At 42.0% G+C, this 288358-nt stretch overlaps 2 protein-coding genes and 1 non-coding gene across 3 annotated transcripts in view; all 3 read right to left on the reverse strand.

Moving 5' to 3' along the window:
- Nucleotides 1-18526: 18526 nt before the first annotated feature.
- On the reverse strand, nt 18527-181526 carry LOC126482147 (odorant receptor Or2-like). The gene is made up of 10 exons (XM_050106123.1): nt 181461-181526; nt 157921-158157; nt 142654-142766; nt 118749-118944; nt 105685-105837; nt 99571-99701; nt 67493-67592; nt 67244-67351; nt 57773-57928; nt 18527-18586 (listed from the first exon to the last, which is right to left on the reverse strand). Exons 1-10 carry the CDS (start codon nt 181488-181490, stop codon nt 18527-18529), a joined length of 1284 nt encoding a protein of 427 aa, XP_049962080.1. The 5' UTR covers nt 181491-181526.
- On the reverse strand, nt 100404-100478 carry Trnat-ugu (transfer RNA threonine (anticodon UGU)). The gene has a single exon. It is a non-coding gene; the product is annotated as a tRNA-Thr (tRNA).
- A 33501-nt stretch (nt 181527-215027) lies between the features above and the next one.
- The window catches only part of LOC126481124 (uncharacterized), a 102302-nt gene continuing 28971 nt past the window's right edge, over nt 215028-288358 (reverse strand). The window contains exons 5-10 of the mRNA XM_050104661.1: nt 267771-268373; nt 258525-258690; nt 257762-258062; nt 255008-255178; nt 230518-230699; nt 215028-216217 (exon numbers count right to left, since the gene is read on the reverse strand). Coding sequence (XP_049960618.1) covers nt 216022-216217; nt 230518-230699; nt 255008-255178; nt 257762-258062; nt 258525-258690; nt 267771-268373 — 1619 coding nt within the window. The 3' untranslated portion in view covers nt 215028-216021. The remainder of the gene's footprint in view (nt 216218-230517; nt 230700-255007; nt 255179-257761; nt 258063-258524; nt 258691-267770; nt 268374-288358) is intronic.

Genomic DNA, 288358 nt, shown 5'->3' on the forward strand with positions numbered 1-288358 from the left:
GCTGCAGAGTGAAAATCTCATTCTGGAAACATCCCCCAGGCTGTGGCTAAGCCATGTCTCCGCAATATCCTTTCTTTCAGGAGTGCTAGTTCTGCAAGGTTCGCAGGAGAGCTTCTGTAAAGTTTGGAAGGTAGGAGGCGAGGTACTGGCAGAAGTAAAGCTGTGAGTACCGGGCGTGAGTCGTGCTTCGGTAGCTCAGTTTGTAGAGCACTTGCCCGCGAAAGGCAAAGGTCCCGAGTTCGAGTCTCGGTCGGGCACACAGTTTTAATCTGCCAGGAAGTTTCATATCAGCGCACACTCCGCTGCAGAGTGAAAATCTCATTCTGGAAACATCCCCCAGGCTGTGGCTAAGCCATGTCTCCGCAATATCCTTTCTTTCAGGAGTGCTAGTTCTGCAAGGTTCGCAGGAGAGCTTCTGTAAAGTTTGGAAGGTAGGAGGCGAGGTACTGGCAGAAGTAAAGCTGTGAGTACCGGGCGTGAGTCGTGCTTCGGTAGCTCAGTTGTAGAGCACTTGCCCGCGAAAGGCAAAGGTCCCGAGTTCGAGTCTCGGTCGGGCACACAGTTTTAATCTGCCAGGAAGTTTCATATCAGCGCACACTCCGCTGCAGAGTGAAAATCTCATTCTGGAAACATCCCCCAGGCTGTGGCTAAGCCATGTCTCCGCAATATCCTTTCTTTCAGGAGTGCTAGTTCTGCAAGGTTCGCAGGAGAGCTTCTGTAAAGTTTGGAAGGTAGGAGGCGAGGTACTGGCAGAAGTAAAGCTGTGAGTACCGGGCGTGAGTCGTGCTTCGGTAGCTCAGTTTGTAGAGCACTTGCCCGCGAAAGGCAAAGGTCCCGAGTTCGAGTCTCGGTCGGGCACACAGTTTTAATCTGCCAGGAAGTTTCATATCAGCGCACACTCCGCTGCAGAGTGAAAATCTCATTCTGGCTATACTGTTTTGTTTGGTTACCTCTGTATTACAAGTTGTGTGTGACAGATCCATATTTATGTTTGATGTAAATTGAGAAATGAGTAATGGTAAGCAGTTACTGTATTGTCGCGGTGTCATGCAGTTGGCACCTAACTACGATCTGGCACATAAATGTAACTAATAATTGTAGGTATAGATGTGTTTTGCATGTGCTCTGAAGAAAAATATAGATTGAGCTACTATTTCTTGTTTCTGTGCCTGTCTGTTACTTAATGCTTTCACCACACAGTGATTGATTTACTCATTCCATTGTTTTTATTTCAGTCAGTGTTTTCCTGTGTCATACTTAACTTTCGTGCACCGTTTAAAGCAATTCAGAATGTTATAAACTTGATCGAATATCCATTCGTCCACCTGAAGGATAGTCAGCGTCTGCTCTCAAATACTACAATAAAATGCCAACTGTAACTTGCCTACAATTTGTAGATTCTTAGAGAACAAACTCTTTTTGCATAACTCCTATTCAAATGTTGAGATTTAGAGCAAATCATCACTACAGTAACAACCACACCAAATTTGTTGGAATTCATGTATGGCTAAATTTTGGCCACTTACAGATATACAGCTCATTAATTTCCCTCAGTAAATTATAAAAGACTCTTTCCTCCACTGTTATCTAAAACTTTATGTGGCAACATGAATTTCTTTAAGTGATAATGATTGTCTTTTTCTAAAGTTTTTTTTTATTTATTTATTATTTTCAGTGTGCCATAATTCTCGTTTTCAAATGGATCACTGGCTGCAAAATTTCATCAGAGAATAAAATTATTGTGTAGCTATTGTTAATGCTTCTGCAGGGACATTTTCTTTGCAGTGATGTGTGGTTTTATTCTTGCAGGGTTCAGGTTGGGAGGATATACTTCAGCAGAAGGCTTTAGTGGCTTGTAGTAATTTACAAAGTCGTGTGGGTGCTGCTGTTCACTGGATACCCACAACATATGCCACAGAATTTTCAATTTTCTCGCAACATCCTCGCCAAAAGCACCTCGTTGAAGCTCTTGACTCACTGAGAAGGAATCTTAATATGGTATGAATAGTTCTTATTTAATTGCAAAAATGTATTAAGTTCATATCACCCTCTGGAATCTTGTTTCCTACACTCCCCCCTTTCCGTCCATCTCATCCTACTCCTCTATCTGACAATCTCTCTCTGCCCATCTCATCCTCTTCATTTCTCTGTCAACCTCCTCCTCCCTCTCTCTGTCAACCTCCTCCTCCCCACCTTTTTTCACTGTCATAGAGTTATCACCCTCACTTCAATAGCAGGCTGATAGTTCTTACTTCCACAGTATTTCTTTTCAGATAGTGAGTAATATGTGTAACAAGTTTGGTTGAAATCAATCCAGAGGTTTACAAGGAGCTTTTTACATCTGACTTTGCCAGGGTGCACAAATGTCATTTACATTTCACATGCATGCAAGATATTCCCCATATATTAACATATTTCACACATTTTTGTACACATTTCATCTGTATCTCAAGTGATTTTCACCCTTGTAATTTTGTTTTCACATATCTCTATTTTTATGACATAATATCTCTTGAAGAGTGTATCATGCAATACTTTAATTTTGGAGGGACATCCACTAGTATATTTGGTTACTGTTTGGGAAATGTGTTGCAAATAAAGTTAGCAGCAAAGACATAGTAAATTAAAGCACCATGCGTGATGTGGCAGTTTTTCACACATCTTAGTATTTATGACATCATATCTCCCAAACTGTGTGTCATACGGATTTTGCTGATACATTCAGTGATACACGTGAATAGTGTCTGCAAAATGTGTTGTGAATACAGTTATTAGTAAGGAATAACAAATTAAAATGCTATGCCTGATGTGTTAGTTGTACTGCATGGACAGTGAAAATATAGTACATGATTAACTTATTTTCCTTTCAGCGAGAAAAATTCCATAATGGTTTGAAATTATGTGTAATGTTTCTTGGGTGTGTCTAAGTACTCTGACACTCAAATATTGGATGAAACATCATGAGCCACGCTTCTTTTTCACCTCCACCCCTGCCCCTTTGATAGGTATGTGGTTCTTACACCCAGTGATTCTTTCCATACAGTAAGTGATGTATGTACCAAGATTGGTTGAAATCAGTCCAGCCATTTAGGTGGAGATGTAAAATGTACATACATACCTACATACACAAATTTTTCTGATACTAGCAGATTACCCAGCATTGCCCAGGTATAGGAGGTGTGATCAAAAAGTAATGAGAAATTTTTAATTTTGTGGACCTTATACATCCAACTCTCAAAAACTTTTTTTTATTTGGTTGGTACACGTGTTCTCGACATATTTCTTCATTTTCAGATGTTTTGAATATTTAGTTTATTGTTGGCAGTCGAAAAGATTATACATGTTTTTGAGTGCTTGGCCAATCGTACTTTTGGAAACAATGGATTTGCATTAAATTTTGCTTGAAAAATGGATTAAAGCACAGCACCAAATTCGAAATGTTGACTGCGTGGCATATTCTTTGGGTCATGCCAAGCAATGTTGTTAGGTCAGGGATTTCTGAATGAAATCTTCGTCGATCCAGAACTTCTAAAGAAAGTTGTAATAGGTGACGCAACAGGGACATACACGTATGACGTCAAAACCAAAACCCAATCGTCCCAATGGAAACTGCATGAAGAAACAAGACAAAAAAAATATTTCGACAAGTTTGATCACATCTGAAGGTTCTTCTCTCTGTTTTCTTCGATTACAATGAGATAGTACATCAAGATTTTCTGCCTTGTGGTTGTAAGGTCAATAAGGAACACTACCTGGAAGTTATGTGCCATTTGTGTGAAGCAACCTGAAGAAAACAACCAGAACTGTGGAAAAACCACTCGTGGCAATTGCATCATGATAATGCTCCCACTCGCACCTCAATGATTTTTTGGCAAAAACAAAACCGTTATGTTGCCTCAGCCACCATATTTGCCTGATGTGGTCCCCTGCAACTTCTATCTATTCCCTAGGCTGAAGGGAACCATGAAAGGACGTTGTATTGCCACCATTGATGAAATAAAAACAGAATCACTGAAGGAGCTGACCACTATAATGGAAATTAAGTTCGAGAAGTGCTTTCAAGATTAGAAAAAGTGCTGGCACAAGTGTATTGCATCTGGGTTGGATTACTCTGAAGGGGACAAAGTTGTTGTTGATGAATAAGCAAAGATCATGTGTGAAAAACATAAATTATCATTACTTTGTGATCACACCTCGTATATTTATGCCAATCTTCTATTAGTCTCTCTCTTCCTTCACCTCTCTCTGCCCACCTCCCCCCCCCCTCCCCTTCTGTCCATCTCCTCCACACTGTCTCTACGTCCATCTTCTCCTCCCCCTCCCTCTCTCCATCTCCTCTTCCCCCTGTCTCTTTGCCCATCTCTTCCTCCTCCCACTCTCTGTCTATCTTCTTCTCTTTCCTTTCTCTGTCCACCTCCTACTCTCCACTCCCTCTGTCCAATTCCCCCTCCCCTCTCTCTGTCCATCCTCTCCTTCCCACTATCGGTGTCCATGTCCTCCTTGCCCTTCGCTGTTTGTCCATCTCCTCCTTGCCCTTTCTCTCTCCTCTTTATAACGCTCATTCCAACAGGAGGCTGGTGCTTCTGACTTCCACAGTATTTCTTTCTGGATCATAACTAATATGTGTACCATATTTGTTTCAAATCATTCCAGGGGCTTAGAATGAATTTTTTTACAGATGGAATCGCCCACGCGCACACACACGACAAATATGTTTCACATATTTTACTTTATGAAAAGGATTTATTGCTACTCACCATATAGTGGAAACATTGAGTTGCAGACAGGCACAACAAAAAGACTGCTCAACAAGTAAGGTTTCAGCCAGAAAGCCTTCTTCTGGAATAGACAAAACAAACACACACACACACATTCACACAAATGCAGCTCTCTCTTACATGGCAACTGCACGTGATGGGTGAAGTAGTCTGGGTGATGGGAGTAAGGAGGAGGCTGGGGGGGGGGGGGGGGAGAAGATGGGCAGCTAGGTGTAGTCAGGAGATTAGATAGAGGGTGCAGGGGTGTTGGTGGGGGGTGGGGGACGGGAGTGGAAAAGGAGAAAAAAGACTGTGGGTGCATTGGTGGTTTAGAAGGCTATGTAGTGTTGGAATGGGAACAGGAAAGGGAAAAATTGGGTAAAGGACAGTGATTAACAAAGGTTGAGACCAAGAAGATTACAGGGATGTAGCATACATTGCAGGGAGAGTTCCAACCTGCACAATTCATAAAAACTGGTGTTGGTAGGAAGGATCCTGATGACACAGGCTGTGAAGTAATCACTGAAATGAAGAATGTTGTACTGGGCAGCGTCCTCAGCAGCTGAGTGGTCCAGCTGTTTCTTGCTCTCAGTTTGTCGATGGCCATTCGTGAGGCAGTTGGTTGTCATGCCTACATAGAATGCAGCACAGTTGTTGTAGCTTAGTTTGTAGACCACATGACTGGTTTCACACATAGTCTTCGATGGGATAGCTGTTGTTTGTTACTAGATTGGAATAGGTGGTGGTGAGAAGATGTATGGACAGGTCTTGCATTTAGGTCTACTACAAAGGTAGTCCTACAGCAAGAAACATCTGGCAGAAGGACTCTGTCAGCTGTCAGATTCACCCACCTACAAACCCTGTCACAGTGACCCTATTCCAGAAATACTGCAGGGTGTCCAGTTTCTTGTCAGATCCTAGGATTTACTAATGTAAACTTTGGCAGAAACCATTCCATTTATACACTTCTTTCAGCTGATAAGTGATAAAATTTTCAAAGCTGGTGCCCCACCCATTTTCTCCACACTGCTGGAAAATACAGTACTGATAAACTGGAAGTGGATGTAGAAAGTTTGATACTGAAAATATGCAGTCACTTCAGTAGATCTGTGAAACAAAGAGCGAACTTGCAACTCAAATTTAAAATGAATGTGGTGCAATGGGAAGAAACAGTGAAACATGTTGCCATGAGATTTTTATCTCTTGGTCCTTCTGCCGAAAGAGTATTAAAAATATGATCTGCACTAAAATCTCATTTTCTGGAATTCCACAGTGAATGTCCTCATCTGTTAGAAAATATAATCATATGTGAAGAAGAAGAGAAAAACCTTTAGTGTATTTGTTGTTTTTGCATAATGTTTTCTATAAAAACAACACTGAAGAAGATTAATCAGAGTCTTTGTCAGTTGTTGAGATGCATGCTGAAATACATGGGATTCACAAGGAGATTGGGCAAAGAATACAAGACAACTTTTTTGAAGGTAAGACAACAGAGATAATGAATGAATTAAGCACTAACGCACAAGAAACTATTTGGAATGATTTTCTACATTTCTGCACCAATTTTGTAGGATATTTGTCACCACAATATGATTTCTCAGAAAACAACATCCTTTTCAAGATCCTGTTTTTAAACTTAAAATCACCAATTATTTACAACCATTCTCAAAAAACTGCAGAACTTTTAAGGATCAATCAACTGAACATGGACCCCTTATACGAAGAATTTCAAATAATTCAAAGAAGCCTGGACATGGCACAGTCTTTTGATGACAAAAATAAGAGTTTGATTGAGAAATGCAAGAAAATCGTGGAAGGATTTTCCAAGAATGTAATCCCTAACATCTTTCACACCTTAACATTCATCTTTAGTATCCCCAGTTACAAATGCTTCATAGAAATGGGCTGATGTACAAACGAAATGTACCTCAACTTTCATAAAAAGTGAATTAATAGCCACTTTCAACTATAAAAACGACTGCATTGATTTTTTTAGATATTTAAAATCAAACAAAAGCATGTTAAAATTTACACATTCTTCATTAAAATATAATAAAGACTAATAAATCACAAAAAATAATTTTGTTTTTCGTTTGTCTCATGTAAAAAAATGAAATCCTGGTTTTTCTTGCCTAACTGAACATTTGTCCCTTACAGGGTAAAAAAAATCTGGCAACACTATCACAGACTGTTATTACCCTCCCAGCCTTGTACAGAAACAGATCTTTAGTGTCTTATCTCTCCAGCCACCCGCCACCACCCAAAATATTACTGTTCGGCCACAGAGGAGTATTCCTCTCGTGACTCAGTGCCACCCAGGACTGGACCAACTGAATCACATTCTCTGCCAAGATTTTGATGACCTCTCATTGTGCCCTGAAATGAGGAATATCCTATCCACTATCTTTCCCGTCCCTCCCACAGTGTCGTTCCACCACCCACCATACCTACCCAATATCCTGGTCCATCCCTACACAACCCCTGCCACCAGCCCATTGCCTCATGGCTCGTATTGTCATAATAGACCTAGATGCAAGACCTGTCCATACATCCTCTCACCAACACCTACTCCAATCTGGTCACAAACATCACCTAATCCATCAAAGACAGGGCTACCTTTGAAACCAGTCATGTGATCTACAAGCTAACCTGCAACTGTTATACTGCATTCAATGTGAGCATGACAACCAACAAGCTGGCTGTCCATATGAATAGCCACTGACAAATTGCAGCCAAGAAACAGCTGGACCATCCAGTTGCAGAGCACAATGTCCAACACGATGTTCTTCATTGCAGTGATTGCTTCACGGTCTGTGCCACCAGCACCAGCTTTTCTGAATTTCGCAAGTGGGAACTCACCCTGCAATATATCCTACATTCCCATAAACCTCCTGGCCTCATCCTTTGTTAGTCATTGTCCTTCACCCACCGATCCCCTTCCCTGTTCCCATTCTGGCACTACAAAGCCTTCTATTCCACAAAGGCTCCCACAGTCTTTTTACTTCCCTCTGTTTCCATTCCTACCCCCCCCCCCCCCCCCCCCCGCACCCTCCATCTAACCACATGACTCCACCTAGCTATCCTACCCTCTCTCCACATGACTCCACCTAGCTATCCTACCCTCTCTCCATCTCATCCCTGTATGTTCCCAAAAGCAGCACTTTACCGTTGCCCCCACCCATACCCTGGTATCCCTTCCGCTTGCCACCACAGCCTCCGCCTTACTCCCACCATACGGATAGCTTCTCCCATCATGTGCAGTTGCTTGCCAGAAACAGTAGTCATATGATTAGTAGTAAAGAAGTAATAAATTAAAACATCATTACTCATGTATAAGTTTCACGGTGTGAACAGTGATTCTGTAATAAGCAAGCAACTTTTTTTTCCCTTTCATCATTTTGCTGGGGTTGTTAATCAGAAAAGGTGAAATTATGTGTAAAGTTTGTAGCAAGTCTACGTGCTCTCATTATCAAATACTGGATGACTAAAGATGGGTATTGACATGTCATGGGCTAAAGTGCTTTTTCACCCCCCTCTGAGAGATAGGTGGTTCTTATACCACAGCAATTCTTTCCAGACAGAAAGTGGTATGTGTACTAAGTTTGGTTGAAATCCATCCAGGGGTTTAGGAGATGTGGAACATACGTACATCCATTTTTATGGACGTATGGATTCTTCTTCAGTATGAACACTTGTCATTATTATTTTAATGAGTCTAGTCCTAACTTGAAATGGCGTTTGAAAGATTCTGATGAATAAACATGAGATTAATATTAAAAGGAAAACACTTTCCCAATATTCTATAGTATTTGCAGAACATTAGGAAAGTGTTTCCTTTTGAATATTATTGTCATGTAGTGCCAAGCACCAACAGAGAATTCAGTTAATACTGAACATGAGATTATTTACAGAAAATGGAGTAAATTTTAGGATGACACCTCTAACAATAGTGTTTGATATCATGTGTTGCATTGGGAAATGGTGCCTTCTAGTACACTGCAGTTGGCACACTTGATAACTGCCTTGTCATTGCATGACACATTTGCGCATGACACAAATTTCAAAATTCAGAAAAATTACTTCCAGCAGATTATATCTGTAGCTGCATCTAGCTACATATAGAAGTGGGAGCGGAATCAGGAATGGTTTCTGTTCTGATATATGATACCCTAGGGGAACAGCAAACAGGTGGACAAATGTACCTAATTTAGTTGTGCAGCCATTTTGAATTTAGAGATGATACTCATATTGTAGTGTACATAAAAAAAATCCATTGACTCCGCAGAAAAAATCCATTATAAGTTGTCACTTGCATTTGACTTCAAAGTTCTTGTTGAAATTATTAAGTTCACAATACTAAGCTCTGGCAGACAAGTACACCTCTGTCAGGCTGCACGTATAAGGATAAAAATGAGATACTTGATACCTGCTCGAACATTTGTTCTGAAACTTAGGTGATATGAAAACAATCACTGCAAGCAGATCTCTTTCATCTGGTCATGACTTGACACTCCACCACCACCATTTGCATTGGGTGCAAGAAGAACTCCATTGAGTGAAGTGGAAAGAAAGGAAACCATTGATACCCACAAGCTTTTCTTAAAAGAAGAAGAAGAAGAAGAAAAAGAAGAAGTTTGTCTGATTGTGGCTATTGTAAGGACTTGGGGCACAGAGACCAGTTAGTAAAGGGGCATTACCTCTGCCCATCATATCTGAACACAAATAAATACAGTCAAACACCTATAATGGTGTAATTAGTGTGATAGATCATTTGCACTTTTTGCACTCTAAGGCACATTTTAAAACATACACTGGCCATCCTTAAAGCAACTATTGTACTACTTGTAACATTATTTGGCATATTCAGATCAAAAAGCATACACTCACCTATTAGCTTAATATCTCTGAAGTGTTCCATGTTCATAGACCTTCACACACATTATACGTGTAAGGTGCCATTCCATCATGTGTCTTTGGTTTACCCTGCGGCTTCACTGAATTTTGTGTCTTCGTCTGCTTGGAGCATTAGTGTTCTAATGTGTAAAAATAATCACTCAGTGTACAGGGAGGTGTGCCGCAGATAAGGACATATACAACAACTGGAGTTTGCCTCCACTGTTGAATAAACAGTTCTCTTTACTTATTCCATTATTTGTTGTCCACATAGAATTTTCCAGTGTTATATTAAGTATAAATATTTTCAGTATCAGGATACTTTTAAAATTTACCTATTTTTCTTAGTTGGTATTTACTTACATTAGTGTGATGTGCAAACTAAACATTTCTGTTAATGTAAAAGAAACCTGCTAACTCAAATCATCATGTTTGATATTGTTTTGGTTTATCTGAGTCATTAGCTCAATTATTTCTGTAGCAAATATTGTTATATATGTACCAAGAAAAGTAAAGGACAGGAAATAATAACTAGGGAAACACTTGAAAATGACATTTCAATACTACGACAATTTGTCACATATGGCTATCACCAGCTGTGGTTAGATCATAAGACAGATGTTGTAGTCATTTCCAGCCATTGAAGAAACATTGTAATTTCCCATTGAAACGGAGTGCGACTCTGCCAAAATTTTTTTTAAGTATTGTCCGAATAAGAAGTATTTGAGCAGTCACCAGCATCTCCAGTACAACTGAAATTTCATTCTTTCCAAAATGACCCTTTACTGTTAGTGGCACAAGCTCTGTTGTTCACCAAAGGTATGCCCATTTTTAATCGTATGATATTCTAAGGACTGTATATATTAAAAAATTTGTTCAAATTATCATCACACTTGTTTATTAGTATTTAAGGGGATTGAGGAATGGAGTGTTTCTTTAATCTGTCACTTGTAGTTTTGAACGTGGGCTTTACAGTTATAGAGAGATATTCACTGCTGAATGTACATTGCTGGAAAATGATTTTGCTGACTGGGAAATTGTAGAATGTTTCACGAAAATAATTGAAATTCAGACAGCCGGTATTAAGATTTACTCAACAGATTAACTAAAGTAGACCACACAGTAAACATCTGTGACATCCAAATAGTTGGGACAGAGATGATAAGTTAATCATACTGCAATCATGGGGACAGTTAGAATATGTCAGCATTCACCACTGTCTACTTTCCTGTTGGCCCAAAGTTTGGATGGATATGTGCTGTATCTGAAATGGAGAGGAGTAGGCTGCATGAAGAGCTCAATAAACTGGCTGCTCATTTAGTTGTGGTGCTAGTTTTCCAGCCTTTTAAGCATTACAAGACCTTACTCACATGCTCAGGAGTTTGGAATTGTCTCTGCAGAGAAGAGAGGAGTGGTTCTTCAGGCTTTCTCTGACAGATCTGTTCAGTATATTGCTCTCAGTTAGTCACTGGACGTGTTTTGTAAATTGCACAACATTTCTTCAAGACAACTGCGACATGTTCAGGTAGTGGCTGCTGTTTACTGAAGGCAATTAGTAATTGTAATAAGTTGTTCTTGCCAGCAGTCTCCGTCTGATCATGTTGAACAGTTGCTTCAAAGAAACTAGAGGAATAGATATGACTGACAAGAAATGTGGGGGAGGAGTGGAGAGTCATTTAGAAGATGACTTTCTGACTTCAAAATATCTTTGTGCTTTTAATATAAATGGACTGTAGTCTTCAATTAAAAGATCAGAACAGATTAATTCATAATGTTTCTGATTGATGCTGCACAAAGAAAATGTCATACTGCAAATTGACATGTTATCACAAACCATATCCCTTTTAGAAGCAGTAAAATGCCATTAATCTGAAATTTTAATCATATATTTGTATCGCAATTGGTCATACTTAACATGTGTTTTATGTTTTCTGGTAGTACCTTCGTAATGCCCTGATGTTTTATACACCAGCTGTGTTATTTATGAAATAATTTCATTACGTAAGCCACCTGTAATATCTCTATTTTCATGTTTCAGTATGTATAAGTAGCACAGTGTTAGACAATGTAAAGGTGGAGGTAATAATTCAAACCAATTTTTATCCTCCTTATAAAACTTTCTTGGTAAATAACATGGAAATAAGGAAAATTATTCTAAAAGTTTTTGCCTTCAGGTAATTGAAATGTTTCCTAAGTTACAGCTGTAACAAGCCAAACTACTACTCACTTTTGGATGCCAGTGTAAACACATTTTTCCATTCATACTTACTAGTCATTTAATCACAGACATAAGGGACAAAGTTTAATTAGCCATTCAAGAGACAACTGGCAGAAAGTTGAAATGTGACATGCTATTACAACTTTGAAATTGTTGTTCTGCTCACTCAGCTACTAGAAGTTTGAGAGTAGTTTCATCAAGCTGAAGACGTATTTGTAACAACTGCTTCGTTGTCAATAAAAGGACATTTCAGTGAAGCTTGAATATTCTCTACATTATTGTTCATTTTACTTAATTTCCAGTAAGCTGTCTGCTTAATGGATTAAACTTTAATTACTTTACATGGATTACATTGTAATCAGTTCTATTTTGTGTTGAAAAGAAGCTTCTCTATAGTATACTGTCTTTGGCCAAAAAATGTGTAATATATTATTTACACATACTTAATACTTCTTTTTAAAAATCTCTCATGGTAACAAAATATAGACTCATTAAGATGTCTTGTGACACTTTTTGTGTTATTTTAGCTTTTATTTTGTAGCAGTGTTGTTGTTAAATCAATTAATTGACAGTGCACCATCTTTTTCAGGATATTGACAATTTTTCATATACTTGTGAAGGAATTGTTTTGTCATTCCTAAATGAGAATTTTGTGACTCCAGTGAGAAATGCATCTCTTAATGTGAGACAAACAAATCCTTCAACAGCAGAATTATCACGGCTTAGTAAACCAGCTGTTACACCAGAACTGAGTGAAAAAGTTCAGCGTAAGCTGTTCAAGCTGGAACAGTATGGCGAACCTCCCAGTCTCTCACCATTGGCTCTGACCCCACGAAGTCGTGTGCTCAAAAAGAATTTCCATGTGCCTCTGAAGACTGATCAGACAGCAGAGTTATCTTGTGATGATAGTCCTCCAATGAGCCTTGACTCCGATGATACTTAAGTAGTCTTTGATTAAAAGAATTATGTGATAGTGTGTTTTTTTGTATAAGGCAGTATTCAGTGCCATTGCAAAAGTTCATTTATTTTTCAGGGACCTCATGTTGGAAAGAACATAATTTTTGTTATAGTAGAAGATAAGATACTGTTTTAAAGAAACAAAATGTAATCTTTTATCACAGTCATATAACAAGCAAGTAAATTCTTTTTCATGCTGCTGAAATAGTGCTACCATAAAATTATGTATATTTCCATATTTCTTGGTATCCAAGAAGATGAGTATGGCAGATTGATATATTATTGTTTTATGTATAGTGTTAGAAGTTTATTTTAATAGCATCGTTGATGCACAGAAAAGTACAAAAATGTATGTACCATTATTTGAGAATCACATAGAACTGAAGATGACTTCTTTATGAGGGACCATGTTGGACAAAGCTCTTCAAGCAGCTAGACATTTTTTTCTGTTCCCTTATCATATAAAAGTCTGTAGCTTTTTAAAGTTCATGGTGTGTTAACATCTGTACGAGCTGCTGAAGTTTCAACCCAACTCTACTTAACTGTTCAAGTAAACAAACACATTTTTGTATGAAGGATTTGTTAGACGCTGCTTACGGAAACACAATGTTCCTGATATCATTATTTTTTTTCTGCAGTTGTGGATGGTGCTTCTAATTAAGTTTTATTGTCCTTTATTATAATCAGGAATGTAAAAAATCTTTGTTGTAGCTGTGAAACACTAATCCAGAGATACTATTGTGCTGTATTGAATAACATTTGTGTGATTTTTGAAACCAGAAAACTTTTAAGTAAAGTTGAAACTCATAGGTTTATTGTAACTTTTAATTATCTGTGATATCTTTGATAGTAGTGTTTTGTCTGTGTATGTGCAGCTGCACTGATTGTGATTTTAATGTACGGTTAATATGAATAAATGTATTTTATTTTTGTAAATTATGTGTGTGTAGACCTGGATTTTTTTCCTTTCTGAATGGTTAACAAATTGTAATGCTTTTTTGAGGATGAAAACTTCTCAGTTGTAAGAACAATGACCAAAACTGAAGTCAGAGGTTCATGCTGAGAAGGGGATACACAGAACATGACCAGAAGACTGGTGTTCTATATAAATTGGCTAAGAAAAATGGCTTGCAATTAGAAGAACAAATGTTTTTATTTTTAGAGTGAATTTTTATTTTGGAGAATGAATATTTATTTATTTGTCCATAGACCATTAGTACAATAGTATCAAAAATGTCAGATCATTGCAGAAATAATATAGGGATAAAAAAATTATCAAAATAGGACAGGATAAGCTGAAGATAGGGCAGGAATCTGAAGCGATAATTGAAAATTTGTGTCAGGGTATCCTGTTTTACTTAAGCAGTCACCTTACCATTAGGCTGTTGAAGTACATCTCCTGACCAGATCCAAATTCTTTAAGTATTTATCAAATGAAGTTCATGTAAATTCATGTCAAGAACAAATAACATCTTGCTCTAATATTCCCTTCCAGAAGTGTACTTTACACTGGATAACAGTATGTTGTGATTGACGAACACCTCTGCTTCAGGCATTAGCATACCTAGTTTGCATGGAATTAATACAGTGAGAGCAATTTCTATGTGCTATTGCCACCTAAGTTTATGTGATACCTGAATCCTCGTAATATTATAAAGGACATTTCATTTAGAGTATGTCAATTTATCTCTAGATCTGGTGCCAGTAAGAATGTATACACCATACATATATTCAGACTGAATGTTTCGCTCTGTAGCAGAGTGAAAGATTAAAACTGTGTGCTAGAATGGACTTGAACCCAGAATCGTGATCTGCAGCCAAGTACTGTACTGACTGGTTTATCCAAGTCCAATTCATGATCTCCCTGAGAGCTTCACTTCTGCCAGTACCTCTCTCTCGCCTTCCAAACTTCATTGAAGTTCTCCTGCATATCTTGTGGGCACTAACACTCTTGGCAAAAGGATATTGGACAGAAATGGCCTAGCCACACCCAGGGTGATTGTTTCTAGAATGTACCTTTCACTTTGAAGCGGAGTGCACACTGCTTTTAAACTTCCTGATGCAGCTTAGGCTGCCGCTAAGCCATTTCCTCACAATATCTTTTTTTCCTGGAGTGCTAGTTCCACAAAGTATGCAGGAGAAATTACATGAAATTTGGAAGGTAGGAAAAGAGATACTGGCAGAAGTGAAGGTGTGAGGACGGGTCATGAATCATGCTTGGATGCCCGGGGAGTAAGTGCACTTCCTGCAAAAGCCAAGGTTCTGGGTTTGAGTTCTGGTCTGGCACATTGTTTTAATCTGCCAGGAAGTTTCTAAATGTTATGTTTTTTCCTCGAATTGCTTAATATGAGTTTTGTAAGATTAAAAGAAAAACTTTCTACTATTCGACTGAATGTGTGGTATGGTGCTCTTTACCAGTATACTTGAGTCATCAAAAACAAAGTATTTGGTAAACCATTTATATAGGTCAAGGACAGCAGTGGCCAAATGCCGATCTTTGCAGGTTACCATATTTAATGTTTCCCAAATGTAAATATTATTTAATTCTCATGATATCATTCGTTAGTATGATCTTTTTTTCTTATTGGTTATATATGACTCCATCCATGACATGAGGATGCTATAATGCCTTAGTTTCACTAATAAGATTTTCTTTAAAGATGCTGTTAAGCACAGCAAAAGGAGTTTGGACTTGGGAATTGCAGAAGATGTAGTAGAAAATAGTAAATTATTTTGAGAAACTTAAGGATATGAGTTACTGCAAATACTGTGGAGGCTCGACTAGCACACTATTCAAAATAGCAGAATGTGGCATGGTGGCTGTCAGTGGGTTGTTTGAAGAACGAAACATTCTGTGGAAATTCAGCTTGGACTTCTTTAAGAAAAAGAACTTTCTAAAAGTTATAAATGCAGAAAACATCAATATCTAAGCTTTGGTAAAATAAAATGCCATTCTTTAAGACTCAATGTCTTTCTGACAGACTAAGCTATATCACTGGATTAACTAAGAATTTTCAATGGATACTGTGTATGGCGAAAGAGATTTTACCAATTTGTTAAATCCAATGACATTGTATGGAAAGAACTGTCAGAAAGGGTGAGGTAAAAGATTTATGTTACAAATTACATGTTTCCCAGGGGAACCAAATTGTGCACTAGGTTCATACAAACAAGAATGAATTTAGTCAAGTGGAAGATGGGTAATAGGCATTAAACAACAAAAGTTTTGTTTGATTTTCCCCCGTTCTTACACTCTTAAGATTTTCTGTATGGATAGTAAGTGTTTTAAGAAATTAAAGAAAACTATTTTTGCTAGGAGAAAAACTACAGATCCATAATAATTATCAGTACCTAGTGCTTGGTTATTTCCCCAAACCACTGAAAACACTGCTTTTCTCATCCGTGAATGAAACCAGTCTTTCACATTACTGTCAAGAATTCACATTAGCATCAAGCATTACCTACACTCATGCTCATAAATTAAGGATAATTGCAGAATGTGGTGCCATACAACACGGCACTACACAAAACTGGCACTAATAGCATAGTCACATAGGGAACACACACGACACAGATCTGTAAATCCATGGTATTGGTAATAAGTTGAGAAAACCGTCCCGAAACACGTGCTACAAAACACCACTGTTTCCTGCCACGTACCCCGACATCAGTATGGGACATGATCACCATGCACAAGTACACAGGCCGCACAACGGGCTGGCATATTCTGGATCAGGTGGTTGAGCAGCTGCTGGGGTATAGCCTTCCATTCTTGCACCGGTGCCTGCCGGAGCTCCTGAAGTGTCATAGGGGTTTGAAGACGTGCAGTGATACGGCGACCGAGAGCATCCCAGATGTGCTTGATGGGGTTTAGGTCTGGAGAACAGGCAGGCCACTCCATTCACCTGGTATCTTCTGTTTCAAGGTACTTCTGCACTATGGCAGCTATGTGGGGCAATGCATTATCGTCCATCAGGAGGAAGGTGGGACCCACTGCACCCCTGAAAATGCGGACATACTGGTGCAAAATGACATCCCGATACACCTGACCTGTTACAGTTCCTCTGTCAAAGACACGCAGGGATGTACATGCACCAATCATAATCCCACCCCACACCATCAAACCACGACCTCCGTACAGGTCCCTTTCAAGGACATTAAGGGGTTGGCATCTGATTCCTGGTTCATGTCAGATGAAAACCCAGTGGGAATCACTGTTCAGACTATACCTGGACTCATCCATGAACATAACCTGGGCCACAGTTTCAGTGACCATGTACTGTTTTCTTGACACCAGGCTTTATGGGCTCTTCTGTGACCTGGGATCAATGGAATACACCTTGCAGGTCTCTGGGCGAATAAACCATGTCTGTTCAGTCATCTGTAGACTGTGTCTGGAGACAACCGTTCCAGTGCCTGCAGTAAGGTCCCGAGCAAGGCTACCTGCAGTACTCTATGGCCGTCTGCGGGCACTGATGGTGAGATATCAGTCTTCTTGTGGTGTTGTACACTATGGACGCCCTGTACTGTAGTGCCTGTACACCTTTCCAGTCTACTGGAATTGTTGCCATAATCTTGAGATCACACTTTGTGGTACACGGAGAGCCGATGCTATGACCTGCTGTGTTTGACCAGCCTCCAGTCGCCCTAGTATTCTACCCCTCATAAAGTCATCAATGTGTGTTCATTGAGCCATTGTCACCATTAGCACGTCCGAAAACATCTGCACACTTACTTGCTGCACCGTACTCTGACATACACCAACACACCTCTGCATATGTGGACTGCTGCCAGCACCACTGTGTGATGACCGCAAGTCAAATGCACCGCATGGTCATACCCTGAGGTGATTTAAACCCCCAAACCGCCCACCAGAGTGTTGTTTCACCATGTATCAGCATTATCCTTAATTTATGAGCATGAGTGTAGAACAAAATTCCCTTTCTCCTGTACACTCTTTTACTAAGGAAAATGTAATTAAGTTTCAGTGAATTTCCATAAGATAGTACAATTTGTTACTTGTCAGTTTTAGTGTTCAACTGAGTTAAGATAAAATGTATTTATTTCAATGAGTAAAAAATTTTAAAGAATAATAATCACACTTAAACTTATGTACCAACATTCAATAGTGCAAGGTGTATAGCTTTCAGTGACTGAAATTCGTTACATCATAAAAGACACAATACTGAAACATGAATTTTTTTTCTTCTATTTTGTTAACTTTTTACGCCTATAGGTTCCCTAATTAACTGTAAGGGGGAATACTACCAAATATGACATTCAGGAAACAGGAGCAGGTATTTTACTTTGTATGTATACAGATACATAAGAGATTTGTTGACTGCTTTTGAGAAGTGATTTCTAACTGCATTCCAGAAGACACACAATATTTTCCCTCATGTAGATATTAGGAAGGTACTGTGAACAATTCCATGGTTTTGTTTTAAAACAAATATAGATCAATGAATAACTTTAATTTTGGTGCGAATATTAGCCTTTGCAAGTCCACCACAAGTGCAAGTGTAGGGACTGGTATCACGGCCGGTAGTGGTAGTGGACTGTCTGCATGAAACAAACGTAAAACCTACAAGCCTGAGCTAAAAGATTCTGCATTAAGGTTGCATGGTTTGTTCCTCTTTAATGTAACGGCAGCGCCATTTGAGGAATATCTGCAGAACCCAATCTTAGTCGAGTCCAGTTCTCAGTTGGAGTTGTTCATCTGAAGCAGAACAGCAAGGAAGCTGTACGACCCATTTAGAAGCTGAAAACAAAAAGAAAAACATGCTGTAATTCTTTTTATATTTAACCTGATAAATCTTAAAGTATCACACTCCAAACCCATAAGTTAGAGACTCAATTTCCAGTCGGCTGTACAATATTTTCTGTCATTTAATGTGCCTTATGCCTGTGTTAATTCTTTGTGTATTTGCAAAAGTCAAATTGTGCTGTGATTTGGACTTCACAATAAACTATTAGTCTCCATTTCATTACCTGGATGGGTCTTTCACAGGTTGCAGGAAGACAAGGACACAGGACCCTGTCGTATAGCACCATACTTAGATAAGCAGTGTGGCGACCCAACAATCTTTCAGTTGGTAGTGGATTTATTTGGCATGAGTAATGGCAGAAAAGTATTTTATTGTGCTATAACATTGTCACTACACAAACAAAAGTTATCTCGTTCAAAAACAGTCAGTTATAATCGAATGAGGCCTATATAATGAAATGAAAGGAAAAACAGTATTTTTGCCATTTCCCCAGACACCCCCAAACCTTCCACCTTCCCGGATGGGAACAACTGAACTACATCCTTCGTCAGGGCTTTGATTACTTATCATCGTGCCCTGAAATGAGGGACATCATACCCAAGATCCTTCCCATCTCTCCTAAAGTGGCGTTCTGTCGCCCATCCAACCTCCACAACATCCTAGTTCTTTCCTATGCCACTCACAGTCCCAGCATCCTGCCACATCGATGATATCCCTGTGGAAGACCCAGTTGAAAGACCTGCTCAAGCCACTCATTCAGCACTTCCTGTCCTATTGCAGGCTTATCGTACCATAACAAAGGTTGGGCCACCTTGAAAAGCAGCCATGTCATATACCAGATCTGCTGCAATCATTTTACAGCATTTTATATTGGTATGACCATCAACTAGCTGTCAACCAGGATGAATGGCCACTGCCAAACTGTAGCCAAGAATAAAGTAGACCACGCTGTGGCACAAGATACAACTGAACATTACATGCTTGATTCCAATTGCTGCTTCACTACTCAAGCCATCTGGACCCTCCCCTCCACCACCATCTTTTCTAAGCTACACAGAAGGGATAATCCTTACAACACATTCACTGCTCCTGAACCTACATTAACCTACTGTACCCACACTCTCCATACAATAGTTTCTACCACCACTGTCCCGCATGCGCTGCTCAGCGTGCGCGTTCATAACGGCTCCGTGCGCTGCGCCTCGCGCCCTCCACTGTGAAAGCCTGGCGTATCGGTATCAGGTTGATTTCCATCTTTATGCAGATAACTACGTCGACTACGAAGTTTCTCTATAACAGGATTCCAAGCAGAGTTTAGCTGATAACCGCTATCTCGATTGATGAGAGTCTCGTTGTCAGACAATCTTATTTCCACAGAGTCATTGATAATCGAGCTCCAAAAGTTTGATGTATGGGCCAAAATTTTTGTGTCGTCGTAATTCATGGAATGGTCTGTGGAAATACAATGTTCGGCGATTGCAGACTTGGTGGGTTGGAGAAGGCGAGTATGCCGTTGGTGTTCCACAATGCGTTCCTGCACAGTTCGTGTCGTTTGCCCTATATATGATTTGCTGCGTTCACACGGAATTTTGTAAACACCTGGTTTACGCAGGCCCAGGTCGTCTTTAATGGATCCCACCAGTGATGAAATTTTGGAAGGAGGACGAAAGATGACTCTCACTTGATACTTTCTCAATATTCTGCCTATCTGTGAAGAAATATTCCCAATAAATGGTAGATAAACAGTCGACCTGAAAGCCTCTTCCTCTTCCTTGCTCTGTCGTTTGTAGGTGTTCATCACTCTGTTCACTTGCCTAGGTGAAAAGCCATTCTTCAAAAATACTTTTTGCGGGTGTTCCAGTTCCGCTTGAAGACTGTTGGCATCAGAGATAGTATGGGCACGGTAGACCAAGGTTTTGAGAACGCCCATTGTTTGTGCTGGATGGTGGCAACTAGTAGCTTGTAGATATAGGTCTGTATGAGTGGGCTTTCTGTACACCGAGTGACCAAGTGTGCCATCACTCTTCCGTCGCACCAATACGTCTAAAAATGGCAAACAACCATCTTTCTCTATCTCCATGGTAAACTTTATGTTTTCATGCATGGAGTTCATGTGACGCAAAAATTCTTGGAGACGGTCCAGACCATGAGGCCACTATAAAAGTGTCGTCAACGTACCGCCAAAATACTGTCGGTTTAAAAGTGACAAAGTCGAGTGCTCTCTCCTCAAAATCCTCCATAAAAAGATTGGCCACCAGGGGAGTCAAAGGACTCCCCATGGCGACACCATCAGATTGTTCGTAAAATTCGTTGTTAAATATAAAATATGTAGAGGAGAGAGTGTGCTCAAACAACGCTGTAATGTCTGCACCAAATATATTGCCAATGAGGTGTAGTGAGTCCACCAGAGGCACCTTTGTGAACAGTGAAACCACATCAAGACTGACCAATAAGTCACTACTTTGCAGTTGTAGTGACTGAAGTCGACTGATAAAATCACTAGAATTCTTTATGTGAAGTGCACACTTGCCTATCATTGGTTTGAGCAAAGATGCCAAGAATTTTGCTAGGTCGTAGGTGGCTGCTCCAATGTTACTCACAATTGGACGTAATGGCATATTTTCCTTGTGGATCTTAGGCCCATACTATCTCTGACGCCAACAGTCTTCAAGCGGAACTGGAACACCTGCAAAAAGTATTTTTGAAGAATGGCTTTTCACCTAGGCAAGTGAACAGAGTGATGATGACCTACAAACGACGGAGCAAGGAAGAGGAAGAGGAAGAGGCTTTCAGGTCGACTGTTTATCTACCATTTATTGGGAATATTTCTTCACAGATAGGCAGAATATTGAGAAAGTATCAAGTGAGAGTCATCTTTCGTCCTCCTTCCAAAATTTCATCACTGGTGGGATCCGTTAAAGACGACCTGGGCCTGCGTAAACCAGGTGTTTACAAAATTCCGGGTGAATGCGGCAAATCATATATAGGGCAAACGACACGAACTGTGCAGGAACGCATTGTGGAACACCAGCGGCATACTCGCCTTCTCCAACCCACCAAGTCCGCAATCGCCGAACATTGTATTTCCACAGACCATTCCATGAATTACGACGACACAAAAATTTTGGCCCATACATCAAACTTTTGGAGCTTGATTATCAATGACTCTGTGGAAATAAGATTGTCTGACAACGAGACTCTCATCAATCGAGATAGCGGTTATCAGCTAAACTCTGCTTGGAATCCTGTTATAGAGAAACTTCGTAGTCGACGTAGTTATCTGCATAAAGATGGAAATCAACCTGATACCGATACGCCAGGCTTTCACAGTGGAGGGCGCGAGGCGCAGCGCACGGAGCCGTTATGGACGCGCACGCTGAGCAGCGCATGCGCAATGTCACCTCAGAAGGCTTTAAATAGCGGAGCTTAGTGCGTACTCGCCAGTACTACTACAGTGGCATTCACCTGAAGATGGCCAGAAGACTCTGCGCCGAAATATTGTGGCAGAACGTTACTGATATCCGGCAGTTCTCCCGTGTTTTTATGGAACATCTCCTCCATATTCTTGTCTCCCACCCTCTTTGTGTGCAGCCCTCTACCAACACACCCACCCATCTTCTACAGCTCCTCTCCTTTTTTGGCTTTCCTAAACATCCCAAAGGTGTTCTGTGGGATTCAGGTAGGGACTCTGTGCAGGCCAGTCCATTACAGGGATGTTATTCTCGTGTAACCACTCCGCCACAGGCTGTCCATTATGAACAGGTGCTTGATCATGTTGAAAGAAGCAATCGGCATCCCAAATTGCTCTTCAACAGTGGGAAGCAAGAAGGTGCTTAAAATGCCAATGTAGGCCTGTGCTGTGATAGTACCACGCAAAACAACAAGGGTGCAAGCCCCCTCCATGAAAAACATGACCACACCATAACACCACTGCCTCCGAATTTTACTGGTGGCACTACACCCGCTAGCAGATGACGTTCACCAGGCATCCGCCATCCCCACACCCTGCCATCAGATCGCCACATTGTGTACTGTGATTCGTCACTCCACACAAAGTTTTTCCACTGTTCAATCATCTAATGTTTATGCTCATTACACCAAGCGAGGCATCGTTTGGCGTTTACCGGCGTGATGTGTGGCTTATGAGCAGCCACTCGCTCATGAAATCCAAGTTTTCTGACCTCCTGTCTAACTGTCATAGTACTTGCAGTGGATTCTGATGCAGTTTGGAATTTCTGGGTGATGTTCTGGATAGATGTCTGCCTATTACATATTACGACCCTCTTCAATTGTCAGCGGTCTCTGTCAGTCAACAGATGAGGTTGGCCTGTATGCTTTTGTGCTGTATGTGTCCCTTCACAGTGGACCTAGGGCCGTTTAGGAGTGTGGAAATCTAGCGTACAGACATGTGACACAAGTGACACCCAATCACCTGACCACATTCGAAGTCCGTGAGTTCCGCGGAGCGCCGCATTGTGCTCTCTCACAATGTCTAATGACTACTGAGGTCGGTGATATGGAGTACCTGGCAGTAGGTGGCAGCACAGTGCGCCTAATATGAAAAAGTTATTTTTTGGGGGCGTCCAGATACTTTTGATCACATATTGTAAGGACTAGAACTACTCATCTGGTTGTCCCTGCTGATCTGCCACCTGAGTACAGGAACTTCCATCATTCCCTCCCTCTTTCAAATCACGTATACAAAACAAATCAGCTACGAAATAACCCATATTCAAAACACAACCTGTAACGATCCATGGCAACTAATATAAAATCACATTAACACTTGAACAAGAATAAAATATTAAATGTGTTGAATAGCACTGGATATAACATAACAAAACCCAAATATTACTACTTGTCGCATGACCACAGTGCCTAACGCACACTGTGCGTATCATGCTTATTTTCTGGTAGCTTCCCAACTGTCTTAGTCCCAGATTATAGTGGAGCGGAGCTACAGCACAGAGCGGAGGTGTATGTCAGGCAGCTGCCACACTGCTGCTTCGTGTCTGGGAATACCAGGGCAACCGAGCGAGGTGGCGCAGTGGTAGCACACTGGACTCGCATTCGGGAGGACGACGGTTCAATCCCGCGTCCGGCCATCCTGATTTAGGTTTTCCGTGATTTCCCTAAATCGCTCCAGGCAAATGCTGGGATGGTTCCTTTGAAAGGGCACGGCCGACTTCCTTCCCCATCCTTCCCTAGTCCGATGAGACCGATGACCTCGCAGTTTGGTCTCTTCCCCCAAACAATCCAATCCAATACCAGGGCAAGGAGCGGCGCCGTGGCCGGGAGGCTCGCTTCACTCACTGCGTGGACGGCAAACGCACAAGCCGGCCGATGTGCTATCTTTCTCAACCAGTTTTAAAGAAACCACTTGGTAAAAAATTTGATTCTCGTGCATCTCATAGCTTTACTTGTCAGCCTCATGATGAACTGCCGATCATTTCTTTAATGGACATAATATTTCAAAATTAAGCAACCTATAGCAATAATTTCGAAAAGTTTTCTTAGAAAACTAGGGGTCACTATGAATTTGCGTTTGGTGTGTGTTAGGTCATGTGTTTCTCCATAGCTAAAATACTGAATTATTCTTTAAACTTAGAAGGATATCGCTAACTGTTACCAGTCTCAAGAATTTCCATCGCTTTGTAAAGCACTTCGTCTCAACTCGTGTGAGAGCGAAAAAGCTAGAATGAAGTATTTGTAACATTCCTCATATCTCATAAAAAGTTTCAGATATCGATACAATATTTTGGCAAATGATATTACGCAAAGAGGAGAATGTTTTGCCATATGATTAATAGGTAAAACTTCCACATCTAACAGATATTCAAGCTACTATAGTGTTTTCCAATGAAATAACATCATTTGCTGACGAAACAAGAATTGTTACAGGTCCCTAGAAACCAGAAGTAGTTTTTGAGACATGGCTCTGACATCCACAATAGGATTCACAACCGTCATAAGTATTGTGGAGTCAACTACCAAAATGTTGTGGGATTTCCTCGAACCACACCACATGCAAAAGTGTTTTTGTAAATACTGTAAATGATTTATATAACATACTGAAATTTACACCTGCAGTCGGTGACGTTGGCAAAAAACACATTCGTCTAGAATGCCCAGAAAATTCTGGTACAAAGTTTTACAGCCATAAAATTGCTCTTTCAATCATACTATAAGCGGTTGCAGATCACCAGGGGAAATTCGTTATAATCGATGTTGGGGGAAATAGAAAGGAAGGGGAAGGTGGTATATTTTATTCTTCTAGTGTGTTTCGCTTTATGCAACGTGAGAAGGATAATACACTCCTGGAAATGGAAAAAAGAACACATTGACACTGGTGTGTCAGACCCACCATACTTGCTCCGGACACTGCGAGAGGGCTGTACAAGCAATGATCACACGCACGGCACAGCGGACACACCAGGAACCGTGGTGTTGGCCATCGAATGGCGCTAGCTGCGCAGCATTTGTGCACCGCCGCCGTCAGTGTCAGCCAGTTTGCCGTGGCATACGGAGCTCCATCGCAGTCTTTAACACTGGTAGCATGCCGCGACAGCGTGGACGTGAACCGTATGTGCAGTTGACGGACTTTGAGCGAGGGCGTATAGTGGGCATGCGGGAGGCCGGGTGGACGGACCGCCGAATTGCTCAACACGTGGGGCGTGAGGTCTCCACAGTACATCGATGTTGTCGCCAGTGGTCGGCGGAAGGTGCACGTGCCCGTCAACCTGGGACCGGACCGCAGCGACGCACGGATGCACGCCAAGACCGTAGGATCCTACGCAGTGCCATCTTCCGCTCACGCCCCAACATCGTGCAGCCCGCCTCCAGTGGTGTCGCGACAGGCGTGAATGGAGGGACGAATGGAGACGTGTCGTCTTCAGCGATGAGAGTCGCTTCTGCCTTGGTGCCAATGATGGTCGTATGCGTGTTTGGCGCCGTGCAGGTGAGCGCCACAATCAGGACTGCATACGACCGAGGCACACAGGGCCAACACCCGGCATCATGGTGTGGGGAGCGATCTCCTACACTGGCCGTACACCAGGGACACTGAATAGTGCACGGTACATACAAACCGTCATCGAACCCATCGTTCTACCATTCCTAGACCGGCAAGGGAACTTGCTGTTCCAACAGGACAATGCACGTCCGCATGTATCCCGTGCCACCCAACGTGCTCTAGAAGGTGTAAGTCAACTACCCTGGCCAGCAAGATCTCCGGATCTGTCCCCCATTGAGCATGTTTGGGACTGGATGAAACGTCGTCTCACGCGGTCTGCACGTCCAGCACGAATGCTGGTCCAACTGAGGCGCCAGGTGGAAATGGCATGGCAAGCCGTTCCACAGGACTACATCCAGCATCTCTACGATCGTCTCCATGGGAGAATAGCAGCCTGCATTGCTGCAAAAGGTGGATATACACTGTACTAGTGCCGACATTGTGCATGCTCTGTTGCCTGTGTCTATGTGCCTGTGGTTCTGTCAGTGTGATCATGTGATGTATCTGACCCCAGGAATGTGTCAATAAAGTTTCCCCTTCCTGGGACAATGAATTCACGGTGTTCTTATTTCAAGACGGCCTAACGGTGTGCGGGACCGTAGCCCAGCTTCATGGAGACGGTTGCGAATGGTCCTCGCCGATACCCCAGGAGCAACAGTGTCCCTAATTTGCTGGGAAGTGGCGGTGCGGTCCCCTACGGTCTTGGCGTGCATCCGTGCGTCGCTGCGGTCCGGTCCCAGGTCGGCGGGCACGTGCACCTTCCGCCGACCACTGGCGACAACATCGATGTACTGTGGAGACCTCACGCCCACGTGTTGAGCAATTCGGCGGTACGTCCACCCGGCCTCCCGCATGCCCACTATACGCCCTCGCTCAAAGTCCGTCAACTGCACATACGGTTCACGTCCACGCTGTCGCGGCGTGCTACCAGTGTTAAAGACTGCGATGGAGCTCCGTATGCCACGGCAAACTGGCTGACACTGACGGCGGCGGTGCACAAATGCTGCGCAGCTAGCGCCATTCGACGGCCAACACCGCGGTTCCTGGTGTGTCCGCTGTGCCGTGCGTGTGATCATTGCTTGTACAGCCCTCTCGCAGTGTCCGGAGCAAGTATGGTGGGTCTGACACACCGGTGTCAATGTGTTCTTTTTTCCATTTCCAGGAGTGTATTATAGTCAATGTGTTTTAGATCTGTGGAATGAATATTTCAACAAACGCTTTCCCAGACCTTTGCTTTTGGAGTAGTGGGTTTGAAGTGGAGCATATTTTGGAAGCCAATCGAAGTTTCACCACAATTTGCTGATGATATTGCGAAATGTGCATGTTCTTCACAGCACTACTATTGTCCTACAAGGACCCCTGAGTGTTGGACAACATACAGTAGACACAAGCATTCTATGCAAGGCACTTCTCAGACAGGATGAATTAATGAAGCTGCCCAAATGAGATAGCTTTGAAAACTTTGTTTTTCAGCTATGCTACTTCGGGTTTATTATTGCCTCTCATGTTAAGACAATGAGAGAGATAAGAGATTAATGAAGTGCATTGTGTACTTACAGTCTGTAATTCTGCCACCACACCATCACATAACTTGTCCAAAATGAATCAGTTGTGATGACAGTTGTTTCAGTGGTCCCATAAAGGATGCCAAGTAAAAACAGCTGCTATCAGAGCTTCCGTTGATATATTTTACTTGGAAATCACGCCTTAATGTTCACTGATGAAGTCTTCTCTGTGACTTACTAAGGATCCTGATAGTTAGTAAAGAACTGCTTCGACTTTCCTTTGTGAGGATTAGTACCTAAAAGCCTCTGAGCCACTCAATACTGAGGTGGCATTCCTATATGCTGTCCCAACTGTTCTTGTTGTTCCAAGGCTTTGGTGTTAGCTTGCTTCATTTTCGGCCACACCTCACTTATCCTTTTTAGAAACGTTTTGACTAATTCACAGTTAGATCCTAGTTTAGGAATCATATCCGAGGGGACAGTATTTTCCTAACATACACTATCTTAAATAGTGACATATCTGTGCTAGTACATACTTCAAAATTATGTACAGAATCTGTGTGTTGGAGGTGCGTATCCCAATCATTGTGCTGACTATTAACATAATAACATTTTAGGAATGTTCCTGTGCACTCTCTCTGTTCTGCGATTAGTCTATGAATGGAACGAGCTTGTATGTAATTTCTCAATTTGAAGCACATGACATAACTCCTTCTTCAAGACTGATATAAAATTTGTATCCTGATCCATAATTAAGGTATCGCACACCAAATTTAAGTATCTAGCTGTTAACTACAGTGAGAGCTACTGTACTATCCTGCTGTCTAGAATCACTTTTATTGTTATAAACCTTGAAAATTGATCTATAATTGTCATTACATATTTATTTCCTGCACATGTTCTGTTAAACAGTTCCAGAATATCAAACTCAGTAATTGATGACTAAACTCTGCTCTGTTGCACAAGGTACACAGTCCTTCCGTTACTTCTCAACATGATGCTTTCTTGTATTCTACCATAATCTTTCCATGCATCATCTGTCCATCATTCTGAATCCTCCATGACCTAACAAAATATGGCCATGTGCCCGTTGTGACATCATGTCCTGGAGTGCTGTTGTAGCCACTATGTATGGTCCGCATTTAGTTATTCTGCAAAGTAAGCCATCATGCATCACAAACTTTGGTTGTGACCTGGATGTCTGAGAGTGTTTGTAGGTGCCTGCACTCTCTGCCACTCCATTACACTTTCACCTAGTGCGTTCAATACTGCAACTTTCTACTCAATGTGTGCACTTTCATGTGCTTTCTGTCTGGTTTATGAATAACCTCATAATCGAACTCATAGAGTTTGAGTGCGCACCTTGTTAATTTAACTGAAGGAACTTTCAACCCTACCAGCTATGTGTGATCTGTTATTATGTTAAACTTCTGGCCATTTAAATAACAGCACACATCTGTGATCACAAATATAATGGCTAGCATTTCCTTTTCCATAGTGGAGTTGTTATATTCAGCTATCTTGAAGCATATGCTACTGGATGTTTCTTTCCATCAAGAATCTGGATCAAAATACAACCAACTGCCCCACTCCTGACATTCCATGAGAAGGTAAACTCCTTCTCAAAATTGGAAAGATCAGTACATCAGAAACTAATGCTGTCTTCATTGTTTCAAATTTCATTTGACATTCCACTGACCACTTGAATTTGCTACATTTCCTTAATAACTAATTTAATAGTTCTGTTATCTGTGCAAAACTTTTTAAAAATTTTAGACAACATTTACATAAGTTCAGAAATGACTGTAGCCAGCCGGTGTGGCTGAGCGGTTCTAGGTGCTTCAGTCTGGACCCGCGCGACCGCTACGGTCACAGGTTCGAATCCTGCCTCAGGCATGGATGTGTGTGATGTCCTTAGGTTCGTTAGGTTTAAGTAGTTCTTAGTTTTAGGGGACTGATGACCTCAGATGTTAAGTCCCATAGTGCTCAGAATCATTTGAACCAATGACTGTAATTGTTTCATGGCCTGTGCTATTGCAAAGTTCTAGCTTGCCTCTATATGCAAGGATCGGTTTGAACACATTTCCTGCTAATCATATGTCTTAGATACTTCAACTTGGCCTGCGCAGAATGCAATTTATCTATGTCAAGAGGCAGATGTACTGATGGTCTGCTGAACATGTCTTCCAAGCATTTCATGTGATCTGGCACTCCTTTTGAGAATATAATGATATCATCCAAATATACAATGCGTGTTTCGGGCTTCAGTCCAAGTAGCACTCCAGCTAATAACCTCTGTAACGTGCATTTTTAAGCCCAAACAGCTTCTACGGTACTGGTAACGATGCCATGGTACAGTGAAAGCTGTCTTTGGTCTATCTTCTGGGACTATCTCCAACTGGTGAAATCCACTTCTTAGAGCCACATTGTAAAATACTGGCACTGTCCTAAGTTGTCCAATGTTTCCACAATGCTTGGAATTGGACATCTGTTGAGAAATCAATAGTCACAATAAAATCTCTATTTCCTTGTACCACCCAGTCTCTCTTTGGTACAGTGACCACTGCTGCACTACATGGTCTATAGCTATGCTCTATTACACCTTCTGCCAATTGCTGATCCGTGAACTCCTTCATTACGGGCTGGAGAGGCTTCAGTGTGCAGTATGGTTTCTACCTCCATGGTGGGTGTGCTTGCGACATTAACTCCCTTGTGGCTATATCCTACAATGGAAACAAATCCCCACTGAGTTATATTGTATACCACAAAAGATTGAGCTTTGTGTGGTGTTTGTTGGGAAAGTCCAGCCCAAGAATCTCTGAATATCCATCACCTATATACAGTAACACTTTGCTATGAAATGAAAATTTTTAGTTGCAGTACTAAAACTGAGCAGTATCATTCCTAACAACTCTACATCATGCTCACTAAACCTATGTAATTTGTTATGCAGAGACTTAAGTGTCTTTCTGCCTACAAGGTCCACAGTGATGACTGACATACGCTATGTGATACAAAGTATCCAGACACCCTCAAAAACACATGTTTTTCATATTAGGTGCATTATGCTGCCCCCTACTGCCAGGTACGCCATATTAGCAGCCTCAGTAGTCATTAGACATCATGAGAGAGCAGAATGCAGCACTCCACAGAACTCGCGGACTTTGAACGTGGCAGGGGATTGGGTGTCATTTGTGTCATACGTCTGTACATGGGATTTCGACACTCCTAAACATACCTAGGCCCACTGTTTCCAATATGATAGTGAAGTGGAAATGTGAAGGGACACATACAACACAAAAGCGTACAGGTCAACCTCGTCTGTTGACTGACAGAGCCGCCGACAGTTGAAGAGGATCATAATGTGTAATAGGCAGACATCTATCCAGAACATCAAACATGAATTCCAAACTGCATCAGGATCCACTGCAAGTACTATGACAGTTAGGCAGGAGGTCAGAAAACTTGGATTTCGTGGACGAGTAGCTGCTCATAAGCTACACATCACACTGGTAAATTCTAAATGATGCCTCGCTTGGTGTAAGGAGCATAAACATTGGATGGTTGAACACTGGAAAAACGTTGTGTCGAGTGATGAATCACGGCACACAATGTGGCGATCCGATGGCAGGGTGTGGGTATGTCGAATGCCTGGTGAACAACACCTGCCAACATGTATAGAGCCGACAGTAAAATTCGAAGAGGGTGGTGTTATGGTGTGGTCATTTTTTTCATAGAGAAGGCTTGCACCCTTGTTGTTTTGTGTGGCACTATCACAGCACAGGCACTTCTTGCTTCCCACTGCTGAAGAGCAATTCGAGGATGCCGATTGCATCTTTCAACGCGATCAAGCACCTGTTCATAATGCGCGGCCTGTGGCAGAATGGTTACATGACAATAACATCCCTGTAATGGACTGGCCTGCACAGAGTCCTGACCTGAATCCTACAGAACACCTTTGGAATGTTTTGGAATGTCGACCTCGTACCAGCCCTCACTGACTGACATCGATACCTGTCCTCAGTGCATCACTCTGTGAAGAATGGACTGCCATTCCGCAGGAAACCTTCGAGCACCTGATTGAACGTATGCCTGTGAGAGCGGATGCTGTCATCGAGGCTAAGGATGGGTCAACACCATTTTCAATTCCAGCATTACCGATGAAGGACGCCACGAATTTATAAGTGATTTTCAGGCAGGTGTCCAGATTCTTTTGATCATATAGTGTATGTGCATTCATGTCTGCCATAAATTTATGCTTGTTAACCTCCATCAAGTCTGCCAAGCAGCAACTGTGCATTTATTTCCGCAGAGTTATGCACTACTAGGAACACTTTTGGCAGATGAAGCAATACTGTTTGTGTTTGATGGCTGCCTCTGCTACAATTGTTTTCCCTGCTTTCAATTTCTACATTCCTGTGCTTGGTGTCCAACTTATCCACAACTAAATCGTTGAGGCTGCCCACATTGCTTTTGTACATAACCTTTATGCCCACATTTATAGAACTTTAACTCTGAAATGTAAACACAGTGATTCGTATGTATTTTTGTGGCAAAGGCAATTTCCTCCAGTTGCATAGTGACTTGAAGAACTTCGGCTAAGTCACCATCCAAAGTCCACTGATATATCGGCAGGGATATGACACAGAAAAATACCTAAAGCTCTATATTTGACATTTCACTGCAAGACTTATCAGCTTCTGTGTTTTGCAGGTGTTCATACATCTGTGCATTCATCTAACGAATTCCATCTCAAAAGGTTTTTACTGATTTATTGTGTTTTTGAATTAAGGTTCACAACTTTCTCTGAAGAATCTTGTGCTATTCTACTTATGACAGTACTGACATCAACTGTCAGCCTACTGTTGAAGAGTTTGTGCCATGCTAAGAACTTAGCAATGCATGTAAAACATATGCTTCAGCTTTGTCTGTCAATCGTAATTTAGCCACATGGAGACAATTCTTGTCTCACCAACCACTCATTGCGATGGTAGGCATAACATCATTAATGAACATGGTTACATCTTGAGTTGTTTCGCCACAGAAAGACTTTATTAAGCTAGCTTCCAATGGACTCGGATGAGGAAGGAGTGCACCCAATACTAACTTCACCTGATCCTTGCTGCAACTTTTGCTTGTATTATTTTCTATTTTTACTCCTGGCTGCATGATGAATTAAGAGTTTTTGGACTGGAAGTGTTTTCTGATTTTTAATTGTGAAGTCATAAATGGAAGTTAACAAAATGCTTTTATGGCCGAATGCCAAACAGACACTATCAAATATACCTGAAATAAACTTTCCAGGAAATTTAATAGTGAATGTTGTTAATTATATTTTCTTCTTGGTGGGAAACTTTACCTCTTCTTTCTACTGGGAAGGTCATCTTGAATAAAGCTACCCTTGCAGTTGCTAACTGTTGAACATGTCACCTAATGAAAGAAACTCATCTTTTGATGAAGTGAGATGTTTGTCAAAGAAATAGACAGGCACTGTATTTTACTTGATGCAATTTATATTAACCCAAAATCCAATATTATTAACAAAACTATTACAATAGGAGTAACAACAAAATGTTCGTGCCTCTCGTCATCAAGACCCACCACAATCTTCTCTATTTCGGCTGACTTAAAAAAAAAGTGACAGTCACATCTCTCTCACCAAATAGAATCTCTTCTACAGTGCATCACTTTCTTTTTTATCTTATGTATACCTCTTTGGAAACATCTACCAAGCGCCATTACATCTGCCCCCTACTGTGGATTGTGGTTCATATGCATAGCACACATACAAAATTTCCTTTTCTTATTAATTTGTACAAATTTATAGATTTTATGTTTTTCCCCTAAAAGGTAAGGTGCATCACCTGCTTTCATGGCCAAAGAGACAGATACATTTATTTTGACCATTCAGATGTCGGCATATAGATATATCTGTGGTTATCATGTAGGATCAGTTGGAGGTAGCACACACTAAGTATCGAATACACATTTATTAATTACTGATACATAACAAACATTGCAGTAGTACAAATAATGCGCCAAAAGATAAGTCTAGAACAAAATAGTCCAAAGAAGCAAAAGTCACAAAGGTAGGGTGCTCTGCACCAGAGATGCCACGGAGCCCCTCCCCCCAGTAGTGCAGAGCACAGCGGACGGAAGCTTCATTACACAAATTCATAATCTTGGTGCCTGCACGGTGGTTGTAGGTGTGAGCCAGTGTGGGAAGTGAGGGGTGTCAGTGTCAGCGGTGCAGGAGTCCCGTGGTTCCAAGGGCTGCACAGGCAGAGACGCATCAGCTGAAGGAAGATCGGCAGTGTCGGGAGGCAGATCGGTGAGTGACCACGCCTGTTTCAGTCGACTAACAGACACTGTCTGTGGCCATCCATGTAAGTGGGTGGCGAATGTGTTCATACCGCGATGCAGAACGCAGTGAGGCCCCTAATAAAGCAGCTACAGGGCTGCCGCAGCATCACAAAGTCGCACAAAGCAAGTTCCTTGTGGATGAACACAGGCAGGGTGGTGTGGGGGCGGGGAAGGAGGGGTGCAGAGGTGTGCGATGTGCATATGAACCCACTCGATCAGGGCGGGAAGATCCTCGATTGCGGCTAATGGTGAATCCTCGACGAACTCAGTGGAAAGAAGGAGGGGTTTGCCGTATAGAATGTCATTGAGCAAGGCGTTTAGACCTTCTGTATGGGCCAAGTAAACACCCGACGGGACCCACAGGAGGTCCTCTGACCATACGCTCCCGTGGCATATTAGCGTGGCCTTGAGTGTGCAGTGCCACTGCTCGACCAGGCTGCTCGCCTGTGGGTGGTAGGCCGTGATGTGAAATGTGGCTATGCCGCAGAATTCACAGAGACATGCAAACAGGGCAGACTCAATCTGGTGTCCCTGGCCAGTCGCGAGAGTCAGGGGACAGAAGAAGTGAGCAACCCGTGCCGAGATGAAAGAATGGGCCGCCATCTCGGCCATGATGTCAATAAGTTGGACCGCCTCAACCCCGCAGGTCACACAGTCGATGATCAATAAGATATATCTGTAACGCTTGGGAGGGGGAGGGGACCAACGACGTCAATATGGACGTGCCGAAAACGCCCCTTTGGAATGTCAAACTTCCCAATGGTGAATGAGCGTGTGTGCCAACTTTGCTATGCTGGCACAGGACGCACAAACGGCTCCAAGGGTGACAATCATTCTTCATGCCAGGCCAGATGAAGTGCTTCGTAACCAGCCATGTTGTAGCTCACGTCTCAGGGTGGGCTAAGCCGTGTAAGGCAGTAAAGATCCTATGACGAAGGGCGGTAGGGACCAGGGGGTGGAGTGTGCCCATAGAGGTGTCACAAAGGACAGGCATCGTCGACCCAGGTAGTATATGGGGCTGGACAGAGAGTGATGATTCGCTGTCTGATATTATCTGCTGTATATCATCATCATCGGCTTGTAGTCGGGCGAGCTCCTCCATATTCAGCAGTGCGGTTAGCATGCAGATGCGAGAAAGGTAGTCCGCCACAACGTTCTCCGTGCTGCAGATATAGCACACGTCAGAAGAGCGCTGACAGATGTAGTCCACATGGCGGAAACGCCTCGGTGGAAGGTCCTTAGTCGGATTACGAATAGCGTCCACGAGTGGCTTGTGATCTGTTTAGATTGTCAAAGGTCGCCCCTCGAGGTCACTACAGAGGTGTTTAATCGCCTCGTACACATTGAGGAGCTCATGGTTGAAAGCTGACCACTTGCACTGGCTCTTAGTCAGTTTCTTGGAGAAGAAGCGGAGGGGTTGGGTGGAGTCAGCGGTGTGCTGTTGTAAAACATCACCCACAGCTGAGTCACTGGTGGCGGTCGTGATCGAGACACAGGCCTCAGGGTCAGGGTAGGCATGTGAGATGGCTCTGAGAGGGCAGTTTTAAGGTTACTAAAAGCGTCAAGCATGGGTTTGGTCCACTCCAGCTTCCGTTTCCCAGTGGTGTTTTAACCGGAGAGAGCATCGGTGAGAGCCATTTCAACATAGGCAGCTTGAGGAATATGGCTTTGGTAAAAGTCTGTCATACCCAGGAAACGATGGAGCTGTCCTCAGGGAGAGGAAGATCAAGTATGGTTTTGACATGAGAATTCGTTGGTCAGAGGCCATCAGCAGAGACAGTATGGCCCTGGAAGGTAACTGATGTGGAACACAGTTGAGATTTATCATGGTTGATCACAACACTGTTGGCAGTGAGGGCCGAACGGACTGCATCAAGGTGAACTCGATGCTCCTCAGCGGAGGAGGAAAAGATCAGTATATCAACTAAGAAAGCAAAAGCAAATGGCAGGGGGATCAAAATGGAACCAATGTGCCGCTGCCACGTCTGCACAGCGTTTTTCAATCCATAAGGCATGTAACAGTATTGAAATAGGCCGAAGGGTGTGATGATGGCCATCTTCAGAATATCATAATGTCCAGTGAATGCATACGGATCTGATGATAAGCCTTGGAAAAATCTAAAATGGAGAAAAAGTTAGAACCATGGAGTAATTGCGTGAAATCCTGGATATGTGAGATGGGGTAGTTACCGATAATGGTGCGAGCATTAAGGGACCTGTAGTCCCCGCACATGTGTAAGGTGCCATTCTTTTTGGGAACAAGGGGAAGAGGTGAAGACCAGTTGCTATCGGAGGGGCGGAGGATGCCCGAGCCAACAGATCGTGATCGATCTCCTTAGCACACAGATGTTTCGAAGCGTTAAGGCACCTGACCTTATTACGAACAGGTGGGTCATCAGTAGTGGGAATCCTATGCAAGTGCCATTACTGATGGTTGATACTTGTGTAGGAGGGTCACCAATAGGGATCAAGAAGTTATCTGCAGGCAACATCGGTTCCCTGACATTGGTGTACTGGGCTGGCATAGGCGGGAAGTCAGCTGAAGTCAGCGATGGAAGATGCAGTGCAGGAGCGGAACATGCAGACGCGTCTTGTAGACTCGTCCGTGGTAGGGAGAAAACAACAGCGGGTGGTGGACTGCTCAACAAAGGAGCAGATTGATGAGAAGATTCTGTAGAGGCGTCTGATGGATCACCTCGGTGAGGGTCTGCAGACAGGCAATGTATGGTACACTGTGCATGTGACAATTCAGCGGAGGTAGAGGCATTGCCGGTGCATATGGCATCGTTCTCGGTGCAGAGTTCGTCGATTTGTGAGCGCATGTCCGACAGGTCAGAGAGCCGTGTAGTAATGCACTCGACCAGGGATCCACATGTGGAAAGTGTAGCCAAGTAGTCAGAGAGGGAAGTCGTACTGAACTCGTGTGAACATGGAATTGTAGAGCCAGATGCGTGGTGGAGTGCGGCAGTCTGCAGGTCCAGTGAAAATTCATAATGGTGTAGAAAATCCGACCCAATCACGTGTTCATCCACGTCGGCAACGTGGAAGGTCCAAGGATAGGTGTGAACTGTTGATAGGAGAAGCAACATCTTGATGAAGCCATGGCCACAATAGGAGAATGATTGGCAGCGTTCAAGGTGAAGATATAAGGTGATAATGTGTTGGCAGTGTACTTGGCCAGGATTATACTAATGTTGGTCGACGAGAAAGTGGATGCCTGTTGACATGTCTGTGGCATAGAGTTATCGCGTCGCTGAAGCGAGTGGTGCAGCATCCGACGATAGTCACGGTGAAGGAACGTGGTGGGATGTGGCGCCTAAATGTGTTCACTGGTCTCGTTTGGTTAGCCACAAACACACGGCAGCTACAGGTGGCATCCCCTTAAGTAGCATGGAATCAGCACAGCAAGGTGGTGTGGTGCGGGAGGGGGTCACAGCTGAGTGTGTTGGGGCCGGTAGCTGATCGGGTTGCTGCTCGGGCGAGGTCGACTGCTGTCGGGAGCCTGCTGGCAGTACCTCCTGTATGCTGCTAGGTGGCAGCTCCTGACTGGTAGGTGAGGTGCCATGGCAAGCGTGCTGCCCTGTGCCGGCAGTGCATGGAACTGGAGGTGCAAGCGTGCCAACTGAGGGTGATGGAGATGTCATTCGTGACAGGCAGTGTCAGTGACGAATGATAGCGTAAGCTTGATCCGCCATGCATAAATGAACCTCTAGTGGGTCGGACGACGTGAAACAGCAAATGAAGTTGCAGATCCGAAGGCATCTTGACCATCCACAATGTCCAAAGCGCATCATCAGGTAATGCTTGATCATCGATTAATGCTCGTAGGTGCTGCCAAAGCTGCGAAGGGGTGCAGTCGTTGAGGTGCTCATCATGAATAATGTGGTAGGTAGCCTCTGCCGGAGGGCAAGAAAGGCACTTGATAAGCAGTGCTTTCGAAGTGCGGTAGCAGTGAATGGTGCGTCGCTCAAGATCTGTATGGGGCAGTAGCCGCATGCAGCACAGAGTGCGGAGGGAGCAGGCGTATAAGTCGGCATGGTGTGTCCAACATGCAAGCCCGACGAAGAACATGTCGTGGATGTAATGGCCGGTGCCGTTGCAACAGCAGTTGGGAGATGGTCATGGTGAAGCCATGGTGGGTGGGCTGACCCAACAACCAGCGCGGGCGGAACGGCCGACGCCGTTACAAAAGTGAGCGGAAGGCGGTCATGATGCAACCACGGTGCGACAGTCGCGGAAGCCAGCACAGTTGAGGCGACCAATGTTGCCATGACGGGGGGTAGTGGAGGGGGTGTTGTGACACGGTGCATATTAGAATGTGCTACCCTGTGCATAGAAATGTTTGATTCACAGTTCTGGAACTTCGTTGACATGTCAAACCATCCCAAAGGTAACAACATAGATGAAGGATAAATCACATTGTCTATAACTGGAAGGTCGTCCATGTTGTCGTTCGGTGGTGTGCACTGTCCATATTGTGGCTGTTGTTGTGCTGACACGATAGGCAGTGCCTGTGTTGTGTCGGTTAAGGTTAGGTGGTTGTAAATAATTGTTCACTTTTAACCAAATTCGAAGTAGGTACACTTGTCCACTTGTGGTCGCAAGCATAGTAACAATGAAAGACCCTGGTAGATCCAGTGTGGCAGAAACAATGGGGGCTGGCACACGAAGTTCATAAATGATGAAAACAAGCACAAAATAACTCGTGGTGAGATGACGATGGTGTTGGGGTCACCACTGTGGTTATCACGTAGGATTGGTTGGAGATAACATACATTAAGTATCGAATATGCATTTATTAATCAATGATACATAAAAAAATGGCAGTAGTACAAAAGCGAAGTCTAGAACAAAACAGTCCAAAGAAACAAAAGTCACAAAGATAGGGTGCTCTGCACCACAGATGCCACATCTCTATTTTTCTTTAATATAGCATTTGACTAATAAGTGTCAGATAAGTGGGAACCCTGATTTATCAGATTCTTTATGTATCAGATAGTTTAGCAAAAATTTTGTTACAGTATATTAAAATTACAAATAAATCAAGTACTTTACATATATAACAAAAGTATTAAAAATTTTGCTTCATATCATGTAGTCCTTTTTCACATTCAATTAAATATTTATCTTTCTTTAGTAAATCAAACAATGGGAAATCCAGGATGGAATGTAACAATACGAGAGAAGGAAAGTTGCTACTCACCATATAGCGGAGATACTGAGTCGCGATAGGCATAATAAAAAGATTCACACAATCATAGCTTTTGGCCATTAAGGCCTTTATCAGCAGTAGACACACATACACAAACACACACACACACTCACGCAAGTACAACTTGCACACACGTCTGCAGTCTCGGAGAGCTGAAACTACACTGCGAGCAGCAGCACCAGTGCATGATGGGAGTGGCGACTGGGTGGGGGTAAGGAGGAGGCTGGAGCATGGACGGGGAGGGATAGTATGGTGGGAGTGGTGGACAGTGAAGTGTTGCAGTTTGGACGGAGGGTAGGAGAGAAAGTGTGGAGGGGGGAGGGGGTAAGTAGCAGAAAGGAGAGAAATAAAAATAAATTAAAAGACTGGGTGTGGCAGTGAAATGATGGCTGTGTAGTGCTGGAATGGGAACAGGGAGAGGGCTGGATCGGTGAGGACAGTGACTAATGAAGGTTGAGGCCAGGAGGGTTATGGGAATATGGGAATGTAGGATGTACTGCAGGGAAAGTTCCCACCTGCGCAATTCAGAAAAACTGGTGTTCGTGGGAAGGATCCATATGGCACAGGCTGTGAAGCAGTCATTCAGATGAGGGGTATCACGTTTGGCAGAGTGTTCAGCTACCGGATGGTCCATGGGTGGCACATCGCATCTGCAGTGATGAGCAGTCCCTCTCTAAATATACCGAGGGTCTCACTGAAGCCTTCACTGACTGTAATTATCCTCCCATCCTTGTACAAAAACAAATCTCCCATGCTTTATCTTTCCAGTCTCCCACCACCTCCCAAAGTCCCACAGTCCGGCCACAGAGGAGCATTCCCCTCGTAACTCAGTACCATCCAGGACTGGAGCAATTGAATTACATTCTCCACCAGGGTTTCGATTACCTCTCATCCTGCCCTGAAATGACAAATGTCCTACCCACTAACCTTCCCACCCCTCCTACTGTGGTATTCTGCTGTCCACCGATCCTACACAATATACTCATCCATCCTTACACAACCCCTGCTCCCAATCCCTTACCCCATGGCTCATACCCCTGTAATAGACCTAGATGCAAGACCTGTCCTATACATCCTCCTACCACCAACTACTTCAGTTCAGTCACTAACATCACCTATCCCATCAAAGGCAGAGCTACCTGTGAAACCATTCATGTGATTTACAAACTAAGCTGGAACCACTGTGCTGCATTCTATGTAGGCATGACAACCAACAAGCTGTCAGTCCACATTAATGGCCACTGACAAACTGTGGCCAAAAAACAAGTGGACCATCCAGTAGCTGAACACGCTGCCAAATATGATACCCTTCATCTCAATGACTGCTTCACAGCCTGTGCCATATGGATCCTTCCCACCAACACCAGCTTTTCTGAAATGCGCAGGTGGGAACTTTCCCTGCAATACATCCTACATTCCCATAACCCTCCTGGCCTCAACCTTCGTTAGTCACTGTCCTCACCCATCCAGCCCTCTCCCTGTTCCCATTCCAGCACTACACAGCCGTCATTTCACCGCCACACCCAGTCTTTTAATTTCTTTTTATTTCTCTTGTTTCCGCTACTTACCCCCTCCCCCCTCCGCACCTTCTCTCCTACACTCCGTCCAAACTGCAACACTTCACTGTCCGCCACTCCCGCCATACTATCCCTCCCCCTCCCCACCCCAGCCTCCTCCTTACCCCCATCCAGTGGCCACTCCCATGATGCACTGGTGCTGCTGCTCGCAGTATACATTCAGCTCTCTGAGAAAGCGGACGTATGTGCAAGTTGCGCTTGCATGAGTGTGTGTGTGTGCATGTGTGTATGTGTGTCTACTGCTGACAAAGGCCTTAATGGCCAAAAGCTATGATTGTGTGAAACTTTTTATTGTGCCTATCGCGACTCAGTATCTCCGCTACATGGTGAGTAGCAATTTTCCTTCTCTCGTGTTGTATCTTTCTTTATTTATATTTATGACAACTGCATGCTTCTCCTTTAGTATGCAACAAAAATTTGCACCTTCTCTTTCCCTTGTTTTTCTGTTGTTGTTAAGTCATCGGTGTGAGCTGACTCCATTGTTTGAAGTTCCTCACACTATGGTTTTCCGACCATGCAGAGCATTATTTGCATGCTTGGTGAAGTGTGAACTGTTGATAGTGCCCACTTAGGGTAACTAATTACACCTGCCTACGGATTACGTAAGCTATGATGGTCTACACTGCATCCTGAGGCCAAAGAACCATGATGGACTAGCTATGTCTGGGTGAAATCTTCATCAACATTATGGTGAGTGTTGACCTTTCCATTAGCACACAAATGCCACTGTTCCAATTATTTAGCTCAGCACTGTGGATTTTTTAAACTTTCTGCATTACAGATGATGAATCACTTGGCAACTGCGAACTTGAATCGTAACACAGCACTATTTTTTAACCACTATATGGCAACTGAGGTACATTGCACAACTTGTGTAGCGCTCTTTCACGTGTATTTGCACTTTCTAATATGTCTGTTGTCATGTAAGATTTGTTTTCTCATGTGTACAAAATATACATGAACATATTTATAAAGAAAGGAATTTTTAGCTCTAAGAAAATTTTCTCCTTTTTATTTCAGTGAGTGAAGAACTTACTTCTCGGGATCTTTATATCCCTTGTAACAACCAGAAAACTGATATCATCAATGCAACAAGATCAATTTCACCACTACACGAGGAAAGGGAAATTGTGGGAATTTCAGAAAGCATCTTCTGTTTAAGATAAACATCAGGCATCTTCTTTTACTAGTATTTGTTTTCACAAACCATGAGAACAGGTGAACTACTAGTTGTAAATCCATGTTCTTCCAACAGCAGAGTGTTGCTTATAATCCTATCTATGTCTCAAAATCTTCTGTTTGATATTTATATTTTTCACTCAGCTAATCGCTGTTGAAACCATCATCGTATACTTACTACAAACTGATATATATGTACACATGTTTTCATTGCATTTTATGTTCAGGTTTACTGGTAAGTCTGTGTTTGAATATAGTGTTCAAGTGTTTCTACAATGCTAATTTTGTGTTACTGTTTGAACAATATGAACATAAGTGTGAATTTACCCTCAGCTGTAGCTTGCATAATCCCGTATGTATGTCATCAGACATAGCTCTCAAAGGTTTATGTAATCACTTAACACACAGGTTAAGTTACTGTGAGATCTACTGCACTCGTTATTACTCTTCAGCTGGTAGAGCTACACTCATGTTTAGATGTTTCAAAGTATTGAATATAGTTATACTTATCCCCCTTCCCATAAATTCACATGCAGTCATAACTTATAAACTAATGGGGGAGGGGCTTTTATTTGGTATCTTCCACCTCCAGTTCAATCTATCTGCCAAGTGGGACATGCTATTTTGCATCATTCCCTACAAAATTCTTATTACTATATAACTTCTTAATAATTCATAACAGCCTGTAGGTCAGCCAGTGTGTTTATTTATTTATTCATTTATTCATCCGGGGAACAATAAATACTGTATGGATGTCGTCAGTTTACAACACATGAGCACACATTTACATTTACAATGAAACAGGTTTCTCATATTTTGTGTAGTTTTTATAATTAGTCATACACACATTTATAATTACATAATATTTTGGTGATAATGTCATATGTTGCTAATAATCTACATCTATGTTAAATATTCTTTTACAGTATAACAACTTTTACTTACTAAAAAGGTTTTAAGCTTTTGTCTGAAAGTGAGGGGCTCATTTATTTCTTTAATTTCTTGTGGTTATTTGTTATACAGTTTTATCCCATTATAAAATATACTTTTTTGCGTCTTTGCCTTGTTCTTTCTATCTAGATGGAGGTGGTGACAAGCTCTTGTTTCATGGTCATGTATTAGGCTGTTTGTGTTGTACATGTTGAGATTTTTCTTAATGAACATTATGTTCTGAAAGATTTACTCACAAGAAACAGTTAGAATTCCTAGCTTTCTAAATAATTATAGACAGTGGGCCCTGTTGTTGCTGTTTGTTATTATCCTTATGGCTCTTTTTTGTACTTTGAACACAGTTTGTATGTTACTGGCACTTGTTCCCCAAAACATGATCCCATAGCTGAGGACTGAGTGTAGATATCCGTAATATGTTATTTTAAGACAGGTATTATTGCATACTGGTGCAAGGATTCTAAGAGCATAGCTTGCTGTGGATAATTTCTTTGCCAAAATTTTGACATGGTTTGTCCATTTCAGTTGGCTGTCTACATTCATCCCTAAGGATTTGGTACTTGTTACACATTCTAATTCATTATTATTAATTTTTATTCTAGTGGCATTGTGTTTTTTGTTCAATTGGAAGTTAATATAGTTAGTTTTCTTTAAATTTAGTGTTACTTTATTTTTTAATGACCAGTTGTGGACATCATTGAGAGCCTCGTTTCCTCTTTCTGACAGTTGTGTTGGATTTTCACCTGTTATTACTATGTTGCTGTCATCAGCAAAAAGTATTTTTTCTCCATGTCTGATACTTTGTGGGAAGTCATTAATGTATGTAAGAAACAATATTGGGCCTAATACACTTCCCTGTGGGACGCCTGTATTCACATTTTCTGAGTCACACAGGTGTTTTATAATGGAATTGTTTGAAACTTGTGATATCTCAACTCGTTGAACTCTGTTTTCCAAGTATGATTTGAACCACTTCTTTGTCACACCTCTTATTCCTATTTGCCCTAATTTATGAAGTAAGAGTTTGTGGTCAACTGTATCAAAGGCCTTGGACAAGTCTAAAAAGATACCACTTACATTTTCATCTTTGTCCAGTGCTTCTAAAATTACTTTAGTGAACTATGCTATAGCAGATTGTGTGCCTTTTCCGGGCCTAAAACCAAATTGGTCATTGGAAAGAAGATTGTATTTATTCAGGTTATTTAGCAGTCTCTTTTTGACTAGTACTTCTATTATTTTAGAAATGATGTTCATTCACACAAATGCACACATGTAGTATAACTTGGTATGTTTAATATTTTTGCTAATAATGTTTTGTCTTCATACATCCTAGATTATATTTTTATCAATATTTCATACTTCCTCTTTGGCAATGGTTTACTGGCTGCACGGTGTTTATGTAAATAACACTTATTTGCTGTAATGAGCCTTAGCTAACCTTGAGGCTTGTAGTTACTAGCTATACAAAGTTTTTGCCATTTTAATCATGTGTACCTAATTTCATTTTCTTCTTAATTTTCTTTTCCTTTTTTATACTTTCCTGTACAGTATATTAGTTTTTTGTACTCACTGTAATGTGGAGGTAGCTTTCAATATACTAAAGTACTGTACAATCATCATAGCCAATTGGTTTTATATACATAGCATAGTTCTTTCTTGCTGTAACTGTACGTAGTGTAATAAATCACACTTAATTTTAGTACTATCACTATATTCATTAGCCTGCTCCTCTTTGTAGATTACTTATTAACATCTGTTTTATTTATTACTTTTCTGTGCAAATAATATCTTTTCTGTATAGCTTCCTACCCTGATATACCCTCCTTCTTGTACATAGTCCTACATCTACAACTGGTCATATGTGTGAAGTTGGTTTTGAAGTTTATCATGTAATGACATGGCAAGATAGACACATCATTAGATAAAATACTTCATACTGGAAATGTCTGGGTATAAAATACATAGTGTGCAGTGACAATACTCATTATTCATGTTTATTCTCAAGGTTAATATACTGGCTAGTGATATGGGTTATCAGATGTATTCTTTGTTCCTGTAACTAGTTGTATACGTAACATAGAAAAATCGCTACTTCACTTGTTTGAATTTCCTATCATTTGGCCTTACGTATGTGTCAGCATTTACTTAATGTGGCTTATTCATAGTATCACCTTTGAACAATTAAGTCTCATTTTGTCACTTTCACTATTTAATGTTTGAAGAACATGCTACATCTCTTACAGTAAATCATTGTTTATTAAGCAGCCCACTAGTGTGTTGGGTGCAGTGCTCATGTGCGGATCTGGTCACTGCAGACTATGTCAAAAGTGAGAAGAGGAGAGGTAGGGAATGTTTACCACCCGCAACTCAGTCAACTCCTCCCTTCAATGCTGTGCCAAGTGCAGGCTGCCAGACTTTATTGTTATAGTTCATATTCACTGTTTCCAAAAATGTATTTAGCATACAGTTTTTATATTGTCATTTCACTCAAAATACAGTAACAAAATTTTCATAATAGATTTCAACGATTCTTTGTACTTGTCTTGGATTAGACCTAATGTGACATTCATTATGAGAGTCTCCAATTTGTGTCAAAGGTAACATGGATATTTTGCATGTAGTTAGGTGAAAAATGTGTAATGTGTCACGTCCTAGAAGTGATTTCATTCTGTATCATCAGATCCAGATTTCTGTAAGAATTATAGATTGTTGTACTTTCCATAAGGACTGTAGGCGCTAAAGTGGTTGAGGTGCATTGACTTCTTTTGTTTTGGTTTTGCATATAATAGAGTTCTGTATTTTCTGTTGGGTAGTAGGTTTGGAAATGGCTGAGCTGCACTGACCTCTTTTGTTTATTGTATAAATTCTTTGATATCTTTATGTGGATATAATCCATGTATTTCCCCTGTTTTTGGGTTGATCAACAAATAGCATCCTGAGTGTGGTATTCTGTGTACAATGTATGGTCCTGTGTAAACTACTACCACGTTTGTTAAGCTTTTTGTGTTTGGTAGATTGAGGATGCATGTGCAGTAGCACTGCCTTTCCAACATAAAAGCAGCTGTGGAACTTATTCTTTTATCATATTGTTTTTCCTAGGTTGTGCCTTTGCTGCAAGCATTATTAACGCTTGCCTAACCTTTCCTTCTAACAGTATCTCTTTCTTAGAAAATTTAGGTAAGAGCTTAGCCAAGTCATCATACGTTAATTCGAATGGTGTAAAACCTGTTGATGAGTGTGACAAATTATTTACTATTAAATCCACTTAGTGTGCCTGTATGGTCTATACATTCTGTGTAGTGTTTACATTCTGATAAACATGTTAAACTCCTGAAATGCCTGTTCTATTGGGCTGGCCTTGGGATGAAATTTAGATACGTGAATATGTTTTATGTTATATGACTTGACAAATTCTTTCCATTTCACACTTGTGAAATTAATGCATTATCAGTCAGAATAGCTTTTGGTTTACCCACTCTCACAAAATAGTCTCCCATGATTCACTTGATTGTAGTCACACTGTTGGAGTTTTAGTGGTATACATGTGCACATACTTAGAAAACATATCATACACTCCTGGAAATGGAAAAAAGAACACATTGACACCGGTGTGTCAGACCCACCATACTTGCTCCGGACACTGCGAGAGGGCTGTACAAGCAATGATCACATGCACGGCACAGCGGACACACCAGGAACCGCGGTGTTGGCCGTCGAATGGCGCTAGATGCGCAGCATTTGTGCACCGCCGCCGTCAGTGTCAGCCAGTTTGCCGTGGCATACGGAGCTCCATCGCAGTCTTTAACACTGGTAGCATGCCGCGACAGCGTGGACGTGAACCGTATGTGCAATTGACGGACTTTGAGCGAGGGCGTATAGTGGGCATGCGGGAGGCCGGGTGGACGTACCGCCGAATTGCTCAACACATGGGGCGTGAGGTCTCCACAGTACATCGATGTTGTCGCCAGTGGTCGGCGGAAGGTGCACGTGCCCGTCGACCTGGGACCGGACCGCAGCGACGCACGGATGCACGCCAAGACCGTAGGATCCTACGCAGTGCCGTAGGGGACCGCACCGCCACTTCCCAGCAAATTAGGGACACTGTTGCTCGTGGGGTATCGGCGAGGACCATTCGCAACCGTCTCCATGAAGCTGGGCTACAGTCCCGCACACCGTTAGGCCGTCTTCCGCTCACGCCCCAACATCGTGCAGCCCACCTCCAGTGGTGTCGCGACAGGCGTGAATGGAGGGAAGAATGGAGACGTGTCGTCTTCAGCGATGAGAGTCGCTTCTGCCTTGGTGCCAATGATGGTCGTATGCGTGTTTGGCGCCGTGCAGGTGAGCGCCACAATCAGGACTGCATACGACCGAGGCACACAGGGCCAACACCCGGCATCATGGTGTGGGGAGCGATCTCCTACACTGGCCGTACACCACTGGTGATCGTCGAGGGGACACTGAATAGTTCACGGTACATCCAAACCGTCATCGAACCCATCGTTCTACCATTCCTAGACCGGCAAGGGAACTTGCTGTTCCAACAGGACAATGCACGTCCGCATGTATCCCGTGCCACCCAACGTGCTCTAAAAGGTGTAAGTCAACTACCCTGGCCAGCAAGATCTCCGAATCTGTCCCCCATTGAGCATGTTTGGGACTGGATGAAGCGTCGTCTCACGCGGTCTGCACGTCCAGCACGAACGTTGGTCCAACTGAGGCGCCAGGTGGAAATGGCATGGCAAGCCGTTCCACAGGACTACATCCAGCATCTCTACGTTCGTCTCCATGGGAGAATAGCAGCCTGCATTGCTGCGAAAGGTGGATATACACTGTACTAGTGCCGACATTGTGCATGCTCTGTTGCCTGTGTCTATGTGCCTGTGGTTCTGTCAGTGTGATCATGTGATGTATCTGACCCCAGGAATGTGTCAATACAGTTTCCCCTTCCTGGGACAATGAATTCACGGTGTTCTTATTTCAATTTCCAGGAGTGTATAAGGCTATTACATATTTCAATACTCATTTCATTCAATGCTCATAGATTGTAACTTGACTCGATAATTCAGGGTCTAGCACCTTACCATCAAGCTGCAATAAACACTCCAGCACTTACAGTAAGTGTGAATGGTAAAACGCAAAATTAATAACTTCTACCATTACAGACAAATGCTGTATCTTGTCGACTATCTGGGTGCAACAAGATTTAGATACATGAATATGTTTTATGTTATATGACTTGACAAATTCTTTCCATTTCACACTTGTGAAATTAATGCATTATCAGTCAGAATAGCTTTTGGTTTACCCACTCTCACAAAATAGTCTCCCATGATTCACTTGATTGTAGTCACACTGTTGGAGTTTTAGTGGTATACATGTGCACATACTTAGAAAACATATCATATAAGGCTATTACATATTTCAATACTCATTTCATTCAATGCTCATAGATTGTAACTTGACTCAATAATTCAGGGTCTAGCACCTTACCATCAAGCTGCAATAAACACTCCAGCACTTACAGTAAGTGTGAATGGTAAAACGCAAAATTAATAACTTCTACCATTACAGACAAATGCTGTATCTTGTCGACTATCTGGGTGCAACAAGATTTGACAGTATGATTCTTTTCGATCTACTGTCATAAGAAATTTTACTCCATGCAATTTTACTAGTTACTCCTCTAGGTTTTCTGGTTTGGTTCTTACAGGTACTTTGATTTTGTTAATTTTCATTGCATCCAGAATGAGTTGTACAGTTACATCAGGTTTGGCCACCACTAAGGTGGGGCTGTAATATGGTGAGTGAGATGGTTCAGTAACATTCTGGTTAATCATACGTTTGATCTCTTCTCTTTGTCCAAGGAATTGCATATGATGTATGACAGAAAGTTTCATGGGTGTATACTTCCATATGATAGACATATACTTGAATTACTCCTGGTTTCTTTTCAAAGAGATGCAAATATTGCAACAACAATGTGCCTAGTTCTTGTTTCTGTACAGCTGATAAACTATCCAGTTCTTCTACCTTACTCTGAACAGGTTGTAAAACTGTCGTTTCCACTGTGACCTGTTCATTACATTGCTCATTTACATGACAGATCTAAATACATAAGATGGGTGCTCACTTTATCTGCTAACTGATTATTCACACAAGACTTCATTTTCATTAAGTCAACTGAAATTACATTATTGCCTGAGTAAAGATAACAATTTTCATTGCCTAGGTCAACTTTTACTTGGTGTTTCTCGAAAAATCCATTCCTTGCAGACAGTTAACTATTAGTTTTTCTACCATTAGGAATGTACAAGTAATTGTGGTTCCACCAGAAGTTATTGGGATACTGGTTTGTAATTTGAAGCCTTTTGCCCTATTTGCTATATAGTTGTTAAAATATGGCAATTCTGCACTGGTAAGATAGGTAGGTTTAGTTTCCCTTTCATTGAACAAGCTGTACAAAACAAGATTTGTAGCTGCCCCTCTGTCTAGTATCACATTTACATCTATTCTTTCTATCTTGACATTAACCATCGATTCTACTTCAACGTTTATTCCTTTTATATCATTTGTCTTATCTGTGTCTAGGTCATCTCATGTATCAGTTCCTTTGTCATACCTAAGAAATAATTGCATAACAGCGTCATGTCCCACATCAGTTTTCGGTTGGCTGCGGGGGTCTATGCCGACCGATTGTCCTTTACTCTCTGCGAAGACGGGTTGCTGTCACTTCTGCAGTATTTACAACGTGACTGGTATTTTGCCATGTTCTATTCCATGCATTAATAGCGGCGATGTTTAGCTGATTTTCGTTTCTGCTGCTCCCATTGCTGTTGTTTCCATAACTGTTACCGCTGCGGTCGCAGGTTCGAATCCTGCCACGGGCATGGATGTGTGTGATGTCCTTAGGTTAGTTAGGTATAATTAGTTCTAAGTTCTAGGCGACTGATGACCTCAGAAGATAAGTCGCATAGTGCTCAGAGCCATTTGAACCATAATTGTTATTTGTTTGCATATCCTTGTTGTCTACTATTTTCGGGACTGCGTCAGCTATTCCAACCATTACGGTTATTTGTTGATGGTGAACCACGGTTCGCAGAATTGTAATTTCTATTATTTCTCTCTTGGAAAACGACACTTTGACAACTTCCGAACCCTCCATTACCGTTACATCCCTGTGACAGTGTGTGTGGATGCCAACGGCACTGCTGTTGCTGTACTGATTTTTGCTATTGTTGTCATTACCACGTTTATTAAATCCTTCATTTTTCAGGGGAACCAACTGGTTTCAATTACAATCATTTTAATTTTGACTACTCTCATAAATGAGGTCAGTCGAATCCACAACCATGAGAAAGCATTGCAGGTCATAGGTTGGGCACAGTTACCAGTTTCTCATGAATCTTATGCGGCAAACGACTCTTTAATATTCTCAAAACATTGACATGTGGTATTGCATTTCTCCAGTATCTCCTCTTGTTCAAGTTTCTTTCGAAATACCGGTGTTGGCCGCCTTCTTTTACGTTAAATGGCTGTTGCTCAAAAACTTCCAATTTTAGTCTTTCATGAGTTCCCTGCGACCAGCATTTCTCTAGGAAGGCCTGTTTAAATTCTTCATACTTTCGACAATGATTTGCCTCTTCGGCTGCCCACAACTGCGCATCACCTTGTATGAAACCGACAACAAACTGAATCTTTTGCAGTTCGGGCCAATGCCAAGGTGAAATATTTCTACAACACTAGGAGAAAGGAGATCTTCACTACTCAAGATTAAATTTAACTTTGGCTTAGAAGGGGGTAAATTATGCTGCCATAAAAGTCTTTGGACACCTACCTAATAGCATCAAAAGTCTGACAGATAGCCATACAGCATTTAAAAGGAAATTAAAAGTATTTCTGAATGGAAACTCCTTCTACTCATTAGATGAATTTTTGGTTATAGTAAGTGGGTAAACCCCCCCCCTCCTCCCCCCACCCATATATTTGTATAAAGTGTCATGTAATATTTTGTGTAATGTAATATCTTGTATTGACACCATTTATTAACCTGACACATTCCACATCATTATGAAGTGTTGCATTCATGATCTATGGAACAAGTACTAACCTAATCTAAAAGCTCTCACAAAGACAACTAAGTGTGTTGTCTTGGGTTATTGTGAGAAGACTGGGAACTGTCTATATTATATTAGACCGTCGTCTATTATGACTGACGATAGGCCATACATTATGTCATGAGATTGTGGCGCCGTCCTACGTCTTTTCAGCGGCAGCAATGTTGCATATGACAGCACTGTAACATATTGCTCGGACACTGTACTGTGGCAGTTTTAGGTTCAAAATGGCTCTGAGCACTATGGGACTTAACTTCTGAGGTCATCAGTCCGCTAGAACTACTTAAACCTGACTAACCTAAGGACATCACACACATCCATGCCCGAGGCAGGATTCGAACCTGCGACCGTAGCGCCGCGCGGTTCCAGACTTTAGCGCCTAGAACCTCTCGGCTACCCCGACAGCGGCAGTTTTAGGTGGGGATTGTTTTGGTCTATGGTTGCTGAAGTTAGAGTTAAGAGGTCGGGCCTGTCCCACCGTTTTTACAGGACTGCCAACCATTACCGTATGCCTCGTGTATTCACCGCTTTGTTTTGCTTTGAGTTGTGCCACAGTCTAACATAACAGTCGCGACACTTCGCCTCGATTTTGATGCCTACCGCGCCAGCAGCGCTCCATGCGGCCAGTAACGTAAACTGTGAGCTCGACGCGATCGTGAAAGCGAATAGCGGTTGTTTATTTTTATTTCTACAATGGTTTTTACAAGCGGGAGCGTTTGTAGCGCAATTAATTGCAGCAACAACAGGAAGAAGACACCACAGCTGTCTTTTTTTAGGTTTCCTAAGGATCCTTAGAGGTATATACCATCATGTTACCAAACTGTATCGTCAGGATTCACTTGCAAACTACATGTGTATTAATGATTAATAGCAGACTAGAAGACCTTATGAAAGAAGACCCAGTTTAACTGTATAATAATATTAGGTTTTGTTCACTACATTTCGAACAAAACCAGTTCATGAACGCAGACAATAATAAACTCGTGTGGAATGCAGTACCCACACTGTTTGACATCCCAAATAAGCCACCTCAACTAACGATGAAGAGGAAACTGCCACAAAGATTCGACAATCCATCTAAAGCAGTAAAACAGTCCTATGACAGAAGCAGCCAGTTCAGCTCTCCATGTATCAGTGCCAGATTCGTGTGAATCGTCAACACAGACCTGCTTTGACGATGAAGTCATTCAGGGTTACTGCAGAAAAGTGCAAGAGGTGGAGCATGACTGCAGGAGGCGCGATGGCAATATAGAAACAGCGTTTGACGACATCATTATACATGCTAATGACTCTAGTGAGAATTCATCTAGTACAGACACAGCGTAACATGAGAGCTCATCCCACACGGACACAGCAGATAATGTCTTCACATACCGAGAGTGACCGTGAAAGTGACTAAAACAATTTGTTAAACTGTTTCATGCAGTATGTAAATGTTGTATACATTGAATTATATTTGTTTTCTATCAGAAATTGTGTGTGTCTGTAATTTACAGTGCATCACAAAAATATTCGACCACCCTCATTGTACTTGAAATGTGAAGTTCTCTTCGAACTTTTCAGGCCCACGAGAAGCAATTGCATGTCCATTCTGTAGTGTGAATATTGTTTGATGATCTACCACAAGCAGGTAGCTGTATGATATAATTAACTACGTGCAATGTATATTTGCATTTCAAGACACCACAACATGCAGTCACTTTGTTATTAGGGGACATGTCATATAGGCGGTGGTGGTGCTAGCTGTAGACTGAGCAGGCTCATTCTGTGCTGCGTTTCCGTGTTGTTAACATGCATGGTGCACAGTACGATGGGGCAGAAAGGGAACAATACGTCATTTGAAAAGAGATAACTTGTTATTTTCCATCACGCTAAAGGAAATTCCAAAAGACAGATTGCCGCATTGTTACAAATCAGTAAGAGTACTGTAGGTGAAATTATACGAAGCTTCATCAGAGAAGATAGAATTGAAGATAAACCAAAAACAGCGCGACCAAAGAAGCTGACCAGAAGAGAGGAAACCAGAGTAATAAGAAAAATTAAAACAAATCCAAGGCTGTCGGCAACGAAAATTGCTGCCGCAGTGCAGCTGGAATATGGGAAGGGTGTGCACCCTGAAAGATTCTGACGAATTATTAGACGAGAGGGCTATAATGGTCGAGTAAGCAGGAAGAATCCTACGATAAATGGGAAGAATAGAAAGAAACGAATGGACTTCTCGAAGCAGCATGTAAATAAAAGTGTCAGTTGGTGGGACGAAGTAACTTTTCTGTCAAGTGCAAATGTTCTCCTCAAACGGAAGACCTATGACTTGGAGAAAATCACGATTTCAACTGAAGCACCTGCAACCCACAGCTAAACACGATGGTGGAGGTGTCATGATTTGGGCTTCCATGTCGTCATCTGGGGCAGGTGAATTAGCATTCAGTGAAGGTACTGTGGGCAAGTGTTTGTATCTGAACATCCTAAAAGAGAATGTACCACAAAGTGCTACAAGTTTTGCGCTTTCAAAGATGTTCATTCTGTATCAAGACAATGATCCGAAGCATAAAGCGGATATTGTGAGACTATGGACGCTGTATAATTGCCCTAAGGTTTTGGATACTCCTCCTCAGAGTCCAGACTTGAACCCAATAGAAAAACTTTGGAGTGAATTGAAGCAAAAAGTACGACAAACGCCAGTGACATCAAAACAAAATTTAAAGGAACGAATACTGGAAAAATGGCAACAAATAAGTCCTGATTATACACGAAAGCTCGTTCACAGCATGCCTAAACGCTTAGAACAATTGATTAAGCAAAAAGAACTGTATACAGGGTACTGAAAGGTACAAGGTTGTGGTTGTTATACTTGCCGCCCGAAAACTTTTGTGGCTGTGATAGTGGGCATTCTTTATGTATTATTGTTTATGTTGTTTATGTTAAGTCTGCAAATAAGAAAATGCTGTTCTGTTATTTATTATGCAATCCTATACCATTTTGTGCCGAGACTACTCCTGTAATTGTGATGGCTGTATATAATGAAGTAAAAATAAAACATAACACTGATGGCTGAATACTTTTGTGAGATACTGTATATCATTTCTGATAACTGTAATGCGCTTTGTGGCGACAGATATCTTCACTGGTTTCTGCATTCACTGTCACGAAGCTTCACATTTGCTTTCACTGAAGGGCGAAACACGGGTGTAGGCTGCCTGCCCTGTGAGAGGGAGGCGGGGCATGTGCCCTCTCACTTCTCTTCTCCCCTCCACTGCCATGCCCTCCTTTGTTTACACTGGCAGGCGACTGCCACAATATAGTGTCTGACTAATACGTTTGATTGTTTGCAAACTGTTCTGCTTCACTTTTGTCATAATCTGACTTTGCCAAAAGAATGTTTGTATGACTATAGTGTAGTACTGCTTTTCTGTCGGTGGGGTTCAAATGACTCTGAGCACTATGGGACTTAACATCTGAAGTCATCAGTCCGCTAGACTTAGAACTACTTAAACCTAACTAACCTTAGGATATCACACACATCCATGCCTGAGGCAGGATTCAAACCTGCGACTGTAGCAGCAGTGCAGTTCTGGAATGAAGTGCCTAGAACCGCTCACCCATAGCGCCCGGCATGGCAGGTGATAGTCAGTTTGGTATTCACCATCGTTTGAGGCATCTCCAGACACTTTTGTGCTGGTCATGGGGCCTCATTTCAATGTGGAACTCATCGCTGAAGATAATTCTTTTCCAGTCAATGAGCTCCCAGGCCGAAGACGTGTCTGGAGACGTCCCACACAATGGAGGGATACCAGCCTGACTGTTGGCTGCCATACGGCATGACAGCCATGACTGATGGTCTGGGGTGCCATTTCTTTTCATAGCAGGACCCCATTGGTCGTCATCTCTGTCTTCTTTGTGCCAAGCTGCATGCCGTTTTCATTCAAAAGGACTCTCCATTACTGTACATCAAATCATATACAATTCTGTGTTTTATTTACAAATATCATCGTCCAAAGTAATGTTTTTTTTATCATTGCAACTATTGCAGAGCAGGCATGATGTGAATAAACAATAGCATACGTACCTGCTGGATGCTTGCGTTGACAGGGAAAGGTGGAATGGCTCCTTCTAACACACTAACAACAATATGGTACGGAAATTGAGTCTACCAAGCATAGTCTTGCAGGTTGTCATTAAATGGAAGCGGTGCAGATAGTAAGCTCACTGGTAAAAATATTAGTCGGACCCCTTAAAAGAGCTCACTGGTCGCATTGGGGGGCTGTAGATAGTCAAGAACTGTACCAGGCGGTCATGGGACCCTTAACAGCCCCCGTAAATGATCAAACATTTTGTCAAACTCAACTCTGCTTACCAAATATTTGACAATGTGCGGTCTGTTTGACATGTTTGTCAAGCATGGCTCGTGTTTGACGTTTTGCCAGAAATTTTAATTGACGGAAAGCTAGAGAAGATGCCGGACGTTATTTGTGACTATGTTTCGCCACATACGTTTGGTGAAAAATTGTTTTCTTACAATTTATCTCATTATATTGTGAGTTTCCATAACCATGGAAACTACGGTCAAGTATAAAAACAAAATAACACTGACAATTGCCAAAGTGGTAGAGGTATATATAAGATATTACGCATGAAAAGGTTATAAACAAAATCAATATTTTACACCTACAGTCACTTAAAAGCGGAAGTGGAATGAAATAAAAGAAATCGAAGTTCTCCGTTTCTTCCATGGATGATGTGGGCTATATGTTCCTACGTCGTGGTATTTTAATGAACTGTCAGTCAAGGAGTAACTAGAAGAGAATAAATTTTCGCATACTTGTGTCTTCTTGTTCAATGCGAAGGCGAAGTAGCGCTAAACAAGTTATTGAACGTTTCACTGTCCATCCACTAAAAGTTGATGTAGTCATCAGTTTCTGAATGTAACATTTCTATTAACAGGTTTTCAGTTGTATATTTATCTCTCATTTGAAACCGGACCAGCGTCTTGTTTTCGTCTTCTTTAAACGCAGTGCCAGTCAGTGTTGTTGTTTTTGTGGTCTTCAGTCCAAAGAGTGGTTTCACACAGCTTTCCATACTTCTAAAAATGCTTTATCTACATTTGTAGCCGTCCCCACTAGTGCGAAAATATAGCACATGCGAAACTGACTCTCCTTCAAAAGTAAGGTTAAACTGATAAGCTTTCTCGGTACGTGCACGCCGGCCGCTGTGGCCGAGCGGTTCTAGGCGCTTCTGTACGGAACCGCGCTGCTACTACGGTCGCAGGTTCGAATCTTGCCTCGGGCATGGATGTGTGTGATGTCCTTAGGTTAGTTAGGTTTAAGTAGTTCAAAGTCTAGGGGACTGATGACCTCAGATGTTAAGTCCCATAGTGCTTAGAGCCATTTGCACCAATTTGGTACGTGTACAAGTTTGTTTGACACATCCGTGGCTGGATAAGAGCGAACTCGACAGACAAATTTGCTCCTTTAGGAGGGCCTTAACAAGTTTTTAAAAAAAATTATTATACATTCGAAGAAGTTTCGTGTAATCATTGGGTTCTGTGGGTAATATTCCCTTTAGCAGACATTCAAGGGCAAATCTCTCATTTTCAGCCATTCCCTGGACCAGAGTCTTGTTTTCTTGTTCTTTTTCCTTAAACACACTGCTAAAGTCAATGCCAGGACGACGTGGGAACTTGACAGAAAATCGACCCATAAGGAGGTGAAATAGGGCATGGAAATTTTTAAGCACCCAAGGTGACCAACTTCAGTGCTTCATTTGTCACTTGTTTCGTGATAAGTCCCAGGATGCTAGATTTTACGAATGATGTGTGCTTCTCAACACTTCTTCATTTATGCAAAACTTTCATTGACTTGTTTAATACATCCATTTGGACCACATTATAATTTAATATTTAATATTTTGGCGCCCCCAAAAATCTGCTGCCCTGGGCAGTGCACAGTTCGCGAGAGGGTGTGAGAGGTACACCACCGCATGCTCTTTCTAAACAGCGAAATGTGTACTGTTTTCATTTCTAACTGGGACACCAAATACCAGTTTTAAAAAATTTGGCTTTAGAAATACTTTCACAATGAAATATATTCAGAAAATATATCACCACTATTTCACCTCCTAAGGGGTTGAATTTCCAAAAACAGTGTAAAGCGATTTTTTTTTATTTCTAACAGAGAAGCCAAATACAAATGTTTATGTATTTAGCTTCTAAAAGGCTCGCATAATGAAATATTTCCATAAAAACTTTCATCCCCTATTTCAATCCCATAGGGGTCGAATTTCCAAAACACTGAAACACGTATTTTTATTTACAGCCAACAGGCTACATTCAGTAGCTTTAAAACTACTTTTGTAATGAAATATTTTCATAAAGTATTTCAGTCCTTATTTCACTCCTTAGGGATTGAATTTCGAAAATCATTGAAACATGTATTTTTTATTTGTAAGTGATAAATCGAATACTAATTTTCATAATGCAGCTTTAAAAATGATTTATGGTCCTTTAATAACGATTTATTTTCAAAAGAACTTTCACCCTCTTTCCACCCAATGGGGGTTGTTGAATTCACAAAAATGGTGAAACATGTGTTTCTTTATTTCTGATCGAGAAACCAAGTACCAATTTTCGCTGGTTTATCTTCAAAATTTCCTTAATAGCGACATATTTTCAAAAAACCTTTAATCACCTATTTCACTCTCTTATGGGTGGAATATCGAAACATCCTTTCTTAAACTATGCCTACAGTATAAGATCAACACCATATGCAAATATCAAGTTCATATCCTCAGCGGTTTGGGTTGGGCGATGATGAGTCAGTGAACGTGTGAGTCAGTTGGGACATTGCCTTTTATATATAGAGATATCGCTAACCAAGTGTTGGCCATATGTATGCTATGCTGGTATGCTACAAACTCTCCCATCTTCCAGAATGACAGTAGTTGTGTTCACAGTGCTGCCCACGTATATCCTGGCTTGACGACCCCTCAAGCATCATTTCGCAACACGACTGGATGGTGAAATCACACGACCTTCACCAGATAGACAGTGTCTAGCTATTTCTGGATGAGCATGTGAAACTTAGCCTTCAGCATCCCCTCAATTTGGCAGTTCTAGAGGACCTAATAGTCAATGAGTGGCTTCAGATGGACATGGCATACCTGAACAAAATTGTAGACTGACTTCTCGTGGAAGTGAGACCGTTATCAAGACATGAGGTGGTGCACCCTGAGGTTGGCTAATGCTCTGTCAGGTGCGGGCAGCTTTGGGCTTACCGTGAGGAAGGTCTCCCTGGAGAGTGTGTAGAGGCTGCCCACGGTGAGGCACAGCGGGCGCTGGGCTCGCATCGTCAGTACCATCAGGGATTTCTGGTAGTGGCTGCCGCTGCCCACCCAACCGCTGCTGTACGCCGAGAAGGCCAGCTGCTCGCTCTATAGCACACCACCACATGTAAACGCTTTAGCCTCACACTTCATTTAGTGTGGCGCTACCGGGCAACCACTGTTTTTATTTGTGATGAAAGTAACAATCTTCGGTTTCGTGAAACGTGATGGGATCTCCCAAGTTTAGCTGGACGTCCAGCTGTTTTAGAATCGTATAAAATACACTAATCTCAAACGTAATGAGGTATGTCGAAAAGGATGACCTCCTCCATACCAAATACTGTGGTTTCAAAAAAACACAGCTCATGAGGAAATCAATGAGCTTCACTCATATGACTTCCTCACAATACAAGGATCAATCCAGTCAGGAGGATACAGTGTTTCTTGACCTCCCAAAAGCATTTGACTCAAGATAACAGCAATACTTGTAATCTAAAGTACGAGGGTAATCCCAAAAATAAGGTCTCCTATTTTTTATAAGTACATAGACCTGTTTATTTCTACAATGGTTTACATAAGTTTGCAGCTTGAATGTTTAGCTATTTTTCGACATAATCAACGTTTCTGTCGATGCATTTTTGTAGACGCTGGGACAGTTTTTGTATGTCCATGTCATACCAGCTCGCCGCCACGCTGTTCAGAAAGTTATGAACCTCTTCTTTCATCTCACCATCGGAGCTGAATCGCTTTCCGGCCACATGTTCTTTTAACCTAGGGAACAGCTGATAGTCACTGTGCGCTAAGTCAGAACTATAGGGTAGGTGGGTGCTTATGTTCCACTGAAACTGTGGCAGGAGAGCAACGGTTTGCCGAGCGATGTGTGGGCGAGCGTTGTCATAGAGAACGTGTACGCCCATGCTCAACATTCCTCTTCTCTGGTTCTGAATTGCCCGTTTGAGTTTTTCAGAGTCTCACGGTACCTGCCAGCGTTAACTGTGGTCCCAGTGGCTCAACCTTCAACACTGTCTCCTCAGAAATTGACGGTCTCCCGCTCCTTTGTTCGTCGTGAATTTCGTTCCGACCAGCTGCAAACTCTCTACACCACTTACGAACATTCTTGACATCCATGCACGACTCATCATACACTTCCGTCAATTAGCGATGGATTTCAATCGGCGCCGTTCCCTTTGCGTTCAAAAACCGAATAACTGCGAGCAACGCCCACTTCGCGTTTAACATCCAACGGGAACTCTGTTCTCAACGGCTGCCTAGCCAAGACTGAGCGCCTCAGCGCGGCCTACGCATGTTTACACACAGCGCGTGAAGCACTCTTCATAACAGTGTGACCAACTGCCACACAAACAGAGTTCTGTACTTATAAAAAAAATAGGAGACCTTACTGTGGGATTACCTTCGTATGATCAAAAGAACTATCAAACAAAATTTATGATTACATTTGGTATTGACAGTTAGAGGCGACATAGTACGTTTTCTTAGATGCAAAGTAACTGACACAAATAGCAGTAACTTCAGGCGTGTCCAGGAGAAGTGCACTGGGACCCTAGCTGTTCATGTTCTGTATTAATGACCCAGCAGACAACATTAATAATAATTTCAAACATTTTAAAAATTATGCAGTAAACTATAATTAAGTACTATCTGGAAATGTTTGTAGAAATACGAGGGTTGTGAGAAAAGTACCTATCAGATTTTTTTTTCCAAACCACGATATTGTCCGCTTCAATGCAGTACCCTTCGGCAGCTATGCACCGCCGGAGTCGTCGTTCACTGTTTAGGTAGCAGCGCTGAAATGCTTCAAATGTAGGGCCTTCAACATGTTGATCATATTCTTTTCAATGTTTTCCAGAGTCGCAAAATGACGTCCTTTTAAGATTTTTTTTTAATTTCGGGAAAGAAAAAGCTAACAGAGAATGAGATCAGGTGAATAGGGGAGCTGTGAACAACACGTATGCCTTTTGAGGTAAAAAAATTCCGTGATGGATGTGGTCGTGTGACATTGGATGTTGTCATGATGCAGTATCCACTTGTCTACTGTGTCCAGTTTCACTCGATTCACCCTTCTCCTGAGCCTTTCAAGGACATCTTTGTAAAACACTTGGTTGACAGTTTGTCCTGAAAGAACAAATTCTGAATGCACGCTACCCCTACTGTGAAAAAAGCGAATCAGCATTGTTTTGATCTTTGATTCGCTCATTCGAACTTGTTTCGTTCGAGGAGATGACTCAGTGTGTCACTCCTCTCTCTACTGCTTTGTCTCGGGATCGTACTAAAAAATTCAGGATTCGTCACCTGTGAACACACGACTGAACTATTTGAGGTCATTGGTAGTCCTCTCCAGATTGTCCTGCTCTGTTGTGAGGTTTTTCGGCACCCTTTTGGTGAAAACCTTTCACATGTGCAAAACTTCAGTTAAAACTTAATGGACGGTGATAGTGTTTAACCGGTCACCGATCATCCTTTTTGTTAAACGTTGGTCTGATCTCACAAGAGCACGCACCCCTTCGACGTTTTCGTCGATTTTTGAAGTTGAACCTTCAAGCTAAGTTCATCTTCAACGCGTTATCGACCTTCCAAAAATGATTTATGCCAGGGCAAAACTTGTGCTCTTGGTAACAAATGTTCCCAATAGCCTGTTTCAACTTTTCAAACGTCACACTTGCAGATTCTCCAAGTTTAACACAAAACCTGATGGCATAATGTTGCTCTAAATTCCGCTTTTCCATATTCGTAACACACAACGAAAACGCTACTTCACTGATGGCGCTCTCAAAAATCACATGTTGGTTGTACGGAGCTGAAACTCGGACTTAGCATCTGGAAGGGATGAACACATCACTCTACACAAGTAGAACAACACAGCGTTTCCAGATCACTCACAGTGCTGTCAGTCTCATTACTTTTCTCACATACCTCATACACATTCAGTGTTTGATAAGATTAAAAACGGTGGAAAGATTAGTATCTTGCTTTAAATGTTCAGAATTGTGTGCTGTACTGGACAAATCCATGTACCAGCAACACAGACGTGACCGGCGGGTAGCCGAAGATCCGGCCCCCATCGGCGATTCTACATAGGCAGGATTGTGTGTAAACATTATGGCCGACCACAACATACGGTTCCTCCCCCACCATTCCTACCCCCACCCCACCCACCCAGAGTTCCAGTTGCAACACCAACTACGGATGTTCACCAAAGCAGCCCTCCACGAGAGCTCTGTGCTCCAGGATTGGTACCATATACGCTGGCTGACTTGAATACTGTGAGCTTGCCGATTAACTATAGTCATTGACAGGCGTCCGACCTTACATACAATTGTTTCAGTTAACTAACAGCAGTGATTAACATCCGACTGGACTTATTTAAAAAAAAAAAACTCCTAGTGTTGGTGTTCCCTGCCAACGAATTAATCATCTTAGAGATCATTATTCCTCATCTACATTCAAATCAGGAAGACTATTATTTGCATGATATCAAATTTAATTACGGAGCACCACAGAGGCCACTGTTTTGTGAATCTTTTCATTTTATGTGTTGTCGGAAGAAAACGTTTTATTGCATCACTAACTAGAAGAGAAACTTGGCGTTGTCCAGGTATTTATTTATAGTTATGCATCCATACCCGTGCCATGCAGTGCCTGGCCTTGCGCTTAATGTTTAGTACATCATATCTCCTGAACTATGTGTCGACAATGATATAATTTTTTAGGTACATTCGGCGGCATATCTGCATTCTGTCTGCAAAATATGACGATAATACAGTTACTCTTAAAGAAGTAATAATGTCTCACGTGGTACTTTTACTGCATGACCAATGGAAAAGTAGTAAGCGATAAACTTTTTTTTCCTTTCATCAGTTTGTAGGGTCTGTCAGCAATAAAAATTTCTTAAAGCTTTGAAATTATATTTAAAATTTTTTTTTAAAGCTTTGAAATTATATTTAAAGCTTGTTGCATGTCGGTAAGTGCTCTAATTTTCAGATAATTTGTGTATAAAGTCTGAGAATTCACACGTCGCAGGCTAGGCTACTTTTTCAACCCCCTTCCTTTCATAGGTAGGTAGTTCTTACTCCCACAGTGATTGTTGCCTGACAGTAAGCTTAGTTGAAAACTGTTTTAGGAGGATCTCAAACATACATACCCACACATATACATACATCAATTTTTATAATATGTATGGACTGGGAATCTTGTTGCAGCATGTGCAGACTCTCTCAAAGTTAATGGCGTCGCGCGGGGTAGCCGCGCGGTCTTTCGCGCCTTGCCACGGTTCGCGCGGCTCCCCCGTCGGAAGTTCGAGTCCTCTCTCGGGCACTGATGTGTGTGTTGTCCTTAGCGTAAGTCAGTTTAAGTTCGATTAAGTAGTGTGTAAGTCTAGGGACCGATGACCTCAGCAATTTGGTCCCTTGGGAACTTACCACAAACTTGCAAAAGTAAATGGCCATGAAGTTATAAAAATTCAGAATTTACTGACATTCCCAGTGTAGTTAATACTTACCAAGACATTCTTTAGCATTTTCGTGCCCATTGGCCATTCTACTAATACGTCGTTCTCATTTCAGTATAGCCACAACCAATGCAGACATGTCAACCATAGTTCTTTTATGGCTGCAAAATATGCATCCCACTCAAAAGCAATACCAATGTACATAGCTAAAACACAAGGAGAAAGCCTGATCTTCACTACTTTTGGGTTAACTTTAACTTTGGCTCAGAAAGGGGTAAATTATGCTGCCCTAAAAATATTTCGTCGCTTACCAAATAGTATCAAACGTCTGACAAATAGCCAATCAACATTTAAAAACAAATTAAAAGAATTTCTGAATAACAGCTCCTTCTACTCAACACATGAATTTTTAGATCTAAATTAGTAATCTTACAAGTAAAAAAAAAATTAAAAACTTGAATTAGGGCATGCAAAGAAACCTTTTGTTAAACTGATACATTCCACATCATTACGAAGTGTCGTATTCATGATGTATGGAACAAGTATTAACCTAATCCAATCTAATCTAATCTGCAGCAGGCACAGGACCTGCTGTTGGCGGAAGATGGTCAGCATCACCACAACGCCAGAAGTCTTCTATTGTCTCTCACGGATCGACGCTATTGTTAAATGTATGCGGCCAATGCGGCTGCCCTTCCCTCTTTCGGCCAGAAAGATGGACGTTAGGAGAACTACATGGCATGCCTGGAGCAGCATTGTATCATCCAGTACATCACAGAAGTTACCCATAAACGGCCATTTTTACTAACTTACTCCATTGCTGATGTTTGCAGACTGCTCCAGCAGTTAAATCCTGAGATGAAATTCCATGTCTTGACTTATTAGCAACTCAAGACTAAATCGGCAGACTATTTCGACTTAAGATCCAAGCGGCCGTTGCTTGTCACATGTTCTTTAGCTGTCACAAAATGAATGGTCAAAGCTACCGCGACTGGATAGCACATTACAAGGTCTTACTAAGACTATGGGTTCCAACGTGTAAATTCTAAGTCTAAACAACCGTATGCAGATTCCTTGGTGCACGACATGTCTCTTGTGCTTTCACCAAACGGTGTTCTTAGGAATGACTCACTGAAGCTTAATGACCCCTCACTGGCGGCATGTTTCCCGCTCATTCGAGCATTCGATCAAATGATGTGGTCATCAGCTCCTCTACAAGACCCCTCTTGATCACATCGCAGGGACCAAGTTTGTTCCTGCCATTCTGTGGACGTAGCTCCTAACGAATCAGCCACTCTCCTTAGGAGAGTTTAAGTAGACGTCCCTCCACGATGTGCCAACTACTCATCAAAGACGTAGTGTCACTTCAGATGTGATATGTACGTTAATTAGAAAGTCAGGCCACAGGGCTGAGTCTCTACAAACCAAATTAATGTAGACAGCATGCACATTCTGGACATGAACTCAGATAGTGAGAACGATATTCCAGAGGTAGGCCCGGACGTGCTCTAAGTTCATGCAGAATTGTCCTCTTCGACCCACACGTTAACATTGAATGTGTTCATAACTGATGCACCAGACATGTTCCAGATAGATACGGGCTCCTCCATAATGATCATCAATATGCTCACATACCAGTGGCTTTGGTCACAAACACGTTGACCTTTTCCGAAGCAAATAAAGAGTTACAGTAATAATGACATTGCAGTGATGGACCAATTTAGTACTATCGTCCGCTATAAGGGGTCAACATTAGCGGCCAAATTATTACTTGTCCAGACGAACAGAACCACCAGCATTTTGGAACCGGACCTGTTTGACAATTGGGACCGTGAGGTGCAAGACTTCACAAAGCACGTAATGATCTTCTTGCTTAGCATGTACCTCCGCGTGCTCAGTACACAATATGCCTCCATTTTTAATGTCCAGACGACTTGTATTTGCAACTATGAGGCCCACATTACAAGCTACAGTCTGTGATTCCCAAGTTTTCAAAGCAAAGGACGTTGCATTCGCCTTAATGGACGTTGTTATGTTTAGAACTCCAGCAGCTACATGATGAAGAGATCCTCTTGCCAGTAGCTAATAGTTTGTGGGCCACTCCCAATATCTTGAACGATAAAGTGGACAGACCCCTACGGATTTTTGCTGATTTTAAGTCAACTGCGAATGCCCAGGCAGTCATGGATACAAAACCTATCCCAATGGTGGAAGACGCTATGTCTAAACAGGCAAATGATACGATTTTTGCGAAAATGAACCCCTGTGGGACTTACCTGCGATTGCCACTTAATGAATCGCTTGCCATTTGGGACTTCAAATGCACCCACCGTATTCCAGTACTACCTGAAGCAACTGACCCAGGAGGTCGCAGGAACAGAAAATTACTTACATAACGTTATAGTCATTCGGTTAGATCTAAGAGCCTAATACAACAAAGCCTAATACAACAAAGAAAAATGCTTCTCTTTGTTTAACAGGTCGAATACGTGGGACATAAATTTAGCACTTCGGGGGATCTACTCAACACCTCGATATGCGAAAGCCATAAAAAAAGTTGCCAGCACCCACTGGCACCAAGTAATTGAAGTAAGTCCAAGACAACTCAACAATTGCTAGAAATTTATGCCACATGCTGCAGCCATTGTGGAGCCATTCCAGCTTCCGAAGAAAGATGTTAAGTGGTATTCGTCACGTATACGCCAAAAACCCTTCCAGACCTCCTCCAGTCTATATAATCCAAAAATATTGCTCATAGTAGCTACAGATACGCCGTATTATGGGCTTACAATTAGCGCAGTTCTGTCCCGCAACATAAACGAGGCAGAATGCTCCATCGCCTTGGTGTCAAAAATATTATGCAGGTGCAATGCAATTATAGCCAGATTGAGGAAGAGGCCCTGACAGTAACTTTTGCTATCAAGAAATTTAATGATTATATCTACGGCCAACAGTATGCACTCTTGACTGATCACAAGTTGTTGCTGTCCATTTTAAATGTGAAAGTGGATATTCCTTAGAAAACGGCACCACGCCTCCAACACTGAGCCATGTTTTAGTCTACATATACCTGTGACATTCAGTACCTACCGTCCGGAGTGGCCGTGCGGTTCTAGGCGCTACAGTCTGGAGCCGAGCGACCGCTACGGTCGCAGGTTCGAATCCTGCCTCGGGCATGGATGTGTGTGATGTCCTTAGGTTACTTAGGTTTAATTAGTTCTAAGTTCTAGGCGACTGATGACCTCAGAAGTTAAGTCACATAGTGCTCAGAGCCATTTGAACCATTCAGTACCAATCACCCAGGTAAGTAATTAGCAATCCAGATGTGGCCTACTGTTCCCACCACCGCGGGCTCCCCACCACCGCGAGCCGCTCACCCCCGCACCCACCATTTAAGAAGGTCCTCCTACAGAGGGACAACGGAGAAACAACTGTGATCACTCCAAAAGTCCTGGAATTAATCCACTGGATTGTAGACTTGACGAAACTGTTGGCCAGAGAACACATAAACTGGCGAGGTAGCGACAAAGATATTGAGTGCACTCACGCCCACTGGTGACTGTGCCAACAAAACCAAATAGCTCCTGTGCGGAAGTACTTCTTGTGGTCTCAGCCAACAAAGTCATGGTCCAGAATTAATTTGGAATTTTCAGAGTCATTCCTGGGGACAGAAAGTAGCTCATTTTTGAGGCTGCCTATAACATGTTTCCTTGTGTCTTTTGTGTCAGTCAATAACTACAACCGAGACTATGCAAACTCTGGCCCGAATTTCATCCACTGAGGGTCTTCCAACTATGGTCGTCATGGTCAATGGTAGTCGGGTTGGCTCTAGGGCTTTCCAACAGTTTTGTGAGACCAAGGGCGTTCAAAATGTGTGGACGGCTCCTTTTCATTCCGCTTCTAACGCCAGGACTGAACATTTTGTACGCACATTTAAAGCACAAACTGCAAAGCTGCTGCAAGAATACAACATAGACAATGTTCTCACACTGTTCCTCGCGCCATACCGGACCACTTCTCAAGAAGGGGAGAGTCCAGCGGAAAAACTACATGCTCACACTGAGAGAACAAAACTATCGATAGTGAAACCAGTTGCCACAACGATCCACCGTCTGCGGCTCATCCCCATCGTTATAGGCTGCACGAGGACGTTTTAGGGAACACTATTTACGAGAGTAAAGCGTCAGTTGGTCCCGGCTTGAGTCGTCCGTGTCCTGGCTGGTCCATAGTGGAAATTCTTCTCCAAGTTCAATGTAGGATCCGCAAACACATTAATCAACTTCGCCCCTGGCTCCACACTGTCGTGGTTAAGGACCCAGTGATTCCTGCTCCACTTCTCCGGACGTCTCCTGCTCACATTCTTCCTTAGTCGCCGTATGACATCACCAGATTTCACAGATGGTATGTCTACGATCTTTCACAATCGCTTTCCGAACAGCATTGATATTTTCTGTTGTAATTCCGGTAGAAAGTCGTTCTGAACATTCATCAATATCATCAACGAATGTCCGGCCATTTTCAAAACGTTTAAACCAGTCATACGTTTGCGTATGCCCAAAAACGTCATTAACGAATACTTGCACTAACATTTTGTGGGTTCCAGCGGGTGTTTTACCAAGTTCAAATGAGAACTGGATGCAGCAACGCTATTCTCCCAAGTCAGTCATTGCAAAATCGCAAACACTAGCAAACGTTACAATGGAATAGTGCCTTAGGTCGAAGCCGCTAGGCATACTGACGCACGAAAAATGTATTACGCTGTTCCTAGAAGTGTTTCGTTGTGCTATTGTTTATATGCGTAAGTCATACAAATTTTGGGAACTTTTGAGTGGTATCTCGTAGATATATAATTTTTGGGATATTCTATTTTCCTTGTGATGAATTTGCATTTACGTTTGGATAACATCTATATAATATTTATTGTCTGCAGATTGATAAATAAGTAAAACAGAACCCACCTGTGATATTATTTCGTTCCCAAACCAGCAGTAGCCGAAGTTCTCGACGCAAGTGGAAATTAGGTTTGTTAAACATATCGCGAGGCTTCCTACGTTCATATTGCGAACCTTAAACAAAATGACGAATAAATTCACATCGTTTTAACACTATCAAATCACTTACATTTATCACTAGCAAGGAAAAGTAAGCATGTGCAAAACTCTCAATATCCTATAATCTATTGTACAATGATGCTTTTCTCGACTTACCCCGGCCAATACGAAGGCGTAGATGCACATTACTATCACGTTGAAAAGAAACTGCACGAAAACACATGGTCCCATTGCTTCTTCCATAATCCTCACGGACCTGGGAAAATAATAAAGTGATTCCCCATGGTGTTACTCGATAAATATTAGATTATATCAAACTTATAAATAACATTATCACATAGCAATGCAGGGAAATATTGAGTATACAAGCATACTGGTACAAATGGTAAAAGTCAATTTTCCGTGGGTGCCAGTTAATCTGCTTTCTGCGTGTGACGATATTTTTTTCCCCTCCCTAGACGGAATGATTGATGATCGAGAACACATGTAGGGTGTTTCAGGAGAAACAGTAAAAATTTTAAGAGGTGGTAGTACGCACTAATACTAATAAAACATTCCGTATAATATGCGCCAGTTTTCATTGATTGGAGACGGCCGGTGTGGCCGAGCGGTTCTAGGTGCTTCAGTCTGGAACCGCGCAACTGCTACGGTCGCAGGTTCGAATCCTGCCTCGGGCATGGATGTGTGTGATGTCCTTAGGTTAGTTAGGTTTAAGTAGTTCTAAGTTCTAGGGGACTGATGACCACAGAAGTTAAGTCCCATAGTGCTCAGAGCCATTTGAACCATATTTTTGAGAAACCCATGACTCTTCGCCTGTGACGATATTCGATAAAAAATTATCACGATCAGTCTGGTGGCGCGCAAGGAGGGTCCTCTGTTGCTCCTTATGATCTTCTTTCAGGTGGCGAGTAGCCCTGTGGGGGCACACCATTGAGTACCCCAACTGTTGGAGGAGTGTGTCAGCAGTACCAACAGCTACAGTGATGCAGCGAGGTGTTTAATTGTAATACGTTGATCATCTCGAATGAGGGCGTCCACATGTTCCAACATCGCAAGTGTCACAGCTGTGTACGCCAGCCGGCACGTGGGTGGTCACACAAGTTTCCCCGACCTTGTTGCGATGCTGACAGGCCGACCATACTTTTGTTCACTGCCATGTCTCTGTAGACATTCTGCAAGGGCCTATGAATATCTGAAATGCTCTGGTCTTCTGCCAAAAGAAACTCAGTGACTGCTCTCGGCTTGGAACGCACCTCTGTTACAGACGCCATTTTGAAGGCTACATTAGCGCTGCCACCTATCTGTACTTCATGAAACTATAGCAGCTGAAGCGATAATTCCACGACGTTCCCCAACAAATTCCGCATTTTTTCAAAGGAAACTGGCCGAGAAAAAAAATGTTTTGCATTACTTATTGAACGCCGCTCGTATATTACTCTGTTGGTAGAACACTGTCCTTCCACAAGGAAACGTAAAATTTCTACACGTATCTGTGTTCCTCATACAAGTATGTGTTCCTCACGCAAGAATACGGCGACATTGCGAATGCATGGCCTCCATCTGTATTATTTGCAGTAGAGTGAACACCCTTGAGAAGGATATGACGGCAAAGGATTGGACTTTTGTCGTTGTCTAACTGAAAATTACCGAGTAATCCCGTTAATACTGTTTACTGACCAAGCCACTTCCAGTCGCGGCAGTTCCAATAATACTCGTATCTCACGTCGGTGGTACAATGAAAAATCACTTGCCCTTGTGCAGACATATTTTCAAGAACTCTTCTCTGCAAATGTATGGTAGGGTATTGCTTGGGCGTTTGCAGTTTGTCAGGAGAACAAAATAAACAAAAAAATAAATATTAAGAAGACGCAAAAGCACCAAATCAATTGCTATAAACTGAGTGAGCTCGGCAAGAACAGCTTTACTTCCGATTTCAGCAGGTGATGGCACAGGCCCCTGATCCTACGCATGCGTAGCCTGTAGCACACTCGAGATTTTACAACTCCACACTCGGTACTGTCAGTTCATCACTGACATCACTGTCCCACTCGTGAAGCCTTTGGCGGCATATTTACACGCAAGCCTGTGACACACACTCACAACGATTAGTCGTTTTCGACCAGCAAGTCGATCTAGTAAAATGGGCTTTATTGCCAATGAAGTAAACAATTAGCAACCCAAAGTTCAGCGCTATCAGCCGTCGTAAATATGTGTTGTAGTCGGATTGCTCCTGCCTTCCTTTTGTTATAAACCTTTTATTCTGATTTTATATGGATTTAACACCTTATCGACACTAAATATTTACGTCTAACGAATCACTATCAGAAGTTTTATTGCGACTTGGATACAATTTACAGTTTTACATTTCAAAATTTGCTGCCTAGAGGATGTGCACATCTAAGTGTAAGGAATAGGCACTATACAACTCCCAGAATTTTTGTTGTTAAGTTTATTTTGACAACACATGTAACGAAAATTTTATTCATCAAATGCCGTCTATGACCAACTTGAACCACATAAATTTCAGTTTTCCTTTGCTTAACTCCCAAGCAGAATTGATAAAATATTTAAAGATGTTCAGATATATTAATACAGATATTTCTCTTTTTTCCTATTGTAGTGTGTGAAGATGACCAGTATAGGCCAAATCCGATTACGAATGTATCATAAACGTGATTCTATCAAAATTAAAAAGAAGATCAAAAATTAAGAGTATGGTAGCTAACACTAATATCAGGTGGTGCGTGTAGTCAAAGCTATTACAGTTATTTTGCATTATGCTCTGACAACACTTCAAAGTGAAGTGTGTGTGCTGTATTCTCAAATAACTGTAAACATCTTGCAAGTACTTACATGCATGTCTACAAAATTTCCCAGCAAATGTGGTATAACACCATAGAGTAGAAAATGGGAAGACATAAAAATTTTTTCTGAAGTCCTTTCTAGCACTCACTGCCACAGGCAGTACCAGGCAGAGGTGATGGCATAGCTATGCAGCAGAAAAAAAAATCAACACTTAAGTCGATCGTTGACACGAGCACACGTTGCTACATTGGCGCCAGTTGCCAGGCACAAGTTACATGGACAGTGACACGTCCACTGAGAGACAGACTGAGAAAGAGAGAGACATAGATGTATTGTTACATGGAGCAACAAGCTGTACCTAGGAAGAAATAATACCTATACAAGACTTAACAGTGCAGTTAAGAGTTTGTAACAAATTGTCAAACAAACACAATGAAAGGAGGAGCGCTGACCGATGGTAAAGAAGCAGGCCACATTTGCTCGTAATGAACAGAACGTCACGTCATTGCCTCCCGATCATCTCCATAAATACTGTGGTTATCCAGCTGTGAATTCCGTTGGTCATTACCATCAATAGCGTTTGTGCCAAAGCACTGAATTCAGTGATTATTGTGGTATAGTCGCATCCGTGTTTTATTGTTCCAGCACCTCTCGTGAACGTGTTACTTGCCGTTCCCGAGATGACAACGTCCAAGTAACCGTGACGTGCCACACATTGGACTCCACATAGGCCACCTACCATATGCTCATGGGGTGACTGAGGGTGCTCCAACACCAGTAAATCTCACGATGCTTATCGCACTAACGTCATCATCACTGGGACCTGAAAGTGACTGCAGTCCGTCTCACACTACGGCTTCGCCAGCAGACTGCAGACGTCAGCCTCCTAGACTTCGGCTGGAGCAGCAGTCTCACCAGCCAAGTCAACAACAGGAGTCAGCAGAATTTCAGTGTGTCACTGGCACACGGCAGCATTCGAGGCTGGCGAGAAGACACAGTACTGTAAATATGAATGAATAAGTATTAACTTGCTGACCAAATGTTGAGGGATCCATGGTCTAGACTTTCGGCAGTCTGCCATCGGTCTTGTCACAGAGGGCGGAGGAATGGACTGACGTTCAAGGCACTCTCTTGTCCTAGGGGTGGGAAACTGCCCCTAAAGGCTGAAGAGTCAACAATGATCAACGGCATGAGGATGCAGTACACAATGGAAACCACTGCATTAAAGACACATAACGTGTATCCGCAGGACTTGTGGCCTGTGTCTGAGAAAGTGTCATTATGATTTCTCCATTGGCAAAAGATTTCGGAATAGTCCCCCATTCGGATCTCCAGGAGGGGACTGCCAAGGGGGAGGTGACCATGAGAAAAAGATTGAATAACCAACGAAAGGATAACGTTCTACGAGCCGGTGCGTGGCTTGTCATAAGCTTGAACGTGCTACGGAAACTAGAAATCTGAAAAGGGAAATGCAAAGGCTCAATCTAGATATAGTAGGGGTCAGTGAAGTGAAATGGAAAGAAGACAAGAATTTCTGATGAGATGAGTACAGGGTAATATCAACAGCAGCAGAAAATGGTAGAACGGAAGTAGGAATCGTTATGAATAGTAAGGTAGGGCAAAGAGTGTGATACTGCGAAGATTTCAGTGACAGGGCAGTTCTGATCAGAATCGACAGCAAACCAAAACCGCCAACGATAGTCCAGGTATACATGCTGACGTCGCAAGCTGAAGATGAAGAGACAGAGAAAGAATATGAGGGTACTGAAGGGGTAATATAGTACGTAAAGGGAGATGAAAATCGTCATGGCGGACTAGAATGCAGTTGTAGGGGAAGGAGTAGAAGAAAAGGTTATAGGAGAATATGGGCTTTGGACAAGGAATGAGAGAGGAGAAAGACTACTTGAGTTCTCAGTTTCAGCCAGTAATAACAAATACTCTGTTCAAGAATCACAAGAGGGGGCCGGGTGATGCGGGAAGATTTCAGTTAGATTACACATTGGTCAGACAGAGATTCCAAAATCAGGTACTGGATTGTAAGGCGTACCCAGGAGCAGATATAGACACAGATCACAATGTAGTAATGATGAAGTTCAAGAGATTAGTCAGGAATAATCAATACGCGATGAGGTGGGATATGGAAGTACGAAGGAATGACGACATACGCTTGAAGTTATCTAAGGCTATAGATACAGCAATACGGAATAGCTCAGTAGGCAGTACAATTGAAGAGGAATGGATATCTCTAAAAAGGGCCATCACAGAAGTTGGAAAGAAAAGCCTAGGTACAAAGAAGGTAACCGCGAAGAAACCATGGGTAACAGAAGAAATACTTCAGCTGGTCGATGAAAGGAGGAAGTACAAAAATGTTCCGGGAAACTCAGGAATACAGAAATACAGGACGCAGAGGAATGAAATAAATAGGATGTGCAGGTACGCTAAGACGAGATAGCTGCATGAAAAATGTGAAGAAATCGAAAAAGAAATGATTGCCGGAAGCACAGACTCAGCATATAGGAAAGTCAAAAACAAAGTTCGTTGACATTAAAAGCAAGGATAGTAACATTAAGAGCGCAACTCGAATTGCACTGTTAAATTCAGAGAGCCTCTATGAAGGGGAAGATTAGTCTGATGTGATAGAAGAAGAAACAGGAGGCGATTTACAGGAGATAGCGGATCCAGTATTAGAATCAGAATTTAAAAGAGCTTTGGAGGACTTAAGATCAAATAAGGCAGAAGGGATACACAACATTCCATCAGAATTTCTAAAATCATTGGGAGAAGTGGCAACGAAATGACTATTCACGTTGGTTTGTATAATGTGAATCTGGCGACATATCAACTGACTTTCGGAAAAATACCATCCACACTATTCCGAAGACAGCAAGAGCTGACAAGTGCGAGAATTATCGCACAATCAGCTTAAGAGCTCATGCATCCAAGTTGCTGACAAGAATAATACACAGAAGAATGGAAAAGAAAATTGAGGATATGGTAGATGACGATCAGTTTTGCTTTAGAAAAGGTAAAGGTACAACAGAGGCAACTGTGACGTCTGCGGTTGATAATGGAAACAAGACCAAAGAAATATGAAGACACGATTATAGGATCTGTTGACCTGTACAAAGCGTTCGACAATGTAAAATGGTGCAAGATGTAGGAAATTCTGAGAAATATAGGGGTAAGTTATAGGGAGAGACGGGTAATATACAATATGTACAAGAACCAAGAAGGAATAATAAGAGTGGAGGACGAAGAACGAAGTGCTCGTATTAAAAAGGGTGTAAGGCACGGATGTAGTCTTTAGCCCCTACTGTTCAAGCTATACATCGAAGAAGCAATGATGGAAATAAAAGAAAATTTCAGGAGAGCAATTAAAATACAAGGTGAAAGGATATAAATGATACGATTCGCTGATGAAACCGCTATCCTTAGTGAAAGTGAAGTAAAATGACATGATCTGCTGAATGGTATGAACAATTTAATGAGCACAGAATATGGAATAGGAGTAAATTGAAGAAAGACGAAAGTAATGAGAAGTAGCAGAAAAAAGAACAGCCAGAAATTTCACATCAGGATTATGGTCACGAAGTAGATGAAGTGACGGAATTCTGCTACCTAGGCAGTAAAATAACCAATGGCGGACGGAGCAAGGAGGACATCAAAAGCAGATTAGCAATGGTAAGAAGGGCATTCCTGCTGGCCAAGAGGAGTCCACTAGTATCAAACATAGGCCTTAATTTGAGGAAGAAATTTCTGAGAATATACGTCTGGAGTACAGCATTGTATGATAGTGAAACATGGACTGTGGGAAAATCGGAACAGTAGAGAATCGAACCATTTGAGATGTGGTGCTACCGACGAATGTCGAAAATTAGGTGGACTGATAAGATAAGGAACGAGGAGGTTCTGCACAGAATCTGAGAGGAAAGGAATATGTAGAAAACACTGATTCGGAGAAGGGACAAGATGACAGGACATCTGCTAAGACAAGAGGGAATGACTTCCGTGGTACTAGAGTGAGCTGTAGAGGGCAAAAACTGTAGAGGAAGACAGAGATTGGTATGCATCCATCAAATAATTGAGGACGTATGTTGCAGGAGTTACTCTGAGATGAAGAGGCTGGCATAGGAGAGGAATTCGTGGCGGACTGCATCAAACCAATCAGAAGACTGATGACCAAAAAAAAAAGTTTTTAGCGCATGAAAACGCCGTACAGGTTCCAAAACACATACCTGACAACGCAGAGTTGTCTCCGCTCGGCACCACCACACGGGGTTCAAGTCCCTGTCTGGCAAAGATTTTCATATGTCACTATTGGGCAGTAGATCTATTCCTAATATAGCTGACATCAAAGAATTCACATTCAGCGAATTAATTTTGAGTCTTTCCAAAAGTCAAAGGGATGGCCTACCTCTCCAGAAGAGTCTAGCAGATACGTCGAGAAGTATAGTTACACAAGTGCATGGTAATACTACATACTACAGAAAAGTATAAAAACCAAGAGGTGCGATTTATGATTACGTCAAAGAGATAAAAAATGCATACCTTTCACCATAAAAATCTGTTGCATCCTCTGGCGACCACCTAACGACATCCCTTTGAATGGCGCAGTGTCACCGGTTGCATAATCTGCAGGCGTGACCATTCTACAAGACTGAAAGCGACCGCCGCCTCAAGAAGGCACCGTAGCCGATGGACCTACAGGACGGTTACAATTAAACTTCCGCTATTTTGAGAGGACCCCCGTGAAAACCGAGTGATCGTAGGACAACTAAACTTCGCAGAAACCTTTGTAAGGACATGCGGAAGAGAATAACAAATAATCGTCGATAGAAACACTATTTAATTTCCATATAGAGACTAAAATTTGTAAATTGCGTTTCATGTTTACATTCCAGGTTACAAACACTGCTCAGTGTGACGACCATCTGCATCCACAACAGCCTGGAACCGCACAATGGACTGCTCTACGGCTGCCTGAAACAGCCCAGGTGAGATGTTGGTTACCTGACTCACTATGCTTATTTTAAGCCTCCATTGCGTGCTGGTTGTGATAAAACCTGTCCTTCAGGTAACCCCACAGCCAGGAGTGTGAAGTATGTACAGATACCATTTCACAATTGTTTGCAGCAATTTTCGAACTGTGCACCATGGAATGTTCAGTTGCCGTGACACAGCCCATACACTGCTTGGATATCGCACATTGCTTCCAGCATTCTCAGCCATGGCAACAGCAACTTCTTCAACAATTCATTGCGCAATTGGCCGTCGCCAGGAGGAATTCCCAAATGGCCAGTTCACTGAAACTTCCTAATCATGTTCCTCAACCCCAGCGTGGAGAGAGGACCTCTTCGGACGCTTTTAATGCGACGATACTCGCTAAGAGCAGCAGCGCTAGAGCTGTTGTTTTGATGAAACAGCTTTATGATTAAAGCCCTGCTCACCATGTCCAGACCAACGTTGACTGTCCGCAACTGTAATGCACACTGATGTTTGTGTTTCAACCATACGTTGCCGTACCTATATAGTCGGGTACCCATAGGGTAAATAGTTTTCCCTTTACACTGGCTCAAGTAGCGAAAGCTATTTGTAACCAGCCTGTACATTGCCATGCCTTCCATAGATGCGAATCATGTGCCGGATGACGTCTCGTTGGGCAAAGAGCCAATGAGCAGGCAGACTGTCATCATGGGTGGCAGCTACACTACTGTCCATTAAAATTGCTGCACCAAGAAGAAATACAGATGATAAACGGATATTCATTGGACAAATATATTATACTAGAACTCACATGTGATTACATTTTAACGCAATTTGGGTGCATACATCCTGAGAAATCACTACCCAGAACAACCACCTCCGGCCGTAATAACGGCCTTGATACGCCTGGGCATTGAGTCAAACAGAGCTTGGATGGCGTGTACAGGTACAGCTGCCCATGCAGCTTCAACACGATGCCACAGTTCATCAAGAGTAGTGACTGGCGTATTGTGACGAGCCAGTTGCTCGGCCACTATTGACCAGACGTTTACAATTGGTGAGATATCTGGAGAACGTGCTGGCCAGGGCAGCAGTCGAACATTTTCTGTATCCAGAAAGGTCCGTACAGGACCTGCAAGAAGCGGTCGTGCATTATCCTGCTGAAATGTAGGTTTTCGCAGGGATCGGATGAACGGTAGAGCCACGAGTCGTAACACACCTGAAATGTAACGTTCACTGTTCAAAGTGTTGTCAATGCGAACGAGAGGTGACCGAGAGGTGTAACCAATGGCACCACATACCATCACACCGGGTGGTACGCCAGTATGGCGATGACGAATACACGCTTCCAATGTGCGTTCACCGCGATGTCGCCAAACACGGATGCGACCGTCATGATGCTGTAAACAGAACCTGGATTCATACGAAAAAATGACATTTTGCCATTCGTGTACCCAGGTTCGTCGTTGAGTACACCATTGCAGGCGTTCCTGTCTGCGATGCAGCGTCAAGGGTAACCGCAGCCATGCTCTCCGAGCTGATATTCCGTGCTGCTGCAAACGTCGTCGAACTGTTCGTGTAGATGGTTGTTGTATTGCAAACGTCTCCATCTATTGACTCAGGGATCGAGACGTGGCTGCACGAGGCGTTACAGCCATGCAGATAAGATGTCTGTCATCTCGACTGCTAGTGATACGAGGCCGTTGGGATCCAGCACGGCGTTCCGTATTACCCTCCTGAACCCACCGATTCCATATTCTGCTAACAGTCATTGGATCTCGACCAACGCGAGCAGCAATGTCGCGATACGATAAACCGCAATCGCGATGGGCTACAATCCGACCTTTATCAAAGTCGGAAACGTGATGGTACGCAATTCTCCTCCTTACACGAGGCATCACAACAACGTTTCACCAGCAAAGCCGGTCAACTGCTGTTTGTATATGAGAAATCGGTTGGAAACTTTCCTCATGTCAGCACGTTGTAGGTGTCACCACCGGCGCCAACCTTGTGTGAGTGCTCTGAAAAGCTAATCATTTGCATATCACAGCATCTTCTTCCTGTCGGTTAAGTTTCGCGTCTGTAGCACGTCATCTTCGTGGTGTAGCAATTGTAATGGCCAGTAGTGTATAACCAGCGCCGCCTGGACTCTAGTGTTAGTATACGCTCAGCCCACAGTGATTACAGTGAGTTCACAGAAGTTCACCATTGGAGTCCTCACCAAGAAGCCATCGAGCTGCATGCTGTAGCAGTCATTAATTAGCGGTACCACCGGCAGTGCAGTGGACCTCCAGGAAGCCATCTCGGGAATACTGCGACGTAGATTCGGACTTGTAAGAGGAACAATCAGACAAGGCTTGTAGTGTCAAATTACGGACTTAATTAACTATTGGAAATCACCTGTTGTATGAAACTATTTGTGTTCATTTACAGCATAGTTCTGTGTTCAGTTTGAGTGTTGTAATAAATACATTTATGATAACTGGATTGTTTGTTTGTGTAGTTGTCTCCAACGCCACGCTGAACGTAGTCTCGGTAATCAGTCTAAATGCATTTATTATGGTGAAAGAGGAGGCACCCTTACAAGGGTAGTAGAATGTTACAAGAGGTCGGCTGGTATTGGCATCGATATATGGAGTCAGTTGCTGCTGTTCACCTGCCGAAACAGAGATGCACCGTGTCATCAGACTTGGGAGTTGCTGATTGGAGCATAAGATTTAAGCACTGTTAGAGTATAGTGTTCTAGAGGTAGAGTTGGGGCAAAGGAGAAAGCGAAGTACGATGCCTTCTCTTTGACGAAAAGCAACGAACTGGTTATTAAGCTTTGACAGTACTTCTTAACACCGAGCGAGGTGGCGCAGTGGTTAGCACTCTGGACTCGCATTTGGCAGGATGACGGTTCAAAACGGCGCCTTGCCATCCTGATTTAGATTTTCTGTGATCTCCCTAAATCGCTGCAGGCAAATGCCGGGATGGTTCCTTTGAAAGGGTACGGCCGATTTCCCTCCCCATCCTTCCCTAATCCGAGTATGTGCTCCGTCTCTAACGACGGGACGCTAAACACTAATCTCATCCTCCTTCAGCACGTCTAACCTGCCCGCCATTCATCTAACAAGTGGGACCTTTAAGGAACCATTTGCACTCGAGCACAGACGATATTTAATTTACTGAACTTAGATTATATGTATCGATTTTTTAAGACAAGAGAAAGCAAAACAAAGGAATTAATACCGCTCTCTTGTCACAGTCAGTGGGCATCAGCACGCTCTTATGTCATTCGTTGTCCTAGAAGGACGTAATATTTTGTGTGGCTGCACAGTTACCCATATTGATACTTATTTGCAGAAAAGAGGCGCAGAATTAATAAGTCGTACTCATTTGTGAATAATCTGCAATTATTTACCTAGAATTTTACGTAAGTGTGCTCCCTGCCGCCGTTGGATAAACAGCTGCAGCAGCAAGTCGTATACTCCTAGCTCACTCATTTGTTACATAGTTCAATTCTTAATTTCTTTGCGTGTTTTTTGGTACTTGCATTGTTTAATTCATAAATTTCGGGCGTATTATAGTATTTGAGAGTTGTAGCATCGCGTTTTAGTACCTGAATAGTGTAAATTCGCGTAGTCGTTTGTCTTCTGTTTTTGTTTTGAACGGCCAGTGTCGGTTGGTCACAGTTAGTGTGCTCCATGCCGCCGTTGGATAAGCAGCTGCAGCAGCAAGTCGTATACTCCTAGCTCACTCATTTGTTACATAGTTTAATTCTTAATTTCTTTGCGTGTTTTTGGTACTTGCATTGTTTAATTCATAAATTTCGGGCGTATTATAGTATTTGAGAGTTGTAGCATCGCGTTTTAGTACCTGAATAGTGTAAATTCGCGTAGTCTCCTTCCGCCGCCGAGCAGTGTCAGCAGTGCGCAAGTAGCAGCATAACTGCATTTACTAGGCAATCTTGTATTTTAATAACCGTTTAAATTTTGTCGATTTGTTTGCGCTCTCTGTAGATTAGTTCAGACGTTCTTTGCAAAACAGTTTTTAGCATGGATAGGGACTGCAACTGCTGTATTCGGATACAGGCTGAGTTGGCATCCCTTCGCTCCCAGCTTCAGGCAGTGTTGGCTTCGGTCACACAGCTTGAGGCTGTTGCCAATGGGCATCACTGTGGGGGTCTGGATGGGGGTTTCTCGGGGACGGCCAGCTCGTCTCACACATCCCCCGATCGGACTACGACTGTGATTGCCCGGGATACTGCCCGCATTGAGGCTGATCCCTCACCTGTGGTAGAGTGGGAGGTCGTCTCAAGGTGTGGCAGGGGGCGAAAGACATTCCGGAGGGCTGAACGGAAGGCCTCTCCAGTTTGTCTGACGAACCGGTTTCAGGCTCTGTCTCAGGCTGATACTGATCTTCGGCCTGACATGGCTGCTTGTCCTGTTCCAGAGGTTGCCCCTCAGCCTGCAAGATCCGGGCGGTCGCAGAGGGTGGGCTTACTGGTAGTTGGGAGCTCCAACGTCAGGCGCGTAATGCGGCCCCTTAGGGAAATGGCAGCAAGAGAGGGGAAGAAAACCAATGTGCACTCCGCGTGCATACCGGGGGGATTCATTCCAGATGTGGAAAGGGTCCTTCCGGATGCCATGAAGGGTACAGGGTGCACCTATCTGAAGGTGGTCGCTCATGTCGGCACCAATGATGTGTGTCGCTATGGATCGGAGGAAATCCTCTCTGGCTTCCGGCGGCTATCTGATTTGGTGCAGACTGCCAGTCTCGCTAGCGGGATGAAAGCAGAGCTCACCATCTGCAGCATCGTTGACAGGACTGACTGCGGACCTTTGGTACAGAGCCGAGTGGAGAGTCTGAATCAGAGGCTGAGACGGTTCTGCGACCGTGTGGGCTGCAGATTCCTCGACTTGCGTCATAGGGTGGTGGGGTTTCGGGTTCCGCTGGATAGGTCAGGAGTCCACTACACGCAACAAGCAGCTACATGGGTAGCAGGGGTTGTGTGGCGTGGACTGGGCGGTTTTTTAGGTTAGATGGCCTTGGGCAAGTACAGAAAAGGCAACAGCCTCAACGGGTGCGGGGCAAAGTCAGGACATGCGGAGACCAAGCAGCAATCGGTATTGTAATTGTCAACTGTCGAAGCTGCGTTGGTAAAGTACCAGAACTTCAAGCGCTGATAGAAAGCACCGAAGCTGAAATCGTTATAGGTACAGAAAACTGGCTTAAGCCAGAGATAAATTCTGCCGAAATTTTTACAATGGTACAGACGGTGTTTAGAAAGGATAGATTGCATGCAACCGGTGGTGGAGTGTTCGTCGCTGTTAGTAGTAGTTTATCCTGTAGTGAAGTAGAAGTGGATAGTTCCTGTGAATTATTATGGGTGGAGGTTACACTCAACAACCGAGCTAGGTTAATAATTGGCTCCTTTTACCGACCTCCCGACTCAGCAGCATTAGTGGCAGAACAACTGAGAGAAAATTTGGAATACATTTCACATAAATTTTCTCAGCATGTTATAGTCTTAGGTGGAGATTTCAATTTACCAAATATAGATTGGGACACTCAGATGTTTAGGACGGGTGGTAGGGACAGAGCATCGAGTGACATTATACTGAGTGCACTATCCGAAAATTACCTCGAGCAATTAAACAGAGAACCGACTCGTGGAGATAATATCTTGGACCTACTGATAACAAACAGACCCGAACTTTTCGACTCTTTAAGTGCAAAACAGGGAATCAGTGATCATAAGGCCGTTGCAGCATCCCTGAATATGGAAGTTAATAGGAATATAAAGAAAGGGAGGAAGGTTTATCTGTTTAGCAAGAGTAATAGAAGGCAGATTTCAGACTACCTAACAGATCAAAACGAAAATTTCTGTTCCGACACTGACAATGTTGAGTGTTTATGGAAAAAGTTCGAGGCAATCGTAAAATGCGTTTTAGACAGGTACGTGCCGAGTAAAACTGTGAGGGACGGGAAAAACCCACCGTGGTACAACAACAAAGTTAGGAAACTACTGCGAAAGCTAAGAGAGCTTCACTCCAAGTTTAAACGCAACCAAAACCTCTCAGACAAACTGAAGCTAAACGATGTCAAAGTTAGCGTAAGGAGGGCTATGCGTGAAGCGTTCAGTGAATTCGAAAGTAAAATTCTATGTACCGACTTGACAGAAAATCCTAGGAAGTTCTGGTCTTACGTTAAATCAGTAAGTGGCTCGAAACAGCATATCCAGACACTCCGGGATGTGATGATGGCATTGAAACAGAGGATGACACGCGTAAAGCTGAAATACTAAACACCTTTTTCCAAAGCTGTTTCACAGAGGAAGACCGCACTGCAGTTCCTTCTCTAAATCCTCGCACAAACGAAAAAAAGGCTGACATCGAAATAAGTGTCCAAGGAATAGAAAAGCAACTGGAATCACTCAATAGAGGAAAGTCCACTGGACCTGACGGGATACCAATTCGATTCTACACAGAGTACGCGAAAGAACTTGCCCCCCTTCTAACAGCCGTGTACCGCAAGTCTCTAGGAACGGAGGGTTCCAAATGATTGGAAAAGAGCACAGGTAGTCCCAGTCTTCAAGAAGGGTCGTCGAGCAGATGCGCAAAACTATAGACCTATATCTCTGACGTCGATCTGTTGTAGAATTTTAGAACATGTGTTTGCTCGAGTATCATGTCGTTTTTGGAAACCCAGAATCTACTATGTAGGAATCAACATGGATTCCGGAAACAGCGATCGTGTGAGACCCAACTCGCTTTACTTGTTCATGAGACCCAGAAAATATTAGATACAGGCTCCCAGGTAGATGCTATTTTTCTTGACTTCCGGAAGGCGTTCGATACAGTTCCGCACTGTCACCTGACAAACAAAGTAAGAGCCTACGGAATATCAGACCAGCTGTGTGGCTGGATTGAAGAGTTTTTAGCAAACAGAACACAGCATGTTGTTATCAATGGAGAGACGTCTACAGACGTTAAAGTAACCTCTGGCGTGCCACAGGGGAGTGTTATGGAACCATTGCTTTTCACAATATATATAAATGACCTAGTAGATAGTGTTGGAAGTTCCATGCGGCTTTTCGCGGATGATGCTGTAGTATACAGAGAAGTTGCAGCATTAGAAAATTGTAGCGAAATGCAGGAAGATCTGCAGCGGATAGGCACTTGGTGCAGGGAGTGGCAACTGACCCTTAACATAGACAAATGTAATGTATTGCGAATACATAGAAAGAAGGATCCTTTATTGTATGATTATATGATAGCGGAACAAACACTGGTAGCAGTTACTTCTGTAAAATATCTGGGAGTATGCGTGCGGAACGATCTGAAGTGGAATGATCATATAAAATTAATTGTTGGTAAGGCGGGTACCAGGTTGAGATTCATTGGGAGAGTGCTTAGAAAATGTAGTCCATCAACAAAGGAGGTGGCTTACAAAACACTCGTTCGACCTATACTTGAGTATTGCTCATCAGTGTGGGATCCGTACCAGATCGGTTTGACGGAGGAGATAGAGAAGATCCAAAGAAGAGCGGCGCGTTTCGTCACAGGGTTATTTGGTAACCGTGATAGCGTTACGGAGGTGTTTGATAGGCTCAGGTGGCAGACTCTGCAAGAGAGGCGCTCTGCATCGCGGTGTAGATTGCTCGCCAGGTTTCGAGAGGGTGCGTTTCTGGATGAGGTATCGAATATATTGCTTCCCCCTACTTATACCTCCCGAGGAGATCACGAATGTAAAATTAGAGAGATTAGAGCGCGCACGGAGGCTTTCAGACAGTCGTTCTTCCCGCGAACCATACGCGACTGGAACAGGAAAGGGAGGTAATGACAGTGGCACGTAAAGTGCCCTCCGCCACACGCCGTTGGGTGGCTTGCGGAGTATAAATGTAGATGTAGATGTAGAAGTGTCATTCATATCGTAATGTATATGTTGAAATGAATACATGTTTTTAATCGTATGCTTTTCTCTGTTTTAGTAGTTTTAGTCACCCCATTGTCATGATTGAAGCTGAGGTCAGATATCAGACTTTGTCAACAAAAAATATATAATGAGGCCTGGCTACGTTCCGTACATCTTCGGACGTGCGAAGCTCGATAAATTCACTGTATAAATTGCATTTACTTTATTGTGTGACCTCAATGAACAATCCTTCGTAAGATCATTAATTAATACTTCCGGGCTGAATTGCCGTGGTCCATATATAAAACTTCTTCTCCTTCCTGACGTTTCGTTGCCTACTGCAGGCAACATCTTCTGAGGTGAGTCGGCCCGTGAAAGCTTACATGTTATGAATGCTACGTAAGATTTTATGAAACATTAATAAATTCAATTCCAATCTTAAAGGCGAAAAAACTTTAATCTCGCAATTACTTACCCAAACAACAATAATAATTATTATTACAAATTATTATTATTATTATTTTATTTTATTTTTATTTGTTAAAGACCCAAGCAAACGTCATTCGCGTTAATCTCGAAAGCGTCATAATGTACCCAATCTAACTCGTGTATCAGGCAGTGAACCGTTACATTTATTGGCTCTGAGCATTATGGGACTTAACATCTATGGTCATCAGTCCCCTAGAACTTAGAACTACTTAAACCTAACTAACCTAAGGACATCACACAACACCCAGCCATCACGAGACAGAGAAAATCCCTGACCCCGCCGGGAATCGAACCCGGGAACCCGGGCGCGGGAAGCGAGAACGCTACCGCACGACCACGAGCTGCGGACGTTACATTTATTGATCAGTATTAATCATGGGGATGTGGGTGAATTGAAAGTAATAGTAACGAGAAGAACAGAAATGTGTCTTGATAACTGAAATACATTGTGAACCAAATAACAACTTAAGCCAAAAAAACTTCTGTTTATCATCAGTTTTCAAAGGTTAGCAAAGAAAGCAGTCTACAAAAATTACGAAATGAATATCTTCTGACAGAAAAGCACTATTGGGTCGACAAAGAGAGAGAGAGAGAGAGAGAGAAGGGTGGGGGGGGGGGGGGGGGGAGAGGGAAGGAGAGAGAGAGAGAGAATGAGAGAGAGAGCAATGAATAAAGACAGAGGAACATGACGGCTTGTTACCTAGAGTGGCCGACTGCATAACTTATGAACATAATTTGCGTCCCGCGAACGGTAAATGTCACGATCTATATTTGATGGCACGATCTCTCGGCAGAAGACTCTGACCAACATGGCGCCAGGTACGAGGTCCTTTGTGGTGGACACTAACTGCCAGACTTGTTAGCTGCTGCAGAGGCTAAGTGATTCAGCTGCGTCTTACCTTACGGCTCTGTTCCAACATGGAAAACTCGAACTTTCGCAGTTGGCATTATTTCCTATTGCCATACTAAACGCATGTTCCTAAAATAAGTAGGCTGAGGGAACCCTACAGACCTGTCTGATCCTGGCCATCAACCATCTCCCAGCAAGAGGTATCCCTGCAATCGTGGGGTCCTCTTTCCTAACGATAGCCTCATGCTCACCCGCTTCCGTAACCGAGCCCGCTAACGCACGCCTGTGCGGTGACGCTCAACTCGGGGGTAAGTGGTTTCGAATCTTGGTGACGAATGATATTTTCGCTCCCAATATTTCACCGGCAATGGGAGAGAGGTGATGACGCAATGTTCCTAATCACTAGTCTTTGCAGCAATGTTCTGGATTAAAATCCAAACCACTTCGCAGTGAATCCACGTGACACTGTTGATGGCGATCCGTCCGTCGTATGGGGACGTTAAAACCTGCGGCCCCCTTGGTGACATTCGAGCCAACAGTGCCATACGATATTTACATTTACATAATGACCACCGCCATCGACGTGAAAGTTAGTGGCTATAAATTGAAAAATAAACTAAAAGAGGTTACACTGAAACTAAAATTATCCAGAAATACTTATGTCATTCCATTCCTTTCCCAAAATCTGTGGCACTGGTACAGCAACCGTGGTAATGTTATAGAGAGAATTCAGTCGTGGTTGCAATAAAGATAGATTTATTAGTTCTTCATTTGCGACGCGTTTCGCCTGTATTGAAAGGCGTTTTCAGACAATCTAGGAGAATGAAAAATCCCAGTACAAATATAGTGGTCATATACAAAAATTCTAAAACAACAAAAGCACGTAACTATTTTTAACCGTACAACATAAAGGTTATAGGTCCTAAATTGTTTAGCAAGGAGGGGATGGTAACTAAAGAGTGTACTAGCTCCCATAGTATGAAATATAAAATTTAACACTTACTGAAGTATGGGTAAATAATCATCTCATGAAATGAGGAGTCAAACGCACAAAATTACACCCAGAAAAGAATGGGCCATGTGCATGAATACGGAACAATGCCGATGGTCTACATCTGTACCTAAAACAAGAACGACATTAGGTCGTATGTAAAATTATTCGCAATAGAAGAGAAACAGGCGGATCCTACCTTGTGAAGGTTTACAGTAACGTGGTAATACGCTACAAGCCAATAATGGTAATAAAATAGAATGCTCACATGGTTAGATCAAATGTTACTTTCTAAAAATGTAGGTTCTGTCAACAGCATAAAAAATCATCTGTAGAAGGAAAACAACACTGTTAAAATATATAAACCATGATCTCATATTGTATAAAGTCATGGCACCAGACCTCACTAGACCGCGGGACGACCGAGAGCCGTTGTTACGCCTGACCCGGACCCTAGAACATATTTCAGTCCGTGTTTCACAGTTATTTTTATTGTTAAAATCGACAGTGTATTAACAACGTCAAGACGGGTCGTTGTGAGACAAACAAAAGTCGCCACATCCCAGGCCGATCAAAAGATCGAACAGAACCCGAGATTTCCCGAACTGTGGCGTGAACCGTTCGAACAGTTCCATGCGTGTTCAAACACAGCCCTACCCAGGGTTGATCACGGTCCTATGGTTTGGAGCAGAGTGGAAGGCCTAAACCGGAGGCCCAGACGACTCTGCGATGCTATCGGATGCGAATTTCTCGATCTCCGCTATCGGGTGCAGAATTATAGGGTTTCCCTTAATAGGCCAGGCGCGCATCACACGCAGAAAGCGGCCACTAGGGTAGCGGTGTACGTGTGGCGTGCACATGGGGATTTTTTAGGTTAGAGAAACTTTTCCTTGGGATCAAAGATGATTTGCCTGATCAATTAGCCACAATTTTCTCAGAGAATTTTCATAGTCGCAGATCAGTGATAGAAAAGGTTAATATGATTTTAGTTAGCATACAAGAAAAGGTTAGAGAATTTGAATCGCTTAATGAAGGCTATAATGCACAGATAGTATTAGGAACAAAAACTTGGTTGAAACCGGAAGTTAATAACAACGAAATCCTAAGTTCAGATGGAGTATTTATTGTCAGGACAGGGTAGTCGACAATGGCGGCGGCGTGTGTATAGCAGTAAAGAATTCGATAAAATCTAGCGAGGTTATCACGGATTCCGATTCTGAATTAATCTGGTTGAAGTGAAGTGTCAATGTTCTGAATTTAATTCTTGGTTAGTTATTTGTTTCATTTGAATGTTGGCGTCTTGTTTTCAAACTGCTTAAAATCTGGTAAAGTTCTAATATGTGAATAGGTATTGAACTGCTCATTTGCAAAGTACTCGGTAAATCGTTACCGCCTTTTATAGTCAAATAAAATGTTGTACGGGGTTCAGTCAAACAATATTTTTGGAGGACAACATGTTCGTCTTTGTGTATTGCCTTTACTTGAAAATCGGCGAAATCGTTTATGTAGCCATACATACTGTATGAGAACCCAGAAATTTGGTCAAACACTGTAGGCGTTTGTGCAGTGGTAGGCTTTAACACTGTTTCCTCTGCTGTCTCATGAAATTGTCAAATTTATATAGAACCGTAACTTATTGTTGCTAGTTCGTAGTCTCGTGCGTATGGCCCATACTCGCGCTGCGTGCGTCAGATGTTACGTTATTGTTCGAACAAGCTCGATCATGTATCGAACACTGCTGCGTATCGAGAACTATCGAGCCCGTTCGAAAACGAGTAACGTTTCCCCAGTCCTAAACCTGGGTACGATGCAACAGATAACTTAGCCTGTACGTCTTGTGCGATGCTAGTTGCCTTCACCAAATCAGCCGTCCGACGAAAGACACCGAGGATGCCCTCAGAACTCAAGCGACAGGCGTCATTCATACCACATGTGCCACTATATGAAGAATGTTGCAGCCAGTGCGTTCGATAGCCGCCGGCAGGGCCTCCTCCACTTCACGGACGAGATACCGGGTGCTCACTAGAATTCTTTCCCGCGTTGCATGCTATTTCCCTGAGGGGCTCCATCACCCGCCTAACATTGGAGATCTCAATGACAAGCGTACCCACCCTCTGAATTTCCGCGCGGGATTAGCCGAGCAGTCTAGGGCGCTGCAGTCATGGACTGTGCGGCTGGTCCCGGCGGAGGTTCGAGTCCTCCCTCGGGCATGGGCGTGTGTGTTTGTCCTTAGGATAATTTATGTTAAGTAGTGTGTAAGCTTAGGGACTGATGAGCTTAGCAGTTAAGTCCCATAAGATTTCACACACATTTCCTCTGAATTTCTCCACATTGGCTAAGAAAATCTGCCGCTGGCCCAACAGGAGAGGCATCCCGTGCTGTCTCAGAGTTATGAGCAACACTGGGTAGCACATCGTACCTGTTCCTAAGGCGCAGGGAACCAGCCGCGCGACCTGCTCCCTCTTCCACATTCCGCCCAGTGACACGCGAATCCACCACTGTCTGCCACCCACTCTCGAATGAGGATGGACCAGTCAGATGTTGCGCATCAGAAGATGCAGTGGCACCCGGGTCACAAGGGGATTTCAACGGTACGAAACGTATCGCAGGTCTCGTCGCTAGCGCCCCAATGTCGCCGCAACTTAGACCAATAGCCAAGCATGTCGACGATAGTTTCCAGCTGTTTACGGACGACAGCCAATTCTGCTTGTGTCCACTCACAACAAGCACTGTCCCTAGCCATATCGCAGACTGTAAAAAACAGGTATGACATCTCAAATGGTGCTACTGAGTTTGAAATGTACGTGAAATGTAATGAGGAGAGTAAAGAAACACTAAAAACTGCCCTTGGGATTTGTCACTATACCCTGAGACGGCCAGCTCTTAAACAGAAATAAATTTCTCTACTGAAGTGGATGTAACTACATCACCTGTGACTAAAAATTCGGCTTACCCAAACGCCACTGCACGATATAAGTGAGCAGACTAGAACGCACTGGTCTAAACTATAACTTAGTGGCATGACGTGGAGCTTCTGGTGACGGGAAAATTACACTAGGAAGCCCCTTACACAAGGACATGCACCAAGATTTACGCAAAATCAAAAACTTAGAGTAATTTGCTAATCACTAGTTTGCACAGTCAAAGATACAAGTATACTTCACTTCTTTGCAGAAGCACGTGAATAAAAAATTGAAACAAAAGCAGTGTGTATCAGACACCTGCTGCTTCTGCTACCGCTGCTGGCGACTCCACAATATATCGATCCTCTCGGGCATGAGTCATGTGTGGCCGATGAGATGCTGAAATGCGTTGAGTATGGCATACTGACCCCATCAATTCAATATTCGCATGACAGCCATGGGATTCCGTCCAACGCGAGCAGTAGTACGACGCAAAGATAATCGATAGACCACGGACCTGCCACTGTAGAAGTCCGACACGTTTCTCCTTTTAGGCCTAACACAATCTGCTCACAAATAACCGACACTCGAATGCTATTTCTTAATGAGAAACCAGCTGCTTAATCTTTCCATATATGCATAATATACCATTTTGTACAGTTACGCTGAAATGATTACTAACTGCGAATCCAAGTACACTACTGGCCATTAAAATTGCTACACCAAGAAGTAATACAGATGATAAACGGGTATCCACTGGACAAATATATTATACTAGAACTGGCTTCATGTCCCGGTGGGGCACACATTTTCAACTGTCCCCATTGATGTATATCAACACCTGTCGGCAGATAAGGGTGTCGATTTAATTATCATTTCATTCTAGAGAAGCTGTACAGTCATCAATGGTATCTCTTCTTTCGGGAACAGATACTCTCTTTTTATACTTAAAGGCTACTCAGCCATTGACCTTGTTCTGTGCGAATGCACACGCTTTGCCCGAACTCTTACGGGACTCAGCAGCTTAGTGTGCCACGTGTAATGAGTGAAGGGGCAAATATCTATTAGGAGCACTATGAATGTACACCACTGGCCATTAAAATTGCAACACAAAGAAGAAATGCAGATGATAAACGGGTATCCATTGGACAAATATTTTATACTAGATCTGACATGTGATTACATTTTCACGCAATTTGGGTGCATAGATCCTGAGAAATCACTACCTCTGGCCGTAATAATGGCCTTGATACGCCTGGGCATTGAGTCAAACAGAGCTTGGATGGTGTGTACAGGTACAGCTGCCCATGCAGCTTCAACACGATACCACAGTTCATCAAGAGTAGTGACTGGCGTATTGTGACGAGCCAGTTGCTCGGCCACTATTGACCAGACGTTTACAATTGGTGAGATATCTGGAGAACGTGCTGGCCAGGGCAGCAGTCGAACATTTTCTGTATCCAGAAAGGCCCGTACAGGACCTGCAAGAAGCGGTCGTGCATTATCCTGCTGAAATGTAGGTTATCGCAGGGATCTAATGAAGGGTAGAGCCACGGGTCGTAACACATTTAAAATGTAACGTCCACTGTTCAAAGTGCCGTCAATGCGAACAAGAGGTGACCGAGACGTGTAACCAGTTGCACCCCTTACCATCACACCGGGTGATTCGTCCGTATGCCGATGACGAATACACGCTTCCAATGTGCATTCACCGCGATGTCGCCGAACACGGATGCGACCATCATGATGCTGTAAACAGAACCTGGATTCATCCGAAAAAATGACATTTTGCCATTCGTGCACCCGGGTTCGTCGTTGAGTACACCATCGCAGGCTTTCCTGTCTGTGATGCAGCGTCAAGGGTAACCGCAGCCATGGTCTCCGTGCTGCTGCAAACGTCGTCGAACGGTTCGTGCTGATGGTTGTTGTCTCAGGGATCGAGACGTGGCTGCACGATGCGTTACAACCATGCGGATAAGATGTCTGTCATCTCGACTGCTAGTGATACGAGGCCGTTGGGATCCAGCACGGCGTTCCGTATTACCCTCCTGAACCCACCGATTCCATATTCTGCTAATACTCATTGGATCTCGACCAACGCGAGCAGCAATGTCGCGATACGATAAACCGCAATCGCGATAGACTACAATCTGACCTTTATTAAAGTTGGAAACGTGATGGTACGCATTTCTCCTCCTTATACGAGGCATCACAACAACGTTTCACCAGGCAACGCCGGTCAACTGCTGTTTGTGTATGAGAAATCGGTTGGAAACTTTCCTCATGTCAGCACGTTGTAGGTGTCGCCACCCGCGCCAACCTTGTGTGAATGCTCGGAAAAGCTAATCATTTGCATATCACAGCATCTTCTTCCTGTCGGTTAAATTTCGCGTCTGTAGCACGTCATCTTCGTGGTGTAGCAATTGTAATGGCCAGTAGTGTATGTATGAGAGGTGTTCAGTAAGTAATGCTACACTTTTTTCTGAAATCAGGTTGGTTTTATTCAGGATTCTATTATACATTATTATTCAGCACCCTTTTGGCTAGAAAACCCTATTTTTCAACATAATCTCCGTTCAGTGCGATGGCCTTATGCTAACTTACTGGGAGGGCGTATATGCCCGCATGGTAAAAAAGCAGAACACCTTGAACGACCAGAGACAGGATGCTTATATTCACAGGCCATGCACATTAATATGTTCTGCAGAAATGATTAGCATTTGAAGCATGTCGGCCCATGGTTTCAGGGTCAACAACGATATAGCGGCGTGACACCACCTACCGGTAAAATGTGCGTGTGGCTCTTTTTATCGCTGTAAACCAAAGGTAATGGATCTGAGCAGACGTGCACGATGTCTCGTAGACGTATGCACCTCCCGTACCGTCAAATCAGTGAATTTGAAACAGGACACATTTTTGGCATGAGGGAGAGTGATGCATCCATCCAGAAAATTGCTGTGGGGTAAAGTGTTTCAGTAGTGGAATGGGTGCGTGCAAAATGGTTCATGGAAGGCCGTGGAACGCGACAAGATGGATGAGTTCACACCACCCAGACCACCCCCCAAGAAGACCGACACCTCATCCGAATGGCATTGCAGGATAGATCTGCGTCCTCCTCAGCTCTGGCGCAACAGTGGAGCAGTGTAACACATCGTACACTATCAGAGGTGACAGGCCATCGGCGTTTATTATGGCATGAGTTACGTGCGCTTCGTCCTTTTCTCCACCTACCTTTGAAGAATGTGCAGGAACATGCTAGACGGCAATTGTGCAGGGAATGACGTCACTGTGGACAGGAATGAGGTCAGACAGTATTTTCCGACGAATCCAGATTCTGTTTGTTTGAAAATGATGGGTGCCTTTTGTTTCGCCACATACAGGGGGGAGATGAAACCCAAGGTGTTATGGTGTGGGGTGCTATTGGGTGCAACCACAAATCACAGCTGGTGCATATCCAGGGCACTGTGAACACTGCGACCTACGTGAATCACATCCTGCGACTCGTAGCTATACCCTTTCCGCACGACACCCCAGGCGCCATTTTCCAGCAAGACACTGCACGACCACATGTTGCTGCACGAACACGTGTCTTCCTAGTGTCACAGGACGTCAGCCTTTTCCCCTGGCCAGGCAGATCACCAGACTTGTCGCCAATCGAAAATCTGTGGGATATGGTGAAACAATGGGTGCAGCACTGTGAACTAATGCCAATCACCACAGGTGAACTTTGGAACCAGGTGAATGCGACATGGATGACTATACTACAGGACGCCATTTGCGCCTTATATCCTGTGCCTGCTATGCAACAGGGCACATGCTGAACCGAGATGACTGAAATGCTAACATTTCTGCAGAAAATACTAACGTATACTCGACAGCAAAAAAAGTAGGTCACGCCTGAATTCCAACGTGTAGGCTGCACCTGAATGTGTGCAACCAACACAGCATATCTGTGTTGCAGATCGTCGCAACCCTGCACAGTACATTCGTTGTAAGATACACAATGGGTACCGCTACAGACTACTAGAGAACACCGATCTTTATGACAGTCCGTTCAGATGTAAAGTAACATCACGATAGTACAGAAGAGATCAGCCAGTCCTTAACGTTTGTAAACTAAACTTAATTACAATAAGTGACATTTCAAACGTTATGGGACAACTAATTTTGTCACATAAATCGTTCAGTAATCCTCAGGCACAATTAAATATTTGAGACAGTATATGGATTTATAAAGTTGTGTGGGAGTTGGAAACAAGTTCTTTGCTGTGTAAAAGGTTTACCCAACACATGCTGAACGTCGTTCAACGTTCAACGGGGAGTGGTTTTGCATCAACTTTATGTAATACTAAGCAGTTAAAAGAAAACGTGATTAACGGCGGCAACCACTCTACGGAAATCCCAACATTAACAGCAAATCACAAGTAATATCATTGTTCACATTACTCATCAACAGTTACTTGTACACGAAGTTGTACTTCAAATGACATGACCAACGTCTTCGTTCTGGATCCGGATGCAAACCCAGAACGTAAAGCCATTGTTAACCAAGCAAAGCTTTGTGCCTTATCGAGACTCCATCACTAGGCAGAAAGAAACGTCAAATATTGACGTTTGCACTAGTATCAGTTATCAATTCTCAACTTGAACGTAAATGACGATAATGTCTGTACGAAACCAGGAACCCTAACATGACAATTACCTTCTTGGTAATTAACCTCGAAAGATGTTGTATATTGTTGCATTGTCAAGGAACAAGGGATGCACATGTTTAAATTGAAATGCCATCATGTAATGCTGGTGACAAGGATGCGAACACGGCACTAATCAGATTGTTGAATAAGTATGTAAAATGAGAATGTAGATATCACAGTTTGTCACCAGTAGTGAGGTTGGAACCTTAAATGACGACTGGAGTTGTATTGCCTGACCGGGATTCGAATCCGGCGCCTACCGCCGTCGTAGTCTAACCAAGAACAGACGAGAAATGTCCATTGTTGGTCCACCATTAGCGAGATATGCGCACGTTTAACTAGAAATAAGGTGACGAAAACGTCTATGCTGACTGAGAGTCGAAAGCCGCACACATGCTTATGAAGACACGTTAATAATCAAATTCTTATACAGTAGTAGCTAGGAGTAGCATGTTTAGTTGCAAACCTTACGGCCTTTCTCATCCCTAGTAACGTGTTGCCTAATATCTGCGATATCATGGTGTTAATTTACAAGTGGACTGACTGCCGTAAAGAGCAATGTTCTCTAGTAGTGGTGTATCATTGAGATGTAAATGAAGTGTCTCAGCAGAAAGTAATTTCCGTCGTGCAGCACGTATTGTTTCAGAGACACTGAGTACATGTTATAAGTGCACAAAACGTGTATTATATACTACGTATATACTATTATTTGGAGAAGCTGCCTCCAAACCTGTTTACCTTTATATTCCGCTTAGTTGTCGTGGTTGTACACGTTTTCTTAAGGCTACATCAAATGCAGAGCGCTTACAAGAAAGAATAGTTTCCTGCGTCATGCTATTGCTTGCTAGGTGAAATATTTTGTGGTAGCTATGTTCAAAATGAATGTATTTTTGAACGTATTGTTCGTCAAATATTTGAATGAATCGTCAACTGTAGGTGTGCCTGCACATGTTATAGCATAATAGCTGTATCTGCGTTAGTTTATACTACAGGCTTGGCTAGGTTAGATGTAACTTTTGATCCTTCAAGGGGTGATCGTGGCCTTGCGGCCCGGGTCTGTACTAGCCGCGGCTCGCGAGCTACGGGCCAGCCAGGCTGGCCGAGGCGAGACGGAAGTGAGCGAGCTGGCGGTGGCGTTGGTGGGCCAACAGCCCGGGACGAGCCAGCACGGCTGCGCCGCATGCCTCTGCCGCTCCGTTTGACGCAAATATGTTTACCTCATCTCCTGGCATCAGTATAAGAGCGGCAAGCAGAAATACACATCAAGCTGTCTGCTGTAATGGCTCACTGGGGAGGTCTATTCGAGATAGAGTCGTCGCTCTCATTGAAGAAGGAGGATGTTCCATCAGAGAAGCTGACAGACGGTACGGCGTACCACATCCCACTGCAACGAGATGGTGGAGGATCTGCCTTGAAAGTGGCACCACCAACAGGGCTCCTGGCTCAGGCAGGAAGAGAGTGAGCTCCAGCAGGAAGACAGGGGCCTAGTGTCGGAGCAGAGATAATCCCTTTCTGAATATGAAGCAGTTGCGGCGGGAGGCCAACTTCCCCGGCTCCAGTGACACGATTCGCCGAAGGCTGAGGGACGCTGGACTGCATGCACGACGATCTGCCGTGAAACAAGAGCTCAGCGAAGACAACGTTTTATACCGGCTAGCATTTGCGGAGCTCCATCTGAGGGCGTCGTGGGACAACGTCATTTCCACTGATAAGAAGGTCTTTTCCACTAGTAACGACGGTCCACGCATCGTTTACAGGCCGCAAGGGACTCGCCATCGACGCGAATATGTAACCACTACGAGAAGAAGTGGCCGGCTATCTGTTACCTGCTGGGGTTGGATTTCTGCGAGATGGGCGGGAATTCTTCACAGGATAGAAGGAACTCTGGGCAGAGTGCAGTATGCCCACATATTGGAAAATGAGATGCTTCCGTCAGTGCGAATGCTGTACGTAGAAGGGGACGTCACATTGCAAGAGGAGCATTCTCCCATTCACAAGTCTGCATTTGTCAGCAGCGGCTCTCCACGATTGGCGTCAACGTCATGGACTGACCGTCACGGGCGGCTGGTATGAACCCCATGGAAAACGTGTGGGCTGAGGTCGCCAGAACATTAACAGAGAACTGGCCACGAAACCAACCAACTACTGCGTACGTTCTTTGGGACTGCGTCCTGGAAGCCTGGGAGGAAGTTGCTTCTTCAGGTTGTTACGTCCGACGGCTTATACATTCTATGCCAAGACGCATGATAGAAGTACAAAATAATGAAGGATTCTGGATAAAATATTAGAGTCTTTAAAATGTTTTGTTATGTCTTCTTTTTCGTCATTTTTCCTCATTGGGAGCTAGTGGAAGATTGCGCGGCAACAGAAAATATACAATATGAATTAGTTTTCCTTTAAGTTGCCTTTTTAATTCAAGTGGTTTTCTTTTGAATATACAGTTTGTTAAATATTCTATTTTGATTTCATTTAGAGCCTGTCTAGATACTTAGAAACTAATCAGCGTAGATGGACTCTGTCACAGTAGTTTTTGCTATTTCAAATACATCTCTCTCTTCCCCTCCATCCATGAATACACCCTCCGTCCTCCACACAATACGCGATCGATTTCATATTATGTTTAGTCGTTGTTCAAAAAATGGCTCTGAGCACTATGGGACTCCACTTCTGAGGTCATTAGTCCCCTAGAACTTAGAACTAGTTAAACCTAACTAACCAAGGACATAAACACACATCCATGACCGAGGCAGAATTCGAACCTGCGACCGTAGCGATCTCGCGGTTCCAGACTGCAGCGCCTAGAACCGCACGGCCACTACAGCCGGCTAACTCGTTGTTAATATCTCCTCTATTCTCTCTCACACACTCTCTCTGTGACACTATCATCGCAAGTGCCCTTCTATTCCATTCCCCCAAAACTTTATAAACAAATCTAGCGGTTTCCATTGACGCAACATTCTCTCTTTTAATTACTGCTGTCATTACTCTCTATCATTCCTCTCAACACCTATGAAACCGTATTCTTTGATCTCCCCTTCCCTATAACCCATTCTTCTTTCTGAAAACAGTCCTTCCTTATCTCTCGGTCCTAACATAAAACGAACTGTGGCACACCTAAGTAAGCAATACTTTGCAAGCATTTCACCCTTATATTTTGCACTTCTGCACTCCTTCCTGTTACCCGTACCTTGACATCTGCATCTACATCTAAATTAATACTCTGCAATTCATAATTATGTGCTTGGCAGGGGGTTCTGTGATCTAGTGGATTAATCTGGTATTGATGTGTAAAACGTGTAGGTTCACATCTCACGTCAGGCGTATATTTTAACACACACAAGTAACTCCCCTTCACCCGTAGTAACGACAAGTACAGAACGCCAGTAAGCTTCGTAGTTCAATATCCGCAGTACAGATAACATCCCTTCGCTGCCGACTGGGGCAGAGTGGCATTCGTTTGAGCTGTGACATGGAGAAACCCCGGAAGGCAGAGACTGTGTCACCAGCAAGCCGTCGTAAACTAGAAAACGTATTTCATTTAATGACCCAATGGCCATATAAATTCACAAGGCTCTTACTTTATTTGAAACTGAGACGTTGAAAATTGTGGTGCTGGATTGGGATTCGAATTCGATTTCACTGTGTTCCCCAAGATTGTAAACTCTTCCAGGCCTCCTCGAAAGGCACCTATCTGGTTTCGAATCCTGATGAGCACAAAATATTCATTATTTCATTTCAAGCCCTAGCATGTGCACTCCGAACTACTAGTGAAAAATAGTTTGCAGTTTCAACGTCTCTTCGTGCGTTGTCAGCTGTAACGTGTTCGTTTCAACTCACAGCCACATGATGAGCTTTTTATCACAACATTACAAGATCAAACGTTTCCTTAGATCTTTTCAAGTTCAAACATTCCTCTCCATCCTACTGGCGAAAACGGATTTGGGTTTGACGTTGTGTTCGTTGTGATCACCAACGACATGTTGTGGATTCAACTTCTAGCCAGCAGAGTATTTTCCATCACATCATTGAAAGTACAAACATGCCACTCCTAGCTATTATTGGAAAAGAATTTGATTGTTAAAGTGTCTTCATGACCACGTGTGCGGGGTTTTAATTCCATTCAGCACAGAAATTTTCGTCGACCGAAGTATAGCTAAACATGCGCAAAAAATGGTTCAAATGGCTCTGAGCACTATGGGACTTAACATTTGAGGTCATCAGTCCCCTAGAACTTAGAACTACTTAAACCTAACTAACCTAAGGACATCACACACATCCATGCCCGAGGCAGGATTCGAACCTGCGACCGTAGCGGTCGCGCGGTTCCAGACTGAAGCGCCTAGAACCGCACGGCCACGCCAGCCGGCAAACGTGCGCACATCTCGCTACTGGTGAACGAACAATAGCTATTTATCGTCTGTTCCTGGCTAGAAAACGACGGCGCTAGATGCTGGGTTCGAATCCCAGTCAGGCAAAAACAATTCTATCGTCATTTAAGGTTCCAACATCTCGCTATTGGTGAAAACATTTGATATTTAACTTCTGATTTTACATACTTCGTTAACAATCCGATTAGGCGCTGGGTTCACATCCCTGTCACAAGCTTTACATGATAGCTTTTCAATTTTAAAGATGAGCATACCTTGTTCCTTGTGAATGACACCATACTAAACGTCGTTGGGGGTAGTTCCCAGGAAGGTAACTGTTATGACAGGATTCCCAGTTCAGTACAAACATTTTCGTCATTTATTTTCAGTATCTGAATTGATAACTGATACTGGTGCAAACGTCTATACTTCACGTCCCTTTATGCCTAGTGATCAGGTCTCAATAAGGCACAAACAAAGCTTAGCTTGGTTAGCAATGGCTATAGGTGCTGGGTTTGAATCCAGGTTCAGACCGACGACGTTGGTCATGTCATTTAAAGTTCAAATTTGTGTACACGTAGCTGTTGATGTGTTACGAGAACAATGATATTACTGGTGATTCGCTGTTAATGTTTAGATTTTCATAGAGTGCTTGTTGCCATTAATCACGTTTTTTTACTGGTTCGTCCAATATCCAGTTTCCAGAGCTACTCGCCGTTGAGCGACGTTCAGCACATGTATGGAAAACCTTTTTGAGAGCGAAAATCTTTTTTCCAATTGCCATACAGCAGTGTAACTCCATGTATTTTCTCAAGTATTTAATTTTGACTAAGGATTGCTGTACGATATATGTAAAATAATCCGATATGACGATATTAGTTGACTCTTAGACTGACTGCCATAAAGACGACTGTACCCCACGGGGTTTTGGTGTTTAGAGGACCTGCAACACAGCTACGTTATGTTGGTTGTATTCCGCAGTGATCCACTTTTTTTGCTGTCGAGTGTACATGTCCTGTGAATATGAACGTCCTATCTCCACTCATTCAGGGTATTTTCTTTTCTGAAAACGAGTGTTATTCCACAGTCCAGCTGCTGCTGGTCTCCGACTGATAGTACTGATTACACAGAATGTTTTTGTTCTCGAATGGCAGGCGCAGATGTGGAGGGGTTACAGTGTGCTCGGTGCAGGATACGGCAGTTCTCCCTTATAGTGCTTAGACATAATGAAGAAAGAAAGGTTAGCGCTTACATCCCGTCGACATCGAGGTCATTATGGACGGAGCACAAGCTGGGCCTGTTTCAAGAACAGGGAAATCAGTCGTATCCTTTCAAAGGAACCAACCTGGCATTTGCCTGGAGTGATTCGGGGAAATCACAGAAAACCTAAATCTGGATGGTTGGACGTGGATGCGAACCGTCGTCCCCCCGACCGCGATTGTGAACCGTCGTTCCGCCGACCGCAGTTCCAGTGTGCTATCCACAACACCACCTCGCTTGGTGTGGTCAGACATAGTCGACTGGATTTTGACGATGAATGTGCTTGCCCTTACGTTCTCATGCTGTTCAACATCGGTCCAGCTTCACGTCCGACTGCTCAACAATTCATGATACTGAACTATTCAATCAACCAACCAAATGAAGGCCCACAACAGGACCCTTCCAAACTCTGTAAGCAGATAATGCTGTCTCAGACGAGTGGGTGGACAAAGTGAGACGACGCAGTGCTTGGCAAACTAGACTCGCATTCGGGAGGACGAAGGTTCAAACCCATGTCCAGCCATCCTGATTTAGGTTTTCCGTGATTTTTCTAAATCACTTCAGGTAAATCCGGGATTGTTCCTGTGAAAGGGCACGGCCGACTTCCTTCCCCCTGCTTCCCTAATCCGATGGGAATCGATGACCTCGCTGTTTGGTCCCCTGTCCATCACAGTGTTCACTCAACATCCGGCGCTGTTCACGCCTCTTACATATCCTACCTAGCTTGGTAACAACAGTAAACACGAACAACACTAACGCACTCTGGTGGCCGTTGTACCTATCACACAGGATTGCAACCCTAATCATTTACATACCCGCTGATGGTGTGTACTTGTACGAAGTTACTGTGACATCTGACCACATCATCTGGGTGCTTCACTTTTTTGTAAGGCAGTGTACGTCTTATAATCAGTCAACAGTAAAGTAAGATGTTCAGTGACAACCGCTGACGAACCAAAGAGTATATCTGAGTGTGCCGCTGTGCTGACGTACCTTATGATGACCTGGTGGTGCAGCACATTGCGAACCAATTGCGCGTGGGCGTCGCGAGGGTTAGCTGACGGAAGTCCGTCTGCTTCCTCTGACTTCTTGGCGACGACTGGGTTGTTGCAGGCGTCCATCGTCTGGTATCAAAAACGAAAAGTGCGCTCAGTGCACAACGTTCGGCGGTGTTTATACCATTAATAATTTGATGTGGTTATGTTTCCACAACGTATGAACACAATAAGAGTAGCTAGCATTTAGTTCGACGTGAAACAAGTTGTACCAATATACAGTCTGCAGTATGATGCTATTTCTCTCACAGTGAATTAAATTTTAGAGATAAAAAGCTTTACTATCGATTATTTTTTGTATAATATAAAATTTACATCATCAATCACTCGTTTCATATCCGCTGCATTACAGGATCCACTGGCCCGCAACCGCGGGACATGCTCAACAGAGGGTAAATAGGGTAGTCGGTGACATCAGTAATCTCATTTTGGAGAAAATGTTAACACTGAACTGCTACATAACGCAAAGTAAACAGTTTCTGACACGGATTTTTGCTTTTTAATTCAAAAATGTCTTTACCTGTGTCAGTACGTAACTATGCAATTATGTGTTAACGAACACAACCTGTATTTAAACAGTTACAACACATTATACGACTACAACTATGGACAGCACCTTATGCAGTTTGAAAACTGCATAGCAATAAATAAATAAAAAATAAACTCTTTAGGGCTGATGTTCCGACACAATTATACACTTAACAATGAAATGAATACCCTTAGCTGCGTACAGGCGTTGATATTAAGTCAACGGGGACTGTTGGAAATGTGTGTCTCGACCGGGACTCGAACCCGGGATCTCCTGCTTACATGGCAGACGCTCTACCCATTTGAGCCACCGAGGACACAGAGGATAGTGCGACTCCAGGTACCTATCTCTGGCACGCCTCCCGTGAGACCCATATTTCCAACTTACTGTCCCGCACTATATCCATAGCGCTCCTGCCCATCATACTCATTACTTGCGGCTTTACTGCCGATTCCCGTAAGAGTTCGGGCACTGTTTGTGCATCCGCACGGAAGAAGATGGTCAAATGGCCGGTGAGCCTTAACGACATATATATATATATATATATATATATACACTCCTGGAAATGGAAAAAAGAACACATTGACACCGGTGTGTCAGACCCACCATACTTGCTCCGGACACTGCGAGAGGGCTGTACAAGCAATGATCACACGCACGGCACAGCGGACACACCAGGAACCGCGGTGTTGGCCGTCGAATGGCGCTAGCTGCGCAGCATTTGTGCACCGCCGCCGTCAGTGTCAGCCAGTTTACCGTGGCATACGGAGCTCCATCGCAGTCTTTAACACTGGTAGCATGCCGCGACAGCGTGGACGTGAACCGTATGTGCAGTTGACGGACTTTGAGCGAGGGCGTATAGTGGGCATGCGGGAGGCCGGGTGGACGTACCGCCGAATTGCTCAACACGTGGGGCGTGAGGCCTCCACAGTACATCGATGTTGTCGCCAGTGGTCGGCGGAAGGTGCACGTGCCCGTCGGCCTGGGACCGGACCGCAGCGACGCACGGATGCACGCCAAGACCGTAGGATCCTACGCAGTGCCGTAGGGGACCGCACCGCCACTTCCCAGCAAATTAGGGACACTGTTGCTCCTGGGGTATCGGCGAGGACCATTCGCAACCATCTCCATGAAGCTGGGCTACGGTCCCGCACACCGTTAGGCCGTCTTCCGCTCACGCCCCAACATCGTGCAGCCCGCCTCCAGTGGTGTCGCGACAGACGTGAATGGAGGGACGAATGGAGACGTGTCGTCTTCAGCGATGAGAGTCGCTTCTGCCTTGGTGCCAATGATGGTCGTATGCGTGTTTGGCGTCGTGCAGGTGAGCGCCACAATCAGGACTGCATACGACCGAGGCACACAGGGCCAACACCCGGCATCACGGTGTGGGGAGCGATCTCCTACACTGGCCGTACACCACTGGTGATCGTCGAGGGGACACTGAATAGTGCACGGTACATCCAAACCGTCATCGAACCCATCGTTCTACCATTTCTAGACCGGCAAGGGAACTTGCTGTTCCAACAGGACAATGCACGTCCGCATGTATCCCGTGGCACCCAACGTGCTCTAGAAGGTGTAAGTCAACTACCCTGGCCAGCAAGATCTCCGGATCTGTCCCCCATTGAGCATGTTTGGGACTGGATGAAGCGTCGTCTCACGCGGTCTGCACGTCCAGCACGAACGCTGGTCCAACTGAGGCGCCAGGTGGAAATGGCATGGCAAGCCGTTCCACAGGACTACATCCAGCATCTCTACGATCGTCTCCATGGGAGAATAGCAGCCTGCATTGCTGCGAAAGGTGGATATACACTGTACTAGTGCCGACATTGTGCATGCTCTGTTGCCTGTGTCTATGTGCCTGTGGTTCTGTCAGTGTGATCATGTGATGTATCTGACCCCAGGAATGTGTCAATAAAGTTTCCCCTTCCTGGGACAATGAATTCACGGTGTTCTTATTTCAATTTCCAGGAGTGTATATATATATATATATATATATATATATATATATATATATATATATATATATATATATATATATATATGAAGATGGTATCTGTTCTTTCGGACATGTCCATGTATACAGCCTATTGAAATGCTGGCTATGACTTTAAGGTAAGTTTGTAAATACAACTTTGTTATTACTGTTGTTTGAACAAATATGAAGCTAAATAATACATGTATAAACTCTTATTGCTGTGTTTTTTCAAATTCTATGTGTAAAATTCTTTTATTATATTTCTATTTACCATACGAACAGGAAGGATGGTTGTGCAGTAAGGTGATATTGTAGTAGTAGGCAAAACAATAAAACACATGTAAAATTGTCGATTTTATTTATTAGGCTGGAAGTGAGATTATGTTATCGATAAAAATACAATTATGAACAAATATGAAATTCGGAAAATACAAACATTGTAGGTTTTTGATCAAATTATGGATTTCATTGTGTTTCTTGTTTTGGTAGATTATTTGCTACGTTCCAAAAACAAATTGATGATATCAATTGAAGAAACCAGAATATGGAATTACCTGAAGGAGAAAAAGATGGACGTGCAAAATTTTCACTTTGTGAAGAGTCACTGTGAACAATTTCGTGCACGTCATGTGATGTCTGTGTTTCTGGTTTGGATTGTGTACTTTTTTGGAGAGGCGTTGAATGGTATGCTTCCTTTGAATGATTTTGCAGTCCACATATAGGCCTATGCTGATACAAGGAATGTTCTTCTACGCTAGATGTAATCTGACTGGAAAAATTAGGCCCTGCATATTGTTGAGGTGGGAATGGAGGTTGTTGAATGTTTAAAAATGGTTGCGGTTGGATAACTGCTAATGGCTGAGGCGTACACTGGGGACAGCTCCCGTACGACTGAAATTATGTAGTGTGAAAGTATGCACTTGGTCACATGGACCACTGAGCCGAGAGTACGGCACGGTGCCGTGTGGCGGCAGTGGCACTGGATGGTTGCAACGCGACAAAAAATCGTGCCCGTGTTGTAGCCGTAAAATGTGAAAGGTCTCATGCTCTTCAACAGTTGACTAAGAAAATTTGCCCTTTCGGTTTTTTCCCATACGGGCGAAATCGTGTAATGTGCAAACAGCCTAAGACAAAAAAACGACGTATCACGTAGGATTTGGAATTGGATGATTTATTCAATAGAAAGAGCTTCACAAATTGAACAAGTCCATAACGTGTCGGTCCACTTCTGGCCCTCATGCAAGCAATTATTCGGCTTGTCATTGATTGATGGAGTTATTGGGATATTGTGCCAAATTCTGCCCAATTGGCGAGATGGATTGTCAAAATCCGAAATGGTTGGAAGGCACTACCCATAACGCCCGTAATTCTCCAAACGTTCTCGGCTTGGGCGCGATCCGGCAAGGTGAAAGAATAGGTTCATAACTTTCTGAACAGCATGGCGGCGAGCTGGTATGACATGGCATACAAAAACTGCCACAGCGTCTACAAAAATGCATCGACAGAAATGGTGATTATGTCGAAAAATAGCTAAATGTTCAAGCTGTAAACTGATGTAAACCACTGCAGAAATAAATAGGTCTATTTACTTATAAAAAAATAGAAGACCTTACTTTTGGGATTACCCTCGTATAAAAGCTCCTATTTTATTTCATACGAAATGTTCACTTGTACATATGAAATTTGGTGTTCTGTCTGTTGGTAGTATGGTTCAATAAACGTAAGCCAAATTAATTTTTCTTTTTTTTTTTTTTAAAGGAGATGTTGTGGTCATTGTGTCACAATGCAGCGCGAAGCGCTGAGGAAGAGCATCTAGCCTGTGCACACTGCAGCTTTTACGGCGTACGAGGTGTGTGAGAAAAATAATGAGACTGATTTTTTATTAACCACCTTTTTACTTTTTTCTACAACAATATTGTCCCCTCCAAAGTACAAAGTAGTTCCCTTCAGTAGCTATACACTGACAGAGTCGTCGTTCCCAGTCTTGTTAGCATCGCTGAAATCCTTCAACGGGTAGGGCCTTTAACATGTCGGTCACATTCTTTGTAATGTTCTCCAGTGTCCCAAAAAAAAGTCCTTTTAAGACTCTTTCAATTTCGGGAAAGAGAAAAATGTCACAAGTACTCAGATCACGTGAACAGGGCGCTGTGGAAAAACAGGAATGCCTTTTGAGGTCAAAAATTCGGTGACGGAAGTGGCAGTGTGACATGGTGCATTGTCGTGACGCAGGTTCTACTGTCTGTAAGGACGGGACTCACCCAATTCACCCTTTTCGTGAGCCTTTCAATGACATCTTTCTAAAACACTAGATTATCAGCTTGTCCTGGAGGAACAAATTCTGCATGTGAGATACCCCTACTATCAAAAAAGTAAATCAGTTTTGTTTCGATCTTTGATTTGTTCATTCGACCTTCTTTCGGTCGAGGAGATGTCTCAGTGTGCCACTCCTCACTCTGCCGATTTGTCTCAGGATCCTATTAAAAATTCCAAGTTTCATCACCTGTGAACACATGACTGAGCCACTCGTGGTTACTGACAATCCTCTGAAGAAGATCAACGCACACATTTCTTCGTGTGTCCTTCTGCTCAGATGTGAGATTTTACGGCACAATTTTAGCACTAACCATTTGCATGTGCAAAACTTCGGTCAAAATTTGATGTACGGTGAAAGTGCTAAAGTTTAACAGGTCACCCATCATCCTTATTGGTAAATATGAGTCTGACCTCACAAGATCAAGCACACATTCGACGTTTTCGTCGGCTTTTTAAGTTGAAGGTCTCTGTGCGAGATTCATCTCCAACGTGTTCTCGAACTTCCAAAAATGATTTGTGCAAGGGAAAAACTTGTGTTCTTGGTAAGTAATTTTTCCCGTGGACCTGTTTCAAGTTTTCAAAGTTCACACTCGCGGATTCTCCAAATCTAACACAAAACTTGATTGCATAACGTTGCTATAAATTCCGCTTTTCCATTTTCGTAACACACAACAAAAACACAAAAAAATCTAAATATGTGTGAAATATTATGGGACTTAACTGCTAAGGTCATCAGTCCCTAAGCTTACACGCTACTTAACCTAAATTATCCTAAGGACAAACACACACACCCATGCCCGAGGGAGGACTCGAACCTTCGCCGGGACCAGCCGCACAGTCCGTGAGTGCAGCGCCTGAGACCGCTTGGCTAATCCCCCGCGGCACAAAAACACAGCCTCACTAATGGTGCTCTCAGAAATAAGGTAGTGGCTGTGCGGAGCTGAAACTCGGACTGAGTATCTGTAAGGAATGAACGCACCGGTCTGCACAAGTAGAGCAACACAGCGTTGCCAGATCTCTCGCAGTGTTGCCAGTTTCATTACTTTTTTCTCACACTTCGTACGCAGAAACGAGTGAGTTCTACGAGGCCTATTCCTTCTCTCTCTCTCTCTCTCTCTCTCTCTCTTTCTCTCTCTCTCTCTCTCTCTGACACTGCAGCAAGCAGTAAGCGAGCGAACTTCATCCGGATGGGGCAAGCGCATGCAGTGGCCTAGCGTTCAGAAGCAACTTACGTCGTCGGTGGCTGCTGGCAGACGGGGTCCGCAGTTCATGGCCTGCAGGTGCAGGTTGAGGACCTGCAGCTGCGCCGCGAGGTACATGACGAGCGTCGTGAAGAACACGTCCACTGTCACCACGCACGTCGCAGCCACGTACAGCGACAGAACCTGCCGAGGCACCACAGTTCACTTACTGGTTCATTCCTCTACACTAGTCGATACTAAACTATCTGAAATTGTTACCCTGAAGGAGATAAGCAGAGGCCTGTGTGGATGTGGATATCCACGGTTGTATCCATGTTCATACTTGAGCCGTGGCCGCTGGCGCTAGGGAGTTCCGCTTGCGTCGCTGATATCGATACTCGGCTGACCTGCTATCTTTGACTGCTCCCCCAGCGGTTTTGCGGGTGAACGTGTGACGAGTGAGTCTCCGGTCGGCGTTCAACGAGCCAACTTGTGTTGAAAACAAGCCCGCGTCCCTAACCGTGGTGCATGGGCTTCACCGTGCTCGCCGCCCTTGTCTTTTGGCGCGCGCCATATGTGCCGTGCCGATCATTGGGCACCTTGACGTGCAAAATTGCGGTGGTTTCGCCGCCCCAGCTCGTAATTTGCAAGCTCCAAGTTACGTATGACTTTTATTCTGTGTTTAACTAAGAAGATTGTTGAAACTTTTTGTGGCATGGGTAGCTGCTGGGTTCCGCAGTGGCTATCTTAAGGAGGCTGATGTTCCTCATTCCGTCTCTGATCATCCGTGGAGTGTGTGTTTTAAGTGGTTTTCATGCAAATTTTAACTTGTTTTAGGACATATTGTCCACTTTGGGACTGGCTGAGGTTGTGTACGTGCCCGGCAGCTGTAGAGTTAATGGTTTAATCATTTGCCACGGCCGCATTTGGTATGTTTATTTGATGTTGAAAGTGCCTTAAGGCAACAGGGAGTGATCTCTACGTTTCCTGCTAATTTACTGGGAGACGGGTAATGTTAGAGTATTGCTCCATAATAATTTGGGAGCGTGCTTATAATATATTCCAGTGTGGCTGTGATTTGACCTTGTCTTCATTGCAACCTATTTGTGCTGCAAGGCCATTTGTTAAGACTACTCGTTCCCTGGCGTCGGCGCGGTTATGGATTCTTGACAGGACCGCTCATTGTGGGGCCGGTCGGATTTTATATAAACATATACCACCTGCTATCCTGCCAGTCGTAGAGTTACTGCTTCCAAACACTGCTATGGGCCTTAACGCTGTTCTCTAAACGCTGTTCTCTAAAGTTAAGTGCAATTTGGGAATCATTCTGAGTCATTATGTCCGTTAGTTAAGTGAGGCCACTTTGCTAATATTAGCGTTCCTGTAAGTCATTTTACTGGATGAGTTATTACTAGCTATTCTTACTTAACACTTATGTTAATTATTTGTGTATCTTTAATGAACGTGCAACTTGTTATTATTCCTGTGTGCAAGTTTTGCGACCTTGGTTAGCCCGCTTTGTATTTTTAGTATAAGCATGTTTCACTGTGTTCCTTTATGTGGGCAGTTCAGTTTTATTAAGCTTTAAGATCTCTTTGTTCTTTGTGGTATTATGTGGCTGTGTAACTTTGGTTAGAAGTGTATAGTGTTATTAGTTTCTTGAGATATGGTTAAACAAGAACGATTATTTGTGATTGATTATTCCCCGTGCCTACTATCAATGATTTTGGTTGCGGACGCAAAATAATATGAGTCTTATTCGTGTTTGTGTAATTCAATCAAAATGAAGATTTGTGTATTGCCTCAGTAAGAGGGCAAATGTCCGAAATGAAGTTTATAACACAATCTGTTTTGAGTCAAATTAAAATTGTGAAACAATCACAGGCTTGTCCATCACCAGTGATCCCGGGCTTCCTATTTCCTTTGAATAACTGTGGTGAAATTGTAATTTTAATTTTCTAAAGAATTGAGTAGTGCCACGGTTCAATACTGTTCTGTTCATTCACTTCCATAGCTGTCACAGTCGGAAAACTACTTTCCCACCTGCATGGAGTTGCGAATGTATCCTCAAGCCTTTTTTCGACAATAACCAATGTCCGCCACAAAGCTTCTACCTATATGTCACCTGTCTTATGAAAATCTATTTCTAGTGCGTTGTCTTCTCACATTCCAATAAATTTTACTTTGCTCGAATTTTACTGACTGAAAATATTCGTTCACTGACTGAAAATTGCTGACTGCTACACCTGAATAGACAGCAAAAGAAATTAACTTAAGAGTAAAATGCATGTAATGTATTCGCAGTTGCGTATACGAACAAGCATCAGCTGTATAAGGTAATGATGACAGTGAAAATTTGTGGCGGATTTGAATTCGAACCCGTATTTCCCGCTTTAGGCGAACGGTCGCCTTCACTGCTTTGGCTATCTGTGCACAAGTCACGGCCCAACACAAACTTTCACATGTCGTTATTCATGGTTGTATTTCCGAAGGAAAATTGCATCATTCTTCTTAACAACATAGACACTGCAATATTGTATTTATCCGCAGATACCAGGCAACGACGTTCAATTAAAATGTCCTCGCCAGTACAGAAATTACATATTGTATGAGCGAGTACAGGTTGTGACGCAGAAACGACGACATATGGAAATTGTGGGTCTGGCCGTGCGTCGTTAACGGATAATCAGAGCGCTTAAGGTTACCGCTGGCATAAAGCGGGGTATCCGGGTTCGAGTCCTGGTCCGACACAAATCGGCACTGTCATTATTCCCTTATACAGCTGATAGTTGTTCGTACTCGCAACTGTAAATACATTTCATGTTTTTCATTCTTCTTAACAACACAGGCAATGCAGTGTCTTATTAAAAGTAAAATTTACCTGGATTGTTTATGGTAGACTACGCATAGTCAAAATTGAAGCGTCCATCGTACGTGGAAAGGGACGTATGTGACAGTGTGTACTACCAGTTTTGGCTTACGGCAGTGACAAGGACACTGAATGCGAAGACCATTTAAAAACCGACGGTTGCTCGGCGAGCAATGGAGGTTTAGCCACAATGTAAATGAATTAGGTCCTGCGACTCTGCCAAGCCGTTAGTAAAACAGCTATACTGCGCGCCAAAATGCTCGCTAGATGTGCTGCGGCTGATGGGAGAACGGCTATCTGGTGGGCGTTTTGGCGCGCAATGTAGCTGTTTTATTAACTGCATGGCAGAGTCACAGGACCTAATTCATTTACACTGCGGCTAAAGTGGTTGCGTCCGAACAGGGATCCGCTACCTTTGCTCCGTGACTTCAACTACGCTTTACCGTGCAACCTCTGTGGTACAACTGCAAAGATCGATATACGTACTCATGAAGTCGATTTAGGTTTATTTCCGTCACGATGACATAGCGTTACGTCACTATGACGTAGGGCTCTCCTCACCTAGCGTGAGATGAATGCTACCCGCTACTCCCAAGTAGTGATATTAGAATTGTCAACTCAATAGAACAATCAAGCATTATTAATTTATGCACAAATACATACTCGCAAGAATTTAATGAGTTACAGGTCTAATTTGAAAACAATTTATACATTTGTTACTTTCCTTTCGCTTACTCAGAAATCGGAAAAAAATAACCGCATTCGAGAACATCTTAAGCGAAATAACTGCAGAATTAAAGATTGAAAAAATAGTTGAACATGTCGCTAGTTGTGAGGGATAAAATCTTGACACTTACGTTGACATAATCAAACCTTGACCGCCAAAACGACGCGTTACACAAGGAAACGCCCACCTTACGCGACAAGAATATGATTTTAATGCACTTTTGGTACAATTTCGAACAACGTTTGACTCAATACCAGACCGAAGCTTACTAACAGAATTACAGCCCTATGGGGTATCAAATGAAATTTCTGAATTGACTACGGATTTCTTGGTAAGGAAGATGCATCCTGAATGAGGAAGAACTTCAATGGAGGCCGAGGAAAGTCTACTCGGAACCTTGTTGTTCATGTTATATATTAAGTAGCTAACAGACAAACAGTTTACCCAAAGAGTGATAATAGAAATAATTTTATCTAAACCACAATCATAAACTTCGAAAGAGCACTTAGAGCAGGGTCGGAAAAGGTGTGCGAAACTTCAGCCGAGCTCGACATGCGGGCAGCGTGGGGTCCGAGGCTCGGCCCACCTCGGTTTTGTTCGGTACTCCCCGCAAGTACTCAGTAGTGATGCGACATTTCGTTTAATATTGCGATGTGGCATGCTGCGGTCGGCAAGAAACTCTTCAGCTCGGATGGATAGTAGTGTCAGTGCTGGTTACCCTCTCCTGTTTGTTCGCTATATAATGGAAATTCGTAGGTCCAGTTGCTGTTTGCACAAAAAGAAGTAGCCTAGCGCTCTATTGTCACAAGCCTTTGAAAAAGAAAGAGAATGAAAGAAGGGAGAAAGGAAAAATTCTTAATACATATTATGTAGTCGCATAATCGACGGATACTGCAAATTTGCTATGGAACGACATTAAAACGTCATGCAGAAAGAATCTGAATACTTAATTGGAGATTAAAAGGGAAAGTATTACACAGATCGACAGATGAGATTCATTGTTCTGTACATCAAGAAGTACTTTGTGCTAAATTTTCACGTGATAAAACTGGTAGTACGAATAGTAAATTTTCTGAAGTCGCACGTATTATTACACTGTTAGTTAAAGGATTTTCGATGGACCTGAACGAAGAGTGTGGAGACATTATATACTACTGCAAACTACATTGGTTAAGTCAAGGGACACGTATGGAACGACTTTTCCAGTTAAAGCGCGCTATTGTTGACTTTATGAAGTAAGAAGGGAAGCTGGAATGAACATCGGGACATCTAGAATGAACTGCGCACCTTGCATTATAAGTGGACTTGATTGCATACTGCAAACAGTAAGACTCTGCAAGGAGAGAAACAACATATTTCTATTCCAAAGTTCTAGGTGCCGGATGAAGTCGCCGAAGGTCCTCAACATTTCGGCGAACAACTGCTCCGCCATCATCAGGTTTCCATCAGTTCCACCTGATGATGGCGGAACGGTTGTTCGCCAAAACATCGTGGACCTTAGATGATTTCATCTGGCAATACACACGAGAACCTTGGAAGCATCGTATACGCTGGGAAAGCCTCAGATGGCATAAAACATATTTCTGATTTGATAGGGATGCATTTAACAAGAAAAACGTCTTGTGGAAATTACAAAATGCTCACTGTCGTCAAAAGGAGACTCGAGTTTTGAAGAAAACATTGTGGCCTTAAAAAATTACAAGGGCAGTTTTCTAAACGTTTTGAGGACATAGTCAATCTTACGTAAGATTTCGACCTGTTTTCGAGAACGTTCGCCGTTTCAGTTGGAAGCGCCCATGCGCATGTGCGGTTGGAACGGATTGATCTGCAGCGTTCAAAATATTCAAATGTGTGTGAATCCCTGGGGGGCCAAACTGATGAAGTCATCGGTCCCTAGACTTACACACTACTTAAACTAACTTATGCTAAGAACAATAAACACACACCCATGCCCGAGGGTGGACTCGAACCTCCGGCGGGAGGGGCCGCTTAATCCGCAACATGGCGCCTCAAACCGCGTGGTCACTCCGCGCGACTCTGCAGTGTAATTCCCGTTTAAAAGACAAGTTCGTTTACTTTAAAACTGTCCAAGAGGTCTACGTTATTTTTCTCAGGAAGAGTTTGCACATTTCCGTACTGAGGTTGCAAACGTAAAAAAATGCACTCTAAGACAAAAAAAAAAAAAAAAAAAAAAAGCGACGCACGACGACAGAATTATCCGAATGGGACGGGAATCGATAGATGTATAGTCTAATTAATGATTCAGTCTCAGAAAAATTGGATGATTTATTCAAGAGAAAGAGCTTCACAAATTGAGCAAGTCCACAACTCGTTGTTTCACGTCCTGCCTTACGCGACCAGTTATTCGGCTTGGCATTGATTGACAGACTTGTACATCCTCCAGCGAAATATCGTGCCGAATTCTGTCCAACTGCCGAGTAGATCGTCAAAATCCCGAGACGGTTGTAGTGCCCTGCCCATAATGCACATGTTCTTAATTGGGGAGAGATCCGGCGATCTTGCTGGACAAGATAATGTTTGGCAAGCACGAAGACAGGCAGCGGAATTCTCGCCGTCTGCAGACTGGCGTTATCTTGCTGAAATGTAAGCCCAGGATTGTTTCTTTTGGGTCTTGTTTCTTTTTCTTAATTCAACCTCTTCGCCTTTCACTATTTCGTCTCTCAAAGCTACCCATTCATCATCTATCGTAGTTATCGTTGCCCCTTTGTTCTGATAAACAATTTAAGTGAGTAAATAGCGCAAAAAGCCCTTTTGAGTGCAAAAAGGCATTTGTATACGCTGGTAGCAGTGAAAGAACGGTATCAGAAACTTATTCTTATAATTCTACAATAAAGACCAGTGATATTGTTTATTGGTTTTATTACGCGTCTTTGTCCTTTCTTTCCGTTTTTTAGCGCAGTGATACCTTTTCGTTCGATTTATAAAATATCTGGGGAGAAACCGTACCGAAAGAAGTTATTTAGATTTTATTGTACATAGATTTTGGCCCATAGAAAAGTGTGATCATGTTGTTGTTATGATCTTCAGTCCGAAGACTGTTTTGATGAAGCTGTCCACACTAGTCCGTCCTGTGGAAGATCTATCATAGTTACCTACAACCATTTGGACCTGCTTGTCGTAGTCCTATCTTGATCATCGTATTTGCATGGAACTGTCTTCACATTTCTTGTAGATATTTGTATCACATGCGTATAATCATGACACTTTACATATGTTTTGTTTTTTTAATTGTTATATACTCCTTTGTGAATTTCTGATACTGTTTGTGAAGTTAAAAAAATGGTTCAAATGGCTCTGAGCACTATGGGACTTAACATCTATGGTCATCAGTCCCCTAGAACGTAGAACTACTTAAACCTAACTAACCTAAGGACATCTCACAACACCCAGTCATCACGAGGCAGAGAAAATCCCTGACCCCACCGGGAATCGAATCCGAGAACCCGGGCGCGGGAAGCGAGAACGCTACCGCACGACCACGAGCTGCGGACTCTGAAGTTAAAGATTTAATTTTGTTTCATGTGTGTTAACTACATAGGAAATAAGATATTGAATGTTACAGAAGTTAGAAATAAATATTTTTGGCAAATATATATTTTAGCATAGAGAAGGACAGTATTAAAAACAGTCATGAAGGTTCCTAATAAATAATTCGCGTGAAGAAGCAAAGAATATGAGTTTTGTGCGGAGTACTAGGAGAGAGATCATCCTATCGTAAAAGACTTCGCTGGTTGGAGTGTTGCGAGGCACTTAAACATATGCTCGAAGGCTACTAGAGACCTTTGTCATGGGTGTAAGTAATGATCGTCAGCTAAAGTCATATGCTAATAGACACAGAACGCATGCATGCACGCTTTCTCGCCCAGTAGAGGTTGCAGAGACTGCTCGTCTCTGGGACGCAGCATACACATCACACAATAGCTGACACATACTACAGGCTGATTGCTACAAGAGACGAATCCAGGAGTTTTGTATTGGGGGGCAGGGTGATCTCACAGAAATTTTGTATCTCCAAATTCTCTATAGAAAGAGATGTTTTGTTAATCTACACTGGCTGGAGAAATTAGTACATCCTTTTACAGGTTACCATTTCACTCAAGATTTATTGTTGAAACGGTGCACATGCAGTACATGAATTTCATTTCATTTATAGATCAATAGCACAAGTGTTTCTGAGGTACCCATGCTGAAATACCATATTAGTATGTGGTGTAGCCTCCAAGGGCCACAATGCAGGCGCTGAGTGATATCCAGTCTATCCAGTCAATCGTACATATGGCGAATATTGTCCCGCGATACGCCATGCCACGCCTGACCGACATGTACACGTAGTTCAGCACAAGTTGTTGACTGACGAGACGCACATCCCATCATACCCCACATGTACTCGATTGGAGATAAGTCCGAAGATCTTGCTGGACAGGGAAATTGCCGCACGTCTTGCAGAGCACGTTGAGTTTCACGGGCAGTGTGTGGGCGAGCGTTATCCTGTTGGCACAACACATCAGCTTCCTGTTGCAAGTACGACAAAAGAACGGGTCTAACAACAGTCTGCACATACCGAGCGCTGGTTAGTGTTCCCTCCAGAAACATTAAAGGTGAACGACAATTGTAATTTATTGCACCCCTACACATAAGGCGTGGGGTGCGGACAGTGACTTGGACGAATGCACTTTACGAGAGCGCTCACCAGCTCTACGTCAGACACACCAACGACTATCACTTGCGTGCAGGCACAATCTGCTTTCATCGCTGAAGACGACGGTCCGCCATTCCCTCTTACAGTTGATCCTCTGACGGCACCAGTCGTGCCGTGCACATCGATGCTGTTGCGTGAGATGAAGACAGGCTAAAGTGTGCGTGCCTGTATTCCCACTCTTAATAACTGGTTCACAACATTCCTGGCAGATTAAAACTGTGTGCCGGACCGAGAATCGAACTCGTGACCTTTTGCCTTTTGTGGGAAAGTGCTTTACCTACTGAGCTACCCAAACACGACTCGCGACCCACCTCACAGTTAACTCCCGCCAGTGCCTCGTCTCTCATCTTCCATATCGGCGCACATTCCGCTGCATAGTGAAAATTTCATTCTGGAAACATCCCTTAGGCGTGGCTAAGACATGTCTCCGCTATATCCTTTCTTCCAGGAGTGCTAATCTTGCATGTTTCGCAGGAGAGCTTCTCAGAAGTTTGGAAGGCAGGGACGAGGTACTGGCGGAATTAAGCTGTGAGGGGGGGCGGGGGGGGGGATTGAGGGTCATGAGTCGTGCTCCGGTAGCCCAGTCGGCAGAGCACTTGCCTGCAAAAGGCAGGCAAAAGATCCCGAGTTCGAGTCTCTGTCCAGCATACAGTTTTAATCCACCAGGAAGTTTTTTTTATCAGCATACACTCCACTACACAGTGAAAGTTTCATTCTGCTTTACAACAGTTCATGTTGACACTTATTTGTGCTGTGGTAGCTGTTCGATCTGCCAGTGCTACCATTTCAATACGACGATCCTTGCGGGTGACTGTGGTGCGTGGACATCCAGAACCTCATCTAAGGGTGGTCACTGATACCAGCATTGGTGCACAATTGACGCAGCGCGTCCAGCTTGTGGGGTAGTTCTCCGAAAGGACCATCCCGCCACCGAGAAGGCCACAATTTGACCCCCTATCAAACTCACTCATTTGGCTGTACGAAGCACGAATGTGTCTCTGTGGCATGGCTGCTTACTTGCTCCACACGTTTGCACCGCACTGAGCCTTCTGGCTGTGAGCATTCCCTATTGAAGCTCTGATAGCTACGCCAATATTCTATCTGTTGGTGGACGACGCTGGAACCATTACCAGTTCAACAACGATCCCCCAGTTGGAACATGCCGTCGCTGGAACAAAATCGATGCCGTCTTTCCAGATGTACTAATTTTCTTTCGGCAGTGTATTGCATATCAGATTATCTTCATTAGCGAGAATTTTTTAAAGGTTTAGAATAATCAGTTGTAATTCTGGGAGGGGGGGGGGGGGGGTTCAATCTCATAACCCTTCCCTCCCCACCCTGCATTCGCCTCTGGTAGCCACTCCAGTAAAAGTCTGTACACTAATGTTTCATTTGTCTCAAAGTGGTATCTAATACCAGGTAAGCAACTCAGAAATTTTCATTAACATAATTACTATAATACTGTCTCCACTTTTAATCGTAATTGTGATGGAAATATGTTAACTGTCAGTTAGTAACTTTTATAGGGTAGCTCTAATTCATTTACACATGGTCCAAAACAGATAAACATTATGAAGATAAAAATTGTTGCAGCTAATCATTTTATTTGTTAATTACCCAAATTATGCGCTCAGATACAAAATTTTATAATTAATAAGCATAAACACGTTTTGAAACGCCCAGAGCCGAACCATAAATTAGAATTTCCGTGGATTTACGAAATCCTAGAAGTTAGTTCACCACCTAGCGTTGAAGAAATTAAGAAAATAATAATGCAGCCAGTACCATTCCTCCCACCAAAGAAAAATCTTTGGCAGTGCCGGAATCGAACCTGGGTCCCCTACATGGCAATCAGCCCCACTGACCACTCAGCTACGTAACCGGACAAGGAATAATAAAAACTCTAGGAAATAAAGAAGGTAGTAGGGAAATTAAGCTTATGAAATCGTCTGCATCAAAGGCCGTAGAAGCCCTACAAATAATCTTCGAAGAAGTTTGGAAAACAGAAAAAAATCCCAAAGGAAAAAAAGTTGTCCTAGTACACCGATGGCACCAAAGGATTAACAAGTAATATGTTCAGAGTTATAGAGATACATCACCTTCACCAACTGCTTGTAAGATATTCTAAACATCTTAACAGAATACAACATAGGCTTGTTTGTCAATTGGGTGAATATCAAGATGCGTTTATAAAGGGAAGATGCTGCTGAAAATAGATTTTCAATCTGAAATCCGTAATTCGTTACAGATTAATAAACTTGAAAGACAAGTTGTAACGTTTATCGGTTTTAAAAAAGTTTGAACTCTGTTGTTAGATAAACTGTGTATAAAGTAATCTGCGAATTTTGAGTCAGAACCAAGTTGGTAAACCTAACCCGTGAAACTCTGTCAGACACAAACTCAAAATCAAAATCTATGGGTGAGAAATTTCGACCTAACACAATAAATACATATATTCGGCAAAACAGTGGTTTATGTACACTCCTTTTCATGTGCATCGTGGAGACTGAGAAACTGAAAGAATGAAAACACCATCACCTGTGCTAAGGGGAAAGACCAAAGGTATTGCAAAAAATTTCCTTGCAGTTGTGGATGATTTTGTCATACTTTCTTAACGCTTGACAAGTGCAGCAGTGTGAGTGAGTTGTCTTGAAGAGACAGACAACATGACAGTGATAAAAATCTCTACGGAGAAAACAAAATTTATTACAAATATAAAAAGTGCTGCAGAATATTTAATAATACACACTGGACAAATAGAACAGGTAAAAAAAGGACTTATCTAAACAGCTTAAAATATAGCACTATAATACAGAAGAGAAACCAGAATACCTGCATGTTAGAGAATGCTTAGTACTGTCTTGGTAAATTAGAAATAGGAAGAACTATACAGCAAATCTTAGGTCCACAGAATAATTTTGGAAACTAAGAAGTAGCAGTTAAATTTATCATAACATAGAAGACGTATCAGAAAAATAAGGAAGAGGATATTACTATTTTTGGACATATTTACAGAAAGGGTGGCAACAGACTCACCAAGCAGATCTTCAGGCATATTAGGGAAAGGAAATTAACAGCCACCGGAGTTTAAGAGGTTAGGAAAGACATGAAATGGAATAATGTACGCTAGGAGGAAGTATTGAGGAGAGAGATCTTTATGGAAAATATTTTACAACTGGAAGGATTCCAAAGCAGGAGAGAAATGAAAACTGACACGAAGTCGTCTGAAGGCAGGAAAAAGAAGCATAGAGAAACAATGAGGGAATACTGGAAGAAAAGGAAGTAACAATAAAGAGTTAAAAATTGTAAGGTCTGAGCGCAAGAAGAAGAAACGTGAGTAACATAAATTACGAGGGTGAGTCAAATGAAAACCTTAAATATTTTTTAAAATATTATTTATTGTGCAGAAGTGGTACAAAGCTGTATCACTTTTCAACATTATCTCCCCCAGGCTCAATGCAAGTCCTCCAGCGCTTACAAAGTGCATAAATTCCTTTAGAAAAAAATTCTTTTGGTAGTCCGCGCAACCACTCATGCACCGCGTGGCATACCTCTTCATCAGAACGGAACTTCTTTCCTCCCATTGCGTCTTTGAGTGGTCCAAACATATGGAAATCACTTGGGACAAGGTCTGGTGAGTATGGTGGATGAGGAAGTGGTTGGTGGAAGTGAACCCAGGTTTCGTCCCCAGTAACGATTCTTGCAAGGAAGCCATCACCTTCTCATTCACAGTGACAAAGAAGTCCTTCATAAGCATCAACACGTCGTTCTCTCATTTCAGGAGTCAGCTGCCGTGGCACCCATCTTGCAGACACTTTGTGAAACTGGAGCACATCATGCACAATGTGGTATGCTGACCCTGACTAATCTGTAAACATGCTGCAATGTCATTCAGTGTCACTCGGCGGTTTTCCTTCACTATGGCTTCAATTGTTGCAATGTTCTGTGGAGACACAACTCGTTGTGCCTGACCTGGACGAGGAGAATCTTCCACCGAAGTCACACCATTCGCGAACTTCCTACTACATTCGTAGGCTTGCTGCTGTGACAAACATGCATTACCGTACTGAACCTTCATTCGTCGATGTATTTCAATATGTTTCACACCTTCACTATACAAAAACCGAATAACAGAACGCTGTTCTTCCCTGGTGCAAGTCGCAAGTGCGGCGGCCATGTTTATACTGATACTGTGACGGTATGGTATGTATGCATCTGCACTATGCTGCCACCTACAGGCCATTCTGCACGCTGTTTGTAGCACGCTTACCAACTTACAGGATAACGGCGAGAAATTTCGATTTATTGCAAATTTAAGGTTCGAATGGTTCAAATGGCTCTGAGTACTATGGGACTTAACAGCTGAGGTCATCAGTCCCCTAGAACTTAGAACTACTTAAACCTTACTAACCTAAGGACATCACACACATCCATGCCCGAGGCAGGATTCGAACCTGCGACCGTAGCGGTCGCGCGGTTCCAGACTGAAGCGCCTAGAACCGCTCGGTCACTCCGGCCGGCCGAAATCTAAGGTTTTCATTTGACCCACCTTCGTATCTTCTCAAGTTGAATGTTATAATGTATCCATCTCCACAGAAGTTAATTTCCAGACCGGACGTAACAAAAGCGTTACTACATAACTAGCTGTTCAACTTGTGTCTAGCAACAAAACTGCACGCTACATAAAATGCCCCACCTTCCAAATATGGGGTGTAGCTGATTGGTGACTGCATGCAAAATGTCGAGTCTTCGACAACAAGAACATCGTAGACACTCGGAAAGAAAATGATAATACTCGCCTGGTGCAGGTAGGCGATTTCGTAGTACGGGCTGCGCGTCGTGTCAAACGGATACCAAGCGTCCTGCGGTAGACACAGCGGCCCGCCCGATCCCAGCAGGCGATCCAGGAACGGCTTTGCGGCCCACGACAGGATGGTGAGGTGACCCAGCACCAGGAACGTCCGCCGGAACATGCCCGACCGCTTCTGGAACCGCCTGGAAAGCGACATCGTGCTGCAGGTCCCATGGCTGGATGCTAACAAAGTCATCTGTGGAGCGCACTGCTATCTGTACTGCGTACCATTTCAGCATGTCTACGCTGTTGTCTAAGAGTCTTCAGTGCAGGTTTACTAACTGTAGTAGCGATGCTCAAATACGCGATCGATGAGGAGCTACTGAAACCCTTATATTCGTTTTCGGATTAATTTTCTCCGCCAGTCAACTGGTTCCAATTGAGTAGCATCTCTAGGCAAGATATGATTAGTAAAATAGTAAATTTTGCCTTAGCTAAATGAAATTCACGATAAGTTCACATGTCACATGACGCAATTCCGGAACAGACTCATCTTCAGAAAAAATATAAAAGAAAATTTAAAACGGATTAATACTTAAACGGCCTAAAAGAACAGGAAAACAGTCGGCGTAAACAGTCTCTATCTTGAAACTTCCTGGCAGATTAAAACTGTGTGCCCGACCGAGACTCGAACTCGGGACCTTTGCCTTTCGCGGGCAAGTGCTCTACCATCTGAGCTACCGAAGCACGACTCACGACCGGTCCTCACAGCCTTACTTCTGCCAGAACCTCGTCTCCTACCTTCCAAACTTTACAGAAGCTCTCCTGCGAACCATGCAGAACTAGCACTCCTGAAAGAAAGGATACTGCGGAGACATGGTTCTGGCAGAAGTAAGGCTGTGAGGACCGGTCGTGAGTCGTGCTTAGGTAGCTCAGATGGTAGAGCACTTGCCCGCGAAAGGCAAAGGTCCCGAGTTCGAGTCTCGGTCGGGCACACAGTTTTAATCTGCCAGGAAGTTTCATATCAGCGCACACTCCGCTGCAGAGTGAAAATCTCATTCTAGTCTCTATCTTACCTTTCATTCAGTCCTCCTCATCTCCTGCTGGCAACGCTGAACCCACGCACTAGTTTGCTTCGGCGTATTTTCTTCTTTCATCGGCTGGCACAACGAGTGCGTACGGCGTGATTCCTGGGAAATGTTTGCGTTGGCACCAGTCACCTATTCACTGGGCGGATTGCTGTTATTGTGGCAGCGGAATAAAAATATGAAACCCATATTCATGTTCGCTTAACTCGATCGATGGGTTATGGTATATCGATTACCATCTGGCGACTGTACTACAGGTTTATACGACAGTCACCTTTATTTGTTCCTGAATTGCATTTCTGCTTGTATACTGTCCCAGGCCGTGAAATAGTTTATTATTTCCTCCTCTCAAAAAAAGTACGACGTAGAATTTCAAAATGAAACTTAGTGAGTATAAACGTGTCTTCAGACTGAACAACTGCGATGTGTCATCGATAGCCAACCATCTTCATGACACTAGCCATTCACGAAGTGAAATGGATCAAAATCTTGACGTTACACTGCAGAAAGGGAGAAACTGGAGTTATTTTACGAACTGGAAATATTTCTGCCTTATAGTAAGGGAGAAAATATTTAAAATGACCAAGTCATAACTGGCTCGAATATTTCCTGCAGAAGCTATGCGAGAATGCTACAATAAACTCCCTCTCGACTCGGGAGGATATAACAAGCATAAGCACAGTCCAGGTAGAGATAAATGTGAAAGTTTGTAAGCTGTTTGCGTGTGTAGTGACTCCGACTTGCATTATGCTACGACGTTCTTACAACATGTTGTTGGTTATTACGTCTGAATATTGCAAGCTTGTTAGCCAAATAGTCATGAAACAGTGCACAGAAAACTGATAATCCTCGGTCAAATCGACACAACTTTCGCTAGGCAGTAAACAGACTTCTAATCAGACAAGACGAGCAAGTGCAGTGCTCGTTACCTTCACTGAATAATAAAAGAATGATGATAGAGTCTGGCTACTGTGCACCGTAACACCAGCACACTGAGAACAACAAGCTTAGGCACGCAAGGATCGCCTGACCATGGTAAAGTTGTAAGATAGTTTAAAGCATTAAGTAAGCTGTTTAGGTCTTTATGTTGGTGACGCCACGTAGCGCTCTGTATGAAAATCACTGACTGTGCTGTGTGCAGTCTGTGGCTGGTTTGCATTGTTGGAATATTTTGCTATTGTAGTGTTGGGCAGTTGGATGTTAACAGCGTGTAGCGTTGTGCAGTTGGAGGTGAGCCGCCAGCAGTGGTGGATGTGTGACTTTTGAACATTATTAAGGTAACTACATTGTTTGTTCTTTACCAAAATCTTTCATTTGCTAACTATGCCTATCAGTAGTTAGTGCCTTCAGTAGTTAGAATCCTTTATTTAGCTGGCAGTATTGGCGCTCGCTGTATTGCAGTAGTTTGAGTAACGAAGGTTTTTGTAAGGTAAGTGATTCATGAAAGGTATAGGTTATTGTTAGTCAGGGCTATTCTTTTGTAGCCGGCCGAAGTGGCCGTGCGGTTAAAGGCGCTGCAGTCTGGAACCGCTAGACCGCTACGGTCGCAGGTTCGAATCCTGCCTCGGGCATGGATGTTTGTGATGTCCTTAGGTTAGTTAGGTTTAACTAGTTCTAAGTTCTAGGGGACTAATGACCGCCGGCCGGTGTGGCCGTGCGGTTAAAGGCGCTTCAGTCTGGAACCGCGTGACCGCTACGGTCGCAGGTTCGAATCCTGCCTCGGGCATGGATGTGTGTGATGTCCTTAGGTTAGTTAGGTTTAATTAGTTCTAAGTTCTAGGCGACTGATGACCTCAGCAGTTAAGTCGCATAGTGCTCAGAGCCATTTTTTGACTAATGACCTCAGCAGTTGAGTCCCATAGTGCTCAGAGCCATTTTTTTATTCTTTTGTAGGGATTGTTGAAAGTCAGATTGCATCGCGCTAAAAAAAATATTGTGTGTCAGTTTAGTGTTGATCAGAATAAAGAAAGAGAGAAATGTCTGAGTATGTTCAGTTTTGCTCAGCTGCTTGAAAATCAAATAGAGGTTTTTCTAAGGGGACGTTACAGCATATTGTAATTTAAATTAAGTGTGAGGACGCCAGGCTTTAATTTCCTCTAATTAGTGGACAGAATAAACAAGTAGTTAACACAAAACGATGTTTTCTAAAAATCTTGATTGAATTTACGCAGAACGACGCTAACATTGTGGGAAGGTACCGAATTATTTGGAAGACTGCATGGGGAAAACGCAAGAATTTATCACTCTTGCTGTACAGAGCGAATCTCAATGAACACTGTAGTGTCCCCTCGATTATTCGGCTTATTTATGCCAGTCATAGTGATAGGGCTACTCAATTCGTTTGTATGACCAAAATTTTGGAGCGAAAGAACCAGGTGGTCCCACAACGTCTTAGCCTTTGATGTTCATGCAGAAATTGCAAAATATCGTACTCAATTATTCCTTGAGGGCGATAGTGGTGGAACTGTGTCCCCTGCCCTCAGCTAGGTCCGGCACCAGCTCTGCCCACAAAAGAGTGAAGCATCCTCGGAAACTGTATGTCTCCCTGGGGAGGCTCGTCTCTCCTAATGAAATTCACGGACTGCCTTCTACTGACAACAGGACCCTGAAACAACACTGGGAGTGTACTTTCCAAGAAAAAAAGCGCAATCCTTCCTCTCAAGTTCTCACATACTGTACTCTCTGTAAAATAACCACTAAATAGAGGCAGAAAATATACAATAGTAATGTCGCAAGATTGCTGCTATTTAAGCTGATAGCATGACATGCGATACAAGACTGTTGTGTCAGCTGAGGGGAGAATATAACAAGCAGAAAGAAACAAGATGAGAAGAATCAGTGGAGCCAGCATAACATATTAGAGCACTGAATGTGAAGTAAGGCTGGCCACTGTAGCCGAGCGGTTCTAGGCGCTTCAGTCTGGAACCGCGCGACCACTACGCTCGCAGGTTCGAATCCTGCCTCGGGCATGGATGTATGTGATGTCCTTAGGTTGGTTAGGTTTAAGTTGTTCTAAGTTCAAGGGGACTGATGACCTCAGATGTTAAGTCCCATAGTGCTCAGAGCCATTTTGTAAAGAAAGACAGAGGCTATTTACTCTGAGAGTTTTAGTGTTTGTTCACAGTGTTAAAGAATTACATTATTTTAAAGATTCTTGTACATTTTACCTGAAGATGAGAAAATGCTTTCGAAACTCATCATACAACCTGTGACCTTATCACAATTTTATGTGGGTGAGTGGTATTTCACTTTTTTTTCTAAAAGCAGGTTGATTTTATTCACGATTCCAAGACAACGTATTATTCCCCAGTCTTTTAGCTACAAAACCCTACGGTTCAACATAAACTCCGTTCGACGCGACGGTCTTAAACGATCTTGCTAGCAGGCTCTGTATGCCCGCATGATACAAGCCTACTGATCGACATTGGAACCGACCTCTTGCTGCACCATCATCCACGTACAGCTTCCCGAGGAGTGCATCCTTCATTGGGCCAAACAGATGGAAGTCATAAGGCGCGAGATCCACACTGTAATGTGGATGAGGAAGAACAGTCCAATGAAGTTTTGTAACCCGTCTTGAGTGTGCATACTTGTGTGAGCCCTTACGTTGTCATGGGGAAGGAGAAGTTCGTTCACATTTTTGTGGCGATGAACACGCTGAAGTCGTTTTTTTTTTTTTTTCAATTTCTTGAGGGTAGCTTTAGAGTTCGTCGTTGCGTCATAGAGGACATCAAACAGAATACCAGAAGACCGTCGCCATGGCCGGCCGCTGTGGCCGAGAGGTTCTAGGTGTTTCAGTCCGAAACCGCGCTGCTGCGACGGTCGCAGCTTCGAATCCTGCCTCGGGCATGGATGTGTGTGATGTCCTTAGGTTAGTTAAGTTTAGATAGTTCGAAGTCTAGGGGACTGATGACCTCAGATGTTAAGTCCCATAGTGCTTAGAGCCATTTGAACCACTTTTAAACCGTCGCCATGTCTTGACCAGCTCAGAGTGCAGCTTTGAACTTTTTCTTCGGAGGAGAGGTGGTGTCGCGCCACTCCATGGACTGCTGTTTTGTTTCCGGTTCGAAGTGATGAAAGTATTTTTCATTACCTGTGACAATGTCAAACACAAAATTATCACGCTCAGGCTCATAACCCGAAAACAGTTCGGTACAGATGGTCCATCGTTGCTCGTTATGGTCTTTTGTTAGGTGGCGAGGAACCCAGAGAGCGCATACCTTTAAGTACCCCAGCTGGTGGAAGAGTCTCAGCACTACCAATAGAGACATCCAGCTGATTAACGAGGAGTTTGACTGTGATCTGTCGATCACCTCAAATGAGAGTGCCTGCACATCCCAACACTGCAGGAGCCACAGCTGTGTGCGGCCGGCCAGTACGTCAGAGGTCAGACAGGTTTGTGCGACCTCGTTGGTATGATGATAGAACCTCGCCCGACTGACCGTGGTTTTGTTCACTGCCATGTCTCCCTAGACAGTCTGTGAGCGCCTATGAATATCCGAGATGCTCTGGTTTTCCACCAAAAGAAACTAATTCTCCACTTGGAGCTCACCTACGTTACAGACGTCAATTTGAAGGCTACGTATAGCGAGACCACCTGTCTGAAATCTACACTACTGGCCATTAAAATTGCTACACCAAGAAGAAATGCAGATGATAAACGGGTATTCATTGGACAAATATATTATACTAGAAATGACATGTGATTACATTTTCACGCAATTTGCGTGCATAGATCCTGAGAAATCAGTATCCAGAAAACCACCTCTGGCTGTAATAACGGCCTTGATACGCCTGGGCATTGAGTCAAACAGAGCTTGGATGGTGTGTACAGGTACAGCTGCCCATGCAGCTTCAACACAATACCACAGTTCATCAAGAGTAGTGACTGGCGTATTGTGATGAGCCAGTTGCTCGGCTACCATTGACCATACGTTTTCAATTGGTGAGAGATCTGGAGAATGTGCTGACCAGGGCATCTGTCGAACATTTTCTGTATCCAGAAAGGTCCGTACAGGACCTGCAACATGCGGTAGTGCATTATCCTGCTGAAATGTAGGGTTTTGCAGGGATCGAATGAAGGGTAGAGCTACGGGTCGTCACACATGTGAAATGTAACGTCCACTGTTCAAAGTGATGTCAGTGCGAACAAGAGGTGACCGAGACTTATAACCAATGGCACCCCATACCATCACGCTGGGTGATACGCCAGTATGGCGATGACGAATACACGCTTCCAATGTGCGTTCACCGCGATGTCGCCAAACACGGATGCGACCATCATGATGCTGTAAATAGAACTTGGAATCATCCGCAAAAAAGACGCTTTGCCATTCGTGCACCTAGGTTCGTCGTTGAGTACATCATGGCAGGCGCTCCTGTCTGTGATGCAGCGTCAAGGGTAACCGCAGCCATGGTCCCCCAGCTGATAGTCCATGCTGCTGCAAACGTCGTCGAACTGTTCGTGCAGATGGTTGTTGTCCTGTCAACGTCCCCATCTGTTGACTCAGGGATCGAGACGTGGCTGCACGATCCGTTACAGCCATACGGATAAGATGCCTGTCATCTCGACTGCTAGTGATACGAGGCCGTTGGGATCCAGCACGGCTTCCGCTATTACCCTCCTGAACCCACCATTCCATATTCTGCTAACAGACTTTGGATCTCGACCAAAACGAGTAGCAATGTCGCGATACGATAAATCGCAATCGGGATAGGCTACAATCCGATCTTTATCAAAGTCGGACACGTGATGGTACGCATTTCTCCTCCTACATGAGGCGCCGGCGAAGTGGCCGTGCGGTTAAAGGCGCTGCAGTCTGGAACCGCAAGACCGCTACGGTCGCAGTTTCGAATCCTGCCTCGGGCATGGATGTTTGTGATGTCCTTAGGTTAGTTAGGTTTAACTAGTTCTAAGTTCTAGGGGACTAATGACCTCAGCAGTTGAGTCCCATAGTGCTCAGAGCCATTTGAACCATACATGAGGCATCACAACAACGTTTCACCAGGCAACGCTGGTCAACTGCTGTATGTGTACGAGAAATCGGTAGGAAACTTTCCTCATGTCAGCACGTTGTAGGTGTCGCCACAGGCGCCAACCTTGTGTGAATGCTCCGAAAAGCTAATAATTTGCGTATCACAGCATCTTCTTCCTATCGGTTAAGTTTCGCGTCTGTAGCAGGTCATCTTCGTGGTGCAGCAATTTTAATGGTCACTAGTGCATATTACTACAGGAACTGATGCGGGAATGTTCCACGATCCCCACAACAAATTCCGCATTTTTTCAATTAAAAACTTACCAAAAAAATATGTTGCATTACTTATTGAACACCCCTCGTAGTATTTTACAATCACAACCTTAGCTCCAGCTAAAATGGAACATTCTAAATACATCATAAAGTGAAATGTAAGTTAATATATCCAGGACTGAGCTGTTAGTTTCATTGTTGAAAATAAAACATCTGTGTGATTGCTCTTCGAACCTCAAAAGACACTAGGAAAATTCTTAGTAATTGTGATTAAAGGATTTCTGAATATGAGGCCGTTCTCATGTCCAACAATTTATTACTAGTTTCGCGTAGATTGCGTACATTTATTCTGTTTATCGAAATTAAGAGCTAATTAAAAGTTTAACTGCGGTTTCTTAAACTCTTTTTGTAAGTAACTTGATGCACAAAGTGTTTTTATTACTGTCACTCTCTTTCTGGTTTAGGCCTATACATGTTCCACCTTCAAGCGAAATTATAGTTGTAAAAAGCTATTCAATGTCGTGTTTGTGTGAGGTTGGGGGGGGGGGGGGGGCGTTTACGAGAGTCCAACGGCGAGGTTATCAGCGCCCTTACACACAATAAAAGAAACGAATCTGGATAAAATAGTGAAATGTTAACATACGCGCTGAGATAACGAAGAAATACTGAAATGTGCTATGCAGAAGATTAAAACACAAGTAAAACGACAGAAGAGCTAAAGAAAGGACAGGGAATGTGACTGACTGACCACATACAAAAAACATGGGTGAGTCAGTCGCCCTGTGAACACATTAAAACCATTCCCTTAAAATCTTTGGAAAATATTGGACAATTCACACAACTTTAAAACTCGAATCACGTCCGCCGCGGCCCGTTGGTCGAGGAAAGGCACAGTACAATGAAATGTGGTGCACAGTGATCTGCGCGGCACAAGCACCACACACTGGATGTTCGTGACGGCGGAGTAAGAAGCCATGCTTCATAGGACTGTGGCCGATGCGAAGACGAGTAAGAAGGGCCCTGTCCCGTAGACGTGGCTGGACGGAGGTACGCCACGGTCCAGTTGTGGACTTTACTACCCGGAGCTTATTGTCGGTCATTTCCAGACGCTCGTCTTCCCATCGAAGCATGACTGTGTACCTCAACAGCGAGGTGATAGCTTGGGTGGGATGGCACACTGAAAAAACTGAGGATCACCATACGCCTCCCTGGCTGCTAGATATGTTTCCTTACGTTCCCCGCAATACCGATGTCCCCTGGTACCCAGCAGAAAGACACCTCCTTTCCCATGCATTGTAGTTGGAGGAGGGCACCCTGGAATATACTCACTGGCTTCACGTACGTGTTTGGTGTATGCAAAATGTTCTGAAATTTCGTAGACGCCTTTCTCCACGGAAACACACAACGAAATTGTGTTAAAGATTTTACATAGAAAGTTCTGTTCATGCACCTTTCTCGCTTTGAGTGACTTCAGTTTGTGGACTAATAAGATGTCCCCTCTTATATAATCTCATGAACTTGACTCCCAGAGTAAGACTTCATCCATCTGAGACCTGTACCCATAGCGTGATTACTTTACAGCCGATAGACAATGCAGACAGAAATACACCACTATACACTACGAAATACAAGTCCACTTCGTAAACAGACTGCTGGGGCTGAGCTCTAATCAGTTAAACTGTGCGTGTCATTACCACCAGAGACGGGAAGCTGCAGATTTGAACACTGTCATACATTTTCGCAAAAAAAAAGCAAGCATGCGTGAACTACAGATCAAAATAAAACTGGCCTGGAAAATATCTCATGCACCTGAAGTTAGGCAACCCAAATTACATCATCTGCTGCAGGCATGGATGGTATGAGTTGGTTTTTCTATCTTATGGTGGATGACATATTTTCTGGGCTAGTTCTTTTCTTCGTCTCCCCCCAAACAAGCCTTCCTTGTGGTGCTCAAACTGTCAGGCACATGAGAAACGTTGAACAGAAAACGGCATCACGTGGTCCTCTGGGCTTGTGCTGCGGCTCTAATGAACTCATCGTCGATTTTACCTTCCATCCTTCCTTCATTTTTTTTTTTCTTTATTGGATTTCAATTCCCCCCAGAGGGGGGGAGGGGCGGGCTGGCAGCAGCGTAATATGCCGCTCTACAGCCTAAAGAAAAGTTAAAAAACATAATGATAATATAAACAAGCAAGAAAAACAAGCAATAAAATCGTGACATTGTAAAAAACTGTAAAATGGCGGAAAGTTGTGGAATTTAAAATATAAAAACACTGTGGTGACGATGCAGATGAAGATACATAAGAAGGAGACAGGCATAATTAAAAAACACGGCGACAGTCTGGTTTCTGTTCACACGAGATAAAAAACATAACTAGCGACAGTATGGTGGCTGCAGCACTATACAGGTGACTCGGCGGCAGATGGGGGGGGGGGGGGGGACCGGACCTATGAGGGGGAAAAGCAGGGGGAAGAGAGAAAAGAAAAAACGGGGAGCCGATGGAGGGAGGGGACATAGAAAAGGGGGGCTGGGCGGACACGACAAGGGGTCGGAAAAGGCAGGGGAGGGGAGAGCATAAGGACTTGGGCGGAGAGGGGGGCAGAGAGAGGGTAGGTGGGAAAAAACAGGTTGGAAGGGGGGTGAGAGGGAGCCTGGGGATAGGACAGAGGAAGGGATGGGGATCCGTCCTCCAGATGGTGAGACTTCTATGTAAATTGTTCAATCACATTGTGAGAGAGAGGAAATACCAAGACAGTGGTGTGTATCACACGTAACTGCTATCTATAAAAAAGTAAACAAGAAGCATCCAAATAATAGTAGGGGGATTAGTGTTATGGCGTCTATAGCAGCCTTTACAGCGCTAAACTGAAAAACGGGTTGGAGAATGTGTGCAGTCCTAAAGGATCGACTGCACGGCGACCAGCGCAGCGCCGCGAAATGGCATCAAGAAGGCGCTGACTCGCGCGCCAATGGATGGAGCGGGCAGCTCCACACTCTAGGACAGGCTGTTCCAGCTCGTGGGCTCCGCTGTGAGCCGCGGAGCGCTCCCTGCTCCAGGGAGCCGCGTCGCTCGCTGTGACCAGTCAAGTGGGCCGGCACGCCGGCACGTGGCACGGCTGGCTGAGGCAGGCGGCAAGGCAAGCGTTTTGATGTGCCAGCTGCGTCTTACAAGATCGACAACCTCACACTCTTAGCTGCTAAGACGTGGTGACGTGCTACACCAGGAAATACGATCTTCAGGAAATAAATAAGAAACAAATGTTTTACAAGAAATTGCATACTAAATTTATTGGGCCTCTATAGTTTGAAATTTTCTTTTCATTGCAAGATCGGAAATATCAGGCGTCAAAGTGTTCGCAGCGTTAATGTGGAGGATGGCCTTCATTGTTGCATCCTGAAGAAGCGATCGTTCCTTACTTTATAACTGTTTTCATTGCTCAGAAAAGCTGCTCACATCAAAACGTAGATCCAAACATGCACATGATCTGAGCGGCATTGTTGTGAAGTTTGGGAAATGTTTTTTTCTGTAATGAACACTACCATCGTGACAAATACAACGTGCTGTAGTACCTCTCTTTCAACAAAGTTGAATTTTGCAAATCAATAATCTCCAATTGAAGTGACGATGACAAGTCATCGGTGGAAACTGAAAAAGGAGTGCTGAACACCACAAGTTCCATTTCCAAACTAGTGAGGGTCTCGGAATCGTGTTTCAAACGACGTGATGAGCTGCTTTAAGTTTTCTTGGTAATCGCCGAAAGTAGTACCTTCAGGTAGTTTTAAAGAAGCAAGATGATTGAAGAACGTTAGATGTCCATTACTCATCTGCCTCTTAAATAAACGTAACTTTTCCATGAACACTTTGATCTGGTCGTGCATGTCACCGATTAGCTGCCCTTTGCCCTGCAATGACAGATTTAAATAATTCAGATGCATAGTTATGTCAGCTAGGAACGCCAGGTCTGATATCCATTTTATATCTTTCAGACAACGCATTTCTTCCCTTTTCATTTCGAGAAAAGGGGTATTTCCTCACTAATGGCAAAGAAAACATCAAGAACTTTCCCAGACTCAGCCAACGAACTGTACTGTGGTAAGATATATCCATACTCTGCTTCCACATCTTTCAGGAATCCTTTGACGCCGCACACAATTCACGACATCTTTCATTACGCCACCTAGCTCTACTGTTTCAGCACACAGTGCCTCTTGGTGAATATAACAATGAAGAGTCAAAATGTCTTTCCCGAATTCGTCCCTGAGTTTATTTTTCAAACGAGAAGCAAAACCTTGGTGACGCCCGATCATTTGTGGTGCACCGTCTGTCGCTACACAATGGAGCTTATCCCACGGCAAATTCATATTGCCACTGATTCACAAACAGCTTCAAAAATGTCACGTCCTGTTGCGGTTTAACCGAGTGGTACCACATCCAAGAGTTCTTCAGTTACTTGCAGCTCCATGTCGACACCACGCACAAAGACTGCAAGCTGAGAACAGTCCGATATGTCAGTGCTTTCGTCAAGCGCTAACGAAAATGCAACAACGCTCTCCGTCTTTTTCCTGAGCTGTGTCTCTAAATCCGCCGCCATGTCCAGGATTCGACGAGACATTGTTTGCTTCGACAGGCAAACCCCTTCAATTGCCTGCACCTCCCTTGGAAACAAACATTCTGCAACTGCTACCATGCACGATTTTACGAGTGGTCCCACCGAAAACGGTTTGCCACTCGTCGCAGTGATGTGAGCGACCCTGTAGCTTGCTCGAATTGCAGATTCAGTAGTGTTTTCTCCGCTCTCATTCACCTGAAAATTATAAACGCATTACAGAACACGAACTATGTTGCATGTTTCGATACCCTCCGTATTACGAATCCGTTTTTAAACATACGTCTACTGGTATGTCGTTCTTAAGCCTGGCTACCAGTTCTCTGCGTGCAACGCCTTCTACCTGACTGTATTTAATTCTGTATATTGTACCTCTTCGCAGAATTAAATACTTTATGACATACAAAACACTGCGGTCGACCATCCCTCTCAATGAATAGAAAGGTATCCTCCAATAGAGGTACAGAGCTCCCATGGCTAATCATAGCTGTCATTGAGCACGGATTATTACGGCCGCATGCGGCCAGGGGGCAGTGAGTTCGCTTTCCCCCTCCACGCGGGCTCCGAGCTGCCGCAGTGAGCGCTCCCTGGAGCTCGGTTGGAACAGCCTGCTCTAGGAAGACAGAGATCGGCGCCCCCTGTCAACGCAACCAGCGAGTAACAGTGTGTATATTAACTGCTGCTAGGAGACACAAGAAGCATCTCAAGCCACATCATAACGAGAAGTTAAGTTACGTTTTCTTTCCTTCTTAGAAATAAGAAATTCTAATAATTTGAAAGTGTTATGAACAGATCATTTTAGATTCCTGCCACCGGCTATTGCAACTTCTCTCCTTCCTTGTTTGTGTCGGTGCTGACTACCACAGTAGCTGACACAAAACAGTGAGATCGAGGGGAAAGATACAAGACGGAGAAGCAGGTTTCACAGTTGAGTGATCTTGTAGAGATGATAAGTCTAGCCTTAGACAAATAAGTGAGAAGGCTTATTCCAAGGGTCCAACAGCCTTGCCGCAGTGGATACACCGGTTCCTGTCAGATCACCAAAGTTAAACGCTGTCGGGCATGGCCAGTAGTTGGATGGGTGGCCGCCCGGGCCGCCATGCTCTGTTGCCATTCTTCGGTGTGCACTCAGCCTTGTGATGCCAATTGAGGAGCAACTCGACCAAATAGTAGCTGCTGCGATCACAGAAAACTATCATAACGACCAGGAGAGAGGTGTGCTGACCACATGCCATTCCTATCCTCATCCTCATATGAGGGTGACACGGCGGTCGGATGGTCCCGATGGGCCACTTCTGGCCTGAAGATGGAGTGCTCTTATTTTAAGGGTCAGCGAGTACAGTTTATATTTTTAGGTTTAGAAAAGCACATGATTCCGCTCCCATCACCACACCATGGGAAGCCATGGAGTATATAGGTGTAGAAGCACAACAAATATCTCTGATTCGTAGAATATACCACCAATCGTACTCAGCAGTGCAAGTAGGGAGAAAGCTGAGTGAGACATTCCAAACATCGAAAGGACTTAGATTGGGCTGCAGTATGTCGCCGACCCTGTTTAAAATATATATGCAGTATATATTGGAACAGTGGAATCAGTTTTGCGAAGGTATGGGAATTCCTTTCCAGCGTGATACTATTCACCATTACTATTTGCCGATGATCAAGTGCTGATATCATGAAGTAGAGAGGATGTCAAATTTATGAAAAAGAAGTTAATGGAAGCACTTGAACTAGGCGGGCTTAGAATAAATATGATCAAAACCGTAACATCTGATAGTGGAAAGAGATGGAAATCAGTTTAAATACTTAGCTCGGAAAGCTATGAAGTAATGTGGAATGCAGGATACAGCAGCCAAGAGGAGCAATTAAAATGCTAAATGAGTTGTGTGGAACCAGGAAGTATCAAAAGAAACAAAGAAGGGGATTGTGCAAACAATAGTGGAAAGTATACTTACATACGGTGCAGAAGGCTGGACCGTGGGGGAGCGGCAAAGAAGCAGAGTACGGGCAGCAGAGATGGATGGAGCCAGGATACGTAGAACAGGATAGAGAAGAAATGAGTAAATTAGGCTGACAATGAATATGGAACAACCAGCAGCGAAAAAAATTGAGAACAGAGCTCTTCAGTGGTATGGCCTTGGCTACGGAAAATGGAGCAAGGACGATGGCCAAAAGCAATCCTGGAATGGTCGTCGCCAGGAAGGAGGATGTGTGGACGGCCGAGACTAATATGGAGAGCGGGAGTAATTACATTGATAAGGAAGAGAGATCTGAAAGAGAAAGACTGCCATGATCGTGAAGGCTGGCGAATGGGAATACAGAAAAACTGCTGAACAGTGGAGAAGCCCTTAAAATTAAAAATGAAATTCTTCCTTCCTGGTACCAAGAGGATCATCGAGCGTAATGTCCCCCATTGACGCCATCAGCTGTACCGCATCCTATGTGATACAGTGCCAAGATATTCAGGGCTTAATCCAGTAAATGTATGGTAAGATAAGGAGCAAAAGCTTTGAAATTCAACCAGGCAAAGGGACGAGTTGCCTTTATAAGTGTATGGAGCACATGGACCACTTGCAATGGGTATTGAACACAAATTATTATTTTGCCTAAGATTCACAGATTTCGGGAAGCCTCTTGATTCAGTTTCTACAAAACCTGTACCAAAGGCTCTTACACAACAAGGCACTAATTAAACGTGAATATACTGCAGAATATGTACAACATTGCTATATCTTGGAACAAAATTCGCCAGATTACCAGGAATTTCAGATTTGATAGAGGAGTCAGACTAAGGAGACCCCGTATCATGAAAACTACTTTCAACTTAGAACTAATTAAACCTAATTAACCTAAGAACATCACAAACATCCATGCCCGAGGCAGGATTCGAACCTGCGACCGTTGCAGTCACGCGGTTCCGGACTGAAGCGCCTAGAACCGCACGGTCACAACGGCCGGCTACTTTCAACAGTGTAGAGGAAGCTTACTTAGAAAAAACGGCTTCCGATTCAGAAAGGACGAACTGTGGAAGACATGAGTGTGGTGAAAACATTTTTAAAGCAATACATTCACGAACAACAGCGGAGAATTGAGAAGGTAGTCATTACTTCCCTCTTTCCCCCTCCTTAAATCTCCCTTCCCCAAAACTCGCTATACTAATAAACATCTACTTTACACACCAAGATATTAATGTACATCTGCACAAATCTTCATTACTATTGCCAATTTTTCTCATGTTTATCGTTATTAATTGATTTTTTTACTGTTATTATTATTGCTTTTATCATAATCTGTATGTATAGCACCTGTTGTAAAACTACTGCCAGAATTTACTTTATTAGGTCTTAGTCGTATTTATCATTATTTTTTAATTTTTGTTTATTGTTATTATTATTGCTTTTATCATAATCTGTATGCATAGCACCTGCTTTAAAAAGACTGCCGCATTTACTTTATTAGGTCTTAGTCACTACTCTATATTCATATTGTCACTAGAGTAATCTAATTTTCTTATTTAAACTATTGTCATGATGTAACTCTGATGTGTGAAATGCTGCATGTGTGGAACACTGGTCCGATGTAAGAGAGGGCCTGATGGCCCTAATCTGACCAGGTTAAATAAATAAATAAATAATAAAATAAAATAAAATATGACTGGCTGATGAATTTTAGTATTAAGGGTAGTTAGAGATACTATATAAGAAAAAAGTGGAGAGTAACAACAGCGGACTTACAATAATTCCTTGAGGTACACTGGATGTTACTTCGCTGCACATGACTTCTTTCTGTTGAGAATGATATACTAAGTTCTTTTAGTTAGGAAATCTTCAATCCAGTCGCTTATCTTTTCGTATTTTCAGCACGAATTTGGTTTACTAGACAACAGTGCGAAAGTGAGCAAGCTGGGTTTCATACGATTGGTTTTATTGGAAACCACATTGATTCCTACATGGGAGTTCTTCAATTTCCAGGTAAGTGTTCATATGCGAGCTCAATGTATGTTCCACAACTCTACAAGCAATTCACGTCAATGAGCTATATCTTTAGTTCTGCGCGCCATTTTCCAGTCACATGACTTCTTTCAGCGACCTTCGGTATGCTGAAGCATACAAGGGGCCAGTTACTCCAAATACGTACTTAATTTACAAAAATCTAATGGGCATTCCTGGAGTGTGTGTGGCCTTTTCTCTGTCAGGTAATTCTAGTTGTTTTTTAGTTCACACGGACATGCTTTTATATCTGTAAATTTTGCTTTCAAACGATGGTATAAGTCGCTACTACTGGTGATTCTTTTTAATGAAGTAGTTTCGGAATACATGATGCAGCACTTCGGCCTTAGTTTTATCTGTCTTCTCGTTCAACGTAAATCTGAACAGACAACATCGTTCCATTTCCTGATTTTATAAGGCCCGCTGGAAAGTAATGCCTCCAAATTTTTCAAGTGAAAGTTATTAAAGCTTTTTAAATAAAACAAACGTTATTAACATTCTACATCTTTATTCTTCATGCCTACACATCTGCAGCCCGCTGCCGCTAGAGAGTCTCTAACATGGCAGTGTGTAACGTGCGTGAGAAACAGCGTGCTGTAATCGAGTTTCGAATTCGAAGAATTCGCCCACACATCGAGTACCCTCCCCTTCAGCTTGGATTACGCCATACCACACATGAGCGCTGCGACATCTCCAACAATCCGACGCCTTGAGTTCACTGTCATCGATCAGTTTCCAAAACTTATAGAACGCTTTCGAGGACTTCACTTTGATAGTGATGAAGCGGTGCAAGCAGAGATGATGTTGTGACTCCATCAAGCATTCTACAGTGACGATATAAAAAAATGGCCACTACTTGGGGGACATGCGTCGCCAGGACGACTATATTGAGAAATAAACTTGTAAACATGAATAATAAAGATGCAGAATATTAATAATGTTTTCTTTTATTTAAAAAGCTTTAAGAGTTTTAACATATTCGGAGGCATTACTTTTCAGAACGCCTTCGTACGATGCACCGAAGCTCTTCTGCCAACTCAGCGGATAAGATCATCCTCTTGAATTCACTGAACGCTTCTTCCACAGCTGATCTTTCGTTTGTTTTGGTCATTTTTAGTGATCACATTCTGTAGTTTGTCACCGCTATTCAAAATATCATTGTACAGGGTGTTTATAAATGAATATCGGGGTTTTAACGCTTTATAATATTTATTGTATTAAACTTACAGTTACAAATGATATGTCAAATGAAAGAGTAACTCAAACAGTTTTACTAAGAACCTTATAAATGTTCAATGTGAGCACCATTTGTCGCACGGCACACATCAAGTCTATAGCCGAGTTCTTCCCAAACGTTGATAAGTGTGTCTTCAGTGATTGTAGCAACAGCTGCTTCAATCCGATTTCTTAATTCGGGGAGGTCTGCTGGTAGTGGAGGCACGTACACTCGATCCGTGATGAAGCCCTAAAGGAAAAAATCGCATGGCGTTAGGTCAGGTGAACGTAGAGGCCATGCAAAGCAAGCCCTGTCATTGGGCCCCTTGAGGCCTATCCAGCGCTTGGGTACAGTGAATATGTGCCGTGTGACAAATCGTGCTCACACTGAACATTTATACGGTTCTTGGTAAAACTGTTCGAGTTGCTCTTTCATTTGACATAACATTTATAACTGTAAGTTTCATCTAATAAATATTATAAAGCGTTAAAACCCCGATATTCATTTATAAACACCCTGTATGTATGTGCTAGAGAAAAGTATGGACATTTTGCCGGTTATTAGCTGTGTGCGCACGATGCCTAACCATACTAATACAAAAGAAATTTGAGTATAAATCAGTAAATGAAACAGAATATTCGTAATTCTTGTGGTACGGTACTATGGGACCAAACTACTTAATCTAACTTAAATTAACTTACGCTAAGGACAACACACAAACCCATGCCCGAGGGACAACTCGAACCTCCGACGGGAGGAGCCGCGCGAACCGTGACAAGGCGCCCCAGACCTCGCGACTACCCAGAGCGGCTCTAAATTCTTCGATGTACATATTGATAGGAACTTGAAGTCATGCGTTAGATATTTTCTTAAATGTCTAAACTCTGCATCTCTTGCATCACGAATAATATCAGATTATTTTGGATGAAAATGTGAAAACGTTGACTTGCTTTTCCACTTTTCATTCACTAATGTGGGTACCGTACTGAGGTACGTCGTCACCGAGTAAACAATAACAAGGATAATATTTAGAGTTCACTGTGAAATCCTATCCAAACTGCTCTTTAAACAGTTCAACATACTGTTAACAGCATCACCAGTACATTTACTCCACTAGGAAGTTTGTCAACGAATAATCACACTTTCAAAAACAACAGTATCATTCTTAAATATGATAACGGAAGAAGAAAGAACGTGATTATTCACGACTCAGTCTTAGTCTGGCATAGAAAGAAGTGAATAAATAAGTTAACAAATAATAAAATTAACTTTAATTAATAATTAATTAAAAAACGCAAACTGAAACCATGTCTACGTGACAACTCCTTTTACTTCATAGAATTCCTGAATGTGTGATGAACTGGTGTCTGTGTGTGTGTGTGTGTGTGTGTGTTTGTGTGTGCGTGTGTGTATGTGCGTGTGAGTGTGTGTGTGAGAGAGAGAGAGAGAGAGAGAGAGAGAGAGAGAGACTGAACTTAATAAAAGTATGAACCACTGTATGGTATAGCCGTACTCCGCAGACGAAAGTTTCGAGGACATCGATGGCAGGGACCTTTTACTAGATGTATGACGGTGTTCTCCCACTGAATACGTAATCAATATGAATTGTAAAGGGCCATGAAGATAGTGAAGGTATCATCGAAATCGCTCGTAAATAAGGAAAAAGTAAAAAAAGGTTCAAATGGCTCTAAGCAATATGGGACATAACATCTGAGGTCATCAGTCCTCTAGACTTAGAACTACTTAAACTTAACTAACCTAAGGACATCACACACATCCATTCCCGAGGCAGGATTCGAACCTGCGACCGTAGCAGGCGCGCAGCTCCGGACTGAAGCGCCTAGAACCGCTTGACCACAGCGGCCGGCGAAAAACTAAAACGCATAGCTTAAGGGATTACCATTACTGCACATAAATATACATCTGCTGTCCGTATTGCAATCAGAAAATGAATGTATAGAAACTGTCATGAGAATGGTCATTACGTAATCATGTCTTATACTTATAGGGGGTGCACTGTAGTTTTGAGACTGACTCGTTCCGTGTTACAGTGAGAGACCTTGGAACTAAATTAAGCCTAAGTAAACTAAGATTGTTAGCCAAGGAGCTAAACTAAACGGATAACCTTACAGCTGCTCTGCCTTCTTCAATTTTTTTCATACTTATAGGATTTCAAGCTCGACGCCTGGGTATCAGTTACATAAAGCACTACGACACAATTCTTTAATTAAATTGTCTTTCAAGATCAGAAAATTTATTTTAAATCATTTCGACACAGTTGATATTTTGGCCGGTGACTGAGTGCATTTTCCGGTAGCTGAGAGCTTAACGTAAACATCTAGTAATCATAAAGTCTTTCTTCCAATCTCATTGGTAGTGCGTAGTGTGAAAATCTTGGAACCAAGATATCAACGGTACCAATCTCACCAGTTCCCTCGTTTTTCTGCCTTGTCAATTATATTCTGTATTTATTATCAAATGAAAATATTAAGCGACAAATACTCTATCAAAAAATTTTAACAAAATTGACATTTTTTAAAATTTTTTTGTTATTTTTCGTATGAAAATAGATTAAAATTTGGTGCAGACATACGATATGTCTTATTGTTAAATGAAAAAAATATATAGCCTAAATCAATAATACTTTCCATACCTGCAAACAAAAAGTATTTCATTTTCTACTTTGTGTTTCGTATTTTTGTAGCAATTTCAGTTTCTTGTAATGTGATTAGTAACTAAGGACAACGCAGCCGCTGGAGAGAGCAGAAAAATGGTGTATCTCAGGGAAGCGTCTTGGCTCTACTTCTCTTCAACATTTATACCAACGACCAGCCATTGACCCCGGGCACAAGGAGATTCTTATATGCAGATGACTTAGCCCTTGCTACGCAGACCTCATGCTTTGAAACAGTGGAAAGAAACCTAACAACTGCACTTAGAACATTGTCAAGTCACTACAATCGGAACCAACTCAGACCAAACCCTTCGAAGACACAAGTGTGTGCCTTTCATTCTAGGAACAGGGAAGCTAATCTTGAGCTACATGTTGATGGTCAGGCATCCAATTGCAGCATCATCACGCCCCTAAATATTTGGGAGTCACTCTCGACAGAACTCTGACATTCAAAACTCACTGCAAGAACACCAAAATGAAAATCTCCACTCGAAACAACCTAATTCGCAAACTAGCGGGGTTCCCAGGTAAATGCCGTGTTTCTTGACTTCCGTAAGGCGTTCGATACAGTTCCCCACAGTCGTTTAATGAACAAAGTAAGAGCATATGGACCATCAGACCAATTGTGTGATTGGATTGAAGAGTCCCTAGATAACACAACGCAGCATGTCATTCTCAATGGAGAGGAGTCTTTCAAAGTAAGAGTGATTTCAGGTGTGCCGCAGGGGAGTATCGTAGGACCGTTGCTATTCATAGTATACATAAATGACCTTATGGACAACATCTGAAGTTCACTGAGGCTTTTTGCGAATGATGCTGTGACACATATCGAGAAGTTGTAAGAATGGAAAATTGTACTGAAATGCAGGAGGACCTGCAACGAATTGACGCATGGTGCAGGGAGTGGCAATTGAATCTCAATGCAGACAAGTGTAATTTACTGCGAATACACAGAAAGAAAGATCCTTTATCATTTAGCTACAATATAGCAGGTCAGCAACTGGAAGCAGTTAATTCCTTGAATTATCTGAGAGTAGGCATTAGGAGTGATTTAAAATGGAGTGCTCATATAAAGTTGATCGTCGATAAAGCGGATCCCGGACTGAGATTCATTGGAAGAATCCTTAGGAAATGCAATCCGAAAACAAAGGAAGTAGGTTACAGTACACTTGTTCGCCCACTGCTTGAATATTGCTCACCAGTGTGGGATCCGTACAAGATAGGTTTGATAGAAGAGATAGAGAAGATCCAACAGAGAGCAGCGCGCTTCGTTACAGGATCATTTAGTAATCGCGAAAGCGTTACGAAGATGACAGATAAACTCCAGTGGAAAACTCTGCAGGAGAGACGCTCAGTAGCTCGGTATGGGCTTTTGTTGAAGTTTCGAGAACATACCTTCACCGAGGAGTCAAGCAGTATATTGCTCCTCCTAAGTATATCTCGCGAAGAGACCATGAGGATAAAATCAGAGAGATTAGAGCCCATACAGAGGCATACCGACAATCTTTCTTTCCACGAACAACACGAGATTGGAATAGAAGGGAGAACCGATAGAGGTACTCAAGGTACCCTCCGTCACACACCGTCAGGTGACTTGCGGAGTATGGATGTAGATGTAGACGAGTGGGGCTCATATCCACAAACTATTCGCTCTTCTGCAACGGCACTGTGCTTTTCTACTGCCGAATATGCTTCCCCAGTCTGGTACAGGCCATCTCACGCCAGACAAGTAGACACTGCTCTCAGGGAAACCTACAGGTTGATCAGAGGTTGTTTAGGACCTGAGCAGTGGCTGCAGTGGCTGCCAACAAGCAGAGACTGAAAGTGGAACAGAACAGTGCCCATCCACTGCACGGACATAATCCACCACAGCAACGGCTGAGCTCGCGAAAGAGCTTCCTGAGAACATCCGAGAAGCTCACCATTTCACCAGAGAAGGCAAGGCTGGAGTTACGGAAGAAGTTGACGCCTCACCTGCGCGGATGGATGCCAGGAGCTGAAGAACTACCATCTCGACACAATGAAATCTGGATGGTGTGGAAATCTGTAAACAGATTACGGTTGGTTGGGTCGTTGTTTGGGGAAGGAGACCAGACAGCGTGGTCATCGGTCTCATCGGATTAGGGAAGAATGGGGAAGGAAGTCGGCCGTGCCCTTTCAGAGGAACCATCCCGGCATTTGCCTGGAGTGATTTAGGGAAATCACGGAAAACCTAAATCAGGATGGCCGGACCCGGGATTGAACCGTCGTCCTCCCGAATGTGAGTCCAGTGTCTAACCACTGCGCCACCTCGCTCGGTAACAGATTACGATCAGGAGTTGAACGATCCAGACAAAACCTGAAGAGATGGGGGCTTCATAACAGAAGATACGTTCTGTGATTGTGGACAAGGACAAATCTCAAGCCACATGCTTCAGTGCCCTTTGTGTCCTATACCCTGCACGAAGAATGATCTCCTGCAAGCCTACCGAGCGAGGTGGCGCAGTGGTTAGACACTGGACTCGCATTCGGGAGGACGACGGTTCAATCCCGCGTCCGGCCATCCTGATTTAGGTTTTCCGTGATTTCCCTAAATCGCTCCAGGCAAATGCCGGGATGGTTCCTTTCAAAGGGCACGGCCGACTTCCTTCCCCGTCCTTCCCTAATCCGATGAGACCGATGACCTCGCTGTCTGGTCTCCTTCCCCCAAAAACCACCACCACCGCCTGCAAGCCACTCCAAGCGCCCTGGAGGTTGAAAAGTACTGGGCACATATAATATAAATACAATTTGTATGTATATATGTGTGTATGGCTACTGTATATTTGTATGTTTCTGACTCGAGAATATAGTAGTAACTAAAAATAAAAAGATGGAATTTTTAATTAAATGTTAAGTTTCAATATATTATTTTCCATTTCCATTTGTTAGTAAATATGAAACTGAAATAAAAGTGAGAAAAGTTTGTTGCAGGAAAGATTCGAATCATTGGCATACAATTACAAGACTTGTACGCTACCCACCTTTTTCCCAGTGTGTGGCCTTCGTCTACTTTCTGACGTAGACTAGCAGTCATATTAAGAATTGCAGCATACATATTACTTATAATAAATAACATCGACTCTTGCCGATAATACTTTTATTAAATTAATAACAAAGACCCAGAATGTCTTAGAAAACAAGAATGGAAAAAAGAGAATTGGAGTTAGATAGATGTGAACCTGCTACCTTTTGCTTGAATGTTTACGATACTTCTTTTTCCTGATCGCTGTCCTTATGAAAAAATATATTAATAAAAAAGCTGCAGAATGCAACTACGAGTCAAACACAGGTCCTCCGTCCCACATCTAAACGTCCTTTTCTGATACAAAAACACAAGCGTAAACTTTATCTCCAAAAAACACAGCAAGTCAGCAGAAAACGTCAGAAAATGTAAAGGGGGAAAACTGACCGTTCCTTGTAAGCGGACGGAAGATAGGAATGATGGGAGATGAACGCATGCGGGGCAGCGCCTACGGCTTGGTGACAGGGCGTGGCGAGGGGTGTGGAGGGGAGGGAGGGGGGCGGAATTGGCAGGAGTCGACTACACGATACCTGGCCATAGCGTCTCCAACCGGAAGCCGACAAGAACGGACAGTCATGGAAGGAGATAGTTACGATCGTGAAATTCCATCATGTATCACAGCAGTAGAAGGTAACGGAGAGAGTGGCAGAAGTGACCTTCGACAGCAGTCGGGCTAACCGCGCCAGGCACACCTCATGGAAGTAATTCGAGAAATAGGAGCGTTAGCGTGGACGTCGTTCAATCACCACATGTGCAATCTGTAGGAGGGTCCAAAGACCGAGCCGCGATTTGACCCCGTCACACAGCTATGAGCGACTATGTCATTTAGTTCGAATTGTTTCGTACTTAACAGCATTTGGATATCTTCTAATCTTCAAAGGCGATTTTGTGTGAGTTTTTTGAGAATTGCGTCGTTCTGCTTTAGGAGGTTTATTACCGACACAGATCCAAATGTTATAAATTTGAAGAAAAGCGAAGAAATCCCTTTGGAGGAACTCCTCGGCAGGCAAAGGTGAGGCGCAGCGCCGGACAGCGAGACTCACCGGAAGACATCCTCAGTGCCCTCGCTGAGGTCCTCCGCGTGAAGCAGCACCTCCCCGCTCAGCTCCCGCAGTAGCGCGTCCACTTTGGGTCTGGCCAAGTAGAATTGCACCATCTGTCAACACACACACATCCACACACCTACTATTTAGCAAAGAGAATGTCTCCAGCATCCTACCTGCTTGGAGCGCTGTCGTCATAGACGATGCATTGTTAACTACGAGAGGCGCTCAATAAGTACAGCAACACCTTTTTTTCTCGGAAAATTTCGGTTGAAATAATGCGGAATTCTTTGGGACATCGTGGCTTCTGTAAAGGAGGTGAGTTCCAAGCAGAGAGCTGTTCAAATGGTTCAAATGGCCTCTGAGCACTATGGGACTTAACATCTAAGGTCATCAGTCCCCTAGAACTTAGAACTACTTAAACTAACCTAAGGACATCACACACATCCATGCCCGAGGCAGGATTCGAACCTGCGACCGTAGCAGCAGCGCGGTTCCGGACTGAAGTGCCTAGAACCTCCCGGCCACACCGGCCGACCAGAGAGCTGTTATTGAGTTTCTGTTGACAGATAACCATAGCATCGCAGATATTCATAGACTCTTGCAGAATGTCTACAGAGACCTGGAGGTAAACAAAAACACGGTGAGTCGTTGGTCGAGACGTCAGTCATCATCGCAACGAGGTCGCGCACACTTGGCCGATCTCCCGCGCGGTGGCCTGCCTCACAGAGCTATGAACATTGAAAATTGCGGACACTCTCATTCGAGCTGACGGATGAAACATAATCAGAAACCTCGCTGCACTCCTAGATGTTTCTGTTGGTATTACTGAAACAGTCTTCCACCAGTTGGAGTACGCAAATGTGTGTATCCGCTGGTTTCCTCGCTGCCTAACAGAAGACCATTAAAAGCAACGAAGGATCAACCGTGCGGAGTTGCTGGCGCGTTATGACGCTGGTTGTGACAATTTTTTGTCGATCATCGTCAGAGGGAAGTAAAATGGAAATGAGCATATGGCGACGTTGGCCGGCAGGTCCCAGATGGGAAGTTCGGCCGCCAAGTGCAAGCCTTATTGAATGCGACGCCACATTGGGCGACTTGCGCGTCGACAGTGGGGATGAAATGATGATGCTGACAGCACAACACCCAGTCCCTGAGGGGAGAAAATCTCCCTCCCCAGCCGAGAATCGAACCTGGGCCCCCGTGTGTGGCATTCCAACGCGCTGACCGTTAAGCTATTGGGCCGGATAGAGGCGAGTAAACATGCGTTTGTCACTTCTAACCGGAAACAAAACGGCAGCTCATGGGGTGGTGCCACACCATCTCTCCTCTGAAGAAAAAGTTCAAAGCCGCACCATCAGCTGTAAAGAAATGGCCACGGTCTTCTGGAACTGAAGGAATTATTCTGTATGATGTCCTCCCATGGTGCAGCGATCAACTCTTCAAGCATATAGTGCTGCCCTCAAGAAACTGGAGAAACGACTTCGCCGTCTTCGTTGCCAGAAAAATGCAAACGAATTTCCTCTTTTCCATGCCAACGAGAGGAGCTCACAAAATTTCATTGGACTGTTCTTCTCATCAACCCTACAGTCTGGATCTCGCACCTTCCGACTTCCATGTTTATGGCTCAATGAAGGATGCACCCCGCAGTAAGCAGTACGTTGGGGTGGGGCGAGTTGGCAGGGGTCGACCCCACGAAACTTGGCCATAGCATCAACAACACCAACAATCAACTGGAAGTCAACAAGAAGGTACAGTGAGAGAACTGAAGAAGCAAGACTTTGGCTCCCACGTCGACCAATACGATGGGACCATGTGGGCATACAGGCTCCCCCCAGTAAGGTGGCGTTGAACGGAGCTTATGTTGAAAAACAGGATTTTGTAGACAAAAGACTTAGGAATAATGTGCTGTATTGCAATACTGAATAAAACCACCCCACTTTCAGGAAAAATGTGTTGCATTACTCACTGAAAGCTCCTAAAAGATATACTATTTGATCAACCGTATCTGGACGTCCCTATCTGATACCAAATTTACCACTATATGTCACGCCTGGCGGACCTGCTAGTACAAAAGAATGTGGGGAGGTACGGTCAGTAGAGAAGCAGTAACAACAGAATGGGTCGGCCAGGAGAACTCAGTGACTACGAATGTGGATGTCACCTGAGTGACAAATCCATCAGGGACATTTCAAGCCCTCTGAAGCTACCAAAGTCGACTGTTGCTGATGTGATCGTGAAGCGGAATCGCGAAGCACCAGCTGAACAAAGACTAGGCAGACCTCGTGTACTGACGGACACGGACCGTCGAGCACTGTGAAGGGTGGTTCCAAAAAATAGCATGAAACCAGCGGAAGGAATCACTCTTGAGTTCCAGGGTGCTTCCATCGGTTCAGCTGTCACAATCACTGTACTTAGGTAGTTAAAAATAATGGGCTAAAATTATCGAGCAGCTCCTCATAAGACATATAAGGGGCCTTCAACAAGAAACGAGCTGGAGGCACAATTACAGAAACCAGTACCTGTATGTTAGAAATCTTGACCCTAGCTGTTGAGACACTTGTCCCACTGTGACACGAGGCGGTGAATGGCTGTCTCATAAAATTCCCGTGGCTGCGATGTTAACCAGTTCCGCACGTACAGCTGGACGTCGTCGTCCGACGTGAATCGTTTGCCCCTCAGAGCCTTTTTAAGGGGACCAAAAATGGTGTAATCACAGGGAGAGAGGTCTGAACTGTATAGTGGGTGGCCAAGAACCTCCCATTTGAATTTCTGCAGGAATTCCGTGACTGTTGCGGCCGTATGAGGCTTTGCATTGTCATGGAGCAAAACGACCCCACGGGTGAAATAGCCTGGTCGTTTTGATTTGATCGCTTGGCGAAGGGTGGTCAAGGTTTGAGAGTAACGCTGGGAATTCACTGTTGTCCCGTGCTGCACGAAGTGAATCTTGGTCAAAGAAGAACGTCAGCATAACCATCCCTGCACTCGTGCGGACGACGACGTCCAGCTGTACGTGAAGAACTGGTTAACATCGCAGCCACGGGAATTTTATGAGACAGCCATTTTCACTGTGGGACAAGTGTCTCAACAGCCAGGATCAAGACTTCTAACATACAGGAACTAAAGTGAAACGATAATTAAGTCGAAAACCTTAAGCTGCCGACAGGTGTAGTGGGGACAGTTAAAAAAGTATGCCCCAACTGGGACTCGAACCCAGGATCTCCCACTTACATGGCATATGCACTATCCATCTGTGCTACATAGCACACAGAGGACAGAGCGACTGCGGGGATTTATCCCTTGCACGCTTCCCGTGAGACCCATATTCCCAACTGTCCACAACCTACACTATTAGCCATTAAAACTGCTACACCACGAAGATGACGTGCTACAGACGCAAAATTTAACCGACAGAAAGAAGATACTGTGATATGCAAATGATTAGCTTTTCAGAGCATTCACACAAGGTTGGCGCCGGTGGCGACACCTACAACGTGCTGACATGAGGAAAGTTTCCAACCGATTTCTTCTCATACACAAACAGCAGTTGACCTGGTGAAACGTTGTTGTGATGCCTCGTGTAAGGAGGAGAAATGCGTACCATCACGTTTCCGACTTTCATAAAGGTCGGATTGTAGCCCACCGCGATTGCGGTTTATCGTATCGAGATGTTGCTGCTCGCGTTGTTAGAGATCCAATGACTGTTAGCAGGATATGGAATCGGTGGGTTCAAGAGGGTAATACGGAACGCTGTGCTGGATCCCAACGGCCTCGTATCACTAGCGGTCGAGATGACAGGCATCTTATCTGCATGGCTGTAATGGATCGTGCACCCACATCTCGATCCCTGAGTCAACAGATGGGGACGTTTGTAAGACAACAACCATCTGCACGAACAGTTCGACGACGTTTGCAGCAGCATGGAGTATCAGCTCGGAGACCAAGGCTGCCGTTACCCTTGACGCTGCATCACAGACAGGATTGCCTGCGATGGTGTACTCAATGACAAACCTGGGTGCACGAATGGCAAAATGCCATTTTTTCGGACGAATCTAGGTTCTGTTTACAGCATCATGATGGTCTCATCCGTGTTTGGCGTTATCACAGTGAACGCACATTGGAAGCGTGTATTCGTCATCATACTGGCGCATCACCAGGTGTGATGGTATGGGGTGCCATTGGTTACACGTCTCGGTCACCTCTTGTTCGCATTGATGGCACTTTGAACAGTGGACGTTACATTTTAGATGTGTTACGACCCGTGGCTCTACCCTTCATTCGATCCCTGCGAAACCCTACATTTCAGCAGGATAACGCACGACCGCATGTTGCAGGTCCTGTATGGGCCTTTCTGGATATAGAAAATGTTCGACTGCTGCCCTGGCCAGCACATTCTCCAGATCTCTCACCAACTGAAAACGTCTGGTCAATGATGGCCGAGCAACTGGCGCGTCACTCTTGATGAATTGTGGTATCGTGTTGAAGCTGCATGGGCAGCTGTACCTGTACACGCCATCCAAGCTCTGTTTGACTCAATGGTGTTGCAATTTTAATGGCCAGTGGTGTACATTCATAGTGTTCCTAATAGATATTTGCCCCTTCACTCATTACATGTGGCACACTAAGCTGCTGAGTCCCGTAAGAATTCGGGCAAAGCGTGTGCATTCGCACAGAACAAGGTCAATGGCTGAGTAGCCTTTAAGTATATAAAGATAGTATCTGTTCCCGAAAGAAGAGATACCATTGATGACTGTACAGCTTCTCTAGAATGAAATGATAATTAAATCGACACCCTTATCTGCCGTCAGGTGTTGATTTACATCAATGGGGACAGTTGAAAATGTGTACCCCACCGGGACACGAAGCCAGGATCTCCTTCTTACATGGCAGATGCTCTATCCATCTGAGCCACTGAGGACTGCATGGACTCAGCAGCTTAGTCTGCCGGTGTGGGTCTCACGGGAAGGCTGCAAGGGCTAAGTCCCTGCATTCACTCAATCCTCTGTGCCCTCGGTGGCTCAGATGGATAGAGTGTCTGCCATGTAAGCAGGAGATCCTGGGTTTGAGTCCCGGTTGGGGCACACATTTTCAGTTATTATTTCATTCTATAGTAGCTGCACGGTCATCAATGGTATCTGTTCTTTCAGGAACAGATACTATCTTCACATACAGGTACCGGTTCCTGTAAGTATGCCACCGGCTCGTTTCATTTTGTACGCCCCTTATACATTTCCGTTGTCAGTGTCATGTGAGGCTTGAGGCAGTGCAAAGGGCGACACCACTGGAAGTGGATGATTGGAAACGGTTGATCTGGAATGATGAATCACATTATAGTCTGTGGCAATCTGATGGATGCCTGGGAAAGTTTGCCTGCCATCATGTATAGCGCCAATAACGAAATATGGAGGAGAACCTGTTACGGTAAGTGGGTGTCTTCCATGGTGAGGGTGTGGTCCCCTTAATCTGCATAAGACGACGCTAAATGAACACATTTTACGCAGTTGTGTACTGCGTACAATAGGGGAATAATTCGGAGACGATTATGCAGACTCTCCCAAATACCACCTCTACATCTACACTCCTGGAAATGGAAAAAAGAACACATTGACACCGGTGTGTCAGACCCACCATACTTGCTCCGGACACTGCGAGAGGGCTGTACAAGCAATGATCACACGCACGGCACAGCGGACACACCAGGAACCGCGGTGTTGGCCGTCGAATGGCGCTAGCTGCGCAGCATTTGTGCACCGCCGCCGTCAGTGTCAGCCAGTTTGCCGTGGCATACGGAGCTCCATCTCAGTCTTTAACACTGGTAGCATGCCGCGACAGCGTGGACGTGAACCGTATGTGCAGTTGACGGACTTTGAGCGAGGGCGTATAGTGGGCATGCGGGAGGCCGGGTGGACGTACCGCCGAATTGCTCAACACGTGGGGCGTGAGGTCTCCACAGTACATCGATGTTGTCGCCAGTGGTCGGCGGAAGGTGCACGTGCCCGTCGACCTGGGACCGGACCGCAGCGACGCACGGATACACGCCAAGACCGTAGGATCCTACGCGGTGCCGTAGGGGACCGCACCGCCACTTCCCAGCAAATTAGGGACACTGTTGCTCCTGGGGTATCGGCGAGGACCATTCGCAACCGTCTCCATGAAGCTGGGCTACGGTCCCGCACACCGTTAGGCCGTCTTCCGCTCACGCCCCAACATCGTGCAGCCCGCCTCCAGTGGTGTCGCGACAGGCGTGAATGGAGGGACGAATGGAGACGTGTCGTCTTCAGCGATGAGAGTCGCTTCTGCCTTGGTGCCAATGATGGTCGTATGCGTGTTTGGCGCCGTGCAGGTGAGCGCCACAATCAGGACTGCATACGACCGAGGCACACAGGGCCAACACCCGGCATCATGGTGTGGGGAGCGATCTCCTACACTGGCCGTACACCACTGGTGATCGTCGAGGGGACACTGAATAGTACGCGGTACATCCAAACCGTCATCGAACCCATCGTTCTACCATTCCTAGACCGGCAAGGGAACTTGCTGTTCCAACAGGACAATGCACGTCCGCATGTATCCCGTGCCACCCAACGTGCTCTAGAAGGTGTAAGTCAACTACCCTGGCCAGCAAGATCTCCGGATCTGTCCCCCATTGAGCATGTTTGGGGCTGGATGAAGCGTCGTCTCACGCGGTCTGCACGTCCAGCACGAACGCTGGTCCAACTGAGGCGCCAGGTGGAAATGGCATGGCAAGCCGTTCCACAGGACTACATCCAGCATCTCTACGATCGTCTCCATGGGAGAATAGCAGCCTGCATTGCTGCGAAAGGTGGATATACACTGTACTAGTGCCGACATTGTGCATGCTCTGTTGCCTGTGTCTATGTGCCTGTGGTTCTGTCAGTGTGATCATGTGATGTATCTGACCCCAGGAATGTGTCAATAAAGTTTCCCCTTCCTGGGACAATGAATTCACGGTGTTCTTATTTCAATTTCCAGGAGTGTAAATCCGTAGTTTGTGCAATATATTAGGGTTTCTTTCATTTCCATGGAGCACAGGAAGACTGACGACTTAAATGTCTCTATGAGCGTGATAATCAGTCTAATACTGTCTTCGCAGTCCCTATGGGAGTGATGCATAGTGGTTTGTAGGATTCGTCACTTAATACCATCTCTTGCAACTTTGTAAGAGGATGTAATGGGATAGTTGCCATCTGGCCTGAAGTACCTGCTAGTTCAAGCATTTCTGCGAATCTCTTCAGTGTAACACCAACCTGTGACCATTGATGCTACCCTTCTTTTCATATGTTCAACACCCCTTGTTAATACAATCAGTTATGGGTCTCAGACATTTGAGCAACAATCTAGAGTGGGAAACACGAGTTTTTTGAAAGCTGGTGGTAGATATAGTTTTCCTCCGACCCCTACTCAGTTCTGACTTATATTCGAACGATCACGTGCGTAAAGCTGCAGGGATGGTAGCGCACAGTCTGAAGAGGCAGTTGCAGGATGCACAGGGGCTACCTAAAACGAGGGGGGAATTTTACTGTAGCAGATAGGTTCGAGAAAGGTGAATTGTTTCGAGATATGAGAGTGCCAGAATTATGAACCACTTGTGGCTGTAATCATTAAAAGACTTATCCATAGGATCCAACGCATGTATGTGGTTGAATGGAACGACTTGATTCCAAATCATAGACATCATTTCTTGCGGATAGCGTAGCACTAGAGATCTGAAAAGCTAGTGTACATTTCTTACGACCTCAAACAGCACAGCATCTACTACTGTTTGTGATCCTTCTCAATCAGTCATCGCCTATAACTCAGTGGATATATTGCAGAACCTCTGACATGGTATCGAGACAGAATACGTTACAAATACTGGGGAAATATCTAGCGGCGGCGGTGTGAGGGGGTTGCATACACCGGTTTCATACCATGTTCCTTAGCAGAATCACTTTCAAAATTCAGCGATTTTATGACGAGGTTTCATCGTGGGCTACGTGTAACCGGACTGCTGGTCTGATAATATACACTCAGGCGATCACCATTTCGGTATTTGTCTGGAAACACCATGTGATTCATAGGTAATGCCATACGTGGATTTATAAAGCCGATATAGCTTTTAACATGGATACTTGTGTGAACATGTAGGACCAAGACTGCTTGTGACAGTAACATACAATAGTTGTTGGGATCAGGTTTTTTTTAACATCTGGCGGTTTGAAAGACGATTAAACCTCTTGTTCTAAGACACAGTGGTAGCACTTGCAAGAAAAACTTATGAGACATGTTCACCCATCGTTGATTTTCGGTCAGTATCATTTCGTATCGCCAGTGATTAGTTATTAACAAAGTATTATATTTAGTAGTGGGGGGTGCGTGATAGGTTCGCCTTGAACATCAATCTTATAAAGTATGTGTTTGTGTTCTGACATGTGCAAAGGAAATGACTATGTCCATTCACAAGGAAGGTATGGATTTGAACATCAAGTACTGTGATAGCAAAAGGAAGAGTATGTCAAGTCATAAGAATGGTACTGATATTTCTATTACCAGAGCCACAGTCATCAACTGGGTGTATTTCCCATACGTCGAATGTCATTCAACTGAGACTGCGATCGTGACATTTAGTTGTAAGTACAGGGATAAAACACATATGTGATCGATTTCTTAGGATGATGATTCTACCTGTGCGTGCTTGGCATGCAGCACCAATGACCTGTGCGGGAATGATTCACGTTTCCTATTAACAGTAGGAGCTGTCTGAATGGCGAGGCCTGTTGGAATGTTGGAATATAGGTGACATAACCGCATTGTCCTCTAGACGACCGAATAACAAACTAATATTAAGTATGTGTTGGATAGCTCTCGTGATCGTGTGTAAATTTGAGAAGATTGAATATGGAGGTGTGTTTGTGCTGGACCATTATTACCTCCCATGTAAATTATTTGGTTGACTGCTTCTGCACACTTCGCGTCTTTATTTAGACGAGAGAAGATCGATTGTGGTGTGCGGATCTAGCATGTGGAAGACCTGGTTGACAGTTCTCTAGACATTTGAATCTGATACATTACCAACATCGGTATTTGCAAGTGGGAATATCAGTTTCTCTATTTTTTTCGAGTTTCCACGTAAATGTCTTCACAGACGCCCCACCTAGCTAAAGATTCGGGTTTGTAGAGAAATAATTTTCAGTCTGTATCTTGGGAATTATGTTGCGCGAGCGATCGGTAGGATATTGCTGTGTGATTGATATCAAGAAGTACAGCGAAAAACATATAAAATTGTGGCAAATCATGCAAAAATACATGTGTTCTTGTAATCCCAGTGTCTGGAGATGCGTGTAGAAAAAGCAAGCAAGCAAGTCCGGACCAGAAACAGTAAAGTGTTTCTGCCGAGGGGGAACAAGCCCGAATTTGTAGTACAGTTCTGAGAGTGACTGCGGTCTGCTGAGGGCGCTCTGGTCACCTGACCGCCGACCTCACAGGGAAATATCTAGTGCTGCGAGGGCTGTATATGGTGCTGTCTGTCTTAGCGGTATATGTATGAATGATGCAAAAGGACTGATTTTGTATGGCACAGGATATGAAATGCATGTTTACTACATCTACACTGTACACGGTGATATATTGTTGGGTTGGAGATCTGTTTCGCTCTCTAATATTCAAGCTTCTGTCCTCAGTGGGAGAGCAGTGTAGTTCAATAAGAGTCTTTCTGTATTTGACGATCTATAGGGCACTTTCCATGATTTAATTGTTGGTGCAATATGGTGATCTGTACAAAATACAGTTATAATGCTCTGTTCATTCAAAAGACATCCTTTGTGTCGGGACATAGGAGCATATACAAACTGATTTGAACAAGATGGAGGCAAGGTATGTACAGAAAGTTCTGAGAAAGCAGGTGTTCAAAGACAAGTTGAAGCAGACCATCCATCTCTGGCATGGACACCGTCATTCATCCGCCACTGTGGCATTAGGCTCAAATGGTTCAAATGGCTCTGAGCACTATGGGACTCAACTGCTGTGGTCATAAGTCCCCTAGAACTTAGAACTACTTAAACCTAACTAACCTAAGGACATCACACACATCCATGCCCGAGGCAGGATTCGAACCTGTGACCGTAACGGTCGTGCGGTTCCGGACTGTAGCGCCTTTAACCGCTCGGCCACTCCGGCCGGCTGTGGCATTAGGACATCTCCAGAACTGTATCTGTAGGATACCGAAAATTCTGGCCATTTTTTTTTCTCTAAGACAGTGCATCGAATTCTGTTTGGATAATTGTTCTGATTTCCCCCTGTCTGTGCTTAGAGAATGCTCTCGTTCCAAACAACAAGAATGCTTTTATGATTAACGCTTTTTCATGAACGTTCACAGGCTTTTAGCTGTGAGAACGTTTGATGTTTCTGATACATATATTGATAGCAGGATGAATATTTTGCACGATGCATCAGCCATGCTGAATACATGCACAAGATTAGACACAGCTCACATCTCCTGTTAGGATCGCTAGGAACAATGCACCCTGTGCTATTGTGTGACGTCAGTATCCACAGGTATCGTGTCAGCAGCGGTAAACACATGTGCTTCCCAAAGGGCGTCTTTCATATGGGACTGGCATGAGTGCGCCTTGGAGTTCTGTGACGTCAGTATAACACTTGAAGAACTCTAACCATATACCCGAAAATAGACCCAACTTTCACCTGCTCGCTGTAGGCAGCAGTGGCGTGATAGCGATGGCCTGCATCTGGCGGTGGCTTGCAGCAACACTGACATACACAAGCCCTTGGAGCGTCTGCACTGTGCAAACAGGTCTTCACTCCCGTCTTGCCACATCAACAACTGTGCCTAGGTGATCACATATTTTGAGAGGGATGCCACCACCTCATGCTTCAGGTACCTGAACAGGCACCTGTGCCTGGATTGGCAGTTGCCGGTGCATCCTGACTTCTGGGAGCGTGTTGGTAGCCTCCTGTGTGGTCCAGTGGACAGGGGGTGGCGGGCGGTGCCCGTCCATGTTGCTTGCGTGTATGTTGCATTATTTTGCGAGCAGGTCTGTAGACTGTGCTATGCTTTATTTGGACAGTTTATGAGTTGATTTCGTGTCTGCACGTCAGTGTACTGCATTATTTAGAAGGAGTTTTCACGTCTCTGTACTATGTACTGGAATTATTTCGGTAATTTTGGAGTAGTTTGTGTGTCTGCAGAGTGTTATTTCAGTAATTTATGAGTAGTTTAAACGTCTGTAGACTGTGTGGCATGACCCCAAGCCTGTCAGAGTGTGTGTTTTGTATCAGTGTGATAAATATACTATCTAAAATCCATCCCTAAATAAATTGTTCCAAAATAAATAAAGTACACGCCTTCCTCTCTCCGGCAGCCCAGTGCAGGCTGAGTCATTTTCTCCTCCAGACAGCCATCTTGGGTTAGTCACAGAATGGACGACAGCTCCCTCTGTTGGCAGTAGTGTGTACTAGGTCAGTTGGACTGCGGACCCCATGGTGACTACACTTGATGGTGGTACTGCCTCTAATTGTTTAAATAAATAGTGCATGCAAAATGAAGACTTACGTCCAGCACAGGTTGAGTCCTTTTTCCGCCATTTCCTAGGATGAGGAGGTGATCAGATGACTTCGGTTAGAGGAGGTAGCCCAATTGCCCTTTCCTTCCTGCCATTTTCTTATGTTAGTAGATATAGCCCAATTGACCTATCTTCCCTCCAAAATTCAAACTTCCCGCCAATCCCTAGGAAGAGGTGCTGGTCGAATGACTTACATAGGTGGAGGTAGCGCAATTAACCTATTTTCCCGCCATTTCCTTACGTTAGTAGAGGTGTGTTGCATTGTCCTGGTGGCATTTGAACTTACCGCCATATTCTGGTGTAGGGGTGAGGAGGGGGGAGGGGAGGTGGTTAGGTTAGTGGAGGTAGCCCAATTGACCTATCTTCCTGCCAAAATCGGCCATCTTGAATGATGTCATGACTGCCATCTTGGATGATATCATGCGCTGTTGCCAAGTGTACATGCCATTATATTGGATGACATCATCGCCGCCATCTTGGATACATCTGGCAACAATGGAGAGTGGGGCCGCACCCCCCCCCCCCCCCCCCTTGTTCCACTTTTTAGGCAAGTCATGTCTCCACTACATTCTTTCTTCCAGCACCTCTAGTCCAGCAAGTTTCTCAGGAGAGCTTCTGTGAAGTTTAGATGGCAGGAGATGAGGTATTGACAGAAGTAAGGCTGTGAGGAGGGGTCGTGAATCGTGCTTGCATAGCTCTGTTAGTAGAGCACTTGCCTGCGAAAGGCAAAGGTCCAGAGTTCGAGTCGCGGCCTGGCACACTGTTTTAATCTGGCAGGAAATTCTATATCACCGCACACTCCACTGCAGAGTGAAAATTTCATTCTGATTCCGTTTCATATCCCCACAAATTGTTGCATTTTGTAAGACCTGACTGATGATGTCTCATTGATTTTGTAATCGTAGGATACTATGTTTTGAGTGTATTGTGGAGTACACAATTTGACGTTTCTGAGTATTTAATGCAATTTGTCAATCTTTGTTTCACTTTTAAATTTTATCAAGATTCGACTGAAAATTTATGCAGCAGTTTTCAAAGTACCTCATAATACATAACTAGACTAGCATTATCGATGACTTTTCGGATATCGTGAGAAAATCATGAGGAGGGGTTCACGTGGGAGATGTTTCCGGAATCCATGATGGTTGCATGGAGGAAGTCCTCCTGATCGATAAATTCCATTAAGTTTGAGCTCAGAGCATGTCCTAAGAGAGGGGGAAGTATATAAGTGATATTGGTGTATCACTTCCGCTACCCTCTTTGAGCCTAATTTCGTTGACAGATATCTGAAAGAGAATGTGCACGCAATCTTTGATTTATCGCATTGAGATTCGAGCTTTGGAGTTCCATTATACAGATGGCTAGCGAGGCTTTCTCCTTACCAGTGATAGACAAGACAGAAATCGTGTAGAAAGTTTCCTTTCATCTTTGTTCATCGCTTACCTCAGTTCTGGATGGGGACACCGTCACGTGTATGTGACTCAGTCTCTTCCTGTTTATACTATATGAAAGTGCGTTAAACTTAGAATTCAACGATATAATAATTTGTAAAGGAAACTTAACGTATCATAATTTGTGGGCAACTGTGCCATTTGAACTGTATGCCTAATAAGTCTCGCGACCTTGTGTCCAAAATTTCGCCTATAGAAACATTCATATCGTAACTAATGTTCCTACTTGCCCTTCAGCATTTCGATTTTTTGATGTTAATTTTATCAGCTTGAAGTACCGCAATTCATTATTTCAATAAGTAGGACTTGTAACGTAATAACACATTTTGAGTAACAAGGTCAAATATTCATTACATTAGAAATAAATACGGAAGAGGTAAATGGAGGAAGCCCAATAGAAAGAGTAAAGCTTGGGGAGAAACGGTGGTTAGAGTAGAGTAAAAACAGAGCTTGTTATTTACAGGATTGATGTAGAGAATTACTTATTTTACAGTGCTCAAAATGAAATAAAGCAGATAAATTTCCAATTAGCTACAAGAAATAATCTTACTTACCCGCTTTCCCAAGCAAATCTACAATAGCAGGGTGGCTAGATTTCCTAATTGAAAGAAATCTTTCGTTAACGCAATATCTGTATAGTAGATTTGTTTTCAAATCAGTTTACCCAACAACTACGTAGGTCATCGTACCTTTTTGTTAAAATTCGCACTAAAAAGCATCAAAATCCCTTGCATTACCAATCTAGTAAATATTTACTGTTTTACTGTTGTCACATGCAAACACAGTATATTACTTAAATAACGAGGTCTTTAACTAGGGTAGAGAATGTAATTTACATAGGTTACTTATTTCTCCTTTTCAGCTAGATTGGAATTTCGCCATCTTGTAGTTTCTGAAAAATCTTTTGTGTTATATTTGGTAGAAGAATGTGCGTCATTCAAGAGTTTGATATTCTCAAATAGAAGTATCCTGAAAATGAGTCCTAGTGGACTTCTTTAACAGTTTCCACACTATATCTTTTCAGCAGTCCATAGAGCATTTGTGAAAGGGAACACACTTTCTGCAGCAGCATTAGTGCCAAGCAGAGCAACCACAAATCCAGTAACGATCTACAAATACGTGCAGCGGATGTCTTGCGATGCAAGGAAGTTGAAAATGATTGAATATTTTACACCAACGCATTTAACAGTCCTTAATTCATGGTGTTTCAATTCATATACGTTTATGATACAGTTGATTTCCTCAAAAAATTCATCTTCACGTATTGTTAGTCAAAACTTCTCAGTGTCTTACAATAGCTACGATGCCAGTGTTCTCTGTAATGGTCTTCTCACACAAGTGGCATGAGCCCCAATTGAGGTTATCACATCTGTCATAATGGGGTGAGCCATGCGCTAAGGCCAATAAGTGTGGAAAGACGCAAAGCAATGTGTTCTCCAGATCTTCCCATGCGAGATAAGTGAGCCCCAGTTGTGAGACCATCACACATGTCATGCTGAGACGTGCTACACCATGTAGCAACTTACCTCGAAACATATGTTGAGAACAGTGAATTTGAGAGAGACACAGGGCATGATGCTATAGGGGCATTCACATTTGTGTTTTATGAGTCCTAATTGGAGGGCCATCACACTTGCCATTCTGGAATGCACTACCACTATGTAGCTGCTCACGTAGGACCATGCACTTGAGGACAATGAGCAGAACGTAGCCACAGAGTGGGTGATGTAGATGTCTCCCCAGACGTGCAACATGAGTCCCAGCTGCAAGACAACCAACCCTGCCATATTGAAACGAGCTTCCACTAGATAGCTGCTAACCATGAAACATACACTGAGGACAGCGTGCAAAAGATAGAAAAATAGATGTTCTCAAGGTCTCCCCACATGTGTTGCATAAGCACCAGCGGTCGAACAAACAGTCTTTCCGTGTTGAGAAAGGCAACTATCATGCAGCAGCTTACCTTGAACAATGTGCTGAAGACATCCTGAGAGAAGTAGTGGAGAGCGAGAGGTTTCTCCAGACGTGCAGCATGAGACCCAGCTGTAGGCAGCCACACCCAGCAAGTTGAGACATACCGCCACCAAGTAGGTGCTTACCTTGAACCATGTGTTGAGGACAGCTAACGAGAGTTAAGCGCATAGAGAATTCCTGCAGTGGTATCCCAAGACCTGTGGCGCGAGCCTCAGATGTGAGTCGACCATGTTGAGACTTGCTGCCATCATGTGGCATCTTACCTTAAACCACGCACTGAGGACAGCCAGTGTGAGATAGACGCAGAGCGAGGTGCTGTAGAGGTCTCCCCAGACGTGCAGCATGAGTCCCAGCTGGGAGGCGACCACACCTGCCACGCTGATCCGCGCCAGCACCACATAGAGGCCGTACCACACAGAACCGTCCCGCCAGCAGGAGAACCAGCACAGGATGCGCTTGCACGTAGACAGATCGAGGCCACGACGGACCTGTACACTCGCCTGCACAAAAATCGCTCCCTGTCAAGGGCCACATTATGAAAGGATCATGTACACAGTCTGATGAAAGACAGTCAGGTACAAGCAAAAACTTGACTTGAGGAGTTGCGAAAACGAGTACATCCTACATCATCAATATACTGCCTTAGACATGATGTTTCAAAAAGATTCACGTTATTTCCCAAGCCTATAGCTTCTACAGTTACAGCAATAAAAAAAGTTGTCTTTGATTAGTAATCAAAACTTCCTGAGTCCCAGGTTCAATTACAGCCATTGCATAAACTTTGAATGAAAATCATAGGCTATGATGACCGAAAACTTTAGGCATGGGTCTTTTTCGTACTGTTAGTGGCCTCGTTAAAGAGGATTTCCTCTTGCCGTTGTGGTGGGAAATCCTTCTAAAAGGCAGTAGAATCAACAATGGTCGATGGCGCAAGGATGCAGAACTCAGTTGAAGTGGAAACCACTGCATTAAAGCCTCACAGTGTGTATTCACAAGACACGTGGCCTAAAACTGAAAATGTGTCATCTACATCTATCTACATCTACATCCATACTCCGCAAGCCACCTGACGGTGTGTGGCGGAGGGAACTTTGAGTACCTCTATCGGTTCAACCTTCTATTCCAGTCTCGTATTGTTCGTGGAAAGAAAGATTGTCGGTATGCCTCTGTGTGGGGTTTAATCTCTCTGATTTTATCCTCATGGTCTCTTCGCGAGAGATACGTAGGAGGGAGCAATATGTTGAAGTTTCTAGGACATACCTTCACCGAGGAGTCAAGCAACTCCTCGATGAAGGTATGTCCTCGAAACTTCAACAAAAGCCCGTACTGAGCTACTCAGCGTCTCTCCTGCAAAGTCTTCCACTGGAGTTTATCTATCATCTCCGTAACGCTTTCGCGATTACTAAATGATCCTGTAACGAAGCGCGCTGCTCTCCTTTGGATCTTCTCTATCTCTTCTATCAACCCTATCTGGTACGGATCCCACACCGGTGAGCTGTATTCAAGCAGTGGGCGAACAAGTGTACTGTAACCTACTTCCTTTGTTTTCGAATTGCATTTCCTTAGGATTCTTCCAATGAATCTCAGTCTGGCATCTGCTTTACCGACGATCAGCTTTATATGATCATTCCATTTTAAATCACTCCTAATGCCTACTCCCAGATAATTTATGGAATTAACTGCTTCCAGTTGCTGACCTGCTATATTGTAGCTAAATGATAAAGGATCTTTCTTTCTATGTATTTGCAGCACATTACACTTGTCTGCATTGAGATTCAATTCCCACTCCCTGCACCATGCGTCAATTCGTTGCAGATCCTCCTGCATTTCAGTACAATTTTCCATTGTTACAACCTCTCGATATACCACAGCATCATCCGCAAAAAGCCTCAGTGAACTTCCGATGTTATCCACAAGCTCATTTATGTATATTGTGAATAGCAACGGTCCTACGACACTCCCCTGCGGCACACCTGAAATCACTCTTACTTCGTAAGACTTCTCTCCATTGAGAATGACATGCTGTGTTCTGTTATCTAGGAACTCTTCAATCCAATCACACAATTGGTCTGATAGTCCATATGCTCTTACTTTGTTCATTAAACGACTGTGGGGAACCGTATCGAACGCCTTGCGGAAGTCAAGAGAAACGGCATCTACCTGGGAACCCGTGTCTATGGCCCTCTGAGTCTCGTGGACGGATAGCGCGAGCTGGGTTTCACACGATCGTCTTTTTCGAAACCCATGCTGATTCCTACAGAGTAGATTTCTAGTCTCCAGAAAAGTCCATGATCATAGGCATCAGGAGGGGAGAGAAAGGGCAAGTGGAGTGCCTACCCCCACCTCTCCCTCCGGAATTCGCAGCAAGGCGTGAGTCATTATTCAGTTAAAAACTTTCATACGTTTCTAAAAGCGACTAGGTTAATATTTCTTCCTCGGAATGTAACAATTTTTTATATTGCAGTAGGCTTCCTTTGGAAAACCTTTTATTTGTCAAGATAGAGGAAGGGTACAACGATAATCTTGGCAAATAAAGTTTTCCAAAAGAAGATTACAGCACTATACTTAAAGGTCACCATTTACAATACTGACAACGTCAGATAATTATAATATTTTTATTTCTTGTGGTATGAATCGTCTCAAAATTGAACAGATCATTTATGTCAAAATTGACAATTGTTGGAGTGTTGCCGCCACTTTCCCACGGATAAATATTCGCGGACGCTCGTGGTCATAATGATCTTTCCATTGGCAAAAGATTTCGGATTAGTCCCGCATTTGGTCCTCCGCGACAAGCCTGCAAAAGGGAGGCAACAAGAAAAATACTGCATAACCTTCGAAAGGGTAACATTCTATGAGTTGGGGCGTGGAATATCAGAAGTCTGAACGTGGTAGAGAAGCTAGAAAATCTAGCAGGTGAAATGTAAAGGCTCAATCTAGATATAGTGGCGGTCGATGAAGTGAAAGAGAAGGAAGATAAGGATTATTGGTCAGATAAATGTAGAGTAATGTCAACAGCAACAGAGAATGGTATAACGAGAGTAGGATTCGTTAAGAATAAGAAATTAGGGCATGGAATCAGAAGCACTATACATGAGTGTAACTGTTTTCAATATTTTCCGCAAATATTATCTAATTTTGTACTATCAAAAATATGATTTTTCTGTAAATTTCGAAATTTCGCCTTTGAGTGAAACAAACATGTTTTTCGCAATTGATATGCATCTTTTAAAACGAATTTTTAACCATATTTGTAATTGTATGTAAATTATTAGTACACTGAGTCACCGTCAGTAAGCTAATGTTAGGTGAAGTTAAGTGTCTATATTTTTCAGAGAGTAAACTGTGATTATAGCACCGCCTCTTGGCGTCGCTTTGTGACGTCAGAGTGCGCGCTTTCAGTGTTATAGCGACTACATAAACTGGATGTGTGCTTCTCATGCAAGACGAGAAGCTGGTCACTGTGAGGCCAAATGTTATTTTACGGGAAACAGAGGGAGCAACGAATGGGGGGGGGGGGGGGGGGAGGGAGAGGGGGAATTAAGCTCCAGGTAAGATCAAGATCCTGCTCCAAAATCGTCTGCAATTAACCACTGTTCCAGTAATAACTGGAGCAAATGGAGCGCTGTCATAGACGCCGTCGCTGTCGTCTCAGCATCATGGACACCCGTAAGACTGTTCGCATCAGATTAGCTTAGAAGTTTTGTAAGGCATTTCCAGTGAATTTTATTGAGAACGGAGTAATAGCACTAGATATGTAAAATTCTAGCTCCTTGATGTTGTCATTAACCTTAGTCTTTGTTACCTATCCAGGATCTCTTGCTGTACCGTTCCTGTTGCAATAGAACGAGTGTCGTTACTCTTTCAAATGAAGAATACATTTCAAAATTTCTGCCAGTTTTGTTTTGTTGGAAAATGATCTAAATTATTCAGTAATAATGCCTCAATAAGTCAGCCAATATATTCAATACAACAATCAGAGGCAATACAAATAATTATAATTTAAATGAAAGTAATAGTAAAATAATTTAAATGCGATAGTACTGGCAAACTTAAACTAAGTTTCTTGAACTCTTCACACCATGATTTATTCTGCACAAGGGATTTCTCTTGCTTGCTTGGTGGTTCGTATTTCGGCTTTGCAGCTGCGTTGAATTTTGATTACTTTCATTTCATCTAAAGACATCCAAATGATTTAAAATAGTGAAAGTTAGGAAGGCTGTAATTTTTATTTGGGAAGGTATTTCGTCGTTAAACGTTAGAGGTAATACAATTTTGTTTCTTATAACGGTAGCTCATCGTCTGATCATTTACCTATCAAATAATTGCACCTTTTCCCAAATTATTATATTTAATTTCAATCAGTAATTTGATACAATAACTAAATTTTCTCTTTGTTGTTTCATGAAGTGTTTTTTGGTGGTTTCGTGTACAAACGTTTTCGTTTCTACACGTTTGTTCAGATAAGTTACGTAATAATGTTCTATTCTGATAACCAACTGGTTAATGAACTGGATTTGTGCAACAGGACTGGCGACCGAATCTAGAAATAACTTTATTTATTTGCTGTGGATTACTCAAAATTTCGTGGTTCTTTTCTAAGAGTTACGGGAGAATAGTGGCTTTGTAGTAGGAATGAGAGAGGAGAAACACTGATTGAGAGCTGAGATACATTTCAGCTAGTTATAGCGAAAATACTGTTCAAAAATAACAAGAGGAGGAGGTATACTTTGAAAAGGTCCGGAGACACGGTAGGATTCCTGTTGGATTACATCATAGTCAGACATAAGTTTCTAAATAAGGTAGTGGATTGTAAGGCATGCGCAGGAGTAGACATAGACTCTGGTCACAATTTAACACTGATAAGGAGTATGTTGAAGTTTAAGAGACTAATTAGAAAGAATCAGTGTGGAAAGAAGTGGGATACAGAAATACTAAGAAGTGACGAGATGCGTTTGAGTCGTCTGAGGCTGTACATAGTGCAATAGTGGATAACACTGTAGACAGTTCAGTTGAAGAGGTGTGGACATGTGTAAAAAGGGCAGTCACAGAAGTTGGATACAGAAACATTGCTACGATGAACGTAACGGCGAGGAACCTTGGACAAGAGAAGAAATACTTCAATTGATCAACGAAAGAAGGAAGTACAAAAATATTCAGGAAAAGACAGGGTTATAGCAACATAAACCACTTAGGAATAAAACAAACAAGGGAGGGGAAGAAAGTAAAGGCGAAATGGATGCAGGAAGAATGTGAAGAAATCGAAAAAGAAACGGTCGTCGGAAAGACTGATTCAACATAAACAATGAAAGCAATGGAGTTACGGGAATTCCACTACAAAACGCAGACGAGAGAGCGAATAAGTGGAAAGGATACATCAAAGGCCTCTACGATGGAAAGAACTTGTCTGACGACGTAATAGAAGAAACGCGAGTCTATATGAAAGACATGGGGGATCCATCATTAGGCAGTTTAACAGGGCTTTGGAAGACCTGTGATCAAATAAGGCAGCAGGAGTAGATAACATTCCTTCGGAATTCCTAAATCATTAGGGGCAGTAGCAACTATTCAAGTTGGTGGTAAGAACTATGAAACTGAAGACATACCATCTGACTTCTGAAAAAATACCATCCACACAATGTCGGAGATAGCAAGGCAGATGCGTCTGAGAACTTCCGCACCTCATGCATCCAAGTTGCTCACAACAATAGTATATAGAAGAATGGTAAAGAAAATTTAGAATTTGTTACATGACGATCAATTTGGCTTTCGGAAATGTAAAGACGCTAGAAAAGCACTTCTGATGTTTAACTTGATAATGGAAGCAACACTTAGTAAAAATCAATATGCATTCATAGAATTTGTTCTACAATGTAAAATGACTCTATATGTTAGAAATTGTGAGAAAAAATAGGAGTAAGCTATAGGGAGAGACCGATAATATGTAATACATACTTGAACCAAGAGAGAACTATCAGACTGTAAGACCAAGAATGAAGTGCTCCAATTAAAAAAGATGTAAGACAAGTATGCAGCGTGTCTTCCCTACTATTTAATCCGCATATCGAAGAAACTACGACGGAAATAGAGTAAAAGTTCAACATGGGTTTAAATTCAGTCACTGATGACATTGCTACATTCAGTGAACGTAAAGATGTATTATAGGTCGTGCTGAATGGAATGAACAGTCTGATGAGTACAGAATACAGATTGAAAGCTAACCGTAGAAACCAAAATTAATGAAGATCAGCGAAAAAGACTAGTGGGAAATTTGCTGTTGAGTGTCGTTCATCAATCTAGGTTCCTTACCGGGTAGGATTGATAGAAGAGATAGATGATATCCAACAAAGAGTGACGCGTTTCATCACGGTGGTAGTAGGACAAAGCCGGAATCACCCCACGTTGCATTGTCCCCAAATTTAATCAAGATGAAGGATCCAATATGGTGGCGATAGACACGGCAACGTCCCAATGACGTCATGGCGAGAAATTCAAATTTTGGCGGGAAGATAGGTCGATTGGGTTATCTCCACTTACCTAATCCTCTCCGCTTCACCCTCCTGTGCCCCACAAAATGACAGGAAGTTCAAATTTTGGTGGAGAAAAAAGGTCACTTGGGCTACCTCCACTAACCTAAATCATCCTACTGCCACCTCTTCCTTAGAATTGGCGGGAAAAGGCTCAGCCTGTACTAGGCTGCTGGATGGGATGGATGTAAGTCTTTATTTTGCAGCCACAGAGGGCACTATCATCCCATGGCAGTCTGGGGGGGAAAAGGTGGGTAAAGCACTCAGCCTGCTGTGCTGTGCTGCTGGAGAGAGGAAGGACTGTACTTTATTTTTTTTGGAACAATTTATTTAGGGATGGATTTCATGTACTTTATTTATTACAGTGATACAAAACACTCGCTTTGACATGCTTGGGGTCACAGTAAATGGTCTACAGACCTGCAAACTACTTATAAATCGCCAAAATAATGCAGTACACTGATGTGCAGACACACAAACAACTCGTAAATTGTCAAAATAATGCATGAAAAAGAATGGCTCTGAGCACTATGGGACTTAACATCTGAGGTCATCAATCCCCTAGAACTTAGAAGTACTTAAACCTAACTAACTTAAGGACATCACACACACCCATGCCCAAGGCAGGATTCGAACCTGCGACCGTATCAGTCGTGCGGTTCCGGACTGAAGTGCCTAGAACCACTCGGCCACCATTGCCGGCTGCATGTAAAAGGCTCTGCAAACACGCTCACTGCGGAAATAAAGTATTGCACAGCCTACAGACTCGTTCACAAAATAGTGCAACAGATACACCCACTACTCGTGAAATTGTCAAAACGTAATGCATATTTAACACTTTTCCAACGTGCTCACAACGCTTAAACAGCCGAAAATAATGCACTGCCCAAACAAACATTCTTTGCACGTACAAAACACTTCCGAATTATCGTCAACTGCGACGTATCAGCGAATTATTCCCTACAGAGCTCAAACGTACGCAAGCCAGGCATAGCGCTCACGCCGGTCCCGTACGCGAGACGTCTCTGGGCTGCGCACACATGTTTACCATTGCTGGCGCGATGCCTCTCTACCTGCAGCCCAGTGAAGACCTAATTGCTGAGCGACTCACAATCATAGGTGCAGATAAAAAATTGTCAGTGTTATGGTGACATCACAGATCTATGTAAATAACAGCCAAGTCTCTCTCTCTCTGAACGCGCTATAGAAATCTGTTGAAATGCTTCCCAGAATAGCACAGGGGGCATTTTAAGTCTTGCTTTCAGAAAACATCTCCAAAATGCAGACATTCTCACCGCTATGTAGAGGCTCCTATGTCCCAGTACAAAGGATGTCTTGCGAAAGAATGGAACATTCTGATCGGCTCTTACTGAATTTACCTGCCAAATCACTGATGCTACCGGTGTGGATGCACTGTCTGCCTTTTTCTTTCTGCAGACAAGGCATTCAGGGCCAAAACTATTTTGTATGGATCGCCATATTGTAGTGACAGTTAAACCCTGCAAAAGTGCTCTACAGATCGTCAAATACAGAAAGACACTTGCCCAATTATACTGCTCTGTCACTGAGGATGGAAGCTTAAATATTACAGCGTGAAACCAATCTCCAACCCGGCGATATATCACCGCGTACTTTGTCGATGTAGTAAACATACAATTCGTATCCTTCGCCATACAAAATCACAGTTTTTGCTTCCTGCATATAGCTGTCGACCACCAGACATTCGTACATATACCGTGAAGACAGACAGCATAAGCACCTGCACCGTATATACTCCTCACAGCACAAGATATTTCTTGCGAGGTTGGGCAATTATCCACTGTAGCCAATGGTCATAAGTCATCTCCCCTCAATGCGTGATGAGAGAGCTCTCAGAGGAACAAAGTCACTCTTGAAACTGTTGTACAAAGTCAGGGTCAGTTCCTCTCGACACGAAGGCATTACTGTTTCTGGCCCCGACCTGCTTGCTTGCTTCAACATCCATCTCCAGACTCTGGGATTACAAGGACATACGTAATTTCTCATGGTTCCCCTGAATATCATACCATTTACGAGATATTTTCGATATCAAGCACATAGCAATATCGCTTGCATAGCAGTATCGCTCGCATAACATAATTCCGAGGAGAGACTGCAAATTATTTCTCTAGAAACCCGAAACTTTAGTGAGGTAGAGCATGCTGTGAACCACTGGGTAACTAGAAATCTTTCTCGTCTGCAAAGACCTTTACATGAAAACTCGAAAAAATAGAGGAAACTGATATTTCCACTCACGAATTTCAATTTCGGTGACATAACAGATCCAAATCACTTACAATTTACAACATCAACTAAGGTGTTTCTCATGTCTAGAGAACCAGCAAACGTGTCTTTCACCTGTCTTTCACCTGCTGGATGCACACACCACAATCGATGTTCTCTCAAACAAATAAAGATGGGAAATGTGCAGAAGGACTCAACCGGACAATTTACATGAGAGGGAATAATGGTCAAGCGCAAACACACGTCCTTATTGAATCTTCTCAAATTTCCACACGATCACGAAGGCTGTCCAACACATAGTGAGTATTAGTTCGCCATTCAGCCGTGTAGAGGACAACACAGTTAGGTCAGGTACATTCCTGTAAGCCAACAGGCCTCTCCATTCAGACAGGAAACGTGAATCATTCCAGCCACAGGCCACCGCCGATGCGCGCCATACACCCCCAGACAGAGTCGTCCTAGGAAACCGGCCACACACTAATTTTGATGGCTATACTTACAATTAAATATTATGATCACAGTCTCAATTGGATGACATTCAACAACAAGTGAAGTACAGTTAATACACCCTGCTGACGGCTGTGGCTCTGGAAATAGAGATATCATTCGTAAATGGGAGGTCAGACTCAGTTTGCAAAGTGGCACTTGGCACCTGGGACGTTTGTTTCTTCTTCTTCTCTTTGTTGGTCATGGAGGGTAGGGTGTGGAGACAGAGAGCGGGCTGCAGTGAGATCTCAAACTGAGGGTGCGTGGACTGTGGATCCCATGGTTAGGTCAGCTACATTCCTGTACCACAACCGGTCTTTCTATTCGGACGGCTCCTGCCGTTAGCATGAAACATCAATCATTCCCACAACAGGCTACTGCCGCCACATGCCACACACCCCTAGCCACAGCGTCCTAGGAAACTGGCTACATATATATTTGATTACTGCACTTACAATTAAATATTACGATCACGGTCTCAGTTGAACGACATTCGACAATGAGTGAAATATCGGAACTACCCCCTGCTGACGGCAGTGACTCTGGAAATAGAAAAATCTGTACCATTCTTAAGATCTGACATACTTTTCCCTATCGCAATATACCGTGTTGTTGTTGTTGTGGTCTTCAGTCCTGAGACTGGTTTGATGCAGCTCTCCATGTTACTCTATCCTGTGCAAGCTTCTTCATCCTTCTGAATCTGCTTAGTGTATTGATCTCTTGGTCTCCCTCTACGATTTTTACCCTCCACGCTGCCCTCCAATGCTACATTTGTGATCCCTTGATGCCTCAAAACATGTCCTACCAACCGATCCCTTCTTCTAGTCAAGTTGTGCCACAAACTTCTCTTCTCCCCAATCCTATTCAATACCTCCTCATTAGTTACGTGATCTACCCACCTTATCTTCAGCATTCTTCTGTAGCACCACATTTCGAAAGCTTCTATTCTCTTCTTGTCCAAACTGGTTATCGTCCATGTTTCACTTCCAGACATGGCTACACTCCATACAAATACTTTCAGAAACGACTTCCTGACACTTAAATCTATACTCGATGTTAACAAATTTCTCTTCTTCAGAAACGATTTCCTTGCCATTGCCAGTCTACATTTTATATCCTCTCTACTTCGACCATCATCAGTTATTTTACTCCCTAAATAGCAAAACTCCTTTACTACTTTAAGTGTCTCATTTCCTAATCTAATCCCCTCAGCATCACCCGATTTAATTTGACTACATTCCATTATCCTCGTTTTGCTTTTGTTGATGTTCATCTTATATCCTCCTTTCAAGACACTGTCCATTCCGTTCAACTGCTATTCCAAGTCCTTTGCTGTCTCTGACAGAATTACAATGTCATCGGCGAACCTCAAAGTTTTTACTTCTTCTCCATGAATTTTAATACCTACTCCGAATTTTTCTTTTGTTTCCTTCACTGCTTACTCAATATACAGATTGAATAACATCGGGGAGGGGCTACAACCCTGCCTCACTCCCTTCCCAATCACTGCTTCCCTTTCATGCCCCTCAACTCTTATAACTGCCATCTGGTTTCTGTACAAATTGTAAATAGCCTTTCGCTCCCTGTATTTTACCCCTGCCACCTTCAGAATTTGAAAGAGCGTATTCCAGTTAACGTTGTCAAAAGCTTTCTCTAAGTCTAGAAATGCTAGAAACGTAGGTTTGCCTTTTCTTAATCTTTCTTCTAAGATAAGTCGTAAGGTTAGTATCGCCTCACGTGTTCCAGTGTTTCTACGGAATCCAAACTGATCTTCCCCGAGGTCCGCTTCTACCAGTTTTTCCATTCGTCTGTAAAGAATTCGCGTTAGTATTTTGCAGCTGTGACTTATTAAACTGATAGTTCGGTAATTTTCACATCTGTCAACACCTGCTTTCTTTGGGATTGGAATTATTATATTCTTCTTGAAGTCTGAGGGTATTTCGCCTGTCTCATACATCTTGCTCACCAGATGGTAGAGTTTTGTCATGACTGGCTCTCCCAAGGCCATCAGTAGTTCTAATGGAATGTTGTCTACTCCCGGGGCCTTGTTTCGACTCAGGTCTTTCAGTGCTCTGTCAAACTCTTCACGCAGTATCTTATCTCCCATTTCATCTTCATCTACATCCTCTTCCATTTCCATAATATTGTCCTCAAGTACATCGCCCTTGTATAAACCCTCTATATACTCCTTCCACCTTTCTGCCTTCCCTTCTTTGCTTAGAACTGGGTTGCCATCTGAGCTCTTGATATTCATACAAGTGGTTCTCTTCTCTCCAAAGGTCTCTTTAATTTTCCTGTAGGCAGTATCTATCTTACCCCTAGTGAGACAAGCCTCTACATCCTTACGTTTGTCCTCTAGCCATCCCTGCTTAGCCATTTTGCACTTCCTGTCGATCTCATTTTTGAGACGTTTGTATTCCTTTTTGCCTGCTTCATTTAATGCATGTTTATATTTTCTCTTTTCAACAATTAAATTCAATATTTCTTCTGTTACCCAAGGAATTCTATTAGCCCTCGTCTTTTTACCTACTTGATCCTCTGCTGCCTTCACTACTTCATCCCTCAGAGCTACCCATTCTTCTTCTACTGTATTTCTTTCCCCCATTCCTGTCAATTGTTCCCTTACGCTCTCCCTGAAACTCTCTACAACCTCTGCTTCTTTCAGTTTATCCAGGTCCCATTTCCTTAAATTCCCGCCTTTTTGCAGTTTCTTCAGTTTCAATCTGCAGTTCATAACCAATAGATTGTGGTCAGAATCCACATCTGCCCCTGGAAATGTCTTACAATTTAAAACCTGGTTCCTAAATCTCTGTCTTGCCATTACGTAATCTATCTGATACCTTTTAGTATCTTCAGGATTCTTCCAGGTATACAACCTTCTTTTATGATTCTTGAACCAAGTGTTAGCTATGGTTAAGTTATGCTCTGTGCAAAATTCTACAAGGCGGCTTCCTCTTTCATTTCTTCCCCCCAATCCATATTCACCTACTATGTTTCCTTCTCTCCCTTTTCCTACTGACGAATTCCCGTCACCCATGACTATTAAATTTTCGTCTCCCTTCACTACCTGAATAATTTCTTTTATCTCGTCATACATTTCATCAATTTCTTCATCATCTGCAGAGCTAGTTGGCATATAAACTTGTACTACTGTAGTAGGCATGGGCTTTGTGTCTATCTTGGCCACAATAATGCGTTCACTATGCTGTTTGTAGTAGCTAACCCGCACTCCTATTTTTTTATTCAATATTAAACCTACTCCTGCATTACCCCTATTTGATTTTGTATTTATAACCCTGTAATCACCTACCAAAAGTCTTGTTCCTCCTGCCACCGAACTTCACTAATTCCCACTATATCTAACTTTAACCTATCCATTTCCCTTTTTAAATTTTCTAACCTACCTGCCCGATTAAGGGATCTGACATTCCACGCTCCGATCCGTAGAATGCCAGTTTTCTTTCTCCTGATAACGACGTCCTCTTGAGTAGTCCTCGCCCGGAGATCGGAATGGGGGACTATTTTACCTCCGGAATATTTTACCCAAGAGGACGCCGTCATCATTTAATCATACAGTAAAGCTGCATGTCCTCGGGAAAAATTACGGCTGTAGTTTCCCCTTGCTTTCAGCCGTTCGCAGTACCAGCACAGCAAGGCCGTTTTGGTTAATGTTACAAGGCCAGATCAGTCAATCATCCAGACTGTTGCCCCTGCAACTATTGAAAAGGCTGCTGCCCCTCTTCAGGAACCACATGTTTGTCTGGCCTCTCAACAGATACCCCTCCGTTGTGGTTGCACCTACGGTACGGCCATCTGTATCGCTAAGGCACGTAAGCCTCCCCACCAACGGCAAGGTCCATGGTTCATGGGGGGAGGCAATATACCATGTCAAATCCATACCTTCCTTACGACTGGACATAAAAATTTTCTTAGCACATGTCGGAACACATACACACATACTCTATAAGTCTGATGCTCAAGGAGAACCTATCACGCATCTCCTACTACTAAGTATAATACTTCGCCAATAACTGATTGCTGGCTATAAGAAATAATACTAACCGAAAATCAGCGATAGGTGGGCATGTCTCATAAGTTTTTCTTGGAGTAGCATCACTGTGTCTTAGAAAGAGAAATGTAATCGTCTTACAAACCGCCAGATATTAAAAAACACAATCGCAACAACTACTGCATGTTACTGTTACAAGCGGTCTTGGTTCTACAGGTGCTCACAAGTATCCACGTTAAAAGCTATACTGGCTTTATAAATCGAGGTATTGTATTACCTCTGAATGAAGTGGTTTCTCCAGACAAATACCGCGACTGAATAGAGACAGTGATCGCCAGAGTGTATATTATCAGAGCAACAATGCGGTTCAGCGTCGCTGACGGTGCAACCTCGTAATAAAATTACCGAATTTAGAAAGTGATTCGGCTAAGGAACGTGGTATGAAACCGGTATTTGCAACTTCCTCATGCTGCCGATAATATTTCTCCAGTATTTGTAATGCATTGTGTTTCATTGCCACATCAGAGGTCGGTGCTATATCTACCGGGTTATAGGCGATGGTTGATTGAGAAGCATAACAAACAGTAGATGGTGTTCTGATTGAGGTCGTAAGAAATGTACACTAGCTTTTCAGATCTCTACTGCTACACTTTCCGGTAGAAATGATGTCTATGATTTGGAATCAAGTCTTTCCATTCACCCACATTCCTGCATCGTGACCTGTGGATGAGTCTTTTAATGATTACAGCCACTAGTGAATCATATTTCTGGCACTCTCATATCTCGAAACGAGTCTCCTTTTTCGAAGCTATCTGCTACAGTAAAATTTTAGTTAGTCACTATGCCTCTTGCAACTGCTGCTGTTTCTGCAGCTTTACTCATGTATCGTTCCAATTTAAGTCGGAGAGAGCTATATTTACCACCTTCTGCGACCCGTGTAGAAACAGAGTGACCAGAGTTGGTGCGACAGGATCGTGTTTTGACCAATCGGTAGAATGGTTCAAATGGCTCTGAGCACTATGGGACTTAACATCTAAGGTCATCAGTCCCCTAGAACTTAGAACTACTTAAACCTAACTAACCTAAGGACATCACACACATCCATGCCCGAGGCAGGATTCGAACCTGCGACCGTAGCGGTCACGCGGTTCCAGACTGAAGCGCCTAGAACCGCACGGCCACACCGGCCGGCAATCGGTAGAAATAGGAACATGTTGTCATAGTCTGCCAACAGTGTACGATGTGTAAAGACAGCACCAAATGAAGCCAGCTCCTGCAACATGAGGTAGTATAAAAGACAGTACAGGAAGTGGGAGAAGGACGAGGATTTTGCTACTGCATTGTGGTGCGTCCCCAAACTACATACAGGTACTGCAGTCCGAAGCAGATCCGCGTTCCTCTGGGCCCATTCACGTCTATCAGTCCAACATGCCATCAGCATTATTCTGTACCATCCAACAGAAAAAAATTACGGACTGTAAAGGTCCACTAACTTCATCTGACAGAGGACTTGATAAGATTTTTACCCACCTCTCTCCTCCCATATATCGAAAACAAATACAGTCTGCATGCCGGCATTGAGCACATGTGACGATCCATTGTACAGACCAGTGTAAAGTTGCACGGCCGTTACAGTAGGAGGATATCCGTATCCCACAAACCATACTGGAAGTCTCAAGACACTCTCCCTGTGACCCTGTGTCGTTGTTTGAAACATGTTTTTTTTCCTGCTGTAACACGCTTTGTACATTGCCATACATTTTGTTTTTTCCACCACAACTTCGAGGTCTGTGTCAGGTTCTAAGCTGACATTAACACGTTCTGATCCATTGCTTCTCACAGGAACCTAGATGTCGCATGGTATAAATGATGTTGTTACTGCTGCTACCATAACACACCACACACACAGGATGATTTTAAATAAAAGACAGTTACAACATAAGAAAACTGGAAGAGTTTGAGGGTGTTGTGGAGCGTTTCCAATCTGCTGTTCGAATGTGATTGACGACCTCTACACTTAAATTTATCTGTCACAATGACGGAATGGCTGATGGCTCTGCGTTCCATTTCGACTGATTCCTTATCTTGCAGTCTTGTACGTGATCACTGTTTTGGTTCTAGCCATCCCCATAATGTATTGCCCCTCCACCAAAACTCTTTCTATATCTCAAACAAGCGATGTCAGTCAATCATTATGTGGTAGCCAACAGTGTACCAGTGGATGGATGGGATTGAAAAGACACTGTTGATGTACTGTAATAACAAGCATCACATTTGATAGGGTGAACAATTTTAGCAATTTTACAGTAATTTCAACGCCAACCAATGACACAGCAGAATATTTCCTGATTTCAGTATCATCGCTAAAACTCCCTTTCTCTACTTTGCGAGTATAATTGCGAATGTAGATAGATGACTGTACAGTACATCCATTCATTCTACATATTTCCAGCACTTTAAGCATAGTGCATAATTTATGATCTATCTCTGTGCAGATAGAAGTAACAGGATATTCTCACAGTCTTAAGATAAAGTTAGAGACAGAAAGACCCCTTCACACAGTCTTTGACCAACCTGCCGTGCAGCACCATTGCCCATTTAATCTTCAGCTGACCAGAAGTAGACCGCTACATTCCACATCTCGTGAATGAATGGAGCTTGCCAAGTCTTCGCCCATCCAAGTGGTCAAGATTTTTCCAGATGCGCCCATGTCGAGGAGGATAACACCCTGTATAGTAGTAGATTTGAAAGTGTTGTGATGTAATAGCAGACGGTTAAGAAGAACAAGAAACAGGTGGTTTTTATGCATGATGGAGCTAGAGACAGATGGAGTTCGAGGCATTTTGTGTAGATCAACTACGCTATCAATTTTAAAGTATTGTTCTAGTGTCTGGGATCAGTACCAGGAGGGTACTGGCAAGAGACAACATAAACACACGCACTCGTAAGGTTACACGATTCTGCCCTTACAACAGGCTGTGATGTTAGATCGCTGCAGTTTCCGACCTATTAGTAGTATGGAATTCAGCGCTGTTAATATTCCAATGTAAGAAATATATTTCCAGTGCATGACATACATCCTTCTTGCACGTTTCTCTACGATAAATTATGGTAACAAACTGTAAAACGGAAAAACTACTTCCATAAAATATCGATTCTGTGTGAATCGTGTGCAACGTACTTTTCCAGAGACGCATAGCGTCCACTGTTCACATCAAATCACGACTCAGAAATTATACTACGCCCATATCAGTCCTATTTAAAATGGTAGTTAGTAACGGTTAGCACCTCTTACAAGGAAACAGATAAAAACATAGCAGCGGTGTCCGCCATGTGGAATTACACGTCATTGCACCACTACCTCTGTAAACAGCACATCTGTCAAGCAGATGTATGCACGAGGATTGCAGTGTCTCACAAACAGCTATCGCTAACAGTCTAATGAACACATGCTATGGACTGAGCGTAAGCCGATGAAAGACGAAAGTAATGAGCAGCGGTAGAGATTAGCGATAAACGTAGCATCAGAATCGGTGACAAGGAAGGCAGTGAGTTAAGGAATTCTGCCACGTTGGAAGCAAAGTAACACGTGACGGACGATGCAGGGAGACATAAAAAAGCAGGCTAGCACAGGCAAAGAGGGCCTGGCCAAGAACAGTCTATTAGTATCAAATATCTGCCTTAATGTGAAAAAGAAATTTCTGAGAATGTGCGTTTGGAGCACAGAATTGTGTGGAAGTGCATAATGGACTGTGGGGACACCGGAACAGAAGAGAACCGAAGCGTTTAAGATGTGGTGCTACAGAAGAATGTTGAAAATTATGAAACTGATGGGCTAAGAAATGAGGAGGTTCTCGGCAGAATCGACGAGGAAAGAAACAGGTGGAGGGCACTAGCTAGAAGAAGGAACGGGATGATAGGCCATGTGTTGAGATGACAGGGAATAACTTCCACGGTACTCGAGGGAGCCGCAGAGGACAAAAACTGTAGAGGAAGACAGAGATTGGAGTACATCCAGCAAATAACTGAGGACGTAGGTTGCAAGTGCTGCTCTGAGATGAAAAGGTTGGCACAGGAGAAGAAATTGTGGCGGGCAGCATCAAACCGATCAAAAATAAATAAATAAATAAAAAATGCTTATAAGACATATTCAGTATGTTGCAATATACTTGTACAATGGTAGTCGTCCTAGTATGGGTCCCGGTAGAATTCATTGACGAATTATGAGCACCACCAGTAACTACCACCTCTAATTTTCAGGCTGAATAAAAAAATATCTGTGATCATTAGTTTAAGAGCAAACTATGTAAGAGGGGTTCTTAGTGACTAAGAAATAAAGTTACATATTATCACGTTCTCGTTTAACAACAACGAAATTGTTTGGCGACTGTCTTTATAGATGTATAAATAGAATAGAATCCTTTAACCTACTACGTATTGTGCTAGTCGGTATCTAAAATGGCAAAAGTTCTAACATTTCATACACAACAATAGGCACATCAACATGCAACGGAAATTGTTGCTACTTTCACGCACTGGCACTACGGCAGCGGGCAACGAAATTTGTTGTTGCTGTAACACATTCTGCTATCACAGGATATTGTAGAACCGATCCTCCAAACTGATGTACGGACACTGTGGCGCCTCCCTGCACTTTCGTCTGACTGAAAGGATCATTGATGACACAGACGCCCAAAGAGGGCTTGAAATGTTGTGTGGTGTGTTTGGTGTCCGTGAGGCTACTTGTTTCGGTACAGCCGTGCTGCCTCTCGACCATTTCCATCTGCTTGGCCGTGTACAAATACCATCTACACTACTGGCCATTAAAATTGCTACACCAAGAAGAAATGCAGATGATAAATGGGAATTCATTGGACAAATATATTATACTAGAACTGATATCTGATTACATTTTCAGGTAATTTGGGCGCATAGATCCTGAGAAATCAGTACCCAGAACAACCACCTCTGGCCGTAATAACGGCCTTGATACGCCTGGGCATTGAGTCAAACAGAGCTTGGATGGCGTGTGCAGGTACAGACAGCTGTCCATGCGGCTTCAACACAATACCACAGTTCATCAAGAGTAGTGACTGGCGTATTGTGACGAGCCAGTTGCTCGGCCGCTATTGACCAGACGATTTCAGTTGGTGAGAGATCTGGAGAATGTGCTGGCCGGGGCAGCAGTCGAACATTTTCTGTATCCAGAAAGGCCCGTACAGGACCTGCAACATGCGTTAGTGCATTATGCTGCTGAAATGTAGGGCTTCGCAGGGATCGAATGAAGGGTAGAGCCACGGGTCGTAAAACATGTGAAATGTAACGTTCACTGTTCAAAGTGCCGTCAATGCGAACAAGAGGTGACCGAGACGTGTATCCAATGGCACCCCATACCATCACGCTGGGTGATATGCCAGTATGGCGATGATGAATACACGCTTCCAATGTGGGATCACCGCGATGTCGCCAAATACGGATGCGACCATCATGATGCTGTAAACAGAAGCTGGATTCATCCGAAAAAATGACATTTTGCCATTCGTGCACCCAGGTTCGTCGTTGAGTACACCATCGCAGACGCTCCTGTCTGTGATGCAGCGTCAAGGGTAACCGCAGCCATGGTCTCCCAGCTGATAGTCCATGCTGCTGCAAACGTCGTCGAACTGTTCGTGCAGATGGTTGTTGTCTTGCAAACGTCCCCATCTGTTGATTCAGGGATTGAGACGTGGCTGCACGATCCATTACAGCTATGCGGAAAAGATGCCTGTCATCTCGACTGCTAGTGATACGAGGCCCTTGGGATCCAGCACGGCGTTCCGTATTACCCTCCTGAACCGACCGATTCCATATTCTGCTAACAGTCATTGGATCTCGACCGACGCGAGCAGCAATGTCACGATACGATAAACCGCAATCGCGATAGTCTACAATCCGGAAACGTAATGGTACGCATTTCTCCTCCTTATACGAGGCATCACAACAACGTTTCACCAGGCAAAGCCGGTCAACTGTTGTTTGCGTATAAGAAATCGGTTGGAAACTTTCCTCATGTTAGCACGCTGTAGGTATCGCCACCGGCGCCAACCTTGTGTGAATGCTCTGAAAAGCTAATCATTTACATATCACAGCATCTTCTTCCTGTCGGTTAAATTTCGCGTCTGTAGCGCGTCATCTTCGTGGTGTAGCAATTTTAATGGCCAGTAGTGTATTTTTGTTCCCGACACGAATACCGGACCATTCAGTCTTTTTGGTACTTTGCATCAGTACAACAGCCTAAAAGCACCAGAACACAAGGCACGTGGTCAGAGGAAGTTTCATTCGTCAACGCCATCTACCGAGGCAACGATGCATTTGGGGACACGTAATCATAGGAATTTTTCTCCCCCGTTTCCAGTCAGGAATCCGTCCCTGCAGTTTGTCGGTTCTATCAATGTTCATCCTGTGATACAAAATGTCCATATTCGTCGTACAGTTCCATCGGAAACTGTTGCATTCGACAGTCGAATAATGCAGTTCACTTTAGAAAATTTACTATTCATAACTCCAAATTCATCATGTCTGCAACCCTGCAAATTTGGCACAAAGTATTTATTGATATAGGGAATAATGAATACCACCTGTCGATCGAACTAATTTTTTGCTTTTTCATCGTCAACAAAATTTTTAAATTCTTTCTGCGTTGTGTTGTAACGTCGATCCATAGCAACTCTTGAGTGCCCGTCGTTTATGTGACTATATATCTGTTATGCGGTATTGAGAAAACTTATCCTTCTAAAGGCTTGTGATGAGAGATTGCTGGACCGCCTCTTCCTGTGCAAACAGTCACAGGACCTGTGAACTTCTTTCTTGCCATGAACGTATAACGGAGGGTAAACAGTGCTGACACCACAATTCTGCTGAACTGAAGAAAGTCGTTCCGACAAAAAAATTCCGCGCCGCAGTGGTAAATGAAATGACACTCTGTACCAAGTACTTCCGACAAGGATCGACCAAAGCCGAGATAGGTCGAGCCTTGGTTCGTATTCCACCCGCACGTCGTACTCGCGTGTGGTTTGGCACGCCGTGGCCTGTTGACCACTAACCTTGTAATCTCGCATTTACCCACATCGTAGTTAGAAGGTACATAGTATAAAATATATGTCATAATTAGTAAACATAGTATTATTTTGCAAGAGATTGTCCTCTGTTTCCTCTATCCATCCATCGTAACTCAGAAAATACTCATTCTTCAAATTGGATTGTATAATTAATACGAACACAATCCCAAGAAACTCTGACTCCACCACTCTCTAATTTCGACGCTGCGTAGGGGGAAAACTATGTACTTCTATACAGAAACTCCCCGAGGAATAATGACCAGCTAACTGTCCTGCTCAGTATATCATGAGTTGTGGGTGTTTTCTCATGTATGACCAGTATACCATTGGACGTACGACTTGATATACGAGGTGCGACAATAAAGTAATGAGACTGATATGAAAAAAAATCTTGCTAACCGTTTTAGTCAAGTTTAGTGTTGTCTCCTTCAAAGTAGTTGCCTTCTGATTGCACACACTTTTTCCGGCGCTTCTGCCATTGATGGTAACATTTCTGGAACTCATCTTCTGTAATATCTTCCAAGACCCTCGTCTCAGCTTTTTGGACATCTTGTATTGTTTGAAAATGGTGTCCCTTGACCGCCATTTTGACTCTTGGAAATAGAAAATCGTCGCACGGAGCGATATCTGGTGAATAAGATGGCTGTGATAGAACTGAAATTTGTTTTGAGGTTAAAAATTGCTGTACTGACGGAGCAGTATGGGATGGCGCATTATCGTGGTGCAGAATCCAATTATCAGCAATGTTGGCACGGACGCGAAGAACTCTTTTATGAAGTCTTTCTAAAATTTCTTTGTACTAATATTGGTTAACTGTTTGTCCAGCAGGTACCCACTCTTTATGAACAATTCCCTTGGAATCAAAGAAGCACACAAGCATGCATTTCACTTTTGACTTGAACATTCGTTCTGCCTTCACTAAACATTTTATGCCAACGAAAAACTTGATCTCTTGACATAACCTCCTCTCCAAAAGCCTTCTGAAGCTTGCCGTAAGTTGACATCGCGTTTTCATCCAATTTAATGCAAAAAGAAATGGCACACCATTGCGCAATATTATGCGGTTCCATTTCCATGACAAGAGACACAAATACGGGTTAACTTATTGCAGCACAACTCACAACTGAGCATTTGAATCGATGTGCTGCTTGGACTAGAAGCAGCTTATAGACCAAGGTCAAAGATATTGTGCCTATGAAAGCCTGCAGGGTTGCCACATCTTGCAAAGAAAATCAGTCTCATTACTTTATTGTCGCAGCTCGTAAGACCTATAGTGTTGTCCACAGAACGAGGTGCCAAGACAAGGTTGGTACCTCTCAACTAAACCATAAGTAAACGTAGTCGCCACCAGAAGTAATGACGGATGAGAGACGGCAGCGTAGACAAGCCCAGAAGAGTTTCCACTCACCACCACATCAGCTCACTCGCCTACTTACATCCGCGCGAAGTGCTGCTCAACCCCAGTCAGCAATCATTACTGAAGAAGACAGCTTCGTCTCTCCACCAAGACAGCAGCGCGATAATTGTGTTAGACAGAATGCTGCGTAAAGGTTTATAGTCAGTTCTACTCTGTGAGAAGAGACTTGTATCTTGTTCTGTGTCAAGTGATGTAATGATGACTGACAGTAATGAATACTCATGGCATTCACGTGGGCATGGATTACTAAAATGTTAAGTATTTCATCTTGTTCAAATCGTAATAAAGTGATCTGATTTTTATGTTCGGTGAGGATAAAGCTGAAGTAATGAATTAAAATTCATGCCGGGACTTGAATATGGGCCTCCTGCTTACTAGGCAGGTGTGTTATCCACTACACCGCCATTGTGGCTTACACAGCTCGCGGACTACCCTAGTCCAATGCCCTCCATAACACAAACTTCAGTTCACACCTCAGCGCACCTTGATTTTCCCCTTCCAGTTCTTTTAACCCATTACTACGGCTTCTATCCTTATCGAAGATAAAGTTGAAACTCAATATATCTCCTGGAAAATGTAATTCTATGAGATTACACTGAAGAGCCAAAGAAACTGGTACAACTGCCTAGTATCATGTAGGACCCCGCAAGCATGCAGAAGTGCCACAACGCGATGTGGCATGGACTCTCCTAATGTCTGAAGTAATGCTGGATGGAATTGACACCATGAATACTGCATGGCTGTCCATAAATCCGTAACAGTACGAGAGGGTGGAGATTTCTTCTGAACTGGATGTTGGAAGACATCCCAGATAAGCTCAATAATGTTCATGTCTGGGGATTTTGATGGCCAGCGGAAGTGTTTAAACCCAGAAGAGTGTTCCTGGAGCCACTCTGGAGCAATTCCAGATGTGTGGGGCATTGTCCATTGGAATATCCCAAGTCCGTCAGAATACACAATTGCAGAGTAATCATGTAGATGTAGATGTAGGTGAATGGATGCAGGTGATCTCACAGGGTGCTTACGTATGTGTCACCTGTCGGAGTCGTATCTAGAAATATCAGGGGTCCCATATCACTCCTACTGCATACGCACCACACAATAGAGCCTCCACCAGCTTGAACAGTCCCCTGCTGACATGCAGGATCCATAGATTCATGAGGTTTTCTACGTACCCGTACACGTCCATCCAGTTGATACAATTTGAAACAAGACTCGTGCAACCAGGCAACATGTTTCCAATCATCAACTATCCAATGACGGTGTTGACAGGTCCAGGCGAGGCGTAAAGCTATGTGTCGTCCAGTCATCAAGGGTACACGAGTGGGCCTTCGGCTCGAAAGCCCATATCGATGTTTCGTTGAATGGTTCGCACGCTGACACTTGTTGATGGCTCGGCATTGAAATCTATGGCAATTTGCGGAAAAGCTGCACTTCTGTTAAGTCGAACGATTCTCTTCAGTCGTCGTTGGTCCCGTTCTAACAGCATCTTTTTCCGGCCGCAGCGATGTCGGAGATTTGATGTTTTACCGGATTTCTGATATTCACAGTACACTCGTGAAATGGTTGTACGGGAAAATCCCCACCTCATCGCTACCTCGGAGATGCTGTGTCCCATCGCTCGTGCACCGACTGTAACACCACGTTCAAACTCACTTAAATCTTGACAATCTACCATTGTAATAGTAACCGATCTAACAACTGCGCCAGACACTTGTTGTCCTACATAGGCGTTGCCGACCGCAGTGCCGCCTTCTGCCTGTTTACAAATCTCTGTATTTGAATATGCATGCCTATACCAGTTTCTTTGGCGCTCCAGTGTACGTTGCACTATCACCTCGGCCCCTACCGGAGCGAAGCTAAGAACTCGCCATTGCACCGGTGAGTGTTATTTCATCCGGTACAACTAGGCAGATGACATTTAGCGATGTAACTTAAAAATTCTGGCATCAGTTCGTAAGTAATAAACGTGGGTATATCCGAATGCAAATTTCATGATTACTACCTGGGAGTACAGCGCCGAAGCTTTTCTCATTGTGGCGGCCTGACGTCTGACGATAAATGGGGACCGTATGCCTTTGGGAGCAATGTTATGTACTACACCACTCACGTAGTTTCAATTCTTCTGGCACAGCTCTCAACCTGGATTCAAACTCGGCTGAAAAGACACAAGACATGAATTATTAACGCCTTCTGCTCTAAGATGAGCAATTGAAGAGACTCGTTTCGCTATCTTACTTCAAATGAAAGTCACTCTGCAACGACAGAAAGTGTAAAATATGCAGACGCTAATTATTCCAGTATGGATCGGAACATCTTTTTCACTGTCAGGCTAAATGCTTCATTTCACAGCTGCGACTTCCCTAGCGTGAGAATTCCCTGTCTGTGAAGGCAGAAAAGGGAAATTACGAATTTCTTCGGTGGTTGGCGTTATTCGAGACTCGTTATTAGCAGCCTTGGTTCGCGCTCTTAAAGTCGTAGCAATGTACACGCGAGAGTCGGTTCTGAATTATTGCTGCTGCTAACATCTTTTCTGGAAGGAAAGGACAGATTTGTAAAAAGAATTAAAGGTTAAGGAGAAGGAGTAAAAACTTTTAGGCTTGCCGACTACCTTGTAATTTTGTCAGAGACGGCTGAGGAATTGGGAGAACAGTTGAACAGAATGGATTATGTCTTGAAAAGAAGCTATACGATGAGCATCAATTAAAGTAAAACAAGGGTGCTGGAATGTAGACCAATTAACTTAGGCAATGCCGAGGATTTAGATTAGGAAATAAGATCTTGAAAATAGTAGACGAGCTTTGCTATTTGGAAAGCAAAAAATAACTGACATTGGCCGAAGTCAAGAGGCTATAAAATGCAAACTCACAAAGGTAGAAAAGCTTTCCTGAAAAACAGGAAAATAATATAAGTTTGAATGTTGGGAAATATTTCCGAACGACATTTATCTTCAGTGTAGCCATATAAGGAAATGAAGCGGAGACAATAAACAGTATGGACAAGAGAAGAAGAGACGTTTTGGAAATATGGTGCTACAGAAGTATACTCAAAATGAGACGTATAGCTCAGGTAATTAAGAGATTCTGAATCGAGTTTGTGAGAAAAAAAAATTGTGGCTGAACCTCATTAAAAGAAGGGATAGGTTGACAGGGCTCATCTTGATGCATCAACGAATAGTTAAAGTTGAAACTCAATACATCTCCTGGAAAATGTAATTCCACGAGATCAACAATTTTTATACTCTGAAGGGCCAAAGAATCTGGTACAACTGCCTAGTATCGTGTAGGACCCCCGCGAGCATGCAGAAGTGCCGCTACACGACGTGGCATGGACTCTCCTAATGTCTGAAGTAGTGCTGGATGGAACTGACATCATGAATAAGGCATGGCTGTCCATAAATCCGTAACGGTACGAGAGGGTGGAGATTTCTTCTGAACAGCACGTTGCAAGGCATCCCAGATAAGCTCAATAATGTTCATGTCTGGGGATTTTGATGGCCAACGGAAGTGTTTAAACTCAGAAGAGTGTTCCTGGAGCCACTCTGGAGCAATTCCAGAGCAATTGGAGAGAAATGTTTGGGGAGACCAAAGCTTGAATATTGTAAAAAGGACTCAAGTGGATGTAGGTTGGGGTAGTCATGTAGAGAGAGACGAGCACAGCAGATGATATCGTGGAGTGGTGCATGAAAAGAAGACCACAACGCAACAACTTGGAACTTTGAAGCTCATCAAGTGATACATACCCTATGTGATCAAAAGTATTCGGACACCCCCAAAAACATACGTTTTTCATATTAGGTGCATTGTGCTGCCACCTGCTGCCAGGTACTCCATATCAGCGACCTCAGTAGTCATTAGACATCGTGAGAGAGCAGAATGGGTCACTCTGCGGAACTCAAGGACTTCAATGTGGTCAAGTGATTGGGTGTCACTTATGTCATACGTCTGTACGCGAGATTTCCACACTTCTAAACATCCCTAGGTCCACTGTTTCCGATGTGATAGTGAAGTGGAAACGTGAAGGGGCACGTACAGCACAAAAGCGCACACCTTGTCCGTTGACCGTCAGAGACCACCGACAGTTGAAGAGGGCCGTAATGTGTAATAGGCAGACATCTACCCAGACCATCACACAGGAATTACAAATAAGGATCCACTGCAAGTACTATGACAGTTAGGCGGGAGGTGAGAAAACTTGGATTTCATGCTCGAGCGGATGCTCAAAAGCCACACACCACGCCGGTAAATGCCAAAAGACGCCTCGCTTGGTGTAAGGAGCATAAACATTGGACGATTGAACAGTGGAAAAACGTTGTGTGGAGTGACGAATCATGGTACACAATGTGGCGATCCGATGGCAGAGTGCGGGTATGGCGAATCCTCGGGGAACGTCATCTGCCAGCGTGTGTAGTAAAATTCGAAGGCGGTGATGTTATGGTGTGGTCGTGTTTTTCATGGAGGGGGCTTGCACCGCCTGTTTTTTTCGTGGCACTATCACAGCACAGGCCTTCATTGATGTTTTAAGCACCTTCTTGCTTCCCACTGTCGAAGAGCAATTCGGGAATGGCGATTGCATCTTTCAACACGGTCGAGCACTTGTTTATAATGCACCGTCTTCTTTTCCGATCTTTCAAAGACATCTTCAGTGTACGATCTCCTTGAATGTACGACGCAGGCAGGAAATCTTTGCACAGTGTTGATAAGAAATTGTGTTATAAATCAGTTATACAAATTTTAAATAAGTAATCCATCCTTGTCTCGATGATAGTTTCCTCTCTCTCTCTCTCTCTCTCTCTCTCTCGTGTGGGATTCCTACAGCTGTCGCAGTATCCCACATATCTAACACCAACTGTTTCTATCTTCCCGCGCATCCTCGTCTTCTATTTCTCCACACTGGACTCGCATTCGGGAGGACGACGGTTCAATCCCGCGTCCGGCAGCATGATTTGGGTTTTCCGTGCTTTCCCTAAATCGCTCCAGGCAAATGCTGGGATGGTTCCTTTGAAAGGGCACGGCCGATTTCCTTCCCCTTTCTTCCCTAATCCGATGAGGCCAGGGACCTCGCTGTTTGGTCTCTTCCCCCAAACAATCCAAATCCTTCTATTTCTCTTTTTATCTTTGCCTCCCTTATCCCATCTAACCAGGTAACCTCCGGTGTTCCTCTTCTCCCTTCTTCCCGGAGGACGTTACATCAAGATCTTTTTTGGTTATCTGCTGTCTGTCATTAGCATTGTATGTCCAGACAAGCTGTCAGTCTTCTAGTCTATCTGTGGTACTTTCTTGAGTCTGGGTCATTTCCCTACTCATTGTATTTCTTAAGCGGTCTCGTCTAGATCGTCTACACGACCTCCTGATATAGTTCATTTCTACAACTCTGAATCTGTTGTCATTTTTTCCAATAACGTCCCAGCGTTCGCATCCATAGGTCTTTACCGATATAGGATCTACAATACTTCTACAGAGCATTTTCTTTACTTTCCAGCTTATCTTAGAAGACAATAAAATGTTTAGCTTCTGGATTGCTGCTTTACCATAGGGTATGTTTCCCAATTACTTGCTTCATCTTCCAATAAGATGATCCCAAGTATTTAAATTTTTTACGTGTCTGGACGTGGTGGTTCTTTACTGTTATGTTTCCCACTTTTTCTCCACTGCATAGGTATTCACTCTTTTGAAAATTTACTTTCAATCCCCATCTATCATATTATTCTAACAATTTTCGTAGCATAACGCAGGTATCATCCTCTTCACTGGCCATCACTACTTGATCATCTACGAAGAACAAGGTGTACAAACTTTGATAGTTTGTTATCTGGATTCCTATACATTTCCTGCTCGACAAGTCTGAGGCTTTCTAGGTGTATAAGCCTATATCAAACAATGTAGGAGACAAGCAACATTCCTGCTTCAATCCTTTCGTAATTTTGAAAGGCTGTGACAAAATTTTATTCCCTACTTTTGATTACAATCTTGCAAACTTGTGTATTCGTAGGTTGCAGATACTTCTAACACATGTCTTTTCAATCTCACTCCCCCTCAGGACTCCAGTTTCTCTAGCAGCACTGCGTCATATGCCTCCTCGAGATCTATGAACGCTGACAATTCTGATTCCTTTCCAATCCCTTTGTCAATAGTTGTCTTAAAGTAAAAACTTTGTCATTACAAGATCCTCTCTTCCAGGATAGTTCCCAGGACACTTAGTTCTGCTTGTCTAGTTTGCATTACTCTGTTGGATCTAGTATGTCCTCGCTTTCCTCAGACCTGTGAATCAAGTTGCAGTGTTTATCATTTGGGAGATCCACAATATATCGTGCTATCTAAACTATTACGCAGCTTGGAAATTTTCACAAAGACAAAATGTTCCGTTGACGAAAGTCATCTTTGTCAACAGTATAAACTGGGCTTCCTTAATGTCTGGTATTATGAATCAGCTACCTGTATCAGTAATTTCAGGTTGTAGGAAATGATTTTGCACTACTGATTTTTTTCTGCTTTCGATAGCTTTTGTGCAGTTTAACTGCAATTTTATTTTCGTGTGTATGCTGGGAGACATATTGAAATTGTTTTTAAGGTTATTATTCTTTCAAACTTTATGTTAAACGTTACTTCTGCCACAATTTTGATTGATAATAACAGTAATTTCTCTATTCACTCCTTACGTTTATTGCTGCCGAATTATGATTCCATACTATTTTCATTGGCACTATACACTTTTTCCTGTGGCATTGGAAAGAGCCTTGGAAGAAGGCAGGTATAGAATTCAATGAAACAGTGTGTACGAATTTCTGCCGCTAGGTGTGTATAACGCAACTCCTTGCTCGTCCAATGCCGCCTGCTTTGCGACCTGGCTTGCTCCGTTCATCTGCAGTGATTGTTTTTGCTTCCGCTGTTGTGTTCTTGTTTCGCTTTTTATGGTGGCAATTTTAACTGAACACCGTGCAGCTGTGGAATTTTGATTTTTACTCTGTAAACATGCTGCTGAAACTGTTTTAATATTGAAAACAACTTATCAAGGTGGCTGTATGGAAAAAAACTCAAGTGTACATGTGGTTTCCTCAATTTAAAAATGGCGTCGACATGTCGATTGATGACAAACCTCGTTCTGGACGTCTATCAACTGCCCGAATCGACGAAAATATTGAAAATGAATTCTAGGGCTTGCACTCACAGTCGTCCACAGACAATTGACAAACTGTCAGAGATTAGTGAGTTGCCTTGGAGATCGGTTCAGCGAAGTTTAACGGAAGATTTAGGTGTGAAAAGGGTTGCTGCCAAGTTTGCTCCTCGGGTTCTGACTGACAAAAGGAACGTCGAGTTGACACATGTCGTGTTTTGAAACAACAGCTTGAAACTGATCCAGATTTTCTGCCAATGGTCATTACTAGCGATGTGTCGTGGTGCTACAGTTACAACCCAGAAACTAAGCAATAGTCAAGCCAATGGAAGGCGTCACCGTCACCTCATTCAAAAAATGTCGTCATGTCAAATCAATCATCAGAACAATGCTGCTTTGCTTTTTTGATGCCAAGGGCGCAGTTCATTCATATCTTGTTTTGATGACGATGAAGAAGAAGAATAAGAGAAAAAAAAAGAAACAAGAAAGAAAGAGATAGGAGCTGCCAGCCATTTCCAAAGGTGACTACAAAGAATGTTTCGATCAGTGGAAGCAACGTAGGCACATATGTATTAATTGTAATCGAGAGCATTTTGAAGGGGATATGATTGTTTTGTAAACATTTGGAAAATATAGCCTACAGCTTCTAAAAAATAATTCCAGTTTTTTTTTTTGGGTACCCCCTCGTATGCTAGAACTTAATACAGCCAGTTTGAAGCAGGCCTGAAGATCAAAACTAAAATAATGAATAACCAATGTATGGAAAAGAAAATAATACAAATTGACTATGTAAGCTATTAAGCTGTTAAAGAAAATAATTCCATAGACACCAAAATTTTAAACCAAAATACCTTTGATAACCTGGAGGTCAGCACTCCCATCGGATTAGGGCAGGATGGGGGAAGGAAGCTGGCTGTGGCCTTCCAAAGGAACCATTCCAGCATTTCCCTGAAGCAGCTAGGGAACTCACAGAAGACCTAAATCAAGATGACCTGACACGGGCTTGAACAGTCATCCCTCAAATGCGGGTCCAGTGTGCTAGCCACTACACCATCTCACCCAGTCTGCAACACAGTATCCTCACCGCAACATTGCAATAAAAGTTTGTAGAGTACCAGGAGCTGAGATAATTTAAGAGTTTCTTTGTGGATGCCATCCTTACCAGGGCATTTCTCACACTAGAGCTGTGCAACAGCTCTGTGATGGTGCTCCTTATTGCTATCAGATGCATGTTGGCTGGACATCAGTAGAGGCTAGGATAGTGTTCCACCCGCAGTGTAATTGTCAGTTACAATTTATGATAGCTGTTCCTCCGATCTCCTTGAGTGAGGCATTCTTCTTAAGGATGGGCCCGGTGGCCTTTTTTATACCTGTGCAAAGTTTGTGTCAATTTAGTTACAGATGGTGCACTGAATGACAGCCTTTGCTTTGCTTAGGTCCCTGTGGACAGTGTTGCAAGGGTTCGAGTGCCAATTGACAGTTGCCTTATGCCGAGATCAAGAAGAGGTTTCAAGACATCTGCATTCTCAAGGGAAGAATCCTTGTATTTACCTTTCATGTTACCAAATTTAGTGCCATCTAATGATAAGAAGGGACTTGACCTCGTGCCCACCTTCTGTAATGGATGCATTTACATCCCAGGTACCAGTTTCTTTCCACATGCTGTCTCAAAATATTTTTACTGTTACAGGGTCCTTAGTTTTGCAAAGATTAATCTTGGTTCTACAAGGTGTTTCAGCAAAGTTAATCGTTTTGGACAGGAGGCATTATTGTTGCTATTAGCATTTGATCAGTGTCAGAACCAGCACTATGGAAGCTACATTTATGAAGAAAAATGGAGGAGACCTTTTCTCTTAAGTTAAAATAAGATCCAGTTGACGCCATTGTTTGGGGCCTCAGTGCATCCTGAAAACCTTGTGTTTTGTTTTGCCATTGAAGTATGTGTTAGTAATGCACAGCTGGTTCCTGGTACAAAATTAAACCAGCTATAAACTATTGTCATTCGTCTTGACCACTTCATGTATGCCTAGGCAGTCTGACCAGATGGCAGAATACATCCAGCACAAGCACTGGAATCGCCTAGCATGCACAGATGATCACCAGGGAGCACCACCTGCACCACTTCACTGAGATGTTCTTGAAAGTGATCCTTTAAGTCAGCAGCCCAGGTCATCATTGGCACATATACCAACAGCTATCAGTGTCATAGGTTTGCTGCTAGTTGACAAACGCAAAACCATAAACCATTCCGAGATCCCAGTGGTGCCGTCAGTTGTGTGTAGTAGGTCACTGCGAACAGCTACGTACTTTTCCTTGCAGAAAAATGTGTAATTTTCCTTCTCTGGAAGCCTGGCTTCCTGAAAGATTATTATAGCAATATTAAGCTAGATTAATTCCTTGTCAATGCTGGCTGGTTGGTGTAGATCTTGGGAGTGCCCACAGTTACCCATGAAGCATTAATCATAGAGTACGTGTTCAGTGTTGCAAAGTATAGTGACATAGAACGAAATTTTCATTCTACAGCAGAGTGTGTGCTGATATGAAACTTCCTAGTACATTAAAACTGTGAGCCACACTGAGACTCGAATTTGGGACCTTTGCCTTTCGTGGCCAAGTGCTCTACCAACTGAGCTACCCAAGCACGACTCACGACCCTTTCTCACAGCTTTATTTCCACCAGAACCTGGTCTCCTGCCTTCCAAACTTCACAGAAGCTCTCCTGTGAACCTTGCAGGACCAGCACTTCTGGATAAAGGATATTGCGGAGGCTTGCACTACGATAGGCAAAGGCAAAGGCACCAAGTTCGAGTCTCGGTATGTCACACAGTTTTAATCTGCCAGGAAGTTTCATATCAGCGCACACTCTGCTGCAGAGCAAAAATTTCATTCTGGAAACATCCCCCAGGCTGTGGCTAAACCATGTCTACGCAATATGCTTTCTTCCAGAAGTGCTCGTCTTGCAAGGTTCGCGGGAGAGCTACTGTGAAGTTTGGAAGGTAGGAGACGAGGTACTGGCGGAAATAAAGCTGTGAGGACAGGTCGTGAGTTGTTCTAGGGGAGCTCAGTTGGTAGAGCACTTGCCCCGAAAGGCAAAGGTCCCGAGCTTCAGTCTTGGTCTGGCACACAGTATTAATCTGCCAGGAAATTTTATTTTGACATATTTTTGTACTTCTTTTTTATTTTTGTGAGTGTTGACAGGTAAGCATTGACTTCTAGCAAAGCTAGTGATCCATGTACCCAAACAGAACTTGGTGTCAGGAACAGCCAGTACCTAATTGCCGAATGTTACCTAACTTGAAGTAAGCATTGACTGACCAGTGGATCTATGTTTGTCTCATCCACTGTCAGTAGTGACCTGTGGCATCTGTACTTATGTCCATTTTTGTGGACTTCTGGTAAACTGCAAATATCCATGTTAATTCCTCATGGTTGCAAGAGGACAGAATGTCCACTCTGTGGATGATACTTTGCCAGAGGCAATTTTCAGTTGCCAATGAACTAGCCCACTGCTCATGCCATGCTCTTGCCCTTGATCTCAGGTTCCACATGAGTGACAATGCATGATGTGTGAACTAATATCAGCTGCAGGCAGTTGCCACCCATTTCCATTGCATCATACACATGTGTAACATAAACGCCAATTTGTCAATTTGGTTTGGAGGTGTCCTTTCCATATACAGATTGTATATCAGTAATGGCAAAGTCTGTATCTCCTAAACAAGGGGAAAATTCAGGATATAGCAAAGCAGAAAAGGGCATTGTGAATCACATCTCATCTGACTCCTTCACTGAGGTCCTACTGGCATGGGTGGCCCTGCACTAGCTAGGCTAACACTGGCACTGTGTTCTGCATCACGAGAGCATGGAAACCCTCTCACCTGCACAGACATTGCCCTGTTAAGGTGCTTTCTTCCAAGAGGATGGCCTTTGTGATGATTTAATAATCTGGGGGTAATAGGAAAGATGAAGTTCAGCAGCTGTTACATGAACAGGTTGAGGTGGTTGGATTGTAGGTTATGACATTTAATGTGACAAAGAGTGAGTTTATCACAGTAGACATAAAAAAAATCACTTCACACTGCCATATATTAATGTAACAGAGATTTAAATTGTTATGCTCATAAAACAGCTTTTTTGTTGGTTGATGTGTCAGGACTGAAGAGAATCTCAACAGCAAGTATCATAATCTGCTAGTCTATTTTGCGTCATGATGAATCACAGACTATTCTTTCCGATGTGTGATTTACCTCATAGCCAACTGGACAACAATATCTCATAGAAAGCAATAAAGAAATTCACACAGCACAAAAGAGAGGCTCTTTTGTTCTTTTGTTTGTTCCAGGGTACAACAACAAGCTCAGTGATATGGAAGGAAAATTAATAAAAAATGAAGGAGCACTGCTGTCCAACAGAGACGATTGTATTGTTCTTGTCATAAACTGAAACTTTCTAATATTGATAACACTTTCTATATAAACTATGGCCTGAATACATAATGCTCTGAAATTGTGACATTTTCTCTTTTACAAATTGAAAAACAATATAAATCACAACTGTCATAGAAAGAAAAGTTACTGAAAGTCTGTTAGTTATGCTTACAATATGCTTAAAAGGAGGTCACATATTAGAATTGGGTTCTTTCTTGTTTCGGGGTGCACTCAGCCTCATGATGCCAATTGAGGAGCTACTCGACCGAATAGTAGCGGCTTCGGTCAAGAATACCATCATAATGACGGGGAGAGCGGTGTGCTGACCCCTCGCCCCTCCTATCCGCATCCTTCACTGAGGATGACACGGCGGTCGGATGGTCCCGGCAGGCCACTCGTGGCCTGAAGATGGAGTGAGTGTCTTTCTTTATTCATTCACTCTTTTATTGGCTTCACTGAAACTGATAAACGAATACTTCTCTATGACATAAATCTCAATAAATAATTTGTAATAAATGTCAAGGATAATAAAATAGTAAGGTCAGTTCTTTGGGTAATAAGCTCAGTTCTTTGGGTAATAAGCTCAGTTCTTTGGGTAATAAGCTCAGTTCTTTGTGAAATAAGATCAGTCCTTTTTTTTAAGGCTCGCCAGGATATAAGAGTTTTTATTGTTTCTAATCTCCGTACAGAGAAGGATGGCCTATCACATGTAACAATTGATCATGTCTTTTAGGTGAAAGTTGCACAATATTATGATACTTTTCATGTCTCTGTATGAGACTGCAGTCAGCAAGAGAAAGTATATGTGATGAGAGAGATTCTGAAATTACCTGCACTGTGTCTCTGGTACTGCAACATACACTGCTAGACCAGAGACATAATTTACTTTCTCCTGTAGTGCAGTGTTTTAAATATTGTTTAATTGAGACACTACAACTTTTGTAAATTTATCTTGCCATTCTTCCATTTGGCATTATGTTTACTAAATGTGTAATATAGGTCCCTTATATGACGTCCAGGTCCCTTGCAACAGTCTGGACTCCACCCTCTTATTGGGTTTGGGAACATATACCTCGGCTTCCAACACATTTTTTCTCATATACTTTGTCACAAAATACCTGTTCCCTCTGAAATTCCACAGACATAACACCAGTCACAAGATTAGCTTACACTACGAATTGAAAATCTGTTATAAATGTAGACATGTGCTAAGTTTGTTGGTATTATAATTCACAGCTCAGTTCTCACAGAGCTTAATAAGTCTCTTTCTGAAATTAAACCACACTATTTTTTATTGGACAAATCTTTCTACTATAGGAGCCAGTTTGTCAATGTGAGCTTACCAAACCAGGAATAATCTTAAGCTATTTCATGACCCTAAATGGATTGCTCCAAGTATTATACAAATATTATTTAATTATTATTTAGTTTTCATATGTATTCATTTATTGTAGTGATGAATTCATTGACCACCAAATATTGTCAGATAAACAAACACAGAAAAAAATAATTAAATTGGAGTTGAAGGAAGATGTGTTGGTAAAAGGGTTAGAAACTCCCATGGTACATCCCTTGTCTGCAGGGAGGATGGTAATGTAGCCATCAGCTTTTAGGGAATGAAGAGCCTGGAGTTCTGCAGATGACAGGTTGAGGTCATGTAGGGACCTGAGTAAGGATTGTGAAGCAATGTTGGATGATAGGAATTCTTGGAAGGCTTGCAAGGGATTATTTTAAGGTATTGGTGGTAGATCAAGTTGGGACCACAGTTGGAACTGTTCAAGGCAGGGTTCAATGTCAAGTTTGCTGTTGGAAAGGGTTTTGTAATGGGTTGCAAAATGACAGTTCCAGCTGGCATTACGTGTGAAGGAAAGTAGTTCCTTAACCAAAGCACCATAATTAATCCAGGTTTAGGACTGCAGGTGAGATCCTTGGATAACACATATAATTCAGGATGGAGAGAGCTTTAGATGAGAAGTTGAGAACACTATACTGTTGTGCTGCTTATCGTGATCATGAATTACCATTGCTCTGGGAGGCAGTGGTGAAGACTGTAGGATGTAAGAATATTGGCCAAGCTCGGTTTGCAGCAGAGTGTGATGGTCAATAGTATGGCTGTTTAGGGAGCTGGAGAGGTCTAGAAATGGAAACAACACTGTTGAGGTAGTATAGGAGAAGGTGGCATAGCTTTTTGAGGTGTAGTGTGGTATATTGTTGTGGTTTGAAGTTGACTCTGTGGATGATACCATCCAAGGAAACATGAGGGGTGGAAACAGCAGGATTTTGTAGAAGCAGAGAAGTCTGGTGGAGTGGAAATTGACTAATAAGGTATTTACATAACAGATTAGCTGTGTAAGTGCAAGAGATTGCCGTATATGAAACTATAGAAAGGGGTTGGTGAAGAGTGGGATTACATTCAGAAAAGAGGACTTTCATTGTTCACCCTTTGGAGGTAACACTCAGCAATAAGCAGGTTTCAAGAAAGAGATTGTGTGACCTTAGTTCAGAGAGCGCTAAACGATGTTTTTGAACAGGATGAAGTAATATGTGATGGGTTTCATTATGGCAAGAGAGAAGGCTTTGGAATTTTAGAGATGGTGGGAGTGGCAAAAAAGAAGCAGAGGAGGGGAAAAAGTGAGACGAAGAAGGAAGACAAACCAGGAAGACAAACAAGGAAAAAGATCAGAAAATTCAAAAACTGTAGAAAAATGCAAATTCATATCACGAGAAAAAACAAGGGTGAACAAGTGGTAATGAGAGCTTGAGAATTTCTCATGAGAGAATTGTACTATGTGATATAAAAAATTAGAAAGAAAATAGAAATTTTTTTGAAACTTCCTGGCAGATTAAAACTGTGTGCCGGACCAAGACTCGAACTCGGGACCTTTGCCTTTCGCAGGCAAGTGCTCTACCAACTGAGCTACCCAAGCACGACTAACGACCCGTCCTCACAGCTTTACTTCTGCCAGTACCTTGTCTCCTACCTTCCAAACTTTACAGAAGCTCTCCTGGCAGAACTAAAGCTGTGAGGACGGGGCATGAGTCGTGCTTGGGTAGCTCAGTTGGTAGAGCACTTGCCTGCGAAAGGCAAAGGTCCTGAGTTTGAGTCTCAGTCCAGCACACAGTTTTAATCTGCCAGGAAGTTTCATATCAGCACACACTCTGCTGCAGAGTGAAATCCTCATTCTGGAAACATCCCTCAGGCTGTGGCTAAACCACGTCTCTGCAATATCCTTTCTTTCAGGAGTACTAGTTCTGCAAGGTTCGCAGAAGAGCTTCTGTAAAGTTTGGAAGGTAGGAGATGAGAAACTGGCAGAAGTAAAGCTGGGAGGAATGGGGTGTGAGTCATGCTTGGGTAGCTCAGCTGGTATAGCACTTGTCCGTGAAAGGCAAAGGTCCCAAGTTCGAGTCTCAGTCCAGCACACAGTTTTAATCTGCCAGGAAGTTTCATATCAGCGCACACTCTGCTGCAGAGTGAAATCCTCATACTAGAATTTTTTTTATCTCTAACCTGTCCATTTTTCCCCACCTTCTACCACATAGAATTCACTAAGCTTTTAATTCTTATTACATCCTGCATGATGTTTTGTCTGTAATCTCTGTCTTGCTTATTACATTGTGTTCCACATTTAGATTTTCAAATCTTGTCTGGTGCAGCCTTCAGTCAGTCAGTCTTTCCTTCACATCCCATCTAGTAACCCTTCATATTTCCTAAACCTTGCAAGACCTTTTCCTTCATCCTTCTTCCTTTGCCTTCAACCCTTCAGCTAGAAGAAGGAACTGCTGGCTCTGAAAGCTTGCACATTTCCATAACTTTTAGATCTGTTTTCGCCTGCCACTGCTTGGTGAGAAGGTTTTTTTTTTTATCTGTCAGTGTCTAATTGCATTACATTTTTAAAAAATCCATTATTTTCATTAATGTATCAGCTCTTGTGGCCTCCATTCCTTATACAACCCCCTTGTCAGTCTTCATCATTGTCTATCTCGGCCAAGTTGTTGTCTATTTTCAACTCTTTATGCTAGTTTGCTCATTTATTTATCTGTATAACCTTTTCTTAACCAACATCTTGCCCCTATAGTTTTCTAATACTGATTTTTGTGCACTTAGGCGGATCCATTCTTATTTATTAATTTGCATATAGCTATACACTGCAGCATCTTCTGTTGATTGTCTTTCACCAATTTCTTTGTAAATTTGACATCACCTTTCTTTTCTTTTCATCTTTACACACTGTTTCTATGCAGTGCTTTCACTTTTTGTGCATTTGTTTTTTGCCAAACCTCACTCATTGACCCATTAGTGCCATTTCCTACAATTTTTTTATTTCTCAAACACAGTGGATTCCATTTTCTTCAATGACTGCCTGTCTCTGCCCTGTTTTTAAGCTTTTGTGTGCTTTCATGTCTTCTCCACAGACATTTCTAGTTGCAATTGTAATTGATTCCTAAAATATAGTCCACTTTTCTCTTGAGAAATTATCATCCACTCATTACCTCTTGTTAACCCTTGTTTGTTCTCATGATTTTTGTTGAATTTTTCTATGTTTTCGATTTTTCATGTTTGTGTTCCTTTTTTCCTATCTCCACTCCCCCCCCCCCTCCCCCCCCCCCCCCCTTGCATCTTTTTCGCCATTTCCAATATCTGTAACACTTCAAATCCTTCTCTCTTGCCACAATAAATCCCATCAAATATTATTTTTGGTCCTTTCAAAAACCTGCTTTTGAACATTTTAAACTAAGATTCTACAATGTTTCTTGAAACCTGCTTGTCTCTGGGAGCTACCTCTGTAGTTCTGCATGGCATAGGTATGGTATAATAGATATATGACACAATATGGTGCAAGAGTACATTTTACTTACATAAACTGGCACACAATAAAAAATGTCAGTCTATTCTACACGAAAGCATTGAAGAAACTAAAACTTCAAAGTCATCATCAGAGGTCCTCCAATTCCTGTCCAGATCAACAGTTAGTGAGGTTATGGGATATTGTAACCCCTACACAACCAAAGACCTAACACTGGAAGTCCGTATTTCTGTATGTAATCCCATGATTCACCAACATTTTTATAGTTTTGAATACAGAAATCCTTGCACTTACCCAGCTAATCTGTGCTCTACATACCACATTTGCCAGTTTCCACTCCACCAGACTTCTCTGTTTCTACAAAGTCCTGCTGTTATATGCCCCATATGTTTCCTTGTATGGTGTCATCCACAAGGTCAACTTCAAACTGGAACAATATGCCAGATTTCACATCAAAAAGCTATCCTATATTCTCCTAATCTACCTCTCCAGCTCTCTAGCACACTATAAACCAACACTCCTCTCCTATAAAGCCAGCTTGGCCAACCTTCTTAACATCCCTCAGTTTCACCACTGCCTCCCACAGGAATGATAACTCAAATCTCAACAGTAGAGTATCTCAAGTTCTAATCTAAGGTCCTCTCCCCTCCTGAATTACTTAAAATGTAATGTGAACTGGAAGTATCATTTTGCAACCGAATAAAAGAAACTTTCCAACAGGAAACCTGACATTCAACCCTGCTTTGAACAGTTCCGATCATGATTCCAACTTGATCCACCACCACTACCTCAAAATCACCCCTTACAAGTCCCAAGAATTCTTCACATCTGATGTTTATAACAATGAAAATAATCAGTTTTTGATAATATAGTGTAAATGGACAGATAAAAAGATCTACTCACCAAGCGGCAGCAGGGGGGCACACACACAAAAGAATTTAACTTTTACAAGCTTTCGGAGCCAGTGGCTCCTTCTTGTGGCAGAAGAGTTGAAGTGGAAGGAAGAGGGGTGAAAGAACAGGACTGGAGAGGTCTAGGGAAAGCGGTACAGTTTATAAAACAACGCCGGATCAGGGGAGACTTACAGGGGAGACTTACTGGACGGAGTGAGAAGAAAAGAATGATTGTTGGGGACTGCACCGGATGAGATTTGAAGACCTGAGAGCTTAAAGGTGGAAGACAGAGTAATATGCAAGACAGAGATTACTACTAAAACATCATACATGAGTTAATAGGGGTGCATTGTACATAACAGAGGTGGGATGGGGGATGGCGAAAAACAGGCAAGTCAGAAAGTGAAAGATGTAGAAAACTAAAATGGAGTAAGAAAGGAGTAGTTACTGTGAGTAAATGCCAAGATAGGAGGAATTAACATAAATTAAAGCCAGGCAGATGGCAAGAACCAAGGTCATGTTTTAGTGCTGGTCCCCACCTGCAGAGTTCTGAAAAACTGGTGTCTGAGAGAAGAATCCAGATGACGCATGTCGTGAAACAGGCACTGAGGTCATGACTGCCATGTTGCACACATTCTCTGCAACAGGATAATGTGTGTTGCCTGATTACACCCTCTGCCTATGCCCATTCATCCTGACTGACAGCTGGGTGACAGTCATGCTGATGTAAATGGCTGAACAGCTGGTATATGATGTGCCGTTTCACAGGTGGCTCTCCCTTTGATAGTATATGTTTTGCCAGTTACAGGGCTGGACTAGGTGGTGGTAGGGATGTGCATAGGGCAAATCTTGCATCGGGGACAGTCACAAGGGTAGAAGCCATTTGGTACGGAGATGGGTGTAAAAGGAGCATAGGGTCTAACAAGGATACTGTGGAGATTGGGAGGGTGTGAAAAGCTATTCTAAGTGTGGTGGGCAAAATCTCGGGTTAGAATGTACCTCATTTCAGGGCATGATTTTAGGAAGTCATGGCCTTGTCGAAGTTGCTGATTGATACATTCAAGACCAGGATAATAGTGTGTGACAAGTAGTGTGCTCCAAAGTTGTTTTTTGGAGGTATCAGCAATACCAGGATTGGATGTGATGGCCTGAGACATCTGCTTTTGAACTAGGCTGTTGGGATAGTTACGTCCACTTAAGGCTGAAGTGAGAGTGGTGGTGTATTGCTGTAAGGAGTCTACATCTGAACATATACATTTGCCTCAAATGCCAAGGCTGTATGTGAGGGAACGTTTGACATGGAAAGGATGGCAACTGTCAAACTGTAAGTACTGTTATTTGTTAGTGGGTGTGATGTGGACGAAAGTGTGTAGCTGGCTTTCAGTGAGGACGAGGTCAACAAGGTAAGTGGCATGGGATTCGGAATAGGACAGTGTGAAATTTAATTGGGAGAATGTATTTAGAGATTCCAGTAATTTTAAAAGGTCAGCCTCACCACAAGTTCATATGGTGAAGAGGTCATCAATGTATCTAAACCAAACCAGGGGCTGAAGACTTATGGATCCCAGGAAAGCCCCCTACAAGTGGCTCACAGAGAAGGCTTTACTTGCCACCTACTCTGAAGTACAAATAAATTTCAAACTTTGATTTGAGGTTTTTATATGAGGGCCATTCAATAAGTAATGCCCCTCATTTCTTCTTTTTTTTTTTTTTTTTTAAAAAAAAAAGAAGCCATTAATATACATAGGCAAATGTCCTTGTTGATGCTTCACACTTGATGTTTGTTCTGTGTGCCAGTGAAGTTTTGAACTGTTCTGGCAGATGGCATAATCTTAGTAAAGCATCAAAATGGCGTCTACGTACAACTCACATTACAAGCAGTGTACTGTTATGGAATTCTTGTGTGCAGAAAAAGAAACCATGGTGAACATAAATGTTTGTAGGCAGTGCATGGCGATCCTTGACAGGAGTGCAGTTGGGCTAAAGGGAAAAAAGTTACAGCCTCAGGAGATGCAGAAACGGAGACCCATGATCAGCCATGCCGGCCGGTACATCACAACTCAACTGGCTCTACAGTTGTCAGTCAGCATTGGAAGTGTGTCTACAATGATTGAGACTCTGGGAACACATCACCAATTTGGGTTGGACATCATTGCCTCATCCACCACACAGTCCAGACCTGGCATCATCAGACTTCCGTCTCTTTGGGCCGATTAAAGATTCTCTATGGGGAACATACTTTGAAGATGAGAGTGACAGTCATGCAGTGAAAACATGGCTACACCTACAGAACAAGAGCTTTTACCAGCAGGGAATACATGCTCTTCCACAACGTTGGCATACAGCCATAGAACGTGATGGAGACTTCAAAGAAAAACAAGATATGGACACGACATGTTGATGTATATTGTCACCAAATTCTGACTCTTAACAATAAATATTTTCTGAGAAAAAAAAAATTAGGGCATTACTTATTGTACGACCCTCATAGTTATATAAGTATATATACTGACCATCAAGTATTAGCCTTTCTCATGGAGAGCAGACTACTGCATGATCACTTGATGAGATAAGTTTTATTTTTATAGCAATTTCCACTACAGATTAACTACATAAAAGTGTTGGAGAACTATGTTCCCGTTGCATTATCCAGACTACCATTGGATATGAACAATGTGGAATGTACTAATGGCCCTGAGGTGATACAATTAATTCCTTAGGTATTAGCTAAACCAATAACAAGGTACACAATTTGACTCTTAAGCTCAAGCAAGGAATAAAAGATGACTGCTTCAGTGATAAATATCAACAGCGTAAACAAGGTTACCTGGTGCTATCAGAACAACATTCATGGAGAATAATAAATGATGGTTCATTTTAGGAACCACATTTACACACTCCATCTTGGAAATTATGCATAACTCCTTGTGCTGAGGATGGATTAATACGGTTCATACACAACTGTTACAGATTTTTGGAATACGCAAATGTATAAAACATACAAATAAATTTTATAATTTTGAGAACCTTAGTCAAAAAATAATTAAACTATTATGTAGTTGTCCCATACATCAGAAGGTTAAAGAAAACAATAGTGGTATAAATTATAAGCAGTATCCGAAGGGTTACATGACCTTATGGCAGCCAAAATTTTTTTTTTTTTTTTTTTTTTTTTTTTTTTTTTTTTTTTTTTTTTTTTTTTTTTTTTTTACAACTATGTAAGAATAGAGGGAGTGTGACTTATTTTTTGTGCCTGTGGAGTGTTGGTTGAAATATGTAAAGCTTTATCCTTCCAAGTAAAGTAAACTAATACAACCACAGTAGTTGATTGTCTAAACAACTATTTTAAAGATACAGGAAAACCTGAGAGACTTAACTGACAATGGGCCTCAGCTTACCAGCCACAGTTTTAGAGTTTTTAGCATGGGAAGGGGTATGACATGTAACCACATCAAAATATATCTATAATCCAATCTGTGTGAGAGTTATGAAAGAGATTGGCTGATGATGTAGAACATGTTGCTCTGACCAATACTGCATGGGCACAAATGATACCAGAATCCCCCCTCCATATGACCACTGGATTATCACCAGTAGAGATAACACATAAGAAATTTATAGGTAAGGGATTCTGTCTTTTGGGGCTATCTTCTTTCTTTCTTCCATCTTAACCAATCTATTTTTACTTTCCTTTCTTCCTTCTCTGCCAGGAGCACCAGTTCTATTGTTCCCTCTGTCCATATTCATAAGTTTCTATTGGTGAAATCCTTCTCTTTCCCATAAGTTTCTATCACAAGCCAAGGAGAGCAACACTTGTGTGACAATATAACTTGGACACAGGGATGTAATTTTCGCACACCATACACATGCTCAGCATGACAGGCATGTCACGCTTTTTGGGGGAAGATAACAGGAAATACTGCTCATGTGCAGTGCAACAGTCTGAAGTATTATGTGCTAACACTAGCCTAACGAGCAGAGATAACATTGCCATCTAGTAAGAAATTGATTAATTTCTAGTGCAAATACATAATAAATAAAACAATATTGTTTCATCAGGTCTAAACAGATAAATGGTGCTAGGCAAATAACATGAGTAGCAGACATGAAAATTAGATTGTATTTATGAACAATGTTCCACTAATGTCAAAAGTTAAATCACCTGGATATATATTACAATATAAATGTCTTATAAAATGAGTGACATCAGAGGAAAGAAAACAATTATCTGAAATACCCTAGCAGGTTTGTCATCATAAAATCCATCAATTCTTCAAAGGATGAAGTGACAATTTCAGCCCTCGCTTTGTATACCTTGTGGAATTTTTAATAATAAAATGAGCTTTGTGTGTTAGCTTGGAATAATTTTAAGTACATCATAGCAGATCTAAATGATCCCGAGAAAAGGAACTGAACATGGCAATATCGGTACCCAAGGTTTTACGCTGGCAGAGATGTGCTTTTGTACATCAATAAACATATAGGTAAAAGAAATTTTGTATAAAGAGTATCGTGCGGTAAATTTTACAACTGGGATAAAGAGACACCAAGAGTGAAGATACCCCTACCTGTCAGACAGAAAGAAATTAAAGTGAGGTACTGTGCAGACAATACTTACATTTTAGCAGTTGCAATTTTTTCCATGTCAAATATTCCCTACCTAGGAGCCTTAGCATATGAGGCAAATGTTTGTCAGATGAAAGCCAATCAAGTTTGCTTTAAATATGTACTTTAACTATTGTGAGTGTTTGTTATCTTTGAGATTGGATGCAATGAATTGATGTAGGACAAGGATGCCTTTTAGACAACAGAAACACCATTATCAACAGCTCAGTAAGTTTGAATGAGGCCATGTAATAGGGCTATGAGACGCTGGATTTTCCTTCCATGGTATTGTAGAAAGACTTGGCAGGAATGTAGCCACTGTACACGATTGCTGACAGTGATGGTCACAAGAAAATACACTCACAAGAGGATTGAGGCTCTGCATGGCCATGTGGCACTACTGAGAGAGAATACTATCTTGCTTGGTGTATGACTGTGGTGCACTGTATTGTGTCTGCAGCAGCAATTTGAGCAGCAGTTGGCACCAGAGACACAATGAACTGTTAAAAATCAGTTACTAATTATGCTTATCCATTACAGATATTTTAGAACTGTGACGGTATATTGAATGTAAATAAGTTATACAAAACTGCAACCAGTCACTATTTTGAATAATTATGTTTTATTCCATGAACTGGTTTTCGAACCTTTTCAGGTTCATCTTCAGATGGTTTCAGGAAGTTAGATCATTATTGCTAGCATAATGCTGGGTGCCGGCTTGCGACAGTACAGGCGGCTTTTTTCAGTTAGTGTCCATCTATCTGTCTCCATTTTGGTGTCCAGTTGTTATATCACTACACACACTTGCATACGAACTATATTAATTAACACTCTGACAGCAAGACTTTTCCAGCATCCAGTATGCGCTTTACAATCAGCTACTTCAAGAATAGCTCCAAGTCTGACGCCCTGTATTGTGCATTCCACTGAAACCATTGTTTTGCAACTAGAGTGATGTCGAGTGAGAGCTCATTGGAGCACAGAGAGGACATCTATTTTCTGATGAAAGATGGTTCTGCCTGGGTGCATTGATGGCTGTTTGTGGACTAGGAGTTGGTCAGGTCAGTGCCCACAACTGACATGTCTGCAGCCTAGATACACTGGACCTACACATGGACTCAGGGTCATCTAAATCATTAGGCTTATAATTTCCTAAAATCATGCCCTAAAATGAGGTCTATTCTGCCTGACATTTTGCCCAACACACCTGGAATAACTTTTTGATGTTTCGTCAGTAATCTCTGTTGTCACCCGACACTCCATCTTAAACTTTCAGCTTTCAAATATTTTCCGGTGTAGTCTGCAGGATGTTGACACATGAGCCAAGAATCTTGTGTTTTCAAACTGTATTCCGTGTTGTCCATTTTTGAGGCAATGCTCAGTTACGGGCGACTTGCCGAGCTCCCTTTGTTTAATGTGTCTCTTGTGCTTCTATGATCCACCACAGTGTGAATTGTCTGGCCTATATAGATGCTGCCACACTCGCAAGGGAGATCATACACACAGGGCACACACTGAGCTATCTCGTCTAACAGGGCACAAAATATCTCGTATCTTGAGGATGGGCCAAAATACTGCTCTCAATCCATGTCTCTGCAGCACACATCCTAACGTGCTGCTCATTGCCCCACAGTATAGCAAGGAAGTCGCCAGCTTGGCTTCTTCTGTCAATTCACATGGCGTCTTACTTCGGTGATACCTGAAAGCATTTGCAATTTTTCTTTTGCTGCAGCCAAATGCTTTCAGGTGTCACCGAAGACGGATGCCTTGTGAATCAGCAGAAGCCAAGCCAATGGCTTTCCTACCATACTGTGGGGCAATGAGCAGCAAGTTAGGATGTGTACCGCAGACACATGGATTGAGACCAGTGTTCCAGCCCATCCCCAAGATATGAGTTATGTTGTGGTCTGTTAAAAGGCGAAATAGCCCTTTGTGTGCCCAGTGTGTATTGGTGTCCCTTGCGAGTGCAGTAGCACCTATGTAGGCCAGACAATTTGCACAGTTGTGGAGCATTGTACCGGGCACAAGAGACATTAAGTAAAGGAAGCTCGACAAGTCAGCCGTAGCTGAGCATTGCCTCAAAAATGGACACAAAATACAGTTTGAGAACACAAGAGTCTTGGCTCATGCACCCACATACTGGGATTCAGTTATAAAGGAGGTGGCTGAGATTAGAATGAACAGCAACAATTTCAACAGAGACCAGGGATACACACTGAGTAGGGCTTGAGTTCGGGTTTTGGATGTCGAAAGGAAGCAACAGCAGAAGCTTAACACTTAGAGGGAGGCAGGAGGGCAGTTTCAAACGTGATGCCAGCTCCTCATGCCACCTGATATGATTCGGTCTCATGGTGGGCCAGAGCTGCTATGAGCTGTCCAACTCGCTATCCGCACACGCATAATTTCGATCCTCCCTAATTGGTGCCAACGACCATAATCATAGGTATATAAGTGGGAAACAGAGCCAGTCCCATCAGTCAGTAGTTTTACTCTGACGACAATAGCAGAGCTAGCCATCAAAAGCTATTTGAATTGACATGACTTTAAAACCAAGAAGATTTTATACAAGAAATTCATTGTCAACAGGTTCTCACAAAGCAGACAGTTCACGTTAGAACAAGAACTTCATGTCACATCTAAGCCAGTTTGTCTGAAAGAGCTTATCATAAATCTTTTAATACGTTGGCCGTCACACACAGAGTGATGGATGTTTCATCGCCATGCCGAGCCAGGGCACCAGGTGTAAAGGCTCTGCTATGGTCGGTGGTGGCCACATGGCATCAGGTGCATGGCAGTCAACGTGTAGATAGTGTCAACTATGGTTTACTCTTTTCTGCAAGCTCTATGAGTGACACCATGTTTTCTGTTCTGAAATGTTCACCATTTTCTTTTTCCCAAATAACTTGCACTTACCAGTCTAGACACCTTCCCATCAACATTACATAGATCACTGACAGTATCACAGAGTAAACAGTTCTGTCTTTGTTTACACGAACATATTTTAAACAAAAATTCATTTAATAGCTGAAATTAAGTACACACTAAACAAATAGAAGAAAACTCTAACATCACAAGCACAGTGAAGTGATTTCTGTTCACATAACAGACTGTATGGGGAACACTGTTGTTTAGCGAGTAGTATTGGTGGTGGACAAAGTGGCCTTACTCTGAAGAATGCTACAATTGTCATACAGGATGACTAAGAATCAATTTTCTCTCCAGCCATGTACAGAAATTTTATGTAAATTCTATCTACATGCGTCTCTTATTAGTATTATTAGTAACTCATATCTGTGTTCCTTCTAGTTTCATACAATTTGTAGAGAATAAACATCCTCCTAGCGTTTGTGCACAGCACTGCCACAGATTTATAAGGTACACTGCGAAAGGGTCAGTACAGGGTGTACATAAAGTTCGTGAACACTTTCAACTATTTATTGCACAAGAACTAAACATTGTACAGATGTCATACATATTGCATTTTGAAGAGAAACTCTTAAAGTTTATTTTACAAACATTCAATATGCGAGCCATGAGTGACCTGGCAGACGTCGATACAGTAATGAATGTGTCTCGTACGCGCTCCACATTCACTTCACTCACACTGGGACGTCTGCTTCTCTCTGCCGCGCACATGCAACCCGTCGTAGCGAATTTGTTGTGCCAGTGGTAAATGGCCTTCCTTGTTGGTGGCTTCTTACCGTACTTGGTTCTAAAGGTCCGTTGAACAGCGGAGCACACTTGTTTTTGTTGAACTTCAACACACACAAAGCTCACTCCGCACCTGAACTCGCAATGTTTGCAACTAGTGCTGACTATCAGCAAATTACCAAACTACCATGTGGTGGTATACACGGGGAAACAAAAAACAACAACAACAACTTCAGGGTTTCTCTTCAAAATGACATGTATGATACCTGTACAATGTTTCGTTCTTGTACAATAAATAATTGCAAGTGTCCCCGGACCTGTACAATCTTAAGAAACACCATATAGTTGCTTCTTGTGGTATAGTGGGGTAGAGGAATGGAGACCAACTCGTTCTTCAGTTTGGAGAAGCACAAAGGAGGAAGGTGCCTGACCACAATCTGGTGACCTGCCTTCCCGCATACTTCTACTTTCCAGCCTGTTAGAACAATATTTATACCTTAACATGCCCTATTACACTTACACATGATATGTTTAATATTTATTCTTAACCCATTTCAATTAACAATAAACAATTTTGTACCCTTAAAAACCTATTTTTAGTAATTCATAAATTTTCAAATCCCCGGCATTGGATCCTAGAGAAGAAACTGAACAAGTGTGAGTAGGACTCACACTCAGAGTTTTGTACACTATATTGTAGATAAAAATTATAATAATACTAATAATAATAATGACAATGATGATGATCTGATGTGGGTCAGTAGCCTGGTGCAAGTCTTTCTGTTGGATATCACTTCAGCAACTTGCATGTCCCTAACCTGCCCCAGCTATCCAACCAGGGAAATGAGACCTATAGTTTAATGAGAAATGTGAACCATGTTTCTTGTGACTCCTTACATCACTGAGGGGTGAAGGCTAGGTTAAAACGAAGACTGAAAATTACGTGTCCGATGAATTCAATACCGAGACCTCTCATTTTCCAGGCATGAGCTTTGCCACTAAACTCCCGGGTCCACCCTTAATGTATATAGTTCATTTATAAGTCTTGAGGGAGCTTGCAAGTATCAAAATATGCAACATATATGATCATATCTTTTGATTACATTGACTTAGAAACTCAAAATTTCTACATCACAAGGGGACCATAGGACTCAGTACATGATAAATTTCAAGTTGATACCTATACTCCTTCCTGAGAGAAAGGGATCTTAACAAAAAAAAAGAGAGAGAGAGAGAGAGAGAGAGAGAGAGAGAGAGAGAGAGAGAGACTGATGATGAATAGCAAAGAAATATTTATTTGTAGGATATAACTACAAATTAATTTTTGGATTTTTTACTTTATTTTTACTGTGAGACCTGTTTTTTTAAATCCATTTTCACGATTGACGAACGAGTTCGCGAACAAACACAGCAAATTGCACTACAGAAGTACTCTATGCTTTCAGGTGAGAGGCTTTTCCGCATCAGTTACACAGTCCAGATCTTGCACCAGCAACTACCATCTGTTTGCAGCAGTCAAGACTTGGCTCACAACACAACTGTTAGCCGACAACACGGGACTGTGGGAGGGAATGACTAACTGGTTGAAGTCTCACGTAGCAGAATTTTATGAGAATAGAATTTAAAAGCTTCTACGTCGCTACGAGAAGTGCCTAAATTTGTGTGGATGCTTTGGCAAAAAGTAGTATGTGTGTGTTGCTTCCAAATGAATGAAACATTTTTCTCCTATACTTTTTTTTAACAAAGAAACAATCTATGTGGATAGCCCTCGTGTTACCAAATACATTCTATCAAAGTTGTCGTTTCTTGAAGTTCTACTTGCTGTAGATTCCTCACAGTCCATTGCCATCAGCATTACCAACATAGTCACTGTCACTGCAATCACTATTGGTTGTATCCACAAATGTGTCATCTCAGTCACAAAACTGATAATGGTGAATCAACGAAACCAAAAGCCAAGTCTTCTAAGATCCTCAGTGAAACCAGTTGTTTACATTATCATGGCATCCCACTGGTTGACTGTAGTGCATCCATTTGAGCTGAAGCCCCTTATGCTCATGTTACATGTTAATGAAAGTCTACAGATCATACTGAAATATAAATTAGCAACAAGCTTTGTAATGGATGTAGAACGATGCTGAAATTTCATGAGAGTTAATAAATCTGCCGTCGAAGTTAAAGTTACGAAAAATAAAATTCAAAACATTCAAATAGATATTGTACTGATCTGCCATACATCAGTGTCCACTGGGTCAAGAAATAAATATTAATACACAGTCTTGCCCGATATACTGTAGTAAAAAGAGTGGTAGGTGTGACCGCCGACAGGCACACAGCATCAGACATTAACTCCTATGTCTGTCAGTGGCCTCATTGCAGTCAACGTCACAATACAGATGATATATTTTTGGCTGCACACATCTCTTACATGCAAGATGTAGACATTGGAAACTTTTTGTTTCTAGATTTATATTTATGAATGCTATAATTATTTTCAAATTCCCAGCTGTAAAAGCAAACATATCAAAAGTAAATGCATTGTGAGCCTATTGCTCGTATGCCACATATTTTTAACAGTTGCCTGCATGATGTCCCAAGATGGACACTAGATATTAATTTTACAATAAGTTTCTGTATAATGAATTCTTTGAATCTAGAGAGTGGTTATAATTAAACCTTCATTACTCAAGATGGCCCCCATGAAAAACAAGTAATCATATAACAATGAAACTTTGTGGAAACCATTTGCAAGGACACATACGATAAGCATAACGAATAAACTATGGGAAGAAATACATTTTAATTTCCAAATGAAAGGGTAATATTTGTTAATTGCCTACCATGTTTAAGTTTCAAGTTACAAATGTTGCTCCAAGAGATGACCATCAGCACCGACCAAAGCCTAAAACTGCACCAGATACCATTTCACAATTGTTCACAGCACTTTTCGAATGGTTGACCAAAGAATGTTTCGCTGTTGCTACACAGCTCCTGCACTGTTTGAAAAATGCATATTGCGTTCAGTATTCTCAGGAATGGCAACAGTAACTTCAACTGTTTGAGGTGCAATTGGTCTTAGGCCTTCCTCCAGGAGCAGGTCCCAAATCACCCGTTAATTTGAACTTCCGAACCGTGTTCTTCCCTCTGACCTCTCTGTATTCCTTTAATGCGTTGATATTTGTGAACAGCAACAACACTATTGCTTTTGTTTTGATGAAACAGCTTTACAAGTAAAGTCCAGCTCATCTTGTTCAAACCCATGTTGACTGCATCTGTAATGCACACTGATGCTCGTTTCAATCCTGTGTTACCACAGCAGTACCGGCAGCTAATGACAAGTCGTGGCACTAACACTGCTAACAACGCAAATCCTGTGTTGTGCAGGCTGATCACCATTCCTGTACAGGTTGGTTCGTTTAAAGGTGGGAGAAGGTACCAAACTACGAGGTCATTGGTCTCTTGTTCTTAATAAAATAATGTCACAAGTGTGGGAATAAAATGGACGAAACATATAACACAAAACGGAAAGAAAGGAAAAGCCACAAGAACGAAGGGAAGGCAACTAACACTAAAAGGAACAAAAGAGTACAAGAAAACAACAGAGACACTAGAAACAGAAGAGAGTAAAACATGAAAGCAGATTACAGTGGCTGGCCAACCACGAGAATAAAAAGGGAAAGCCAGCCACCCTGCAACACATTAAAACCTCCACCCTAAAAGCACTAGGGTGGAGGACACAGAGGGACAAAGAACATGCGCTAAAAACTACATAGAAGTATAAAACTATCATGGATAAAACCCACTATCATGGATAAAACCCACTATCATGGATAAAACCCACTATCATAGATAAAACCCACTATCATAGATAAAACCCACTATCATAGATAAAACCCACTATCATAGATAAAACCCACTATCATAGATAAAACCCACTATCATAGATAAAACATAAAACTAAAGCCGCTGTAGGGGCATTGTCGCCCAACACCAAACGCAGGGTGCTGGGAAAGTTAAAAGTCTGCCGCAGAGCGGCTAAAAGTGGGCAGTCCAGCAAGAGGTGGACGACTGTCATTTGGGAGCCACAAGGACACTGAGGTGGATCCTCACAACAGAGTAGGTAACCATGCGTTAGCCATGTATGGTCAATGCGGAGCTGGCAGAGGACAACTGATTCCCTGCGAGAGGCCTGCATGGAAGACTTCCACACATTCATAGTCTCCTTAATGACACGCAGTTTGTTGTGCGTGCTGTTATGCCATTCTGTCTCGCAAAGCCGGAAAACCCTGTGGTGTAAGACAGAACGCAGGTCAGCTTCGGAGATGCCTATCTCCAGAAGCAGTTTCCGCATCTCCTGTCTGGCCAGCCTGTCTGCAAGTTTGTTGCCAGGGATTCCAATTCCAACATGTCCTTGGGTCCACACAAACGCCACGGAACGGCGGGACTGTTCCAGGGCATAGATGGACTCCTGAATGGATGCTACCAGAGGGTGGCAAGGGTAGCACTGGTTGATAGCTAGTAGGCTGCTCAATGAGTCAATACACAGGAGAAATGACTCGCCAGGGCATAAGCGGATGTACTCAAGAGCACGAGATATGGCCGCTAGCTCTGCAGTAAAAACACTGCAGCCAACTGGCAAGGAGTATTGCTCAATATATCCTCCACGAACACATGCGAAGCCTACTTTACCATCAGCCATTGAGCCGTCGGCGTAAACCACTTCAGAGCCCCGGAACACGTCAAGAATCAAGAGGAAGCAGCAGTGGAGAGCGGCGGGGTTAACGGAATCCTTAGGACCATGCAAAAGTTCCAGACGAAGCTGCGGCTGAGGCATACACCATGGAGGCGTACATGAACGGACCGCAAGTAGAGGTGGTAAAGGGAAGGACTCCAGTTCGGAGAGAAGGGACCACCCGTAAACTGCAATAAAAAAAAATGGTTCAAATGGTTCTGAGCACTATGCGACTTAACTGCTGAGGTCATCAGTCGCCTAGAACTTAGAACTAATTAAACCTAACTAACCTAAGGACATCACACACATCCATGCCCGAGGCAGGATTCGAACCTGCGACCGTAGCGGTCACGCGGTTCCAGACTGAAGCGCCTTTAACCGCACGGCCACACCGGCCGGCTTAACTGCAATCGTTAGCCCCAATCTGGGCCACCGATGCAGGAGGGACTACTGCAAGTGGGAAAAGAAGATGGTAATTCGGACGCTCAGGGGAACTATGAATGTGTGCTGCATAACTGGCGAGCAGTTGCACAAGTCTGATCTGCAATGGAGGGACACCAGCCTCCACCAGTACGCTGGTCACCGGACTCTTCCTGAAAGCTCCTGTCGCTAATCGAACTCCACAGTGGTGCGCAGGGTCGAGTAAATGCAATGCTGAAGGTGCTGCCAAACCATAAACCAAATTCCCATAGTCAATTCAGGATTGGACAAGGGCTCTGTACAGCTGGAGCAGCATACAGCGATCTGTACCCCAATTGGTGTTCTCAGGCAATGGAGGTCATTGAGGTGCTCCCAGCACTTCTGCTTAAGCTGACGAAGATGAGGGTGCCAAGTCAATCGAGCATCGAAAACCAGTCCTAGGAATTGATATGTCTCCACTACAGTGAGTGGATCGTCATTAAGGTGAAGTGCAGGTTCCGGATGAACAGTACGGCACTGGCGGAAATGCATGACACACGACTTTGCAGCTGAAAACTGGAAGATGTGGGCTAGAGCCCATGACTGCGCTTTGTGGATGGCTCCCTTGAGGGCCGCTCAGCAACAGTACTGGAGCAGCAGTAAGAAATGCAGAAGTCAACTGCATACAGAGAAGGTGAGACAGATGGCCCACCAGCTGCTGCTAGACTGTTAATGGCCACTAACAATAGTGACACAATACTGAGCCCTGCGGGACTCCATTCTCCTGGATATGGCTGGAACTATGGGAGTCACCAACTTGGACACGGAAAGTACAGAGCGACAGGAAGTTTTGGATAAAATTCAGGAGTGGTCCCCGGAGACCCCACTCATACAATGTGGCAAGGATATGATGTCGCCAAGTCATGTCGTATGCTTTACGTAAAGTCAAAAAAGATGGCAATCAGGTGTTGCCATCTGCAAAAGGCTGTTCGGATGGCAGACTCAATGGACACAAGATTATCAGTGGTAGATCGACCCTGGCGGAAGCCACCCTGACATGGAGGCAGCAAGCCACGTGACTCCAGGGCCCAATCCAACCGCCGACATAACACACGTTCCAGGAGCTTACAAAGAACGTTGGTGAGGCTGATGGGCCGATAGCTATCCACATCAAGCACGCTTTTACCGGGTTTGAGCACCGGAATAATGGTGCTCTCCCACCATTGCGATGGAAAGTCGCCATCACACCAGATCCGGTTGAAGATGATGAGAAGATGTCGCTTGTTGTCAGATGAGAGATGTTTAATCATCTGGCTGTGGATGCGATCAGGTCCAGGAGATGGGTCGGGGCAATGTGCAACGGCACTGAGGAGCTCCCACTCTGTAAATAGGGCGTTATAGGATTCACTGCAGCGTGTAGTCAATGAGAGGACATTCCCTTCCAGCCACCGTTTGAGTGTGCGAAAGGCTGGGGGGGTAATTTTCTGGCACAGTGTCTCAAGCAAAGTGCTCTGAAAAGTGCTCGGCAATCGCGTTTGCATCGGTACTTAACTTACCACTACGGCAACACCAGGGACAGCTGTTGGTGCCTGGTACCCGAAAAGACGTTTGATCTTTGCTCAGATTTGGGAGGGTGACGTGTGGCACCCAATGGTGGAGACGTATCTCTCCCAACACTCCTCCTTCCATTGTTTGATAAGGTAGCAAAGACGGGCACGGAGCGGTTTAAAGGCTATGAGGTGCTCCAAGGAAGTGTGCCACTTATGCCGCTTAGAGCTCACCGACACACCTTAATTGCTTCAGTGACTTCCGGTGACCACCAAGGGACTGCCTTACGCCTCGGGCACCCCCAAGGGGTTATGGGCATTAAAATCTCCCAGAAGTAGGAAAGGTTTAGGGAGGTGATCAATCAGTGCAACTAATACATTCAGGGGTACTTGGAGGAAGATATACACTGCAGACAGTTATTTCCTGTGGCGTCCTTATTCTGACAGCCACAGCTTCAAAAGGGGCTTGAAGGGGCACAAGCTCACTACAGACCGAGTTTAGGACATAAACGCAAACTCCACCTGACACACTATTACAGTCGCTACGGTTCCTGTAATATCCCTTATAGCCGCGGAGGGCAGGGATACGCATTGCTGGGAACCAGGTTTCCTCGAGGACAATGCAGATAGCAGGTGTAAAGCGTAACAGCTGCCACAGCTCAGCCAGGTGGTGGTGTTGGGGGTGGGGGTGGGGGGGAAATCACCACAATTCCACTGGACGATGACATCGTGAGACTGGGAAGGCATGGAACATTCAATGGGGCAGTTTACACCTCAGTCACCTGTTGCCACCGATTTGTTGCCTGTGCATTCTATATCCGTTGTTTCTGACAATCTGGCGAGATCTAAGCCCTCAGTGGACACCAAAATCTCCACCCCATCCTCAGCTGCAGAGCTTGTAGGTAGCGGTGGTGTGGGTGCCACCAAACTTTCCTTGGTCTTAGGTGTTTTCTTTTTGGATTTTTCTTGCTGCTCCTTGTGTTTCCCTGGCTGGGAGGACTTCACTGGCTCAGTTTCCAGGACTGAGGACGAGTGTAATGCCCTATGACCAGCTGCTTTTGGGCTCTTCAGCCACTGGCAGGTGTCACCTTTCCCACTAGAAGAAACCTGGGAAGGAAGTGATCCAAGGGACCCCTTCCTAGCAAGAGAATCTAAAGAAGAGTTATGCTTTTCCGGCTTAGAAGTGGGGATGGACGTCCCTGATGGTTGGCCAGGTGTTGCTCCTGAAGTAGGTGGTGCAGGAACTACAGGGAGGGAAATGCCCCCACCATCAAGGGGGCAGGTGTAGTCTTCCAGCTCTGAGATGTGACCTGGGTTGGCGGAGCTGATTGTGCAAGAACTGTTGAAGCAGCGGCAAAAGATGATGTCATACACACAGGATCCAGGCCTTCAAATTTTTTGACACAGATGGGAGGTGGGGCATATGGAGTATTGGGATGTGATGGGCGTCCCCAATCTCGGCATGTGACGCTGGAAGTACAACGGGAAGACATATGGCCGAACATCCAGCACTTAAAGCACCACATCGGGGGAGGGATATAGGGCTTTACATCACACTAGTAGACCATCACCTTGACCTCGGGCAATGTATCATCCTCAAAGGCCAAGATAAAGGCACCAGTGGCAACCTGATTATCCTTCGGACCCCGGTGGACACGCCGGACAAAATGTACACCTCGTCGCTCTAATTTGGCGCACAGCTCATCGTCAAACTGCGAAAGAAGGTCTCTGTAAAATATGATACCCTGGATCATATTTAAGCTTTTATGGGGAGTGATGGTTACAGAAACATCCCCCAGCTTGTCACAAGCGAGTAACTTCTGTGACTGGGCAGAGGATGTTTTGATCAAGACTGACCTAGATCTCATTTTGGACAAGGCCTCCATCTCCCTGAAAGTGTCCTCTAAATGCTCAATAAAAAACTGAGGCTTCATCATGAAAGATTCCCCATTAGCTCTCGAACATACAAGGTACTGGGGCGAATAAGATCCACTGCCATCCTTAGCCTGACTTTCCTCGCATGGTGTGGCCAGGGAGGGGAACGATTTGGAGTCTTATTTCTGTGCGTTGAATTGAGCTCGTGATCACTTAGAGACTGCTGGTGTTTCACCACCAGCAAGAGATGGACTATGCTTCATTACGTGTCATCTGCCCCAATGCCACCCACTTGGGCCAGGGGCTCTCCCCGTGGGCACCACCAAGCCGCAGCAAAAGCCACCTGGCAGAATGGCCATTGACGGGGGTCCCGATGCCCCAGGGGGATGGGCATCTACCCCTTAGCATACATGGGGAGTTAACAGCACAGGCATCAGCAGAGCGATCCCTGTGTGGTCAGGGGGCTACAACCAACAGGGTATATGGCAGTCCCACCACAATGGACTGGCTATCGTGCTGGATATTGGGTGCAAAGAAGTCCATGGTCATCGTCGACGCAGAAATCGACACTGCATGGTGGAAAACACACCCAGGAAGTTGTCCTCGCCCAAGAGATGGAGATGGGCAGGACTGCAATGTGATGATGAGAAAGTGGGCTGAAGATCTCAATGCACAATGGACACGATGAATCTTGTAAGGTGCCCTTCCCCAATTGGCTCACTCTTTGGGATAACTTTGAAGAATGGAGGTCAAACCCTATAGGGGACCATCACATAAAGGCCGGAACATGTGGCACTCCTTATAGTCACCTTGTACGACAGGCAGGAATACCTCAGGTCTATTCTAACCAGCAAACCGTGACAAGACGCCTCAGACTGCACGGCTACCCCGCGTTGCGCCACAGGCTGAAAGTGTTATGTTGTTGTGTATCTATGGTCCCAGTAACGGTGTTATCTAGTGGCAACCACCTCACGCAGATCACAACCACCAAGCTACAAATGTAGGAATTGACGCTCTCTAGTGGCCAGACACTTAACTTTTAGCACTGAAAAGGATATAAGATAGATATGTTTTTAAGTTGCTGCAGTATACTAGGACTTTGAAGTTTCTGTCAAAATAATAAGAGCAAGATAACTTCTGAATTTTATGTTAAAGGGTTAATAAATAATATTGAGCATTATTATGGTATATTTGCAGAAGAAGTGCAGTAAGATAGATAGATATAGAATCACTGTTTTGTTATCTTTCTACCTGCTCAGCCACTGCTTGAAAACTATGCAAACATGACTGGCTTTTGCTTAGTCCAATGACAATGTACCACAAAAATACTGTATTTCTGAATGCTTGACCACCTGGAGCTTACACTTTTATTGCTTCCTATTCAGGCCAAGCTCTGCATATAACAAATTTGAACAAATCGGTGATGACAAGTAAGTGCAGTCCTCACATTAATATTTTTCTTCATATTTCTGTGCATGCCCACTAAAGGGTTAAGTATATATTATGTAACTCAAAAATTAAAAAATCAAGTGACTGTCATTTTTAATGAGTCATTATCAGAAAACAGATTTACAGTAGTACAAGTACAGATAATGTTACAAGCCTCTTTACATACTATATGAAATTAGTGTTTTAAATACATGAAAATTATATTACATACTGACCATTTTAGCAACTATGAATTGTCAATCTTTGTTTGATTAACATTTACAATCGATAACCTAAGCTGAAAAGTAACTATCGTAAGTTAATTTGATACAGAAGTAAAGCAATGGTTACAACGCTTCACAAAACAGTTATTGAAGATGAATTTTTACAGGTAATGTTTTTGTATTTCCAAGTACTCCATAGTGTTCGGCCCATAAAACAATATTGACATTTGCATCCATATTAGAGATGTAGTCATTAAAAAATGGCAACAAAATTCTAACATAAAATTATTTCCACATTCACAATACACAACATTAGCAAAACTAAATTACTTCTATAAAACTGAAGTAACACTATTTACAACATTAATAATATTCCCATCTAAAGCAAGTAACAAAAACAAAGTACACACACATTCAGATTACAGTTAAGTTATCTCCATACATTCTGAGAACTGACTGAATTTGTTCTCTTAACACAAACAGCACAAAATTTTTCTGAATATATTATTCTCATTAGCTGACAATTTCCCCAAGCCCACTTTCAGTCCACCATTGGGTCATTCTGTGTGAAATCAACCAATAATGTAAAGTTGAACCGCTATTTAGTGTTTGATTTTTGTAATTTTATTCTATTCCTGTAAACAAAAAAATTATCAGTATCTGGGCTGTCAGGAATCAGGCCATCGGTTGATTTCACACGGTCTGATCCATTACAATAGCATTTAAGCATTTTCATACTTGTTAAATTATGGTTTTCATGCATCTGATGCAGACATAACACATGATAAAAATAAAAATTTAAATATTTCATTACAAACATAAAAAAGCATATTGGGAGTTGGTCAAACTGTAAATCAGTATAAAAACTTAGACTTTAGGTGTTAATGCAGTATTTGATACAAAAACAACTGAATCACGAACATCAGGCTGCAATGTGTTCAAAGATCCAACACAAACTACCGATGAGGATTTGTACGGGTTATTTGATTTTCTGGTGCTTCGTCGTACTGGAGTTGCCACATAATGCAAAGATTTTGGCTCCACACCAAGGTCAGCACTCAGCCTGCAATATAAATAACTTTGTAAACAAACAAGACATTAACATGCTTAACAAGATGACAAATGTGTCCCTACAAGATAGACAATAAAATTGAAAATGTTACTCTATAAAAATAGATGCAATGTAAAAATTTAATACCCACAAACGTAAATCATATTTCTTCACTTGCTGAGAGAAACAAATGTAATGAAGAGAACATGCTACCAGCGATGACACTGAAGTAATTTTCAACACTAGTACTTGACCAAGTCGGCATATGGTTAATGAACACTATGTTGTGCATGAACACACTAAGGTAAATCCTGAACATCTACACTGGATGTGATGGAGAGATGAAACGAACTTTGAGAGTTTGAAACCAAAACATGAAGCTCTACATCCAAATGATGCCTCTCAGCAGCAGCAGCAGCAGCAATGTATATTTCAATATGAAAATTCCACTACTACTTCACATACAAAATTATTTAATTTTTACTATTAGCCCTCTAACTACTAATCAAATTATAAGTTCATCAACAGAAGACAAGTATATCACCTTGTGTACTCTCTTCAAATGAAGAATGCGACACAAGTAGTTATTCCACAACAGAGGTGCAAATTATGTAAATATCTCCATTCTTTTGACAGCTCATACAATTTAAATCTCTATTGTTACAGTACACCATTTGTTAACATCAGAAGACCAAAATTGCAATAATAGTGAAACAAATTATAACGGTAGGTGACCATGTTGTCATTTCTAAAACTCTGTTAAGTTCAACACTGATTGTATGAATTATTCTGTAATGGTTTAAGAGGGTGGTATTATAGATCACAACAGTATGGTTATCAGTGATCTTTCGGGATATAAGCATATGGGTTTAGTTAAAAAAAAATTTTATATATATATATATATATATATATATATATATATATATATATATATATATATATATATATATATATGCCTTTCCTCACATGCAGTACTACTGTCAATGCATAACAACCAGCTACAAGTGCTGGCTTATTCACCAACAATCATTAACACTCAAGGAGTTCAAAAGATCCAGCATGGGTAAAATATTACTATAACTAAGGGCTCACTTTCAGAGGATGTCATGTTTCCAAATAGAGAAGGAATTAGCATATTTCATTAAAATATAAGAGGTATTAGAGATAAGCTTATAGATGTTGACTCTGAAATTATTGGTATGCCTGAGGACCACTTAAATAATTTGACAATTCAGATGCTTCCTTTACCACGATACAGATTAGCTGGCTGTTTTTCAAGGAGTTACTTGCGGGTGGAGGAGTGGCTATATACGTTAAAAAAACTAAACTTCTAATCGTTGTTGTTTATAGGTCCCCTAACTCTGACTTCAGACCATTTCTGCTCAAGCTAGAGTGGGTTCTTCATTCACATTGTAAGAAGTACCAGAAATTGGTTGTATGTGGTGACTTCAATATAAATTTTATATATAACACAACAAAAAGAATGTTGGTAGATCTCCTAAATTCATATGATCTGATACAGATTGTGTTTTTTGCAACTACAATGCAGGGGAACAGTAGCACAGCCTTAGACAATATTTTTATTCATTCTTCATTACTAGATGGGCATTCTGTTAGTAAAAGGGTGAATCGCCTTTTGACCATGATGCACATATTTTAACACTAAAAGGCTTTTGTATTCAAACAAATGTCACATATAATTACAAACTATGTAGGAAAGTTAATCCAACAGCAATAGAGAGTTTTTTTAAACCTTGCCAAGGAACAAGAGTGGCAGGATGTTTATAGTGCCATTAGCATAGATGATAAATACAATGCTTTCCTTAACACATTTCTCATGCTCTTTGAGAGTTTCTTTTCATTAGAATGTTCTAAATGGGGTACTAGCAGTAATAGGCAGCCCGGGCAGCTGACTAATGGGATAAGGATATCATGTAGAACAAAGTGGGAATTATATCAAACTGTTAGAAGTAGTCACAATCAAGCTACAGTAGCCTATTACAAGCAGTATTGTAAGATACTTTAAAATGTTATTAGGAAGGCAAAGAGAATGTGGCAAGTAAATAGAATAGCTAATTCACAGGATAAAATTAAAACCATATGACCACTTGGGAAGGAACTGTCCGGTCAGCAGCACAATGTCGACGATATAAAGTCAGTTCGTAGTAAAAATATTTATGTTACTGATAAATCAGATATATGTACGATATTTAACAATAATTTTCTGCGCATTGCTGTTGGAATCATATAACTTTCTTGGCAAATGCCTTTCTGAGATTGATGTCTGAAATACTCCTCTGTGATACAGACAAGGGGGATTGAGTCAACAATTAAATCACTGAAGGCTAAGCTTGGTTGGTTGGTTTTGGGGTTTGATGGGGGCTAAACATTGAGGTCATCAGCCCCCTGTTCCAAACAGACATACTTGTAAAAGGCCTATACAGTAAAAGCGTAACCTCTGCACCCAGAGAGAGGGAACACCAAGGGGTACAGAGCTAAAATGAACACCGCAATAACACGAAATAGAGGACACTTAAAAGGAGCACAGCAAATAGTTGACTAGAGTAAAACAGACTACAGTGGTTGATGGATCTGGTAAAAGGTCAACCACTCACCAACAAACAAAGAACCTCCAGCTGGAAAGTGTTGATAGAGGTACGAACACAACTTGTTACCATAAAAGACACTATTTTGGTATCCACGTCACAATTAAAAGTTGCTGGAGTGGGTGTAGCTTGAGGAATCACGTGAGATCACCCACACTAGAATAAGTGAAAACCCAGCTGTACGGATAAAACATAAAACTGAGTCAGCTATAGAGGCATCGTCACCTAGAATTAAAGGAAGTGCAGCTGCTAAATTAAAGGACTGCCACAAGGGGGCTAAAAGGGGGCAGTCCATCAGAAGATCGACCACTGTCAGCTCTGCATCACATCGACACTTGGGCGGATTCTTACGGCGAAGGAGATAGCTGTGGGTCAACCGCGTATGTCCAATTTGGAGACGGCAGAGAACAACTGAGACCCTATGCGTGCTCCTCAAGGATGAGTTCCAAACGGCCGTGGACGACTTTACCATGCGGAGCTTATTTGGCGTGTTCAAGACAGACCATTCAGATTTCCACATATCGCAGACCTTGCGATGTAGGGCTGACCGGAGGTCTCTTTCCACGAGACCAAGCTCCAGGGGTGGCGAAATGGTGGCCTGCTTGGCCAACCGATCGGCACATTCGTTTCCTGGAATACCGATGTGGCCCGGGGTCCACACAAACGTCGCTAATGACCACACTCGGTAGAGCAAAAACAGCATCTTGAATACCGCACACCAAAGGGTCCCGAGAAAAACACTGGTCGAGTGCTTGCAATTCACTCACGGAGTCGCTGCAGATGACAAATGACTCCCCAGGGCAGGAGGAAAGGTGAGTGAGTGCACGATAAAGAGCAGCCAGCTCCGCAGTGAAAACACTGCTGCCACAAGGCAGGGAATGCTGCTCAACGTAGTCGCCGTGGATGATAGCAAACCCAGTGCATCCATCGACCACAGAACCATTGGTGTAGACTACATCTGCATCGCGATACGAGGCAAGAAGAGCAATGAATTGTTGACGAAGACTGGTAGGTGGAATGGAGGACAGAGTCGCAGGACAAATCCAAGCAAAGCCGCAAGTGAGGGAGGGACCAAGGAGGGGTACAAGAAGAGGACTGGAAGGATGGAGGAAGGGGAAAGGACTCTAGTGACGAGAGAAGGGAACGAATGCGGACCACGACCGGGAGACCCGACCTAGGCTGCCATCGTGGGGAGGGGAGTGCAGAAGATGGAAAAAGGAGCCTGTGGTTTGGGTGGTGAGGTGAGGCATGGACATGGGCGATGTATGACACAAGCAACTGTTGTCGGCAGAATCTTAGGGGAGGGATTCCAGCTTCTACAAGAAGGCTAGTCACCGGACTAGTGCGGAGGGCACCTGTCGCCCGTCTGACGCCACAATGGAGAATCGGGTCGAGGATCTGCAACTTTGAAGGTGCTGCTGAGTCGTACACCACGCTCCTGTAGTCAAGACGGGACTGGACTAAGGCCTTATACAGCTGTAGGAGGGTTGTTCTTGCAGCCCCCCAAATGGTGTGGCTGAGGCAGCGAAGGATGTTGAGGTGTCGCCAGCACCGTTGTTTAAGCTCGCGAAGGTGAGGTGTCCAAGTGAGCTGAGCATCAAACAGCATGCCAAGAAAGCGATGTGTTTCCTCAATACGAAGGAGTTCATTGGCAAAGTAGAGCTCTGGATGGTGGTGGACCGTTCGACGACGACAGAAATGCATCACTTGGGTCTTAGAGGCTGAGAACTGAAAACCATGGTTGGATGCCCAAAAATGTGCCTTACGGATAGCTCCCTGCAGCCACCGTTCAGCAACACTGATGCTTGGGGAACTGTAATAAAGGCAAAAGTCATCGGCATATAGAGAGGAACAGACCGATGAGCCCACCGCAGCCTCAAGACCATTAATCGCCACCAAAAAGAGGAGAACACTGAGAACCGAGCCCTGTGGGACATGGTTCTCCTGAATATGAGCAGGGCTAAAATACGTGCCAACTCCAACCCGAAAGGAGCGATTGGAGAGAAAATTCCGTAGAAAAATCGGAAGTGGACCCCTTAAGCCCCATTCGTGCAGCGTAGCAAGGATATGATGGCGTCAGGTGGTATCGTACGCCTTCCAAAGATCAAAGAAAACAGCAACGATGTTCTCGCTGAGTAAAAGCTGTACGAATAGCCGACTCTAGCGAGACTAAATTGTCTATTGCTGAGCGGCCCTGACGGAAGCCCCCCCTGTTGCTGGGCCAGGAGGCCCCGAGCTTCGAGGATCCACATGAGCCGCCGACTCACCATCCGTTCCAGGAGTTTGCAGATAACGTTGGTAAGGCTGATAGGGCGATAGCTACCAATCACCAGCGGATCTGCACCAGGTTTCAGCATCGGGGTGGTAACGCTATCCTGCCAACGAGTTGTGAAAACACCCTCCGTCCAGATGTGGTTAAACAGGGCGAGTAATTCACCCTGATAGTGCACCGAGAGATGGCGAAGAAACTGGTTGTGAACTCTGTCTGGACCTGGAGAGGTATCGGGGCAAGCTGTAAGTGCACTTTGGAACTCCCATTCACTAAACGGGGCGTTGTATAGTTCCTAACAGTGCGTACGAAACGACGACTGCATACGCTCAGCCTGCTCTTTAATGGCGCGGAATTCTGCGCTGTAGCCTGCTGTCGCAGAACTACGAGCGAAGTACCCTGCCAGATGTTCAGCGATGGCGAGTGGGTCAGTACAAAGTGTACCCCGAGGAGAAAGGCAAGAGACAGACGCATGAGGGCGAAAGCCGAAAATGCGCCGAACCCGCGACCACACCTGAAATGGGGAGGTGCCAGAACCTATGGTGGCAACATATCTTTCCCAGCAGTCTGTTTGCTCCACCAGATTAACTGCCGAGCCCGGGGCCGCAGCCTTTTAAAGGCAACCAGATTCTCTAGGGAACGATGACGCCGGTGTCGTTGCAGGGCTCACCAGCGGTCCTGGATAGCTTCTGCAATCTCTGGTGTCTACCAAGGGACTGACTTACACCTTAGGGTACTTTAAGAACAGGGGACAGTTGCCTCGGCAGCAGAAACAATGGCCATAGTGACCTCGTCCACTGCCAAATCAATGTCGCCAGGAAACGGAGCAATGGCCATAGTAGCTGAGGTGTAGGCTGCCCAATCAGCTCCACGAATAGACCATTGTGGCAGCTGGTCAGGAGGTTGGGATTGAAGAAGAGAAACCAGGATAGGAAAGTGGTTGCTACCACAGAGATGGTCGTGGACCCTCCAACTGAGGTATGGAAGAAGACCTGGGCTACTAAGAGAGAGGTCAATGGCCGAGTATGTGCCATGAGTCAAGCTAAAATATGTGGGAGCACCAGTGTTAAGGAGGCAAATGTCCTGCTGTGCCAAGAGAGCCTCAACGTGCCTACCCTGGCCCGAGATCTGGGCCCCACCCCATAAAGGATGGTGGGCATTTAAGTCCCCCAAAAGGAGGAATGGCGGGGGGAGCTGGGCGAACAAGGCAGCTAAGTCAGCAAGAGGGGCAACCACATCCGGGGGAAGGTAGAGGGAACAGATGGTAAGCTCCATTCCTGGCCGGATACTAACAGCCACAGCCTCGAGAGCTGTGTGAAGTGGCACTGGGGCATTAGGAACAGTGGCAAGAACATAAACGCAGACACCGCCAGACACCCTGTCGTATTCTACACTGTTCTTATAGTAAGCCCAGTAGCCACAGAGGGAGGGGGTCCACCGAACAGGAAACCAAGTTTCCTGTAGGGCCAGACAAGTCACAGGGAAGCGGTACAAAAGCTGTTTTAACTCAGCAAGGTTGTGGAAAAAACCACAGCAATTCCATTGAAGGATAATGGTATCCGACTGTGAAGACATGAAAGAACCTGGAGGGGATAGGTCACACCTTAGAAGCGTTCGCCGCCACCGATTGCGAAGTAGCCTGATCAACTTCCATAGGGGCTGCGGGTCAACCAACATCTAGCTCCTGAGTGGACGCTAGATGGAAGCCTAAGGACTCATGGTTATGATGGAGTGCCTAGCAGAATATTAAAGTACTGTGCTGCACATGTTAGCCCTGTACTTAGCCATATTTGTAATTTTTCCTTTAGGAGTGGTCAGTTTCCTGAATGATTAAAATACTCAGTAGTAAATTCGTTTTTTTAAAAAGGGAGAAAGGAATAATGTAGGTAATTTTAGACCTATTTCTATGCCATCAGTGTTTGCAAAAGTTCTGAAAAGGCTGTATACATAAGGATAATTGATCATCTTGTATCACATGATTTGCTATCAAATGTACAGTTTGGCTTTAGAAGTCTTTTAACAACTGCAAATATTCTCTTTTCTCTGTGAGGTACTGGATGGGTTCAACAAAAGGTTTCAAACACTAGGCATATTTTTTGATTTAACTAAGGTGTTTGTTTGTGTTGATCATAAACTATTGCTCCACAAGTTGGACCATTACGTAACATGGGGAGTAGCCCAGAACTTGTTCACCTCTTACTTTAGCAACAGACAGCAAAAGGTCATTATTCACAATATTGAGAATGGCTGTGATGTGAGGTCTGAGTGGGGTACACTCAAGTGAGGGATGCCCCAAGGGTCAGTGTTGGGGCCACTCCTGTTCCTTATTTATATAAATGATATGCTCTCTAGAATTACAAGTAACTCTAAAATGTTTCTCTTTGCTGATGACACTAGCTTGGTCATAAAGGATGTTGTGCAACATTGGCTTGGATTCAAATAGTGCAGTTCATGACCCAAGTTCATGGCTTGTAGAAAATAAATGCTAAATCACAGTAAGACTCAGTTTCTACAGTTTCTAATACACAATTCAACAAAACCTGACATTTTAATTTCACATAATGGGCATATGATTAGTAGATCTGAACAGTTCAAATTTCTAGGTTTTCAGATAGATAGTAAACTGTCGTGGAAAGCCCACGTTCAGGATCTTGTTCAAAGACTTAACACTGTCATTTTTACTATTCGAACAGTATCTGAAGTGAGTGATCGTTCGACACAAAAATTAGTCTACTTTGCTTATTTTCTTTTGCTTATGTCATATGGTATTATATTTTGGGGTAACTCTTCCGATTCTAAAAGGATATTGTTGGTCTCAGATAAACAGATGGTTTGGGCAATAATTAGTGGAACTTCACAAACCTCTTGTTGACCCCTGTTCACAAATCTGGGTATTTTGACATTGACCTCTCACTCTAATTCAAAAATCTTAGCAGTAATCCACGCGCTTTCAAATCCAAACCGAAGAGTTTCCTCATTGGTCACTCCCCCAATTCTGTCGAGGACTTCCTTGAAAAATTAAGCTGATTCTTCTTGTATTGTTGACTGTGTTAACGTAAACTTATGGATTGACTTTTTTCGAGTTCACGAACATTTTATTTTTATCTGTTATTACTTTTATGTTGTAATTTCACATACTGACTCATTCCATGACCTTGGAGATTTGCTCCTCAATTTGGTCCCACGGAACTTGATGTGTAAATAAAAAAATAAAATAAAAAACAACATATCAGCACTTTTCAAGGACTGCCAATGTCAACACTTAGGAGTGTTAAGAGGAGAACCCCTCAGGCCAGACCTGCAAGCAGAATTGACTCATTTCCATTGTCAACACTGAGTGTACTAATGTCTCAGGTTGGAAGCACTCCACAACATTATGGCTATGGAAATCAGAACATGTAATGACAGGAGTAACAGATAAACTAATCTTATTTCAGTTTCAGAGAGCACAACTAGTGCCATACTTCAAAATTTTAATACTGAAGCAGGCAAGAGCAGGACAGCATTCACCAACAAAATGCTGAGCAATCAACATTGATAAGACATAGCAACAAGAAACTGTAAGATCACAAAATCTGAAGCTAGACAGTGAGACGAGCATTCATCACTACAAAGGAGTCTTGTGACCTTAATGAAATGAGAATTCTGTGCAACAAAAATAGTTACAAATTTTCAATTAGGATGTTTAAGTAACACTTCATTTGTATAAATAAATGGACCGAAAACCAAATCATCTTAAAGATGAATGATACAAAGTAAGAAGCACACTTAACAGCCTCTTAAAGGGTAGGAATTATAGGATGAAATAACCAAATGAAAACCATCTGGAGGGAGCCTCCCTCACCCAAAACTATGGACCTTGCAGCAGTGGGGTGGCTTACATGCATGAATGATACAGCCAGCTGAGCTGTAAGTGGAACCACTTCAGAGGAGTGTCTGTGGACAGACCAAACTAACATAGTTCCTGAAGCCTCTTCAGTAGTTGTGGGGGCAAAACTCTGAATGATTGACAATATGGCTGTGAATATCAGCAAACTAAGGCAGTTACTTTTCCCAAATGACATGCAGCTCTATTGTATGGTTGAATGATGATGGCATCCATTTCAGTAAAATATTCCAGAGGTAAAATGAGTTCCTCCTTCAGATTGCTTGACAGGGACTACCCAGGAGGATGTCATCAGATTAAACACATCTGGTGCTCTAGAGGCTGGAGCATGGAATGTCTGCTCTCTTAATCAAAGACTGCTGGTTAGGTGAATACAGTGTAACATAAAATCAACGAGGGGGAACTCAGGAGTACGATTAATGAGTAATAAAATAGGAATGCAAGTCAAGCTTTCTTAATATTTTAGTAAATGCATTACTGTAGCCAAGACAGACACAGAAGCAGATTCATCACAGCAATACAAATAAATATACCTACTATCTCGAAAGATGGAGATTGCAAGAATGTATGGGGAGGTAAAAGAAATTCAGATAGTTATGGTAGAAAATAATTAAATTTATATCACTTCAACAGTAGAAAGAAGGAAGAATGAGAGAACATTAACTAGAGGGGGGGGGGGGGGGGGCATGTGGTAGAATTTTGCACAGAGCAAAATGTAATCATTGCTTACATCTAGTTTAAGAACAATTACAGATGGTTGTATAGGCAAAAGAGAGCTAGAGACACAAGAAGATTTTGGACAGATTACGTAATGGTAAGGCAGATTTCCAAACCAGATTTTAAACATTTGCAGTGACAGATCTTTATTCTGACGTGATTAATTGGTTATGAACTGCAGATTTAAAACTATGAAATTGTAGAAGAGTAGGAAATTAAGGAGATGGGACATGGACTTGTCTAAGGAACCAATGGTTGTCGAGAGTTTCAAATGGAGAATTAGGCAATGATTGACAATCTGAGGAAAAGAATACAACAGAGAAAGATGGTTATCTTTGACAGATGAAAGTAAACACAGCAGAGGATTAAACAGGTGAAATAAGATCTAGCAGGAGTCCTTTGATAACACGATATAGTGAAAGTTGAAAATTTAAAAATGAAGCAGGCAGCAGGGAAAATATCTGAAGGTGAGATTGATGGGAAATGCAAAGCGATAAAGCAGAAATGGCTAGAGGAGACATGCATGTCTATGAGAAAGATAGTGGCTACCTACGGCAAAATTAGATATCTTTGGAAATAAGACAAGCAGCTGTATGAATAATAAGAGCTCAGATGGCAAGCAAGTAGTCAGCAAAGAAGGGCACACTAAAGATTGAAATTATGCATAAAAGGACTGTATAAGAGAAATGAACTTTAAGACTATTATAGAAATGAAAGAGGAAATGAATGAAAATGAGTTGGAAGATATGAGGTGCACTCAAAGTTATAACTCTCATCCTGGGAAAAGAAGGTAAGTTACATAGTCAATTTTTCTTTATTTGCAGTTATATGTCTGTACCACTTACTATAACACGCCATTGGAGGAGTCAAAAGGAAATGGCACAGGCCATCTCCATTCTATCAACCAGCTGCACCATTCTGCTTTCAAATGGTAGTAGTTAACAGCATGTCCTACTTTAAGACCTATCACAAGAAGTTCTAGGGTGGACACCATATATTAGTCTTATTTCACAATAGTATGCTACAAACACTTTCTTCCTCAGTTATGAGTTGCTTCACAACGTTTCCAGAAGACATTAATGCATGAAAATGGGAGAAAGTCACATTTGTCACATTTATGATATTTTTATCTCCAGTTGTGCTTTTTCCATAATCCAGAAGTTGACAGCTTAGACATTAAATCTAACGACTCCCAAATGAGGTTCCTGTCAATATAAACATCTAAGAATTTAGGATATTTGTTCATTGATTTACCCTTATGCAATACTGAATTGCATGTATTATGTTTATCTAAAGTCAGCAGCAGTCCATTTGCAGAGAATGTGTTATTATCAAAAAATTTTATTTGTATATTCAAGTATTGAAGTTTCTCCATTACACTTTATTATACTACTTGCATTGTCAGTAAGGAATTATTTCTGCTTCTTGGATACATAATAGCTATTATTTATCAAAATCAAGAATGGATCCAATAATGATCCCTTTGGTACACCAGTAGCGATTACTCCCCATTCAAATGAAGATTTGTTGTGTACACCCCCTTTTCTTACTCGCACACTGTCCAATCTTTTAGTCAGTCAGAATGAACACCAATACCAGCAAAAGTTAACACCATAATATCTGAGCTTATCTAGGAGAACAATCATTCAAAACAACGGAAACTTCACGTAGGAATACCAACAATGTAGGAAAAGATAGATTGCTACTTAAGTCGCAGACAGGCACAATTAAAAGACACTTATACAAAGCTTTCGGTCACAGCCTTCATCGGTAAAACAAAGCAGGGGGGGGGGGGGGAGGGGGAGGGAGGGAGAGGATTCATATTTCATATATGCAAGCAAGCACCTCTTATGCACAAATGACCGCCAGCTCCGGCAGCTCAAGCCCAAATGCCAATTCGGACATGAGCTGCCAGAGTTGGCAGTCGTGTGCATGAGGTATGCATACGAAGTGTGTGTCTGTATCTCTTTACTGATGAAGGATGTGGCTGAAAGCTTTGTGCAAGTGTGCCTATCTGTGACTTAACATGTCTTCTTTATGGCAAGAATAATAAGCACAATAAAATACTTTGACAAACCGCAGAAAATACCAATTACCAGTATTTTGTCATTTACATTCTGTATAATCTGATTCCTGAATTCAAGATAATAGCACGTTCTGTGAAGAGACTTTTGAAATCTGAATTGAGGCTGACCAAGTACCTTGTTTTGAAATAGGCAAATCACTGTTCTTGTGTGCATAATACTTCCACAGTACCTTCAAAACTCATTGGTGCAGATGGGCATATGAATGGAAATGGTCATAAAATTTATTTCAAAATCTCAATTTTAAACATACTTCTGAGTACAGTCCCACCCATATTAACTAGTTTCAACGCAATTATGAACATCTTACGGATCCATGGCAGCAGTCTGTTGCTCTCATTGGAGAAGGCATTTGGTGACACAAATCTAGTTTCTAAATTATTTTTTGTTGAGGGGTTTGTAAAATTCACTTCCATTGCTGGATTCTCACAATATGGTGGAGCACTGGTCCATGGGCAATCAAAAATCAGACAAGAACCAATACACCTCACACACTACGAGTTGCCACAAAATAGAGCAACAGCAGCTGGCAAAGCAGAGGCTGGTTACTGGGTTGGCCCTGTACGTAGGCACTGAATGCTCTCATAGGGCATTGCATTAATCAGATTCAAACCTGCACATTATCCTGATCCACATATTTGGCACCCATAATCCAGCCAGGACAACATGAAACCTTTCTACAAACTGGAGCAGGTGCACTCACTGTTCTCCAGGGCTTGTGGCGAAGGCACTTCAGCAGGTCATATACTTAAATATTTAAGTGTGATAATCATAGTGGCAACTCATTTCCAATAGCAGCTCATTAAACACATGGCAATTCAGAATGAATAAGGCCTTGGCTGTAACTGTGTGCGCCAATACATCAACAAGAATCACAGGCAATGTAAAAGAAAGTTCAAAACTTTTACTGTGGCACAAATGTACAAATTATGCAAGAGCAATATAGGAAGCCATCGAGTAAGAAACATCCCCTGCACTCGTCTTTAAAGCGATGAGCAAGCTTCCACTTAAGTGGCAAGGTTAACCAGCACAACATTCAAATGTGTGTTACAGGAAATACTGATGTAATTTACTCATAACATCAGTGTAACTCAAGGATAGTTTCTGCATTCTGTACAACGTCAGCACAAAAACTATAAAGTTCATTTACTCCTTTGAACTAGGAGTTTCAACAAGCATTTACCTGGACATGCTTGAATAAGATTTTCCTCCTAGTATCTGCCGCTGCAGCAGCAGTATCACTGGGTAATTTAAAAACTATTTTAAAAGAACTAATTAAAGGAATGTAATGTTGAAATATCAGTGGTGTTTTACTGAATCACCCTATTGCTTTCCCATAAATTACTCCAACACTGTATATGCCAGGAAAACAAAGTTCACAAAAACACAAATACAACCATCTGAAGATACAAGGGCAATCAAATGAAAACGAGACAGATGGAAGAATGTACATGAACCATTTATTATTTCAAAAGTAATTGCCAAACCTGTTAATACATTTATCCCACTGTCAGAAGACAGTCAATGCTTTAATGAAAAAATGTTTGTGGTTGCCTGTGGGAGCAAGATTGTACAAAGTTGGCACTTCTTTATACATAACAACTTGACTGCCACAAATGTCTTTCTTCACAGCTCCAAACATATGGAAAGTGTGGGAAGAAATCATAACTGTATGGTAGATGAGTAACTGCTTTCCAGCGTAACTTCTGCAGCTTGGCAACACATGTCGCCCCCACTAATCCCCCCCCCCCCTCCCGCCCTGCTGGAAAGCCCTTTTATGTCCTCCATAAGGTCCCAATCTCCTCCATCCCCACATGATTTCCATATTTTTTGAGCCCTGAAGAAAGACATTTGTGGCCTTTAATTTGCTTTGGATGAGAGGTGCACATCTGGATTCAATCATCGTTCCAAAGGCAACCACAAACATTTTTCAGTGAATGCAATGACTGACTTGTCCTGCAGTAGGATAATTGTATTAACAGTTATGACAATTACTCTTGAAATAAACAGTTTACTCACTTTTTTTCTATCAGTCTGTTTTATTTGACTGCCCCTTTCATATAAATTCACTTTAGATAGACTATGGCACAAACAAATTTGAAAAATTATAGTGTCTTCTGCAAACTATAAATTATGAAAAAATATATTCTGACACTCTGAATTTTTTAAAATGTAATTTCACGCTGTAGTATTACACTTCAAAAGAAATAGTTGGAATCAAACCCAACTGAAATGTTCTAGTTTGTAGCACTATGCAGAATTTTAAACAGCAGGGAGTGCAAGGAACTAAAATATTTTTATAAATTATATATATTAGTGTTGTTGTGTACTGGAATTCATGTACATTAATTTCTCAGAATCTAAAGCTAATAACACTGTTTTAATCAATTTATGTGCACAATATTAACTTGATAAGATTTATTCTGCAATATAACTCTGTTCCATGTGTCATATGGTTCACCCCACCTAGCACAAACCTTAACCCACCTTTCTTTCTAATGCCAGATCCTAATGAGGATTTGTCACTAGTCTTATCCTATCTGTCATTATACAATATAATCAGTAAGTTTTCCCTAAAGTCTTAATCACAATGATAATTTTCTTTCAGTGGTTCCTGTATGATTCTAATCATGCAAATTTGCTACTTTTTTTGTATGCTCACACTAATCAGGAAGAAGATTAAACTGACAGTGTAGTTGTCAGCACTCGTCACACTAGAAGCAAAGAACTATTATTGTATATATACTTACTGCTTTACAGCTTTCTGCTGAAGTGCAAATTTTATTATTGAAGATTTAAAAACTTGGCGTGGATCAACACTGCGCCGGGGAGTCTTTTGTTTCTTTTTGTCAACTTCCTCATCCTCTGATTGTAATTTCAAAGAGGTGAATTTTTCCCACAGAAGGTCCAATGATTTGTCAATAACTTCAGCCTGGTAAATGAAAAAAATTAATCATCACTATTATAACAAAAACAGAAAATTAAGGTTCATCTCCAAGGGGAAATGTGAGCAGTTGGGGAATAAAGGAGGGGGGGGGGGGGGGGGGGGAAGACATGAACGGACTAACCAAACAATAGGTGGGCATACATACAACAAAAATGTTTAAATAATAAAGGTTTGAATTGCTAATGACTTACAACTAAAGTGAATTTCTGGTTTTCACAGACACCCTAAAAGACAGATCCATACACATGCCCTTCCCAGTGAAGTTGGTTGCCAGAATGAATCCACAATGCCAAACTGAAAATTCATTAAGCCATGTATGGAATGTATCTTTGAAACTATGATGAGTGTTACCAACAGAAATGATGTGAGTGAAGAGCATACACAAAAATTGCAAGTGACAAAATGAATGAAGTTTGAAGAGAGGATTGAGAATCAAAGGAAGCAAAGTTTGCAGACAGCAGTATTGACTTTAGATAGATTATACCAAAACCAAACATGTTACTGAAGCTGAAAACAGACAGTGAGATGGAGCTATACTTTATACTGTTTAGTGACTGAAGGAAAAAAAGAAAAATCAAATAACTTGTGGCACACACAGTATTTGTTATTGCAGAAGACTATCATGTACAACAAATTGCTCAAAGCATTTTCATAAATGGAACATTTAACACTGATCACACTAATATAGGATCTTAGATACTGTATTGACTTCATTGCTGTTCCCCACATTTTCCACCACCATTACACACTGTCAGATACACAACTTTGTCATCAATGTGTCACTTGTTTTCTTTTAACAGAAGTGTGCAGCATTCAAAGTAGACAAATTTTCTTGTTCATGTTGCATTTGCATCCAATTCTAAAAAACAATACACCTCAGTTTCAAAATTATTTCTTGAGGAAATTTGTCACTGAACAAACAATACAGCAGAACCAATTTGATATAATTTTGGTCATTTGACATCCCTGAAACACATATCACATTGATAGCACAGTTATCGCCTATTGCAGTTTCACTACAAACCAAAATTTATCTGTAACTTACCCACAGCTTATAACGCATTAGGAAAGGGTCTAAATTTATAAAATGAAGAGATCAATACCAAACAGATTTTATCATATTATACAGTTTTACATTATTAGTTTTATAGATGAATTATTACACAATACATTTGGCTAGTGCAGAAAGAACATTACCTTAACCTGACAGCAATTAACCCATTAAGTACCAGTGTCCTATTTTGAGGACAGAGCACATATTTATTTATAACTACACAATAAATTATTAATTTGCAACTATTACTGTTCTACGTCATTTGTTGATGCTTTTTATAATAAATGTATGCTTACAGGGAATTAAAAGAAATAAATCCTACCATTAATTTGAGTATTGAATACTAAGGTACACTTTTCGTTATTGCAGGTATTTACTTTATCGACAATTTAGTAATATTTGAAATATGTGGCAAAGATCTTTTTGTGATTATTTATAGTCAACAATGTGTCTTTTAAACTACTTGCATTGTTAGCTCAATTGGAGTTATATTCATTGTTTTCCATTGTTATAAAATTTAGTGTACTCGAAATAGGACACTGGGACTTGGTGTTATCATTTTAGTTATTTGTATTGCTGCACGTTCGAATATGAAACTCTGCTACTGCTGATGTATTTTCATTTTAGAACGTGGTAATATTACCAGATTTTGTTGCTGAGGTAACGACCCCTCTTTTGGATATGAAGTTACTTTGAAATGTACAGCGTATTATGTAAGTATATTTATAAGTATGTTACCCATTAATAAATAATACAGTTGAAAATGATAAATGAATCTTTTCAATAATTTGGAATATTTGAGGAAAATTTGTCAATTGACGAAATGATTGTCAAATACTATGGATGAAGTGGGCTGAAACAGTTTATCCGAGGCAAGCCTATTAGATCTGGCTATAAGTTGTGGTCTCTTTGTGGAGCAAGTGACTACTGTTTCAAATTTGATTTATACTGTGGAGAGGATCCAGAAGATACTGCAAGGGATGACCTACTATTGGGATCAAGAGTAGTCCTAAACATGCTGGACTGCATTGAAACACTCGAGAATCATTGTGTGTACTCTGACAATTTCTTCACTAGTAGAGATCTTCTGATTCATCTGAGAAATTTGCGTTTTCGAGCGACTGGGACTGTCAGAGAGAATCGAGCTGGTGACTGTCCACTACTGAGCAGCAACGAACTGAAAAAGACAGTTCGAGGAAACTACGACTACCAGTTCGACAGGAATGGTGAAGCCTTATTTGTTCGATGACCACGACAACAGATGTGTTACAATTGGTGCAAATTTTGACAAAGTTGGACCTCTGGGAGCAGCTACGCAGTACCGTAGACAAGCAAGTAAGAAGACACAAGTGCAACAACCTGCCGTTTTGAAGTCGTATAACACGTACATGGGAGGTGTTGACCACGACTGGTTAGTTGGAAAATATGTGATGGTAATTAGAGGGAAAAAATGGTACTGGGTCCTATTTACACGTATGCTGGAAATGGCCCTCATAAATGCCTGTCTCTTCTACAGACTAATACATGGGAAAAATGCACTGGATTTACTGGATTTCAGACGTGCTGTTGCGTACCTGAAATTGGACACTGGAAGGTCGAATATTGGACGTCCAGTGGAATACCCATCAAGTAAGTTGAGAGTGATACCAGACATCAGGTTTGATGGAATTGGTTATATGAATGACAAAAGAAGCATGCAAAGAAGATGTGTAAGAGCTAAATGCAACGGGAAACCAAAAACATATTGTGTTAAATGCCACGTAATACTGTGTGTTAAGTGTTTTGTATCATTTCACAAGAAATAAATAGTTAAGACTTGAATACAGTTTAGCATGCTATACGATAGTGTTAGATCCCAGCGTCCTATTTTGAGGACTGCCATTATATAAGCAGGTATAAATATTCTTTGGCTATTTTAGTAATTATTATGGTTCATACACTATGTACATTATAATTAAGGAATAAAAAATTCAACTTTTAGGAAAAATTAATTTGGGACTTGATGGGTTAATGTGAGCTATCATTTTAGTTACAATTTTGTGCAAGAAATACTATGTTTATGTATTATGCGAAGAGTGTCATTTTATTTCATTTGAGAAAAACAATAAAAGGGAGAAACAGTTCATGATTATTTTAACTACTGTTGGTTTCTCTTTTATACTTTCAACTAAGTACAGAGTGACAAGTACACAACACAAAATAGTGAAAAGTTTTTGTTTGGAAGGTTAGGAAACAAGAATTTATTATTAATTGCTTTATGTTAACATTCCTGAATGGACTAATGTGAAGAAATTCACTGGAAATATAAAAGGTGATCAAGAAGTTTCCATTCCAAGGCAGTACAGTCCAGAATCAATATGCCAATGAAGCAAAATCACCACGATTATTGAGACAACTATCCAATCAGTGCTCCGCATTTAAGATCCCATTTGGTAAAAAAATTATGTCCTGATATGTGAAGAACTACCTGCTGCACATCCTCATCTGACAGGAATTGTCAACATTTCAAGGCCTTGTTTAAGGTACTGAAGGGGTAATAATTGCTTGGGGAAGGATCAGAACTATAGGACAGGTGATCAAGTGTCTCCCACTTGAGTGGGCTTAATTTCTGCATTAGGACATTTGCAATATGGGGACATGCATTATAATTAAGTACAGAACTTAGCGCACCATTCCAAAACAGTGTTTTTCAACTGACATGCTGCTACATACACATTCTTCGTCCTCCGATGAATGTCTACCGGTGTTTTTCATTCAGCAGCATGTTAGTCCTGTTTGGACACATTTGGTAACATCACCACCATAGTTCACGTTTCTGCATTTACTGCATGCATGTTGGAAAGACATAAACATGGAACTAATCCCTTGCCTGCATGTCAGTGCTTATACAACCACTTCAGAGTCATACTTTATTGCGTACATACTGCAGCATTGCCCTCAAATGGAAACTTTTTGTTCGCCTCTTATCATCAATTAAACCAGTATTCTTGAAAATATTAACAAATAAAATCAACCTTTTCTAGAATATTCTATCACAAAAGAGAATTTAAATTAAATGATAAATACCACACTTTTGTTGCATTTAAATTTCAATTTCACTATTTACCCAATCATTTTAATTCATTTTTATTTTGAAATTTGTCAATCATTTCAGAAAGTAGTAGTACTCAAAAGTTTGCATTCCAAAACAGTCTATATAAAGGATGAAAGCTCACCAGTTGCCTTGTTATGTAGTTTCACTGCATATAAAAAGTACAACATTTGTTCCATCAAGATTTTTGTACTGTTAGTTGTTGAAAATTTATTTTCTCTGAAGCCTTTTTTTACAAAATGTGAGTACAAGAAAAAATGGACTGATTAGCAATTAGCATTTTGTTTAGTGTGTTTACCTAACTTGGAAAGCCTGAACCACAAGAATAATAGCAACTGCAAATGAATTTTGAGCCACAAACCCTGAAGAGAAAGCATTAGAATTCAATCCTGTTGATACTCTCACTTAACACAAATTCTTTTATGTGGCCAGATAGCTGTAATTAACGTTGAAACAGCACAAAGAGGTGAGCTAAGACATGGGTACCAAAGCTTCATTAAACAACATGAACTTATTGGAAGTTACAAAAACGTGATCATCACGATAAATGCAGCTTCTTTGGAAAGTGGGAAACTATAAGCTCAAATATCAAAATTTGGAACAATTAAATTGTTACTATGAACATGGAATATTCAAAAATTTCTTGGTCTGAGCAAATACGAGAATTAAGATACCATGTTCTTTTATTTTTCAAACATTGTTCTTGACATATTTTATATATTTAATCCGAATGGCATCCTTCAGTTTATTGTGCAGTGAGTCTTAACATCTCCTGGTAACTTATGCCCTTGTGCCCACAATCAGAGGGTCACATTGTGAGAATACAATAAAATTTCACCCACAACTTTTCCTGCATTTGTTTGTTTTCTTTGGCATACTTCCTTCTACTGTCATCCTCCATTTCAATTGTTGTTTCATTTCTACCATTTGACAAAGAAACTGTGAGTCATCTATGAAACATTAGAGCAACAAAATGGAATTGTATGTATAAATTCCCCAAAAAAATTCAATTTTTTTAAGGTTAACATCCGTGTCATTACAAAAAAATTTTCTATGCAAAACTGCACGTAAAATACGATGGGCAAATATCTTGAGATCTTCGCACAGTTTCTCATCTCGTGTATTTTCAATTGGTAATCGCTTAGTATGGGATTACAAATTTTTCCCCACATTTTTGTCTTATGACACACAGTACAGCTGAATGACTGAAAAATCAAATTTTTTTATAACATCATTAAGTTGTACAATCTTGCCAGATTACATTGATATATACTTTACTAGAATTAGAATGAGGAATGACCACTGTATACTAAATTTTAAAGTAACAGTCATTTAAATTGTCATGCTCCCTTTATTTAAATTACTGAAAAATTATTATTTTGAAAAACAGGAATTGTTTGGCATATATTTATGTTGACAACACACTGCTCAGTTCCAACATCTGTACATGATCATCTTCACTCCTGTTTATTTTCACTTTTAAGTGTTTTGTTTACATTCCACTAGAAGTTTGTTGCCTATATGCTATAGATATTTGTGATTTTAGACGTTCATTATTATGTAATAAATAGACTACTAACAAAGCCTGCCTCAAGGAATTCGATAAAAGGAAATTCAGGTATAACTAGCTTACAGACAAAGCAGTCCACACTATTAAGAAAACCTCTGTATCAGTTCTTCAGGGGTTATTAAAATCTGAGTTAACAGTTTTGCTGTTTGTAGTGGATCCTAAACCCTTCCAATTTATTATGTCCAGTTACTTTTAGGCAACATACACCCTCACAGTGTTTACATTTCACCACATTCTTTATCAAAGAAAATGTTTTTATAATCAATTTATTATGAAATGGTGTAAAAATCCCCTCAGAATTTTACCAACATTGATGAATTAAAAGTAGAATCCTATTGCTAGGCAGATCATTTCTTTTAAGTAATTACGTATTCTGCCTACGAGACCAAGACACTGCTGTGTATGATTATATTTTTGTTGCAAAAGCCCTGTTCAGCATCACTGCCACTGTTAGGTTGCATCAGGTAGTCCATATGTCCATATGATATCACTGTCCTAGTTGCTGTTACTACCGAATAAGTTGACTCCATTGATGTTGGTGGATGACGTATTAACCTGTGGCTGGAGCAGTTACTTCTGAAGTTTCCTAATTATGAAAGTTTATTTCATAATGACATTAACTGACAGTAAGTCAGTGATATATCATCACTATCAAATAAACTTCCACAATTGGAAAACTTCAGAAATAACTGCTCCAGCTATAGTTTAACATTTACTGTAGCTCCACCAACATCAAAGAAGCAAGCTTATACAGTAGTTACAGCAACCAAGATAGCGATATCATACAGACATAAAGATCACCTGATATAACTTGATGTCTATCACGCCGAATAGGCTTATTGTCATAAAAATATAATCAAACACAGCAGCATCTTGGTCTCATGGCATAATACATAATGTCTGTATACACCATATGATGCAGTGGGCCCAGATGAATACTAATCTTATTCATTCAAGTAAAATCTTAGTAATGTTATCCAAATAAATTAATTCCATAATTATTTTTGCTGAAGTTTGTGGACACTAACATGATCAGCATAAATTCACCAATGAAGCAGTAACTTCGAAAAAGAATGAGAGGAGGAAGCTTTAAGCTTAAGAACTGCAGCAGGATGAAGACTATGCTTCAGTAATATTTCGAGGCAAATTTTAATATGACTCCAATCTTTATTCACAATTTTCCACAAGTTGTACTTTTCAGGTTTTAGGCAGACATATCTCCTTAAGTTTATAAAGTATTGCACAATTTTTTTCAGTAATTTGCAATTTTCCACAATCGTCTAGTAGACCTGAACTTTATTGCAGATTCAACTAAATTATAGAGAAATAAAATTTTTAACTAAAAAAAGTATTCTAAAAGTTAAAAATTTAGGAATTTTAATTCTGGTTAATATACATAATGTGCAGAATTAAACTGTCTACTACATCAGCCAATATGACTTACACATCTTTTGAAAATTTGATCTTTTTCACATGTGTATTATAGGATTAATGGTACCTGAATTTGAAGGAGAATTAATCAATTACTGTGTTTTTTCCCAGGATCAATAGGTCCTAAATTGTTAAAAATATTTGTGCATTGTTTACAAAGCACATTCTGGATTAACTTTTGATAAACACATAACAAACATTTACAAAAGAAGTAGTGCCTGAAAGAAATAGGAACCGATTTCCACAAAATATGAAGCCGCAAAGTATCCAAGGTCCTGAAGGGGTTTTGTCATCCTGAGCAATCCTCTTCAATAGAGGCACTAGAACAGCACACACAACTCTCACTTCACTGTGCAGTTTACGGAGTTTTCCATTCCAAAAATTATAATTCATGCCCCCTCTATGTTAGGAGTAAAACTTTTAGAATATCATTTATAATTCGAGCTTTAAATGCAGTAGTTATTGTAAACCTCATCATACTACATCATAATCATAAGCTACAACAACACATTGTTAATTATTGTACTATTCACCAGAGAAAGTCCTCACTTGTATCTTCAGTACATGAAAATGGACAGAACAATGCACCTAACAGATTAATACTGCATACTGGACCAGGGATCAAACATGGACCTTTACCCTTCAGGTGGTCCACCAAATGATTTTATTGGTTGGATAAAGCAAATAGCAGGGTACAAGTCCATGCCTAGCACACCATTTAAATCTAGTACTTTATTTCGAATCAAATAACACAGTACCAAATAAAATTTCATTCCCAAATAACACCTGCCCAACTGCAGCTGTAATATGAGAACAGATTTATTAGTGCCTCATAGTGGTAAGAAAAGTACCATATTTATCTGATAAGACGAGGTTTTTCCCAAATTTGTCAACTAAAAAGACAGGGTCATCTTACATTTGCGGATTAAACTACTACTGCTCAGGTCACTGAGTTTATGTTGCTTAACCAATTATGTAAAGGTTTCATATAACAAAGTAACTCTTTGGGCCAGTTTAGTACAACAACGTGTTTAGGAGATAGCTTTAATGCAGGGTATCATTGAAACTGCATACTTTCGTCATATGCAAGTATTAATTCAAGAACCTTCAAGTATGGCATATCTTAGCTTCATGAACAATGAAATCCAGATGGCGGCTGCCTGATTTGCTTCATTTGAAAATCACAGAACAGGAGATGTGATATCATGAGTTTATCACATCACACAACATTACGCATGCAGCACGAATAAAATAGAAGTGGTTAATACATCATATTCAAGGTATTTTAAACCTGTCTCTGCAATTACTAGAAAATACATATTTTTGTCATAAAATGTTTTTGGATTTGACAAAACCAGTGGGTTGTAATGAAAGATATTTACAAAGTGGCTCGCTTTCTAGATCTAAAAACAGTTTGTTACAAAATATGTTGATTTTACTTATGGTACATAATGTCCAGTTTTTGCTCACATCAGGGAACATTGTCTGTTTGCACATTTTTGAGGAATTCCCACATTTGGCAGTGTATTTCTTGGAGTAAAACAACCCAAGGAAGCACCACGAAGCAATACAGTAAGTAGAGGCAACATGTTTTGTAATTAACTATGCGTGGATTTTTACAAAATCTAGAAAACGAGAAAAATTTTAAATCCCTTTCATTACAGATCACTGGTAATGTTTTATTTTGATAAAAAGAAACCATTTGGTGACAATACAAACTTTCTTGTAATTGTACAGACAGCTTTTGTTAAAAATATTTGGATGTTTATTCACAAACATGTCATGGTTTCCATCACTCACGTGGAGCTATTAAAACTGCCACTGCTTTAGGCCACTGTTGATTCTCAAGGTTCACTACAGTGTTAATCCAAAGTTCTGCCAATTCAGCTGCAGGGAGCCAAGAAGACACCATATTTTTGTCATTCAGTATGTTTATATCGTCAGTGCTATAAGAACTGCAAATTGTAGAAATTAATAATGGATGCGGATTACAGCCATGACTCAAAACGAGAAACGAGGATCTAAGAGTTTGCAATTCTCAACTGGTTCACACAGGCAATATGACACTGATTTTAAGTTATTAGTGATTCATGAAGTAAAAGCCACAAACAACTGTGCACCAGCAAGACTCTTTGATGTCATAGAAGAGAATGTTCGTAGGTGGCGTCAGATGAAGAGTAAAGAATGACAATATTATGAAAAGGATAGATTGAGACTCAACTCTCCTCCGTATGGTGAGTATCAAACAGGCATACTGGTTATATGGGGATCAAAGCAGGGAAGATTTCCAGATTTGGAGCAGCAGATTGTTCAGTATATGCAAAATAAACAATGAAGAATTCCGTGTCACTCGAAAAATTGTCCAAATGTAGGAACTGGCTACAATAGTCCAGCTGCATGTGCCGCGGATTTCAAAGCAAGTACTGGTGGTGCATGAGAACGATGATGAGTGCAGGGCTTACACACTGTGACACATCAATATGTTAGCCCAGCAGCTTTCCACATTGTATGACGATAAACTACATGCATATCAGCATCATACAATCAATCTTAGGGAACGGCACAACTATTTGCTAGGTCATAAGAAGTGCCAACCAGATGCCTTTTTATTTGATATGCCATCAAATTTTACTGTCTATGAAAATACCAGAATAACAGTAATGCCAGATGCACTAGCACTCAAGTAACTACTGTATATTGTCATATGCAGAGACCAGAAACTGTAGCATCATTTTTGGCAAAATTTGTATCCAGAATGAGGTTTTCACTCTGCAGCGGAGTGTGCGCTGATATGAAACTTCCTGGCAGATTAAAACTGTGTGCCCGACCGAGACTCGAACTCGGGACCTTTGCCTTTCGCGGGCAAGTGCTCTACCAACTGAGCTACCGAAGCACGACTCACGCCCGGTACTCACAGCTTTACTTCTGCCAGTACCTCGTCTCCTACCTTCCAAACTTTACAGAAGCTCTCCTGCGAACCTTGCAGAACTAGCACTCCTGAAAGAAAGGATATTGCGGAGACATGGCTTAGCCACAGCCTGGGGGATGTTTCCAGAATGAGGTTTTCACTCTGCAGCGGAGTGTGCACTGATATGAAACTTCCTGGCAGATTAAAACTGTGTGCCCGACCGAGACTCGAACTCGGGACCTTTGCCTTTCGCGGGCAAGTGCTCTACCAACTGAGCTACCGAAGCACGACTCACGCCCGGTACTCACAGCTTTACTTCTGCCAGTACCTCGTCTCCTACCTACTGGCAGAAGTAAAGCTGTGAGTACCGGGCGTGAGTCGTGCTTCGGTAGCTCAGTTGGTAGAGCACTTGCCCGCGAAAGGCAAAGGTCCCGAGTTCGAGTCTCGGTCGGGCACACAGTTTTAATCTGCCAGGAAGTTTCATATCAGCGCACACTCCGCTGCAGAGTGAAAACCTCATTCTGGAAACATCCCCCAGGCTGTGGCTAAGCCATGTCTCCGCAATATCCTTTCTTTCAGGAGTGCTAGTTCTGCAAGGTTCGCAGGAGAGCTTCTGTAAAGTTTGGAAGGTAGGAGACGAGGTACTGGCAGAAGTAAAGCTGTGAGTACCGGGCGTGAGTCATGCTTCGGTAGCTCAGTTGGTAGAGCACTTGCCCGCGAAAGGCAAAGGTCCCGAGTTCGAGTCTCGGTCGGGCACACAGTTTTAATCTGCCAGGAAGTTTCAAAATTTGTATCTATTTGTTGCAAAATTCCCAACTATTTTTCGGTTTAGAAATGATTAGCTGCACCAATTTAAAAGGTTATCATGCTACATGAGCAAAGATAATTAAAGGCTTAGTTCTTTGAAACTAATTTAAAAAATACTGATTGGGTACTTTCGGACTGGAAATTTTGCAAAAGCAAACACCTTTTTCTTCCGAAATGCCTTTTTCCATTTTGCTAAAATGATTGTTCTATCGAAAGCAGCAGTATTTCCCTGACAACGAACTCTATGTGTGTCCAATTTAAGGTATTTCTGGACAGTATTTGTCTTTTTCCACCCAATTCAATGTTTACAAACTCTGAACACTATTAATTTCAAATTTTTGTGAGTGTTCATAGCCTTGAGACCCATGCTCGACAATGCTAACGATAGATCTGACAAATCAGTTAGCGTAGAAGTAGAACCAAACGACAATAACTATTTTAACTTTTGGTTAGAGTTCTCGTGCACTCAAAAAGTTACAGATTCTGTTATCCAGTCATTACAGCGCAAAGTGGGTGCACTACAGTCCGTAGTAGCAGGTAGTTCCGAGTGTAAATAAACTAGAATTTTCATCGCAGACTGGAGAGGAGCAATGCGGGGAAGCAACCCCACTGCCATTTCACATGGCATCAGCCTACAGCAGAACAAACACATTGTCACAGGGATCGCTGGACTCATCTGGTGTTTTGTGAGTTGTAACCAAAATCCATGATCAATCAGGATTAGTTGTTTCACATATTTCAAAATAAGAAACCAATGCATAGCAAAACACAAAGCATTTAGTGGATGGCTGCCATGAAATTGCTTGTTGAGGTTAGCAGATTATTGTTAATGATGTAGTTCAGGCCCAACCTCTAGTGGTATTTGATGCAACCACAGTTCAAGACATCCACCACCTAATTTGCCACATTATAAGTGTCCACATTACACCATCTTTTGCTCTTTAGCTAACAAATAAAAGTACAGGTTTCTTTGTTATTAAATGCTAGGTCCCACAGTGCACATTATCATTCCAATTTGGGATTCACCAGATGGTGCACAATACCAGTAACTGAAAGTTGATTACATTTTGATATTTATATGCAGGCAATAAAGTTACTCCAAACTACCTCTGATAAAATAGTTCATCTATTCACTATGAAATAGTGTATTAAGAAATTTCACATTTTGAGGCAGAATTTGCATCTATTTTGAATTTATTGCAAAATGTGAATTTTTCTGGCCCTATTTAAATGTTTAAGCACTTCAATGCAAATATCCACAGTATTAGGAACAGGATAGATTGCTACTCATCATAAAGATGACCCACTGAGTTGAAGACTATTACAACTGGAAGACTTACCAAAGTGACATACACATTCACACAAGCAAGCTCACCTCTCACACAGATGCAGTCTGAGCTACCAGTGGCAGCAGTCATTCATGCATGAGGTGTACATGCTTGTGTGAATGTCTTTGCTGAAAATGTCTTTGGCCAAATGCTATAGTGAGTAATAGTCCTTTTGTTGTGCCTGTCTGCAGCTGAAGTTTGATTTTCATTAAAAGGTATGAAATTTGAAATAATAGGCCCTCTTTCTACTAAAGATCTGGCAGCCAAATTGCTGTAATTTTGCCCAGAACCCTATGATCCTTTCCATTTCATACTTCGTAAATTCTACCAAAATTGAACATAGTTACTTGCAGTGTAGAATATTTTGTATATGCAACTCTTACTCAGCCATCATGTAACACCCCATTACAAAGGTAAACTGTGGTGTTTCTTAAATGACTCTCATAAATACTATTACCACACAGCTGTGAGGTTCCACTATCATGCCAGATTTGTGGAAGTCGTGATCTTTTTAAAATTTTTGTTGTTGTTGTTTGTACCCCTGGTGAGTGGCATGCTGTTTCTGGCATACCTTTGATAATAATGAAGTGCGGGTCAACTGTTACATGCAGCAGGTGAGCGAATTCCAGCATCTCTCAGGATGCCAGTACTGCTCTACTCACAGAAATTGTGTGCAGCAGAATTACTACAATTCATATATTGAGTGAAGTTTGTAAGTAATTTTGTAATGTATTTGCGTGAAACATGTTATTACATGCATAGCAATTGGTAGTACAATACAACAGTATACAATCTAATTTTACTTTATAATAGGAACTTAAGAACGTAGTCCAAATTATTTGCATAATAATACTTTAGATTTTAATTTCTACAGTAGGCTATAGAAGCACTCCTCAATGAGCCACAATTTTAGATGTTTTTTGAATTTCTCTCCAGTTATTACCTTCAGTTCATTTGGCAGTGCATTGAAGTATTTTGCTCCATTAATATATGGACGGTTTGCAGTTTTTTTCAGTCTTCTGTTATCATATGGTAATTTTGTACTTGTCTAGTATTGTGATCATGAATTTCTGCATTACCACAGGTATCTTTCTTATCTTCTACGGTTAATACTATTGTTTCATACACATACATTGAATAGATAGTCAGAATTTTAAATTCTATAAACAATTCCTTACATGATGTTCGAGCATCTTTTTTGCCTAATATTCTCAAAGCTCTTTTCTGGAGTTTTAATACTAGGTCTACATGAGTTTTGGAAGCCCCACCCCACAGTGCAAGACCATATGCTAGAAATTGATGTATTAAACCAAAATACATCATCCTCATTGTTTGGGTATTGACATATGGAGCTATTCTTTTTAAAACATAAAGGCTAGATGATAGCCTTGCACATACGTTGTCAATTTGTTGTGTCCATAGTAGTTTGCTATCTATGCATATACCTAGGAATTTACACTCACTGCAGACTTTCCCTGCGATATTGCTATCTTGAGAATCAATACAAGTTTGCAAATCACCAACATTGAAGGGGATTATATTTTTTTTGTAAGTTGACTTTTAGATTGTCATTTTTAAACTTTTCTTTTGCAATATCTATAATTTTTTTTACCTCTATGCTGAGATTAAGAATATCATTCTGATGTCTTCTATACTGGGAACAAATGCAAATGAGCCTCATTTGTAAAACTTCTGAATAGGAAAAATCTTACTCATGTATCCAATCCTAAAAAAAAAAAAAAGAAAAAAAAAAAAAAAGAGGGGTCATTACAATGAATTAATGGAAAATTGAGCCACATTCATTAGTTGTGGAAGAGAAGAATTAGGAACCATCGAGCTTATAATAGAGGCAGGAAGAATTACATAGTGTTTTCAGGGCTGTTCCTAATGTTCTTTCTTCAGTATAAACATTTCAAGAGGACAGCATTGAAGTTTTCCTGCGAGATTCAGGAGACAATATCAGAAGATGATAGAAACACAATTAATAGTTTAGTGGTAACTTTATTGCCCTGAATATTGTAACAAAAGTGCCAGAAATTACTGCAATTGCCTTACAATCATCCAATAGTTACAGTACAAGAACATTAAGTGTCAAATTTCTAAATAAGTGAAACTCAATATGAACTTTAGAAAGAGGAAAGAACTGCATTATTTTAACAGCTGCTGAACCACACTTTACAAGTTAGGAATTTATTGTCGGTGTCTCTCAGTACTGTCTTACAAAGCATCTACAGACACTTTTTGACAAACAGAAACTGCTACATCTTCTGGTAATTGGTAGGATACCCAGTGACTGCAATGTTTCCCAATATCTAAACATTATAGAGAGCCACCAATCAAATCCCAAGAGTACAATGAATATGCTGGGATGTGCATGAAGTTTCTTCTCTAATCATTCTCCAAGCAATTATGATTTCTTCATTATTAATTGCTGCTGAGAACCGAAACCAACTCTTAAGATCTTTTATTTTAAAATTGTTTAAAAAGAGTACCCACATGAGGAGATTAATCCAAATTTAAAATGCAGTCGCTCTTGCATCTTTTCACTCACATCTGTATGGGAAGAATCAAGGACAACGATTTGTGTTGTTAACTTCCTTGCTAACAGTAACAATGCTATGCAAAGCTTAAGATGGAAGATTGCTATCACGTCAAACAATTTAACACTTTAACAACACAGTGTTCACAAAGCATTACACTATAAATAAATTTTGCTTTTTCTGTTGTCCACACAGCATTACACTATAAATAAATTTTGCTTTTCTATTGTCCACACAGTATTAGACAATAAATACAGCTTGCTTTTTCTGGTGTTCAGTTTGTAAGCTTTTGCTTTTGAAATGATTACATTTTGTGCAAGACCATAGCCACAGTTGACACAGTCATCTGCTAGTGGGACCATTAACTGAACACACAGCCTGTAAGTGTTAATCCTGAAGTTATTCACAGCTACGAAAAATATTGTATTCTGTATTAATTATACAGTGCAATAATTCCAGTATGATTTGTGGAATAACTAGTGGGCAAAAGTAAAATTTAAATATATCGAGTTTCATCTTTGTAGCTGAATGGTCATTTGGCTGACTGCCATGCACAGGACACAGATTCAATTTCCTCCTGTTTTTTCCTCTTGAAATCTTTGTTCATGTGTTTTTAATTAATTTTATGTATTCATTTTGGTTTCATTTCTTTTGTTTTATCACCCTCTTTTTCATTCACATTATTGTGCTCATTATATCTATTTCTAATTTTATTTGAATTTTGTTATACCCGTAACACTTCTTTCATTTAAATCTTCATCTGTGTTATTTTGTTAGTTGGTTGATTTGGAGGCGGGGACCAAACAGCGAGGTCATCAGTTCAGGGAAGGATGGGAAAGGAAGTTGGCTGTGCTCTTTCACAGGAACCATCTCAGCATCTACCTGAAGTGATTTAAGAACATCAAGGAAAACCTAAATCAAGACGGCCAGACAGAGGTTTGAACCATCGTCCTGCCAAATGAGTGTCCAGTGTGCCAGCCACTATGCCACCTCACTCCATTTTTTCCGTAGTGTAAGGGTTATGTTATAAATGTTTGTATGATGATTACCACGCAAAAAATGCACATCTGGTAACAAAAACTACATTTTTCACACCACTGCACAGCCAATATAAATGCATTATTTAGTCTTGTTTAACTGATAGATCAGAATTTTCAAATAATCGAGTAACAGGTAAATTAAATTAAATTCATATTCACAAAAATGCTCATTAGAAAAAGAATGATATAAAGAAAAAACTAACCAAAAGAAAAAGTTCGTACAGTGATTAAAATAATGTGACAAACGAATAGATATGAAAAAATTACATTTAAACCAATTAAGTGAATAAAAATAATGGTTAGCCATTTCAAAAAGGATTTTAAAATAGAAAAATTTACTACACCTAACAGGATTTGAACCTACAACCTCTTACATGTGAAGCTACTATCCTATCTATTACACCACACAACCAGACAACATAATTCGATTTTTTTAACATTATTCAGCATCATGCACAATTTTGAATTTTTTTCGTCAATTCTTGCAAACGAGGGGACACCAGGCTGAATGACTGCAGGGTGAGATACCTGGGATCTTAACCAAAATCACGGTATATTTGGTTTCAAAAAGTCTATCCTAATGGTAGGGCCTCTCCTTGTAAATTGCATCATCTTTGGTGCAAACAGTTGTGAGCTGCTGTGCGTGTCAGGACATGTTTCATTGCTATAGTGAACTGTGGAAAGGATACAACGGATTTGCATCAACTCCTGTATCAAGTTAAAAGAAACTGCAGCTGAAACCCAGAACATGCTGACAAGAGGCATTTGGTGCGAGTACACCGAGTCAAGCAAGAACATTTGAGTAATTGAAGCACTTCAAGGAAGGCCAAGAATCTGTGAATGATAAACATTCTGGTCGACAGTCAACATGCACAACATGTAAATTATCATGAAAGCGCAGGGCATGATTCATGAAACTGAAGGTCCACAATTCACAGTGTTTGTAACAGACTTGGGTTGTCATATGGTACATGTCAAAGAATTTTAGCCGATGAACTGAACATTAGACGAGTTGCAGCAAAGTTTGTCCCTAGCCTTCTCAACATCAACCAACAAAACCTCAGGATTCAGATGTGCACTGAGCTGCAGCAAAGAGTTCAAGACTGTCCAAAATTCTTATTCGGAGTCATAACAAGTGATAATCTTGGGCCTACCGTTATGACCCTGAAACAAAGCAGTAATCATCACAATGGGAAACACCGTATTCTCCAAGGCTGAAAGAAGCTCCACAAGTTCGCAGCAACATGAAGTCAATGTTGACCATTTTATTCAACTTTCGAGGAACAGTGCATAAGGAGTCTGTTTCATCTAGTCAAATTGTCAATGGCAGTTTTACTGTGAGGTTTTGAGACAACTGAAGGATGGCCAGAGTTGGGAAAAGGGGAGATTGGTTCGTGGCCCATGAGAACGCATTAGCGCACTCCTCACTCACTGTGGAGGCATTCCTGGCCAAAAACATGGCAACCTTCACTACTCGTCAGACCTAGCCCTTTCAGAAAATGAAAATCGTGTTGAGACAACAACAATTTGACTGGACTGAAAGATATCCAAGTGGGATCCACTTACTTCCAAGTGCTTCCAAAAATGGGAACAATACTAGGATCATTACATACATGCCCAAGGTGACTATTCTGAAAGTGATGGGACATTAAGACATAAAAATAGTTTTCCAATTCATTACAATGAAATTTTCAGATATTTTGGGTAGCATCTCGTGTAACTGATGCGTACAGCCAATTATATCTCGTACTGGTTTGTCTTAATAATCGACACCTTAACTGAATCACGCTTAATATGACACTTTTGAAATGTGCAGAACTGCTGTTGACTACTTTAAGGTGGTGTAGGTGAATGTAAGGTGAAAAATTTGCATGCTGAGGACACTGGACTACCACGCAAATCAGCATTATGGGAACTAACAATCTTTAAGGAACTGAGCAGCAATCTAATGTGCCTCTAAAGTAAAAAGCTGTATAAGACGAACAATTTTATTTTTTTTACAATTTATGTGCTTGAAACAAACTTTTCCACTATGCACATTAATAAATCAACTATTGGATATCTGACCGACACGTGCACTTTTTTTTATATTATTCTGATTATTACTTTCTTTCATCATATGGCATGGCACTGTTTCAGTAGTTGTTTGTCTGCGCTATATCCAACCTGCTGTATTTCTCTTACAGGCTGTATACGCAGACAAGGGAAAAAAATTCCCAGATTCCCGGGTTAAAATTACACTTTCTGCCAGACGAAAACATACTTTTTCCCTGTTAACTGACAGCATATATTCTCTCTTAACTGTATAACTTATCAATCCTTTGAATGATTATGGTTTTATACATAGGCGTAGCATTTCCCAGCACTTTAGAAAACTAAACGCAAGGGGGGGGGGGGGGGGGGGGGGATGGGGTGGGGGGAAGAAAAGATACGTTTTTGAAAGATCTTTGATGTGCAGCAACATGTACACTGCATATTTTCGTATTACGAAAGTATAAATTTGAATTCCACCAAACACCGCATGTTACATTCCGAAGCATTGAAATCGAGATTGCGATGCGCTTTTGTAAGACGGTCAAAGTTCTGTCATGTGATCTAACCAGCCGATGACAGCAGGTATTCAGAGCTTAGGACACGTGATACTGTTGAGTAGCGCGAACAAATAGTTCAAATGGCTCTAAGCACTATGGGACTTAACATCTGAGGTCATCAGTCCCCTAGACTTAGAACTACTTAAACCTAACTACACTAAAGACATCACACACATCCATGCCTAAGACAGGATTCGAACCTGCGACCATAGCTGCAGTGCTGTTCTGGACTGAAGTGCCTAGAACCCCTCAGTCACAACAGCTGGCTAGCACAAACACACAAACACAAAAAGTTAATGGTTTAAATTAATATACATAGTGTTGCTACAGGGTCTATACAAGGGCGATGTACTTGAGGGCAACGTTATAGAAATGGAAGAGGATGTACATGAAGATAAAATGGGAGATATGATACTGCATGAAGAGTTTGACAGAGCACTGAAAGACCTGAGTCGAAACAAGGGCCCGGGAGTAGATAACATTCCATTAGAACTACTGACAGCCTTGGGAGAGCCAGTCCTGACAAAACTCTACCATCTGGTGAGCAAAATGTATGAGGCAGGCGAAATACCTTCAGGCTTCAAGAAGAATATAATAATTCCAATTCCAAATAAAGCAGGCGTTGACAGATGTGAAAATTACCAAACTATCAGTTTAATAAGACACGGCTGCAAAATACTAAACCGAATTCTTTACAGACGAATGGAAAAACTGGTAGAAGCCGACCTCAGGAAGATCAGTTTGGATTCCGTAGAAATATGGGAACACGTGAGGCAATACTGACCCTACGACTTATTTTAGAAGCTAGATTAAGAAAAGGCAAATCTACATTTCTAGCATTTGTAGACTTAGAGAAAGCTTTTGACAATGTTGACTGGAATACTCTCTTCAAATTCTGAAGGTGGCAGGGGTAAAATACAGGGAGCGTAAGGCTATTTACAATTTGTACAGAAAGCAGATGGCAGTTATAAGAGTCGAGGGGAATGAAAGGGAAGCAGTGGTTGGGAAGGGAGTGAGACAGGGTTGTAGCCTATCCCCAATTTTATTCAATCTGTATATTAAGCGAGCAGTAAAGGAAACAAAAGAAAAGTTCGGAGTAGGTATTAAAATCCATGGAGAAGAAATAAAAACTTTGAGGTTCGCCGATGACATTGTAATTCTGTCAGAGACAGCAAAGGACTTGGAAGAGCAGTTGCACGGAATGGACAGTGGCTTGAAAGGAGGATATAAGATGAACATCAACAAAAGCAAAACGAGGATAATGGAATGTAGTCGAATTCAGTCGGGTGATGGTGAGGCAATTAGATTAGGAAATGAGGCACTTAAAGTAGTAAAGGAGTTTTGCTATTTGGGGAGCAAAATAACTGATGATGGCCGAAGTAGAGAGGATATAAAATGTAGACTGGCAATGGCAAGGAAAGCGTTTCTGAAGGAGAGAAATTTGTTAACATCGAGTATAGATTTAAGTGTCAGGAAGTCGTCTCTGAAAGTATTTGTATGGAGTGTAGCCATGTATGCAAGTGAAACATGGACAATAAATAGTTTGGACAAGAAGAGAATAGAAGCTTTTGAAATGTGGTGCTACAGAAGGACGCTAAAGATTAGATGGGTAGATCACATAACTAATGAGGAGGTACTGAATAGGATTGGGAAGAAGAGGAGTTTGTGGCACAACTTGACTAGAAGAAGGGATCAGTCATTAGGACATGTTCTGAGGCATCAAGGGATCACCAATTTAGTACTGGAGGGCAGCGTGGAGGGTAAAAATCGTAGAGGGAGACCAAGAGATGAATACACTAAGCAGATTCAAAAGGATGTAGGCTGCAGTACGTACTGGGATATGAAGAAGCTTGCACAGGATAGAGTAGCATGGAGAGCTGCATCAAACCAGTCTCAGGACTGAAGACAACAACAACAACAACAACAACAACAACAACAACAGTGTTGCTACACGAAACGCAAAGCTTTCACATATAATATTGGTCCATAAGATTAATACCCTGCAAGAGAAGCTAAGCTTTCACATATAATGTTGGTCTTTTATGCACGTATTACAATTTCAGATATATCATACAAATGTGCCAGTAAAATTTTTATTAACAACATAAATGTCTGATCTTCTGGGCTAGAAATTCACCTAAATGGCTCGTCATCAAAGAGTAGATTTTAAATGAGAGTCAAACGCTCTGCGATTTAAGAAATCCATATTACATTCTCGCAAATAGTTCAACTTGCGTAACAGGAAATTTACTTTGATCGTAACGCTTTTCAAATCACCATTCAGAATCTTTTCCTGCGACCTGTTAGAAATAGGTTCGTTTCTCCAGTTGCCAGAGAGCGCCAGATGACAGGCATCACCGCACTTGCATAGTTACGATATCATAGGGAACCCGTATGTTTGTATGTGTAAAAACTAAAAGATCTTATATTATGCCATAAAAGAAACGAGACATCAGAGGATACTCAGAACATCGGAATTTCGTGACCCATACTAAAATGTGCGCATTTAAAGTGCACATTCGTATGTCCAGATTCCTAGTGAAGTAGGCCACGACCTGATATTAAGCTTTTCGATGTGGTTTTCGGGATGTAAATTTTCTTGGAGTACCAGTACTGTGTTATCTCATGTTCAGTTCTTTATTATGGCATAATGACACATGTGCTAGAAGTTGAAAATGTGCACTTGAAATGCAGCGAACAGTGTGTGGAATTAAACACTTGGTTTCAAATATATTGTCTGCCTCCGCAGAAAAGATTAATAAAAGAAAACTTCTTTAGCAAACCAACAAAAATAACTTCATTGTTCTGCAAGGCAATTAATGCTTGGTTGTCAGAAAAGTGGAAATACAATAGAATCTGCAACTAATAATGTATGTTAGCCTTCCGTAATTACGTGAATGTATTTTAATTCACTTGATAGCTCCCAGCCAGAGAAATCTGTTTTGTTTTCATTTGATGTCAGAGCAGTAAACGAAGAGGAAACAGCAAAATCACTAAATGAAAACACGGGTCACATGGAGACTACCCACTTCCCCACTATAGCTCACACTGCTCTGCGCATCAGCCTCGTATCTATGATATTTCCGAACTGGGGCAATACCCTGCAACTCCCTCGAGCGTTTTGAGATACGTCGTAAAAATTTTGAAAAATCAAATCTTCAAAAACATGTTCATTTTGTAGTGCACATCTTTCTGAAGAGTCTGATACATAAAACATACGTATTTGAGGAAATTTAAGACATGTTATTCGGTGGTAAGTGTGCCAAAGTGCAGTGCCTCGCCTCCTCACACAGCATTCTTCTATCGCATGTCACTGTATTTCGCTCTGTGGAATTGAAACATATATATTTTGTAATGGGTGCCATTAAACCATATTCAGAGCAGTGGAAATTAAAATGTTCTGTGCTGCCTCTCCTGCTTACAGTCGGCCGGTTTGACATCCTGTCATTTTCTTAAAAAAAAAAAAAAGAGCTCTTCAGAAAATTTGCACTCTATTCCCTGTCAGCTAACAACTTGCTGCTTTGTGTGACACAAAATTAAATACAGGATACATAAACCCAGTAAAGACATGAGACAAGCAAGACAATAGACATTTCTTCAATCCTTAGCTCCTAGAATTTTTTTCTCTCTAATCTTGCTACAGCTTTTCATGGCATGCTTTCCTTTCTGCAAAAGAATCTATTACCTCATCGAAGTTTGTCAAACGTTTTGCTACATGAAAAATCGAAATGTTGTTGTCTAATACTAAAAAAGCTATTAATACAAATAGGACCCAAGACTGGTGTGGTTTCCCAGTTTGATTAATCTACTTTGTCACTGTCTGCTAGATAAAACAAAACAGGCCTTTCTAATACTGCAACATTTGTCACACACACCAAATAAACAAGACTGTTTTGGCACAAACGGTCTTTTTTGTAATGACAGAATATAATTCACAAAGTATCAATATCAAATGCCTATTAGGCCTACTACAAGCAAAAAGCTTTACGTTAGGAAATAGTTTCACACTTCATTAATACATTCCAGTTTCTCAAGCATGAAAGCAGGAAGTAGTAGGACGAAATTTTTATACAAACTTGGAATCGTCATATTGTTCCGTAATTTGTCCGATGACCCCGTTTCTTCTCCTTCCGCATTCTAACAAACAGTAATGTTATCACTAATTCTGTAACTATTCCTGCCAGTATCAAAGCTTCTTCACAGGTTAACTTTGCTAACTCTGCGAGTATCAGCGGTTTAGTTATTCTGCGATTATTCTCCGGTTAGGCATTGTTACATGTTCGTACAACGTGTTTTCCGTGCTTCTTCCAGAATAGAACTTAAAGTGGCTGCTAGCCGTGGACTGTACAACTGGCCCTTACTAGTATAGAGATCTGGCCAAAAATTTGTCAAAATTTGATTTTCTTGGATACACCGAGAAGGCAATACATAATATTTCTTATGTGTTATTCATTTATTTCCACTCCTGTAGACCAAGTCTATGGATTTCAGCTAGTAATTATAACAACACTCATCATTTGCAAACCCAGTCAACCACACAATCAGACAGCGGTTGGCATTCATCCGTTCGGCCTTACTCCGCTCAGCTCAGCTCATATAGCCCTTTTTGTCTGTAGGAAAGTTTGTTTCTATATGCAATGAAGATTCCCCTGATAGACATGTACACTATGCACGCATTCACAAATCAAGTTATGATTCATTCAGAAATCAACTTCGAATGTGTTCAAAAAGGTTCAAAAACTGACAGGGATGCGTTTCAAAGTCATATGAATAATCGATGGACTGAATCAGGGACTGAATGCTAGTCGCTTTGTGACACAAGGTTTTTTTCCACTCAAGAATATGAATTTCTAAAGTCAGAATAATAAATTAAAATTTCTTAGAAACATAAAAACATGTAGAACTTAAGACTTTTTGCACAATTGGTGTAAAAGTGTAAAAAGTCATATCTAAAAACAAAGATGATGTGACTTACCAAACGAAAACGCTAGCACGTCGATAGACACACAAACAAACACAAATATACACACAAAATTCTAGCTTTCGCAACCAACGGTTGCTTCGTCAGGAAAGAGGGAAGGAGAGGGAAAGACGAAAGGATGTGGGTTTTAAGGGAGAGGGTAAGGAGTCATTCCAATCCCAGGAGCGGAAAGACTTACCTTAGGGGGAAAAAAGGACGGGTATAAACTCGCGCGCACACACACACACACACACACACACACACACACACACACACACACACACGTCCATCCACACGTATACAGACACAAGCAGACATTTTAAGAGGCAAAGAGTTTGGGCAGAGGACATCTCTGCCCAAACTCTTTGCCTTTTAATATGTCTGCTTGTGTCTGTATATGTGTGGATGGATATGTGTGTGTGTGTGTGTGTGTGTGTGTGTGTGTGTGTGTGTGTGTGTGTGTGTGTGTGTGTGGGCGCGCGCGCGCGCCCCGCGCGCGAGCGAGCGAGTTTATACCCGTCCTTTTTTCCCCCTAAGGTAAGTCTTTCCGCTCCCGGGATTGGAATGACTCCTTACCCTCTCCTTTCCTCTTTCCTGACGAAGCAACCGTTGGTTGCGAAAGCTAGAATTGTGTGTGTATATTTGTGTTTGTGTGTCTATCGACGTGCCAGCGCTTTTGTTTGGTAAGTCACATCATCTTTGTTTTTAGATATATTTTTCCCACGTGGAATGTTTCCCTCTATTATATTCATATCAGTGTAAAAAGTCAGTTATATGTGGTGTTGCCAAGAGCCAGATCAGTAAATGTGTAACAATATATAAAATTACTTAGTATACTAAGCATCTTAAAATTAGTTTATGGTACTTAAGTGACGCTCAAATTAAGAACAATTTTGTCAGTAGCTATTAAAGTTTCTGACTGTTCAACAGCCATGAATGGAAAGGTATAATGCATATGTATATTATTACTTACCTCAGCACCACTAACAATTGCGCGACTATAAAAATCTATAGCTGTGCTGTAGTCCCCACGAGCTTCCTCAAGTGCAGCCAAGCATTCCCAGTACAATGGTTCGTCATCCAGGTTAGGAAATTTTTTTCGTATTAAATGAAGCCATTCTTCACACTGATCTCTTGGGTATGACTGAGGGTAGAAAAGGCGTCATGTACAGGTAAGCAGTAAAACATGCATGTGATTAATACTGGTAACAATGTCAAAGCTAAGTGTAGTCAAGACAGCTTAATCTCTCTCTCTCTCTCTCTCTCTCTCTCTCTCTCTCTCTCTCTCTCTCTCTCTGTCTGTCTGTCTGTGTGTGTGTGTTTGAGGGGTTGGGGGAGGAGGTTGGGGGGGGGGGGGGGAGGGGGGGGTCCTTTAGAGGTATCCCAATTTTTCTTCAAGGAACCAAGCTACAATGTCATCAGTCTATCATTCACAAAACAAGCCCTAAAAGGTTTGTGCCATCACCAGTTAGAAGTAAAGGTCAGCAGGTCCTGTAGCCAGTTTGTGGTAATTGCAGAATTCATTTATTGGGGCAAACATTGATGCTTGGGTTACAGCAGTTCCACGAGATATAAAGTGAATGTAGGTTTATATCAGATAGTAGATTACTTGCCTCAGTTCAGTCTCACTTAATTGTTGTATTGTAGTGTCACAGGTTGAATCTGAATTTTTCAGCATGCTGGAATTTATCACTGAAAAATTATGAATTTATTCACTGCATCATGAAAGAATAAAATGGAAGATATAAACAAATACTGTCAAGGTTGTTATTTTTATGAACAACAACCCTTCGCGTTCTATTCAGCAGAGAAGGTAAGTAGTAATGTCATTTTCGTTTTAACAAAATCTTATTCATTCTTGACACTAGGTACTTCATTTTGTGTTGATGTACCAACAAAATCACCTACTAAGTGATACTGTACTCTGTATTTTTGCAAATATATTAATTTTCTGATTAACCAATCAGACAGTTACTTTAGAGCATAGTGCTGTGGTCTGTTGTACTTCCTACTTTTTTAATAAGTACTGAATCTGCAGGGAGATGAGTCAGAGCAAATATAATTGAGTCATTGCTCATTGCAATAACACTGCCTGCAAACTCTGGATGATAGTTATCTTTGTCACAAAAATGTTACTGTTCAATGCATCTGGGTATCTAGGTGGAAGCACGGCATATATAAATGATGGTTATGCAAGGCTAAGCTTCAAACTTTCCCAGGTTTAAAAACTGAACACTTAGATCTGTTTCTAAGGAAGAAATCAAATGCAAATTCTGTCCCTTCGCAGAAAATATTTAACTGGCTTGGAGATTACTTCACTATTCTAGTAATAGAGGAGGAACATTACAAATTTATTACTTAATTATATTAAAAAAGCATTAACAAACACCTTTCTAAATAAAACTTATGTGTTATATGTGTGAGGACAAGGACCCATCTGTATCAGATCTTGAAACAGGTAGGCTATTAAGAAGAATGAAACAATAAGAAACCTAGTTTTGAATTATCTTTCATTTTACAACCACGAATTAAATCTCCTGTTCTAACATTGTTTAAGACAAAAACATGTGTATTAACTTTCATACTACATCTGGTGTGAGACATAGTGAAAAATGTATTCATGTTGATCTGATGATTATTTTACCAGTAAAGATACAAAACTGAGATGGACACTAAAGCCAGCTGTATAGCACTGTTCTAATTTGAACAATATCCTGCTGTTTTTCGACCTGTTACTACACGATGCTTTCAGACTGACAAGTTAGTAGCAATTTTGAAGTGCATCAAAACAAAAACGAATATATACAGTGTAAAAGGAAGTTTGATTGACCAATAGCTATGAATGGAAGTTGGGTCTTTTCCTTGCTCAAGAATAATGATAGTTATACTATTCCATCACTGTGAGGGAAATTCACCTCAGAGCCAGATATGAAAATCTGAGAAGGTAATTTTTTCTGATCTGCATTCAAGTATTGGATCATTTCAGTCAGAGCCTGGGGCCTTGTTGGGAGATGACACAACAGTTCCAGCTTGGTAAATAGTTATATGATTCTCAGCAGTGTACAGCAAAAGCAGGAAAATGTCCTCTGCCTTTTACGTGTCCGGAAAAAATGAAGGTAAAACGCAGTCAAGGATGCCACTGCAAAGTGGATAGCAAAATGTTCCAAGACATATGTCTCAGTGGAAACACCAACATGCTGCCACAGGCTGGGAATAGTCAGCCATTTTAGGCCAATTAACTCACAAAGCTCTGGCCACAGCTGGCACAGGGACTTCATTTCCAAGGAGGAGATGTGTAAGTCCCAGCATTCATTCTTTTGATGTTTAACCCTTTCAGATATATGGGCTACATTTGACATTAGGATTCCCCACTATGGCTCTGATGTCTGACTATGCCAGATATTTCCATTAGTGTAAAATAAATAAGAGTTGGGGAGACTGCATCAAGTAGAAAAATTGGATTGGAAATAGTTAATTAAAAAGGGGCCCTTGCTTGTAACTCCGAAGATAATGAGATTGGCCATCAAGGTGCACTACATGAATTGTTAAAGAGCTTGACACACTGCTTGAATGCCTTCGATTGTGTGAGAAACCTCTACAGACAGCAATAATATTTCCAAAATTAATACATCATACAATGTCACCATGTCAACATTTGGAAATTTCAGTGGTAAAACTTACTGAGTTTAAGAAATATCAATTAATTCAATGCATCTGGAATACTTACTGCAAGAATGAGCTTATGTAGATCTGAGAGAATGTTTTTCAGGTCTTCCAGATTGCAGTTATCAAAAACATTTTCATTATCCTCTATTAGTTTTCTTATTTCCTGGTCAGGGTGTGCAAGAGATACTTCAGAACCTACGTCAGCAGTTCCTGCTTCTTTGTTTCCTTCCAAATCTTCAGTTGATAGTGCAACTTCTTTATCTGGTTTATCAGAGGCTGGCTTGTGAAGCCCAAAACATCGAAGGTGGCTGAATGCATTTAACGACTTCCCCCTTTTCTCCAACCAGTTGAGCAAATTCCTCCTTCAAAACAAATAAATCTGTAGCTGTATTGCATTATATTCACCATCATCACAAAAATATCTTACTGACATAAAAAACTAAAATTTAAAAACATTAATATCACATTCCAAATGCTGCACAACACTTCATAGCATTTATAATTTATTAGAAACCTCTGCTTACTTCAACATATGGGGGGAAGTGAATGCTTCCTGTCTCATGTGGATGTGCATGTGTGTATACAGTGTGGATGAAATTTAATGACATAAAAAGCATTAGAAACTTACTTGTATTAGTACTAAAAGAAGTGTGATAGCTCAAAAGCTACTGGACGAGGAACACTTTCCTCTACATATATAAAAAAACTAATTTCTACAAAGATATTAGTTTACTTTGTTGAGCGTCACCATGTTACAATTACTTGAACCTAATAATGTAATTGTTCTTAAAGTACTGAATTAAAAATAATACTATTCCATGTACCTTAAAACCTCTGGTTGTGGAGTGAACGATACAGTTTTCAGAGGTGTTTTCGTTTGAGATGTTCCAAATAAAGTCATTCGAGATTTCCTCAAAGAAGAACGGTGTGGGGTATCTGCAACCCCAGTACGAGTCTCTTGTCCGTTAGGTCCTCCTGCAGACTTGTATGCTGTAAGTAATGAAGGAACATGTGATTTTTAGCACAACCAACTAGATCATTAAACAATTAGTAGCAAATTTCATACTTCATAAATGCATAGTATTAAAAACAATATTTACAGTTCTTATCTATTCACTTGAAATTGCAGCTTTCTAATTTTTAAAAACTTACAATTTATGAATTCTTCTGATATGCCACAAAATTCTACAGATATTTAAACTAGCAAACATTTTAAGCACAGAAAATTAATGATGCAACTGTTACACATTACAGTATGTAAGATGTATTTCCAAGTGCTACAGTGGGAAAACTTGATATATATGCGGTTTGTAAAATGTGAAGTAAACTATAAGACATTAATGCTTTCTGCCAATGTCGCACAATAAGAAATCTTGAGAAGGAAGTTAAGACACAAACACTTGGCATAAAAACATTAAAATTTAGGAATAAATTCTGCATTTAAGGAAAACATTGTGTCAATGTACATCTCAAAGCACCTAGTTTCTGAGTTGTAAGCCTCAGTTACATGTGCCATTTGTATAAGAGACTCTTGCCCCTTTCAAGTTTACTAAGTACTGTATTCTGAGTACTTAGATGACTTATCACCATCAATCAGTCACAGGAGATTTACTCAAACGATGATGCTTCTATTGATTTCTGTGCATGTGCAAGTAAATTCTAAAATTTTACTCAGTAACAGAGTGTAATGGCATACAGTATCATTTAATGTGATATGTCTGTCTAAAAGTAATGGAATATAAACAAAACACAGTATGCTGAAATACGCTCAACAGAAAATTATTATGCAATGAAATTTGCAGTAAAAATGAAATTAATGTAAATCATTTGGTACCATAGTTTCAAGTTTGTATACTAGTTACACTTGTGTATGGTGTTCTTTAAGCATACTACAATTTTATATGTATACATACTGGGAATGATGATACAAATTACTTGTAAATGTGTTTCCAAGTGAATAAATCCCCTTCCATTCCATATATGTTCTATTCTGTTTTTAAGAGAAACAACTAAACACAATTGGAGTATGATGGAGACACATTTACATTGGGTAGACCTTTCCTCAGCTAAGATGACAGTCAGCACAGTAATCTAATATCCAAAGAGGAAATCACAAAATCATTCAAAAGCTACTTTAAATGTTTGTTTCTGATTTTGCTCCTGACTACAATGACATTCCAGGAACAATACCAAATGATCTATGAAGAAAGGAGACACATCTGGATGTTGTATTTAAATACAAATTGTTAAAACTGAAGTCGAGGTAAAACTAAAGGAACTATCAAACTTGACTGTACAGGAACATAATATGCAAAGATAAAAAATAATTATCTCAGCCTCTAATGTACAAGATACTTGGTGAAACTGTTACCAACATTCAAGTTAAGAAATAAATAAGAGACTGGAGTGCTGACTATGAATTACCTTTCTGATTTAATAACAAAATTTAAAAACAAATGTCAATAATGCAGAGACTGTGGCACACACAGTTCAAAAAAGAATATGGAATTGTTGACAGGCAAAAGTTAGTAGAAATTCATGTCCATACAGAAAGAACGATGTGCAAAGCCCACATCATCTACAGTCCTATTTTTGTGAAAGATCTTGCAGAGAATTTAAGAAAACTCTGGTCCTATGTAAAGTCGCTAAGCAACTTAAAAGCTTCTACATCTACAGAGGGTGGAGATAAATATGGAAACAAAAAACACAATATTACCATATCTAATATTATGTAGAAAACTTTGGCATTCAAAACACCTTCCAGCTGTCTCAGAATGGATACAATACAGGTCCTGTATTATTTTCAAAGCAATCTTCCTGCAAAATAGTGGCAAGCTCAAATCACTCAACTCCCACCATGTTTCACTGGAGATGTTAACTCTGCTAGAAGTTGGAAACGGTCATACAAGACTCATCCAATTAAATGACAGTCTTCCATTGCACCATAGCCCAGGTTTCATGTCTTCAGTGCCATCTTTTCCTTTTATAGGCATTTGCATCACTGTTGAGTGGTTTTCGAATTCCAGCCCACCCTGCAATTCCCTGCTGACGGCACTCCCTTTCCGTTTGGCGCAGGCAGGATTCATGAGTGAGACAGTCAGTTCTGCAGTGACTTTTGCAGCTGTTGTCTTATTTGTCACAAGCTCTTTAATGACTCACTGTCACTATTACTCAGAACACACTTTCGTCCACATGATTTAGAAAATCTTTTTTTTTTTTCCCTGCAGGCTATATACATCTTCCTTATGGTGCCTCTTTAAATACCAAACACTTTGGCTAGCTTGTTTACAGATGCACCCACAAAACGACAACAATTTGCCCACATTTGAATTCACTTAACTCTGATATAACGCATTACAACTACACAGAACACTGTTCTGACCACAACTGCCATTTTAAATGTACTGAGGACATTGCACAGGTGGTGTTCATGGTAAAATTTTACAGTGTAACCTCCAGGCTTGGCTAGCATCTGTATTTATGTTCAAATATGCATATCTCACAGTGTTCCCGTATTTTTGCCCAACTACGTACATCTACACCCACAATCTGCAAGCCGCTGTATGATGAATGGTAAAGGGTATCATGTACCACTAATCAAACAGAGCCAGGGAAGACCTGCTGTCTATAGGTCTGTGTACAAACCCTAATTTTTCTCATCTTCGTGGTCATCATACAAAATGTAAATTGGCAACAATAGAATCATTTTGCTGCCAGCTTCAAATGCCAGTTCTCTAAATTATTTCACTAGTATTTTGTGAAAATAATGTCTTCTTCCCTTCAGGGATTCCCATTTGAGTTCACAAAGCATCTCCATAACACTTTTTGGCCAAACTCAACACATAACAAATCTCTGAATTGCATTATATTCAGTCACTCTTAAATCAGTAAGGTACAGAACAAGACGACAACAAAAAGAAAGTTAAAGTTTAAAATCTTGGGTTCAAAAAATTACTCACACAGGACAATTGTGCTGACATACGACTGATCCATTAAATTCCTTGTCCTTATATTTCAGCCTTATACCTTCCAGCAGTCTTCAAAGTGAGCAAACAAACAAACTGCAATACTTTTTCCATTGTTTTAAACCGCAAAAAACGAATGCCTGAGATGCTGTTCAGCAGAAAAAAGTATGCCAAGTTATCAATGTGTTATAAGCTGCACTGCGGCAACATCTTTGCAAGTTTGCTGAAGAAAGTGTCAAACTGCATGATTTGTTAGCATTGAAACTATAATCTTTGTAAATTAAATTCTTTGCCAAACAAATTTCACATATTTCTTTCACCACAAAGTCCCAAGCAGATGAAGATGACACTACATCAGTGCAGGGCCATACCATGAAAACTAACAGTTTTGTTACATCTTTAACACTTCCTGTTTTTCTGTTTTGTGGCTTTACTACTGCACACGTGTGACAATGCTGCTAAACACCATCAGCTCAAGGTATTGTACATGCTGACAGTGGCTCAACAATAAGCAGGGGTTCAGAATACGGCAAGAGGAAATGAAAACTCACTGTGTGAGACCTTCAGCACAGAACTGGACAGAGCACCTGAGACCCAGGCAATGGACTGACAGCCAAAGGAGACCATGCCAGATCTGTTGTATGAGCAGAAGGGTGCTGAGATGGAAACAATAGTCAGTCCACTGGCAGGAGCAGAGGTGAAGCCACATTCACCATCAAGGAGGGAGGAGGATGATGAAGGCAGGTCAAAGTCATAGGCTCCATGTTGGGAATCACTGGAACAAGCTTCACTGAGGCCCGAGGCCCCAGGCAAAGGGAGGGCAACGCAGACCACAAAAGATGCATCAATGGAGTAGCACACTGCTGCAAGTGGGAGCCAGCTCCTGGAATAACTTAGTGAACAGCCCTGCTGCCCAGCTAACTGGAAGCCCGCAGTAGTAATAATCCAACAGGTCACAGGTGCAACTAATTTGTGTGATGGGTCAGACACCCCACCTGAACACAAACAACAGCCAATCTTTGTGGTCCAGCACAATGTCCAGCAGCCAGCCCCACTACCAGTTTGAAGATCGGGCCCAAATGGCAGTCAGAGAGGGGAGGGGAGGGGCATGTGATTCATGATGCAAATCCAGGAAACACCATGTCTGGCAACCATGCAGACATTCTGCCAGACTGCACCCATCATCCAGCATCACCCATTATATAGCCAAGTAACTTGACAACGCATCATTGCAGGAAGAGGCAGACAATGACTACTTCATCTGAGTCTTTAATGTCTGCATGAAGAGCTCCATCTCCGAATGCAAAAATCTTCAAACTCCTGAAACATAAATTTCCGACCTTTATTGGACATGGTCCTATGGGATCCCTCAATGGCAAAAATGACTCCCAATGCGTGAACAGCAGCAGTCGACAGTGTAGAGGGCAACTTTGTTACGTATGAGAAATGTCTAAGCATCAACTGTAAACCACTACAAGCTGCCCAAAAATGGACTTGTGTAACTGACGTCCATCCTGTCCAGAGGGTGTCCTGGGACTGGCCACAGGTAAAACCAGCAAACCTGGTTCTGTGCGCAGGCACCACGAGCCCACATACAGGTCCCAGTGTGTAAGATTTAAAATATCTGCTTCAGCTGTGATTGTTTAAAAAACATGACTGGTTTCAGGAAAGTTATATTCCCATCTTCAGGTGTACATACCATCACGTTCACCTGTTCTACAGTGCAGTCCGGTGTTTGTGGCACATGACCATCTTGCAGCTGACTACTAAATTTGGACATCTGAAGATGGGAATATAATTTTCACACACCGGTCATGTTTATAATGAACAAAGTCATAACTGATGCAGATATTTTCAATCTTACCATCCAGCTCAGTTGCGGATGGTGTTAGAATACTATGCATACCCCAGTGTGACTCAGCAGCAACTGGAGTACACGAGGAATGAGGGATGACAACTTGACAGCTCCTTTGTGATGAGCATGAGGACCACCCAGACAGTGCCAAGTCAAGCCCACAGGAGGAAAAAAAAAAAGTATGCCACACTGCAACTGCACCCACAGTCAAGTTCCAGGCAACCCACCCGGACAGCAGAAACTATTAGCTGGGAAAGCGAGTCAGCTATCAGTGGGCAGTCCTATATGGTAGCTTGGAATGAAGGGCCAAATAAGGACACTAACAGTTTATGGTCAGTGATTTGGAGGATCCTAAAAGAGAGAGAGAGAGAGAGAGAGAGAGAGAGAGAGAGAGAGAGAGAGAGAGAGAGAGAGAGAGAGAGAGAGAGAGAGACTTGAAACTTTTTTTCATTCTGAAAACAATAGCCAGTGCACCCTTTCCCACCTATGAGTAATTAAGCTGTGCCTTGGACGCATCTGATGTGTAAGCAACGGGCTGTTCAGTGCCATATTGGGAGGCATCAAAGGCCAGGGTTCAAGAAGCCTATTAACAATCAACAGATCAGACAAACCTAATGTCCTTTTACCCAAGCTAATCAAGACGATGGCAGACATGCTCAGCCTGAGGAATGAACATGGCACAATACAAAATCTTGGCCAAAAGAGACTCGAGTTCCTTCAGATGCTTGTGCTTCGGCAGGGTTTGCTGTGTTCATCTATAGGCACATGCATCTTTGCTAAGAAAAATGCACTTTTCTAGCTTTCAAAGAAGGCCATTCTCCACAAGGCATTGTAATACTGTCTGTATGTTTCATAAATGCTCCTCTACTGTAGAACCTGTAACCCAGATGTCATCAATGTAGTTCCTGCAACAGGAAATATCCTCAATCAATTGCTCCAAATATCATTGAATTACTGGCACAGATGAGATTCCAAAGAGCAAGTGGTTGAACTGGTAAAGCTTGAAGGAGGGTACTGAGGACCAAGGAAGTCTGAGAAGCTGTGTTCATTACTCAGTGGTAAGTGCAGGTACGAATCGTGCTAGTCTGTTCATGCAAAGTGATGCCCTTCATTGTATACTTTTAAATTATGTGCCCGTCATTTTGATGTTAGTACTCCAATGTCAATTGTACAAATGTTACATCCGTAACCACGGAATGACCCTGCATTGTACTGCCAAAGTATTTGTTGAGCTGTAAGAGTAAGGCACACCTATGGCATTCCATGCCTCTTTCTATGACTGTATGAGTCATCTATTGGTTGAGCCAGACTTCTAATCTTCAGCATTCTCCTGCAGCACCATGTTTCAAAAGCTGTTTTCTTCATACCTGCAGTGTATCATCACACTATTTTTGGACCATTCCATGTCAATGATGACCATAAAGGATTTTGATAACACTGTGTAAACATTCAAACACATCCTCCATGAGCATAGGTAAAGTTTTCCTTTTGGCAATATAATACTTGAGCCCATAGTGCAACTTTCAGCAGTGACCCCCGAATTTTTGACAACTTTGAGACATAATATCTTCACTTTTAGAGAGGATAATTTGAAGTAAATTTGGTCAAAAATAGGCACTTCAAAAATAAGTTAAATGTAGCTTTTTATATATCTGGAAGCAATTGCAGGACAAACTTGACTCTTTGAACATAACAACTCAATACAAGTTCTTAGAGCAAAAAATTTCTTCTATTGCTTCCCAGTAATTCACAAAATGAGGATGAATTTTTTTATTTTTGTAAAATCCCAAAATGGGTATTTTCAGAACACTTTCACAAAACGGAGTTTTATGCAGACTCCTTTAAACCATTTCCATTAGAAAGGCCATGTTCTAAACCACCTAAAACTAGATATCATTTTGCAATGAGAGCATATAAGGCCCTAAAAAGCAAGGTGAAGATGCACCGAAAATATGCCCATATTCCACTGGTACTCAAATGATATCTTCTATTATGTTCTACAATAGTTTTGCACTCTGGAGAAGTTAATATGACCAGGAAGTGAGACTTAGTCACAGGAGGGGGTGGGAGATGGGGTAATCAGGTACTTCAGCCTGTTTTTCTGTGAAGATAACTACAGAAACTGGTTACAAACTTCACATTTTAAGAGTGTCAGTCAAAAAGGAATACCTCCCATATTTTCCTCTGTAAATCAATTTTAAGTGAAAAATTTGAATTATGCACTATTTCACAAAGTTTTAAGGAAGGGAGAGGATGGAGGGGGGGGGGGGGGATAGGAGCATAGGAGCAGGCGAGTTTGAAAAGAGATTTTAATTCAGTTGTGGACGACTTGCTCTGAACAGAAATGTATGAAGCATCACACTAGGAGATCTTTATGAAAGAACCAGCAACATTCTCAGCATTAATGTGACTGAAATTAATGAGATTGTACTGCATGTGCGTCAGTGCAAGTGGAAAGTGTAAATGTCATTAGAAATATATACATCATCTACTTGACCACACATTTTATATATAACTTACCTGGTACCTTGCAGTTTCTACTGAACCTTCTTAAGTTTAGAATTGTCACACTAATGACCATTCAGTTGTGTTATTAATCCCATTTTATTAATATAATGGAAGGAAACATTCCACGTGGGAAAAATTATATATAAAAACAAAGATGAGGTGACTTACCGAACAAAAGCGCTGGCAGGTCGATAGACACACAAACAAACACAAACATACACACAAAATTCAAGCTTTCGCAACAAACTGTTGCCTCATCAGGAAAGAGGGAAGGAGAGGGGAAGACGAAAGGAAGTGGGTTTTAAAGGAGAGGGTAAGGAGTCATTCCAATCCCGGGAGCGGAAAGACTTACCTTAGGGGGAAAAAAGGACAGGTATACACTCGCACACACGCACATATCCTTCCACACATACAGACACAAGCAGACATATTTAAAGACAAAGAGTTTGGGCAGAGATGTCAGTCGAGGCAGAAGTGTAGAGGCAAAGAAGTTGTTGAAAGACAGGTGAGGTATGAGTGGCGGCAACTTGAAATTAGCGGAGATTGAGGCCTGGCGGATGACGAGAAGAGAGGATATACTGAAGGGCAAGTTCCCATCTCCGGAGTTCGGATAGGTTGGTGTTGGTGGGAAGTATCCAGATAACCCGGACGGTGTAACACTGTGCCAAGATGTGCTGGCCGTGCACCAAGGCATGTTTAGCCACAGGGTGATCCTCATTACCAACATGAATGGACACAGGCAGACAGTGTTTGTTGGTAATGAGGATCACCCTGTGGCTAAACATGCCTTGGTGCACGGCCAGCACATCTTGGCACAGTGTTACACCGTCCGGGTTATCTGGATACTTCCCACCAACACCAACCTATCCGAACTCCGAAGATGGGAACTTGCCCTTCAGTATATCCTCTCTTCTCGTCATCCGCCAGGCCTCAATCTCCGCTAATTTCAAGTTGCCGCCACTCATACCTCACCTGTCTTTCAACAACTTCTTTGCCTCTACACTTCTGCCTCGACTGACATCTCTGCCCAAACTCTTTGTCTTTAAATATGTCTGCTTGTGTCTGTATGTGTGGATGGATATGTGCGTGTGTGCGAGTGTATACCTGTCCTTTTTTCCCCCTAAGGTAAGTCTTTCCGCTCCCGGGATTGGAATGACTCCTTACCCTCTCCTTTAAAACCCACTTCCTTTCGTCTTCCCCTCTCCTTCCCTCTTTCCTGATGAGGCAACAGTTTGTTGCGAAAGCTTGAATTTTGTGTGTATGTTTGTGTTTGTTTGTGTGTCTATCGACCTGCTCGCGCTTTTGTTCGGTAAGTCACCTCATCTTTGTTTTTATATATAATAATCCCATTTTATAACATATCTAGAGTATTCAAGTTTATATTCGAGTTGCCTGTCAAACCAACTGCAAGAAAAAGAACTTTTCTTGTAAGATAGACTATCATCTTAGACAGGCTAATTGGTCTGGCTCTAGTGTTGAGCTAGAGCCACAGAAAGATTTATCAACACACCCACAATCTAGATCTAAAATGCTGGGTACCAGTACCTCATTTTTCATAATCTCCGTAACTATTCAGACAATTAAGTAGCACATGTCCCAAAATTTGTCTTATGGAACAAAAGCAATTTTAGATTAACAATATGTAGATAACTGTTTTTTATTATCACATAGATAGGGCAGCCAGTTCTGGGTAATTTTATACCTCTTAAATTTAAGGAACCAAGATAGTTTCCAAGACTCACCTGAAGAGTGGCCAATTTTAGATACTCTTGATATGTCTGGAACTGAAGGGCTTCTCACACTCTTTAGCTGCATGGAACCGACATGTGAATGAAATGTTGTGGCTGATGATGAGCGCCTCAGTCCTGCACGCTGATTTGTTGTAGGAACATTTTTCTGTCTGGCACTTGCAGAGAGCTGTGGTCTATTCTTCTGTGTTGACGGGGGAAGCTTTGAGACACCACTTACATTGGCATTAACATTTTTTATTCGATTAACTGGTGTAAATGTACTGGGAGTTTTTTTCACAGTCAGTACAGAACTCTTCTGCTGTACTGGCCCAGTATATTTATTTTCATTGTTAATTTTCTTTTCATTGCATCTTGGAACCTTAAACAATTGTTTTGGTGCTGCTGCTGTAGTTGCTGTGAATGGTTTCCTTGTAATATTTGTGCTTCTCACCAGTGATGAGGCAGGAGTTTTAACTTTAAATGTTGAAGTTAATCCTGTACATTTCCCAATGGTAAGTAAAGGATTAGCTTTTTCCATGCGCAATCTACTTGCTGTTGTCTGTCTGACTTCAACTGGTTTCCTCTTTGTGGTGTTTTTCACATTTTTCTGACAGGCTGGAAAAAAAAATTGAAATGATTAAAAATATTGCCATAGTTAGAAGCAGTCAGACTCCTCCAGGCTTAGTCAGTACTGGCCACTATGGATGACATTAGTACAAATCCAGCAATCAAGGAAGCAGTATGTGTGGAGAAATTCAAGCATTACATTATTTTCACTGGTTATTCATGTGCGTGCTTCAAATGATTGGAATTGTCACCTTGTAGTTCGCTTACGGTTTCAGAATGAGATTTTTTCATCTATTTTATATGCTTCATAATTAGAACTAGCAAAAACTGCAACAGCTAAAATAAAATTTGTTGACAGCCATAAAGGGATTGATAATGTTCAAAAGTTCCTTTACAGGTAGTGAATCCATTCATCATCTAATTATAGAATATTAGAATGCCTACCCATGAAATAAATGTGCAAATCTGAACTTAACATTTCAATTAATAAAAGGCATTTATAATCAAAATATCTATGACTGTGAAAATTCATGGTTACAAGACAATAACTCACCTAGGAAGTTTAACTATCAGAAACACACATTTTATGAGCAATAAAAGAATATCAATTACTCACAAAAAAAACAAGACATCTTGCGAGGAAGATACTGGGAAACCAAAGAAAAGTAGAAACACTGAAGAAGTACTGAATCATATAGAATAAAGCATCGAGACTAAATTACAAAAGACAGCTAATGTTCTACGAGCCTTCCAAAGTATAGGTCCTAGCAGACTGACAAAATTTTACCTCATTTTGAAAAATGAAACAGCAACCCCAACTGCCTTAGGAAAAATATTTAGAAGAAATTAACATAAAAATAAGTAAGAAATTGAAGATGGAACAAACTATAGAAACAAAATTAGGAGGTGCGGACGTTTCCAGCAGAACAAAATCCCAGAAACACCAGAAAGAAAACAGACAGTAGAAGAGAGGAATGAAAAAAGTGTACAGCTGGAGTACTGGAGAAAGTATAAATCTTACATAGTGGCTTAATGTAGTGGAGGAAGAAGGTAGGAAGCAAAGCAATAAATGACAGATCAGGCATCGCCAAACAATGGAAAATCCAGGATGGAATAATGACAGTATTACAAAAAGGATAGACTGCTACTCACCATGTAGCAGAGATGCTGAGTCACAGGTAGGCACAGCAAAAATGTCCAGCAAGTAAGCTTTCAGCCACGAGTTGCCAAGGACAGAGTGTGAGCAGCAGCACATTGTGGGAGAAGCAATCTGGGTGGTGGGGATAAGAAGGGCACTGGGGTGGGGCGGGGGAGGGATAACAGGATAGGGGTGATGGACAGTAAAGTGCTCCTTGTGGGAGCATGCATGGAAAGGTGGAGAGAGGGTAGGGCAGCTAAGTGCAGTCAGGATGTTAGAGGGTGGGGTGGGGGGTGGGGGAGGATGGAGGGGGGGGATGGAGGGGGTGGGGGGGGGGGAGCAGGAAACAAGAGAAGTAAAAGACTGTTGGTATGCTGGTGGAACAGAAGGTTGTTTAGTGCTGGTGTAGGAACAGGAAAGGGGATAGGTGGGTTTAGGACAATGACTAAGACTGAGGCCAGGAGGGTTATGGGAACATAGTATACACTGGAGGGAGAGTTCCCACCTGCAAAATTCAGAAAAGCTGGTGGTAGGAAGGATCCAGAAGGCACAGGTTGTGAAGCAGCCATTAAAATGAAGAACCTTATGTTGGGCAGTGTGCTCAGCAACAGGTGGTCCAGCTGTTTCTTGGCCAGAGTTTGTCACTGGTCATTCGCGTGGACAGACAACTTATTGGTTGTCATGTCCATGTAGAATACAGCACACTGCTAGAAACTTAGCTTGTACATCACGACTGGTTTCACAGGTAGTCCTGCATCTGATCGGATAGGTGATGCTTGTGACCCGACTGGCGTATGTGGTGGCGGGAGGATGTATAGGATAGGTCTTGCATCTAGGTCTATTAAAGGAATATAAGCCATGTGGAAAGGGATTGGGAGCAGGGGTTGTGTAGGGATGGATGAGGATATTACACAGGGTTGGTGGATAGCAGAATACCACTATGGGAGGGGTTGGAAGGTTAGTGGGTAGGACATTCCTTATGTCAGGGCACACCGAGATACAGTCAAAACCCTGGTGGAGAACATGATACAGTTGCTCCAGTACTGGGTGGTACCGAGTCACGAGGGGAATGTTCCTCTGTGGGACTTTGGGATGTTGGGATGACTAGAGAGATAAGGCACAGGATGTGTGTTTCTGTGCAAGGTTGGGAGCGTAATTACAGTCTGTGGAGGCCTCATTGAGACTCTTGGTATATTTCAAGAGGGACTGCTCGTCACTACAGATGTGATAGCCATGGGTGGCAAGGCTGTATGTATGGAAGGGATTCTTGAAATGGAATGGAAGACAGCTGTCAAAGTGGCAGTTGGTAGGTTTGATATGGTCAGAGATACTGATGTAGCTATCTTTGAGGTGGAGGTCAACATCAAGGAAAGTGGCTTGCTGGGTTGACGAGGACCATGTGAAGTGAAAATGGGGGAGAAGGTGTTGATGTTCTGGAGGAATGTGGATAGGGTGCCCTCACCCTCAATCTAGATCACGAAGATTTCATCAATGAATCTTAACTAAGTGAGGGGTTTGGAAATTAAGTTGTTGGAAAGGATTCCTCTAGATTGTCCATGAATAGGTTGGCAAAGGATGGTGCCACACAGATGCCCACTGCTGTACCCCAGCTATGTTTGTAGATGATGCCTTCACAGCAGAAGTAATTTTGAGTGATGATATAATTGATCATGGCAACTAGGAAGGAGGTTGTAGGTTTCGGATCTGTCAGGCATTGGGAAAGGTTGTGCTCAATAGTGGGAAGACCATTGGCATCAGGATATTAAAGTAAAGGGAGGTGGCATCAACAATGATGAGCAGGGCACAATGTGATATATGAACAGGAATTATTTTCCTAGAAATTTACAGTATCTTTAGACATAACTTTACCTGTCATGCAATATTCACCAATGCCCAGAAATTTAACAAATCACCTCCATCACTGTTACCATTGTCAATCTTACTAGAAGTGGCCCATAAGGATTTTCATCCACTTCATCAGTGTGTAATCATGACTAGCTCTCCATTGGCAAAAGATTCCGCACTAGTCCCCCATTCAGATCTCTGGGAGGGGACTGCCAAGAGGGAGGTGACCACAAGAAAAAGAACAAACAACCAATGAAAGGAGAGAGAAAATATATGAGGAGGTTGAACATATAATCAATTATGTAAATGAAGGTGAAAATCTAATACTCATGAGGGATTGGAATGCAATTGTAAGGGAAGGTGTGGAAGAAGGGGGGGGGGGGGGTTGTTGTTGTTGTTGTTGTTGTTGCCTTCAGTCCTGAGACTGGTTTGATGCAGCTCTCCATGCTACTCTATCCTGTGCAAGCTGCTTCATCTCCCAGTACCTACTGCAGCCTACATCCTTCTGAATCTGCTTAGTGTATTCATCTCTTGGTCTCCCTCTATGATTTTTACCATCCACGCTGCCCTCCAGTACTAAATTGGTGATCCCTTTATGCCTCAGAACATGTCCTACTGACTGATCCCTCCTTCTAGTCAAGTTGTGCCACAACCATCTAATCTTTAGCATCCTTCTGTAGCACCACATTTCGAAAGCTTCTATTCTCTTCTTGTCCAAACTATTTATTGTCCATGTTTCACTTGCATACATGGCTACACTCCATACAAATACTTTCAGAAACGACTTCCTGACACTTAAATCTATACTCGATGTTAACAAATTTCTCTTCTTCAGAAACGCTTTCCTTGCCATTGCCAGTCTACATTTTATATCCTCTCTAATTCGACCATCATCAGTTATTTTGCTCCCCAAATAGCAAAACTCCTTTACTACTTTAAGTGTCTCAGTTCCTAATCTAATTCCCTCAGCATCACCCGACTTAATTTGACTACATTCTATTATCCTCGTTTTGCTTTTGTTGATGCTCATCTTATACCCTCCTTTCAATACACTGTCCATTCCGTTTTAACTTCTCTTCCAAGTCCTTTGCTGTCTCTGACAGAATTACAATGTCATCGGCGAACCTCAAAGTTTTTATTTCTTCTCCATGGATTTTAATGCCTACTCTGAATTTTTCTTTTGTCTCCTTCACTGCTCGCTCAATATACAGATTGAATAAAATTGGGGATAGGCTAAAACCCTGTCTCACTCCCTTCCCAACCACTGCTTCCCTTTCATTCCCCTCAACTCTTATAACTGCAATCTGGTTTCTGTACAAATTGTAAATAGCCTTTTGCTCCCTGTATTTTACCCCTGCCACCTTCAGAATTCGAAGAGAGTATTCCAGTCAACATTGTCAAAAGCTTTCTCTAAGTCTACAAATGCTAGAGACGTAGGTTTGCCTTTTCTTAATCTTTCTTCTAAGATAAGTCGTAGGGTCAGTACTGCCTCACGTGTTCCAACATTTCTATGGAATCCAAAATGATCTTCCCCGAGGTCGGCTTCTACCAGTTTTTCCATTCGTCTGTAAAGAATTCGCATTATTATTTTGCAGCTGTGACTTATTAAACTGATAGTTCGGTAATTTTCACATCTGTCAACACCTGCTTTCTTTGGGATTGGAATTACTATATTCTTCTTGAAGTCTGAGGGAATTTCACCTGTCTCATACATCTTGCTCACCAGATGGTAGAGTTTTGTCAGGACTGGCTGTCCCAAGGCTGTCAGTAGTTCTAATGGAATGTTGTCTACTCCCAGGGCCTTGTTTCGACTTAGGTCTTTCAGTGCTATGTCAAACTCTTCACGCAGTATCATTTCATCTTCATCTACATCCTCTTCCATTTCCACAATATTGTCCTCAAGTACATTGCCCTTGTATAGACCCTCTATATACTCCTTCCACCTTTCTGCTTTCCCTTCTTTGCTTAGAACTGGGTTTCCATCTGAGCTCTTAATATTCATACAAGTGGTTCTCTTTTCTCCAAAGGTCTCTTTAATTTTCCTATTGGCAGTATCTATCTTACCCCTCTTGAGATAAGCCTTTACATCCTTATATTTGTCCTCTTAGCCATCCCTGCTTAGACATTTTGCACTTCCTGTCGATCTCATTTTTGAGATGTTTGTATTCCTTTTTGCCTGCTTCACTTACTGCATTTTTATATTTTCTCCTTTCATCAATTCAATTCAGTATCTCTTCTGTTACCCAAGGATTTCTACTAGCCCTCGTCTTTTTACCTACTTGATTCTCTGCTGCCTTCACTTTCATTCCTCAAAGCTACCCATTCTTCTTCTTCTGTATTTCTTTCCCCCCATTCCTGTCAATTGTTCCCTTATGCTCTCCCTGAAACACTGTACAAACCCTGGTTTAGTCAGTTTATCCAGGTCCCATCTCCTTTAATTCCCACCTTTTTGCAGTTTCTTCAGTTTTAATCTACAAGAAGGGGTTATGGGAGAATATAGTCTTGGTGGTAGAAATGAGAGAGGAGAAAGACTGAGTTCTGCAATAAATTTCAGCTAGTAATAGCAAATATTCTGTTCAAGAGACAAGAGAGGAGGTGGTATAGTTTGATAAAGCCAGGAGATATGGGAAGATTCCAGCCAGATTACATCAGGGTCAAGCAGAGATTCCAAAATCACATATTGGAATTTAAGGTATACCCTGGGGCAGATACAGTCAGATCACAATTTAGTAATGATTAAGAGTAGGTTGACATTTAAGAGACTAGCACCAAGGAATGAAGAGACACACCAAGTTCTCTTGAGGTTGTAGATACTGCAATAATGAATAGCTCACTAGGCAGTTCAGCTGAGGAGGAATGGATATCTCCAGAAACGGCTATCACAGAAGTTGGAAAGAAAAACATAAGTAGTAGAAATACAGCTGAAGAAACCAAGGATAACAAATATTTCAGTTGATCAACAAAAGAATGAAGTAAAAAAATGTGCATGGAAATGCAGGGGTGGAATTAAACTAATAAGTAGTGCAGGGAAGCTAATGTGAAATAGCTGCATGAAAATTATGAAAAAATTGAAACAAAATTGTCAGAAGGACTGACTCAGCATACAGAAAAGCCAGAAAACATTCGATGAAATTAAAAGCAAGAGTGATAACATCAAAAGTGCTATGGGAATTCCACTGTTAAATGGGGAGGAGAGAGCGAAAAGCTGGAGGTAGTATGTTTAAGGCCTTTAGGGACAGGAGGAATTGTCTGATGACATGACAAAAGAAGAAACAGGAGTTGATAGGGGATCCAGTCTCAGAAACACCTTTGGAAGACTTAAGATCGAATAAGGCAGAAGGGATAGATAACATTCTATTGTAATATCATTCTATCGTAAAATCACTGCAAGAAGTGGCAACAATAGAATGTATGAGACTGGCAATATACCATCAAACTTTCAGAGAATCATCCACATAGTTCTGGAGATTGCAAGAGCAGACAAGTGCGAAAATACCACACAATCAGCTTAACAGCTCGTGCATCCAAGTTGCTGACAAGAATAACACACAGAAGAAGGAAAAAGATAATTGAGGATGTGTTAGATGACAGTTTGGCTTTAGGAAAGGTAAAGACACCAGAGAGCCAGTTCCGACATTGCAGTTCATAATGAAAGCAAGACTGAAGAAAAATCCAGGTACATTCATAGGGTCTGAAGATCTGGAAAAGTGTTTGACAATATAAAATGGTGCAAGATGTTTGAAATTCTGAGAAAAATAGGCATCAGTTACAGGGAATGATGGGTAATATACAACATGTACAAGAATCAAGAGAGAACAATAAGAGACGATGTCCAAGAATGACGTGCCTGGATTAATAAGGGTGTAAGACAGGGAAGTAGACTATCGCCCTTACTGTTCCATCTGTACATCAAAGAAGCAATGGGGAAATAAAAGAAAGGTTCAAGAGTGAGATTAAAATTCAGTTAGTAAAGATATCATCAATAAGATTCACTGATAACATTGCTACTCTCGGTAAAAGCAAAGATGAATTACAGGATGTGTTAAAAAGTATGTACATTCTAATGTGTACAGAATATGGATTGAAACAAAATCAATGAAAGACTAAAGTAATGAGCAGCAGCAAATAAGAAGTAGCAGAAATGAGAACAGTCAGAAACTTAACATCAGAATTGGTCATCACAAAGTAGACTAAGTTAAGGTATTCTGCTACCTAGGCAGCAAAATAACCCACGATGGGCAAAGCAAGGACAATGTGAAAAGCAGACTACCACTAGCAGAAAAGGCATTCCTGGCCAATAGAATTCTGCTTGTATCAAACATAGGCCTTAATTTGAGGAAGAAATTTCTGAGATTGTCTGTCTGGAGCACAGCATTATATGGTAGTGAAACATGGCCTAGTGGAAAATCGGAACAGAAGAGAAGAGAATCTAACCATTTGAGATGTGGTGCTACAGAATAATGCTAAAAATTAAGTGACTGATGAGGTAAGGAATGAGAAGGTTATCCACAGAACCAACGAGGAAAGGAATATATGTAAAAGACTGACAAGGTGAAGGTGCAGGATGATGGGACATCTGTTAAGACATCAGGGAATAACTTCCATAGTACTAGAGGGAGCTGCAGAGGAAGACAGATTGGGAAACATCCAGCAAATAATTGATGACATAGTTGCAAGTGCTATTCTGAGGTGAAAAGATTGGCAGAGGAGAGGAATTCATGGTGTGCTGCATAAAACTTTCCACAAACATTCCTTTGTGAGAACATATGTACACATTTTCTGACATTCCAACCATTTATCTTTATGATGGCCAGCTCACCCAAGGCTTGCAGGCCTCAGTGATAATGATGAACAGTTAACATTAGCTGGCATGCAGTGTTTATGAAGTTCAGTGATAAAACAAGTTCTCTGTTATTAATTGATGATTAAGTAGGTATGCTAATCCTTGTTCCATTGTAAATACCACTTTTCTCCTAAAACCACTTGTTAGATTTTTGCCATGTTTTGTTCATTCAGTACATTTTCACTATAAACCACACTAACAATTAAGTTTAGACACTGTTTTCCATTTCACAGGCATAAAATTTACATTACATAAACTGCAAACCTGTTTGATTTGGAGTGTAAAGCATTTCATTTCAGGGCATAATCGTGGTTTTTTTTCTTCTTTCTTCAATTCTTACTTAATTTCATGTTCCATATATCACAGGCATTATTCCTATCCAAATAATGGATATCAACAAATCTTACCTTTTTACATAGTTACTTGTTTTCATGGAGTTACGGTCTCTGGAAATGTAACAGGCTACCTCTACATCCACATCTACACACTGAAAACCACTGAAGTGCATTTCAGAGGATACATCCCATTGCACCAGTTATTGGGCCTTTCCCCCATTTCATTCACAAATGGAGTACAGAAAGAATGACTGCTTAATTGTCTCTGTGTGGACTATAATTAATTCTCACAACCCCTATGGGAGTGGTATGTAGGGCGATTCTAGTATATTCCTAAAGTATTCAAAGCCAGTTCCTAAAACTTTGTATGTAGTCTTTCTCAGGATATTTTACATTTATCTTCAGGAGTCTGTCAGTTTAGTTTCTTCAGCATCCACGATACACTCGCATGAGTCAAACAAAGCTATCAGTATTCGTGCTGCCCTATCTATGTTCAAAATACCCAATTAGTCCTATCTGGTACAGATCCCATACACATAACAATATTCTAGAATGGGCCGCACGAGTGTTTTGTAAGCAATTGCCTTTGTAGACCAACTGCATTTCCCCAGTATTCTATCAATAAACTGAAGTCTACCAACTGCTTTACTCGCAACTGAGCCTATGTGATCATTCCTTCATAGGTATACAAACAAAGTGTTACATCTGGGTCTTTGTACAAGTTTACTAATTCCAATTGCAACTCACTGATATTACAGACATAGGACACAATCTTTTTGTCCTCAGAGTCTTTTGCGGTGGCATGTCTAAATGAAATCTTCTCAGTTTACAAGCCGTGTCACATCGAACAAAACACTAGCTTTCAATAGCTGTCTCCACCACCACCACCACCACCACCACCACCACCACCACCACCACGAGTTAAAAATCACTGGTTGCTGTGGCTAGCACAGTGTTCTGCCAATATAGATGTAACGATGGCATTTGGAACTTCCCAGAGAGGGCTGAAGTGACATGTGGGAGGCATATTGGGCAGCTCTTAGCAGCTCCATACCCCTGTGGGACCGAGCCCTGTTATGTGGCATGAGTGTCCAGTGCCACATTTGAAACTGTCGCTCTCATGTCCCTATAAGCATCAAGACTACATGTTTGCTCAATGTCCAAAGCACGTACCCATGCACTTCTAAATGTATAACCCTAGATCTCTTAATAAAATTGTTGCTGAAATACACCTCATAAAGCTGCAGAAGAGGTCAAGTTAGCTGCATTCCTTCCATACTGTGGAGCAACTTCTAGAAAGGTAGAATGCATGCTGAAGAGACATGGACCGAGACATGATCTAGCCTGCCTCCGAGATGAGAGATGTTATGCCCTCTGGACAGCTCCAAAAGTTGTCAGTTTTACTACTTTAAATGTAACTGAATGTCTTAAATATCACTTCCAATCAGCATTACGTTCTCCTTGAATCCATGTGGACCTCAAAATGTGTAGAGTACCTGCATTGCTAGATTGCATGTACTGCAAGGTATTCACACTGTTTATCACACACACGTACCATAAGAAATGAAACCATGACAGTAAAACTCGTTACACCACAGTTACTGACTGTGGCTTGACGAAACATACAAATTTCTGATGTAAAAATTGCAAGAAGAATAGCTTCTAAAAGGAAAAAGAACGAGATGCAAACTATTAAGAATAACGTTAAACAACACAGTAATGTTGTCATTTTCACTCATGAACTATAACATTCATTTTGAGCCACAATCCTATCCTGCATATTAAAGTGCGCGTCATATATGTTGGCGGCCGAGTTTAGGTTTGTTCTGCGCATCTGACGTCACAAAACACAGTCAGCCAATGAACAGAGAACGACGTTGCCAGATCTCGACTGCAGAGCAGAGCACGGACGAGTGTCTTCAGTTTTAGAAACGTTCAGCCATAAATAAAGTAATAGAACAAAAGCAATGTCTTGATAGCAGATTTTCTTTTATAGAAAGTTTGGAAAAAGCATTCTTTATACCAACTGCTTCATGTTCTATTAATTAATTAAACCAAACAAGCAATAAGTCTTCCAATTCAGGCGATAGCAAGGAAAGGTGTTTGTATCAATCTCACGAACCGCTTTTTCGCAATAAAGAACAGCGGTAATTGTTTATTTCCTATTGTACTTCGATGAAGTGTGAGTAATTCATAATCATACCAACAGTGTTTGTCAGTATTTTGCATGACCTGTTAGATACCTTGTGGTGTTACATTGTATGACGAGTTGCGGTAGCGTAACGGTTAAGGCGTTGGGTTAGTAAGCGAAAGGTGTAAAGTTCAAACCTTGTGCGGTGCGTAATATTTTCTTTATTTAAAAACAATATCGAAGTGTCTTACTTCACGAATTTTATTCATTTGAATGCAATTTTTTGAAGTTTCTAGTGCTTTGTCTCTTCATTAACCCTTTCGCTGCTGCAGACACGTGCTCCCCGCATTCCGCGCTGTGCGCGATTTTGTCATCACTGCAATGCTCGCCTGTGCAGACACATGGTGTTCTCACTGCTTTGACACACTTATCATTGGATTTCACTAAAACTATTTGGCCCAAAAATTAGAGTTTTACACATCATCTTAACTGACACCTTCCCCCCATAAATGACTTAATTTTGTTTCGATGTTCAACCCAGTTATTGTGCAGCATTAAATATAGTAAACCATTGCACGAAATTTTGAAAGAGTTTGCAGAGGTAAATGTCCATAGAGTATACTTTCCGTATGGTCGATTTTAGTTGCCACAATGTTGAGAATGAAATGTGGACAAAATACCTAAATTTCATATAAAATTTACTGTGTAACAATATCTCATTTAATTTAAGTACCACATAGGTGTCGTATGTAATATTGAGAAATATTCCATCTTTCGCGACTGCAACAAAAGTGTGTCTGCACAGGCGAGCAGTGCAGTGACAAAATCGCGCACAGCGCGGAATGCAGGGAGCACGTCTCTGTACCAGCGAAAGGCTTAATGCGGCCGTGGTGGCATTACTTCATGAACTGCGCGTTCTCCCCTAAACGTAAGCTTGCGAACTATGCTATACTGTGGTGCTGCTTCTCTTGGCGCGTGCGTCGTGTGCAACTGGCAACACAGCAATCTCCCGCGTCTGGGTGGGCATGCGGGAGCCGCCAATATAAAAGAATTGAACTATAGTGCAATGTAACACACTCATAATATATAAAAACGAGAAATTTGCCTGCAGTGCAATAGGTTGTTAAATCCAAATCTTACATATTTTTTGTGGAACATCACTCAACAGCAGTAAAACATTTTACACTCACAAGCGATCAGTAGTAGCTGACATTTTCGACAAAGTGCAAGGATGCGCAGCACCGCTTCCACAGCCACTGCTGGGCCCCAGAGAACTGATGCAGGCAGCATTCAGGAGCAGACAGTCTGCCAAAAAATCTTTGGCAAAAATATTACTGGACGCATCAGTTGTTACTGTTTATCAGGAAGTGAAATATATTGTAGTTGTGCTATCATTACACTAAAGATTTCATCACTTAGACAAAAGGCCCTATATAAATGCATGCAATGAACAGTTTAAAAGCTGAAGAAAACATATGGTGACAAGCAGCTGCAAGTCTGCTTAGAAGAAGAACAGGGCCCAACATCATGGAGATGAGACAAAGAGCTGCATACAAAGAGTTTGAGCAAGTGCCAGCTGTGAATCCAAATGACAGAAGCCAACAAAATCTCAAACTTTAAAGCAGTCACATAAGATACGTAACAAGCTTTTCTAGTAAAGGATGTCAACAAACAAGGAATTCATTAAGAGGGGTCAGCACATCAAGGAAATCCAAGGGAAAGAGTGACCAGAAGTATGGCATATTCCCAAATGTGATCCGTACAGTAGTTATGAAATATCACCACAACCTTGCATCTCATACACCAGGTAGTGAGACAAGAGATACAGGATTTTATGGCAACCAAAACTGGACAAGTAAGGAGGCATGAATGTTGACCATATAGAATGTTGAATACACCAGTCAAATGTGTCAGGAATAATGGACTCTGCCAACTCTGACTTAAGCTGCAGCCATCACACAACCATCCAGCTCCCAACCAATGCTGGTACTGCCAGTTTTTCTGCCAATTATAATACCCACACAGAAGAATAGACATTTGGAGGAAAGGCGGGTTTTCAACAACTAATAAAGCACCAGATGTCAACTGTCACAAAATTTCTGTTCATGCCAGTCAACCACAGTTGATTATATTTAACTTTTAGGACAAGCTCATCGCTGTGCCCTGGACATGGTCACTCCTGAATGTGACCCAGCTCTCCAATGTCACTGTATAGGGATACCAGCCACTCACTGAAGGTCACAAACAGGTGATATGTCTAGCTGACAGGAACATGTACAGCAGGTGTAACTGTCAATGACAGAACACAGACCTTCAAGTTTGTTGTTTTAACAGAATGCAGTCTCAGATGGGAGTTCTTGCAAGCATCACAAGCAGTCATACTGCTGCAGAGCATACCTCCAGATCAATAATGCTATTCCAACAAGCACACAGAACAATGACTGCTCTGGGAAGTTGTTTGATGTTGAAAACATTATCCCGCTGTCAACAAACTGAAATCCAGTCATCAATTGACGTGCTCAGCTGAACTGTTAAGCTTTTGTCAATTGCAAAAAGCTGCTCGGGCTCGCAAAAGGAATCTATACATCAGCAACAATCATAAGCATTGCAGCAGAAACAGTCCATGAAAGACAGCTTAGTGCCATCAACAAGAAACCTTGTTACACTACCACCACAGACACCATAGGAGATGAAGCTATAAACCAATTGCCATTAGGATCTGGCCTGACTGAGGAAACACTGTCGGTAATTGTCAGTCATTCTACGACAGTTTTCGAATCCTTTTAGATCTGGAGTGGAGAAAAGACATACAAAACAGCCTATGATAAAACACTACCAACTCTGACAGATCACCCACCAATCAGCAAGTGCTCTTACAGGGTGTCGCCAAATAATCGAGGAGTAAGTGGAAAAGATGCTGCAGGATTACCTCAATGAATCTTCAAGGACTCTTTGGTCCTCGCTTGTTCTTGTGAAGAATGGCACATGGCATTTCTGCACCTACTACCAATGACTGAACAAAATCAGGAAGAAAGTTATCTACCCATTGCTACGCATTAATGTGCTTCGAAAGGAGCTTGTATTTCTCAGCTATGGACAGGCAACAGGCAAACAGAGGTTAATATGGCTGACAGGGAAAAGATTGCCTTCATAGCACCTGATGGCCTCAGAGTTTTAAATTATACTGTTTGGACTGTGTAATACTCCAGGTACCTTAGTGTGCATGACAAAACCTGCTTTGATACCGTAAAAGGGTGAACTGCCTTTGCTATCAACACAGTCACATTTTTGGAGACATTTGAAACCATCTAAGTCATCTGACAGCCATGAAATATTGAGACTCTAGGCCTCTATATGCACCCAGGAAAGTGCATCTTCATCACACAAGAAAGTAATATCTTAGGTTAGCTAGTGAATGGCAGTAAAGTACATCCTCATCAAGAGAAAATAAGAGTAGTTACATTTTTCAACTCTTGGCACTAACAAGTTCTTTGAATGGGCTCATGCTACCACGAATCCATATAGGACTTTCGTACCGAGGTATGTCCATAGTACGAACTATTGCAGGGTGGTGCCAAATTTTCCCCTCAATAAGGAGCAAGAAAGATCTTTCCTTGATCTGAAGAAGGCACTATCATCTCACGTTATACCACTGTATGACGAGAATTCCAAGAGGAAATTTCTCACCGAAGCTAACAGCTATAAGACAAATGTAGTTCTAGTATATATTCAGGATGGTCTGAAAAGGTGCTGGATCACCATTCTCCATGCTGTCTGACTAAGCTGAAAGATTCTTTGGGTTGATTGGCAGGACAGGCATTGAGGATTCAGGAATATGACATCATAGTGATACACAAAAACAGATGCAAACAAGATCGCCAACTGCCTTTCAAGGAATCCTGTGGTGAAGCACAGTAAGAAAAACTTCAGTCCAACTGGACAGAAACATTTGCTCATCATCCAAGCTCATCTACAGTCAGCTAGCAATGTCATGAGCAGATCTGCAGGCACTGTGGCATAGCTGTGAGCAACACTGGTTGGAATGGGTTACCAGTTCACCCCCAACCAACAGCAATTATTTATTTACTATTTATCTTTTCCGGCATATTCTCGAAATTTCTGTTTTAATCTTTGTATATTTTGGAATATTGGTTGTATAAATGGCAGCAATCTCTGCCTAAGAGTTGAGTTCAGGTTCTCTTCTGGCTGTGTGTTAAAGTTTATAAGAAATGTGCTTTCAGTGCTCAGTGTTGTACTTCATTGACAAGCCTACTTTTGGATATGAACTTTAGGGTTGTTAGGTTAGCACAATATTATGGTCATGTGGGGGCTTGTCTTGTATTTACATGAAACCAAACTGTCTCCTAAGTGTGAGGACAGAACCTGTGCACTTACTGCCATAGGTACCACCACCACCACCACCACCACCACCACCACCACCACCACAACAACAACAACAACAACAACAGCCTCTCACTAGATAAGACACTTCTCAATTTTTTGTCTCTTAACTGATAAATATAACCTCAGGATAAAAGATGGTTACTGTAATTTTTGTAATGTGAAACACTATCAATGCCTGTTTGATTCCTTTTTACTTTTGAGTTCACTGTTTATAGTCTGATAAAGTAGTCCTGTATAACATATCTTATGAGGGGAAAATACGTTTATCTTAAAATGAAACTGTATGTAAAAGAAGGTATTATCAGAAGAGAATAATTGAGACTTCCTGGCAGATTAAAACTGTGTTCCGGACCGAGACTCGAACTTGGGACCTTTGTCTTTCTCCGGCAAGTGCTCTACCAACTGAGCTATCCAAGCACAACTCACGCCCCGTCCTCACAGCTTTACTTCTGCCAGTACTCTCCTACCTTCCAAACTTTACAGAAGCTCTAATGCGAGCCAGGTGGGAAAAATTAATGCAACAGACTGAATCTGACAACGGAATTGACTTTGCAACATGCTCTTGTGCATATTACTTCATCTTGCCAATGGATTTTTTTATTGGTTGGAGTGGTAATATTTGGGATACTAATACATAAAGATGTGATGAGAAGTTTTCAGTATTTTGTAAGATATTCTGTGAAAAAGAATTTACCAGATGAACTTTTGTGCATGTCAGTAAATAAATTTGAGACAATTGCTGGTCAGGAGGCAAAATGTGTAATACCACAAATAGAAACTCGTAAAAGTAGAAGGAACACACTATTTAGCTTATAGGACTAATTATTCCTTCATCAGGGAAAGAAAGAAGGAAAGGTTACGTTAGGTTTGAACAGAAAGGATGGTCACTCAGACCAACTAATGAGACACTCATCTGTAGTGAGGATGAGGGAAGGCAAAGAAGAAGAAAATGAAAACTAATGTGAGGGAAAATTTAGTAGAATATTGCCTATATTATCTAACTACTTGTTTTGATTTACATTCTTTAAATTCTAGTACATTGTAGAATCCACAGATTAATGACATAGCAAGGCTTTTGGATAATGTAACGAACATTTTGGCTACAAGCCACTTAGAATGATCCTGTCTTAGGTATTCATGTTCAACTTCTAAAATAATCTGTGTTTCATTTTGCAAGATACACAAACTTTTTACTGAGCTGCACTTTAAACACTCCTTCCACTAGAAAATTATCAGGTCAGTCCAAAGCCTCTTGAGGGATGACAATGATCAGTTTCAATGAGCAGAATGAGTATGATGAGTATGATGAGAAGTTTTCAGTATTTTGTAAGATATTCTGTGAAAAAGAATTTACCAGATGAACTTTTGTGCATGTCAGTAAATAAATTTGAGACAATTGCTGGTCAGGAGGCAAAATGTGTAATACCACAAATAGAAACTCGTAAAAGTAGAAGGAACACACTATTTAGCTTATAGGACTAATTATTCCTTCATCAGGGAAAGAAAGAAGGAAAGGTTACGTTAGGTTTGAACAGAAAGGATGGTCACTCAGACCAACTAATGAGACACTCATCTGTAGTGAGGATGAGGGAAGGCAAAGAAGAAGAAAATGAAAACTAATGTGAGGGAAAATTTAGTAGAATATTGCCTATATTATCTAACTACTTGTTTTGATTTACATTCTTTAAATTCTAGTACATTGTAGAATCCACAGATTAATGACATAGCAAGGCTTTTGGATAATGTAACGAACATTTTGGCTACAAGCCACTTAGAATGATCCTGTCTTAGGTATTCATGTTCAACTTCTAAAATAATCTGTGTTTCATTTTGCAAGATACACAAACTTTTTACTGAGCTGCACTTTAAACACTCCTTCCACTAGAAAATTATCAGGTCAGTCCAAAGCCTCTTGAGGGATGACAATGATCAGTTTCAATGAGCAGAATGAGTATGATGAGTATGATGAGAAGTTTTCAGTATTTTGTAAGATATTCTGTGAAAAAGAATTTACCAGATGAACTTTTGTGCATGTCAGTAAATAAATTTGAGACAATTGCTGGTCAGGAGGCAAAATGTGTAATACCACAAATAGAAACTCGTAAAAGTAGAAGGAACACACTATTTAGCTTATAGGACTAATTATTCCTTCATCAGGGAAAGAAAGAAGGAAAGGTTACGTTAGGTTTGAACAGAAAGGATGGTCACTCAGACCAACTAATGAGACACTCATCTGTAGTGAGGATGAGGGAAGGCAAAGAAGAAGAAAATGAAAACTAATGTGAGGGAAAATTTAGTAGAATATTGCCTATATTATCTAACTACTTGTTTTGATTTACATTCTTTAAATTCTAGTACATTGTAGAATCCACAGATTAATGACATAGCAAGGCTTTTGGATAATGTAACGAACATTTTGGCTACAAGCCACTTAGAATGATCCTGTCTTAGGTATTCATGTTCAACTTCTAAAATAATCTGTGTTTCATTTTGCAAGATACACAAACTTTTTACTGAGCTGCACTTTAAACACTCCTTCCACTAGAAAATTATCAGGTCAGTCCAAAGCCTCTTGAGGGATGACAATGATCAGTTTCAATGAGCAGAATGAGTATTGTTATCAGGGGCAGCTGCAAGCACTAGCTGTTCTGAGTAGGGCATTCCCTGTGCCACTATCACCTGAAAACAAGATCTACCTGTGGACTGCAAGATAAGGAGTTGGGTTTGTTAGCATGCAGTACATATGGTCTCCATGCTTTAACTTGCAGGTGTTAGAAGTCTGCTAAAGTTTCACTGTGAACAAGATGGTACTCAACATGATGTATAAGTCGTGTGAAGTAATGTGAAACCCTCCTAACTGATATCAGTAATATCATCTAAATACTGTGTGGTAAGTGGAGTTACTTATGTGTGAAGAACTAGTTTAAATGACAGTTTGCTGAAAACCACTACATGGCAAGTAATAATGACAACTTTGATTGCAGTAATTTAAAAGGCAACTTTACCACTTTATCTGAACTTTGACACCAGCCGTCTCTGGAAGACAGTTGTCATGAATGAGATAGTATAGATCAACTTCAGGCCTATTACAGTGAGTTAAAGGACTTTGTCATGAGTGTGATTTTATCATTTTGTACAAAGGTGTTTTTCTTTCCTTTACAGAAGGAGCAGGACAAGATGCAGGATTCAGGCAAGCCATCTCAAAGCGGCATTTAGTAGTAAGTCATGGGGACACTAACATTTTTTGTTAATGATGACTGGTTTCAGTTTGAATAGCAGTGTGTCTTAGAAGTGAAGATCTGCTAGTCAGACCAAAACCAGCCATCAGTAATTGGAAAGCAAGTTTTTCCCCCATTTCATTGGAAGGGGAGCTGTGAACATCATCAGGCTGAAGAATTGGATAAAAACTGTTTTGTCATCAAAATCTTCTCTGATACGACTGACTACCTGTCAGTTTTCTTTCCATACCAACAGCATATATTCCAGAAAGATTAATAATGCGAAACCCAACTTATACTATTCTAACGCTTCATAATGAAAGCTTTAGATCAAGGCAGTAAGGTACATGCAGTATTTCTTGATTTCCGAAAATCATTTGAGTACCACATCTATGCTTATCGTCTAAGGTACAATCATTTGCTGTATCAAGTGAAATTTGTCACTGGATTGAGGAGTTTTTGGTAGGTGGGACACAGCAGATTATCTTGGATGGAGTGTCATCATCAGATGTAGAAGTAACTTCAGGTGTGCCTCCAAGGAAGAGTGTTGGGACCCTTGCTGTTCGTGTGTCATATAAATGACCCTGCAGACAATAGTAACCTCAGACTTTTTGCAGATGATGCAGTTATCTGTAATTAAGTACTGTAAGTATTGTCCAAAAGAAGATGCACAAATGTTCAGCCAGATCTTGTCAGATCTCAAAATGGTTCAAAGATGGGCGACTTGTTTTATATGATCATAAATGTAAACCTGTGCACTTCACAAAACTATAATATCATCGAGTCACAGTTGAAATATGCCAACTCATACAAATATCTGGATGTAATGCTTTGTTGGGATATGAAACTGAATGATCACATAGGCTAAATTGTAGGTAAAGCAGTTGATAGACTCCAGTTTATTAGTAAATACAGGCAAAGTGCAATGAGTGTACAAAGGAGATTGCTTACAAATAAATGTTGCGACTCATTCTAGAATAGGGCATTCCATGTCAAATCAACACAATTTTGGGAGGTTTTCAGAATTGATGTCTCAGATTTTCATGATTTTTGGTATGGAGCAACATATCATAGACTTATGAAAAAATACCAAATTTCAGTTATACAGCGCAATTATTTTTGAAGTTATTAATTTTTAAAGATTTAAATTTTTTTGAAAAAAATTCATATTTCGGCACCTTTAGATGCCTATAGGCTGGCAATCAGTGATGATATAAACCTGGGAGTGGTCTCATTTTAAAGCTATTGAGTGGGGCTTTAATATGATATGCCACAATATAGGCGTTGCAATTTTTAAAAAATTGAAAATTTTTTAATTTAAATTTCTGAAACAGTGGCAATTTCAAAAATTCCAAAAAAATTATCAAATATAGTTTGTAATGTCTTAATACATATAGACAAATTCTATCATGGGATCTCAATGGGATCAGGAGATACAGGGCTTCAGAAATACACGTGTTTTGTAAATAATGTACCAAATTAGTAAAATTTTATTTCTGAATTACTAATTTTGCTATGCAGTGTGCAGGACACTTAATAAAATGCATTGATTACTTTATAGTGTACCATGTTTGGAATCCTCTCCCTTTCACATAGTGGAAGCTGATTGGTCAAGCAGACAAGACCACTCATTCATAGCCAGTGTAGCATCAGAGTTGCTTGTATGAAGTTCATTTGATGTTTCCTGTGATAGTGTACGTTTAGAACACAACCCATATCTTGGCCACTGCACTTTTCCTAACTAATTTCTCACTGTTTATCACTTGCAGGATGGATACCACTGACACGATAGTAAAAATGGATTGTTTTAATCCTTTCAATAAGCCTAACCACTCCCATGCAAGAAAAGGTTTGAGACACGTTACTTCATGGATGTGTGACTTGATTCCAGGAACACGTTAGTTATCGAAGGTCTGTGACAGTTGTAGGAAGCAGCTGACAAAATTGAAAAATGAAAAACATAGCGAAATTTCCGCTGGAACTAGCAACATATATGAAGAAAGTCAGTCTGATACTGAAATTGAAGAAGCTATTGATATGCCATTTTCAAATGAATATGAAGCTGAGTTCTCTTAACAGCTCTCTTTTAGAGATGGGACAGTCGCCTGTAGACAAAAAG

This window comes from Schistocerca serialis, chromosome 5 (assembly GCF_023864345.2).
Source record: "Schistocerca serialis cubense isolate TAMUIC-IGC-003099 chromosome 5, iqSchSeri2.2, whole genome shotgun sequence".
NCBI classification, from domain to species: domain Eukaryota; kingdom Metazoa; phylum Arthropoda; class Insecta; order Orthoptera; family Acrididae; genus Schistocerca; species Schistocerca serialis.

Coding starts and splice junctions, on each gene's coding strand:
- LOC126482147 (XM_050106123.1), bottom strand. CDS start 181,490: ATGAGAAAAGCTTCGGCGCTGTACTCCCAG. Junction 158,158..181,460: donor CTTCGGCGCTGTACTCCCAG/GTAGTAATCATG, acceptor ATTTTTGTGCAG/GCGAGTGTACAGGTCCGTCG. Junction 18,587..57,772: donor CCAGGGAGACCTTCCTCACG/GTAAGCCCAAAG, acceptor TTTTGTTTTCAG/CTTCTAAATGGGTCGTACAG.